At 38.3% G+C, this 288358-nt stretch overlaps 1 protein-coding gene across 1 annotated transcript; it reads right to left on the bottom strand.

Moving 5' to 3' along the window:
• Positions 1-129505: 129505 nt before the first annotated feature.
• LOC149247416 (uncharacterized) lies at positions 129506-135789 on the bottom strand. Its single transcript, XM_089444188.1, has 2 exons — positions 134304-135789; positions 129506-129812 (listed from the first exon to the last, which is right to left on the bottom strand). Exons 1-2 carry the CDS (start codon positions 135787-135789, stop codon positions 129745-129747), a joined length of 1554 nt encoding a protein of 517 aa, XP_089300314.1. The 3' UTR covers positions 129506-129744.
• Positions 135790-288358: the final 152569 nt, after the last annotated feature.

Below are 288358 nucleotides of genomic sequence, written 5' to 3' on the forward strand. Positions count from 1 at the left end.
CTTTGCAATGTTAGGTCAAGCACTCCATCGAACTGACCCTAGGTGCACCGCTGCCCAATGGACCAATCTATCGACACTCTATTCTAGAGAACGATGAAATCAAGAGGCAAATTCAGGAGCTGCTACAGAAAGGTCACATCCATCTGAATTCATCACCCTGTGGGAGCCCGATCATGTTTGTACAGAAGAAGGATGGGACTTGGAGACTCTGTATTGACTATCGGGCGCTGAACAAGATCACAGTCTATAATAGGTACCCGATCCCACAGATTGATGACCTCCTGGACCAGCTTAAGGGGGAAAAATATTTCAGCAAGATCAATTTGAAGTCAGGATATCACCAGATACCAATCAAACCCTCCGATGTGTGGAAGACTTCCTTCAAAACCAAGGAGGGCCTTTTTTAATGGTTGGTTATGCCTTTCGGATTGACGAATGCTCCTACAACCTTCATGAGGCTAACAGATGACATCTTGCGGCCATTCACCAACTCATTTGTAGTGGTATACTTGGATGACATCCTGATCTTCATCCAAAGTTGGGAAGAGCACCTCCACCATATCTGACAGGTTCTCCAAACATTGCGGCAACACAAGTTATGCACCAATTTGGAGAAATACACTTTTGGCATGACCCAGGTTCAGTATCTGGGATACATTGTTGATGAATAGGGGAGTGCATGTGGATCTTGCCAAGATCCAAGTCATTCGGGATTGGCCATCTCTAACCACTCTGACAGAGCTCCGTAGCTTTCTAGGTCTTTCCAACTTCTACCGTAGGTTTGTGTTGGGATTTTCTCATGTCACTTTGCCCTTGAGTCAAGTCACTAAGGGAGGATTGAAAGCAAAATTCTTTTGGTCTGAATCTCAGCAAAAGTCATTCACAGAGTTGAAAGGTCACCTCTGCTCGGCACCAGTGCTCGTATTACGAGACTTGGAACAACCATTTGAGGTTGAGAGAGATGCCTCTCACTATGCTATTGGGGTAGTCCTTACTCAACACGAGCATCCGATGGCATATCATAGTGAGACACTTTTAGACACAGTCTAGAAGTATCCCACTTATGACAAAGAGATGTATTCCATTGTGCAGGCCTGCTGACAATGGAAGCATTACATTTTGGGGAAGGAAACAGTCATCCGCATAGACCACCAACCCCTGCAGTTCATACAGACCCAAGGGAAATTGCAGAATGATCACCATCAAAAGTGCTCCACATAACTGCAATAGTTCCATTTGAATATCAAGTATAAGAAGGGAAGCACAAATAATGTTGCAGATTACCTCAATCGACCACTGATCATGGCGTTAACCACCGTATTCAACTCTTGTGGGCATGAGACTTCTGATTGGCAACTTCTCTAAAAAGTGGCCCAGAATTTGGCCACACATACCAGACACTCTTGGAGGGTCAGCATGTTCCATATTTTCACCTCCAGGATGCCTTGTTATGTCACCTGGGTCACCTTTGTGTTCCTTCAAGCGAGCGTGCCAAGATGATTTCGGAAGCACACTATAGTCGGGCTATTGGGAATTTTGGCGTTGTGAAAACGGTGGCAGTACTACAGAAGTATTTCTATTGGCCGAATCTTTAACAGGATGTTGGGAAGTACATCAGATCATACACTGCCTGTGCCATTTCCAAACTGACCATCAAGAAGCAAGGCCTATATACCTTGTTGCCTACCCCTAGTCGACCTTGGGAATCCATCTACATGGATTACATGTTAGGCCTTCCTTCCATTAAGCAGGGAAACAACATTGTTTTTGTGGTCATCGATAGGTTCCTGAAGATGGTCATTATGGCGCCCTACAAGAAGAATATCACAGCATAAGCCACTGCTAAACTCTTATTTGAACGAGTGTGGGTACACTTTGGGATCCCACAATCTATCATCTTAGATCGGGATAGCAGGTTCCTCAATACATTTTGGTCCAATCTTTGGTCGATGCTGGACACCAAACTCACTAAGTCCACAACCTTCCATCCTCAAACTGATGGCCAGACAGAGGTTGTCAACAGGATGATCGTACACATTCTGCGCATGTACAACTCAAAGCATCCATGCACATGGGAAGAGAGCCTCTATTATGTTCAACACAGCTACAATCAAGCTCTCCACAGCTCGACTTGCCACAACCCTTTTTAGCTGGGCTTGGGATTCCAGCCACTATGTCCCATTGATGAGGCCATGCCATTTGTAGCTACTCACGCAAAATTGGCTCATATCTAGTCTGAAACAGATAAGGAAAACAACTTCATTGAGCACATCCAACATATTCACCAGTAGGTCCATGACATTATGGAGAAATCAAATGCCAAGTACAAGCAATGACATGATCACATCGGGTGCCACACAAGTTTCAGGTGGGTGACAAAGTCTGGTTGCATTTGCAAAAGGAACGCCTTACCGGAGCCTATCAGAAACTCGGACCACTCCGATATGGTCCTTACACCATTACCAAGGTTGTGGGAGACAACATATTTGAGCTTAGCATTACCCCATTCCTTGGCCTACACCCAGTGTTCAATGCGGATTGCCTTCGGCCATACTTTCCACCATTACTAGGCACATCTGACATTGCAGAACGACTCACACCCACAAAGTTAAATCTAGATTGAATGGAACAATCTGCAACTGATCGGATCATGGACACACAGATCAAGAACACTCGCCAACAGAATATCCAACTATATCGAGTTGTCAAAGTGTTGACATGGCGAATTTTCACTATGCCAACAAGGGGAACTAACCTGATCGTAGGCCCCAATTAGATCTTCTTTCGTTTGGAGTGGCTAGTTCCAACGGGTTTTAAAGGATCCCATAAACTGTTATAGGTGTTGAAAGATTGCTCCCTAGAGGAAGACTTCACTTAAATCAACAAAAGAAACAGCTAACCTATATGTATCAAATCCTATCTATGCTAACCTTACCTTCTTATGCTAGTCCTAACTATTCTAATCTATCCTATAGGAGCATAGCAAAGAGATTAAACATCATATATAGATTCCAAGTCCAGATGAATCAATTACTGGTTCAAAGTTGAACAAGTCTGTGTTAAATCTTAATTGCAATCTAATTACTCATACAAGAATACACATCCCTTTCCATACAAATAAAACTTGCAACTGATGTTTAATATGGTTTCGATTCAGTGACCGCTCATGAATTAACCATGCTATTGAATTATATTCGAATAACCATGAATAATCATGAACTGTATGTTATCAATATGCACAATGTAAAACACATTTATATTGATTCCAACAACAACACCCTGATTCTAAACACGTGAAAGAAGAGGAAAATAAATCTAAAACAAAAGGCCCCTTCTTGACCCAAACAGTCTTCTTTATTAGCACAATAAATCAAAAGATGTTCTCCCCAAAAAAAGTCCCCTCCTCCATCTCCAGAGGTATACTTATACAGGGAGAAACTGACTCTCTGTATTCCCCTGATCCTCCATCTTCTTGGCTTATTCAATATACAAATTAAATATACGGATGTAGAACGGTCCACCAAATTTCCAACACCTTGAGGCTACTTTTTCTGGGGCATTTTTTTTTTTATTTTCTGGGGGAAATGAAAGCATGTCGATTAAGATAGCGTGGCTGCGTGTCATCTCTCTATACCTATGGAGTGGACGTTATTCCCTATCATTTCTTGAAGGAAATTTAAGACACTGCGCTCATCATCCCACATTTGGCTTGCTTTAAGGTGTATCTAGAGGTAATAACATCTTGATGGATCAACACTGTCATGAGTGCTTCCACTGAACATAGAGAGTGCCTTCCTTATGCACTATGGTAGTTCGTATCCCTTTCTTGCAGAGTATGTCTTCGCAATATCGACATCGGTGGTGCAGAGGTGTCATCTTGATATAAATCGCATTTATCCACAACCGGATCCACTCGAACTTGCCTACAGTAATAATTCATATTAGCTATGATTATGAGAAATATGACAGACATGCCCACAAACAAACTTTGCCTTCAATCACAGTTTCCATTTAATCTGACAATGCAAAGCAATCGTAATTATTAAGCCGTTGAACTTGGACCATTCATTTTATCAGATTTTCCTATAAAATCTAGACCACAACACTATATTGGGACACATGGGATTACATGGGAAAACCCGCAGCTGAACCAGAAGGACAGACTTCAAATACTTTGCACCTAGGTCTATAGTTATTGTCGGGTCTGCTCATCGTATCGCGCCTTATGTATAAGCCCCGGGCTTTGCCGATTGCGATATGCGATAGTCCGGACCTGAAAATATATATGCTGCATTTAATAGTCTCGACGGGTCTTCTCATCGCATTGTGCTTTATATATAAACGCCGAACTCTGCCGATTGCGATTTGTGATTGGGGAGACGGACCCAAAAATATATGTGCTGCGGTTAATAGTTCTGGTGGGTCAGCCATATGGGATTTTCCTTTGAAAACCTAGACCACAATGCTATATCGGAACACATGGGAATACATGGGAAAACCAATAGTCGGACATAAGGCCGGACTTCAAATACCATACACCTAGACGTATAATCATCTTCGGGTCCACTCATCGCATCGCGCCTTATGTTTAAGGCTTGGGCTCCGCCGATTACGATTTGCGATAGGCAGACCCGAAATATATATGCACTGTGGTTAATAATGCCGGCGGGTCCACCATATTGCATCACGCTCTATGCATTGGCTTTGGTCTCCATCGATCTACGATAGAGCGAACCTGAAATATATATGGGTTATGGTTAATAATTTCGGGGTTTGGTGTATTGCGGTGCACCTTATGTATCAGTGTTGACAATGCCAATTGCGATAAGCGATAGGCATGCATCGAGAGATGTGTAAAGACCGAGGAAGCGTGAAAAGGGTAAGTTATGCATGTTTGTATAGTATTTCTATTATCAAAGCGTTGATATAGAAATAAGGATGCGATAAGAGGTTTTGAGGGTTGAGTCCATATGCACCCATAGTAAAGAGTGGGGGTTGGTTATATGTGTGGGCATAGAGCACCGTCAAGGTTTATGAGGATTGAAAAAGTCCCGATGCAGGATATGAATGAAGGACTATACTAGGTTATAAATGAATCAGGTTGCAGAGATTTATTTAGGGGGTCTTAACCATTAAGAATTGAAGATTTGACTTGGTAAAGAGTTAAAATACCTGGGACAAAAATAGATCATTCGGAGAGTTATCATTCGGAGACATGAAAGATCAAACTTCTAGGGGACCCATTCAAATTTGCTACCAGGGCAGGTTTTAATAGGGTGGTGGTTGTGGCCACAACAAATGGTGAACCGCTTGGTGAACTAGTTATCTCTGTTATCAAATAAATTTGGATCAGTAGAATATCAGGGTGTTAAAATAAACTTGAAATGCAAAATGTATAGACGGATAGGCATGGGTTCCACTTTAGCATTAATAGCTTTAGGCGGGGTAAAGAAAAATCGCTTCTACTTACTGATAGGGTTTTGACAGGCATCTCCAATGGTCATATTATGGGATTTATTGACCTTCCTTTACATGTTTTCTACTTTAAAAATCCTTTCGAGGCCATCACCGGTCTTTCAATACCTATTTAGGTGTGTACCTTAGCTCTTTATCACTCATCAAACTTGATGTAGATGTGTTTATCTGCACTTTATGTAAGAAATTTAGTGCTATACTTTCATATGATTGAATGGGGCTCAGTCATGGATCATGCCATATTTTTAAACTACTTAAGCGAGGTTGGGCTTGCTGTGTCAACGGTACTCTGAGTCTAGCAACAGTCCCTACTCCAACCAGCTTCCCAAACAACCTGTCCTTCCATATTGGCACAAGGACTCAAGATTTCATTTTCTTTTACATAAATCCTTCCAGTTTCAGGCACAAGGACTAGAGCACAATTAAATTTTCCACAGGATAAGTGATAGTGAGCTTAGCCCATGAAAGGAGGTTTACTTGTAGATGATAGATATTGGAAATTTTAGTGTGGTGGATGGAACCAATGGAGAATAATTGCAAACCTCATAGGCAAGTATAGGCTAGGTCTGGGTGGGATTTTAAAAATGCAGTGTTCCGCCATGCCAGTCCAGTTGTGGTTACACATTTTTTGTTTTATAAAGATTCCCCTACATGCTCCAGGTATCGAGGTTATCAACAGATACTACCTAGTTCCCAACAAATGCCAATGAGTGGCTTTGGTTTGAGTTTCACCACTAATTTTCCAGTTCTCATAGGCTCATTTAAAGTTTGCTTGATTTGCAAGGTAATGATGAATTTAGGATTAGCAGACTCATCAGTAGGTTAATGAGGGAAGCAAAAAGCTGAAGATAGTGAATAAGGGAAATTGGTAGAGGGTTATAAAAGGTGAAAACGAGACTGAAAGACCAAAATAAATTGACTGAAAGGACTAAAATCAAAACAGAAGGAAAATAAACTTTTCGGAAAAACAAGAACGGATAGGGCGAAAATAACTAAGCTAATAGAAAAAATAAAAATGAAATCCTAACTTACTCAGGAGGTAACCACCATGTGGTGATTACTGGAAGTATCTCTTAAGATGTTGGCCATTAATAGGGAGTTTTTCAGTTTCTCCCTATAAATTTTTCAATCTGTAAGTTCCCTGACCAATTTTTTCCTCAACTTGGAATGGGCCTAGCCATAAGTGTTGGAATTTTGTGTGCCTACCTTTTGGCTCACTCAACTTGTCCCATTTCAGGACTAGCTCTCCTACTTGGTAATATTTATCTCATGCTAGATGGTGATTAAACCATCTCTTCACAATCATTTGATGATTTCTAAATTTATTTCCGCCTTTATCTCTCAATTCCTCCAACCTCACTGGTTGGTTGATCCTTTTTTGATGTAAGGCTGAAGGGGTTCCTCTTGAAGCTTGGGAGAGTTGTAAGGAAGGAAGGGTAATGTTGGGAGGCAAGATGGCTTCCTATCCATAGATGAGGAAGTATGGGGAGTTTCCTAAGGCCAATTTTGGAGTGACCCTATTGGCCCAAAGGGTGTTTGTTAGAGCGTTGTGCCAATTCCTCTGATTGTCAGCGACAGATTTATGGATTATGCGGATGAGGTTTTTATTTGAGGACTCTGCAACTCCATTTTCCTGGGGGTAATAGTTTGATGAATACTTTATGTGAATTGATTTATCGATACAAAATTCAGTCAATTTTAGTGATGAAAATTAAGAAGCATTATCAAATATGAGAGCGTCAGCGATGCCATACCTATTGATAATAAATTTCTCAATAAAAGGTATTACCTCGTCTTCGTTAACCTTCCGAAGCAGGATGGATTCGGTCCATCTGGTAAAGTAGTCAGTTGTCGTGAGTATATACTTATGCTGCTGTGAAGAGTTCAGAGTGATCTCACCTATGACATCTAGGCCCCATTTTTGGAACGGGTGATGAATCATAACGGGCCTGAGGGGGACGATTGGCTTTCTTTCTCGTCCTGCGGTAGTTTGACATACCTTGTATTTCTGAGTGTAGTCATGCGAGTCTCTGAACACTATGGGCCAATAATATCTAGCTCTTAATATTTTGTGAGCAGTGGTCTCACCTCCATAGTGACCACCTATTGGGCCTTCGTGCATTTCTTTCAAGACATGATCGACATCATCCCTTTCCAAACACCTCAACTAAACTCCATCATAATTTTTTCTATATAATGTGTCATTGGCCAAGTGACACTGATTAGATTTTAATCTCAGCGCTCTCCTTCGTGATGCATCCATGTGCTCGGGACATGATCCCCATGTTAAATAAAAACGTATGTTGTAATACCACAACTTAGGATCCAAAGGGACTTCCGACATTTCGCGCTCACACATCAGCGTCTCATTAATCCATAGGGGATCCTCCCTAAATTCTACTTGTGCATTCCATATGCTCTGCACTTCTAGTTCTTTGGATGCCCCTTCTTTATCCGCCAAGGCTTTTGCCACGAGCTCACACAATCCCTGCCCTCGAACTATCTTCATCGGCTTAATCTCGAGGTCGTATTCTTGAAGGGTGGTTATCCAATTCCCTCTTTGTTCACCCATTTCTTTCTGCACGAAGAGGGATCTTATAGTAGGATGGGGAACGATTAATTTAGTTCCGGCCTTTAATAAATAAGGGTGGAAATGTTTTATAGCTTTAAAAACCGCAAAGCCTTGTTTCTCCACATCTAGGTAGTTCAGTTCTGCTCCCTGAAGATTAGAGCTCATATAAGAAATAGGGACTTCATTGCCATCATCATTTTTTTGAGTGAGGATTGTGGCATATGAAACATCAGAAGTGAAAGTGTACAAGAAGATATGCTTGTCGAAATTGGGGCTGACCAACGCAGGAGCTTCTACGATGGCTTCTTTAATTCGTTGAAATGATTCCTTAGCTTCATCGCTCCACTTATACACAACGTCTTACTTCATCATTGGATACATGGGACACACTATTTCTGCAAAACCTGAAACGAATTTCCTAATGAAATTAATTTTCTCCAAGAAAGATTGCATTGCCCTTTTATTTGCAGGGGGTAGTATTCTCATGATGGTCTCTGCTCTTTCAGGATCAATAACAATCCCTTCTTTAGAGAGGATATGAACCAGTAGTTTCCCTTTTGTAACTGTGAAGACGCTCTTCTTGGGATTCAACCATATTCCGTATCTTCCACATCTTTCAAAAATCTGTTTCAGGCGATAAATATGATCCCTTTTGTGATATGAATACACAGTAATGTCATCCATGTAAACCACTACTGATCAGTTAATCAATCCTTGGAAAGCTATGTCCATAGCTCTCAGAAATTTGGCTCCCGCATTAATAAGTCCAAATGGCATTTTGCGATATGCATAAGTGACCCATTTAGTGTTGAAGGTTTTCTTAAGCTGATCTCCATTCGCCACCAATGCTTGATTATATCTCGAAAACCCATCCAATAGGGACAACATTTCAAACCCAGAAACGCATTGAAGAATGTTTTCCATAGAAGGGACAAGATAGTTATCTTTCTGCGATGATTTGTTCAGGTTTCTGAAATTGATACATAACCTGATGTCTCCATTTTTCTTCCTTACTGGCATGAGATTGGCTACCCAGCGGGTGTGCCTGACAGGAAAAATGATTTTGGCGTCTAGCATTTTGTTTAATTCTTTCTTTACCAACGGTTCCAGGCTTGGATGCATCTTGCGAAGCTTTTGTTGGCATGGCCTAACATCCTTCTCTAACGGGATCGCATGTTGCATAATGATGGTATTGAAGGTTTTTAAGTCTCCATATGTCCATGCAAAGACATCCTTGTATTCTTTAAACAGCTTCACAAATGCAACATTTTCTCGTGGATAGCATCCCAAGCCCAAATTAACATTTTTTGGGTCTTCCTCAGTTCCAAGGTTGACCAACTCATACTTCATGGATGAGCTATGCATTTTGCAATTAGCTGGCTTTTTGAATTTATCATGCAGGTCATAAAAGTGCTCCATCTTGACAACTGATCTGGGAATTATATTAGGGTGATATTTTTCCTCATCTTTACTCCCATCCATACGCTTGTCATGCTCTTTTTCATCAATGACCGCATTTTTGAATGTCCTTTCGCAATGCAGGAACTCCAGGATTTGTTCATCACCTTTGAATACCTACCAATTCGAGATGTTATTAGGCACAAATGGTCTAAAAATAAATTCAACATAATATTTATTCTCGTTTAATCTAAGATTAGGCAAAAGTATCGTAGCCATACCAACCATCAGATCGGCGTCTCGGTTTTGCCCTCGAGGTATGTATGTGATATTGAAAGAATCAAAATTGTCAATTAAGCTCCATACCACATGTTGGTATCTTACCAGGTGTGGCGAATTGCAGTGTATCCTTTTCCTTACTTGGTCCACAATTATCTGTGAGTCACCAAAAACTTTAAGATTTTTTACCTTCATGTCAATGGCTTTTTTCAGGCCCTGTAGCAAGCCTTCATATTTTGCAGTGTTATTGGTGCATGTGAACTCCAACTGGCTGGCCAGCAGATGTTGGTTCCCTTGTGGGTCAATGAGAATGCTCCCAACACCTGCACCTTCAACGCAGTTAGAGCCATCAAGGTAGAGTGTCCATAAAATAGAATCTAATGTTACATTAAATGAACTGCTTCCTACGAAATTGGTTCTATCATCTACTATATTAAAGGGTGGTTCATCAATTAGACTATGGGGGAGAGCTTCCAACTGTGTTTTTGTCACAGTTTCTTCAACTGTCTCTGCATGGAATTCTCTGAAACAGGTATCGATGGCACAAACGTCGAAACTATAATTCCCAAGGATAGAGTTGGTAAACATTATAGGTTTGGTGGGGCCGTTTAGTTCGGTCACCACATACTTCATCTATCTTTCTCGATCAACTCGCAGCATATCACCTTTTCCCTTCTGAGGTAGCAAGAGATGGGACCAATCAGTTGAGAAATATCCATTCAGTTTTGCTGACTAGTCCCTACTAAGCAGCATTCCATAAGCCTCTGGTATGTCAACTAAAAATATGTCAATGACTTGTGTATATTGTGGTTTAGTAGCCATCCGAATCAACACATCTTTCAATCCCCCATTACTTTCACATTTGTCCTGTCCAATTGCATAATTCAAGTTCCAATTTTCTCGGGTATCACATGAAGTTTTTTAGCAACAATGTAAGGCATAACAGTGGATGAGGCACCTGAGTCTACCAAGCAATTGTGTACGTTCATGTTGAAGATTTCAAATGTGATAAGGAAAGGTGGAGTCATGGATTTTGATTTCCTTCCTATCATGGCCGCACTGAAATCTTGGGGGGTTCAATTCATTTTTGATAGAGTGGCTTCCATAGATGATGGTGTTTGGGCTGTACTAGGGGTACTAACAGGTCTGGACGCTGACTTCTTGGTTTGGCTGCTCAGGATGGTGGGAGTTTTGCAATTCCATTCATTCATAGCTTTCAAGAGCAAATCTCTTTGCTGCGTTAATTTTAGCAAATCGAAGTATGTGATATTAGCTCGAGATTTCTTAAGATCATACACAATGTTGTAATCAATGTTATAAACAGGGTAGGGTGGAGTAAACATACTGGTTTTTCCATTCTTAGGTGGGAGTTTACCATTTTGAGTCACCTTAGTTGCAGTTGGACATGTATTATCTTTCTTTGGATAGTTTGCAACTGGAGTACTCTTGGAATCAGCACTAGGTTTACCCTTCTCAACAAGAACTTTGACAACGGATTCCTTCAAAGGGAAAACATCTTTCTTTGCCTGGTCAACATGCTTCATCATGTCTGCAAGTGGCCCTTTATGTCATGTGTGGATTTAATTAGTGTGTATTTCTACCGTACTATCTCCTTCGCCATCATCGTTCTCATTTGTATAGAAATCCCACAGTACATTGATTTGAGATTCCTTTTTTACAGGCTCTTCTGCTTGGTATTCTTCCTCATTTTCTTGTTCTGGCTCTAGCTCCACTATAGGTTCTTCTTTGGTAAGGAGTGATCTGATAAGAGCCAGCTCTTCCGTATTTAAACTCTCTTCATTGGGTGGAGCAGGAAACACAAGTTGACCATGAACACCTTCTGTCTTCTTACGATAGAAAGGTTTGAAGGGTTTTCTATTTTTATGCTCTCCTCCATTCCCACTTATACTCTCTCCAGAATTCCTTTTCATATCGATAACGGTGTTCATCAATTTCTTAATGATCCAATGCAAACCTTCCACATCTGTGGTGTGATTTTCTTTGGTCTCAACCACTTTTTTATCACTCCCATTATTCTTCTTGGATGACTGAGATGCTTTCTTTCCTTCGGTCGTATGATGACATGTTGTAGATTGATCCATTTCATTCTCGACTTTTACTGCTTCCTCGATAGCACCTTGTAAGGTTCGTGCGTTACTCCTCTTGACCCACATCGCCATAGGGACAGGGAAAGTAGTGATGTAGAATTCCATGAGCACCTCATCAATAGGTCTAGCATTAGCTGAGATTCTGTTGAACAAAGTGTTGAATTGGATGTTAAAATCCTTGACCTTCTCTTTGGTTTCCATTTTCAAACGGGATAGTTCTAAAACTAAGGCCGTATGTGTTTTGTCATCGCCAAACTTGTCTAAAAAGGCCTGTTGAAAGGCACCCCATGAGGTGATTGATTATATTCTCAAGCTAAAATACCATGTGGATGCAGCACCAATCAGAGTAAAAGGGAATAATTGACATACTACATCTTCATCGGCTACCCCCAACATGCACACGGCTAGGAAGAAAGAGTGAATATGGTTATCAGTAGTGTCTCCCCACTCAGGGTCAAATTTAGGCAATACTCTTTCTATATTCTTGGGTAAGGCATGTTGCTGCCCAGGTACTGCTTGGCATCTTGAGTGAGCCAGGGAGGGAGTGCTCCCGGAGGAGGTGGAGGTTGATTCCCACCTGGAGGGGGAAAATTAGCCATGTTATGGATAGGGAGTTCTTGGTTGAAGGTTTCTTAGAGGCGTTATTTGTTAGGATTTTCCAAATCAAGCCAAGGATTACCTTTAGAGGGGGAATCCTCAGGAATTTCTTCCCAAGGGGTGTGGATACTTTGCAAAGAGTCTAGCACAATATCTTTAAGAGAAGGGGATGCATATGTCTCTTCACTTATGGGAAGGATCCTTGGCTTTCTTTTAGCTGTCAGAGGTAAAGAATGAAAGATGGGGAGCTTAGATAGGGAGAGAGTGTAGGCATGAGTAAGTACTCTGACTGGTTTTTCCTGAGCGACATGATATTCCCATAGTCTCTCTTCTTTGGGTGACCCAAACAGGAGACTTAGAGGGATCTCTGTTTCTTAGAAATGAGGATGTTCCAAATGGGTTGAATGATCTTTTCGACCTTTACGATCCATACATTAATATTTTTGAATCCATGTGCGTCATTTATAGATGAAATCCTAAAAAGCTGTGGATGGCGGTTCAGGCCCTCCTTATAGCGCCAATTTTGTTGACACAGTGAATTTTCGCTATGCCAACAAGGGGAACTAACCCGAAGGCAAGCCCCAATTAGATATTCTTTTTTTTGGAGTGGCTAGTTCCAATGGGTTTTAAAGGATCCCGTAAACTGTTATAGGTGTTTAAAGGTTGCTCCCTATAGGAAGACTTCACTTAAATCAACAAAAGAAACAACTAACCTATATGTATCAAATCCTATCTATACTAACCTTACCTGCTTATGCTAGTCCTAACTATTCTAATCTATCCTACAGGAGCATAACAAAGAGATTAAACATCATATATAGATTCCAAGTCTAGATGAATCAATTACTGGTTCACAGTTGAACAAGGCTGTATTAAATCTTAATTGCACTATAATTACTCATACAAGAATACAAATCCCTTTCCATACAAATAAAACTTGCAACTGATGTTTAATATGGTTTCGAATCAGTGACCGCTCATGAGTTAACCATGCTATTGAATTATATTTGAATAACCAGGAATAATCATGAACTGTATGTTATCAATATGCACAAAGTAAAACACATTTATATTGATGCCAGTAACAACAGCCTGTTTCTAAACACGTGAAAGAAGAGGAAAATAAATCGGAAACAAAAGGCCCCTTCTTGACCCAAACAGTCTTCTTTATTAGCACAATAGATCATAAGCTGTTTAGCCCAAAAAAGACCCCCCTCCATCTCGGGAGGTAATAATTATACAGGGAGAAACTGAATCTTTGTATCCCCCTGACCCTCCATCTTCCCGGCTTATTCAATATACAAATTAAATATAAGGATGTAGAATGGTCCGCTAAACTGCTGACACCTTGAGGGTACTTTTGTTGGGGCATTTTTTATTTTTATTTTCTCGGGTGTTATAGACATATTTGGGCACTGAAACCCCAAACAAATATGTCCATAAACCAAGGGCTCTTTAACCCCTCAAAGTGTTGTTTCATACCCTAAAGAATCATGGTCAACTGATTACATCATTTCCCAGAAGTTCTACCTGAAAAACCACTCAGAACTGCCCAAAACTGGACCATACTGACTGCTCCATGGTCAAGGTTTCAATGCATACTGGCTTCTACACTAGCCAAGTGCGATGCATACTGAAAGAGCCTTCTATAGGGTGTGATGAGCGAGAATAGACAAATGGCAGAGACAGTTTGCTAAGTGGAAGCTCATGGAATCTTCTAGAAACTTCTCCCAGGACACTTGCCTCTCTGAATTCGCCCAGGGATGAGTAAGAGATCAATGAAATCTCCAAGTGGAACCAAGAACTATCAGTGGAATGACACTAATCAAAAACCCAGAGCTGACTCACACCCTTGCAAGACATCTACAAATGGATCCCTCATCTGAGGGATCTAGAGGTTGGAATTTTGTAATTTGTAAGGAAGTGCTATTGGTTCATCTGTGAGAAGAGACATTGTATTGTTGAGTGATCTTGCCTTTCATGAGGTGAAGAGGGCTTCTATGCTGGGAGGTTGATGCTAGATCAGACAGCTGGGTTGTAATCCTCTCTTCTACTATTAATAAATTTCTTTGAGTTTTCCTCCATATAATCGTGTGTTTGTGAATCTTATTGTTTATGAATGCAATTGTATGGTCAATGTGTATCTGATTCTACATTGTTTATGATGTTTTAGATAGAGATTCTTTGATGGTTTTCTATTAATTTGACTCTACAGGTACTCTTTAAAGCGGGACAAGTAGAAGAAGAGTGGAAAATTCTATCAAGGGAAAGAGAAATCAAGCGAGGATCCAAGCGGAAGATCCGGGTTGGTCCTATTTTCTTCCATCTTATCTATTATACTTAAAGGAAATCTTGAATTGCTTTGATTGTTTGTTTCTATGATAGCCACCCATCTTAGTGGGACTAGCAGTTTGAATCGACATTAGTTTTCCCAGAAACAAAATGGTGACTCCACTGGGGAACAAATAGTTTGTTTGTTTGTTATTGTTGTTTTCTTTATAGCCTACATACGGAGCCTGAAGTTAGCCAGCTAGCCTTCGAACCACCTTTGCTATGCAATTGCGAAGTAGATGAATGCTTCTTCAATCAATCTCCAGGTTGATTTATGAACTGAACATATGACTTACAAGCATTCTAAGCGCCCTTGTGGTAGCTCAATAACCTCATAAGATCATACCCCTATACTTTGTTTTTACTGTCCATCATAACTCAGCCTAAATCACTGAACTTAGCTGCAAATTTTGAGTAAAAAGCAAACTCAGTTTCGCTCCTTGGTCCATCGCACTGTCTGTGACTGGCAGCCTATATGCATCACACCTCTCATGTGTTGCAGGTGAGATGCATCCCTGTTTCCCTTAAGGACAGGTGCGATGAATGAGTGATACTGTTTCTCTATTTGAAATTTGGTTTTTCCTCCTTGTTTTTTGCTCTATTAAGTAGTTTTGCTGTTCATGATCAGTATCTCATTGCTGAAGCCTCCTTCTTTTACATTATTTAGCCTCCATTTATTAGGATTTCTAAATGTTTTTATCTATTTTTGAATCATTTACAGTCCTCCTTTGTCGAAAGTAGCTTAATCGAACTGCCATTTTTTGATGCAAAAAAGTGTCGTAACTGTCATTTTGAGTCAAAAAGAAGAGTGTCATAAAGTCTTCCTCCTCTAGATAGTTGATTATACTTTTGTCATTGTATTTGATTTGAATTGTTAATATTTGAAGTGTCGAAATCAGTTTTCCATTCAAAATCGAAAAGTGTCGTTTTAGTCTTCCTTTCGTTTTGAAAAGAAATTGTCGAAATGTCGCTTTGAAGAAAATAGTTTAGATCTATACTTAGTTTTCCTTTTGAGCATTCTCACATTAAGGAAATGAAAAAAAAATACATGCATTTTCATTTGCATTATACTATGTGCAAAATATGATTTAGGAAAGTGCATTTAATGTGTGCTCTTTTCTCTATGTTGAAAGAATTGTATCCTTCTTTCCTTAGTAGCTAGGATTTTCATTGCTAAAACAAAATAAATGACTATTTATCATTTTAGATTGCATATTTAGGAGTTTTACATCTACATCACGCAGTGAACCTTGAAAGACAAACTTCTAAGCAAGATCAACTCTAAAATAAATCCCAATGAAAATAAAAACTCTTTGGAACCTAATGCAACACATCTAGAAGTCTAGGCTAGAGACGTGATCCAGCGTTGTAAAACCTGGTAACTATCATTTTCATCGAAGGTTGGGTGATTCCTCCTCTTTGATACGACAAGTGCCAGTACGGACTTGTGCTCCCCGTACCATCAAGTATATATTGGGGGACCACAATAGGCTGATATCCGTTATCCTTAGGAATCCATGTCTACCGCCCTATCGATCACAATGCACTGAACACAACATTCAGGAAGATTGACTACTGTACATAAGTCCTTGGTAGTTTCTCTTTAATTTACCACCAAGGTGTATATTGCAGTTTTTCAATTGGTTTGGTAATCCCTCTATCTAGATTTCTAGAGTAGTCACTTTCGTTCCTTTTTGACTCCTTAAAAGAAAAGGTCCATCTAAGCACTTGTCACTTTAGGCTCATTAAAAATCAAAGGCGACTAGAGTCACCTTTATCTTTTTCTCGACTCTTAAAAATTGAAAAAGCAAAGTTGTGTCAAAGTGTCTTAAAATTTATTTAATCGGAATAACATCCCATTCCTTTGTTGATCTTAGGTTGAGATAATGGAGTTCACCAATCAAGGAATCCCTCTTGGAGGGAATCCTAGTCCTTTTTCCTCTTGGGGAGATATTGGTGCTCCGTATATGGCTACATTGTCCCTTCCAGGAATTACAATCGGCCTGCCAGTATGGCTATTCTCAACCTCTGTCACTCAAAACACTGTAATTCCTCAGCAATCAAATCAACAACCATATGATACTAAAGTAGTCCCTTCACCTTCTACTTGGCTTGTTTCTCCCTCCCCTTCTTCATCTTCGCTTCGTGAAACTAGTGATACTAAATACCAAGTAGCTGAGAAGAAGAAGAAAGGGAAGGAGAAGAAGAAGAAGAAGCCAGGTAAGCAAGGGGGAAACAATGAAGCATCTGGTGAAATTTCACACATTAAATCTCCTAGATATCCTTGTCTAATTTGCAAAGGAAACCATTTTCATCGAGATTTTCCTTGCATTCCGCAAATCTTGAGAGAATGGTCTCCCCGTTCGCACCACCCGGTGTCATCAACCTCTAAAAATCAGATTGATAACACACTGTCGACTAGTGAAAATGAAAGTCCTAGACAGGAAAGAAAGGTCAAACCTCCATGTCTACTATGTGAGGGAGACCATCACCTTCCCCATTGTCCTTTTCTAGAAGAGGCCAAGAGAATCTTGTATAATCGTCTTGCTTCATCGCAACGACTTCCACCGGGATACAAGAAACTCTTACCAAGTCCATTGCTAGTTGAAAACCCGACTGACGTAACTCAATTGTCGGTCGAAATGCCTATCGTTGAAAGTGAACCTTCTGAGTCCATACCAGACCAAAGTCAACAGGTCGAGATGGTAGTCGACCCAGTCTTGCCTTCAGAAGGTCCACCTTCAGATGATACAATTTCCAAAGAGAATGAGAATGACACCATTCAAATTCTTTTTGTCAATACAAAGTCTGGTGAACTTGGGGGCAATCCACCCATTCCTTTACAACAAGAGGAAAGCCCTCCAGTTCATGAGATTTATCCGGCCATTTATCTGGTACCTCCTCCAAGCAGTCTAGTCATTTTCTTTGATTGGAATCAACTAGCAAGACCCCGCCTTCCATCTAATGTACCATTCCGGATCATAGTACAAGTTTACAAAATGATCGTGTCTGGCACTATCATAGATGAAGGGGCTTCAGTGAGTATCCTTTCCTCAACTACTTGGAAAGCGCTTGGTTCGCCATCGCTTTTGCCTGAAACATAAAATTTGTCAAGATTTAATAAAGGAACCAGTTGACCGTTAGGGATCCTTCCAAAGTTACCGTTAACTTTGAAAAGGAAAACTATTTACTTTAACGTGATGGTAGTCCAAGGGCCACTAAACTACAATCTACTCCTTGGATGTGACTATATATATAGCATGGAAACTATTATTTCCACACTCTTTCGAGTGATGTGTTTTCCACATGAAGGAAAACTGGTGCAATTTGTCAACCAACTTTCATTTTCTGGTTCAAACACATATACGAATCAATCATCATCCCTAAATCGTCTCTTTGCATCAACAATGTCTCTTCAACCTTGATTCCATCTACTTAATTATCGCAAGTAGTTTGATGAATGTAATGAAGTTTAGGGGGCATGCACCCTGGTCTGCTTCAACAGGTGAACCTAGATGAAAAGAGATATTTGTTTGAAGGTTATATGATTGGACTGAAAAACCATTTCCTTGTAAGTTATGTGATCAGTCTGAAATAACTATTTCCTTGTAAGTTATGTGATTGGAAGCTCACACCATTCACCTTCATTTATTTCGATGGACAAAGCCAAGGAAGTCCTGCCTAACCACATGGACTTCCGTATGGTGACCTAGGAACTCTCCTTTTCTTAAATACTTGGGGGCATGCAAACCTTTGTATGTAAGTAAAAAAATGACCAATTTGAATTTTTTAGCTTTTTAGCGTTTTCAACTTTTTAGCTTTTTTTAGTTTGACTTCTTAGGTTAGGCAATTGGTCCAAGACGTCTGCATACCAGACGGACCAAAGGAATTTTTTGCCTCGTCAGAGGACAAAACCATCCTACCTAACCTTAGTAGTTTGTTAGCTTTGGTGTAGTTAGCTTTGTAGTTTGGTCATTTCTAGCTTACATAAAATGGCATGAGCACATGTTATAGTAGAGTTCAAGCTCATTTAAAAATAAACCTACCAATAAGAGACATCTTCCAATGACTGGCATGAGAAAAGTTTCTGCAAGGTTCAAGCACATTAAAAAATAAACCCGCCTATGAGCATAGTTTCTCCTGGTTCAAGCTCATTAAAAAATGAATCCACCTTTGGTAAATAACCTTTGTGATCACCTTGCTATCCGCCCTTTTTAACCTTGGTTGTGTTCCTACCGTCACCTCCATTCTTTTGGCTGATCATACGCTTCCACTTGATTGTTTACCCTTTTGAGGAACAACTGTGATGAGTGATTCTGATTGCCACCCTCTTTACACTGCCATGTTTTGAGAAGTTTCAAGCTTACCTGGAACCAGTTGCTACCCGAAAATACCACTCGTTCCTCAGAAACAAGTCTCTTTTAAACTCTTTTTAGACTCATTAAATATAAAAATATTGTCGAGCTATTGGCCTTCCTTGCTCATTAAAGTAAGGGGAAGCGCCATCCCTCCTATATATTTTAATCTTTTTGGACCTGAGGGATTATCAAACAAAAAGATTGAGCGCTTGAAGACATCCCTTTCGTATAATTTTATACTTTTTCGGACTTAAGGGATTATGCTATGAAAAAGGACTATTGGAGTTTCCTTTTCGTCCTTTTTCAAACTCTCTAAACATGAAAAGGATCGAGTTATCTTTGTCGTTAAACTTGTTAAAACAATAGCGACAAACTTGTCCACCCAGACAAGAATGAGTCTCACTGACGCTAGGCTTGCTAAAACATAGCGACAGGTTTGCCTGAAGGGAAATTTATAGAACAAGCATATGTTATCCTCCTCAAGCTTGAAAAAAATAAAGAGGTACTGGTCAGCAGTGACTGGGGAAAAAGGGAAGAAAACTTGAAGACTTTTATTGGTAGCAGGTCGCTCTTGAACATGACACTTTCACTCCATCACCATGATTTAGTCGGGTTGGGTTATTCCATTCACCGGTCATATCACCATTGGTCCTCCATACCATCCATGGGGTTAATGCTACCAATCCATATCAGTGTTGCTAACATGTTCAAGAGAAGTCATTTAGAGAATTTACCATCCAGCTAACGCCTCATCCACTGCAATACCTTCACCCTTCATTTTTCATGACCGCCATTCCTGAACCTTGTATTGTCAGATCGTTTTCACCTCCAAAAAAATCATTTGCTTCGTTTCGTGTCATAGATGTGGGATACATCAAGGCCCTCCTACGATAGGTTGCTTCTTGTCAACATCAACTCATTATCCAAGAAGTTGACTTACAAACAACCCTTTTAGTACTTTGAATCTTGCATGCCTTAATAGCAAGTTTTTCACTTCTAACGATAGGTTTATATCAATGACCTTTGACCGAAAGATTTTGCGTGGTGTTTGACATCGAATCATATGTTCACACCACGTGAATTGTACTGTAGTACCTTGAGGGTCATTATCATTATCGGTGATTCCTGTCGCACTTGTTAACAGCTTACATTATTGACTGGTAATCAGGTGATGTCTTTCCATGTTCGACTTCAGAACATCTTTTCACATGGAACGACTTGTACATCGGGCGAAGATTGAATGAGTTTGAAGATCCTGGATCTAGTTTCATCCATCCGGGTTGCAATATATTCAGGAACATAAAGACATCAAATGTGCACAGAATCTACACAGATAGTCATCTAAGCAAAAGAAGATGCCTCTTCATATGAAGAATCACTCTGTCCTATGTACATGAAAATGAATTTATGAAGCTTAGCATGGGAATGCCCACCTCAACTAGATCGTGAAAATAATATGATGATGATGTATTGTATTGTATCTTATACAGGTCACCTTCCAGTTCGAATACCTCGGATCCTCATGATAAATCATTTCACCTGACATCAAAAGATTTATGACCTCATGCTTTAGGGGGAAACTACTGTAGACATATTTGGGAACTGCAACCCCAAACACATATGTCCATAAACCAAGGGATCTTTAACCCCTAAAAGTGTTGTTTCATACCCTAAAGAATCATGGTCAACTGATTACATAATTTCCTAGAAGTTCCACCTAAAAAACCACTCAGAATTGGCCAAAACTAGACCATACTGAATGCTCCATGGTCAAGGTGCGATGCATGTTGGCGGCTACACTAGCCAGGTGCGATGCATACTGAAAGAGCCTTCTATAGGGTGCGATGAGCGAGAATAGACAAATGGCAGAGATAGTTTTCTAAGTGGAAGCTCATGGAATTTTCCAGAAACTTCTCCCAGGACACTTGCCTTTCTGAATTCGCCTAGGGATGAGTAAGAGATCAATGAAATCTCCAAGTGGAACCAAGAACTATCAGTGGAATGACACTAATAAAAAACCCAGAGCTGACTCACACCCTTGCAAGACATCTATAAATGGATCCCTCATCTAAGAGATCTAGAGGCTGGAATTTTTTAATTTGCAAGGAAGTGCTATTGGTTTATCTATGAGAAGGGACATTGTATTGTTGGGTGATATTACTTTTCATGAGGTTAAGAGGGCTTCTATGCTGGGAGGATGATGCTGGATCAAATAACTGGGTTGTAATCCTCTCTTCTACTATTAATAAAGTTCTTTGAGTTTTCCTCCATATAATCGTGTGTTTATGAATCTTATTGTTTATGAATGCAATTGTATGGTCAATGTGTTTTTGATTCTACATTGTTTATGATGTTTTAGATAGAGATGCTTTGATGGTTTTTTGTTACTTTGACTCTACAGGTACTCTTTAAAGCAGGAAAAGTAGGAGAAGAGTGGAAAATTCTATCAAGGGAAAGAGAAATCAAGCAAGGATCCAAACGGAATATCTAGGTTGGTCCTCTTTTCTTCACTCTTATCTATGACACTTAAAGGAAATCTCGAATTTCTTTGATTTCTTGTTTCTAAGATGGCTACCCATCTTATTGGGACTAGCAGTTCGAATCGACACTAGTTTTCCCGGAAACATTGGGGAAATGAAAGGATGTCGATTAAGAGAGAGTGGTTGCATGTCACCTTTCCATTCCTGTATGGAGCAGACGTTATTCCCTATCATTTCCTGAAGGAAACTGAAGACACTGCGCTCATCATCCCACATATGGCTTTCTTTAAGGTGTATCTGGAGGTAATAACATCTTGATGGATCAGTGCTGTTGTGAGTGCTTCCACTGAACATAGAGAGTGCCTTCAATATTCACTATTGCGGTTCATATCCCTTTCTTGCATAGTATTTCTTCGCAATATTGACACTGGTGGTGCAGAGGTGTCATCTTCATATAAATCACATCTATCTGCAACCAGGTCCACTTGAACTCGCCTACAGAAATAATTCATATTAGCTATGATTATGAGAAATATGATAGACATGCCCACAAACAAACTTTGCCTTCAATCATAGTTTCCATTTAATCTCACAATGCAGAGCAATCGTAATCATTAAGCCGATGAACCAGGACCATTCATTTTATCAGGTTTTCCTTTAAAATCCAGAACACAACACTATATCGGGACACATGGGAATACATGGAAAAACATGCAGCTGAACCATAAGGCCAGACTTCAAATACTATGCACCTGGGTCTATAGTTATCATCAAGTCTGCTCATCACATCATGCCTTATGTACAAGCCTCGGGCTTTGCTGATAGCGATATGCGATACGTCAAACCCGAATATATATATGTTGTGCTTAATAGTCCCGACAGGTCCACTCATCGCATTGCGCTTTATATATAAACGCTGAACTCTGCCGATTGCAATTTGTGATTAGGGAGACGGACCCAAAAATATATGTGTTGTGGTTAATAGTTCTGGTGGGTCTGCCATATGGGATTTTCTTTTGAAAACCCAGACCACAACGCTATATCGGAACACATTGGAATACACGAGAACGCCTACAGCTGACCATAAGGGCAGACTTCAAATACCATACACCCGGACATATAATCATTGTTGGGTCTGCTCATGGAATCATGCCTTATGTTTAAGCCTTGGGCTCCACTGATTGCGATTTGTGATAGGCCAGACCCGAAATATATATGCGTTGCAATTAATAATGCTGGCGAGTCCACCATATCGCATTGCGCTCTATGTATAGGCCTTGGGCTCCACCGATTTGCGATTTACGATAAGCCGGACCCAAAATATATATGGGTTATGGTTAATAATGCCAGCGGGTCCAGTGTATTGCGGTGCACCTTATGTATCAGCGTTGACAGTGTCGATTGTGATAAGCGATAGGCATGCATCGAGAGATGTGTAAATATTGAGGAAGCACGAAAAGGGTAAGTTATGTAGGTTTTAACCCTGTACAGAAACTACCTGCATATGAATTATAAAACACAGAAAATAAACAATGTGATATCATAACACATAAAACACATATACACAGAGCCACAACACAAAGCAAGCCAACTCCTTCACCAGGGCAAGTGGCTCACCAGGTACCAAGTTCAGTAGGAGTTTCCTCATCTCATGGAGGAACTCAACGCAATGGGGACCATTGCTTCCTAAGGGGGGAGGAATGATCTAGGTGGATATTGGTGGCCACCCACCAAGTTGACTTGGACCCCCACCATTGTTTCTTTCAACTTTTTAGTTTCCTTAATTGTAGTACAATTTACTATTTTTAGCATTTTTTTGGATCCTGAACTTCCGGAGCCGTGTTGAGGCCATAAACGACTTTTTTGGGGAAAAATAGGAGCAACATGGGTCCATGGACCGATGTTTCTCTTCCCAAAGTTTTAGTTCTTGGATAGATATTTATAACGAGATATTGTGTGCGTCAAACAGAGATCGTATGCCAAAGTTACGACCCCGAGAAATTGATGTACCAATTTACCCAAATGGGGCCCACAGTTTGGCGTTTCATCTTCTAGGGTTAGGTTTTTGGATGTTTATGGTTTTCCATTGTTTCTAAACAATAAATAGGTCTTTGAGCCTCATTGTAACACAGTTCATAGGCATGTAGCCGCCACATTTCTTCTCAGAGATAAGCTACCATCGCCCTAGCTGGTTTATTTCCATTTCTGTTTGTAAGCATATTTCAGTATTTTACATTAATGAGATGAAGTATTATTTCCATTGCATCTCTGTGTTTATGGTTATCTTTGTAATTTTTTGTGTTCCTGTTTAAATACGGATCAACTCTTCTATTGCCCTCAATGTTAGCATAACACAATTTGTAGGTTTTCCCGATTTTTCATATCTCTCTTTGTGTTTTCTCATCCAATTTAACTAGAGGTATAGAAATGGTATTTCGTGAGTGAGATATGAATAAGAAAAACATTGATTAACATTAAGTTAATCTAAGGATCCTTTGACATAGAAAAAATCTCTATGCAACCCTAATCAAAGTGCTTATTAATATACTTTTGTTAACAAAAGACACAACGTATATCTTCTGTTAGGTCCCTATAATACTAGTGATTCCCCCATTACTATTGTCATTTTATCCCCTTATTGTTATTTTTGTGCCTCTGTTGTCCCCACATTGTTATTATTGTGCCCCATAGAAACCCACTATTGTTATTGTTGTGCCCTTATATTATTATTATGTCAGCTTTGATTATATTATGATCCCTTAGACTCCTATATATAGAAAGGAGGTTTTTGTCATTTGAAGCATCCAAGAATTTCTCATTTGTGTAATGTAAAGGGGATTTCCCCCTCGAAGAGGCTTATTTTGAAGTCGTTGATCTATCTGTTCTTCTATTTTGTGAGAAGGTTGCATAACATCTTCCAATCATTGAGCATTATTCATTTTCCTACTCCTTTTCTAGGATTCTGATTGAAATAAATACAAATGTTATCAGTGCTATTTCCTTTCATGTACTTTGTCAATGTTTATAGATTTCCTCTTGTTGACTTTGTAGTTATGAATTATACAGGATAATCGCAAATCTGTGCCACTCGAGAGGAAACTAGTGAAAAACATGATAACTATGAAATATGTGGTGATCTTAGTTACCTTTGTTCAAAGATTTAGAATCCAAAAAGTTCGTTACTCATTTGACCCTGCTATTTTGATATGGTTCTTATTGATTGTTTTCACTAAAATATTGCTACACATGATACAAGTGTCTTCAAAGCATTTTGTTGCAAAAATATCTTTGATTTCTTTATAAAAAAATAAAAACAACCTTGTATTTTACTTGGAGGAATAGTTCTATGTATAGCACGTATATAATATGCTTCTAGCTGCCTAGACAATTTTCTTTGTGATTATCAAACATAATCTACATTAGTAACTTTAACTATGACACATGTAAACAATTATTTAGAAACTACCGAATCTAACCTTGATTGCTAGTTTCAAGTAATTAAAATCCAAAAAATTATTTAGACATTTACAAATCAAGTCTTTATTGCTAATATTAAGTAAGTAACATGAAAGAGCTAAAGGTAGAATTGCACATGTCAGTCATTTTTCATTCTCATATGTAGTTAAGACATGAGCATAAATTAATTAAATACAAGAGGAATAAAAAGGCTATGTGTTACGACTAATGTTCTTTGTGATGCGAAATAAAAAACCAATACTCACTCTTTCCATGACCCATGTTTTGTAAGTTTTTGATACGAAAGATATAATTTAAAAATTCAAGTAATAATTTTCATTCTTCTTATCAAGTTTACAAGCATCCCTTTTTCTTTTGTGTGTCACAAAATAAAAATAAAAAACAAAAGTGTTAAATATATATATATATTTTCATTTCTGAATAATTAAGTCGCAGAATGGATCGAGAAACAATTTGTAAGAAATGTTAACCTCTAGACTACTTGACCTTTCGACCATGTGACTAGCAAGTCAAGATGACTAGGAATTTTATTATAAATAATTTGGGCGACCTTCCAAACCCAACATTGCCTGATCTCCAAACTACTAGGCCTGATGAAACCACTCGACTATGATATAGCCATGGCCAGGATACAATAAATGAATAAATAGAAAATGCTCGATTGTCCTACCTCCTGATTGTACAATCAATGCAATAAATACAAAATCTGATTATGGTATAGTCAAAATTGAGATATAGCAAATTAATCTTAAAATAAGAAAATACCGATGGCTGACTACTGGACCTCCAAACCATGTGATCATGTGAATAAACACTATTTTTGTTGATTTGTGTGCAATGCGTTTTTTAATAAATATTTTCAAAATTTCCCATTTCGCGTTCAATTGATTATTTGTTGAATCAATAATAATTTTTTTAATTCTTTCTCGATTCCTGAAAACAAAACCAGTTGGCATGTTTACAGGGAGTTAATGCACACATTCGTTTGTGATATTCGCTTTTTTCTAAACATGATTTTAAGGTTTTAGGCTATTCTTCATGCATGCTCTTTTCTTTAAGTATTGTTAGAAGAAAATTTGAATTAAGTAAACCGAGTACCAGTTTAAAAAAAAACTCCCTCTAAGCATAACATAATTTTTTTAGAGATTCCTGAGTTCAATTTCAAATTTCAAATTAACAAAACTTATGTATGATGTATTGACATTTACAGGTCATAAAATGTGAAAAAAAGGAAATTCTTTAGCAGAAAATTTAATATTTTATAGTATTTTGTTTGCATGTTGTTCTTTGAACTCTTGTTTGAAGAAGAATTGAATTGAGGTAACACAGTACGAGTTTCAAAAAATTCTGTGTAAGAATAATGTTATTTTTTTACAAATTGTCGAATTCAATTCTAAATTTTGAATAATCAAAACTTATATATGCTCTGTTAATGTTTATAGCTCATAAAATTCCGAAACACGCAAAATATTCAATGAAAAATTTAAGATTTTAGGGTGTTATGGTTGCATTATCTTTTCTAAAGTCCTTTTGCAAGAAGTACTAAATTAAGGAAACACAGTACTAGTTTCAAAAAATATTGTGTAAGAATAATGTTATTTCTTTTAGAAATTCTTGAATTCAGTTTCAAATTTTAAATAAGCAAAAGTTATATATCCTCTGTTACTGTTTACAAATTATGTAATTGGAGAAAAGGGAAAATTTGCAGCGGCAAAGCAACAAATATAGCAAACTAAAGAAAAGATTAAGAGCATGGATGTTGGAACAGAACAATAAGTGAACTTCCACACATCACTCATGTCATATTCAACCTACAAGATGCAAAAAGTAGGTACAATGACCTGGGAGGAGATATTTGAATTCTTTGAGCAAAGAGAATGGTTAAAAAGCACAAGGCATCTATTGAAACAAAGAATTTTTTTTTGAAGCAATCAGAGCAACAAAGTTACATAAAGTAGCAACCAGGGCCATTTTTTTTCTAGATTATGACATGATTTCATGGATTCTCTCTTGCACTGATATTAAAACCCGGACAATATTTGACCATCAAGAAATTGTGATGACCTTCTGGAAATTTGAAGTCTTATCGGCCATATATAAGCTTAGTCCCCTAGAAATCCCACTTAATTTTGACTTCCTTCATAAGTTTCCAAGTACTATCTTGAAGAAATTTCAAGAGAATTATGATATAGTAATTGAAGACTGGTTGAGAGAAGAAGCTGAAGGTTTCAAGCTCGAAGGAAAAAAGGAGTATCTAATAGCTATTTTTAAGAAGCCTGTTAGATTATTATTAAAATTGTAAGAAGATTATATGGGGAATAAGATCCCGAGCATTGCAAAATTTAATGGATTTGAATAATCCATAGTATTTTGAATGAGGGGAAATGCCTAAACTGGGCTGACCTCTTATCACAAAATATCATTGATTCAGTAAAAATGTTAGTGTCATATGCCCCCGGGTTCAATTATATATTTTTTATGTCTGCCTATTTTTTATATGTTGTTATTTCCTCGGTCCCATTTCCCATCATGAAATGCAATTACCCATCTAACCAGCAACCACTGATTCAAAATTATGCTTCTATTATATGGGAGTCTAATTTCAAATACCATTTTTATGTTATTTTCCACTATGTTTTTATTCTTTTGCATGAAGTCATGTTTGAAACAATACCCCCCCCCCCCAAAATAAGTGATAATTTGAAAGAAGGCCTAGAATCAATAGGTCATTGGTTTGTTGAAGAATTATTTTCCTACATCAAAGTTTTCAGAAGTGAAGTTGGTCCCCATATTTTTACCCGATATATTATGGAAAGACATGCTTTTATATAAGTGGCTAATGAAGCCATTTTGTATGTGAAAGCCAAAAATTTGAGTAAGCTGCAAAAGAAACTTCGGCCTAATTTTCTAGTAAATTTTAGTGACATTAATATCAGAGATAAAGGGCATGGAATCAAAGAAGCTGAAGAGCTTGAGGAACTTTGGTCATTTAATTTGCCCCATTATGACTATGATCCTCAAGGTTTCATTGGTAGTCATTATATAACAATCAGTTATGTTAAAAATTTTATTCATCACAAACCACCTTTCGATGTGGTTTTTATATGGATTGATGATTTTCAGCGAGCTGTCCAAAGAGGCAAACTCTTACATAGTGAATCAAGGTGACAATTACAAGAATTTAGAGAGGAATTGTTCAAAAATTTCTTAAAGGAAACCTAAACATTTCATTCGAAGAGTTAAAGTCTATTGAATTTTTGCAATTTAATTTTGTTGGGCACAACCCAACTTGGCCAGATTTTGGGCAAGAAACCCAAAGTTTTGTGGAGCGCTCAGTAGAAAAGATGTCATTGAGTACGAAGTGGACCACGCAGTAGAGTAGCAGAGCATAACGAAGGCCACTAAACAAAGTCACCGCGCATCATAGATGCTTCACAGTGAAGCCCCTTCCTTTTTGTAAAAACATATAATGTTGTATAAGTTGATAGTTTTGGATGATAATCGCTTGTATTTTGGAAACCATGGTATTGGGTCCATGGTAATGTAGCGATGCAATGCCTCGTGTAATAGTATATATAGGGATGGATAATAAAGAAGGAAGGCATAGAGGTATTGATTGAAATATATGGTTATGGTTTTATTCTATTGATTTGTACTTCGGAGAAAGGTGAGGCTCCATAGCTACGTGCACGTAGGGCTGGGTCTGCAGCTGAGTGCACAAACCTTCTACAGCTGAGTGTGCAGACACCTTGCAATTGTGTGCGCAGGAAGAACTGTTTTTTGTACAAATTCTATTAATAAGAAACAGTTCTAGCAAATGTAGTACCACATTGGGATGAACCACGGTAAAATATGTGTCTACATGTGTTTATTTTCTTAATATGTGCACTTTATTTTAATTTATGTTATGTTTAAGTGATGAATGTAATTATGCGAAGTAATGTATAAGTGAAAAGTAGATCATAAGAATGAAGTAATTTATAAGGATTGAAGCATAAAGAAAATACAAAAGTGCCACATTACAACATTCCTCAGGCTACAGAAACCTGGTTCTACAACCTCCCATAATCACTTCGGGTGAGACTGTAACATGCTTGCCGGCTGTTGCCGAGAGGGCCAGTGGTTGAGGGTTTTGTTGGTGCGTAGTAAACTTTGAACCTAGGTCAATGCAACCTAATACAACAAATGGTTATGTTGCAAGGACCGGGATCTACTTAAGGGATGTTTATGTGGCATCTGTCAAAGAAATAAATTCAAGATTGGGTAGAATAGGAGGAATGATAATTTGTGGAGAAAGAGAATAGAAACCCTCGTTTGTCAACTAGGAGGTGGTTGGAGAAGTATATTTTTGAAGATCAATATGAAATATTCTTCGGATTGTTCCATGTGGAGCTATATGAGTGGATATGTAGGTTGACTGAGAGAAAAGACTATTTTAAAGGAGACGAACCTAAGGAGTGGAATCTTGAATTAGTACGGTGACTCAAGAACACTGACAATAGGATTTCAGGGGTTGTTGATTTCTAGATTAGAAACATCTTGGGAGGATTCATTACTGAGTTTGTGATAGATTCGATTGTGTCTTATAGCAAAGAAAAACATAAAATTTTCAAAGGACTACGAGGTAAGTTGTTAAAATCTCTGAACCTTTGGATTAAGACGCTTCTGTGTGAAAAGGGGATTTTACGAATGCAGTCAGATTATTAGTTACTTATGTTTAGAAGATACGAAGAAGAGACTGGGACAATGTGAAGTGGAAAAATATATAGAATAGACACAAGAAAGAGATCTTGTGGCAAATATCTAAATACTTTTATAGAAGCTGACTATAACCCTATGTTAAGTGAGTCTGAAAGTGAAGAAAACCATCCTAAGAACTCTGAAGTAACCCCCCAGTATTCACCCTTCCAACTTGAAAGTTCACTGAATCCAAAATCAAGTAGTAATCAGGGTGATTTTAGTTTTCCCCACCCCCTACCTCCCTACCCCCCCATACCCCTCATCCCCCTCCCCTTACAAATCCCCTTGCCCCTCCCCCACCGCGAAGAAATATGGATAATGATATTAAGTTGCCTGTTTTTAAAGGGATTGGATAAGAGGATTTAGAACAATTCTGGTTCTTATGCAAAGTAGTATGGACAATGAAGCAGGTCCATGATGAAAATATGAAGAAAGTTTAACTTGTTACAACATTTCCGGATAGAGCACTAACATGGTACATGAAGTATTTGAGAAATCAGAACATACCATTTTTAGACATTAAAACAATGTTGATAAAATAATTCAAGAAGATGAAGTCCGAGTCGCAGTGCATCAAAAAGTTAAAAGAAATCAAACAAAATCCTATTGAGTCTGTTTGGGAAGTTGATCAAATATTCAAGATACTATTGGATCAGGTGAACTTAGAAATAGCTCTGCAACAACATAAAGAGTGGTTTATAGTTGCGTTGATTCCACATATAAGATTGCATTTGTCAGAATAGAAGATAGAAACTCAAGCTGAAGACTTAGAACTTATGATGAAGTTAGAAGATTTACTGATAGGGGATACCAATGCAGGTATGCAGTAGATCCAGAGTCAGCTAATTTGATTATGCAGACACAAGATATGAAGAAAAGTAAAGAAGTTTGAAAAGAAGTATGGTGCACAAAGTGTAAAGGGGAAGGGCATTCTAAGGAATAATGTCCTCTCTTCGGAAACTAAATGGCTAGTGGAGCACTGAATCCTTTGAATCTTGGATCTAGCTTATGGTGTGAGATATGTAAAACTAGGGGTGAACATCGTGCTAAAGATTGTTATCTGTTGCAAAAGTATGTATAGACTCCAAGAAACTTGTATTGCAAGTTATGCAAATTAGTGGGACATGATGATTTTCTTTTTAAGCTTATGAACTAATGATGGATCAAAGTGCTGATGCATATATGATGCAAGTTGAATAACATGGACAACATGATGGTTGAGGTGGTTATCAAGTTCAAGGTCGAGGTACTCGTCGAGGTGGTGTAGCTCGTCAAGGATGAGGAAAGATTATCTTCTATAACTTCAGCTAGGTAGGACACTTCGCAAGAGAATGTTATAATCCTACCATGACATGTAAGTATTGCAAGTGTTTTGATCATGTAATTGAAGTGTGTCTAGTGCTTATGGAAAATATGCAAGAAAAGAGGAACCAACAGCTAACACAAAACATCTAAATCATGATTGTGGAACCAAGGACCAATGAACCTCACATAAATATTGTAACAAGAAGTGGAGCTACGACTAGGGATGATATAGAAGATGGGAAGGAGGAAGACGAAGCTACATGGGTTAGAAATACTATTGAATATCCCCTGGGTTTGATATTCAGAAGGAAAAATAAGTCTTTATGGAAGTGAAGTGAAGCTTTATGGATGCAGGAGCTTCAACATCCAGCGCATAGTAGAATTAGAAGAATAGTTGCGATCTATCATCTTTGACACAAGTACAAGCTCTAACAACACATGAACAAGATGCAACATATCAAGTAGATACTATAAAATATTTTCTTCAAACTTGTATGAATTTGTTGCGAGATCAAAGAGCTGTAGAAGGACTTAAGGAATTAATAAATTCCTGTGCATCTAAAGAAGTACTGCACAGTGAGATGTGCGAAGTTAATAATTTACATAGACAAAAGAGAATTGGAAAATAAATGAGGCTTAGTGGACAAATAGGAGAATATGACATGGAAGAAGTTATTTTAGATCTGGTATCTAAAGCTAACCTCCTAACAAAGAAAACATGGGAGTTAATGGGTAAACCGAAGTTGCAATGGTCACTTGTTCAACTAAGAATGGCGAACCAACAAAAGATTGTTCCTCGAGGATGATTATCAGGCATTATAGTAGACATCGAAGAGGTGCACACTACTATTGATTTTGAAGTGATAGAAATTATGGATGACAATAACCCCTATCCTGCACTACTTGGACTGGATTGGGAATTTTCTAACATGGCTATAATCAACTTAAGGAAGAGGCAAATGATATTTGAAAGCAATAATATGAGAGACATTGTTCCATTAGATCCATCAGAAGGAGAAAGGTATATTGAACCAGTTAAAAAAGAGTACAATGCGACAGACATAGACAACATTTATCAGATAAAAACCAAAGAAGAGAATGGATTAATCCCAATACAAATGGAAAATTTGGTTGGGAACAAGATAATTCCCGCACTTCAGATTCAGAAGAAGAATTGGAAAATTGGAAAAACAAGTTACATGAAGTGTCTACAAGGCGATGTACGAAAATTACTAAAGTAGTTAGTTGTATGTCAACTGAGGTATGTGACTTACTTTTTTACTATGGTTTGGGTAATATAAATACTTTCCTTAAAGAATATGAAGAACAGGTACTAGAGTGTCAAGGATTGTTAGCTTTGGATCTAACATTAAGGTCTACTCTTGCTAGATGGTGGGGTACACATAAGAAGAATATTGGAACTCGATAGGAATGTCGAAGGTTGATATGGATAAGGTTTGGTCAGGTAGAAACATAATTGGTAAATATATATGAGGGTCGAACTAACCCTAGAGAGAACATCTAGCTTTGTATGACAACGTGGAAGGAGATTACACAAGAATGGTTGCATGGGTTCATCCATACATTGGAGACAATTCCTCAAAACTGGTACTTGGAAATATAACTTCAACATGGTACTACAAGATGGGTATAGATGGTTGATGGGTTTATATTGACATTTAGCTTTGAAGATGATTGTCCATATATAGACTCAGCCCTGCAGATACTTAAAAGGAATATTTTTGAGAATGAAATTCCACTCACTTGGCAGCCTGATTAGGCTGCGTAACTACATAATGTATTGGAATGCTACAACATCAATGTAGAAGAAGATGAAGACACTCGCAATATTGAAATAGAAGAATCTCAAGGCTATCATGAGGTTAATGGACCTGAATTAGAAATGCATTATATAAAAAAGATGTTAAAGATAAGGAAGATGAATATAGGGTCAGAAGATGAGCTGATGTTCGCAATGATAAGAGATTACTACGATGAAGAAATAATCGGCAAAGTGACAAATCTTTTGCATGAATACCAAGATTTATTCCCAACTAAGTTCTCAGATATGAAGCGCATAGTAGGAGACTTGGGAGTTATGAATATTCCTTTAAAGCCTGATGCAAATCCTGTCAAGAAAAGGCCCTATAGATTGAATTCGAAATATAAGGAGAAAGTAAAAGAAGAGTTAGATAAAATGATAGTAGCAAGGATCGTTGAACGTGTGGAGGAATCAGAGTGGGTAAGTCCCATGGTGGTCTATGAAAAGAAGGCTAAAGGAGAAATAGAGATTTTTGTGGATCTAAGGAAATTAAATGATGCATGTGTGCATGATCCCTTCCCTACACCCTTTGCAGATGAAGTGTTGGATAATGTAGGTGGATAGGAGGTCTACTCATTCATAGATGGATTTTCAAGATACCATCAGATCAAAATTACACCAGAAGATTGACATAAGACTACCTTCACTACAAAATGGGGATCATATCAATATACAGTGATGCCTTTACGACTAAAGAATGCCCCTGCTATATTTTCAAGAGTGTTGGTTTCATATTTCCAAGAATATATTCACAAGTTATTAGAAGTATACTTCGATGATTGGACAATATTTGGGTTGTTGAAGAAACATGTTACAAGCTTAAGACTGATGCTTGACACATGCAAAAAATATCGAATTTCTCTGAATATTAAGAACTACATATTTTGTGTATCTTTTGGTATATTGTTCAGACATATTGTTTGCAAGAAAGGATTGATGGTGGATCCTACAAAGATTGATATTACTGTGAATTTACCTCCACCAAAACCAGTGAGACAAGTTCGCACCACCTTAGGACGTACAGGATATTACAAAAAAATTGTCAAAGGATATGCACAGATTAATGTGCCTAGAAGATGTTACTTTCCTATGGAATGAAGAATGCCAAAATAGCCTCAGCACACTAAAAGAAAAGATGGTAATTGCTCTAGAAGATGTTACTTTCCTATGGAATGAAGAATGCCAAAATAGCCTCAGCACACTAAAAGAAAAGATGGTAATTGCTCCTAAACTGGTATTTCGAGATTGGAATAAGGAATTTCATGTCCAAGTGGATGCTTCATGCATAACTTTAGAAGTGGTGTTGGCACAACCTGGTGCAGGAGAAATTAATCACCCTATAGATTTTGCAAGTAAGAAACTGTCTAAAGCAGAAAATAACTATACAACTATAGAAAGAGAAAGAATAGATATGGTATATGCTTTGCATAATTCAGATATTATTTGCTGGGATCACATTTTTAGATGTTCACAGACCACTCTGCACTCAAGTACCTGGTCAATAAGCCTGTTTTAGGATTAAAAAATTTCAAATATATATTATTACTTTAGGAGTATGATTTTGAAGTTGTTGCTAAGCCAGGAAGACTAAATGATGGACCTGATCATTTGTCAAGTTTAGAGACAAGAGAAGAACCAACAAATATAGAGGATAGTAGATGATCACTTCACTAATATTATGTAGTCCTTAACCATAGGGATGGCTCCTTCAGAATACACTATGCAACAGAAGAAACAATTGGTGGTTAAGGCAACATATTTTTCACTAATAGAAGGACATGTGTATAAAATGGGACCAGATGAAATGCTGCACAGGTATCTTCCTAAGCACAAAAGGCAGATAATTAACAGAAGCTCATAGTGGCATAGGTGGTGGACATTATGCATGGAAAACTATTGCGCAATTTTTTTTAAGAGCAGGACTATGGTGGCATACACTACACAAAGATGAAAAGGAGTAGCATCAAGCTTGTGATATCTGTAAAATAATAGGAAAAACTTCAAGGAGAGATGAGACACCACTATTCCACAAGTAACTTTGCAGGCTTTTCACAAATGGGCTATTGATTTTGTCATACCTATCAATCCACCAAGGAAAAGGACTGGTGCGAGGTATATAATCACTGCAACTGATTATTTGATCCAGGTGGATGTTGGTGGTCACCCAACTATCCCACTTGGACCCCCACAAATGTCTCTTTTAGTTTTTCAGTTTGCTTAATTGTAGCACAATTTACTATTTTTAATAGTTTTTCGGGTCCCAAACTTCCAGAGTCATTTTGAGGCCCTAAACAACATTTTTTAGGAAAACCAAGAGCAACATGGGTCATCGACCAATGTTTCTCACTTAAAAGTTGTATTCCTCAGATATATATTTCTAACGAGGTATTGTGCGCATCAAATGGAGATCGTATGCCAAATTTACGACCCTGGGAAGTTGATGTACCAATTTACCCAAATGGGCCCCATAGTTTGGCGGTTCATCTCCTAGGGTTAGGTTTTTGGATGTTTAGGGTTTTCCATTATATCTTAACAATAAATAGGTCTTCAAGCCTCATTGTAACATGGTTCAGAGGCATGTAGCCACCACATCTCTCCTCAGAGACAAGCTACCATCGCCCGAGATAGTTTATTTCCATTTATGTTTGTAAGCATATTTCGGTATTTTACATTAATGAAATGAAGTATTATTTCTGTTGCATCTCTGTATTTATGGTTGTCTATGTAATTTGTTGCATTCCTATTTAAATCCAGATTAGTGGTATCAGAGCGGTCCGCTCTTTCTCTGTTTTTCTTTGCATGTCCCCAACGAGGTTAGGATATAAGACGTTAGGCCTTGAATTGGTCGAACCTTTGCAAGACCAGCCTCGCAAATCCTAACAGCCTCCCATGGCGGATGCAAAGAAAGATGAAGGTGAAGGAGATCCTATCAAAATCTTGCTCGAAGTGGCCCTTGAGCGACAAAGGAATGTGATGATGGACAACTTTTCCCAGATCCTTCAGTGGCTACCCAGGGGCGACACATCTACTTCCAACAGCTACTCTGGAAGTGCCACACCCTTTAAGGTACAAGTTAACTTTCAAATCCCCATATTTGAGGGTCAGATAGATGAAGATGCCATAGATAAATGGTCAAATCTACTAGATGGTTATTTTTCTGTTCATGATTTTTCCAGCCAAGAAAAGATCACTTTTTCACTTCTCAAAGTAGCCCCCCACGTCAAATACTGGTGGGAAACCTACTGCGAGTAGAAGGATGAAAGTAAGGGCTCACTATTTCAGCTGCAACCACTTGGAATTCATTGCGGGATGCCATCAAGGAGTAGTACTACCTTGTTAGGAGCTATGAGGACAAATACATAAAGTGGACCACGTTGCAGTAGGGAAGGGACCAAGATGTGTCGGAGTTCACAAATATTTTTCATACCCTTCACACAAAGTTCAGTATCAAGGATTCTAAGCTCCATTTGGTACTCAAATACCACAACTGCCTACACAGGTACATCCAGGACGAGTTGGAGTTCCTAGACATTTCCTCGCTTGAAACGGCGTACCAATACACTGTCAAGATTGAGTAGAAGTTTAAACAAAAGAAGCGAGACTTTGGATCTACGAATCCGAAGAACAAAGGACAAAGCCAAGGCGGGGTGACCCAAGACAACTTGTCAAATCTGCAAGAAAATAACAACACCACGAGGTCAAAGAAGGACACAGGAAAATGGTGTGAGTTCCACAAGAGCCTCAATGACAACATAAGTGAGTGTCGAACCAAGTAGTCACTGGTGGCTGACCTGAAGGATTCAGAATCAGATGCATGTTCTCACCTTGAGTCTAAACCCGACAAGACGAATCACAAAGGGAAACAGATCATTGATGCGGAGCCCAATGCCACTGTTTCAACTACTATGATCTAGAAGATCCAGAGGAGGGGTAGCATTTTTTCCATTCACAGATGTGGGTGAAGGGTTCGCTGTTGCAATTCATTGTTGATAGTGGGAGCCAAAAGAACCTCATTTTAGCAAAGGTCATGAAGCGGTTGGGCCTACGAACTACAACACACCCGCAGTCATACAATATCAAGTGGCTTCACCAAGGACGAAATCTATGAGTCTATCATCAGTGCCGCCTTCCCTACAGCATCAAGCCCTTAACATATGAGGTATTGTGTGATGTTGCACCACTTGATGTTTGTGATGTATTATTAGGCCAACCATACTTGTGGAAGTGACATGTTGTGTATGAGTCAAGGTCTCTCACTGTTATTATTTCTTTGTGTAATACATTATACAGGACACCGGAGGTAGCCCCACCTACCGCCACGTCTTTGATCTTTGCTAAGAAAGGCAGTAAGATCATCTCCCAGACTAGGAAATTCATTTTTTGTCTGGTTCGCTCCCAAAGTAAGGGGAATATCGTCACCACATCCATGACCCCCGCGAAGGGTTCCTCCATGCAGCAATAGTAGCAGATTGATATGGTCATGAAAGAATACAGGAACATCTTCTCCTCACCCACAGGGGTACCGTTGCACTGTCAGGTCAAGCATTCATTCAATCTAACCCCTAGAGCACCTCTGCCCAACGGGTCGATATATCACTGCTCCATTATGGAAAATGCCAAGTACAAACAGTGACATGATCAACATCAGGTACCACACAAGTTTCAAGTGGTCGACAAAGTCTGGTTTCATCTGCAAAAAGAATGCCTTACAAGAGCCCATCAGAAGCTCAGACCACTCGGATATGGTCCTTAAACCATTGCCAAGGCTGTGGGAAACAATGATTTGGAGCAAAAAATTCCCCCATTCCTTCACTTTCATGGAGTGTTCAATGTGGACCACCCTTGACCATGATTCCCACCATTAAAGGACACATCAGAGGTTGCAGAACAACTCACTAGGGACCAAGTTCAGCAGGAGTTTCCTCATCTCATGGAGGCACTCAACGCAATGGGGACCATTTTTTCCTAAGGGGAGAGGAATGATCTAGGTGGATGTTGGTGGCCACCCACCTATCCCACTTGGACCCCCACAATAGTCTCTTTTAGTTTTTCAGTTTCCTTAATTGTAGCACATTTTACTATTTTTAGCAGTTTTTCGGGTCCCAAACTTCCGGAGCCATTTTGAGGCCCTAAACGAAGTTTTTTTGGAAAAACCTAGAGCAACATGGGGCAATTATTTAAGTTTCTCACTCAAAATTTGTGGTCCTCGGATAGATATTTCTAATGAGGTATTGTGCACGTCAAACGAAGATCGTTAGCCAAAGTTACGACCCCGGGAAGTTGATGCACCAATTTACCCAAACGGGGCCCACAGTTTGGCAGTTCATCTCCTAGGGTTAGATTTTGGATGTTTAAGGTTTTCCATTGTTTCTCAACAATAAATAGGCCTTCGAGTCTCATTGTAACAAAGTTCAGAGGCATGTAGCTGCCACATCTCTCCTGAGAGATAAGCTGCCATCGCCCGAGCTAGTTTATTTCAATTTCTATTTGTAAGCATATTTCAGTATTTTACATTAATGAAATGAAGTATTATTTATGCTGCATCTCTGTATTTATGTGATACAGGAGCAGCTAGGCCTAGCCAACAATGTAATGGTGTGGTCACATGTTGTGGCTAACGAGAGTTTGGAAGAAGAATTGGTTACTTAATTTCTATAAATTGCAAAGTATGTAAGTAGTTATATTTTTGCCAAATACTAAGGAAAAGAGAGAATAGGTGGAAAGTTGATCCTCCCTGTGTGGAGATCAAGCCAAGTAGTTTAGTTTGTTTAGGTTAGGATAGGATTTGATTTCTAAATGTATAATCTACCCCTTCAATTTTGGAGGAGATGGTTAGCTTAGATATATTGTATTTCCTTTCTTTTCTAAGAGGACAAAGAGGGAGGATTGGAGAGGATTCACGATGGAATTGTAAGCCTACAGGAATATTAGAGGAAACAGAGGCTCTAATTATAAGAATCATGCCAGAGAGGGACGAAGAGCCTCAAATATGTAATTATGTGTTTATACGTTATATACAGAGAGTTAATTATGAGTGTGGACGGTGTGATTCAATATGAAATGATAAATTTTGGTTACATTAGAGATTTTGTGTAACATATATATCCAGGCGGAATTCGAAAAACATAGAGAGACAGAGGAACTATGTATTTATGAATTTTCTAGTTGTGTTGTGTATATGCGTTAATCATTTAAAATTCAATTTGCAGGCATGTTGATCAACCATTGATCACTATGAGGATCGATGGCGATCCATTAAGTAAACGAATTATTGTTATATATGGAGTCGTGGTGTGAAAACAGAGTATGATAGAGGAAATTTGTGAAAGGTGTAATTCCATCAATAGAAAAAGAAGAGAAGATTGGATGCATAGGATCCGTTGGATCTCATAGATCAACTGTCATTGCATGGTGGAAGAGCGCAGAAGATAACCAATGAAGAAGTGGTTTCGCAATAGGAAATGGTATTTCGCGTGGGCTCTGAGTGGTAAGTGGTATTGAAGGGTAGTCACTTGATTCCACTAACTGAGAGACACGTAGAAGCAAGGAGGAGAGAGGAAACCTCTTTTTCAGATGGATAATGCTATTTGTCCACCCGAAATCTTTGACAGCTGTCAGATCAAGTGTGTTAGATCAACGGTGGAGGATTGTCGTGCAAGTTTTTGATCGGCAATCGGAGATAATGAAGGATGGTGCCGCATTGTAGAGGTAGCTTTGATGAGCGGATGTGATGATTTATGAATGCTGATGTATAATATTTGAAGTCCATCTTATATGTTTCGGTTGGGTTTTCCATGGTTTCCGTGTATTTTCAACCAAGTTGTGTGGCCCTAGTTTTTAATGAAAAAGCATAGATGTAATGCTTCCGATAGAAGTTTTGGGCCATAAACCACGAGTATTGATAGGGGTTTGGTATATGATGGGGTTTATTGCTTAATTGAGATTAACCTCCCCATCATTATGGCTATCTCTATAATTTGTTGCATTCCTTTTTAAATCCGAATCATTATTTGACAAGGTGGGATGAATCACATCTAGTGCTCAAAAATTGTTGCGAAGTTCATATTTGAATACATACTGTCTAGATTTGGGTGTCTAAAGATATTAATGAGAGACCAATGGTCACATTTCTTGAATAAGACCATTGAAGCATTAACTGCGGAATTTCAAGTTTACCACCAAAAGGAAACTCCTTATCATCCTCAAGAAAATGGAACTGTGGAGGCATTCAATAAAATTTTGGAGAATGCACTGACCAAGGTATGTAATGTAAATAGGGATGATTGGGATCTTAGAATTCCAGCAGTATTATGAGCTTATAGGACTACATGCAAAAAGTTGATAGATCAGACACCCTTTAGGTTGGTTTATGGGCAAGAATCTACGATTCCCATGGAACACATTGTCCCTAGCCTTAGAATTGTATCTTTTACAAATATGGTAGATGCCGACATAATGTAAGAAAGAATGTCACATTTAATTGCTTTGGAAGAAGACGAGTTTATAGAAGGATTTCATCAACAAGTGAAGAAGGCAAGAGAAAATTCTTGCCGTGACAGGCACATTAAGCAAAAGAAGTTTCAGGTAGGAGACCTTGTTCTCCTCTATGACAGTAAGTTTGTGAAATTTCCAGGGAAATTCAAAACACACTCGTTAGGCCCATATGTTATTAAGAATATTTCTGATGGAGGCATAGTACAGTTAGTGAAGTTAAGTGGAGAAATAACCGAAGGGAAAGTGAATGGTAGTAGATTGAAGTTGTACAGGGACAACCCTGTCCCTACAAATTAACCCTAAAGAAGAAAGAAGGAAAGTATTAGTGTCACATGCAGTTGAAAGTGGACACTAGACTATAAACTATGCTGCAAAGAGAGCTTCAACGAAGAAATTACTTCGCTACAATTAGGAATATGTTGAAGTTCGTAGGAAGCCATGATGTAAGATAGAGGTGCACTTCAGTAGGGGACATGTCGAAGTTCGCCAGAAAAGTAGAAATATGACCGTTAAAAGGGAAAATACATGCATCAAGTTGCTTAAGATGAAAATTGGTAGAATTTAATGATAGATACACATTTAATGACAGAATCTGAACATAATCGCGACAAAATCAAATCTAATGATGAGGTCCAAAGGCCAGAATTGTTATAAATAGATGAATCTAGCTTAGATTAAGAGTTGAATCGAGAGCTTGAGAGAGTAATAATGCGAAGAAGTTTCAGAGATTTCTTGCATGAATATCATGTCGACTGAAGAATTTGTGGAAATATTTAAGGAGAAAGGTATAGAAGGAGTTATCGAAATAGTTGCCGTAGCAACAACTGAGACACTTGCAGCATCACCAGTCGTACCACCCATAGTAGTAACACCCATAATATGAACACCGTGCAACAAAAGATGCCGACATCGCCAAGGTAGAAGCAACTCAAGGAAGTTAGAACCAAGAAAAAGAATGACAAGAAGCTTGCCAAACTTGTGAAGCATCAAAAGAAACCAACAGGTTGATATTGAAGAAGAAGTGGAGGAAATTCAGGTGGAGGAAGGTGACGCAACATTCATCTCACCTCTACCCACATATATCGTACCAAGGAAAGAAAATGCTAAACTGGTAAAGTATTCCAAGGGGGAAAACTATGGAACATTCACACCTATATTACTGGAGGATGTGCCGTTTGAAAGAGAGAGTTTAGGAAAAATCTTGTAGTTGAAATCCACAGTTAATGCTTTTACCCACAGTTCGCACTAGGTCGGTACTTGTAGTAGGTTGACTACCAAAATAGTGGAGTGATAGTATTTGAATCATAGTGATGGTTGAATGGGTTGGTGCAGTTAGGGCCGCTCAACATGTTAAATGTGCCACACTTCGACAAGAGTTCATAAAAAACAACATGTGTTCGACAATTGTTGATGTTAGTACATGACAGACACCTGTGGATAGGGAATACAATTTGCATTGACCAAATGTTGATATGGAGGATCACGAGATTAGGATACCAAGGGTGGAACCCCATAGAGGAGTTTGTCGAGAAGGACCAAGACTGTGCCTTGGTAGAAAGCATGAAGCAAAAGTATGGGCTATGACATAAATTCGATTAGTGATAAAGCAGTCCACTTCGTCACACATATTTTGGCAAGAAAAATTATGATGAAGTGCCACACAAATGAAGTCCCCGTGCTGGTGGTGGCTTTAGTTGTGCAACGCAAATCAAGTCTAATATAACTGGGCCTCATATTTATGCAATAAATTCCTAGACGACTGCCATGAGGTCCATGAGAAAGGTACAACTTTCCATTATGCCTCGTTACTATTGATAATTTCTATGTTGACAGGGAAGGAACTGGAAGATACACAGTTTCCTCCGATAGAAGAAGATTTATGTGAGGTCATGAGGTATGCTTCACTGTGGCATACCACTCAACCATTGCATGCATAAGAAAAAAATATATTTTTTATACTATACTATATGGATCTACACATGCTCATAAACAAGTATCTGTCCCTCTCGCTGAGTTTGCGCAAAAATATAACATTGTGGCGAGGTTCAAGACAGATTTTCATAGATTGTAGATATTGGTGCACATAGATGCGAAGAAGCAATGGCATGCATTGCAATATATGGTAAAAGAGGATGATCTACTAGAAGTAGTGCAGACATGGCCTGCTGATTGGATGACTCCACTAGAGGAGGCAGGAGAAAATGTAACAAAAGAAAAAGAATTGGACACTTCGCACCATGGCGAAGGCAGTGGAAAAGACAAGGAGAAGGAAGAAAAGGAATAGGAAGAGGAAGAAGAATACCATGAATAAGAACACCATGATGAAGAGGATCCTCAAGGAGGTGAGGATACGACGAAGCAGACAGAGAAGGAAGAAACAGAGAAATCTTCCATAGAGAAATGTAAGAACCAAGGTGAAGCTTCCACCAAGGTCAAAAAGAAGCATTAGGAAAATAAGTCAAAGGAGATCACGCCAATGGTTCTCATTGAGGGAGACTTGGACCAAATTGGAGAAAAGGCTTAGGAGATCAAAACCGAATCTTGGAACATGGTGGAAGATCGTTATGATGAACTTATCATAGGTGTGAAGGAGAGGATTGCAGAGTTGAAGCTTTTGGAATGGTCAATCAGAGAGCCTGCAAAAATAAGAGAAAGGATTACAGAAGGAAGGTTGATCATGCTTACCCTTGTAGTGAGGTTGACACAAATACCTATAGGGACTCTATAGTTTGAGTTAGCATAAATTCAGCAGTAGGCCAAGGAGTGGAAACACATAAACATGAACATCATACTAGTTCCACTGCCAAGGTATGAAGAGGCTACAGAGGAATTAAAGCTAAGGGAAGAGTGCACATCACAACTCAACATACATGTGGAAAAGGTGTGGGTTGCGTTGCCATAGAAGCTTGACCATACAATATAAGAGAGAGATCAGATAGCAAAAGAATATCAATAATTGAAGGATGCAATAGAAATAACATGAAAAGTAATCATGGACATGGAGGTCCATGAAGAGGAATAAGCAGAAGAAAAGGTCGCGAAGCTCGGCCTTGCAATCAAGGAGAAGAAGGATAAAGTTGTCATAGTACAGTTTGAATACGAAGTCAAAATTAGTGAGCTGTAATTGAAGCTGCAGCCAACTACGCCACATGATGTAAGGGACTAGAGGAAGGCTGATCTAAAGTTAGTCATGGTTAGCATGTTCACAACATTGGCAAACTATGACAAACTACGAGATGAGAGTATGTATATTTGGAATTCACTATAGGAAGATCCAAATGTTCAGAAATTGTAGGAGGAGATACAACAAAAGAAAAAATAGTTAGAGGAAAGTTGAGCAGTTGTGAAGACATTGCCTATATTGCAGAAGCTCGCAAATATCAATGAAGCAAAGGTGTTGCAGAAGAGGATCAAAGAGCTGAAGAGGGGAGAGAAAAAATTGATAGAAATAAATCAACCTTCGTAGGATGAGGCCCTTCATATCTCGTAGACAGTAGATGAGAATCTTCAGGAGCTTCGATAGAAGGAGGCAACATTGCTATAGAAGGCTACAGAGCATGTAACAAAAGCATTGTTGGAGGAAGCATGCCATGAGGATAAACATATGACAAAAGTGCTCCAACATTTTAACTAGAACTATAACAACATTAAAGAAAATATCAGAGGAGCAACAACTAAGTGACTTGGGATGAGTCACCTAGGTGAGTGTTGGGGCCTATTGGGTGCAAGCCAACTTGGCTAGATTTTAGGCAAGAAACCCAAAGTTTTGAGGAGCATGTAGTAGAAAATATGTTGCGGAGTATGAAATGGACCATGCAGCAGAGTAGCGGAGCACAATGAAGACCATGCAGAAAAGTCACCACACAGCATAGCGGCGTCACGACAAAGCCCTTTCCTTTTTGTAAAAACATATAATATTGTATAAGTTGATGGATTTGGACCATAGTCCCTTGCATTTTGGAGACCATGCTATCAGGTCCATGGTAATGTAGTGATGTAATCCCTCGTGTAATAGTATATATAGGGATGAATAATAAAGAAGGAAGGCATAAAGGTATTAATTGAAATATACGTTTATGGTTGTATTCTATTGATCTGTACTTCGGATAAAGGCGAGGATCCACAACTCTATGTGCGGAGGTCTGGGTCTGCAGTGATCTGAAAATGAGATATTATATCAATATTGAGGTACTATAGACTCATGTGCAGGAATGCCTATATTAATTAGTGAAACAGATCGAAAAGATTGTGAATAATATAGACAATGAATAGTTATAAAACATAATAAACACACACATCAACACAAAAAATAATCAAGGAGTTCACTAGACTTCCTGGCTACATCTCCTGGTCTGGCTTTCAGTGTCGACCTCTATATTATGTCTTCAAGAGAAGATTATTACAAGTGTGAGCTCAAATTGAGTCTCAACACAACAGTGACAAAACGACAGGGATTTACTTGAAATCCTCAACTGTACAAGAGTACACAGACTCTCCCTCTTTCTCTCTGTCTTCTGCTTTCTCTTGCTCTCTCTCTGTCTGAGCAACTACTTCCCTCTTGTTCTGTTATGTGATGGATTTTTAAGCCTATTGGCACTTGTCTGTTCGTCTCCCTTTTCGGGCTCTCTGGCTCCCGATCGCCGTCCCTTCATCTCCTTCTGGAGCATTTAACAATCAATACTAAATTCTTTAAGGTATGGTGGCCACTTGTTTTTAAAGGGAAAGGACCATTGGCGCGGGTGAAATCCCAAAAAGTCATTTCTCTGTTACACAGAGAAATATACAGAAAACATAGAAAAATCTGATAACACACTTTCTATCGAACTTCAAATAATATCCAATCACATCCATAATCCCTATTGGGTCCGTGCTTGATTGCTATCGCAAGTCGCAATGCCCATATGCCATGGTTTCCTTTGTATTTGGGTTTATAATAGAAATACAAGGAAATACATTGAATACATTGAAAAACCCGACAAAAACAATTTATCAAAACTCAAATTATATAGTTCCGCATTTATAAACCCTTTCCGATCCGGCATTATTGCTATCGCAAGTCACATGATTGATAGACCCCGATCCTTTGTATTGCTTCGATGCGATATTGTGATGCGATATCGCGATCGATGATCACATATCACAATGTCTTTAGTCCGAGGTAAGTCCTTCCTTTGGCCATGTTGCGATGCGATATCGCGATCGGCGATCGCATATCGCTAATCCTCAAGTCCTCGATAAGTCCTCCTTTATGTTACAGCGATGTGATATTGCGAGTTGATCTGGATCGTTGATCTGCGCGCTCGATCAATGGTGTTAAGGGATAAATTCCCCTAGGGACTTCGGTTGATACCCTAGCAGATCAGAGGTTATTTACAAAGAGAAACACACATTCCATACAACCCTGATGCTAGTATAAACAAAATATACGAAAAAGGGGTGCACCTAGGGGTCCTTTGTTTGAGAAGATCCAGTTAGGTTCCAAACCCTCTTGGAGTTCCTTTTAGTCCTTCAACCTGCAAAACAAACAATTCCAGAAAGTACAACAGTATATTGACCAAGCATCATAAAGAAATCATCTTCATAACATAAGGAAAGGTAGTTAGTTATACAATTAAAAACAACCATTCACATATGAATTATAACATTGACATCATGAGCATGAAGAAGATTTAAATCAGGAACAACACAAGTGTTTATTTTATTATAAATAACTAAAGTACAGAAAGGAATGATTTCACCTAATTCGTCCTTTCGAAGGCTCCAAGCAGAACCATCCTCCGGATTCGTCCAGTCTCAAGCCTTCAACAAATTCCTTCCATGACTTACTCCATGATCTCTCAAGTAGTAGAAATACATCATCACACAAGGAAACAATGGTTTCCTATAAATGGGGGAAGTGCTGGAAGCACAAGGATCTTCAGACCTGGTCAGGGAAAATATCAGTAGAGTGATCTTTCTCTCTATTCTCTCCTCCAGTAGGCCTTCCCATTGAAGCCTTTTATACTTCTACCAAAGTAGTTTTTTAGTTGGGAATTCGTTGGGAACAGTTGGGCAACGGGCACTAATAGGTAATCACCAGGTAAAACCCGCGATCTCCGCCCGAAGTTAAGGAGTTTTAATTTTTTTTAAGTGTTTTAAGACATATACACGGGTTGGGTATACACAGACGCACATACACACACGTTTAGCTCAGGGAAATGTCATGTATAGAGAGTAAAACACTGTTTTTTGAATATTTGGATCAGGTCTGGAAGGAGGGGTTGCCCTAGGCCATGAGTGCAGCATCACAAACATCAAGAGTGAGATTTGGAGCTATAATAGATGCCCCCTAATATATGAGGTTAGAAGGGCTACATGATGGCCGAAATATATTATGTAAGTACATGGAAAGGAAATCTATCAAAAACTGAGAAGGAATTCACTAGAGTTCAGCCTACCAAGCCACAAAAGGAGATCAGAAAGAAACACTATCTGAGGCAGGCATACCCATGCTCAAAGAAAGTAAAGCATGTCCGCATATCAAGTACAAGCGGATCCACTAAGTATACAATTATAAAGAACTGGAAAATACATAATGGATCATCTGATCACGATCGAACAAGTACATGTCTGAACATCACATATAACAATGTCAATGATGTTGAAGGATGAAGCGGATCACTGATATCAAAGACTGATCCAAAAAGGTACCAAATGAACATGATGGAGTAAGATGGTACTACACTACAAAATTAGGTGCCAGCATATATAACTAAGAGGTCACAGGTTCAAAACCAGAGGGGGGTAGAGTATGTATGCCTTCGTAGACTTAGCAGTCAAATCGTTGCACAGAGGTGGGTCCCTTGTCCCACAAACGAGGGGGTCTCATACACCAATTTGGTGTCTGGCTTGGCCGTGACCTTAAAAATGGATATTATTATTATATTATTATCAGGATGTCACCATGAATGACTGCAACATATAAGGTAAATATGTATCAACTAGCAGCAACAAGAACAACTGTCAAGTGACCCAATGAATCCTGATACAACCTGAGGTCTTCACCAACTGTCATGGTATATTTCTACACCATGGGAATAAATAATTTGGAGTCGACCATGTGAGAAATCATTTGATTACGGTCATTGATGTGTACCCTTAAAAAATGTGAGACTACTCATCGATAATGATAATGAGCGTCAAGGTACCCAATACAATGTAACAAGTGTGAATAGATGAGCTGGAGTCGAACACATATAAGAATCTATCAATCAGGAGACAATGATGGTTTCCCACTGTTGATAGTGAAGGATCTGCCACTAATGACTGTAAACCCCAAGGTACTGCCAAACGGACTCTAGATCTTTGCCCCAGAGCAATGAGTCATAGTTGATAGGGAAAGATCCGCTAGAAGGAAGGCATTAAGGCATCCTTCATCAATCTAGCGCGAGTGTAACCCGTAGGCCAATAATGTGGAAGGAATTGGATGAAAAAAGATGTAGTAACCCAACTGAAGCACATTTCCAGTGTACACAAGATGTGGCTAGCACACGACAGAAACCCTCTAAACCAACCAATAATGAAGCTGATACAGTGGCAAGGTATCCACCAATAGGGTCAAATGGAAACCAAGGTACTGCATGAATCCCAATGTGTGATAATGTAAGCTGATGTCAAACACAAGGGAAACAACTCAGTCAAAGACCCATGATACTGATCGATGCTGAGTACAAGGTGACCTATCAATAATGACAATAGGGCCAGGGTGTAGCTCTAGGCCTGTCCTCAGAGCAAGATGTCGTCATCGATAAGGACAAGATCCGCCAGCAAGAAGTCAATGGGGACCTTCTCAAACCGAAACGAGTAAAGGACCAATATAGTTGATGTGATGATAGACAAGACACTAACAACTAGGGATAGCCAACTGAAAAATGAGTTAAGAGACACCGCAAAGAGGCCGACTCAGGTTAACTTACCTTGAACAAAAGCACGACTCAATGTGACTATGTGGCATCATATGACGACTCTGTATAAGTTCACCATGCAGGAGGCACGAACGAACCCTCCATATGATTGGAAGAGATAACCAATCAGGGGAAAAATGACTCAATAACAAGGTTAAGGAATACCTAAGTCAAACTAAATCCTGCCCAAATAGAGGAGACTTTGTTTTGAGTGCTTTGTTCAAGGGCGACATGACTGACTCTAGCTGCCAACAATAAGTGTAAATATTGTCCCGTTCCTGCTCTTTTTTGAAATATATAATATTTTTTGTCTTTTTCTTTAAGCTGGAAAAAGAATAAAAGAATGCTATAGTACTGTGGAAAGAACGAGTGTCGGTGAAACAGATGATCTAGTTCCTGGAATTGGAATGTTCCTATGCTTAATGCAGGGAGGTGAACACTGGTCAAAGACACTCAAAGGTGTGTTCTTTCCACGGATCAAGGTGCGTCAAGTTGTAGAAGGTAAGGGCATGCAAGTTTGATTTTGCAGTAGTCATGGTCAAAAGTTGGCTTAAACATGAGTCCAAGTGAAGCCGGCTTAAGGCCAAAAGGGTGCAAATGGTCAAAATGCAATCCAGTAGTACAACTCAACACAAAAGGAGCCTCTAGGGTATAAGGCTAGAATGAAGTGAAGAAGCAAAGAAGAATGAGTCTTCAGCACATAAGTCATGGGGGGACTACTGAGGACTCCTGAGCCTACTTAGATTGAAGTAGCATGGGCAACAAATGTCAGTGAGGTGCTAAGTGAGATGCCCATGAAAAGGAAGGCTCTACCATCGTGTCATGATTTTTTAAAAAATCGGTGAGTGAAGGTGGTTTACTAACCATAACACGATGGGATTGACCCTATGGTAGATGTATCGACAAATGGAGGTTATTATGCATAATGCAATGGAAAAATGGCTTCCCTAACCTAAATGCCAGTGAGAAAACGATGCCTGCCATGATGGGTCAACAGTCATGGAACTGTCTCGAAACTATCGAAAAAGCATCCAAAATGTCCGGAAAATCAAACCATTCTCGACATTCCAAGCTCCGAAGTTAAAAGTTACATGAGACCAAACAAAATCAATTTTTGAAATTTTTTTGCATTTTCAAAGCCTATAAAATAGTTTTTGGACTCACCATTTTCACCATTTGGTTTTGAGAGCAAAGGAGTGGAGCAAAGAGAAACAAACATTCCGTAAACCCATGATGCTAGTCTAAACAAACTATATGAAAAAGGGGTGCACCTGGGTGTTATTCGTTTGAGAAGATCCAGTTAGGGTCCAAACCCTCTTGGAGTTACTTTTAGTCCTTCAACCTGCAAAACAAATAATTCCAGAAAGTACAACAGTATATTGACCAAACATCATAAAGAAATCATCTTCATAACATAAGGAAAGGTAGTTAGTTATACAACTAAAAACAACCATTCACATATGAATTATAACATTGACATCATGAACATGAAGAAGATTTATATCAGGAACAAGACAAGTGTTTCTTTTATTATAAATAACTAAAGTACAGAAAGGAATGATTTCACCTAATTTGTCCTTTTGCAGGCTCCAAGTGGAACCATCCTCCAGATTCGTCCAGTCACAAGCCTTCAACAAACTCCTTCCCTGACTTACTCCATGATCTCTCAAGTAGTAGAAAGGCATCATCACACAAGGAAACAAGGGTTTCCTGTAAATGGGGGAAGTGCTGGAAGCACAAGGATCTTCAGACCTGGTCAGGGAAAATCTCAGCAGAGTGATCTTTCTCTCTATTCTCTCCTCCCTTAGGCCTTCCCATTGAAGCCTTTTTTACTTCTCCCAAAGTAGTTTTTTAGTTGGGAATTCGTTGGGAACAATTGGGCCATGGGCACTAATAGGTAATCAACAGGGAAAACCTACGATCTCCGCCCGAAATTAAGGAATTTTAATTTTTTTAAGTGTTTTAAGACATATACGCGGGTTGGGTATACACAGACCTGCATACACATGTGCTTAGCTCATGGCAATGTCATGTATAGAGAGTAAAACAATGTTTTTTGAATATTTGGACCAGGTCTGGAAGGAGGGGTTTCCCTAGGCCATGAGTGCAACATCACAAACATCAAGAGTGAGATTTGGAGCTATAACAGATGCACCCTAATATATGAGGTCAGAAGGGGTACATGATGGCCAAAATATATTATGTAAGTACATGGAAAGGAAATTTGTCAAAAACTGAGAAGGACTTCACCAGAGTTCAACCTGCCAAGCCACAAAAGGATATCAGAAAGAAACACTCTCTGAGGTGGGCATACCCATGCTCAGAGAAAGTAAAGCATGTCCGCATATCAAGCACAAGCAGATCCACTAAGTATACAAGTATAAAGAACTGGAAAATACATAATGGATCATCTGATCACAATCAAACAAGTACATGTTTGAACATCACATATAACAATGTCAATGATGCTGAAGGATGAAGCAGGTCACTGATATCAAAGACTGATCCCAAAAGGTACCAAATGAACATGATGGAGTAAGATGGTACTACACTACAAACTCAGGTGCCAGCATATAGAATGTCGCCATGAATGATTACAACATATAAGGTAAAGTGGTATCAACTAGCAGCAATAGGAACAACTGTCAAGTGACCCAATGAATGCTGATGCAACCTGAGGTCTTCACCGACCACCGTGGTACATTTCTATACCATGGGAATAAATGATCTGGAGTTGAACATGTGAGAAATCATTTGATTACTGGTCATTGATGTATACCATTAAAAAATGCGAGACTACTCACCGATAATGATAATGAGCGTCAAGGTACCCAGTACAATCAAACAAGTTTGAATAGACGAGCTGGAGTCTAACACCTATAAGAATCTATCAATCAAGAGACAATGATGGTTTCCCACTGTCGATAGTGAAGGATCTACCACTAATGACTGCAAACCCCAAGGTAATGCCAAATGGACTCTCTATCTTTTCCACAGAGCAATGAGTCGTAGTCGATGCAGAAAGATCCACTAGAAGGAAGGCATTAAGGCATCCTTCATCAATCTAGCGCGAGTGTAACCCGTAGGCCAATAATGTGGAAGGAATTGGATGAAAAAAGATGTAGTAACCCAACTGAAGCACATTTCCAGTGTACACAATTTGTGGCTAGCACACGATAGAAACCCTCTAAACCAACCAATAATGAAAGCTGATACAGTGGCAAGGTATCCACCAATAGGGTCAAATGGAAACCAAGGTACTGCATGAATCCTAATGTGTGATAATGTAAGCTGATGTCGAACACAAGGGAAACAACTCAGTCAAAGACCCATGATACTGATCGATTCTGAGTACAAGGTGACCTATCAATAATGACAATAGGGAAAGGGTGTAGCTCTAGGCCTGTCCTCAAAGCAAGATGTCGTCGTCGATAAGGACAAGATCCGCCAACAAGAAGTCAATGGGGACCTTCTCAAACAGAAACGAGTAAAGGACCAATATAGTTGATGTGATGATAGACAAGACACTGACAACTAGGGATAGCCAACTGAAAAATGAGTTAAGAGACACCGCAGAGAGGCCGACTCAGGTTAACTTACCTTGAACAAAAGCACGACTCAATGTGACTATGTGGCATCATATGACGACTCTGTATAAGTTCACCATGCAGGAGGCACGAACGAAACCTCCATATGATTGGAAGAGATAACCAATTAGGGGAAAAATGACTCAATAACAAGGTTAAGGAATACCTAAGTCAAACTAAATCCTGCCCAAATAGAGGAGACTTTGTTTTGAGTGCTTTGTTCAAGGGAGACATGAATGACTCTAGCTGCCAACAATAAGTGTAAATATTGTCCCGTTCCTGCTCTTTTTTGAAGAAGTATATTTTTTTTGTCTTTTTCTTTAAGCCGAAAAAAGAATAAAATAATGCTATAGTACTGTGAAAAGAACGAGTGTCGGTGAAACAGATGATCTAGTTCCTGGAATTGGAACGTTCCTATGCTTAATGCAGGGAGGTGAACACTGATCAAAGACACTCAAAGGTGTGTTCTTTCCACGGATCAAGGTGTGTCAAGTTGTAGAAGGTAAGGGAATGCAAGTTTGATTTTGCAGTAGTCATGGTCAAAAGTTGGCTTAAACATGAGTCCAAGTGAAGCCGGCATAAGGCCAAAAGGGTGCAAATGGTCAAAATGCAATCCAGTAGTACAACTCAACACAAAAGGAGCCTCCAGGGTATAAGGCCAGAACGAAGTGAAGAAGCAAAGAAGAATTAGTCTTCAGCGCATAAGTCATGGGGGGACTACAGAGGACTCCTGAGCCTACTTAGATCGAAGTAGCATGGGCAAAAAATGTCAGTGAGGTGCTAACTGCGATGCCCATGAAAAGGAAGGCTCTACCATCGTGTCATGATTTTTAAAAAAATCGGTGAGTGAAGGTGGTTTACTAACCATAACACGATGGGATTGACCCTATGGCAGATGTATCAAAAAATGGAGGTTATTATGCATAATGCAATGGAAAAATGGCTTCCCTAACCTAAATGCCAGTGAGAAAACGATACCTGCCATGACGGGTCAGAAGTCATGGAACTGTCTCGAAACTGTCGAAAAAGCATCAAAAATGTCCTGAAAATCAAACCATTCTCGACATTCCAAGCTCCAAAGTTAAAAGTTACATGAGACCAAACAAAATCAATTTTTGAAACTTTTTTGCATTTTCAAAGCCTATAAAATAGTTTTTGGACTCACCATTTTCACCATTTGGTTTTGAGAGCAAAGGAGTGGAGCAAAGAGAAACACACATTCCATAAAGCCATGATGCTAGTCTAAACAAACTATATGAAAAAGGGGTGCACCTGGGTGTTATTCATTTGAGAAGATACAGTTAGGGTCCAAACCCTCTTGGAGTTACTTTTAGTCCTTCAACCTGCAAAACAAACAATTCCAGAAAGTACAACAGTATATTGACCAAACATCATAAAGAAATCATCTTCATAACATAAGGAAAGGTAGTTAGTTATACAACTAAAAACAACCATTCACATATGAATTATAACATTGACATCATGAGCATGAAGAAGATTTATATTAGGAACAAGACAAGTGTTTCTTTTATTATAAATAACTAAAGTACAGAAAGGAATGATTTCACCTAATTTGTCCTTTTGCAGGCTCCAAGTGGAACCATCCTCTAGATTCGTCCAGTCACAAACCTTCAACAAACTCCTTCCTTGACTTACTCCGTGATCTCTCAAGTAGTAGAAAGACATCATCACACAAGGAAACAAGGGTTTCCTATAAATGGGGGAAGTGCTGGAAGCACAAGGATCTTCAGACCTGGTCAGGGAAAATCTCAGCAGAGTGATCTTTCTCTCTATTCTCTCCTCCCTTAGGCCTTCCCATTGAAGCCTTTTATACTTCTCCCAAAGTATTTTTTTAGTTGGGAATTCATTGGGAACAATTGGGCCATGGGCACTAATAGGTAATCAACAGGGAAAACCTACGATCTCCGCTCGAAATTAAGGAATTTTAATTTTTTTAAGTGTTTTAAGACATATACGCGGGTTGGGTATACACAGACCTGCATACACATGCGTTTAGCTCATGGCAATGTCATGTATAGGGAGTAAAACAATGTTTTTTGAATATTTGGACCAGGTCTAGAAGGAGGGGTTTCCCTAGGCCATGAGTGCAACATCACAAACATCAAGAGTGAGATTTGGAGCTATAACAGATGCCCCCTAATATATGAGGTCAGAAGGGGTACATGATGGCCAAAATATATTATGTAAGTACATGGAAAGGAAATCTGTCAAAAACTGAGAAGGACTTCACCAGAGTTCAACCTGCTAAGCCACAAAAGGATATCAGAAAGAAACACTCTCTGAGGTGGGCATACCCATGCTCAGAGAAAGTAAAGCATGTCCGCATATCAAGCACAAGCGGATCCACTAAGTATACAAGTATAAAGAACTGGAAAATACATAATGGATCATCTGATCACAATCAAACAAGTACATGTTTGAACATCACATATAACAATGTCAATGATGCTGAAGGATGAAGCAGGTCACTGATATCAAAGACTGATCCCAAAAGGTACCAAATGAACATGATGGAGTAAGATGGTACTACACTACAAACTCAGGTGCCAGCATATAGAATGTCGCCATGAATGATTACAACATATAAGGTCAAGTGGTATCAACTAGCAGCAATAGGAACAACTGTCAAGTGACCGAATGAATGCTGATGCAACCTGAGGTCTTCACCGACCGCCGTGGTACATTTCTATACCATGGGAATAAATGATCTGGAGTTGAACATGTGAGAAATCATTTGATTACCGGTCATTGATGTATACCGTTAACAAATGCGAGACTACTCAACGATAATGATAATGAGCGTCAAGGTACCCAGTACAATCAAACAAGTTTGAATAGACGAGCTGGAGTCTAACACCTATAAGAATCTATCAATCAAGAGACAATGATGGTTTCCCACTGTCGATAGTGAAGGATCTACCACTAATGACTGCAAACCCCAAGGTACTGCCAAATGGACTCTATATCTTTTCCCCAGAGCAATGAGTCGTAGTCGATGCAGAAAGATCCACTAGAAGGAAGGCATTAAGGCATCCTTCATCAATCTAGCGCGAGTGTAACCCGTAGGCCAATAATGTGGAAGGAATCGGATGAAAAAAGATGTAGTAACACAAACGAAGCACTTTTCCAGCGTACAAAAGATGTGGCTAGCGCACAACAGAAACCCTCTGAACCAACCAATAATGAAAGTTGATACAGAGGCAAGGTATCCACCAATAGGGTCAAATGGAAACCAAGGTACTGGACGAATCCCAATGTGTGATAATGTAAGCTGATGTCGAACACAAGGAAAACCACTCAGTCAAAGACCCATTATACTGATCGATGCTGAGTAGAAGGTGACCTATCAATAATGAAAATAGGGCCAGGGTGCAGCTCTAGGCCTGTCCTCAGAGCAATACGTCATCGTCGATAAGGACAAGACCCACCAGCAAGAAGTCGATGGGGACCTTCTCAAACTGACATGAGTAAAGGACCAATATAACTGATGTGATGATAGATAAGGCACTAAAAACTAGGGATGGCTGACTGAAAAATGAGTCAAGAGACACCGCAGAGAGGCCGACTGAGGTTAACTTCCCTTGAACAAAAGCACGACTCAATGTGACTATGTGGCGGCATATGATGACTCTGTATAAGTTCGCCATAAAGAAAGCATGAACGAACCCTCCATATGATTGGAAGAGATAACCAACTGGGAGAGAATTGACTCAATAACAAGGTTAAGGCGTACCTAAGTCAAACTAAATCCCGCCCAAACGGAGGAGACTTTGTTTTGAGTGCTTTGTTCAAGGGCGACATGACTGACTCTAGCTGCCAACAATAAGTGGAAATATTGTCCCGTTCCCGCTCTTTTTTGAAATATATAATTTTTTTTTTTTGTCTTTTTCTTTAAGCTGGAAAAAGAATAAAAAAATGCTATAGTACAGTGGAAAGAACGAGTGTCGGTGAAATAGATGATCTAGTTCCTGGAATTGGAACGTTCCTATGATCAATGCAGGGAGGTGAAAACTGGTCAAAGACACTCAAAGGTGTGTTCTTTCCATGGATCAAGATGTGTCAAGTTGCAGAAGGTAAGGGCATGCAAGTTTGATTTCACAGCAGTAATGGTCAAAAGTTGGCTTAAACACGAGTCAAGTGAAGCCAGCTTAAGACCAAAAGGGTGCAAATGGTCAAAATGCAATGCAGTAGTACAACTCAACACAAAATGAGTCTCTAGGGTATAAGGGTAGAACGAAGTGAAGAAGCAAATAAGAATGAGTCTTCAGCGCATAAGTCATGGCGGGACTATAGAGGACTCCTGATCCTCCTCAGATCGAAGTAGCATGGGCAACAAATGTCAGTGAGGTGCTAACTACGATTCTCATGAAAAGGAAGGCTCTACCATCGTGTTATAATTTTTAAAGAAATCGGCGAGTGAAGGTGGTTTACTAACCATAACATGATGGGATTGACCCTATGGCAGATATATCGACAAATGGAGGCTAGTATGCATAATGCAATGGAAAAATGGCTTCCCTAACCTATATGCTAGTGATAAAATGATACTTGCCATGACGGGTCAGCAGTCATGGAACCGTCTCGAAACTGTCGAAAAAGCGTCCAAAATGTCCTGAAAATCAAACCATTCTCGACATTCCAAGCTTCGAAGTTAAAAGTTACATGAGACCATACAAAATCAAGTTTTGAAAATTTTTTGCATTTTCAAAGCCTATAAAATAGTTTTTAGACTCACCATTTTCGCCATTTGGTTTTGAGAGCAAAGGAGTGGAGCAAAGAGAAACACATATTCCATATAGCCATGATGCTAGTATAAACAAACTATACGAAAAAGGGGTGCACCTGGGGGCCCTTCGTTTGAGAATATCCAGTTAGGGTCAAAACCCTCTTGGAGTTACTTTTAGTCCTTCAACCTGCAAAACAAACGATTCCAGAAAGTACAATAGTACATTGACCAAGCATCATAAAGAAATCATCTTCATAACATAAGGAAAGGTAGTTAGTTATAGAATTAAAAACAACCATTCACATATGAATTATATCATTGACATCATGAACATGAAGAAGATTTATATCAGGAACAAGACAAGTGTTTCTTTTATTATAAATAACTAAAGTACAGAAAGGAATGATTTTACCTGAATTGTCCTTTCGCAGGCTCCAAGAGAAACCATCCTCTAGATTCATCCAGTCTCAAGCTTTCAACAAACTCCTTCCATGACTTACTCCATGATCTCTCAAGTAGTAGAAAGACATCATCACACAAGGAAACAAGGGTTTCCTATAAATGGGGGAAGTGTTGGAAGCACAAGGATCTTCAGACCTGGTCAGGGAAAATCTCAGCAGAGTGATCTTTCTCTCTATTCTCTCCTCCCTTAGGCCTTCCCATTGAAGCCTTTTATACTTCTCCCAAAGTAGTTTTTTAGTTGGGAATTCGTTGGGAACAATTGGGCCATGGGCACTAATAGGTAATCAAGAGGTAAAACCCGCGATCTTCACCCGAAATTTAGGAGCTATAATTTTTTTTAAGTGTTTAAAGACATATACGTGGGTTGGGTATACACAGACCTGCGTACAAACGCGTTTAGCTCAGGGTAATGTCGTGTATAGGGAGTAAAACACTGTTTTTTGAATATTTGGACCAGGTCTGGAAGGAGGGGTTTCCCTAGGCCATGAGTGCAGCATTGCAAACATCAAGAGTGAGATTTGGAGCTATAAGAGATGCCCCCTAATATATGAGGTGAGAAGGGTTACATGATGGCTGAAATATATTATGTAAGTACATGGTAGGAAATCTGTCAAAAACTGAGAAGGACTTCACTAGAGTTCAGCCGGCCAAGCCACAAAAGGAGATCAGAAAGAAACACTGTCTGAGGCGGGCATACCCATGCTAAGAGAAAGTAAAGCATGTCTACATATCAAGTACGAGCGGATCCACTAAGTATACAAGTATAAAGAACTAGAAAATACATAATGGATCATCTGATCACGATCGAACAAGTACATGTCTGCATATCACATATAACAATGTCAATGATGCTGGAGGATGAAGCAGATCACTGATATCAAAGACTGATCCCAAAAGGTACCAAATGAACAAGATGGAGTAAGATGGTACAACACTGCAAAATTAGGTGCCAGCATATAGAATGTCGCCATGACTGACTGCAACATATAAGGTAAAGTGGTATCAACTAGCAACAACAGGAACAACTTTCAAGTGACCCAATGAATGCTGATGCAACCTGAGGTCTTAACCAACTGCCGTGGAACATTTATACACCATGGGAATAAATGATCTGGAGTCAACCATGTGAGAAATCGTTTGATTACTGGTCATTGATGTATACCGTTAACAAACGTGAGACTACTCACCGATAATGATAATGAGTGTCAAGGTGCCCAGTAGAATCTAACAAGTGAGAATAGATGAGCTGGAGTCAAACACCTATAAGAATCTATCAATCATGAGACAATGATGGTTTCCCACTGTCGATAGTGAAGGATCTACCACTAATGATGATCCAGGTGGATGTTGGTGGCCACCCACCAACCCATTTGGACCCCCACAACTGTCTCTTTCAGCATTTTCAGTTTCCTTAATTGTAGCACAGTTTACTATTTTTAGCAGTTTTTCGGGTCCTGAACTTCCGGAGCCGTTTTGAGGCCCTAAACGACGTTTTTTTGGAATTCTGGGGCAACCCAAAGTGGTAGTACTCGGATAGATCTTTCTAACGAGCTATCGTACGCGTCAAACGGAGATCGTATGCCAAAGTTACGACCCCGGGAAATTGATGTACCAATTTACCCAAACGGGGCCCACAATTTGGCGTTTCATCTTCTAGGGTTAGGTTTCGGTATGTGAAGGGTTTTCCATTGTTTCTCAACAATAAATAGGCCTTCGAGCCTCATTGTAATACAGTTCGGAACAGTTCAGAGGCATGTAGCTGCACATCTCTTCTCAGAGATAGCTACCATCGCCCTAGCTGGTTTATTTCCATTTCTGGTTGTATTCTGTATTTTCCATTAATGAAATGAATCATTATTTCCGCTGCATCTATGTGTTTATGGTTATTGCATCTCTGTATTTATGGTTATCTCTGTAATCTATTGCGTTCCCATTTAAATCCGGATCAGTGGTATCAGAGCGGTCTGCTTTTTCTCTGTTTTTCTTTGCATGTCCCCAACGAGGTCGGGATATAAGGAGTTAGGGCTTGAACTGGTCGAACCTTTGCAAGACCAGCCTCGCAAATCCCGACGGCCTCCCATGGCGGATGAGAAGAAAGACGAGGGGGCAGGAGATCCCATCAAAATCTTGCTCGAAGAAGCGCTCGAGCGGCAAAGGAACGCGATGATGGATAGCTTTGCGTAGATCCTTCAGCGGCTACCCAGAGGCGACGCATCGGTTTCCAACAGCGACTCTGGAAACGCCACGCCGTTTAAGGTACAAGTTAATTTTGAAATCCCCATCTTCGAGGGTCAAATAGACGCAGATGCCGTAGATAAATGGTTAAATCTGCTAGATGGGTATTTTTCTGTTCATGAATTTTCAAGTCGGGAAAAGATTGTTTTCGCTCTTCTCAAAGCAGCCCCCCATGTCAAGGACTGGTGGGAAACCTACTGCGAGCAGAAGGATGAAAGTACAGGCTCACTATTTTCATCCGCACCCACTTGGAATGACTTCCGGGATGCCATCAAGGAGCAGTACTACCCTGTCGGAAGCTATGAGGACAAATACATCAAATGGACCACACTGCGGCAGGGACGAGACCAAGATGTGCCGGAGTTCACAAACATTTTTCATACCCTTCGCACACAGTTGGGTATCAAAGATTCTGAGCTGCATCTGGTACTCAAATACCGTGGCTGCCTACACAGATACATCCAGGAAGAGATGGTGTTCTTGAACATCTCCTCACTCGGCACAGCGTACCGATATGCTGTCAAAATCGAGCAAAAGTTCAAACAGAAGAAGCGAGACTTTGGATCTGCAAATCCGAAGCCCAAAGGACAAAGCCAAGGCGGGGTGACCCAAGACAACCCGTCGAAGCCGCAAGAAAAGAACAACACCACGAAGCCGAAGAAGGACACAGGGAAGTGGTGTGAGTTCCACAAGAGTCCCACTCATAACACAAGTGAGTGTCGGACCAAGCAATCGCTGGTGGCCGAGTTGAAGGCTTCCGAATCAGATGCATGTTCCGATCCTGAGCCAGAACCCGACAAGGGGAATGGTAAAGGGAAGCAGATCATTGATGCGGATCCCAGTGCCACTGTTGCCACCGCCAAGATCAAGAAAAATGAGCCCGAAGATCCAGAGGAGGGGGAGCGTCTTTTCCACTCACAGATGTGGGTGAAGGGTTCACCGCTGCGATTCATTGTCGATAGTGGTAGCCAAAAGAACCTGGTCTCAGCAGAGGTCGTGAAGCGGTTGGGCCTACCGACTACACCGCACCCGCAGCCGTACAGTATCGGGTGGCTTCACGAAGGACGAGATCTCAAAGTTCGCCAGCAGTGCCGCCTTCCCTACAACATCAAGCCCTTCACAGACGAGGTATTGTGTGATGTTACACCTCTGGATGTTTGTGATGTACTATTAGGCCAGCCATACTTATGGAGGCGACATGCTGTGTATGAGTCAAGGCCTCGTGCTGTCATTATTTCTTTGAATAATTCATTATACAGGATACTAGAGGTAGCCCCACCTACTGCCACATCCTTGATCACTACCAAGAAAGGCAGCAAGCTCATATCACAGACCAGGAAATTCATTTGTCTGGTTCACTCCCAAAATAAGGGGAAGATCGTTGCTACATCCATGACCCCTGCAAAGGGTTCCTACACGCAGCAGCAACAACAAAGGGATACGGTCATGACAGAACACAGGAACAACTTCTCCTCACCCACAGGGGTACCACATAAGTTTCAGGTGGGCAACAAAGTCTGGTTGCATCGACAGAAAGAACGCCTTACCAGAACCCATCAGAAGCTCAGATCACTCCAACATGGTCCTTACAGCAGTACCAAGGCTATGGGGAACAATGCTTTGGAGCACATCATTCCTCCATTCCTTCGCCTGCACCAAATGTTCAATGTGGACCATCGTCGACCATGCTTCCCACCATCACTGGACACATCAGAGATTGCAGGACAAGTTCAGCAGGTGGAGGAACTCAACGCAATGGGGACCATTGCTTCCTAAGGGGGGAGGAATGATCCAGGTGGATGTTGGTGGCTACCCACCAACCCATTTGGACCCCCACAACTGTCTCTTTCAGCATTTTCAGTTTCCTTAATTGTAGCACAGTTTACTATTTTTAGCAGTTTTTCGGGTCCTGAACTTCCGGAGCCGTTTTAAGGCCCTAAACGACGTTTTTTTGGAATTCTGGGGCAACCCAAAGTGGTAGTACTCGGATAGATCTTTCTAACGAGCTATCGTACGCGTCAAACGGAGATCGTATGCCAAAGTTACGACCCCGGGAAATTGATGTACCAATTTACCCAAACGGGGCCCACAATTTGGCGTTTCATCTTCTAGGGTTAGGTTTCGGTATGTGAAGGGTTTTCCATTGTTTCTCAACAATAAATAGGCCTTCGAGCCTCATTGTAATACAGTTCGGAACAGTTCAGAGGCATGTAGCCGCACATCTCTTCTCAGAGATAGCTACCATCGCCCTAGCTGGTTTATTTCCATTTCTGGTTGTATTCAGTATTTTCCATTAATGAAATGAATCATTATTTCCGCTGCATCTATGTGTTTATGGTTATTGCATCTCTGTATTTATGGTTATCTCTGTAATCTATTGCGTTCCCATTTAAATCCGGATCAAATGATTGCAAACCCCAAGGTACTGCCAAATGGACTCTAGATCTTTGCCCTAGAGCAATGAGTTGTAGTCGATGGGGAAAGATATGCTAGAAGGAAGGCATTGAGGCATCCTTCATCGATCTAGTGCGAGTGTAACCGGTAGGCCAATAATCTGGAAGGAATCAGAGGAAAAAGGATGTAGTAACCTAACCAAAGCATGTTTCCGGCGTACACAAGATGTGGCTAGCGCATGATAGAAACCCTCTAAACCAACTAATAATGAAAGTTGATACAGAGGCAAGGTATCCACCAATAGGGTCAAATGGAAACCAAGGTACTGGACGAATCCCAATGTGTGATAATGTAAGATGATGTCAAACACAAGGGAAACAACTCATTCAAAGACCCATGATACTAATCGATGCTGAGTACAAGGTGATCTATCAATAATGAAAATAGGGCCAGGGTGTAGCTCTAGGCCTGCCCCAAGAGCAAGATGTCGTCGTCGATAAGGACAAGACCCGCCAACAAGAAGTCGATGGGGACCTTCTCAAACCGGCACGAGTAAAGGACCAATATAGCTGATGTGATGATAGACAAGACACTGAAAACCAGGGATGGCCGACTGAAAAATGAGTCAAGAGACCGCAGAGAGGCTGACTCAGGTTAACTTCCCTTGAACAAAAGCACAACTCAATGTGACTATGTGGCAGCATATGATGACTCTGTATAAGTTCGCCATGCAGTAGGCACGAACAAACCCTCCATATGATTGGAAGAGGTAACCAATAAGGGGAGAACTAACTCAATAAGAAGTCTAAGGCATACCTAAGTCAAACTAAATCGCGCCCAAATGGAGGAGACTTTGTTTTGAGTGCTTTGTTCAAGGGCGACATGACTGACTTTAGCTGCCAACAATAAGTGTAAATATTGTCCCGCTCCCGCTCTTTTTTGAGATACATAATTTTTTTTGTCTTTTTATTTAAGTTGGAAAAATAATAAAAGAATGCTATAGTACAGTGGAAAGAACGAGTGTCAGTGAAACAGATGATCTAGTTCCTGGAATTGGAACATTCCTATGCTCAATGCAGGGAGGTGAAAACTGGTCAGAGAAACTCAAAGGTGTGTTCTTTCCATGGATCAAGGTGTGTCAATTTTCAGAAGGTAAGGGCATGAAAGTTTGATTTTGCAGTAATCATGGTCAAAAGTTGGCTTAAACGTGAGTCCAAGTGAAGCTGGCTTAAGGCCAAAAGGGTGCAAATGGTCAAAATGCAATGCAGTAGTACAACTCGACACAAAAGGAGCCTCTAGGGTATAAGGCTAGAACGAAACGAAGAAGCAAAGAAGAATGAGTCTTTAGTGCATAAGTCATGGTGGGACTACAGAGGACTCCTGAGCCTACTCAAATCAAAGCAGCATGGGCAACAAATGTCAGTGAGGTGCTAACTATGATGCCCATGAAAAGGAAGGCTCTACCATCATGTCATGATTTTTTTAAAATTGGCGAGTGAAGGTGGTTTACTAACCATAACACGATGGGATTGACCCTATGGCAGATGTATTGACAAATGGAGGCTAGTATACATAATGCAATGGAAAAATGGCTTCCCTAACCTATATGCCAGTGAGAAAACGATACCTGCCATGACAGGTCAGCAGTCATGGAACCGTCTCGAAACTGTCGAAAAAGCGTCCAAAATGTCCTGAAAATCAAACCATTCTCAACATTCCAAGCTCCGAAGTTAAAAGTTACACGAGACCAAACAAAATCATGTTTTGAATTTTTTTTTCATTTTCAAAGCCTATAAAATAGTTTTTGGACTCACCATTTTCACCATTTGGTTTTGAGAGCAAAGGAGTGGAGCAAAGAGAAACACACATTCCATATAGCCATGATGCTAGTATAAACAAACTATACGAAAAAGGGGTGCACCTGGGGGTCCTTCATTTGAGAAGATCTAGTTAGGGTCCAAACCCTCTTGGAGTTCCTTTTAGTCCTTCAACCTACAAAACAAACAATTCCAGAAGGTACAGTAGTATATTGACCAAGCATCATAAAGAAATCATCTTCATAACACAAGGAAAGGTAGTTAGTTATACAATTAAAAACAACCATTCACGTATGAATTATAACATTGACATCATGAACATGAAGAAGATTTATATCAGGAACAAGACAAGTGTTTCTTTTATTATAAATAACTAAAGTACAGAAAGGAATGATTTCACCTGATTCGTCCTTTCGCAGGCTCCAAGCGGAACCATCCTCCGGATTCGTCCAGTCTCAAGCCTTCAACAAACTCCTTCCATGACTTACTCTATGATCTCTCAAGTAGTAGAAAGACATCATCACACAAGGAAACAAGGGTTTGCTTTAAATGGGGGAATTGCTAGAAGCACAAGGATCTTCAGACCTGGTCAGGGAAAATCTCAGCAGTGTGATATTTCTCTCTATTCTCTCCTCCCTTAGGCCTTCCCATTGAAGCCTTTTATACTTCTCCCAAAGTAGTTTTTTGGTTGGGAATTCATTGGGAACAGTTGGGCCACGAGCACTAATAGATAATCAGCAGGTAAAACTCGCGATCTTCGCCCGAAATTAAGGAGTTTTAATTTTTTATAAGTGTTTTAAGACATATACGTGGGTTGGGTATACACAGACCCGCATACACATACATTTAGCTCAGGGAAATGTCTCGTATAGGGAGTAAACACTATTTTTTGAATATTTGGACCAGGTCTGGAAGGAGGGGTTGCCTTAGGCCATGAGTGAAGCATCACAAACATCAAGAATGAGATTTGGAGCTATAACAAGTGGTATGAAAAAGTTTGAAAATTGCCTCCTGGTTTGAAAGATAGAGTCAGTCGAAGATATATGAGCCCAAGTCAAAATTGGAAGAGATAAAAGGAGTGTGGATGAGCCTTGGCACATAGCAAAGTTTGGCACATTTCAGAGGAAAATTTGGTGGAGCCTCCACACAAATATTTTGCTAACTTGGAGAAAGCGGAACAACAAGAAGCAGTTCCATTGGTCATGGCTGGATCCCACTTAGTGGTAATACCCCTATGCATATACCCCGACAATATGTTAATGGTTCACAAGTCTAAGTGACTGGTAAGATGTGGTAAATAGTGTGCAGGTCTTAGCGACCAGGCATATGTGGAATCCAAAAAAGAAGCGAAGATCCTTCCAATAGGCTAGATTCAAAGCCCACAATACAGGTTGGCCCAATGGAGACAACCCTATAGGTGCACCCCAAAATATTTTGTAGGTCACAAATGACTAAGCATCAAGCTACGTGGCAGCTTCCCAATGGCACTAGAGACAACCCTTTAGATGTGCTTTCTGGTCATGAGAGGCGGTTTCCCATATAGTTGATCACGTAAATCAATGATGGATATACACCTCGGGGATACCCTTCTAAACACACAATCCACTTAGGAGTGGTGTTGGGGAAAGGGCTTGAACCTAGTGGGTTTTGGAAAAATAAACTTATAAAGAAAAATGGTTGAAAAACAAGCCTTAGAGGACCTTTCTCTCTCCTATGATAGAGGATAGGTGGTAGCAAGTGATTGGCCTAGACAGCAGAGGATGATGACATCAACACCAACCAGATGACAGAGGATGATGACATCAACACCAACCAATCAAATATTGATACATGGTAGGTAGATTTGGCATTTTTGGGCACCCTAATGGCCCATCTATGGGTGACATGTGTCACCAATCACATGTCAACATCTGGCATAGCTGATGTCATTGTGACATCATCCCGTAGGACATAATCCATAAGGTTCACTATGTTGCAAATAACAATATTGTCAAGCAATAAGTGTCAGGACACGTCGACAATGACAATGCATAGAAGCAACCAATCAGAGAAGCGTCATGTTGTCCTCATAGAAACGGAAGTCTTAAGTTATGACCTCATTGGGTGACTTATGGTGCACACAAATAAAGCGTTGGGATAGCAGGTTATATGCACTAAGCACCCACACAGGGGCCTATGCCATAGGGAAGAACTGGGGGCATAGTATATAAAGAGTTACAAAGGCTCTTGGAGTGGCTAAGCGCCAGCTCTTGGTCACTTCATGTAGAAGTGGGACCAATGGCATGGAGCTATTAACAAAGGATTTGGCTCGCGTAGGGCTCAAAAGGGCTTAGCACCCAAAGTATTAATTTATGGTCATAAAGCTTGGTTCTATAGAAACAAAATAGGCAAGGGAGTTGAGACAAAAGGGGCTTAAAGGAAAAAAGGAGGAACTATTTGTTTGGCAACACTTACTCAAAAGTAAACAATGGTTAAAATTGGCAAAGCTCGATTAAAGCAACTTTAAAAGGCAAAATTTCTAAAATATGAAAAAAAACTTAGCTTAACTTGCAAATATGGTTGTTGAGGTCAGATAACTTAGAGAACATGTCCAAAAGGCTAAGATAAATAGGAAAGAGGCAAAAAATAGTAATGCATGTAGAAATCTGTGAAGCCAAAATTAGGAAAAGAAAAACTATAAAAGAAGGTTTGATTAAGCAGAATAAGGATGAAATTTTTTTAAATAGAGCTTTTAGAGCAGCGAGGTGTTGGTACGGTGAAATTATTTTTTGAAGTAGTGACTGAGATTTATTTATTTTTTTAAAGAAGAAGGAGGTCATTGGTCCTAGTATGAAAATGGATGAAATATGGAACAATGAGTGTGTAAATCAAGTTGTAGCTTACTGATTAGGGGTTGGTGCTCCTTCTAGTGGGTTTTGGAGAATAGTTGGGGTTGTATCTCCATTTAGTTGGAGCTGATAAATTAGGGAGTTGTAGCTTCCTGCTAGTTGTAGCTAGAGAAATTGTAACAACAAGTTGTAGCTTGCCTTATGAATGAATTGAATTTATGAAAGTTACTTGTTATTGTGTGTTCCATTGTGATTGTTGACATTATTCTCTATTATGGTTTATTGATGATGCACAGAAAGTACAAAAAAAAAAAAATTGGTAAAATTCTTACACCGCTGATTCACACACACCCACCGCACCCCCCCACCCCCCCCCCCCCCCCAAGTAGTGTCATGGTTTCCAACACTCCCTTGTATTATCAATTGAATCCATGACTCCCAAGATGACTTGTTTTGAAGGGAATGTGCCATCAAGGGAGTCATGTGGAATAGGTAGAGTGATGGCCTATGTGGAAAAAGAATCTTGATCAGGATGGATTTTTTAACTAGCATTAGGAGGTGTTGATAGGACCATTAAAAAGGAAATCTCTTCTGGTAAATGTAACATGTTCTCACTATACTAGCCTACATTTGAAGGAGATGACACCACCTAAGGATTAGGTGACTGATGGAATAAAATTATAACAAAGAGATCATGTGGATCGGAGAAAAAAAAACTTAAAGAAACATTAGGAGGGGTTATAGGAAACACACCAATAATTAGCAATATTATAAAAAGTGTTTCACCAACACTCTTAAAATCTAGAGGGTTATCTCCAAAAAATTCTAGTACAATAGTGCTCATAGTGATATATTTAGTTGTCAACATACACTAATCAAGCTAATCAATAGAGGTGGTCTTTCCACAGGGGCTTCATTGGGGGAGAAATACCACACCATGTGGGTTAATATTGTGGGACATATATTGAGGAAAAAATGACATAATATATTAGGGGATATGTAGGGGGTAAAGGTTTTGTATATTGCCAGGTATAAAAAATGGACCTCAAAGTTAATGAGAAAATATAAACAGGTATAAAAAATGTTAATGAAAAAATGGATACCTGCAATATCTAGTGAAAGTAGGGTTTTCTAAATTGGGGAGGTGTATTGGGTTCATATAGGTAGGGGGTTAAATAATGTGAATTTTAGAGGTATTTTCCAATATGTAGTCAAATTAGGGGTATTGTTTAGTGGGCCATGAACACACATGATATGTCAAAGTTTCATTAAGTGAATCCCTTGTGCGTATTTCCTTCATGAGGAAAATGAAGAATGTGGAAAACATATGGCATGACAATAATCGTAGCATAAAACCAACTATGGGAAAGAAGATGATTATAATCCCTATTGAGAATCCTTTTATATCCTTTTTGTGATAGTTAAAACTAAATGAAAAAGATACTAGTGATCTAAAATTTCTCCCCTTTTTTTCTCCTTAAACTATGTAGGAGACACTAAAACAAAAAAAAAAAGAGGGGGGAAACATTTTGGTAGTATATGATTCAAAATTTCAGCATTAATCATGTTTCCCTTCAACATAGCACCAGTTTGTGTTAGTATCTTGCATATGGGTTTTAGCTTCCTAAGAATCGTGTCATACATATGAGTCTTTTACTCATTTGGTAAGTTATTCTTCTGATCATTATGGATTGTGCTTCAATGCCTCCTATATTGGAACATGCTATCATGTGGTGCTCATTAGTCAATGTTTCCAAGTAACTTTGTGTCATACCATTATATATTCAGTGGAAGTCTAAACCTCAATAAACCATCTCCAATCCTTCTTTACCTTTCACGTCATCCAAGTACAAGGTGTCACACAGTCTAATATGTTATGTTATGTATTTCACATTGTCAAACATAGGCCAAGGATTCGTAAGGATATATATGAACTCATGGGCCATTTTCAACATCTATGGAACACCCTGTTGTGGCCATGCCACATATTTAAATTTCCACATTCCAAAGGTTGATGATGCCATGGAAAGCATAGAACCATATCATTATAAAGAATGACCTGAGGACATAAAAGATGAATGGTCTAATGAGTTAATTGAACTCCTTGACAATAACTATCAAGACATGGAGGGGGTAAGAGGAAATTTTCAATGAAAGGGTTTAGGTTGGATAATGAATTGGAAAGTTTAGTATCAGAAACCCAAAACTAGGTACAAGGATGGCACTTCCGTGGATGGCCTAGAAAATCCCCGCTGACCTAATTCAAGATTTATTTTTCTAATCTCTACCATTTTAGACTTGGGGAGAACATAGGCATTAAGAGGTATAATCTCCCTTGGATTATCAATTGAATCCATTTCCTCTAAGATGAATTGTTCTGAAGGGAACGTGTCACTGAGGGAGTCATGTGGAATAGGCAGAGTGATGGCCAGTGTGAGTAAGTAATCCTAATCATATTTCATATTAGGATGTATTTTCTATTAGGAATCAAGAGGTGTTGAAATCACCATAAAAAAGGAAATATTTTCCACTAAAAGAAACACATTCTCACCATACAAGTCTAGATTTGAAGCAGATGACACCACTCAAGGATCAGGTGGCTGATGGGATCAAATGGCGATGAAAGAGATCATGTGAATGGGAGAAGAAAAAATATAAGGAACATTGGGAGGGGGTATAGGAAACACACCAATAACTAGTGGGGTTATAAAAAAAAATCACCAACACTCTCAAAAGCTAGAGGTTTATCTCCAATAAATGGCATACTAGTGCCAGTCATGATAAATTTAGTCATCAACATTGACATACATTAATCAAGTCAATCAGTAGTGGAAATATTTCCTTCAAGGGGAAAATGAAGAACGTGAAAGAATGCTGACATGAAAAGCATCATAGCATAGAACCAACTATGTCCAAGGAGAATATTATAATCTAATGGGGAGTCAACAACTTCAACATCGATGGTAATGGATTTTCTCCCTAGATTGATGGAAAATTCTAGCAGGAAATCCTCCATCATGAAAGTGTGACCATCAAGTATTAAAGCATAGTAGTTTACTTAACGAGTGTTGGAGACCCAAGAAAATTCTAGAATAATGCAAGTGGAAGATCCTTCATCCACAAGAGTGTGTCACACATCAAAAATAAAGATGTGCATCAAGATCTGAAAAGTGATCTTATGAGATAATCTAAAACAACTAGCATCCATGTCAAACGTGACCAAATTTTACTGTGAAGGATCAACTCCTTTAATAGAATTCAACAAGGACCCATGTTGCATAATATATCCCTATAGAACCTCCAAGGTAGATAGGGCACAAGCAGCTTGGGCTATATCCTCAACAATACTATAATGTTGGGGAACCATCGCATTAGGATTGTGTGTCAAATTTTAGATAACACACTTATGTGGGATAAACAATGGGTCCAAAAGATTATCTAGCGTGCAAGGTCCATTAGGTGTAGTGGGGATGAGTGGGTATTTATAAGTAGAACTTGAATATTAAGTCTCATAATATTCAGCTCTAATTTTCTCCCTTATCTATCATATTTTGGCCATACCCTTAGGAGGATTCCAAAAATAAAAATCAATTACCTTATAGTTGTTGATATACATCACCTCATTCATTTATGCATTATGATCTCCCCTAACCTTTATTATTGTAACACTACCATTGGCCCCATTGTTAGCTTTCTCTTGGAATATTTACCCTTCTTGGAGAGACCTTTGTGATTAATGGGTTTCCTTTTCTAACCTTTTTGTTTTATTTCTCCTAGATAAACATCTTTTTACCTATTTTTTAGGCTCATTAAAACCTCATAAAAAAGACAACTTCTATTTGTTGAGAAATCTAGGCCATCAAAGTTAAGTGATTTATCCTCTATTAATAACTACTTGTGAATTCTTTTTACTTCTTAGATTAGGATAGTATTCTACTTACATTATTATAGTGCTCTTCTTCACCAAAAAACTACCAATGCATAAACCATAAATAGACAAGAGACACAGAATATAGGCTATCAGCTAGGGCCAAAACCTCTCCCAATTGAGAGGAAAACCTGGACAAATTATTCTTCTTATAGAAACTTTAATTGATGTATACCAAGACGAAGACCCTTGACCTATTTTCCACTCCAAGACCAATACACAAAGCTTCCTCTTCTTCCTTGAATCAATGATGGTCAAACCCTTTGCTTCTTCTTCTTTTCTAGCTATCCTTTAGAATTTCGGATCCTTTATTTAGGTCTGCAACTTTTAGTTCTAAATCAAAAACCCTAGCTCATATAGCTGACCAAATTTGACCCTTAACTATCCTCACTTTAGAAGGAGACTTCTTCTTTATAACTCAGCTTCCCTTTGGCCTGTCCTTCTCCCATTTCAGTTACCTTGGATGACTGAAACCTTCATGTCCTTCCTACAGTGGATGATCCCTTTCTTCTTCGCACGTGTGACAAAAGAAAAGACCAAAAATAGACCCAAAACAAAATCCGAAAATGATCCTATGGAATTCACCTTTTATTCCTCTTCTCTTTGCTGATGATTATGCTTCTTCCCAACTGATATTCAAAATTCTTGATTTCATACCTTCTTAACTAAAAATCTCTACTCCAAATGAAATTTGAACTACCCTATTTATAGTTCTTCCCCCATCAATTAGGCCGACTTGTTGGAGGGTGAGCTGACATGTCATTTAGTGAAGGCGTTTTATTCCATCTTGTAGCTGACAGGTAGGAGGTGTCTTTGCTTAGTCTTGGAGGGCCTTCTTATACATTTTATGACTCATACAAAAATGTAACATGCACAAGAAGGGTCCTTCATACATGACATTGACTCAATTTGACTTTTATGAAAAAATATAAAGTTTCACAACATCGGGAACCTTTGTTGAAAAATGTGCAACAAGAAACGTTAAATTTAGAATGTGCTAAAAATAGACCTGCTAAAACTAGCATGTCTTAAAATAGCAGTTTGGCAAGTGAGTTCATTGGCCACATTGAGTGAGAGGTAAATCTGCTAAAAATAGAAAGTTCTAAAAATAGCATTTATGGGCCCCTTCCTATTTATAGTAGTCTCTAGTCTATCTATAGGAAGTAAAATTAATTTTGGTCTTAACAACAGTTGGAAATATTAATTAATTAATTCAGTTGAGTTAATTAGTTAAGGAAATTCAAATTTGAATTCTTTGTGAGCATGCACATGAGTTGTCCCACTGATTGAGGAATTTATCCTTAATTTCCTCCACTGATTGAGGGAATAAATATGAGTTCTATAATGAGAGAATCTGTTGACTTAGTTCTAACTAGTCAAGTTCAGTTAGATTATTTTTAACAAGTTGTTCAAATAATAAAATATAGTTTGTTAATGCTTGCATGCATGTGACAACTATTATTTTAGATAACTGAGGATTCACTCATGGATAACTGTTGCATGTCAGTTCTATCAGAGACCCAGTTGAGATCAGATGTGGGACAGTGTACTATCAGATGCTTGACTATTTCTAGTAAGCAGTTTTTGCATGATTGAGGAACTAGTGTCCTCAAGGATTGTGAATTGGACCATAGGTTGACTTGGTATGTTTGGAATTAATTGCATATGCCTTTGCTATTATTTCCTAAGAAAATTGCGCAAGGAAATAGGGATTGGACCATAGGTAAAGCCTTTATATACAGGGCTTCATTGGTTCATGAGACATATCTTCTGATTACAAAGAGAGCATGATAGCTATTGAGCTTATTCTTTTTGTATGTGGTTGAGGATCTCCACTTGATTGATAATACATTGTTGGGGATTTATGCTGGTGCCTTCCCCTAGATATATCTTGTGTTATGTGTGATTATTTCTCTTGATCAGTTATGCATGTTTCTACTTGATGTTTCTCATGAATTCGATGATCCTTCCGCTTAATGTTTTGTAGAAGTAGAACAAGTATTATTCTTTAGGACATTGCATATATCGGTTTGTTCTATAGGTGAAATTTCTACATGGTATCGAAGCACAGGTGATCAAGCAAGAACAGTATACTAGCAGGAGAAATTCGAAGTTTATTATTCGGGATATAGTTCTCAAGTTCTTATCACATCTACTTCATCGATGGAATTCTATGGTTTGAGGCTTGAGTATGCCCTTGATGGTAGCTCAAACTATATAGCTTGGAAGGATCGCATGGAGGTAGTTTTGGAAGATAATGGACTTAAGGATTTCATTGATCAAGAAATTCCTAAGCCTACTGACAAGACTGAGTAGGTGGAAACCTCCAGTAGGGGGAAACTTCTAGCCAGGTGGGCTGAGGGATCACATGCAACCATACCTCCAGGTAGGAGGTGGGGCAATATAGAGTGATCATCTCGAGGAGGAGGGGAAGGATCCTTGAGGTACCCAACCTCTTGGATGAGACCTTGCTACAGGAGCCCTGATGTGGAGTAGCAGGAACTGACTGATTGGGTAGAGACAGATGCAAATGGAGCGGCAGAGAGAGTGACAATGTAGGGAATCCCGGGATAGTGCATAGTTAGTAGGTTGCAACAATGTGAGAGGCACAAGTGTTTTGCATAGTGCTAGGTGGCACAGAGAGGTGCACAATGGTGCGAGATGCATGGAGATGTTGCAGTAGCGTAGATGTCAGAGAGGGAGCACTTGTCAGTAGCAGGTATAGCTTCAGCATCAAAGTATGTTCCTAGCCCAACAAAATGGTCAGTTGGGAGTGTTTTTGTTCCAAGTGTTGTTGGAGCAAGTGGACCGGGTAGATGTGTTGCATGCAAAACATTCCATAGTTATAGGATCGGGTTCGAGAGAATGCCTTTCTTGTTGAGAGGGAGTGTTGAAAAATGTGAAACAAGAAATGTTAAATTTAGAATGTGCTAAAAATAGACCTGCTAAAAATAACATGTCTAAAAATAGCATGTCTAAAAATAGCAGTTTGGCCAGTGAGGTCATTGGCCACATTGGGTGAGAGGTGAAACTGCTAAAAATAGAAAGTTCTAAAAATAGCATTTCTAGGTCCCTTCCTATTTATAGCAGTCCCTAGTCTATCTATAGGAAGTAAAATTAATTTTGGTCTTAATAGTAGTTGGAAATATTAATTAATTAATTCAATTGAGTTAATTAGTTAAGGAAATTTGAATTTGAAGTCTTTGTGAGCATGCACATGAGTTGTCCCACTGATTGAGGAATTTATCCTTAATTTCCTCCACTAATTGAGGGAATAAGTATGAGTTCTATAATGAGAGAATCAGTTGACTTAGTTCTAACTAGTCAATTCCAGTTAGATTATTTTTAACAAGTTGTTAAAATAATAAAATATAGTTTGTTAATGCTTGCATGCATGTGACAACTAGTATTTTAGATAACTGAGGATTCACTCATGGATAACTGTTGCATGCCAGTTCTGTCAGAGACCCAGTTGAGATCAAATGTGGGATAGTGTAATATCAAATGCTTGACTATTTCTAGTAAGTAGTTTTTGCATGATTGAGGAACTAATGTCCTCAAGGATTGCGTAGTTGGACCATAGGTTGACTTGGTATGTTTGGAATTAATTGCATATGCTTTTGCTATTATTTCCTAAGCAAACTGTGCAAGGAAATAGGGATTGCACCATAGGTAAAGCCTTTATATATAGGACTTGGTTGGTTCATGAGACATATCTTCTAATTACAAAGAGAGCAGGATAGCTATTGAACTGATTCTTTTTGTATGTGGTTGAGGATCTCCACTTGATTGATAACACATGGTTGGGGTTTTATGCTAGTGCTTTCCCCTGGATATATCTTGTGTTATGTGTGATTATTTCTATTGATTAGTTATGCATGTTTCTACTTGATGCTGCTCATGAATTCGATTATGCTTCTGCTTAATGTTTTGTAGAAGTAGAAAAAGTATTATGCTTTAGGACATTGCATATATTGGTTTGTTCTACAGGTGAAATTTCTACAACCTTAACTAAAATAAAATTCCTTGATCATGAAACTCATGAATCAAGTACTACAATAATAATTTTATTTTCTTCCTCTCATCAATTACATAAAATCACAATTACATATGTCATTATGAAGACCAAACCTAGTTACACTTTTCAACACTCCCTCTTAACTAGGGGGGTATTCATAATGGTACTTGGTCATTCTCAAGCTGAATAATTTCTCATAAGAAGAGTCAGATTGGTAACCTATCTTTATAGCATCATATCAACCAACATTGTCACATAGTAAGGCATTGACTAACAACTGTATCTCTCCATAAGATCTGAGCTCAATGTTGGTGAGACCAATGATGTATAAACACCCTCATCATTGTCTCTCTCAGAACATACCCCACCCGGGTTCTCAGGCTGTGTTCCACAAGGACTATTCTTATCTTGGATTCTAAGTCCTCAAATAATATCATTCCTCTATGACTACTCTTCTCTTGGATGCCATAACTCATCCTCAAAGAGCATCGTATGCTAGATGTTTACGCAATCCTCCATTTTATCTTCCCAAGTGAAGACAAGAATTATGTGTTTATATCTCCCTCTTAATTAGGGAGGACATACCTATTCCAATAAAGGATTGTACGCATTCCTACGGAAGGAATGTACCTAAGCTCCCTCTTGGCTTAGGAATTTTTCTTCCAAGTTTCTTCCAAGTAAGAAACATGTTTCCAGGCTCCCTCTTAATTAGGGATCTAAAACAACTCCTCAGGTGGAGATGATGAGACAAACAATCACTTAAAGAAATCCTCCTCATGAAGTCATGAACTTATTTTTGTTATCTAGGAGTCTTCATTATTGGTACTTCTCCATAGTGCACATACCATCCATCACTTTCATCCATGAGTCAATCATGTCATCATCGAAAAGTGATGTATTAGTTTATATGTGGCCTTCCTTCATGCCATGTTTTCTTAAGGATCTTTCATCCTACTACACGGGCACCAGCAGTGGAGGATATCCATAGATATTCCTTTGGAAGCCCTACATAAGCCCATCCAAATATTTGTTCAAAAACAAGAAATGAACACTTAAATAAAAATTACCTTTTTGATGGTATTTCATCATGAAATCTTCTAGTTTGCATCAGCATCCTGCATAGATGTCGACACATCTCCCTAATATATATATACTATCAATGGTCTCTTTCTTTCTAAGACTCGATCAGAGTCTCCATATCTTTCATGGAGATATCCCAGTCGAATGTCTTGGTCTTTGAATATTGATTTCCTTTTCCATAGTTTCATATCCCACAATATCTTCCTTTCTTTCTTCACACATTTGAATCCTAGGAATTTCCAATCAGAATTCCTCTAGTTATTGTCAACCACCTTATATTAAATATGACATATTATGTTAATTGCATCTAGATAATGTGTGACTTGTGCCTTCTTGCATCCTTTCGGAGGATGAGATACTTTTTCTTTTGATCATGATCTCAATATAGAGCATTGATCGATGTTACCTACAATAGTATGACATGACTCTTAAATATGAATATAATCATTCATGCCTCATTTTCTTTTGGGTCATCCAAACTTCCTACAGAAAATTCCTTGATTGAAAGAGCTTCAATCCATTGATCTAATTCACCTTTTATGTCATCATACTATCATCCCATTAATTCCACAAGTTTGGAATTTTTGATGAAACACTTGCTTCCCTTCTGGATCAATGATACTTCTCATGAATATTCCATCAGAGAATCTTGAGGATCTAGAGTATCCCCATTTAGTAGATGTTTCCTTTTAACTAATGTATGATGACATTCTCTTGTATGAATTTTTCCTTTCCATAAGTGACACTTGTGTTTCCAATGAGGTTCCCAAGAGCTATACCATTCATAGTTGACTGCCATAGATTTCATTTTCAACCATCTTTCATGCTTCTCTATGATGATGTCCCGAGATCTTCCTTTCAATGCTTCTATGATTCCATGATGCATCCCATTATTTTTCTTAGTGAATCATGATATCCATATCTTACATTAGAAGACTTAGGAACTTGAAAAGAAGTTAGGTGAGGAAGACTATCTCAGTCATAGTAGACATCTCTTACTTCCTCTTTCTTGGACTTCTTCTGTTTAACTTCCTCCCCTTCTTCAGTGATATGGGCTTATTCTCTTCCTCTTTTGTTATTGTCCTTATTGATCTTAGGAAAATATCTTTTGTAGTGCCCATATTCTTGACACCCATAACATTGAATCTTAGCCATGTCCCTTTTCTTTTTCCGAGAACCAGACTTCGCAAATTTTCCCTTTCTTCTTGTTATTGTAGAATAAGCTTGATTTTGCTCCCACATAAGATTTGGCCTTTAGTCTATATTATATAATCTTTCATAGTGAACATAGATCCTGGAATGCAGTAATTCTTTTCTTCCCATAAATACTTGAAGTAAAGCTACCCCACTCCCCCGGTAGTGCATTTAGTACAATTGTAGTCATTTCTCTATCATACATGACTTCACCTAGATCTTGAAGTTGATCCTTGATTTAAGATATCCTCATAAAGTATGAGGTTATTCCATATTCCCTTGACATATTTAGCTTGTAGAGTTCTTGCCTTAATGAGACGACTTCTCCAATAGTTCTTACAGAATACAACTCTACTAGTTTGTCATAAATTTCTTCTGAAGTTTCGAGTTTTGATACATATGGGATGAGGGGATCCTTGATAGATTCTATGAGAATCCTTTGAGACCTAATTTCCCCTTTCATATACTTTTCAAGTTATTGATAATCTTCCTTTGTTGGTTTGTTGATTGATACCTTGATATGTTCCATAACCTCATTTTCAATGAGATTCAAATTTGTCCTTTTCTTCCATGCAAGACAGTTTTAAGCCCCAACCAATTTGTTGCTTTCCTTGCAAAAATAAATTTTGACAAATTCAGATGAGGACATAAATATACTTACTGGATAGGATTCTCCTTCTCCTTGTTTATTCCCTGATGTTGATGATGATATAAAAAATAGAAAACTTCTCCTTGATGAAGATAGTTTTCTTCAAGAATGATCCTTGATCTCACAGAGAGGGAGTTCTGTTTGGATCCTTTGATGGTGGATTATTTGTTGATGAAGATTAATGGTGACTTGTTCATGATGTCTTCAATGGTAAGGATCTTGATTCAACGAGAGAGAGATCACCTTAGAATATTGATGACAATGTCCTTGATATTTCTTTTCTAGGAAGGAAATTGATGTGTAAGTCCTTCAACCTGAATATGGTATTTGCAATCTCTTGAGATGAATTTGAGAATTCCAAGACTTCTTGATGGTGTATATCTAGGGTTTTTTCACGTCCTTGTAGATATTGACTTTGTTGATGATCTTCTAGATTCAGTTTGATGCCCTCCTCAAGGTTTGATCCTTGAGTGTCCCCTGATAAGATGCCCTTCCTTGACTTATTCACCTTAGCTCTGATACCATGTTGAGAAATCTAGGGCATCAAGGTTAAGTGATTTCTCTTCTATTAACAATTGCTTGTGAATGTTTTTTACTTCTTATATTAAGATCATCTTTTACTTACATTATTATAGTGTTATTCTTCATCAAACAACTACCAGTGCATAAACCATAAAGAGACAAGAGACACAAAATATAGGCTATCATCCAGGGCCAAAACCTCTCCCACTCTAGAGGAAAACCTGAACAAATTATTTTTCTTATAGAGACTTCAATTAACAAATACCAAGACCAATACCCTTGACCTATTTGCCACTCCAATATCAAGACACAAAGCTTCCTCTTCTTCCTTGAGTCAATGATAGTCAAACCCTTTTCTTCTTCTTCTTTCTTGGTTATCCTTCATAATTTCGGCCCCTTGATTTAGGTCTACAATTTTTTGCTCTAAATAAAAAAACCTAGCTCATATATTTACCCAAATTTGACCCTTAACTATCCTCAATTTAGAAGGATACTTCTTCTTGATAACTCAACTTCCCTTTGACTTGTCCTTCTCCCAATTTGGTTACCTTGGATGACTGTAACCTTCTTGGCCTTCCTGCAGTAGATGATCACCTTCCCATTCACATATGTGATAGAAGAATAACCCTAAAACAGTCCAAAAAAAATCCGAAAATGATCCTATGGACTTTTCTCTTCATCGTCTTCTCTTCGCTAAGGATTAGGCTTCTTCCCAAGTGATCTTCACACTTCTTTATTTCAGACTTTCTTGACCGAAAATCTCTGTTCCAAATGAAATCTGAACTTCCCTATTTATAGTTGTTTCCCCATCATTTAGGCCGTCTTGTTGGAGGGTGAGACAACATGTCATTTAGTGAAGACCTTTTATTCCATCTTGTAGCAAAATTGTAGGAGATATATTTGCTTGGTCTTGGAGGGCCTTCTTATACATTTGATTACTCATACAAAAATGTAACATGCCCAATAAGGTTCCTTCTGTTATGAAACCAACTCACAATAAGATAGAAAAGAGAAATCAATGACTTCAAAATAAGCCTCTTCGAGGGGGGAACCTCCTTTACATTACACAAATGAATAATTCTTGGATGATACAATTGAAAAGACTTCCTTTCTATATATAGGAGTCTAAGGGGTCGTAATATAATCAGAGCCAACATAGCAATAATAATGTAAGGGCACAATAATAAAAATAGTGGGCTTCTATGGGGCACAATAATAACAATATGGGCACTACATGGGCAAAACAATATAATAAGGGGGTTGTGCTAATAACAATAAGGGGTTACACTAGTAGTATAGGGACCTAACATGCCCCTCTCCTTCAAAAAATTTTGTACTCAACACTTGAGTAGTTCTTGATGCTCTTGTATAAAATTATTTTCCTCCCATGTGGAATCTTCAGCTGGTAAGTTCTTCCACTTGATGAGATACTATGAAGTTGATTGATTTCGTAGCTGTCGAGTTCTTGTTTTTGTGATTGCTCCAAGCTCCAATATGATTTTTCCTTCCTTGTCAAGTTCTGGAAATATTGTTTGAACTGGGATCTTCTGCAAATTTTGAATGAGTGGCCACACTTCTTCGCCCTTTTTCCATTCATACCTTGTTTTGTTTATCCACTCTGGTTGGATAATAGAAATGGCACACAACAATGCTTCCACATCCTCATCCTTTCTTGAGAGTGCATCTGCTGCAACATTTTGATTCCATTTTTTGTAGATGATTTCAAAGTCATAACCCAACATATTTGTGACCCATTTTTGTTTCTCTTCAGAGGATAATCCTTGTTCTAAAAAGTATTTAATACTATCATGATCCATTTTTACCTTTAAGTGTCTTCCCATTAGCTAAGGTCGCCATTTCTTAAGTGCGTGTAGTATTGCCAACATTTCCTTCTCATAAATAGCTTTCTTGAGGGACATTTGTTTGTATGTATGTAACCATAAAAATAACCAATCTCCTACATCAAAACTTCTTTCATTGCGATGTTGATCTGCCTGTTGTTTCATTCGATTCTGCACCAAAGTGGTGTTATCCTTTAAAAGTTGGAGAACTTGTTGTTGATGCTCGATGTGATATTTCACTACTTGAATCTTTTTCTTCTTGGTATGTCCTTCTATATTTAGAGTTTGAGGAGTGGTAATTTATTCTATTGCATTACAAGATATGGTCGAATTCATTTCTTGATGCTCTACGTGATCTTTCACTTCTTGAACATTTTTCTTCTTGATATGTCCTTCTATCTTGATAGTTTGAGGAGTGGTAATTCCGGCCATTACATTACTAGATATGATCGGATTCATTTCTTATTTCTTGATGTGGTATTTCACTTCTTGAACCTTTTTCTTCTTGATATGTCCTTCTATCTTAAGAGTCTGAGGAGTAGTAATTATTTCCAATGCTTTACAAGATGTGGTTGGATTCATTTCTTCTTTCTCCAGGGTTGGTTCTTGGTGCATATACTCTTCTTTTGACATTTCTTGATCCTTTTCTTCCTCCTCTCCACAATCAATGTAAAATAATTTCTTCTCAGCACACTTATGACCTTCAATGTATTTTTTATCACAATTGTAACAAATCCCTTTTTCTCTTTTTTCTTCCAATTGTTGTGGTGTAACCCTTGTAGGTTGTGGAAGGCTAGGAGAAACAAAACTTCCATCTTTATAGTTGTGAGGGGTAGAATTCCTTGTTTCCATAATTTTTCTTTCCAGTTTGTAACAAATCCCTTTTTCTCTTTTGTCTTCCAATTGTTGTGGTGTTTCTCTAAAGAAGGTGTTGCTCTTTGTATCCTCATAATGTGCTATAATTTCCTCAGTGAAAATTGACCACGTAACAAGTGGTTTATGAGAAAAAAGCCCTTTATACCATAAAAATTGATCTTGTTTTAAATATGAAGATGCAATACGTACCTTTTGTAACAGTGGTACACCATGTAGATCAAAATATTTCTCCATCTGTAGTATCCAATTTACCGGATCCTTGCCATCAAACTTCCTCATCTCGATTTTTCTTGATTTTAGGAGATTGATCTTGAAATGACTATAACTCTATAATTTCAGATCTCCAAGTTATGAAATTTCTTCCTATGGTATCTCTTTGAGTTCTCTTTCTAACTCCACAAGTCTGATCAGAATTTGATTATGCAAGAAAGAGTTATGCCAAATCTCCCACAGTGACCTGATTATATACTAGTTCCATAGAGTGAACTTGTACAACGTGCCACGTCTCACGATTTCACCCTTAGTACCTGAAATGGATATACAAAAAACTACAGGCAGTCCTCTTTCTGAAACTTCTTACAAAATTTCAATCTGATGCTCAGAACAAACGTTATGACGATTTTCCCAAGGTGACATGTTTGGAATGTAATTCAGGGGTATGCAAAAACCCTAACTTCCTTAGATTATATCTCCAAAACTATAATGAGACAGAATCTAAAATTTGGAGCCGAGGTTTAGACCGATTTTGTATCAAATGGGTTTTTTTTTAGTTTCTGAAACTTTGTATCGAAAGCGTTATAGAAAAATTTCCATGATGACCTATTTTAGATGAAATTCTAGAGCTTGCAAAAACCCTAACTGCCTCAGATCATATATCCCAAAATATAGTGGGAAAAGATCTGAAATTTGGATGCAAGGTTCAGACTGATTTCTTCTCAAATGGGTTTTTTTCGTAGATTCTGAAACTTCGTAGTGAAAAAGTTATAGAGAAAATTCCACAATGACCTGTTTGGGGCAGTGAAACCCTAGAATCCACAACTCTGATACCAAATGTTATGAAACCATCTCACAATAAGATAGAAAAGAGAAATCAACGCCTTCAAAATAAGCATTTTCGAGGGGGAAACCTCCTTTACATTACACAAATGAATAATTCTTGGATGATACAATTGACAAGACTTCCTTTCTATATATAGGATTCTAAGGGGTCATAATATAATTAGAGCCAACATAGCAATAATAATGTAAGGGCACAATAATAACAGTAGTGGGCTTCTATGGGGCACAATACTAACAATATGGGCACTACATGGGCACAACAATATAATAAGGGGGTTGTACTAATAACAATAAGGGGTTACACTAGTAGTATAGGGACCTAACACCTTCATACATGACATTGACTCAATTTGACTTTTATGAAAAAAAATAAAGGTTCACAATGGGAACCTTGACTAAAATAAAATTCCTTGATCATGAAACCCATGATTCAAGTACTTACAAGAAGAATTTTATTTTCTTATTTTCATCAATTACATAAAACCACAATTACATATGTCATTATGAAGACTGGACCTAGTTACACTTTTCAACAATATTGAGCATACATCTACTATCTCTTCCTTCAGCTCATTAAACCATAAAGAAGAATGCGTGTCAACTATCCTTTTATATCTTTTTTTCGATAATTAAAACTAAATAAAAAAGACACTATTGAGATGAACTTTCTCATGTAATATGTAGGAGATAAAAAACCAAAAAAAGAGGAGGAAACATTTTGGTAGTATATCATTCAAAATTTTAGTTTGAGTGGTCTTTCCGTTGAACATGGCACCTATTTACGCCAATATCTAACATATGGGTTTTAGCTTTCCTAAGAGTCGTACCATACATATGAGTATTTTATTCCTTTACTTGGTACTCTCCCTATCATTATGGAGTGTGCCTCAATACCTCTTATATTGTTGCATGATATCATGTGGTGCTCATTAGTCAATGCAACCAAGTCACATTTTTTCGTGCCACTATATGTTTAAAGGAAGTCTAAACCTCGATCAACCATATGCAGTCCTCGTTGATCTTTGGTGTCATCCATGTACAAGGGGTAACACAATATAATATTTTATGTTATGTAGTGCCCATTGTTAGGCATAGGCCAAGGATTCATATGGATGTGTTTGATCTCATGGGCCATTGCCAACATCATATGTTGCACGATGTTGTGTCCATGCCACATAGATTAAAATTTCCACATTCCCAAAGGTTGGTTATGTCAGGGCAAGCATATAACCATATCATTATCAAGAACATCTAGAGGACATAAAAGGTGAATTATCTCATGAGCTAATGCAACTACCTGAAAATAATTGTCAAGACATGGAAGTGGTATAAGACACTTGTCAATGAGAGGGTTTGGGTTGGATAATTAATTAGAAATTTTAGTATCAAAAATCCAAGACTTAACTCAGTCAAAGGATGGCAATCATATGGATGGCCTAGGAAATGCCCCCTAGCCTAATTCAAGATTTATATTACCAATATCTACCATTTTAGATTTGGGGAGAACATAAGCATCAAGAGGCATAATCTTCCTTGGATTATCAATTGAATCCATGTCCTCCAAGATGAATTTTTGTGAAGGGAACGTGTCATCGAGGGATTCATGTGGAATAGGCAAAATGATGGATTGTGTGGGAAAAGAATCTTAATCATAATCCATATCAGGATGTATTTTCTAATTTCCATCAAGAGGTGTTGACAAGACAATCAAAAAGGGAATATATTCTACTAAAAGAAACAATTTCTCACCATACGAGTCTACATATGAAGATGGCACCACCTAAGAATCAAGTGAACAATGGGATCAAGTGGTGATGAAAGAGATCATGTGCATGGGAGAAGAAAAATTATAACAAATATTGGGAGGGGGTATAGGAAACTCACCAGTAAGGGACGAGGTTATAAAAAGTGTTACACCAACACTTTCAAAAGCTTTAGGGCCATCTCCAATAAATGAAAATGTATTTCCCATAGTCATCAATTTAGTCGTAGACATATAGTGATCTAGATGATCAATAGTGGTGATAATTTCTTCAAGGGGAAAATGAAGAATGTGAAATACTAATGAGACAACTAAAATCATAACATATAACTAACTATGGCCAAGGAAAATATTATAATCAAGTGCACATCAACAACCTTGGCATCGACGGTAATGATTTTTCCCCACAGCTCAATGGAAAATTCTATAAGGATTCCCTCATACATGAAAGTCTGAACATAGAGTATTAAAGTATAATAATTGACTTAATGAGTGTTTGAGAACTAAGAGATTTCTAGAATAATGTAAGTGGAATATCCTTCATCCACAAGAGTGCGACACACATATGAAAAGTGACAGGATGGGATAATATAAAACAAATGGCATCCATATCAAACGTGACCAAATTTTACTTTGAGGGATCAAAACATTTTATAGTATAATACAAGGACTTTTGTTGCATAAGATAGCTCTATAGAAACTCCAGGGTAGATCGGGCACAAGGTTGTTGGTATATATCCTCAATATGACTACAATGTTAGGAAATCATCACATTGGGATTGTGTGTCGACTTTTAGAGAATACACTTAGGTGGGATAAACAATGGCTCCAAAAGATTATTTGGTGTGAAGGTCCATTGGGTGTAGTGGGGATGAGTGGATCCTTAGAAGTAGAACTCGAATCTAGAGTCTGATAAGATTGATCTCTTATTGACACAGTTAACCTGCTTATTACATATAAGGATAGGTGAAAAACCTTTGGGAAATTTTTTTCCTCTTATGCCTCCAGGAAGAGGTCGAGGAGGTTGTGCAACCATTTGTTAAGGTTGAGTGGGGAAAAAATGTGTCAAAATAGCTAGTTGTTGAATGGTAGTTGGTTGCACAAGTAGGAAATGGATATCATCCATTCATAAGCATTCATGAGTTAAATTATACACCCAAAAAATATTTCAAGGGAACTTAACCTTTCCATAATGCTCATTAGTGCCTTGACCCTCATTGGGTTGGGGTTTTTGAGTCCCTTGATTATGTTTAGAAGTGATTTTCTACTTGTTTTTCTTCTCTTTCCCACCACGTTCCTAAGGATTCTTCCATTGTTGGACTACACCATATGAATATCAACAGTTTTCTAAAAAAGTGTTTGGTTTGTTGAGAGCTAGGTGTAGTTGCAGGGGCTTATGAAGTAATTATTAGTTTCCCTAATTAATCAGGTATCTAGCTCAAAAATTCATAAGAGATGGAACTAAATACACCATTAGCATGTAGTCCCATTTAGGCCATTGTAAATCAGCCAAAGGATGACGATCATTATGGATAATTTCATATAAATTTCCCAACTTAGAATCAATCAAGTTAAGATGTTGGGCACGTAAAATGGCTTGCTTCTCAATAGTTTCCCCAACGATAAAGACATCTTTGGAAATAGCCGGTAGCAAGGACTGAGTAAACCAATCTTTAAGAAAATATTTAAGAATATTGGCCATAATCAATCACTTTTGACACCTTCACTCATGAATAAGATCAAAGATATTTGTAGAGATGTCATGCTTGAAGATAGAAAAGGAGATTGGTTCTAACCTCTTATCGTGAAGGTAACTAAAGTAATTCAAGAATGTTTGGATCAAGGAAGTGTAGTAACTATAAGATGTCTTATCCAACTCAATATTTCGTAACATCCCTAGTTATGGTTTTTTTGAAGAGGTGAAACCTTAGAGAATCGGTCACCAAAGAATTAAAATAACACCATAAATGATAGGTGGTTATGTGTGGTCAGGTTTTCTCTTGAATTTCATTCAAAATTGGAAATATCATACAGTAATTTGGCAGGCATTGGAAGCCACCTAGGATCATGGCATATGGGTTCATTGATTATCTTATCCAAATATGGAAAATCAAGATATGCTAAAAATGGAAGCTAATTTTGGTTTCATGGGTCTAAAGGCATAGAAGAACCATCAAACGTACCTTGCAACTCCCATAGTAAAGTTTCCAAAAGATGAAGATTGACCAAAGGGTTGACCAGAGCTGGAGTACAAAGGTCGTGAACCAGCCATCATGGTCAAAGGATGATTTCCACAAGGGTGATTCCACCCAAGACAAAGGAACTCCTAAAAGTATGATTTCTAATTAATTATACCCAACACTAGAATCAATATCTACTCGTATAAAAGCACTTCCTTAAGCATTAAAGATCATGCGAATAATGGCATTAGAAAGGATATTTCCCCCAAGAAAATTAGTCCCTTTGAAGGATTTAAAATCTCCATAAAATGGTGTTCCTATAAACACAGAAGCACCCTAAGAAATAAAATCCCCCCCTTAAAATAGTATTTCCCCTTGATGGACTAGGGATGAATGTAGATCCCCTCAGCGAGTTCACTAAAGATGATTGGCCCATGCTAGAGATTGTCACCATAGGGATAGATGAACTAGGTGGAAACCACCCAACTGCCATGGGTTAACTCATGCTTTCCCCATTCCAAAAAAAAATATTGATGGAGGAAGGGACACAATTTTTTTTTGGAAAACTTGTTAGGATTGTAGTAGCAATTATTGGGATGATCCATTGCGAGGAAAAAGATGTAATTGAAATTGAGTTAATGGGCCCTATGACATTGATTAGTGGTAAATAATACATCACAGAAGACAATTGTGATGTGGATGGAAATGAGGAACCCATTTCTCCCATGGTGAAAGAACCAATCTAATCAAACATTGGATGATAGAACAAGGAAAAAGGCTTTGTAAAATGAGAATTCAATTGTAAAAATACTAGGTCAAGAGAGTTAGTTAGAGGTGGGTTGACATGTGGTGGTGGAATTAAATCTAAAACTTTAATAAAAACCATGTATTCTCACCAATAACCAATATTATACCATCCAACTCACATTAGGTCACCCATATCACCTTTACAATGTCACAAAAGAAAAAAAGCATCAATCACTACTAGAAGTAGTTTATCCCAAGATGCAACCTTGACACGATAAACCAAATTTGTAAACAAACTAAGAGAGCTCATGAATAGAAAGCCAATTCAACTTGATTTGCAATAGATCTGATCAAGTATTGGTAGAGTATGATATATCTAGAGCCCCTTCAGCAGAGCATGAAGAAAACCCTACTAAAAATCCAATCAATAGGAAGTAGTCACTCCCAAACAGTGGAAAGACTAGGAACCTACTCGCTACAAGGACCATTCCCAGGGAATGAATAGCTACTAAAGTCAGTTTACAAATCACTTAAAAGGAGTGATTAGCCTCCAATACTGATATTCAAATATGAATTGACTCAAATCTATCTAAAATCAAGAAAATTAAGCCCATAACAAGCCCATATAAGGTAGAAATCAATAAAAAAAGACTCAGTAACGAGTAGAAATAAAAAATTGATACCAAGGAATAAGAAATGAAAACTAGGGAAAGTTTCCAAGTATGGTCACAAGTTTTGTTATCTCAAATTTCACTCAAAAGATAAGGAGTTATTTGTCCATTGATATTTCCTGGATCATACATAGCCAAATAATCATGCATGTTTATTTCCAAGATGGTATGTACTCTATGTATGTTAAATAAATGGCCATTGTAGCTGACATTTTGAAACTCTGGGATATTGTTGCTAAATTCACAGTCATAAAATAACATGAATTCGATGTTCTATCATTAATGGTACCTGTAAAATTGACATGTGAATAACCAACAAGTGTAAAATGTTTTTTTATTCTTATAGGAAATAACAAACTATTTTTTATCTTGAATGTACGTTACTATCATTTTCATTGAATTCTAGTGACTTTTGCTTGGTTCATACATAAACCTTGAAAGTATGTTAATAGAATATGGCAATTCTGGTCGAATATTTTTCAAATAAATGATGCTTCCAACAAATTGTTCATAACTAGTTCTATCTACAAATTCTCCTCCTTCACATTTTGAAAGTTCTAAATTTTGCTCCATGGACGTAAGAAAAGGTTACAATCTTCCATGTGAAATCTCTTTAACAATTGAATGACATACTTGGTTTGACTAAGGAAGATTTCATTATTATGTTGAGTCACTTGAATTCCAAGATAATAATGAAGTGGCCCCAATTCTAACATTTTGAATCCTTCTTGAAGTTTATTTGAATTCCAAGATAATAATGAAGTGGCCACAAATCTAACATTTTGAATCCTTCTTGCAGTTCTTCATTGACTTATTTGATGGAAACTTCATTATTTTCTACAATAATTAATTCATCACCATTAAGTACAATTATCGCCAAGTTCTTGTTTTGCATTTGAAATACAAATCATCTTATTGAATTCTTTGAAAGCCCACCTTTTGTAGATAATCATCTATTTTCAAGTACCACGGGGGATTCATTGGGGGAGAAATACCATACAATGTGTGTTCATATTGGATAATATATATTGAGGAAAAAGTGACATAATATAGTAAGTGATATATAGGGGGTAAATGTTTTTTAATATTGGCAGGTATAAAAAATAGAGCTCAAAGTTATTGAAAAAAATATAAATTGGTACAAAAATGAAAAAATGGATATCTATAATATCTAGTGAAAGTAGGGGTTTTTTAAATTGGGAAGCTGTATTGGGTTTCTATTGGTAAGTGGCTAAATAATGTGATTTTTAGAGGTATTTTCAATACGTGTTCAAATTAAGGGTATTGTTTAATATGGCACAAACACACGTAATATGTCAGAGGTTCATTCAGTGAAGCCCTTATGTCAAGTACTAAGCTCAAGGAATTTGTTTCAACCCATATTAATCCTATATTAACTTATATACTTTATGTTCTTGTCCTTCAAATTCGAACCCTTTTGGTTGAGCCATGTTGACTTCTTCTTTGAGATCACCATTCAAGAAAGAAATTTTGACATCCATTTGATGTAATTTCCTACTTTATTAAACAACTAAATTAATAATTTTCCTGATTTTCTTCCATTTAAATAGAAAATGTTTATTCATAATATGTTCATTAATGTTGAGAAAAACCTTTAGCAACTATTTTTACTTTGTACTTGTCAATATTACCTTGAAGCTTGTACTTTATGTAGTAAACCCATTTACAACCTACGGGTTTAACATTTGGTGGGAAATAAACTAAACTCCAAGTCCCATTTGCAAGCAATGAATCATTTTCATTAATAATTACTTCCAACGATTCTTTATGTTCAATTTCTTTAGCAAAAGTACTGAGTTTTATGGAATCATGAAATAATAAGGAAAAAAATTACTTTGATCTTAAGGAATTGCTAGTTCTTGTTTTGTTCATTTGAGGTAGAAAAGCATCTTTAAGAAGTTTTTGGGCCCATTTTGTACTTTGGTGTCAAGACTTAATTGTGGATTTGGATTATTACCATTAATATAAAAAATAGGATTGACATAAACATAAACTCTCATTTCCTTTGAATAGCCTTGAGTTGGAGCAGAACATGAGTCTTGAGTTGGAGTAGAACATTTTGAAGTTTCATTGTCAAAATAATCAAAATAATTGTTTGATGGAGGACTTTCTTCTAATGAATCAAAATATTTTTGAAACTAGAATGATTTCCTTGGGTTATTTTTAAAATTACCTTACCCTTGGTGTTTCTATACTCTAAAAAACTAAGGAGACAATTAATGTCATAAAAAATTTGGTTTTAGCGTCATCAAAACTTACATCTCTACTAACAATGGATTTTACCATATAAGAGAAATTGATACCCTTTTTTCATCAAATTATCCAATGAAGATACACTTCATACTTTGATATTCAAACTTAATCCTCTTTTCCTTAGGGAATAGTGTGTAACATCTTCAGCCAAAAATTCTAAAATGATTCACCTTAGATTTAAAACCCTACCAAGCTTCATAAGGATTTTTCCTATTTGAAACTGATGTAGGGAATATGTTTCTTAGATTAACAATTATATGGATTGCTTCTACCCAATACCTTTTTCTCAACCCTTTGGATTGCAACATAGATCTTGCCATGCCTATGAAAGTTCTATCCATACTTTTAATAACTCCATTATGCTGGGGAGTATACAAATTTATTATTTTCCTATTAATTACATTATCTCCATAATAATCATTGAGTTCATTTGATGTGCATTATCCCTCATTATCTATTCTCAAAGTTGAAACATTTTCTTTAGTTACATTTTCAATCATTGGTTGAAAACTTGGAAGCTCTTCATGAAATCCAAACTTTGCATTTAAGAAGTATACCCAAATATCATCAATGAAAAGTATAAAATAATAAAATCCACCCAAGGATGTTTCCCTTGGACCACATACATCACTATAAAGAAATTGTAAAAACTTTGATGCTCACCGTGAACTATCTAGAAAATTTTATTGCTTTTAAATGCAAGGTCCACACTTAATGTTTTCTCTTTTAAAATTTTTCAAAATCATTTACCAATTATTAGGACTCCAATATGAGTAATTGTTATGAAACCAACTCAAGAAAAGATAGAAAAGATAGATCAACGCCTTAGAATTTAGCCTCTTCAAGGGGGCAACCTCCTTTAAATTACATAAATGAACAATTCTTGGATGATTCAAATGACAAAACCTCCTTTCTATATATAGGAGTCTAAGGAGTCACAATATAACCCAGCCGACCTAACAATAATAATATAAAGCCACAAAAATAACAATAGAGGGATTCTATGGGGCACAGTAATAACAATATGGGGATAATAGGGGCACAACAATATTAATAAGGGATGCAACTACAATAATAATGGGGTAATCACTAGTATTATAGGGACCCAACATGCCCCTCTCCTTCAAAAAAGTGTTGTCCTCAACGCTTGAGTAGTTCTAGATGCTTCTGTATAAAATTCTCATCCTCCCATGTAGAATCTTCAGTGGATAAGTTCTTCCACTTGATAAGATACTCCGAAATTGATCGATTTCGTAGCTGTCGAGTTCTTGTTTTTGTGACTGCTTCCGGTTCCAATATAATTTTTCCTTCCTCGTCAAGTTCTGGTAATATTGTTAGAACTGGGAGCTTGTCGCCTATAACCTTCTTTAAACATGAAACATGGAAAACTGGGTGCAATTGAGACACTACAGGAAGCTCCAATTTGTATGCCATAGTACCAATCTTTTGCAACACCTTGTATGGACCATAATACTTTGGTGATAATTTATATCCTTCTTAGCTTGCTTGAGAGACATTTGCTTATATGGTTGTAGCCGTAGGAATACCCAATCACCTACATCAAAACTTCTTTCGCTACGATGTTGATCTGCCTGTTGTTTCATTCTATTATGTGCCAACACGAGGTTATCCTTTAAGAGTTGGAGGACTTGTTGTTGATGTTCGATGTGATGTTACACTGCTTGAACCTTAGAATTTTCTCTTAAATATGATGTGATGGATGGTGGTTGATATCCATAAAGTGCTATAAATGGGGTCATTTTTGTTTCTGTATGGAAGGAAGTGTTATACCACCATTCAGCCAGAGGCAACCATTTGACCCATTGTGTTTGTTTATCAGATACAAAGCAACGAAGATATCCTTCCAAGCATTTGTTTACTATCTCAATTTTCCCATCAGATTTAGGATGATAAGATGATCTATGAGCTAACTAAGTACCAAGACAAGAAAATAATTATGTCCAAAAATTTCCAGTGAAAATGGGATCTCTATCACTTACAATAATATTTGGGTTTCCATGTAGCTTTTGAATTGTTTCCATAAATGCAGTAGAAACTGTACTGGCTATAAATGGATGTGATAATGCACAAAAGTGTGCATACTTGGTAAGTCTGTCAACTACCACCATGATGACACTCTTTCCCTCAGACTTGGGTAAACTTGTGATAAAATCCATTGAAACCTCCTCCCAACGTTGGCTTGGAATGGATAAAGGCTATAATAGACCTGGTGTTTTAATTGTTTCAACTTTATTTTGTTGGCAAACCAAACATTCAGCCACAAATTTTTGAATATCTGATTTAAGGTCATCCAAAAGAAATTCCTTCTTAACCCTGTGGTAAGTTTTTAAAAATCCTAAGTGCCCTCCTAAGGGAGAAGTGTGCAATTCCATAAGAATCTTTTGTTTTAGTTGGGAATTCTTACAGAGGTATAAGTGATCTTTGTACCATAAAGAATCATTTTGCCAGCTAAATGTATCAGACGTACTGGAATCTTGTTGTAACTTTCGAACAAGTGCCAACACTTCTTTGTCATTCTTCCATTCCTCCCTTGCTTCGTTTATCCAATCTAGTTGGATAATAGAAATGGCTCACAACAATGCTTCCACATCCTCATCCTTTCTTGAGAGTGAATTTTCCACCACATTTTGCTTCCCTCTTTTGTAGATGATTTCAAAGTCATAACCCAACATCTTTGTGACCCACTTTTGTTGCTCTTCAGAGGATAATCTTTGTTCTAAAAATTATTTAAGGCTATCATGATCCGTTTTTACCTTGAAGTGTCTTGCCATTAGGTAGGGTCGCCATTTCTTAAGTGCATGGAGTATTGCCAACATTTCCTTCTCATAAATAGCTTTGTGTAAAAACTTTCCCTTGATTGGAAAACTTTCAAAAGAAATGGGTCTTTCATCTTGCATTAAAACAACACCAATTCCATTTCTTGAAGCATCACATTCCACAATAAAGGTTTTTGTGAAGTTCAGTGTAGCTAAGACCAGTGCTTGGCACATTTCCTCTTTAAGATGTTCTAAGGTCTTTGTTGCTTCTAGAGTCCATGAAAATGCATCTTTCTTCAATGAGGTTGTTAGAGGTGCTGCTATTCTCCCATAATTCTTAAAAAACTTGTGATAATACCCTGTCAACCCAAGAAATCCTCGTAGATGCTTTATGGATGTGGGGATTTTCCATTCCTTAATGGCTTTAATTTCCTAGGGTCTACCTTAACTCCTTCATGAGATACAATATGACCCAAATATTCCACCTCTTGTACTCCAAAGAAACATTTGGATCTTTTTGCATATAATTGTTTCTCCTCCAATAGTTGTAGCACCCTGTCAACATGTTCAACATGATCCTTCCAAGACTTTCTGTAGATTAGTATATCATCAAAAAATACTAACACAAATTTTCTAAGGAATGGTTTGAAAATGGAATTCATCAAACCTTGAAATGTTGAAGGTGCATTGGTAAGGCCAAAAGGCATGACCAAAAATTCATAATGACCCTCATGAGTTCTAAATGTTGTTTTCAGAATGTCTTTAGTCTTCATTATGATTTGATGATATCCTGAACGAAGATCCAACTTGGTGAAGTAAATTGATCCATGCAATTCATCCAATAATTCATCAATGACGGGAATGGGAAACTTATCTTTAATAGTGAGCTTGTTCAGCTCCCTATAATCCAAACACATGCACCATGATCCATCCTTCTTGTGCACTAATACTAATGGAGCAGAGAAAGAACTTTGACTCGGTTGAATTATACCAGCCTCTAGCATTTCTGCAACCATACGTTCAATTTCACTCTTTTGGGCATAGGGATATCTGTACGACCTGATGTTTGGAGGAACACTTCCTGGAATCAAATAAATAGCATGATCATGATCACAAATAGGTGGGAGACCTTTGGGAGTCTCAAATACCTTGGAATGATTGTCCAAGGCTTTTTGGACATCTGGAGAAATAGATGATTGCAATGTGGAAACATCTAGCGAACATAATTGTGTAATTACACCCCTTTGTTCCTTTTTTAGAAGCTTTGTCATACCATTAGAGCTAATTATCTTTCCCGGTTTCCCTGCAATACCCCTTAATTCATCTTCCTTTCCTTCCAAGGAAAATTTCATGAAAAGTTCTTGAAAATGAAAAGCTATTGTACCCAAGGATTGTAGCCATTGGACTCCTAGTACAACATCATCACCTCCCATTGGAATGGAAAGCATTGGGCTAGTCAATACATATTCTCCCATCGATAGCTTGATATTATGGCACTTTCCAGAGCAATTTATTGTTCCTCCATTTGCAACCATCACTTGACACTCTGGTGCTGGATATAAGAAGCAATTCAATTCTTTTGCTACCTTACAATGAATAAAATTGTGGGTACTTCCTAATCAATCAAAACTATTACCTTTTTCTTCTTGATTTGTCCTTCTATCTTGATGGTTTTAGGAGTGGTAATTCCCACCAAGGCATTACAAGATATGGTCGGATCCATTTCTTCTTTATCTAGACTTTGTCCCTAGAGTATATCCTCTTCTTTTGACCTTTCTTGCTCCTTTTCTTCTTCCTCTTCGCAATCTATGTAGAATAATTTCTTCTCAGCACACTTAATAATGACCTTTAGTGTATTTTCTATCACAACTGTAACAAAGCCCTTTTGGAAGACTAATGGTAACCACACTTCCATCTTTATAGTTGTGAGTGGTATGCTTCCTGGTTGCCATAATTTTGTTTTCCATTTTTCTTGCTAACCTGAATGCCTTCTCTAATGAATCAGGTTCCCAAAGGAGAACATCATGTTGGATATTATCCTTTAAAGTCCCTATGAACACATCAATCCTATGCTCCTCTAGAATATTTTTTACCCTTATGTTCAATTTTTGGAACTCCTCAATGTGCTCCATTATTGAACACTTTTGTTTGAGACTTATCAATTGGCTAAAAAAAGTGTTGCTTTTTGTATCCTCATAATGTGTTATCAATTCTTCCGTAAAATTACCCAAGTGATAATTTGTTTACGAGAGCAAATCCATTGATACCATACAAACTGATTTGGTTCCAAATATAAAGTTGCAATACGTACCTTTTGTGTGTTTTGCACATTATTGACATAAAAAAATTGCTCCATTTGTAATATCCATGTTGCGGGATTTGCCATCAAACTTCCTCATATTGATTTTTGGAATATGGTGGGTCTTCGATCCCACATTAGAGTCTAAGAAATCATGATTAACATTTCTTTTGTCTGCATCATGAGTTTCCTTTACTACCTTTTCACCATTAGTAAGTATTTCTTGTAGAAAATTTGTCAAATCTGTCTTCAAATCTGCCATGCCTATCTTCAAATTTGTGTTCAAATCTATCTTCAAGTTGTCCATATTAGCTTCCATGCCATTCATCTTAGCTTCCACACCATTTATCTTAGCTTCTGTTAGCTTTTGTGAGAGTGACATTTGTTGCACTTGTTCTTGTAATTTTGATATATCATGTAGCATTTCTTCCTCTTCTTCATGAGTCCTGCTAGAGCTTTTAGGTTGCTTACTAGGTGTTTGCATTTTTTTTCCTCAGGGAATCAGTTACCGATAAAAATTCTCTACTATGCCCTTTGAATTCCTTCAAAGTAAATTTTCAAACCAAGCTTAAGCAAAAATTTAAAAAATCTACACACCTTTTTTCACTTTGTAGGAGCTCAATATTGCCTCTGATGTATCTCTGTACTTTCTGATCATCCAGTTCTGAAATTGCGACCTGCAATAGCCCTCTGTGTCCTCTTTCCAATGCCACCAGTCTGACCCAAATTGGATTCTCCAAGGAAGAGTTATGCGAAATCTCCCACAGTGACTTGAATATAGACTAGTTCAGTAGAGTGAACTTGTACGACGTGCGATGTGTCACTGTTTCGACCTTTGGCTCTGAAAAATAACTACAAGAAACTACAGTCCGACCTCTTTCTGCAACTTCTTATGAAATTTCGATTCGATGCTCAGAGAGAAAGTTATGACGATTTTCCCCAGGTCACCTATTTGGAATGTAATTCAGGAGTCTGCAAAAAGACCAACTTCCTTAGATCATATCTCCGAAAATATAGTGCAAAAAGCTCTGAAATTCAGACTCGAGGTTCAGCGCGATGTCTCCGCAAATGGTTTTTTTTTTTAGCTTCTGAAACGTCGTAGAAAAAATTTATAGTGAAAATGCCACGATGACCTATTTGGAGCAGTGAAACCCTAGAATCCAAGGCTCTGATACCAAATGTTATGAAACCAGCTCAATAAAAGATAGAAAAGATAGATCAACACCTTAGAATTCAGCCTCTTCGAGGGGGCAACCTCTTTTACATTACTTAAATGAACAATTCTTGGATGATCCAACTGACAAAACCTCCTTTCTATATATAGGAGTCTAAGGAGTCACAATATAACCCAACCGACCTAACAATAATAATATAAAGCCACAAAAATAACAATAGAGGGATTCTATGGGGCACAGTAATAACAATATGGGGATAATAGGGGCACAACAAAATTAATAAGGGATGCAACTACAATAGTAATGGGGTAATCACTAGTATTATAGGGACCCAACAGTAACCTTTCAAAGTTTAAGTGACCAAATTGAATATTCCATAATATGAATAAAATGATTTTAAAATTGATTTCTCTAACAAAATCATGTCTTCTAGTGATAACTTTCTCTTTCATTCTAAGAATATTTCCATCTTCATGTCAATTCATTACTATTTTCAAGTTATCCTTTACTAAATTTATCTTGATAAAAACATATTGCATAATGATTTAATGTCCAACTTGTCAAATTGAAACCAAGGATAATAAATATTTCTTAAAGTTAGCACACAACATACATTTGAAATCCATTTTTCACCAATTTTAGGAAGAACTACTTCTATTTAACCTTTTCCTTGGAGTATATGTGTTGCATAATCAACTAAATAATTGGGTTTTAGCTAAATATTCTTGTAGTTCGAAAAAGTATTCCTTCAAAATTTTGTATGTTGAGTTTCTCTTATGTCCAATAACTAATCATCTTCAAATGAATTTTTCAATAGACTATAAGTGTCAACTCATGTTGTTGAACCCACCCCTTGTATTTAAGTAAAAACATACTCACATTATTCATTCTAATCCCAATCCTTTGCATAGTGTGTTGATGAAGTAGACTTTGAATTTTATTTGAGTTTCCTTAGATTGTGGCAATTGATAATTACTTGTAATGCAATCTAATGCATACTTTCATTTTATTAAACATATTTTTTCACTTTACTTAAATTTATTCCTCTTAAGTTGTGCATTGGAAGGATTTTGAGTATTTTGAAAATTTTGTTGATCATTTATTACTCTGCCTTGACTATGAAATCTACCACATCCACAATTAGAAGACTAATTTTGATTATTCCAAAATTTTCTATTACCTTGTCTTATAAAGAGTTCATATTTATTTCAAATAGAGAAGATAACATCTTGATTAGATTGCTTTTGTTTACCAAACATTTTACTATATTGAGCCAAAAGCTTACTAAATGTATAAAAATGCAGTTGGTAACTTAGCAAATTTTCAATAAAATATTTATAATATGGAGGAAAACCATTTATCAACATAGAGATCAAATAACTATCTTCAAGTTTAGGAAATCCTCCTTTGATGGTGTCCCAAAGTATGTTTTTAATCCTGGAAATATATTCTAACACATATTCAACTTCAACTAATTTCTTCCTTAGTGACTTTATTTGTAGATTAACCTATTCAAAGGAATAACAAGTATCAAAATACTTATGAAATTCAGTCCAAATAAACTAAGTAGAATTTGAATTCTCAATATGGATATGCAAATGTTCAAATACAGAAGATTGAAGAAAAGAAAAAGCAGAAAAAGATTTATCATCTTGTAATTCTCATTCAGTGAAAAAAGTTGCATCATGTGGCTTGGTAGGAGTAGTATTAGCATCAAAAATATCTTGTCCTATTTCATTACACATGGCATGGTATTTGCATCACATTTCCAATATTTGTAATTTTTTGGACCATCTAACATAGTTGAATTAATGAATATGCTAAGTAATTTTGGCATTTTCATTAATAATTGATTTTCTTCAAAAGTGAAAATTGCATGTGATTGAATGAGTAATCACACTATGAAACTTATTTATGAAACACTAGAAAATATTCACATACTCCATATCAAAAATAAAAAATAAAACAATTTTATGAGCTTATCCTTAACTCTTTAAAAATCTCATCTAAAAAAGAATTTGAGAAAGCATTCCAATTTTTGAGTTTTAATATTACAATTCAACATTGAATTGTAACTCTCAAAAATGGATCATTTAACCAGACTTCTTGTCTTTACAAATTTAAAAAGTATCTCCCTTCAACTAAAAAATATTCAATCCATGAATTTTTATTCTATATTTCCTTCCTATCGCCTTTCATCTTGTTATACAGAACTTCTTATGAGTCCCAAATAGCTTTTTATTACTCCCCAAAAAAAATTTCTTAAAAATAATAAGACCTTTTTTTAACATATACTTTACTCTGAAATCTTTTCATAAAATCATTACATTTAACTATATATAAGGTAAACATTTAAAAAGGTTCATAAAGTGATTTAAAAGTTACACAAATATATATGTTGAAGTATCTTCCTCAAACTATATGAAAACATTTAGAAGTTCTCCAACCCACTGAGTGAAAGTGACAAAGACCAATGGAGTGGGCCAACTCACAATGAATATGTTTCACATCATGCATAACTAATTAGAGCTAATGAGACAAATATATTGTTTCAATGCATTATTTTAGATTTTAGAGAAGGTCGTTTTCCAGTAAGTGTAGTATTAGAGTTCAGAAAATCAACTGGTTGTTTGCTTAAATCTATGCTAGAGGTTTTGTTAAGGTGGCCATTGTTCTGTGAGGAGGATATGATGTTGAGGAGTACTTTGTTTTCATTTCTACAAATCATATCCATTCTTATTTCATTTTAACTTTGATCAGAGCCAAGTTGAGGATAGTGAGGTCACTGAAGCGTTGAGGGTTGTGAGGGAGGATAGTGAGGTCACTGAAGCATTGAAGGAAGAGATATCGAGCTTGTTATTCATTTAAGTTGTTGTTTCAATTAGTCTATGTGGAAGAGTTGGGATTGTTAGTGAAACAACATTAACTGCAAGATGTTCGTGTATTAATAGGAGGAGTGAATACTTTAAAGCATACAATCCTTAATTCATGGATTGAAAACCACAAATTCCAAGACTTCTGCCAGAGCTTGTCTCATAGTGAATCGATTAGATTTGCAGAGAGTGGATGAATCGATTAGATTTGCAGAGAGTTCCACCCGTGTATGCAATAGATCCCATAATTATTAATTATTCAATCACAGCCATCATGGAAACTTCATTACACGTTGGGATTTTAGTCGATTCTATTGTCACGGCTTTGCAACGTGTTTTAAGCAATTTCTCTATTCTTGAACTTACAATATTTTCTCATGAATGAATGAATTTAATCATAGCCATTATGGAAACCTGATTACACGCTAGGGAGTTTAGTCAATTCTACTGTCATAGCACCGCAACTTATTTTAAGTGATTTCTCCATTCTGGGAATGGATTTAGTTGGTTGATAAGAGATTTTGATTTATTTTGTTTTAAATGTTGACATTGTTGGTAGCCACATTGGTAGACTGGAAGTTTTATAGTCATATCTGATATCAAAACAAATTCTTTGCTGTAAGGTCATCGTGGACATTGTTGTGAAGTAATATTTAATGGGAAGTTCTAAGTTTAGTGTGCCCTCTTTGTAGGGTTTTAGTTAATGTTTATACAATGGTTGAACACACTAGGAATTATCTAAATGTAAAGAAAAGGAGTTGTTCACATCGTTCACGTACTTTTGTTGAGACTTATGAAGAGCTTCCGAAGCATGCAGGCTTGAACATCCACTTGCTCGGCCACAAGAAATAGACCTTCATGGTGAAAAAAATTGTCTAATAGTGGAGCTTGAAGCATGATAATTCATCTTACATGTCATGTGAAATTAGCAGTCGTGATGTTCAGTTTATCTTCAATCTGCTTGAAGAGAGCCCACTCTTCTTCCTATGTTTCAACCAATGTTGTGAAATTTGAGACCCATGTAAGATCTATGTGGAAATGTCATGATATTATCCACAAAAATAAAGAAGAGCAGGGCCTGCAAGATTAGTCGTAAAACTATCAAATTTTAAAGAGCTTCCGGGCTTGTTTCTATGAGTAGCAATGTGACAGATCTGCCATTGACTATACCAAGAAAAGATATGATAAGAACTAGAAATTCAGTTTCAACACTATAAGGGAGTTGAACATGTAACATGTGGTGGTCAAAGAGAAAGCCAAAGTTTTGGACATAGCTTGATTTCACCCTCATTAAAGAACTCAAGAAGTTGTTTGCAGCCATACATTGAAACTAGTAATTAGTTCAAGGAGCCCGCAGAGTCTGCAGAAAGATTATCATTTCACCTAGTAAGAGAAGAGTTGCTCAAGATTAAATGTTATGTATCTTATTTTTGGTTGTTCTAGATAGATAAATAGTAATTTGGAATTTTTAATTACTTCAGGAATGTATTTATTTGAATACCTATATCTATCTATCTATATATATATATGATGCAAGTTACGTTATTATAATGGTAGTTTAATTTTCTAAAATTGGTTATTAAAGTGAAATCACTTAAGGTATTTAATTATTTTTTGGGTGCAAATTTTTTGATCAAGGTAATTTGAAGTTTGTTGCAATCATTGTTAACAAGGTCAAGGGCTAACCCTGATCTAACTAAAGAATGAGGAGCCATAGTGTTTGTTTCCAATGAAGATTCTTCAAATAAGACATAGTATAGAGGGCTTTAGTTAGTCCATCAATGAGATAAAGAATTATGAACATCTAAACTAAAATCAATGTTGGAGAGTGCATAAAATTAATGTTGGAAAGTAAGAGGACTCTAGAGGATCATGATACCATAGGTTTGTTCATGACAAGACTTGAGCATCATTTTAAAATGGGAAAAAGGAAGAAAAAAAATTCAAAATACTAATCATGAAATTGAACTATTGCAACAAAATGTCGATGATGATTTATAAGATTTAGTCAGGTTATAGAAGAAAAATCATTCCATAATGAAACTAAGATCACGGGATGATATAATATATGATGAATTTGATGGTCTCACTACACAACGCATCAACATGTTGGGGAAAGGATGGTATCACTGAATCAATAGGTGAATTATTTTTTCAAAATTCATGATCAAAATAATAAATTGATAGAATCATTACAGCAGGAGTTATTTGGGAAAGTATAATGTGTTGTCAGCACTTTAGAATGAACTAAAATAGTTAAAACAAGAGGAAGTAATGTGATACAATGTGTGATCCAAGATTGACAATTCTTGTGATACATGTCATTTGGTTGAAGATAATAATGTTGATGTGTCACTCTCATGTTATACAACTCAGAATGATGATCCTAGTTATATTTCTAATGATGAATCCATTATTGAAGATGATGAGCCAGGTTGTTTTGAAAATCATACAAAAGGAGTTGATTCCAAACTTTTGAGAAAAATGGGTTTTGATCATAAAAGTTTAAGATAAAATGGTTTAGGTATCTAGAAGCCAATGCACCTACATGTAAAGAAAATAAATGAAGGACATTTTTATGAAGGTCAAAAAATTATGAACCTATCAAGTTCATGAAAGCATAAACATTGGTGAGAGGTGAGTCATCTACAAGTAGCAGTGCAACAAATCAAGTGCATAATTAACTAGGAACAATATTGTAATCATGGTAACAGAAAAGGACATCTACAAGATAAATGTTGGAACAAAGACATATCAAAGCCTCACATGTAGGTACACGGTGGTTGGATACAATTTCATGAATGGAAGAAACTTATTTTTATGTTGAAAGGATTATGCAAGGTAAAGTGTTCTAGTGTACAACAATATCTCATATACGAAGTTCATGAGTTTGTTGGTCCTCCAAAATTTAGTTGTAATTAATGAGAGGCTATGCATGTTTAGGAAATATTTATCATTTTACTGAGTCATTTCTTTGAGTTATGAGTATTTTTCTTCTAATAGTTTTTTTTTTCTATATTAAGACTAACCTACATACCCACGGGAGATTTGAACCGGTGACCTATCGCAAGGAGTGCCTTAACAGCGCACCCATTCACCGTCAATCCAAACCCCCGTGGGCATTTTTCTTCTAATAGTTATTGTTAAACCAAAAACCATTTATAAAGGTAAGGGAAAGTGATTCAATTTTGAGGCAAGAGACAAAAAAGAAGTGATAAGTGATGTGTGGAGGTGAGATGGGATTATATTTTTGAGCATATGAATTTCTATAGAGGAGTGATGGTAACTTTTTGTACCTAAAATGAAATGATATAATTGTTTAAGGGGTGCATGATTGGTTTTACTCGACATCCCAGAACCTTTTGGTCCATGTTGTAAAAGCCTTGTTTTTCCAAGGGGTTTTGTAAGTGCTATTGATTTAGGCTTACATGCATTAGTGGGGTATCACATGTAACCATGCAACATGTTTCCTCTTATATATAGAGATGATGTGACATCAAGTTATGGAATAGACCACTTCAATAGGTATGAGGGAGGAAGGTATACTTGTATGCTAACTTGGCCTGCCCTTAGATAAGTTGCATCTTTGATTAAGAGTGGGGAGTGAGATGGATTAGTTTTTATATGGACATAAATAATCAATTTTACACAGGTACAAAAAAGAAATGGAAGAATGTTCAAGGATGAAGCTCAAGTGATGACAATGAAAATTTGGTGACAGTGCACATGGAAGTCTTTTGGTAGCAATGAACATGGAAGAGGAGAAAAAATTATGATGGATAATTGAATTTAAGGGTCCATAAGTGTTGTGGATGTGAATCACACACTGTATGTAAATAAGTATGTGGTGTTATGTTTGACTTGATGTATTTGTCCTAAGAGAATATTTGATTATGTAACTAGCATCTCCATGGATGGAGTATGACAATTGTATATACCTGAGTCAAATGTAAGACCAATGAAGCAAAGTTTACTCCCATAAGTTTGTGGTAAGATTAAAAAACACCTTGTAGGACAAGATTCATGGTGAACCAGAAACCACATGACCAAGGAAGGTTCATGGTCATCGAAAAACCAGTTCACAAAGTAAATTTTGTGGTTAGTCGGAAACCACTAATGCAGTGCATAGTTCATGATCAATCAAAACAACTTAATTGATGCTTATGGTAAGAAAGAAACCACTTTAGATGTGATGTTCAAGGTTTTTCCATAAAAACCCATAGGATAAATTCCAGAGTCTAGTTATGGGTAAGGTAAGGAAAATTCATGATAATGATGATGTACGAGGAGGGGATAAAAGGTATAGTTATGAATACATGAGATGGAATATAATAACATCCTAATAGACTAATGGTTGCAATAGTTGGTTACCCATGTATTTTAGTGGATGGTTATTCTTTTATATGGATGTCAACATATCATAAAACTATGATAAAAATGCCATGTTGGATTAGACATAGAATTTGTTGATTAGGAGGTTCACCAAAGCATATGTTGTACAAGAGAAAATAATTATGAAGACATCAACTAATTGATTATTAATATATGTAAGGTGTTGTAGATAATCTATTAATCCATTAAGGGGGTGCTAGAGTTAATAAGAGAAATGTATTGTTCCAATGTATTATACATTAATACAAACTAGAATGACAATGACACTTACTTGGGTACAACTCACACTTATTTCTTTTTAACAATATTAATTCAAATTTTGTGCTCGAATCACAAATGTACATCAAGGATTACATTTCATATTGTCCTTCAACTTCAAAACATATAGGAGAAACTAAGTCAAAATAATTTTATGGAAAGGAATATGACCATAACTAACATAGTATGGATCTTTGGAGGTGAATATATTCCAAAAGGACCCCAAAAGTTGTTGTGTGTGGAGCATGATTGTTCAAAGGTCTTTGTTTCAGCCGGATGTATACCCCAGGAAGTCTTGTACACCCCTCCACGTGGGGGGCTGCGTGGGGGGACTTGTCCCCCCGCGGGGGTCCGGGGGGGCTGATCCCCCCCGGCTGGGGGGTCCAGGGGCCAGCGGTCCCCCGGCGGGGGCTCGGGGGCAGCGCCCCCGAAGCTAAAAACAAATGTAAAATTTCCTTGTAAAAGTATAGTAATTTCTAGTCAATCTGGGCCGTTCATTAGGCAGATGATCTGATGGTAGAACTTATGTTTAGTTTAGGGTTTTTTGCCATAGAAGGAAACCCATCTCTTTGTATGAGGGTATTGTATTGGAGGCTGAGATATAGATGTGTATTTCTGTGAGCGAGAAATAGAGAGGTGAGACTGTGAGAGAAAACAAAGGATATTGCAGCGGATTTGCTGTAGGTTGTGTCTCTTCATTTTGCTGGATAATAGAAAGGAAGGACTGGCTGTTCGGGGTGTACGTAGCCCAAACTGGGTGAATCACGTATATCTGTGTCTCTCTTGTTTTGTGCTTTTTCTGTGTTTATATTTATGCAATATTTTATGTGTTCCATTGCTCCGTAATATATAATTTTCTAACAAAACCAAAAAAAATATGTAGTGCATGCAATCTACTTGAGGACATCATCCTTAATTATAATATACTTTCCTAGATCCATTGGCTCATTCAAGTCTGGGTAGTGGTTTTTGTTTGATGCATTGGATCTGGAAGAGTCCTTCATGTTTAGAATTAAACTATTTACCAAGGAGCGAAGCTCCTTAACTTGTTTACAAAGGTGACTAATTTCATCTTCTTGTTTCTCCACTTTACCTCTGATTTCCAACCTGGGATCCATTGCATCGGAGGAAAAAATAGATTGTTAATTATGTTGTAATTGAAGTCCCATTATGTCAACTTGCATATCATCCCAATAGTCATTGATATGGACAATAGTGTTGTTGACTTTCTAGCCATTGTCCTCCAAACTAAACACAAGGAGACACAAACAAGAATGTATGGTGGTTAGGAAAACATACCTACCAAATTCTTAAGTATACCCATGGCTCTAAAGGGCCCAACAGAGAAGAACACCCATGGACCACTAACACACAAAAAACATAAAATATAGAGCTACTACACAGTTGAAAAGGAGGGAATGATACTCTTTAGGAGACCCAAGACAAAAGGAGAGAGCTACCAGCTCTTGCTCCACCCAAAATAATTTTATCCAATGACCAAAGCATCCCAAGAACATTAGGACAATATCTTCCTTTAGGTTGACCACAAAACATTATGTGGAAAGAATCCAAACATAATTGAAACTCTACTCTCTTAACTTGACACTACTTTGGACTATAGATTTGCAAATAAATAGAGAATATAATAAGATTGTTGGCGTAAAAACAAGGATTCCTTGAGTTTCCTAAAACAGATCACTTTCATTGGTTTTCAACTCACTTCCTATGGGGATAACCAACCACAACACTGCAATTTGTGTGCCCACCACCTCCAACTCAGGAAAAAGTTCAAATGAGGGGAAAAATGAACTTCCATAATTGAAATGTCTACCACCTTCAAATATCAAAAGTCGCAATAATGAATTCATCATTTCTATAAGAAGAGGCCATCAGAATGAAAATTCTCCATACTAGCCCAACAATCCCACACACCTTGTCCATCATTTCACAACAAAGGTTCATTAATTTATGATGACTTTGGATGACGCTATATAGATTGATCTTGCATTAGTTCATACCATGGGAAATAGATAATACAATCTTCGTGAAAATATTTTAATGAGAGCTTGAAATAGTGCATATGAAGGAATTACATGCAAAGTAAAACCTCAAGGGGTTGCCACGTATGAATCTCCACCCCCCCTCTTCCATTTTTATATTTTTTCACATAGTGAACTATTAAACAAAAATTAGGGAACAAAGGATGGCCTTAGTTGGCCATCCACCGTTAACTTACTGAACTTCAGGGTACAACCTCATTTGCACATTGGTCTATTTTTTTGTTTTTATCGTGGAAGACTTCGAAAAAATTAATTGAGGGGAATTATTTTGTAGTTCAATTGATATGTTTTAATAAATTCTCCAAAATCCTATCTTTAGGGGAGGGAATTTTTACCATGTTTTGGATTATTATGAGAGAGTCTCCTATCACTATAAGAGAAAGAACATTAAATTCTTTTGCAAGGACGAGGCCTTGTATAAGATCATAAGCTTCTGCTTGGTTATTTGTCATTTTTCTAAGGTCCCATAAGTTCTTCATGACTTTGGTTCCATCAAGGGCAAAGAGAACCTCTACAAATCACGCTTATTAGAAAACAACACTCTCTAAAATAATAAATTGGAATACCAATACATTGGAACCATACACTTCCCTGATTAACTCTAACATAAGCAAGACTTTGAGACACATATTCAAAAATCAATCTTTGATTAGGAGTATAATCCACATCTTTGAAGTAGCACTATTGATCTCTCAATTTATCCAATGAAAAAAGAGCATCAAGGCAACCGGTAAAGGATGGGAACATACAATGTTGGACTTACATGAGTGCAATTCATTGAGTATATTGTGGAGGCCACTTTTAATCATTGCAATGTCCGTAGAGTGTGTGAGAGAAGAGACAACAACGCACATAAAAGTGAAGACTCAAGGGTGTTGCAAATTTTGTTCACTAATTCAAGATATTAGTCTAGATGGTTTCTTGACTCTTTGTTCAACTAGCTTGTAATAGGATCCACATTGAGCATTGTAATTATTATGATATTGAATAAGATAACCATTTTCCTTTTGAAGCTTCTTCTGAAAGCCAAATACAATGGGTTTGTTGATTTACAATCTCTTATCCTTGACTTTTGACTTGTACAGTAGTAGCACTACATGGTTTGACAAAGAAGTTTGATTTTATGGAATATTGCTAGTCAAAAAATAGAATAAGCTAAAACTAGGAATATTGTATATAATAACCTAGTGTGAAATAAATATTTAATATTTACTTTAAATTTGTAACAATTTATTTTCCATATAATTCAAAATTGGTTCACAAAATTATGATTCTACAAATATGTATATCAATACCAAATTTACAAATTTTTCAAAACATTAAACTAGATATTAGAAATTTTGATAAAATGAATAACTTTATATCTCAATTGTCAAATTTACATTAAGGTAAAACAATCTTACAATATATCAATCTAAAACAATCTCACAATATAGATCTTCTTAAACAATTAAAACAATAATATATTAAAAACTTCAAACAAACGAAAACAATAATATATTAAAAACTTTAAACAAAAATATATTAAAAACTTCAAACAGACGAAAACAATAATATATTAAAAACTTTAAACAAATGAAATAGGTCTTAAATTTTAATCAACAATATAATGATGATTAAATATTAAAAAAAATCAAATTAATTTTTGAAATTATACACTTAAAAAATTCTAAACTTTCTTTACTAAAACCAAAAAAACAAAAAGCAGTTACCTTGATATCATTGTCTTTGAGCTTCAAGTGATCAAGCTGTTGTGGCATCTTCCTTACATACATTATTAACCTCTCTAACTCTTCAAAAAACTCTAATACCAATTTTGAAAAAATCTGAAAAAAATAGCTCTTAACATTAATAATGGAAAAAAATAAAAATACATAATTTCATTAATAAAGGAAAAACAATGCCCACGGGGCTTTGGATTGACGGTGAATGAGTGCACTGTTAAAGCACTCCTTACAATATATTACTGGTTCAAATCCCCTGTAGATACTTAAATTAATCTTAACTAGAAAAACAAAAAAAACGAAACAACAACGAGCATATATAATTTCATTAATAAAGAAAAAATGACAACAATATACCTCAGATCAAGATAAGCTAATTTATATATAGCCTAACCACAAACTAAACTTTAGGAAGACAACCAGCCATAATTTATATATCCTAACTACAAACTAAACTTTCGGAAGACAACCAGCCATATAATAACATGAGTACGGTAGGTGTCATTTACATATCAAAATTGGAACTTTAAAATTATTAAATTGACAAAAGACAACCAGCCATAATTTATATAGCCTAACTACAAACTAAACTTTCGGAAGACAACCAGCCATATAATAACATGAGTACGGTAGGTGTCATTTACATATCAAATTAAATCACCTATTTGACACATCATGTATCATCTAATTTTTAAATTATTTATTTAAATGGAACTTTAAAATTATTAAATTGACAAAAGAGGCCAAAGTGAGAACCTTTTTCAAGTATGTTTGAATATTTATTTTACTTTTATTTTTTTTTAAATATTTTTTTTTTTAACTCTTTCAAAATATATATATATATATATATATATATATATATATATATACAAAATAATAATATGTTTAACTTGAATTTTTTAATATTTGTTTTTTGGTTTATAGTAATATTTGAGTAAAGTTATACTTCCAAAATTGTTATAATTTTAATTTTAAAACCAATCTAATCTATCTTAATATCAGATCTATCAAGCGTCGAGAGGGATCAAATTTTTTGAGGTACAAATCTCTTTTTTGAGTGCAAAAGTTGATGAAAGGTTTGCACCTCGAGAGATTTGATCCCTTTCGGTGCTTGATAGATCCGAAGTTAAGATAGATCTAGGTTGGTTTAAGTTGTGTGCGACCAAAGAAAATCTAACGAACATTTGATTAATTTTATCAATAATATGTCAATTACAAATAGTCTTCATTGTGATTAATCTCAAACTATTTTCTTCTACTATTCTTATTTTCACCCTTGTTACTTTTGTCATCTTTTTATATGGATTATATGAAAATGATAGGTTAAATCGTAAACCATTTAAATATTTAGCTCGAGCTATTGTATTAAACATCACACCTTGTCTCTCTTTCTCTCCAATATTAATAGGTTGAATTACTATAACACAAAATTCAATGTACATTGTTAATAATTTTTATGCTTACACTGAAATCAATGCATAATGTTAATACAATCACTTTAAAATTAATGCACCATCATAGATCCATTTACATCAAATCAGAAATCAACACCTACACTAAAATCAATGCATCTAAGGCAAGCAATCAGAGAATATTAGAAACAACATTTACACTTAAATCAATGTATCTAATGCTAGAAATCAAATAGGATTAGAAATCAACATTTACACTCAAATCAATGCATCGAGTACAAGTAAGAAAATAGGATTATAAACTACCATCTACATTGAATCAATGCATCTAGTGAAAACAATTAAGTAGGATTAGAAATCACCATCTACACTGAAATCAATGCATTTAGTGCAAGCAATCAAATAGGATTAGAAATCATCTACATTGAAATCAATGCATCTAGTGCAAGTAATCAAATATCATTAGAAATTAACATCTACACTAAAATCAATGCATCTAGTGCAAGCAATCAAATAGGATTAGAAATCACCATCTACACTAAAATCAATGCATCTAGTGCAAGAAATATTTTTCTCTCTCCCCCTCCATCTATACCTATATCTCCTTCGTTGTCTCTCTATCTCAGCCACCAAACACACAGGCTCTCTCACTCCATATCTATGAATCTCTTTGTCCCTCCCTCCCTCTCTCCATCTCTCTCTTCTTCCCTCTCTTCACTTTTGTCTATATCTCTATCTCCCTTTTTCTCTCTATATCACCCCCAAAACATGCACTATCTTTTCCAATCTATCTATCTATCCCTCCTCCTCTCCCTCTCTCTCTCCCTCTTCCCCCTTCTCTCCCTCTCCCTCGCTTCTATCTCTCTTCCCTCCTCCTATCCTCTCTCTCTCTCCATCTTCCTTATCACTCACTCTCTCTCTCCATCTTCTTTATCACTCACTCTCTCTCCATCTTCCTCTCTCTAATTATTTCTCCTTACCTCCCCCTCTCTCTCCCTCTAACTCCATCTCTCTTTCCCACCCTCTCTTCGCTCTCCCACGTCCTCTCTCTCTCTCTCTCTCTCTCTCTCTCTCTCTCTCTCTCCAAATCTATTACTATATCCCTCCCTCTCTACTCTTTCATTATCTCCCCCTTCTCTCCATCTCTCCTTCTTCGTCTCTTTATCTCATCCCAAACATACACACTCTCTCCATCTCTCCCTTGTCACTCCCTCCCTCTTTCCACTTCTCACTCTCTATGTATTTCTTCTTCCCGCCCATTCTCCATCTCCCTATCCCTCCCTCTCTCCTCCTCTATCCCTCCCTCTCTCCTCACTCCCTCCTCTCTCCCTCCCTCTCTCCTCACTCCTTCCCTCTCTCCACTTCTTACTCTCTATGTCTTTCTTCTTCCTTCCCTCTCCCCCCTCCAACTCCATCTCTCCATCCCTCCCTCTCAAGTCCTCCCTATCATCCTTCCTGTCTCTCCCTTTCTCTCCTACCTCCCTCCCTCTCTCTCTCTCTCTCTCTCTGCCCTCCAATCCTCTCACTATCTCCCTCCCTCTTTCCTTCTCTCTCTCCCCCCTCCATATTGTGTCTCCCTCTCCCTATCTTACCCTTCACTACCTCTCTCACTCCTCTCCTTCTCTCTCTCCATTCCTCCTATCCCCTCTCCTTCAGTTTATCTCCATCTCTCCCTTGTCACTCCCCCTATCTCTCCACCTCTATTACTCTATGCCTTTGTTATTCCCTCCTATATATAGCTAGAGTTAATATATATCACGATATATTAATATATATTATAATATAAAAAATTTAATATTGTATTAACTGAAAGTTATTAAATTTAATAATATTAATATCATAATATATTAATATGAATATTAGATTTAATAATAATAATAATAATCTTTTAATATTAATATTAGGGTTAAGAGTAGTTTTTTTTCTTTTTTGACTAGTAGATGAAGTTGGGCTAGCACTGGACAATTTAGATTGCACACGGGACGAACAGCTAGGGTTTACAATCTCTAGCAGGTGTTGAAATCCATGGAAGAGCGCAAAGGAGGGAGCTCCACTCCCTCCTGCAAGCAGGTTGTAGCCAGCCAAGGTAGGAATCCAATAGAAGAGGTAAGAGGTCTTGCTAAAGAAGGGAAAGAGAGCATGGAAGAAGAGCAAGAAGGATTCAAAGCAAGGGAGAATAAAAGCAAAATAGAAAAGGAGGAAGACGACAAGGAACAGGGAGCAAAAACCAAGGCATAGAAGGGACCATGTAAACCCAAAACTGAAGTTACACCTAGAGTAGTTCTGAATGATCCTGCTCTGCAGGCACATAGGGACCACATGCGGACATATGATATCATTTGTAAATTCATGGGAGTATGGTCCACTGAAAAAGTGTTACAGACATGATTAAATACCATTGAAAACCAAAAGGGAGCATTGACCTACATCTGGGGTCAAAGGGATTCTTTACTGTGGTCTTCACAAATATTGAGGATAAAGACAGAGTGTTTGAATGAGGGCCCTACTTCTATGCAGCTGATGGCCTCTACATGAGGCCGTGGATGATGAAATTTGTCTCAAAGCGGGAGACTTTAACTTCAGTTCCAGTATGGGTAAGACTTTACTCCCTTCCTCTTGATTATTGGCAAACAAAATCGTTAGTAACCATAGGAAATAAATTAGGATGTTTTGTCAAAGCTTCTGAAGCCACCAAAAGAGGAAAATACACATCCTTTGCACGAATTTGTGTGGAAATGGATCTCTGCGGAGCTCTACTAGATGAGGTGATCTTGGAAGTTTTTGATGAAGAATGGGTACAAACAGTATATTATGAACATATTCCCTTTAGATGTCGCAGATGCCATGAGCGTGGACACCTTTTCAGGGATTGCCCTCTCAGTAAAATAGAGAACAAGAGAAAAGCTTCCATAATGAAAGATACTGAAAGATTTCATAAAGTGAGCCATAGAGGAAAAGGGGGCAAAAGGGGACTCAAGAAACATCAAGCAGAAGGGTCTCAAGCCAATTTGAACAAGTACCAAGTTCTCGAGGAAGAAGAAGAGATAACAAAAGTAGATTAGGGTATGGAGGGAAGTCTAGAGGAGAAGGATAAAGAGGAAGACAAAGATCTAACAAAGGATAATAATAAACAGAAAGAGGCTAGGATGAGCGATGAAGAACTGGATATGGACCAGGAAATGATCCAGAGCGAGATGGAAATGGAGGAACATGAACTACAGGAGATTCTTGATAGAGAATGCCTAGATTTGGAAGGGTTCTTGAAACAAGGAACCATGGGAGGGTTAGACTCATTATCTCAAGAAGATTTCACTAGAGTACAGCAGTTGTACTTATGGAAAACCCAGGCTAAAGGGATGGATAGGAAAAGTAACACTGCAAGACAGGGTAACGAAGGTGTGAAAACTATAAAAAATACACTAGGATTAGCACCTAGATTCCCAGGAAAGAAAAGAGATAGAAAAAAGCAGAATGAGCTGTTGATGGAATGTGGAAAGCTAATGATAGATTCAGGTAAGATGAAAGACCTTACCAGTTATTCCTTCACAAATATTTAATGATGAAGTTTGCTTCTTGGAATATCAGGGGTCTAGGTAGTAAAAGGAAACAAAGATTACTTAGTAACAAAATTATATAAGAAGCTTCGGATACGATTTTTATCCAAGAAACTAAATGTTCCATTCAAAAAATCAAAGAAATATATAGCAAATGGCTCAATCGATTTGAGTTTCTAGAAGTCAAGGAAGATAACACAGCAGGAGGCATTCTTACTCTTTGGAACCCCCTAAAGATTGGTATAATAGATGCTGAGGCTTCTAGAAATTATTTATTAGTGGTTATTCAACTTGTGGGGGATAGGGAGACCTATCTGGTCACGAATGTTTATGGCCCTCAGAGAATGGATGACAAACTCAGGTTTCTAGATTCTCTTATGGATCTCAGAGAGAGATATGTAGAGATACCATGGATTATGGGTGGGGACTTCAACATGATCAAGTCACTATCGGAGAAAAAGGGGGCACCAGAACTCTAAACAAAGACTCCTTAGCTTTTCAAACTTTTATGGATACTATGAAGCTAGTTGACATTGATTCGAGTAATGGTCTCTTTACTTGGAACAATAGAAGAGGAGGAGAGTCTCTAGTTGCCTCAAAGTTAGATAGATTCATCATCTCAGAGGACCTTATGCTCAATGATAAGGAAATGGGAGCGAGAATTCTCCCCTTTGGAGGATCAGATCACTGGCTGGTTCAACTGGAGGTCAAGGGCATCGGTACCCCCAGGAATAGACCTTTTAGATTTGAGAATATCTGGCTCACCCATCCAGATTTCACCAGCAACATTTCAAGTTGGTGGGCTGAATATTTTCATATTTAGGGTACAAGTATGTTTCTTCTTCACAAAAGACTAAAACATATCAAGCTCAGGCTAAAAGATTGGAACAAGAATGAATTTGGCAATATTTTTGAAGGAAAAAAGCTGTCGAAAACAAATTGCAGGAACTCAACCAATCCCTTATCAAGGATGGCTTTGATAAAGTCAGAAATGATAAAGCCACCAAATTCTAGCAAGAATGGGAGAACTTATGTAAACAAGAAGAAATATTTTGGAGACAAAAATCTAGAGTGCAATGGCTCAAAGAAGGAGAACGGAATACCAGATTTTTCTACATGTCCATCATGGAAAACAGAGCTCATAATAGAATCTCTTCAATCAAGGACGAGGGAGGGAAAATTCTTAGTTCCCATAAAGAAATAGAAGCTGTGTTAGTTCAGCACTTTTCTGGGATAGCAAAGGAAACCATTTTAGATAGAGAGCCTTTTATCAAGGATTTAACAAGAGATATACCAAGACTAGTGTCCAGAGAGGACAATTTCAACCTCAATAGGCCAGTAACTGAAGAGGAAATCAGTGAGGTCCTCAGGGAGATGTAGAATAGTAAAGCATCAGGCCATGATGGTTTCAATGTCGATTTCTTTAAAGCTTGTTGGAATATTGTTAAACAGGATATTCTAAATGTAGTAAAACACTCCATGAGGAATAGAACTATGTTGAAGGCACTCAACACCTCCTTCATCTCTCTGATCCCTAAATAGTACAATTCCCTAACTCCAAACAAGTTTAGACCCATAGCATTGTGCAATGTGGTTTACAAGATAATATCCATGGTTGTGGCCAATAGACTCAAACCTATTCTTCCCACTGTTGTGTTTGGGGAACAATCTAGTTATGTGGAAGGTAGACAAATTCTCAATAACATCATTCAAGCACAGGAGGTGGTGCACTAAATGACTAGCAACAGGAAGGCTGGAATGATCATGCAGCTGGACCTAGCCAAATATTATGATAAGTTGCACTAGACCTACATTAGGAGGGTTCTTATTGCTTTTGGGTTTGATCATAACTGGGTTAGATGGGTCATGGCTCTGGTAACTTCTTCCATCTTTTCAATTTTGGTAAATGGTTCTCCCTCCGAGATTTTTATTCCTTCCAGAGGCCTCAGGTAGGGTGATCCACTCTCTCCCTTTCTTTTTATACTCATGACGGAAGGACTTGGTCAGTCTATTAAGCAGGCAAAAGAAGAAGGCAAAATCAAGGGTCTCCAACTTTCTGAGAATGGACAGTCCTTGACTCATCAACAATTTGTGGATGAAACCATGCTGCAGGTAATCCCTACGGTTAAAGAAGATATTACATACAAACAACTTCTAAGTGACTTTGCTATGGCTACAGATATGGAGGTTAATCTTTCCAAATCTAAGATTTTTTTTCTTTAATACCAATATTTCAATTCAAAGGAATATCTCCAGAATTCTGGGCTTTCAAAGGGATTCCCTACCTTCAAAATATTTGGGAGTTCCTCTAACTGCTAAACCTCTGCAAAAGAGCATTTGGGAGCCGATGATTAATAAGATGTAGGATAAAATCAGGAATTGGACCATCAAATCTTTAAACTTGGCTGGTAGGTTGGTGCTTACAAAGGCTGTTCTTCAATCTATCCTAGTTTTCATGCTATCAACACTCCTAGCACCAAAAGGAGTCTTACAACAATTCAGAACCATTCAAGGAGACCTCCTCTGGGGTAATGGGGAGAAAAGAAGGAAATGGGCCTTGGTAGCTTGGGAAAAGATTTTCAAACCTAAAAATCATGGAGGTCTTGGTTTGGATGATCCAGAAGTTCTAAGCAGGGCTTTAGGGGCTAAATTATGGTGGCGTTGGGTTAAAGAACCAAAGGCTCAGTGGGCTAGTATCTGGAAAGAGAAATATGCCAGCACTTGGAAAATTAATGATCATATAAGGATGTCTGGAAGTATAAAGGGCTCTTACATCTGGAATAAGGCCTGGGAGAATAGAGGCTTAGTTCAAAAGAACAACTTCTGGGAAATCAGAGAGGGAGATCTAGCACTATTTTGGGAAGATAAATGGCAACAAGAACCGACACTGTTAAAAGAGGATTTTGTGGACCTAAAGATAGAGACAGATATCATAGGGTTATCTAAGGTCAAAGATTTTTGGGACCAAACCAATAATGCAGGAAAATGGAGAAACTGGAGGAACATGGTTTACAGGGAAGACAACCCCTTGAAAGCTAAAGTAGAGGCTCTTATGAAAATGTTGGAACAAAGGAAGATTCTAGTAACAGGGGGGCATGACTAGTTAAGATGGGGCAACAACAATGAGGGCACCTTTAACCTTAAGGAGGAAAAACGCATACTCCTTGAGCTGGATTCTCTTGCTCCGGATAAAATTTGGCAGAATCTATGGAGGCATCAAGGCTGGATGAAGATTAAACTCTTCATGTGGCTGGTTTATCATAAGAAAATTCTGACTTGGGATAACATTTGGAAAAGGGGTGTTCTGGGGCCTTCCAGATGCCAGCTCTGTGAGGCCCAAGAGGAAACTATGGAACACCTCCTCAATAATTGCATCTTCACCTCTAGATTGTGGGATTCTTTCGCCACCATCTTCCAAAAGACCGACAGGGATAGAGGGAGTATCATCAACACCCTAACCAACTGGAGGTGAAATTTTTCTGATTATGAAATTCTGGGCTCAGCTTGGGCTCTTACACCCAGCTTCATTATTTGGAATGTTTGGAAAGAAAGGAACAATAGAATCTTCAAAAATGAAAAGAGACCCTACCAATGTCTTTTTTAGCAGACCTTGATACAACTTAAGGAGACGGTTAGTACCACTGTGCAAAATCCACCTAATAATCCACCTTCAGCTATTGATATGAGGATTCTTAGACAGTTGGGCATGCAGGGGATTATTCCGCAGGGCTTGGACAGAAAGGTTAGGATAATGGACATTGAGCAAGACTACTGGCATCCTCCCGCTCAAGGTTTTCTGAAATATAACATTGATGGGGCCTCAAAAGGAAACTCGGGCACTACTGGCTTTGGAGGGGTGTTAAGGGATGAAATCGGAAATATCCTTTCTATCTTCCATTTCCATTTAGGCAGAGCCACTAAAAACATGGCAAAATTAATGGCTATGGAGCAGTGCTTAGAACTCTTGGTGCAGGACAATCGACAAAATGTGATTATCGAAGTTGACTATGAGTTAATCATAAACTTAGTCAAAAGAATTAGTTGGGGCATAGAGCCAGAGAAGGTTTCAAAACATTGGAGGTTGATCCAAGTCTTTCAACGGATCCAGCTCCATCTCAAGGGCCTTCGCACGGTAAGTTTTAACCATGTGCGAAGGAAGGCCAACAAACTGGCAGATTTACTGGCTAACCAAGGAGTGAAATGTACCATTAACAGGGTCGCGATGGGTTGGTAAGGGTTGCCTCAGAATAGACTTAAGGAACAGTGTTGCGCCCAAGCGGATGAAGATATGATGGTGTATCGTAATAAAGCCATGGAGGTTGTGTCTAGATAATTTAGTTTCATTATGAGTTGCTATTTTCTTCTCTTTTTGTTCCTTCTTGGGTTGCTCAGCAGATTCTGCTACTCGGGTAGTTGGTCGGAGGGATGGGGTTTTACTTTATATGAGTTCATAAACGAGTGCAGAGGGGATGGAATGTTATGAAACCAGCTCAAGAAAAGATAGAAAAGATAGATCAACGCCTTAGAATTCAGCCTCTTCGAGGGGGCAACCTCCTTTACATTACATAAATGAACAATTCTTGGATGATACAAATGAAAAGACCTCCTTCCTATATATAGGAGTCTAAGGGGTCATAATATAACCGGAGCTGACATAACAATAATAATGTAAGGGCACAATAATAACAATAGTGGGCTTCTATGGGGCACAATAGTAACAATATGGGCACTACATGGGTACATCAATATAATAAGGGGGTTGTACTAATAACAATAAGGGGTTACACGTGTACTATAGGGGCCTAACATGCCCCTCTCCTTCAAAAAGTGTTGTCCTCAACTCTTGAGTAGTTCTTGATGCTTCTGTATAAAATTCTTGTCCTCCCATGTGGAATCTTCAGTGGGTAAGTTCTTCCACTTGATGAGATACTTTGAAATTGATCGATTTCACAGTTGTTGGGTTCTTGTTTCTGTGAATTCTCCAGGTTCCAATATGATTTTTCCTTCCTCTTCAATTTCTGGCAATATTGTTTGAATTGGGATCTTTTGCAACTTTTGAATAAGTGGCCATACTTCTTCATCCTTCTTCCATTCATCCCTTGCTTCATTTATCCAATCTAGTTGGATAATAGAAATGGCACAAAACAATGCTTCCACATCCTCATCCTTTCTTGAGAGTGCATCTGCAACAAATTTTTGCTTCCATTTTCTATAGATGATGTCAAAGTCATAACCCAACATATTTGTGACACATTTTTCATGTTCTTTCAAAGATAATAGCCATTCTAAAAAGTAGTTAAGACTATCATGATCCATTTTTACCTTGAAGTGTCTTCCCATTCGGTAAGGTCGCCATTTCTTAAGTGCATGTAGTATTGCCAACATTTCCTTCTCATAAATAGTTTGCTTGAGATGTAGCAGTAAAAATACCCAATCACCTACATCAAAACATTTTTCACTACAATGTTGATCTACCTGTTGTTTCATTTGATTTTGCACCGAAGTGGTGTTATCCTTTAAACGTTGGAGAACTTGTTGTTGATGCTCGATGTGATCTTTCACTGCTTGGACCTTTTTCTTCTTAATATGTCCTTCTCTCTTTAGAGTTTGAGGAGTGGTAATTTCTTCCAATCCTTTACAAGATATGGTCGGATTCATTTCTTGATGCTCGATCTGATCTTTCACTTCTTGAACATTTTTCTTCTTGATATGTCCTTCTATCTTGATAGTTTGAGGAGTGGTAATTCTGACCAATGAATTACAAGATATGGTTGGATTCATTTCTTCTTTCTCGATGTGATCTTTCACTTCTTGCACCTTTTTCTTCTTGATATGTCTTTCTATCTTGAGAGTTTGAGGAGTGGTAATTCTTACCATTGCTTTACAAGATATGGTCTGATTCATTTCTTCTTTCACTGAGGTTGGATCCTGGCATATATCCTCTTCTTTTGATGTTTCTTGATCATTTTCTTCCTCCTATTCATACTCTATCTAAAATAATTTCTTCTCAGCACACTTATGACCTTTAGTGCATTTGCTATCATAATTGTAACAAAGCCCTTTTTATTTTTTTTTCTTCCAATTGTTGTGGTGTAACCCTTATAGGTTGTGGAAGGCTAGGAGAAACAATACTTCCATCTTTATAGTTGTGAGGGGTAGACTTCCTTGTTGCCATAGTTTTACTTTCCACTATGTAACAAAGCCCTTTTACTCTTTCCAATTGTTGGGGTGTTGCTCTAAAGAAGGTGTTTCTCTTTGTATCCTCATAATGTGCTATCATTTCCTTTGTGAAAATTGACCACGTAACAAGTTGTTTACGAGAACAAAGCCCTTTATACCATAAAAATTGATCCGGTTCTAAATAATAAATATGCAATACATACCTTTTGTAATAGTGTACACCATGTAGATCAAAATATTGCTCCATTTGAAGTATCCATTTTACCGGATCCTTGCCATCAAACTTCCTCATATCGCCTTCTCTTGATTTTAGGAGCTTGATATTGAAACGACTGTAACTCTGTACTTTCAGATCTTTAAGTTCTGAAATTGTGACTTGTATTAGCCCTCTGTGTCCTATTTTCAATGCCACCAGTCTGATCCAAATTGGATTCTCCAAGAAAGAGTTAAGTGAAATATCCCACAATGACTTGATTATAGACTAGTTCAGTAGAGCGAACTTGTATGATGTGTCACGAGTCACTTTTTCGACCTTTGGATCTGAAAAATGCATACAAGAAACTAAAATCCGTCCTATTTTTGTAACTTCTTACGAAATTTCAATCTGATCCTCAGAGAGAAAGTTATGACGATTTTCCCCAGGTCACCTGTTTGGAATGTAATTCAGGAGTCTGCAAAAAGACCAACTTCCTCAGATTATATCGCCGCAGATATAGCGCGAAACGCTCTGAAATTTGGAACCGAGGTTCAGCGCCATTTCTTCTCAAATGGGTTTTTTTTTCAACTTCTGAAACGTCGCAGAACAAAAGTTATAATGAAAATGCCACGATGACCTGTTTGGAGTAGCGAAACCCTAGAATCCAAAGCTCTGATGCCAAATGTTATGAAACCAGCTCAAGGAAAGATAGAAAAGATAGATCAACGCCTTAGAATTTAGCCTCTTTGAGGGGGCAACCACCTTTACATTACATAAATGAACAATTCTTGGATGATACAAATGAAAAGACCTCCTTCCTATATATAGGAGTCTAAGGGGTCATAATATAACCAGAGCCGACATAACAATAATAATGTAAGGGCACAATAATAACAATAGTGGGATTCTATGGGGCACAATAGTAACAATATGGGCACTACACGGGTACATCAATACAATAAGGGGGTTGTACTAATAACAATAAGGGGTTACACTTGTACTATAGGGGCCTAACATGGCATGAGAAGCTCGAATTCGGGCTTTCGTAGCGGTCAGAATACCCTTGATTCTCTTCACAGGGATGCAATTTCGCCCGCAGAGTGGTTTTCAGTTTATCAGGAGCCTTTCAAGCTAGAATCAGTTTTTAATATTTGGGAGTGATCCCACTCAACACGTTACATGTGGCCGAGGGGTGGGCACAAATACCGCCCTCATCGCACGCTAACAAGCAGTGCTTTAGACCCGTGCGATATGGTCCTCAGTCGTCGGATCAAGCACAACGGATGTATGGTTGAGAATCAACGAGCATGTCAGTGGGTCCATAAAGTTAAGCGGTGGGCTTTTAGGCTTTGTGATATCTTCCTCTGTTGTCAGATCAATCTTGGAGGATCTACAGTCAGGAAACAGCGTGCAAGTCAGTGGGTCCATACTGTTAATTGGCGGACATCTTGGCATTGCGATGTCTTCCTCTGTCGTTGGTTCGGGCAAGGAGTTTTGACGGTGGAGATTAAAGGCTTCAAGGCCAATTTCCATTTCGAGGATGTTAGGTATTTCATTGGTACGAGTGTTAGTCCCCCATTCGGATTTTGGTGGGTCAAATGTTTGGCCTTGGTACTGTCGGGCATTTGAGGGTTTTGTTGTTTTGTGGGCAGGGATCGAAGTTTTTACCCTTAACTCAATGCCCCTAGTTTTTAGAGAGTAATTTTTGCTTGGTCCATGGATCCGTGTGGATGGTTGTATTATGTGTAAATTATTTTCTGATTTAATGATAATGAAGGTACGACTCTTGCTTTAGCAAAAAAAAAAAAAAAAAATATTAAGGTTAATAATCTTTTTTTGCTTGGTATTAATAATAATTTGGGCCATGGTATTTGGCCCATGGTATTAATAATTATTTGTCCCATGGTATTTGGCCCATAAGTTTCAATTAAATAAAACCTCTTTTTTGAGTTTGCTTAAATATAAAGAAGTTTATGGAGTAAATATAAAAAGAAATTTTATTTATTTACCATACCTTTAGTTTATTTATATTTTTATTTATTTACCACACTTTTGGAGTAAATATTAAAAAAGGTTTCATTTATTTTCCATAACTCTGATTTATTTATTTTTTTATTTATTTACCATACCTCTTTTATGATTGTTGGTAAACCTCTTTATATTTTAAATTTATATTGTGTTTAAAAATAATAATAATTAGATTCATAGGGTCAACATTAAATTAAAAAAGTTAAATGTTAAAGGTTAAACATACATGTTTACATTTGCATTTATGTTCACGTGAAATCTATCCTCATACTGAATTAGGGAATGCTGGTACAATAAGTTATTGTTTTCACATTTTTTATTTCATCAGTGATTTTAATATTTTTATTTACAACTTTATGGAGATTTGATGTGAGGTATAAAATAATTATAATTTTAACTTTGAAAAAGGATTTTTAAATATTTTTTTTAGATTTACCAAATGCTATTAACCTTAGCCCGAAGAAACAAAAAAATAATAATTTTAATTTTAATTTTTAAAATACATCATTTAAATATCACCACTTTTTATTTATTCTAAAAAAATAATATTAACCATAATATCTGAAATTTAACAATTAAAATTCTCATCGTATTATCACAATTCTTATTTATTCTAAAAAATAATATTAACTATAATATCTGAAATTTAACAATTAAAATTCTCATCGTGCTAGTTCCCTACAGAAGCATCATGGGCCCTCTTTTTTTCTTTATACATATATAGGTACATACATATACGTGTTAGAACCAACACATCAAAATTAATACGTCATCGCCAAATATGCTGCAGCCATCCGCAGGAATCGAACGTGGAGGTGTGCAAACCATCGACCCCGACCATCACAACATCCACTCACGTGCAGTTGTATATCATTACTTTTATTTGTAAAAAGTTATTTTTTTCCTTCCGAATCCAAAATTCATCTAATTATTCCCATTAACTTTTGATATTTGCTACAACGTCATTTTCTTTGAAACTTTGACAAATTGAAGCGAACATAACGATTCAATATTTGGGTCTTTAGATGATACAACTGCCGCATTGTGCGCTCTCATAATACATGCAGGCATATAGAAATGTGCATCGGTGGTTGTAAAGTTTATATTTCATGATTTGTGTTGTTGTTATTTGTGATTAAAACTAATTTTTTGGTATTATTTTAATGGTGGTAAAGTTTATATTTTATGGTTTATGTGTGTTGTTGTTATCTGTGATTATAATATTTCTTTTTTAATTATCAAATATTTGTATGAGAGTAAATAAAAAGATAAAAAAGAGAAGTTGTTATTTGGCAACAAAAGAATTGTAGTGTGTGGTCAAGTTATAAAGGAGATGAGTAATGCATAGACAAACTGATTGGAAAATTACAAGAAATAACTGGTTTAGTTGGAGGATGTGGAGATAAAGACCAAAGCCAGCATACATGGAAATCAAATGTGATGTTGGTTGTGATGAAGAGACATGAGGAGAGAACCTAGTGTGAGCATGTGCAAAGGCAAGAGGATGGTTGCTTAATTCCCAAAAAAGAAATAGTTGGAGATGAAAATTTTGTAAACTACATGGATATGGCCATACCATTGTAAGACCTGGTTAAGCATACATACCGTAGTAAAGAGTGATAAGGGTAGGCATGTAGGTTTTTCTAAATAATTTCCCCATTCAGGTTTAAAAGAGAGATTGTTGGATAACCTACAGCCAGTGAAAGAGTCAAGGCTATTAAGTCAACAATGGTTATTTAAGGCTATTAAGTCACCAATGGTTATTTTAAGCACTTGATGATTGGTGATTCAATGGAATTATATGAAGTTAAAAGCTTTAAAAAGCTTAGAGATTCTCCATTGTAATGTGCAATAGTTAAAGCATGCAAAAAATACTTATTTGATCAACAAAACAAACTCATTTGATCAAAATTAAAGTGTTAGATGTATTTAAAACAAAAATTAATAGTTCCATTATTAAGCTAATTTTTGTTAATTAAAACTTATTATAATTAATTTTTTGTCACGTTATTTTAATTACTAACATTTGATACTTTTCTATTTTTCTTTTTAAAATATATTTTAAATTAAAAGTTTAACCTATACAGAGAAAATTTATATATATGTATTTATTTCATTTTTAATATTTGCATATTTATTTTTATTCAATCGAGTATTTATTTTTCCTTATAAATTATTTGTTATTTGATAACAAATATTGTAGTTTGGTAATTTTAAATAAATAAATGTAAAAGATAACTAGTTTTTATTAATATAATTATTATATATATATTATTAATGGATATAAAAATGAAAAGATTTTAAGTTTTAAAAATAAAAATAAAATTTGTACTTAAAAGAAATATTATCACCTTATAATAGAAATTATTATGTCACCATCGTAACACATATCGAACTTAATTATACTCGTAATAATATGCCCAATCAAAATAATTTGAACATCACAAATGGTGTTTTCCTGTTATATTTTCTGGTTTGTTATTTATAAAAAGTGTTAAAATATATATATATATATATATATATATATCATTAGTTCAAAAAAAACTTAAATATAAGCATAGATGATTCCACAGTAATGCAGTCTGAAATAATTCCATTTCAATCAGCAAAATTAACCAAAATTATTATATCCGAATATTATTAATATAAAAATAGATATCCTGAGTCGAAATTTATGCATGAACACATATCAACCATCAGTACACATAGAGCAATAAACACATAAAGCAATAAGTACCATGTACTACCTTTACAGTACACTGTTCAGTCTAGAGCCTAAACACATAAAGCAATAAGTACCATGTACTACCTTTACTTCAGTCTAGAGCCTAGTATTGATACTGATCAGCTTAGTATTGATATTGATCATAGTATTGATACTGATCATAGAATAACGGTAACGCTTAATTAGTGATATATAGGGTATTTAATGCTTGGGGATATGCATGCAACTTAGCCCGATAACACGCGAAAGTCCAAAAATTATTTAATGCCGAAACTCTCTGCTTTCGTGTTATCGCGTTAACCTGCTTGCATATCCCCGGACATTAAATACCCTATGTATGGCTGGTTAGATGCATAGAATAACACTACAGAAACAAATTATGGAGAATGGTGATATCCCAATAAGACCATTTCACCGCCATCGTTTTCCATGCATAATGTTTGGAGATTTCTTTTCAGAAAGCTGCTATGGTGTCCACTTCCAAACCATCTTGATTGATGTCTGGTTTTCAAGGCCAAGCTTTCATGGTGTTCAATTTGCAGGCAACAATTTTGGTGATGTTCATCTTGGTTTATCAACTTTATTTTCAACCACATAGTTTGATTTCCAATATTTTAGCAAACCATTTTGCTTGCTTTGTCACCACATGCAAAGATCTACGTTTCTTGGATTCAAGATCTGTGTCCACAGAATACAGAGCAGCCTCCAGCACTGCAACTCTCTGGTTTTGTGTTTCTAGTAAACGCTTGGTAGCGTCCAAATCCTTTTGTTGGATGTCATTAAATCGTTGAAGGGCACGTTCTGTTGCATTATACCTCTTAATTAAATCTAACAGCTGCTTGAATCCAAGTTCATTCAACTGTTGCTGAAGGCCGTTGATTTCACCTTCTGTTAATGCAATTTTTGTAAGCAAATACTGTAACCTCTTTTCATTGCTTACAGTCTCTTCTTCCAAAACTTGCTTTTCTTCTTCCATGGAAACCAGTGCAGCTTCATGCTCATTCTCCAAGGTCTTCAAGAACTCCACTTCAATAATGAGCTCCATTATCTTTTGGCCCATTGATTCCTTGCTTATTTCCAGCTCTGCAATCTTGGCCTCCAAATTTCTCTGCTTCTCATCCCACAAGTGCCCATCTTGTTCAATTCTTGTTAACAAAACCTGAACCCTATCCTGAGATTCATTCAGCTTGGATTGCAATTCAATCACTTCTGTTCTCCATTGATTCAGAACCCTCTGATGTTGCCCATTCTCATCATCCAAGTGAGCCAGTGTGGCAATATGTTCATTCAACTGGGCCTCCAAGCACTCTATTTGAGTGCTCAGCTCTCTATTCTTTTGACTCAGTAATTCCCTTTCACTAGCAGAAGAATCAAGTTTTCTTTGGAGCTCTGCAACATTGCTTTCCAAATTTCGTTTTTCGAAAACCCACACGTGTTTAAGTTCAAGTAATTCCTGTGCATTGGCCTTGATTTCATTAAACCTGGATTGCATTTCAATATTTTCTGCCATGGATTGAACTAAGAGCCTCTCATTTTCCATAGACATCTCTTCAATCTTTTCCTTATATGCAGCCAAAGAAGACAAAAACTTGTGCTTCTCAGTATTCCATGCTTGCTCTGCCATTTGGCTCTCCTTTTTGACCTCCTCTGCCTCCTGTCTTGCTGCTAAAATCTGTGCTAAAAGCTCTTCCTTTTCAAATTTCCAACTTTCACGCACTGCCTCTAATTGTGCAGAAATTACCTGAATTTCACCATTCAACTTCAAAACACTAGATTCAAGAAACATTTTATCAGCAACAAGCTCTCTGCATTCTTCTTCTTTCTCAAAAATTTCCTTTCTGAATCTTTCCTCAGCATCCTGCAACTTCGAGGAAAAGTCAGCCCTGAATTCCTCAATCTTCCTCTGACATTGCTCTCTGAACTCCCGCTCAACTTCTTCCAACCCCTGTTCCCGGACTTTCGCTTTTTCCGTGAGTTCCCCATGCAGATTATCCAGCTTCAAATCAAATTTTCCTTCAAGATTGTAAGCCGGTGATTCCACTTGAGTGAGCTCCTGTGAGTAAAACCCCTTTTCTTGCCGTGAGCTCTTGATATAATTAATGAGTAACTGGTTCAGGTGCCGCAACCTGGAAACTTCTTCTTCTTTTTCCATGCCCGTGCCCGCCGGGGAAATGGAGATTCTATCGTCTCTGTCTCTCACAGACTTTGATAATTCTCTTTCTAACCTGGCAATTCTATTCCGCCTGCCACCCATCTTGTCCAACAGCCTGTAGAAATGGAATTTGCTCTCCTCACTTCTGACAAACCCAAGGAAAGATGGATACATTTGGCCTTCTCCAGTTCAATTTCTTGGCGAAAAATGGATTTATATTAAGCATTTTGCAATTCGATTCCATTGCCTTATCCCCAAGATATAACTCGAAACCAACCGGCTCGCCCCGAGTATAATTGGCGCAGGGGCATTTGGACGACCTATAAATAACTAGTGCATTTAGTTTGGATAATGATCATATACCATTCCCTTGGGCGCTGACTCTGAAAACCCAATTCAAATCACAGTTATCGTCTATTTTTTGTTGGGTAAGCGCAGAGTGCGGAACCCAATCCCTGAAACGGGGCACCTTGGATCTGAATTCTAGTATCACCGCCAAATACAAGTCAACTCAGAAATATCGAGGCCTCCCATACGGTTCCGTCCTTCATACCCAAAAGGATTATAGACTATTTAACTTCTGAAAAAATATTCTCGCTTCGACGGTGGATTTGTACTTTATTTTCCGTGAATGGCTCTTTAACTAGCAACACAAATCCAAATCCAATAGTATTAAAGTGAACCCAAACGGTCAATATTACTTAAAAAAAAAAAAACAAATATATACATATTATTCGGATGATGAATTTTGTTATAGTCGTGAAAACGTCCATTCATGAGTGGGTTTAATGGTTAAGAGTTTGTGTTTTCTCTTAAGAGGTCAAAAGTTTAAAACTAGAGGGGTAGAGTATGTATGCCTTCGCAGACTTAGTAGTCAAATCGTTGAGGGGAGGTGGGTCCCTTGTCCCACAAATAAAGGGGTCTCATAGACCAATTTGGTGTAGATGGGTCCCTTGTCCCACAAACAAAAGGGTCTCATAGACCAATTTGGTGTAGGTCAAACAAAGGGGTCTCATAGACCAATTTGGTGTCTGGCTTGGCCGTGACCTTAAAATTGGATAATAATAATAAATAAAAATTGGATAACAATAATAAATAGATACGCTGGGATTAGACCTTAAAATTGGATAATAATAATAAATAGACACTATGGGATCAATTCTGAACAATAAAACTCAAAATATCATATATCTCTTATATATGTCTATGATATGTAATATCTTTCTTTTTTATACATTGAGATATTTGATTTATCTAAATACTTGATAAATTGGTATCTAAAATAGATCTACACTTATTCTTAATAATATTATTTACATTTATAGAAATTTTACATGTGTAATTTTCTTTGTAGTTAATATGTTTCTTTTTTACACTTTGAGATATTTGATTTATCTAAATACCTGATAAATTTGTATCTAAAAATGATCTACACTCATTCTTAATAATATTATTTACATTTATAGAAATTTTACTTGTGTGATTACTTCTGTGCTCAATGTGCAGTTTACATGTTGCCCCATAAAAATTAAAAGAAAAATACTTTATAAATAAAAAAGTTATGCCTTCTATTATAAAAAAGTAAAAATAGATCTATATATTTGGTTAGTTTTAATTAAAAGTATTATAAAACACTAATAATCTCATTTATGCTCTATTATTGCTATAACAACCCAGTTTAAAACATATATGGTAAGAATATTTCATTCCCACTCTTAGTAACAAATATTTTGGTGTCCATGTGAAGTAACATAATTTCATATTAATTTTAAAATGAGATAGAGTAATTCTTTTTTACACTTTGATACCTGATAAAGTCGTATCTAAAATAAATCTACACTCATTCTTAATAATATTGATGAACCACACTTGTTGGTTCCAAACACATAGGCCAAAAAATTCTCTTGTGTCATTTCTACTGAAAGACTTTGCTTAATATTATTTAGATTTATATAAATTTTACATTTTGTGTGTGTGTGTGTGTATATATATATATATATATATATATAATTTTATTAAAACCCCAACACATATTTTCCTTTGATATTTTTATAATTTTATAATTTGATTTTTTAGTGTAATATGCATAGGTTTATTGTGTCAGACAAACATTCTATAGCACAATATGTGCATCATGTGTGATTACTTCCATGTTCAATGTGTAGTTGACATGTGTGCCCATAAAAATTAAAAGAAAAATATTCTCTAAATAAAAAAGTTATGCCTTCTATCATAAAAAATAAAAATAGATCTATTTATTTAGTTAGTTTTAATTAAAAGTATTATAAAACATTAATAATCTCATTCTTGCTCTATTGTTGATATGACAGCCTAGTCTAAAACATGCATGCTAAGAATATTTTACTTAGCCACAAATATTTTGGTGTCCATGTGAAGTAACATAGTTTTATATTAATTTTAAAATGAGATGAATAATTAAAAATAAAAGGAAATCCTATATTTTCCTTTTATATATATATATATATATAGTAAAGTAAAATAAATTAAGTATTTCCTAACCAGAGGTGGATGCACTATTTATTTAATTTTTAATACAAAATTAGTATGTGATATTTAAAAAAATAATAATAAAAAAATAGAATGTGATCATAAACAAAATATTTCAATTCAAAAAGATATTAATCACACAAAAAGAACCTTTTATTATAAAGAATGTAGCTTAAAAATAAAACATTTTAGTGCTCATTTTAAATGAAATATTGCAATGACAACTATGTATATATTATATATGTTTAAAAAAAACATAATAATCTATTATGAAAGCAATAAAAAAACATTATTTTTTATCATGCATGTGATAGTGAACTACTTAGTTCAAGCATGTACACTCTATATTCATAAACACACAAGAAAGTTGGTTAAGTGTTAGCATAACATTTAATTTTCAAGCATTCACTCATGAACATACAAGATTAAATATTAATCATAAGTGTAGCAAGGAATATCATAGTTTGTTGTCTAACATGCTTAACAAGTATATTATTATGTGTGTGTTAAGGTGGTTGGCGACTTAAAGAGTGACTTGTACTCTCCACCCAACCCTATGCTAGCTACACTACAACCTTTCTTACAACTAACCACCCCCAAGTTGGATCCAAAGTGATTTCTCAAGGGAAACATTACACCAATGGCTTGGTAAAAATTCAAAGAAGGATTCCATTTTCCAAGTGGTTTATCAACTTTTCTTTGGAAGTAAGCACCACACTGAGTCCAAATATGTTATTACTCAATCCAGGAGATTGAATCGATTGTCCACGTGGTTTATCAATTTCCTTTTCATTGCAAGCACCATAGGGATATGTAGTCCATTGTCCAGATGGTTTATTGTCTCTCTAGAAAGCACCACATTGACTTAGATTGTCATGTCCATGTGGTTTATCAGTTATACAACAAGAACCATATTGATTGAGCCATCCACTAAGCCTCCCACTGAATACTTCAAGCATGCACACATGGTGAAATGGGCTCAAACACAAATCATAGGTAATAACACGCAAATTCATAGAGCATAAGCCTCATCAATTATCTCCATAATCTCCTCGACTTCCTTTTGTCATGCTCCACAACTCCATGTTGTTTATGCTAGTCTTGAATGCTCCAAAGGAAAAGAAGCAACCAACCAAAAAGAAGTAGAAGGAGAACCTGATCAAGAAAAACACCCCACTCACTTATCTTATGTGCATACATATACTTTCCTATGTGTCCCTTTGTTTTTTGAACGAGTGCAGACTCTCTTGGCTTCTTCACCTACTAGGGAAATTGGCATCGCCTCATGCTTCTACCACCCTAGCTCAATCGCATAACTGACTCACAATGATTCATATCTTTCCTAATCACATCATATACAAAATTTATCAAGTTTTGGCTTCGATTAGATTCCAAATTTGATTCTAGCAACTTCAATATTTATTTTTGCTAGGTTCATGGCTTCAAGGCACTCAATCCCACTACCCCCTCAAACTATGGATTTGTGTGTCCCTTTCTTCAAGACAAAATCAAAATTTTATATTTAAAAAAAAAATCCAAGTGTTCATAGGAATTTGACTCAACCAACCATGACTTTCACACTGGTATACATAGTTACAATTAATTTTAGAAAAATAGGAAGAGGTGGGGTTGTTACAATCATGGGCTAATGTGGGATCCATGTCATGTCAATCGGTCACAGTATCTTTTTTCCCGTAGAAAAAGTCGCAATTTCTATTAATCATAAGAAATTACATTTTGTAGATGCTATGCATATGCATACCGAGGCTGTTTGCCTCTCAGTGAAAATCAAAATAGACTTGTCATTGTTCCAAGCCACTAGAAAAACCAGATATTCTAGATTGTATTCTCTCCTCTCATCAAACTGTTGTCCACGCAGGGAGTTTGGAGAGGTATAAGATCAAAAAAAAAAGATAAACAGCATAGAGTTTTCATTGTTCAGACATCATTGTGCAGCTGTAGCTTGCTGCCCAAAATTTTACAAAAAATAATAATAGTTTTGTTTTTATCACCATAGTCCATAACAGTCTTTTAACCAGAAAGAAATAAAAGCATATAAACAAAATAAACAGTAATATTATGCATGTTGGGACCCCTTTCAAATGTGAGCATCCCTTTGTGCCTGTTCAACAAAGGGTCTGTGATAGTGCTGAAAGAAGGTACCATCCCGATCTTCTTGTATTAACCAGGTCTCTTCTTGCCTCTGCGCTGCTTGTTTGGATAGGTAGTCCGCCCGAGTGTTGCGCTCCCTGTATATATGTCGACAGTCAAAATTTTCAAAAGCATCTGTTAGTCTGAGTGCCTCATCCAGGATGTGTCTCAAAGAGAAAGCAGTGCAATTTGATTTTCTTGTTAGCCAATTGCAAACAATCATTGAGTCACCAAACAGTTGTAATTTTGTGCATCCTTTCTCTAGTGCAAAGGATATGAGAAATTTTGCAGTGGAGAGTTCCGCATAATTGTTTGTGCCTCTTCCCAGTGGAATTTGTAGCGAGAATGAATGGTTCTCACGCAAGAAAAGAATGCCTCCCCCCCCACAACCATCCTCTTGGGATGAGCCATCAAAGTATGCCCAGGGGAAAGATTTGTCAATGAGTTCAGGGGTGATGGATCGAGGGAGGGCCGGAGGAGGATCATCAGGAATGAGAGCGAGGTCTGCTAATATGTGGGCAATGGTGATCGGCCAGTGTGGGATTTTTTGGTCGAAAATTGCTCTATTTCTTGCGATCCAGATTGACCAACACATGAGGAGAGGTATGTTCCTGTCTTTTCCTGAGTGCTGTAACTGCCAGTTACCCCAAGCCTCAGCGATAGTCTGGCCTTGCCACAGGTGAAGGGAGGGGGAACGAGAAGAGAGGAGTGACCATAATTCAAGAATCACCGGACAGGTGAGAAATAAGTGTTCCGTATCTTCCTCGTTACTTCTGCAGAGATGGCACCAGAAGGGGCCATAGAAGGACCTTTTGATCAGATTTTCCCCAGTAGGAATCTTGTTGGAGAGTATAGCCCACATGAGTAGCCGAGTTCTGGGGGCGGCTTTTAGATGCCAGATTGATTTCCACCATGGCTGTGAGATGTCTGGCTGGTGATGTTGCATTAGCTGCAAATAACCTTCTTTTGGGGAGTATGTTCCTGATTTTGCATGGGCCCAGACAATCTCATCTTCTCCCTCCGATATTCTGATGTGAGCTTGTGAGAGAGCCTCAGTGTAAGAATTCCATTCTTGTCTCCATTGATCCGGAATGTGGAGATCGCGGGAAGACCTCCAAGCTTGATGGAGGAAACCAGAATTTCCATGGTCAGCAATGTGGGCAATGTGCGTGACTCCTTGATCCCTTAGATGTGTTAGGAGCCGCTCTGATAGTCTTTGCATGTTTCCACAGCCAATCCATGGGTCGACACCAATGCGAACAGAGTTTCCCTGCTTAATTCTCCAAGTCAAGCCCTCCCTGATTAGAGGAAGAGAGTTTAGGACAGCTTTCCAGATGATGGAGTGATTACCACTTCCCCTATGTTTCCTGCGGATCCAACTGAAGACACTTTCAGGTGCAATATATTTTTCCAAGACAACTTTCTGCCAGAGGCTATTGGACGTGAGGAGTTGCCATCCCATTTTTGCAGCGAGAGCATTTGCAAAAAAATCTAATCTCTTAATTCCCCATCCTCCCCATTTTTTCGGTTTAGCGATGGAGTCCCATTTAACCCAGGCAAAGAGATTTCCTTGATTTGATCCCTTCCATAAGAATCTGCAGCAAATTTTTTGAAGCCTAGATAGTATCCCCCTAGGTATCCACGCCAAAGACATCCAGTACACCGGCGTAGCTTCCAGCACAACTTTAATTAGAATGAGTCTGCCTGCCCTAGTAAGGTATCTGTTATACCAGACATTGATTCTTTTATCCACCTTAGAGATTAACCAAATCCAATCTGCTATTCTGTAACCTCCATTTTTGATCCGGAATCCCAGGTATTTTAGCCCTTCCTCCATTGGGTGGATATGGAAAGGAAAGCGATTCCTGGTATAGATGACTTCTTGTGGAGAACAACTGATCGCTGAAAGGGTAGATTTTTGAACATTTATTACCATCCCTGTAGCTTTCTGAAAGAGATCGAAAACCTGATGTAATGCCGATGAATCAGCCATACCTCCATTTAAGAAAATTAGCACATCATCCACAAATAGGAGATGTGTGAGGAAACAGTTGTCTGTGATTTTGATTCCTTTTATACGACCTCTTCTGTGTTCTGCTGCAATCAATCTACTTAGACCTTCCATGATGAGTAAAAAAAGTAGGGGAGATAGGGGGCAGCCTTGTCTGAGCCCTCTTTCAGCAGTGAAAAAAGGGGTGGGGGAACCATTAAGGAGGACACTGAAAGATACATCAGAGATGCAGCACATGATTCTTTTGATGAATAGGTAAGGGAAACCCAGATGAGTGAGGAGCATTCTGATGTAAAGAAGATTTACCCTATCAAAGGCTTTTGAGAGGTCCACCTTGAGGATCATACCCTTTAGGTTTTTGCTCTTCATAGAGTGGAGGAGTTCTTGTGCAGTGCCAATAGCTTCATGGATCTGGCGCTTGTGGAGAAAAGCAAATTGTTCAGAGGATATGTTGGCCGAAAGGATGGGTTTAAGCCTGTTCGCTAGAATTTTGGCCAGGATCTTATAGAGACAATTACAGAGCGAGATAGGCCTGAAGTCATTAAAAGATACTGGCTTATCAGATTTTGGGATGAGTGCAATGAAAGTGGCTTTGATGCTAGAGGGGATAGATCCATTGTGGCAGCAGTGGTTAATGGCCTTGAGGATGTCATTTCCAATAAGCTCAAAAAAGGCTGAGAAAAATTCAATAGTCCAGCCATCAGGACCCGGGCTTTTGTCCTTTTGGAAACCTTTGATAGTGGCTTCCAATTCCGCCAGAGAGATATCTTTAGTCAGCTCCTCCGCCTCATCCTCATCCACAAATCTTGGGAAAAGTTCTGCGACCCTCATTATTTCCAAGAGATTTGCTTGTCCTGGAGCTTTGTATATATTCTTAAAATGTGAGGATGCAAGATGTGCAAGTTCCCCTTGACTGCTGACCTGATGTCCTTATTCATCTTTCAGTTCCCAAATAGTGTTGATCGCCTTTCGCCCATTTTCAAAACGGTGGAAAAATTTTGAATTTTCATCCCCCTCCTTGAGCCATATGGCTCTGCTCCTGAGTCTCCAAGAGTCCTCCCTATCTCTGAGTATCTGAGATCTCCTTTTGATTAGGTCCTCAAATAAAATTTTCTGTTCAGGAGATATATAGGTTCCATCTGAATTTTCTTCAAGGGCCTCAATTGCTTGTTCCGCCTGGGAGAGAATCTGATCATCCTGTTTCCTCTTTGTTTTCGCCCATTCTCTAGATTTTCCTTTGATTTCTGTGAGGTTTCTAATCAAACCATTGGCTGGGTCTATATTCTCAGAGATTGGGTGAGCATTCCAGTAATCCGTTATCAACTTTAAGTATGATGGATCCCGGAGCCAAGTTGCATTGAATTTATATGGGGCATTTTGAGCTCGTTGTCTTGCTTCTATTTCCAGGAAAATGGGCCTATGGTCCGAGATCCCTCCACTTCCCACCCATTGACGAGCTTGAGGGAAAAGGGAGCAGAGCCCTTCTTTCGTGATGAAACGATCCAGCCTTCTCGCTAGGCTTTGATCCCCTGATCTGTTGTTCTTCCAAGTGTATTGGAGTTTAGCTGAAGGGAGATCAATCCAATGGTGATCTTCAAGTAGCTGCCCAAAGTAATCAGAGAGGGGATCAATTTGAGCTAGATGTCCCCAGGATTCGGAGAACCCTATAGAGAAATTTAAATCTCCACCCAGAATGATGTTCTCCGCTTGAAGGATTGGGGAACCAAGGAGCTTTTGCCAGAAATTCTCTCTGTTTACACAGGGGCCATAGACATTTAATACTGTGAGATTTTCCTCCAAGTCTCTCGAGTATATCTCTGCCCCCAGAAAACCCCCTCCACCCCAGATGTTTTTTAGCATAAGAGATTTGTTCTTGAAACCTATAGCTATGCCTCCTGATCGGCCTGAGACATCAATGGCCGAGAAAGTCCACCCAGGCAGCCATGAACCCAGAATGGAGGATGCCGAGTCTGCTTTGCATAAAGTTTCTTGTAGGAAGATAATGTCCACAGGGTTTGAGAGTAAGAGTCGCTTCAGTGCCATTTTTTTGTTCGGCCTGGCCAACCCTCTGCAGTTGAAGGACAAAATAATCATGGAGGGGGATGGGGGAGGGTATCTTGCGCTCTAAGGGCCCTGGGAAGAGTTTTTTGTTTGCCAAGGAGTATGTCTTCCTCCGTTTGTTTCTGAGCAATCGATTTTGAGGAGGGTCGACCGCGCCCCTGCTTAGGCGAAAAGAGATGGGGATCCACCGGCATCCCAACGGAGTCCGAGATTTTCAGTTTTGTGGACGATCGGGTAGGGTATCTCGGAGACGAGTTTACAGAGGGGGACGGCGAGGGAAAGGAAGGGAGGGGGAAAGAGGGGGAGGAGGATAAAGAAGGATGGCCTGTATGTCCGGGGATGGGGCAGGTAACATACAGTGAGCCGACAGGGAGGAGGGATGAACAGGGTACCTTTACCAGGTCCTGTGCCGACGGGGATGAGGGGGGAGGGAGCCTGATGGGGGGGGGGATGCCTGCCGAAGATAAACTCAATGATGCAAAATGAGAAATAGAGGCAGACGAAAAAGTGGACATACCCGAGGAGAAGACCGCTCCCTTTGCTGCCTTTGAACGCGTCAGCGGAGGGGATGGAGGCCTGGGCGCTTTAGATGTCTGCTTCCTGCGGCGGGGGGATTGGGGCGCTTCCACCGTATCCGAGTTGATGATGTTATCCGCTCTGGGTGCCTCAGCGACCGGAGGATCTGGCATTCCTTCAGAGGAGGGTAGCTCTTGGCCCGGAGCAGTCTGCTGAGACTTTTGAAGGAGGGGGCAGTCCCTGAATAGGTGTCCCACCTGGTGGCACCTTCTGCATCTGTAGGGTATACCTTCATAGTCCAACTTCTGCTTCCTAGAAGTAGCTTTCCATTGAATAGTGATATGTTCAGGCACGCCCCCCCTGGTATCCATGTGAACAAGTATCCTTGCGAATGCCAAAGAGCCTGATGCAATATAGGACTTATCTGTTTCCATGAAGGTGCCAAGGGCATTCCCGATTCTTTTGAAAATATCTTCCGACCAGTACTGCGGAGGTAAGCCCGGGAGCCGGACCCAAACTGGTCCAATGCCTAAAAGCTCCGTCTCCGGGTCGAAAAGGGGCGTCCACCGTTTGAGGAGGACCGGGGCTTTCTCAAAATGCCAGAACGAGGAAAGAACCCAGCTCGTGTGGTCCGCTCTTGCAAATCGGAGTGCAAACCATCCTCGCACAAAAGTCTGGACCGATGGCATCTCCGCAAGATATGGTCCCCAAATCTCGGTCGCCCACTGTTTTAATTTTGCAGCCGAAGCATGTCTGCCTCTAATTTGACCCACCAGGACACAGTCCGCTAGATCCATGACGTCGCCCCACTGAATATCTTCTTCCAGCCGAAGGAAAACTTCCTCCGCAGTAGATTTGAAACAACGCTGCTTCTTGGCAGGGCGGGAGGACATACGGCCCGGATTTGCAGTGTCCTGAGAACCCACGGGGGGAGGGAAGGAGGGAGGGGGAGGGGGGATGGTCCCAAGAGAGGGGAAAGCTTCCGGGAGGGGAGGGACCGCGTGATAACTACCAGAGGGGGCAGAGGGACCCGAGGGAGGGTTTGAGATAGAGATGGGAGGGTTTACTGACGAGAGGGAGGGGAGCTCCAGAGAGGTAATCGGGGGAGGGGGGTGGGAGGGATTGACCGGAGCCTGTGGGGAAGCAGAAACCGGGGAAGATTGTAGACAATCCGCCAGAAACCCTAGTGAAGCAGGAGAGGGGACCGCAAATGAGTTCCAGGAGGAGGGTTCGCCAGGGTAAAGGGAGGTGGGGAGAGAAGGGTCGATGGTGGGCGACAGATGCTCCAGACTAGCAGATAAGTGCTCACTGTGTAAACCCCCTGAGGAGGCAAACGTGGAGTGCCAGATGGAGCTTTCCGCCAGCGGGGACTCCGAATAATCTACCTCCTCCGAATCCATGGTGACAGCTGCAGTTCCTTCCTCGGAAAACAGGTAACCGCCTGAGAGGGACAGCCTCGAAACCAGGTAACCGCAGGACGTCGGCATCGACAGCGGAGTAACCGTTTGGGATGATACTGTTGGAGGTATAGCTGCAGGTCACGATCTTCGGCAGCTGTGAAAACGACGCCTGCGAGCTGTCGGCAAGCGGAGCGGGGACTTCGAACCAAAACAGGGAGCGCAGTAAACCCTGGGGGGGAGTAAAAAACCTAGGTGAAATGGGCGTGAACGCGGAGTGCAGCAGGGTAAAAAAGAAAAAGGTGAATCACGGGGCGCTGGGGACCCGAGAGCAGTCGTGCGAGCCAATAGCAAGAAAGGTGGAGGTACAGGGGTACAAGTGGGGGTTTACAGGGCTGTGGACCGGCCTGCAAACCCCATCAGAAGGGTTCATGGCCATTCATGCAGAGCAAACCCTAGTCGTCCGATTGGATATTTTTTGGAATAGTTTATTTTTTTCTGAAGTGATTTCCATTTTCAATTTCGTTTATGAAAATTAAACTTTTCATCACCTCGAAATGCTATTAAGTGTCAATCGGTCACAGTATCACATAAGTGGTATCAAGATTTTTGTAAAGTGATTTTGAAACATTACAAAAAATCTTGACACCGAACAATTAGTGCCACATGGACAAGAGTGATATATGCCCAATAGATTATATCAGAGGTTTGAAAAGAATTGTCTTCCCTCCTACTAAATTTTTTAATGGGTGATATTTTCATTGATCTAGGTGGGGTTAATCATCATTGTTATATCATGCACATAAGAGATAAATGGGGAATAACAACCAAGTATAAGGACTATGGTCACTAAATGGGACCCCCCTATCCCACTAAGGGACTCAGAGGCTACTAAATGGTAGTGGGGTACGACAACTGCTAGGTGGATTGGAAAGCCTAGTTGGGGTTGCAAAAAAAAGGTAAAGAAATAAATAAAAGGAAAAAGGAAACAAGAAAGGAAGAAAGAGGAGACAAATAAAGATAAAAGGAAAATAAAGAAAGGTAGTGAGGGTAGGGCTAGTGGAAAAGGAGGTGACTTGGAACCACCCAAGGGTACCATGTGGTCTTGAGTGCCATGTCAGGGCCATGTAAGTGGGCCACATTAACGATTATACTAATAAATTGTAATTTCTTCATATGTTTTTTAGATATTGAAGTTCAAAGGAATTTTTGAGATCCTAAACAATATTTTTAGATGCTAGAAATTTTAAGGAGCCTATGTGCAATAGCACATATTTCCCCAATAATCTCAAATGGAAAATTCTGGAAAGGTATTCCAACAAAATATTGTAAGTGAAAAATAGACCTAATATGAAAACGTTACACCTAAAATCGTATAGATAGTGGAATAAAGTACTTGCTCACTTTTGAGAGGCATCTTTGCTTAGGGATCAAAATGGAGAAGTGGAAATATTTTGGATAGAGAAATCCACCTATGGAATTAGAATTAGAATATAAGCATCCAAATCTTTGGGAAACTAGCAGAGTGATGCCTATAGAATTATAGGAGAAAATTAGAAAAACATATCAGACTTCAACAAGTCATAAATTCCATCTCACAACTCATAGTGAAGCATATGAATAGGCAATGAAAAGTTAATGAAAAGTAGCAACTACCATCCACCCAAAATTTAGGTTGGATACAAAAAAAATTCTTGGAAAATCTAAAGAGGGCTACTACTGACCTTAAAGAGAAGAAAATCATACATATGATTTCCAAAATTTTATAATTGCTTGTCTTATTTAAAAGCATAATTTAATTATATGCACATTTTGTATAATTAGGGGTATTGGAAAAACAAGATTAGTTCAAGATTATGAATCAATTACATGGAGAAGGAGCAAAGAGTTCATAATCATGAATAAGGAACAAAGAGTTTATAATCGTGAGATTGAAGCTAAACTCCTAATATCTATTTTGGATATGAAGATATTGAGTCTATTGGACATAGAAGTAGAGTGGAACCAATTGAGTTGGTGGAAACTATGAGGAGTTTGAGAATGAAAATGAAGAGCTATAAGGCTAATAATGAAATGATACTAAGAGTATAGGAGAAGATTAATCAAATTAAAACACAACTCTATATATCCTAAAGAAATTGTAATGAAAAATAAAGAATGGTTTGGGCTCAAGGAATGAGGAAGAAGACAAAACTCGTGCAAGGAGGAATGAATAAAAATAATCTTGGCACTCAAGAAGTGCGAGAAAATATTATGGATATCATCATTCACCACTCATTCATCCAAAAGGATATATGCATATTATCATTCTAGGAGCATCCCATAAGTGTCTCCTATTAAACATCAAAGAAGAAAACATAAGTTGGAGTGTTTGAAAGGTGATCTTAGGAAGCTTAATCCACCTACTTTTTATGGTGAAAATAGAAGGGGAGATGGTGTAGAGACTCAATTTCCTGTAATTAGAAAGAATTTTAAATTACATAGCTACTCATATAATTTGGAGGTCATAATAGCTATATATCATTTCTCAGAAAAACTTGTATCTAGTGGGTCTAGTTGAAGCAACTCTAGTATTTTAATAAAAAAGCATTTCTTTGAATAAGTTTAGTAAATATTTATAGAGCAATATCTTTCATAGAGCTATTATAATAAGGAGATGCAAGAGTTCCATTAACTTTGTTAGCAGTCCGTAAATTTCCCTAGGCTGGGGGGAGAAATTCCAGAGGTAACCACAAACCACTTTTAGGCTAGAATCTAACCCTTCGATCCTTGGAGAGGGCTCTCTCACTTAGCTTGTTTCAACTAATATAATATTAGGATAGGTATAGAGATCAATAAGGTTTACTTTTTCGAAGGATTGCTGGTAAGAAGGGAGACAGATCCACTGGGCATGGATTCATGTAAAATTTATTATTTGTCTAGTGATATGATGAAGAGAGAAAGGGTTTTTCCACAGGGGCAAGGTAGGCAGTCTTTGTGATGAAATATAGTTAAATTGTTGTAGTAGGGTGAGTGAAAGAAAGGTGGAAACAACACTTACAGCATCAAAATTGTAGATGAATTCTAAATATTTCTTTAAGAGGAAAACATAGATTACTTGCTAAAACTAAATCAGAGCGTCCTTTAGATGAATTTTGAGTTAAAAATATGGTTATTCCAAGCATGACTAAATACATTCAAGAGATGTAGAAACATAAGATAAACTTACAATTAGAAAGAATCACAACACCATCAAGATATGGCACATGAATACCTGCAAATTACCTTTTGTCTTTCATTCACTAGCAACAAATATCAAAAAATACAGTGCATACAAAGTCTCTTTCTCTCCAATCTAACCAACCAAACCCATTACCATATTTTTCATCTTTATCTACATCATGAGGTTCGATATCCCACTCTAGGTGGTTGAAATCATTGACCAAAACAAACTTTTAACTAAATACATCAAAGTTTTAGTGCATATAATGAAAAATAGGAGTGGTTTTCCTATCAACCAATACATCTTCAAAACAATAACTAAATGCAATAATTGGTTATAAACTTTAATTTCATAAATTAATTATACTATACACCTATTCAAATACTCAAAACTACTTCTAGAAGTCAAGAATTCAAATTTTGAAATGAAATGGTGTTGACTTTCCAAACTTGCAGCACATTAGGCAGATTCACACAGAATGAAATAACTTCCATTCTTTGTATGGTTCCAGCCTTCCCCTATCAAAATGGAGCAAATGGGTAAGCTTAAAATACCTCTGTTATGGTATTGAACCTCTTAGATAAGATTCAAAATTCTTTCAAACCTTGTTTTGGACTATACCCCACTTTTGCAGCAAGATTGTCTCCTTTCACAATGCCTTCAAAAATTTGAACATATGGTGACTTTTCGTGATATAAAGTGTTTTGAAAACATCAATGTGAATGTTGTGACCTTCATGTAGCTTCCCCTTATGAAAATCAAGACTTCAAAACTTCACTATCCCACTAGTACCAAAAATTATATAAAAAGTGCAGCAAACCCTTAGCTACATTTTTGCAAGCTTCAACAAAACTGATCTAATTCTGATTTTTTTTAGCCAAAATAAAAAAATTATAGATGAGTGGTATTGTTCTACTGAATATTTATCTTTGTACTAGCCTCTCCTAATATGTCCAACTTACCTCTCTTTCTCTTTCTTCCATATTGCTTGGCCTCAGTGAATTTCTGCTTTACCAACCTAAGCCTTCTTTTTAACACCAAATTATGTACATACAAACTTTTCACTTGCCTATGTAGAGGCAAGGTCCACTTCAACTTGTATCTAGCTTTATCAAGGACTAGTTCAATAACTTGTACTTTCTTAAACAAAGTCAATTTATCCCTATGATCCTTCTCTGTGAGTTGATCCACCTATTATTGAAATCCTTCAAGTTGTTCCAATAGTCTCTCAAATTCTTTTTGCTCATCAAAAACCATCCTTTGTTTAGGCTGAACAATCTCCTTTACTTGCATTGGCACCTTGGTAACAGATCTAGTTCTAGGTTTCCTTGATTTCTCAACTACCTCCTTTAACTCTTCAACATTAATGACCAATTTTCCTTTTCCTTTGTCAGCATGTGTTAATGTTTTCATTGATGGATCTCCTTCACTAGGTTGAGTAGTTTCTTGTGATACTTTATACCTAAGTTCCATATTCTCTTGCTGCAAATATGTTATTGTCAGATGGGCCTTGTCCAATTGATCTTGTAAATTTCCAATTTTCTGGTCTCTTTCATCAAATTTCACTTCCCTCTATGCACTTTCTGATTCTAGAACTTGAATAGGTGTAGATGGATGACCAAAAGGAAATCTCTTCACTGCAACCCTTGTTCTTGGTACTCTTGCCATTTTTTCTACTTTAGGTGAGAAGTGAAGCTTGTTAGCACTTTTCTTATCAACTGATTTGATTTTTGTCAAATGTTTTTTTACTGAGCTTGTTGGTGTAGGTGAAACTTCTTTAATCACAACTGATGGGCTGTCCTTATTGGTTTTCTGACTGTTTGAAGATTGTGCTACCCAACCTGAAGAAACCAAAGACTCCTGCCATGACCGCTCCTTCTTCTCAAGCTCCTTTATCACCAACAATTTAGTTAATGAAAAATCATACAAACTAGCTTCAATTTATTTCCTTTTGTTTGAACTCTGTTAGGAATCTTACATAGACTCCTAAACAGATAATAAGGAAGATTCAAAGATTTCTTGCTAGTGAAATGCATTAAGATCCTGGTGTGATAATGATACACTTGATTGAATCTCACTTCGTATGTGAAGTACCTTTGAATCCCTTCCAACAGTTTACTATGATGGTCTTGTAGATGGTTTCTTAGAGCAAAAGAACCATATCCTTTCCCATGTTTTAGTTTGAGAAAATATTTGAAATCAACGAAATTAAACTCCATACCTTTGAACCACTCTTCTCCATTCAAAGGGATCTCAATAGCCTTAGCTATTGATTGAGCAGAGACTGGAAAATTTAGTGTTCCCACCTTTTCTTGCAGACCATCAAAACTCCTAACAAACTCCTTATCAATTATAGATGATAACCTTAAATCCTTTCACAAAACCTCATACACCCTATTTGTTCAAAATCCATTATGATGGTTGGATTTGTGTTGATGGTTATGACATCTTCTAGCTCAAATTGCACAATGGCACCTCCCTTGTGCTTCTTGTCTTCTAAAGTTGACATGATCTTTCTTTTGCAATAGTGAATAGTTTTTGCGTTATGAGAAATTTGATTTGTGTATTAATGGAGGTGTTATGATATTAAAAACTTATGATGATGCCTTAAGAGACAACAATAAATTTCAAAAACACTTAATCAATGCAGACATCCTCAGGAAAACCCTATGGAACTTGCAATTTTACAACTGTTGATAGAGAATTTAAAAGTGACAGTTGCAGCACAAAAGCGAGAAACACAACACTAAAGGTAATTGATTTTTTAAACACTTTCAAGCATAGGCACTTAAGCGAAGAAACTTTGATTTAGTTTTGTTAGTGTCAGTCTTTGAAACCTTCCTCCAGTGTGTTATAGACATATTTGGGCACTGCAACCCCAATCACATATGTCCATAAACCAAGGGCTTCTAAACCCCTAAAAGTGTTGTTTCATACCCTAAAGGAACAAGGTCAGCTGATTACATCATCTCCCAGAAGTTCTCCATGAAAAACTACTCAGAACTGGTCAAAATAGGACCATCGAGACTGCTCCATGCATAGGATGCGATGCATCTCACATATTACACATGAGGGGTGCGATGCATAATGGAAAGCCCTTCTGTAGGGTGTGATGAGCGAGAGCAGACAAATGGTAGAAGTAGTGTGCTAGGTGGAAACCCAAAGAATCTTCTAGAAACTGTTCATATGACACTTGCCTCTCTGAATTTGCCTAGGGATGAGTAAGAGATCTGAAATATCCAAGTGGAACCAAGAACTATCAGTAAAATGACACTAATCAAAATCACAGAAGCTGAATCACTCTCCTGAAAACATCTATATATGGATCACTCATCCAAGAGATCCAGGAGGCTAGAATTTTGTAATTTGCAAGGAAGTGTTGTTGGTTTCTCTTTGAAGACATTGTTGGGTGATCTTGCTTTCTATGAGGTAAAAATGGCGACTCCATTGGGGAGTGAATATCTTGTTTGTTTTGTTACTGTTGTTTTCTTTATAAACCATAGACGGAGCCTGAAGTCAAGCCAGCTAGCCTGCGAACTAATTTTGTTATGAAACTGCAAAGTAGATCAGCGCTGCTTCAGTCAATCTCCAAGTTGGTTTATAAACTAAACATCTAGCTTGCAAAAATCCTAAGTTCCCTGGTGGTATCTCAAATAACCTCATTAGATCAGCCCCTATACTTTGTGTTTACTGAAAATCATTAGCTTAGCCTAAATCCATGAACCTAGTTGCAAACTGTGAGCAAAAACCAAGCTCAGTCTTGTCCCTGGACCATCGCACTGTCTCTTCTTGGTAGTCTGGATGCATCGCACCTCCCGTGTGCTATAGGTGAGATGCATCCCTGTTTCCCTGAGTTATAGGTGCGATGATCAGATGAGATTGTTTTTGCCTCCAAATTTTGGATTTTTCTTTATTGTCTTCAGCTTTATTCAGTAGTTTTGCTATCTGTGATTAGTATATCTTTGTTGAAACCATCTTCCTCAGCATTATTTAGCCTCCATCAGAAGGAATTGTGAATGTTTTTTATGTATTTTTCTTCATTTACAGTTCTCCTTTGCAAATAGTAGCTTAATCGAATTGTCGTCTTTTGATTTGAAAGTGTCGCAAGTGTCGTTTTCAGTCAAGAAAAAGAGTATTACAAAGCATTCCTTTTTTAGACAGTCGATTACACTTTTTCCATTGTATTTGATTTGAATCATTAGGATTTCAAGTGTTGAAAGCAATTTAAATTCAAAATCGCAAAGTGTCATCTTGACCTTACTTTCGTTTTTTGAAAAGAAAATTGTTAGTACTGTCGCTTTGAAAGAGAATAGTTTAGATCTATACTTTGTTTTCCTTTTGTCATTCTCACATTAAGGAAACTGAAGAACAATACATGCATGCGCATTTTCATTAAGACAACATGCTGAAATTGATTTAGGAAAGTGCATCTAGTGTGTGCTCTCTACTCTATGTTGAAAGAATTTCATTTATCTTTCCTTAGTAGCTAGAATTTTGATTGCAAAAATAAAGTAAGCAACTGTTTATCATCTTAGATTGCATATTTAAGAATTGTATATCTACATCACGCGGTGAACCTTAAAGGCAAACTTCTTAAGAAATATCAACTGTAACATAAACTTCAATGAACATAAAAACGCTTTGGAACCTAACACACAACATTTAGAAGTCTAGGCTAGAGATGTATTCCGGCATAGTAAACCCTAGTAACTATCGCTTTCATTGTAGGTTGGGTGATTCCTCTTTGAGACACCAAGTGCCAGTATGGACTTATGCTCCCATGTATCATCAAGTATATATTGGGAGACCACAATAGGCTACATCCTTTATCCTTAGGAAGCTGTGTCTGCCTCCCTATCGACTGCAATGCACTGAACATAGCATTCGGGGAGATTGATTGCCGTATCATAAAAAGTATTTTGCAGTTTTGCGATTGGTTTGGTAATCCCTCTGTCTAGATTTCCAGAGCAGTCACTTTCATTCCTTTTCAGACTCCTTAAAAGAAAAGGTCCATCTGAGAACTTGTCACTTAAGGCTCATTAAAAATCGAAGGCGATTAGAGTCATCTTTAGCTTTTTCTCAACTCTTAAAAATTGAAAAAGCAAGTTGTGTCAAAGCGTCATAAAATTTATTTTAATCAGAATAACACCACTGTTCCCTCATTGGTCTTTAGGTTGAGAAATGGAGTCTACCAATCAAGGATTTCCCCTTGGGGGAAATCCTAGTTCCTTCTCCTCTTGGGGGGACGCTGGTGCTCCACACATGGCCACATTGTCCCTTCCAGGACTCACAATTGGCCTGCCAGTATGGCTTTTCTCGACCTCTGTCATTCAAAACACCGCAATTCCTCAGCAATCAAATCAGCAACTAGATGAAGTTGCTCCCCCACCTTCTACTTCGTTTGTTTCTCCCTCCCCTTCTTCCTCTTCGCTTAGTGAAGCTAGTAACGCTAAAAACCAAGTAACTGAGAAGAAGAAGAAAGGGAAGGAGAAGAAGAAGAGGAACCCAATAGCAGAAGGGGGAAACCACACATCATCTAGCAAAAATCCACACACTGCACCTTCCAAACCTAAATCTCCATGTGTCATTTACAAGGGAGACCACTATCATCGAGATTGTCTCTGCATCCGACGGATTGTGAGGGACTGGTCTACCTGTTTGCACAATCCGGTGTCTTCAACCGCTAACGATCATGTTGAAAGCACACCGTCAACTAGTGAAAACTAATTCAATGGGCAGAAAGGAAGATCCAAATTTCCTTGTAGAATGTGTGAAGGCGATCATGCCCTCCACCGTTGTCACTTCTTAGACGAAGATAAAAGAGTCTTGGATAACCATCCTGCATCACCGCAACGACTTCCTCCCAGATATAAGAAACTCTTGCCAAGTCCATCGCTAGTTGAAAATACGACTGACACATCTTTGTTGTCGGTCGAAGCACCTATCATTGAAGATAAACCCTTTGAGTCCACATCAGACCAAACTTAACAGGTCGAGACGACAGTTGACCCAATCTTGTCTTCAGAGGGTCTAGCTTCAGATGATACTGTCACCAAAGAGGAGGAGAATGACACCATTCAAATTATTTTCGTAAACATAGACTCCGATGAACATGGGGGAAATCTACCCATTCCTTTAATGTAGGAAGGAAGTTCGTTGGAGATGTATCTGACCATTTATTCGGTCCCACCTCCAAGCAATCTAGTCATTTCCTTCAATTGGAATCTTCTAGGCGGACCCCGCCTACCATCTAATGTACCATTCTGAATCATAATACAAGCTTACAGAATGATCATGGTCGGTACCATTATAGATGAAGGGGCTTCTGTGAGTATCCTTTCCTCAATTGCTTGGAAAGTGCTTGGTTCACCATCGCTTCTACCTGAGATTCGAAATCTGATAGGCTTCAACAAAGGAACCAATCGACTGTTAGGGATCCTTCCAAATTTGCCAATAACTTTGAGAAGGAAAATTGTTCATCTAAACGTGATGGTAGTCCAAGGACCTCTAGATTACAATCTACTCCTTGGGTGTGACTACATTTATAACATGGGAGCTGTCGTTTCCTCACTCTTCTGAGTGATGTGTTTTCCACATGAAGGCAGAGTGGTCCACCTATTTGACCAGCTTTCATTCCCTGGTTCAAACACAGCTATTAGTCAAATGCCATCCCTAACTAGTCTTTTTGCACAAGGAATGTCTCATCAATCTCCAGTCCGTCCACCTGATGATTGCGAGTGATTTGGTGGTTGTGACTGAAACCTAAGAGGCATGCGCCCTGTTCTGCTTCGGTAGAAAAACCCCAGATATAAGATAGGTTTCCACGTAGGAATATGACTAGTCTGACAATCCTGTCCGTTTAGGATAATGGATCAGTCTGGAAAAGGATTCCTCTGTCAAAGGTTAGGTGATTGGAGCTAGAGTCACCTTCATCCATTTCGATGGACAAATCCAAGGAAGTGTTTTGTTTGCACATGTGGATGAAACAATCTTGCTAATGCAAGAACTTCCGTATGGTAACCTAGAAACTCTATCTCGTTATACCTGGGGGCATGCAAACCTTTTTGCATGCAAGTGGAAAGTGACCATTTTTTTTCTTAGTTTGTAGGCTCTCAACCCTTTAGACTCGTAGGTTGTTCATTCCTAGCTTGCATAACGAAAGGCTCAGAAGCAATGTTTTGAATGGGGCAAGCTCTCTAAAAAATGAACCTATCAATGAGACATCCTTATTATATGACTAGCATGAGTAGTTTTACGCAAAGTTCAAGCTCGTTAAAAAATAAAGCTCACCATGAGTAGTTTTACGCGAAGTTCAAGCTCGTCAAAAAATAAACCTAGCAATGAGCAAGTTTTTCCATAGAGTTCAAGCTCATTAAAAAATGAACCCCAACCCCAGTAAATAACCATTTTGATTGCATGACTATCAGCTTTTGAACCTTGGTCGTGTTCTTACCATCACCTCCACTCTTTTTTAGCTGATCATATGCCTCCATTTGATTTTTTACCCTTTTGAGGAATAGTTGCGATGAGTGATTCTATTAGCCACCTTCTTTCCACTGCCATGATTGAAAAGTTCCAAGCCTTACCTGGAACCAGTTGCTATCCAAAAACATCACTCGTTCCTCAAAAAACGAGTCTCCTTTAAGCTCTTTTCGTCTGACTCGTAAAATATGAAAATATTTCCGAGCAATTGGCCTCTCCAGCTCATTAAAGCGACCGAAAGTGCCATCCCTCAGATATTAATGTTTTTGGACCTGAGGGATTATTACACAAAAATATCAAGCACTTGTCTTGTTCGGCTCGTTAAAACTATCGAAAAGTCATCCCTTTCGTATTATTTTACACTTTTTCGGACTTAAGGTATTACATTATGAAAAAGGACCACTAGAGTTGCCTTTACGTCCCTTTTTAGGTTCTCTAAAATTGAAAAGTACTGAGTTATCTTTGTCATTAAACTCATTAAAACAATAGCGACAAACTTGTCCATGCAAACAAGAGCGAGTTTCACTGTCGCTAGACTCGTTAAAACATAGCGACGGGTTTGCCCGAAGGGCAAATTATAGAACAAGCATATGTTATCCTCCTTAAGCTTGATAGAAATAAAGAGGTACTGGTCATCAATGACTGGGGAAAAAGGGAAGAAAATTTGAATAGCTTCATTGGTAGCAGGTCGCTCTTGAAAATGAAACTTTCACTCCGTCACCTTGATTGAGTCGAGTTGGGTTATTCCATTCACTAGTCACATCACCATTGGTCCATCGTACCATCCACCTTGGGGTTAATGCTACCAATCCATCTCAGTGTCGCCGATATGTTTAAGAGAAGTCACTCAGAGACTTCACCAACCTAGCTAACGTCTCATCCGCTACAATACCTTCACTCTCCATTTTTCATGACTGCCACCCTGAACCTTGTATCATCAAATCGTTTTCACCTCCACAAAATCATTTTATTCATTCTGTGTTGTAGATGTGGGATTCATTAAGGCCCTCCTACGACGGGTCACTTCTTGTCGACATCAGCTCATTATCCAAGAAGTTGACTTAGGGACAACCCTTTCAGTACTTTGAAGCTTGCATGCCTCAATGGCAAGTTTCTTACTTCCGACGACAAGTTTACATCAACGGCCTTCGGCCGAAAGATTTTACATGGTGTTTAACATCAGCGCATGTATTCACACCACGTGAATTGTACTGCAGTACCTTGAGGGTCATCATCATTATCGGTGATTCCTCTCGCGCCTGTTAACAGTCTATTGGTAATCAGGTGATGTCTTTCCATGTTCGACATCAGAACATCTTTTCACATGGATCGACTTGTACTTCGGCCGAAGATTGAACGAGTTTGAAGACCCCAGATCTAGTTTCATCCATCTAGGTTGCGATATATTTAGGAAAATAAAGACATGAAATGTACATCACAGTTGCACAGATAATCATCCAAGCTAAATAAAGAATATATCTATATATATATATATATATATATATATATATATATATATATATATATATATATATATATATAATATCTTTATAATAACAATTTTAATAATCATAAAGAGTAAGAATAATAATTATAATAGGAATAATAATTAAAATATTAATTATATTAATAATAATAATGATGATATTATTAGTAATAATAATATGTATAACAATAATAAAATAACTGATAAATAACTAATAATAAGAATAATGATTTAATTGTATTAAAGAGAAGAAGAAATAAATAAATAAATAAATAAATAAATAAGAGAGGATATAAATAATAATTATAATAATAAATAAATTAATTAAAAAATATAAAAAAATAAAAATAATAAAAATAAAATAATAAAAAATAATAAAAAAAAATAATAAATAAATAAATAAATAAATAATAATAATAATAATAATAATAAATAAATAAATAAATAAAATTAAAAAAAATAAATAAAAATAAAAAATAAATAAAAAATAAAAAAAATTAAAAAAATTAAAAAATCATATAATTATCAAACTGTCTCTTAAATAAAATTTATTAAATAATTTATTTTAATTTTTTATATATATTAAAAAAATTAATTAATTAATTAATTAATAAGTGTAAATCAATCAGGCTGACATTATAAGCTAACAGATATCTCTCTATTCATCTATTAATAGCTTCATAATTTTCTCGACTCTCTCTTCTCAAAATACAGATCTCATTGCCCTTATGGTGGACTCACCTAGCTAGTCCGAAACGTTGGTTTCATAAATTGCTCACAGGTTTTTCCATTAGCATAAAAAAAATAAAGGATGATGGCTCTACCAGAATCATCAATCTGCCACACAAACGATTGTCTGTCTTATGTACATGAATATGAATTTATAAAGCTGAGCATGGGAATACCCGCCTCAGCTAGATCATGAAAATATTGTGAAGATAACGTATTGTGTTGTATCTTATTACAGGTCACCTTCCAGTTCGAAAAACCTTGGATCCTCATTATAAAGCATTTCACCCGACATCAAAAGGATTTATGACCTCATGCTTTAGGGGGCAACTGTTATAGACATATTTGGGCACTGCAACCCCAATCACATATGTCCGTAAACCAAGGGCTTCTAAACCCCTAAAAGTGTTGTTTTATACCCTAAAGGAACAAGGTCAACTGATTACATCATCTCCCAGAAGTTCTCCATGAAAAACTACTCAGAACTGGTCAAAATAGGACCATACAGACTCTCCATGCATAGGGTGCGATGCATCTCACCTATTACACACGGGGGGTGCAATGCATACTGGAAAGCCCTTTTGTAGGGTGCGATGAAGGAGAGTAGACAAATGGTAGAAGCAGTGTGCTAGGTGGAAACCCAGAGAATCTTCTAGAAACTGCTCATATGACACTTGCCTCTCTGAATTCACCCAGGGATGAGTAAGAGATTTGAAATTTCCAAGTGGAACCAAGAACTATCAGTAAAATGACACTAATCAAAATCCCATAAGTTGACTCACTCTCCTGAAAACATCTATATATGGATCCCTCATCCAAGAGATCCAAGAGGCTGGAATTTTGTAATTTGCAAGGAAGTGCTGCTGGTTTCTCTTTGAAGACATTGTTGGGTGATCTTGCTTTGTATGAGGTGAAGAGGGCTTTCATGCTGGGAGGATGATGCTGGATCAGATAACCTAGTTGTAATCCTCTCTTCTACTACTTCTATCAATAAAGCTATTTGAGTTTTCCTCCATGTTCTTGTATATCTCTAAATCTTGTTTATGTAGGCATTCACATGGTTAATGTACACATGATCCTACATTATTTATGGTTATAGATATCTATGCTTTGATGGTATTTTGCTACCTTGGCTCTATAGGTGTTCTTTGAAGCGGGACAAGTGAGAAAGGAGTGGCGAAAGCTCTATCAAAGGAGAGAGGAAACAAGCAAGGAGACTAGCGAAAGACTGAGGTTGGTGCTCTCTGCTTCTCTCTCATCCATCTCTCATGAAGGAAAACACAAGTAACTTTAATCTGTTTGTTTCTAAGATAGCTACCCGTCTTAGTGGGACTAGCAGCTCTGAATGGACACTAGTTTTCCCGATAACACAGTGATCAAACATGCTCTTACAAAGTGCCTTTAAGGTGTCAAGGTCAAATTTTGTCATTTTAGTGAATCTTCAAGCAAAATTTAGTCACTAGGTATTAGGTCTAGGGTTTGTTTTCACTCCTTTCAAAGTTTTCCAAATGTTGGTCCATGTCACCATTCAGCTGAGTGTACCATCATTCATAGGGTTTTCATCGTGATGTTAGTTTCCAATGGGTCATTTTACACCTTGTTCATGCTTCAGTTGTGCCTAGGTAAGGTTCATTTCCCTCTCCTAGGGTTTTGAAGGTAATTTCTCTTGGATGGTCAAATCATCAACAAAACTTGTATCCTGATGTTCATACACCTTCCCCTATCCTTAATGTACTTTATTAAACACTTCCCATCACTGATATCCCTCAAATTCCTCATTTTCGCACAAACCCTAGTTTCTTGCTACAATTTGACAATTTTCTAGGCTAGGCCTGTCTTTTGCCCTTTTGGACCCTTTCCCCTCACTCAATATTTTAAATTCCACTTTCCCCTGTTTCCTAACATACCTCTCTACTTCCCAAAATTTTCTCAAGAATTTAGAATCCCCTTATCCTCTTCATTTCACTTCATTTTGACAAATCCCATGTTCCACACATCGGGATAGGTTTTACTCCAATGATGTTTCTGAGCAAGAAAATATGAATTTGGGAAAAATGAGAGAGGATTTTGTCCAAAATATGACAAGGAAGAAAAAACTCCTTCAATTTTTACACAGGTGTCATGGTTTTAGAGAAATGTCAAAAATACAGTTGCTTGAGGAGAATTGATGCACCTTTGAAGTGACCTTGGGAAAATAAAGATTTATCCTAGATTGGTTGGAAAAATGACTTTCTTGATGAATCAAATGATAGCTAGACACAACAAGCTTTCCAATTCACTATAATGAGCTAAATTTGGGGTTCAGGAAGACCTTCACAAGTTGACTGCAACAACACTATGCCTTTAGGCAGCCTCATTTTGCACATTTTGACCAGTCTTGGGATATTTGACTTTTCATAGGGAAAATGAACTCCAAATTGAAAAGTTCAAGTTGTGTTGGAAATTACACTCAATAACCTTTCCAAAGTGCTATCCCAAGCCCAATTTTGACACCAAGAAGGCCTCCAAAACCGGTTTTCCAAAAGGCACTACGCACCTGTTCCTTAGCGCAGCGCACCTGGGTAGTGGCATGGCGCACCTGCCTGCTTAGCCAAAATTTCACTCAAATCATTTTGCGAATCTCCCAAATATTGCAAAATTTATTCCACAAGTAAGTGAATCATTCTACTTTTCCATTTAAAAATATTTACTCATCCTTCATGGTGTTTTAAAAGGTGAAAAAACAAACCCTACTTGCTTCACAGTTACACTATAAAAATTGCCTAGGGTTTGCAAAATTGTCATTTTTGCTATCTTATTCCCCTATATCATTTTCACATCCCCTTCAATACATTTCACTAATTTCATTTCTCATTCCCCCTCTCATTTCCACTCATCCTACTCTCCTATCCCGAAAACCCTAAAACCCTATCAAATTCCCACTATTCCCAAACCCTAATTGGAATCCCAAAACCCTATCACTCCCTAAAAATCACTATATCCAGGATCAAAATCCCTCATTCACTGTCCCCCTCATAAGTTCCATTTATCAAATAGCAAACACCTATTCTTAATATAAAATCTCTTCATGCTCAACATTGAAAACCAAATAGTGGCAAATATGGAAACAGATTCACCATATTCAAGAGATGAGGAAACAGTGGGTGATTCCTCCCAAGAGATTCATGAACCAAGAAAACCACACAAGGGAGGAAAACACATCCAGGAGGAGCCCACTACACTCATAGAGCTATTGGTTTTTCCTCTTGCAATAGCATGTTTCAAACATTAGTCTTGCTATTAGTTTTGTGAGATGGTGGAAAGAGTCAAATACCACCATGAACTAGCTAGACTTTTTTTCCTTCATCTTCACAATGGCCAGGTCAACTTGGTAGGTGTTACATTCAATTTGACACCTAAAACTATAGCTAAAACAACAGGTATTCCAAATGTGGGTGAACAATGGAACAAGGGACAACTGGCGGACAAAGAACATTATGAGCCTTATATCAAGGCTGGCTATAAGAAACAAATCAGTAGCGTCTTCACTTTTAGATACCTACAGGATACATATGCTCCACTTATGAAACTCATAATCAAATACTTCAGCTGTGAAGGTAGATTTTCTCGCTTATACACCTATCATGTCAGATTATTGATGCATTTCACTAGAGTGAGGATGATGAACCTCCCCTATTTCATGTGCTGGAATATTGAGAAAATTACCACATTGGTGCAAGGAAACCTTCTCATCAACAGTACAACAACATCTATCACTTTGCATTGATCAAGATTGTGGTTTTGCATCAGTTGAGTTTGTTGAATGTTTCATGGGATGATTTAATTTCACATTAGGTTTTCGCAAGTCCTCAAGTGCCCCCATTAGTTTTTCATGAGGCAGGAGGGCCTTCACATCAACAAGAAGTGCATGAGACTCAAACCACCAGTGTGCCAGTATTTGTCACTTATCAGAAGGGCACAAGGAGATTATTTGTAGCAGCCAAACGAGTACTATCTCCACCCAGAGTGGAAGGGGTCTCATTTCTTTCAACAACAAAGTAGGTACAAGACAAAGGCAAACAACCATTGCATGATGAGGGGCCTTCTGAAGGTCAGGAGAAATATTTCATTTTGATCCAGGATGAGGACACTGATTTGGGCTCCTAAAGCTCAAAACTCAAGGAAAAGAGTAAGAAGATGACATTCATGAATTATCTCTTAACCTTGAAAGAGCTAAGTGGATCATAAAATACCTTGAGCAAAGGAACAAGCAGTTGGAAGACCAACAGATAATCATGGAGCTGCAAAACATAAGATAAAATAGACAAGCAGCCAAGAGGAGGAAAGTCAAGTTGACACTGCTTGAGCAAGAGGTTGATGTTGACCAGGAATCATGGCTTGAGAAGGCAAACATGCACTTGGAGAAGCTGCTTGAGAAAGAAAATAAGGAGAAAAAGATGTTGAGGCACACGACTTTTCATTATTTGGCAAGAAACAAAATTTGCAAAGCGAGGATAAGGACCTCAAAGGCCAAGTTGAGGAAAACTTTGAGGAGGAAGAAAGAGCAAGATAAGCTCATGATCTTGGCTGAAGCTTCCTTGGCCAAACAAATTACTTGATGCAGATCACTCATCCCAAATTTCAAGAAATTTGGCACACTTTTTTTCAATTTTGAATTTTTGATGGAAAACACAGATTTTTTTGCCTGGTGTGTAGCACCACCTAGCGTTCGCTTTTGCTAGGGACCTCCTCTGGAGGAAAAATATACATTCTTGGATTCATCATGCAAAATTATGAATGCCCAGAAATGAATAGAAATTTTTGTCAAGTTTTGAGCTTCCAAAAGGGTCAAAAACACCACAAAAATGCCCTTTCTGCCCCTTTTTGGCCACACAGGAAGCAATGTTGGGCGAACTCACTTTTTGAGGGGAAAATGGACACCAAATTCAGAAATTCTACCTATTATGGAAAGTACACAAATAGACCTTTCCAACAAGCCCACTTGGAGAAAATTTGGTGCACGGGAAGGCCTCCAAAATCAGCTGAAAAAAGGAGCTATGCATAGGGATAGTGGCACAGTGCACTGGATGGAAAATTGACTTTTTTGCCCAAAAAACTCTGTTTTTTGCCTAGTTTTTTCTCAGTTTGACTTTTCTCTCTCTCATAGTCAAAATCATGATGTAATTTGATGTAGCTTGATGGAATTTGATGTAAATATGCTAAAATTTCACTCATGGAGGTAGATACATCATGAAAAGGTAGTTTGAAACTGAATGATTCAGTTTCCTAGGTTTTAGAGGCAAGCTGTTCCACTGCCTACTTTCAGTTCTTAGTTTAGATCTTGTTGAAATAGCTCCTAAACTCAAGAATTCAACCCCTAAATCCTAGCATGAGTTGTTTTTTTGCCTATATCTAGTAGTTTTTCAGTCATTGGTAAAGGTTGGACTCTTGTGAATGCTTTGAGCATTATTGTACATTCATTTCTGCAGTTTGACAAAGGAATAGACTAGGGTTTACAGCATTTTGTGGGATTCTTGTGGAAAGTTGATTTGGTAGTGTTTTTCCTTTTGTAATTCAAGTTTACATGTGTTTATGTATTCCATCATCTTTCTCTGTTCAGCTTAACTAAATGAATCAAGGATAAAGGTAGAATTCATTGATGTTGCAATGCTCTACCTAGGGTTTGTTTAGTTATTTATGTTTTCAACTGTTTGAAGAGTGTTATAGGAATTTTTGGGCATTGCAACCCCAAGCACAAAATGTCCATAAACCCAGGGCTCCTAAGTCCCTAAAAGTGTTGTTCAAACCCCTAAAGGAACAAGTTCAACTGATTACAGCTTCTCCCAGAAGTTCTCCATGAAAAACTACTCAGAACTGGTCAAAACTGGATCATTTCACCTGCTCCATAGGCAAAGTGTGTTGCATCTCACCTAAATACACTCAGTGGGTGCGTTGCATTTCAAAAATCCCTTCTATGGGGTGCGATGGGCGAGAAGAGACAAATGGCAGTGTCAATCCGCGAGGTGGAGAAGCATGGAATCTTCCAGAAACTTCTCCTGTGACACTTGCCTCTCTGAATTCGACCAAGGATGAGTAAGAGATCATCAATCTCCAAGTGGAAGCAAGAACTATCAGAGGGAAGACAATAATCAAATCACAAGCTGACTCATCTCCCTTACAGACATCTATATATGGATCCCTCATCCCAGAGATCCAGAGGCTGGAATTTTGCATCTTGTAAGGAATTGCTGTTGGTTTCTTGAGGCAACATCATAGTGTTGGGTGATCTAAGCTTTGCATGAGGTGAAGAAGGGCTTACTTGCTGAGAGGATGATGCTGGGTCAGAACAACTGGTTGTAACTCTCTTGGCTCTTTCTTGATTATCAATAAAGCTATTCAAGTTTTCCTCCATACTCTTGTGTGATTTATGTTTTATGAATTTGTATGGTCAATTTACATCTCATCCTAGATTGTTTATGATAATAGATCCATGTTCTCATATAGTGTTATGCTGCTTTGATTCTACAGGTACTTTGTGAAGCTGGGTATACAAGAAAGCAAGTAGCAAAGGACTATCAGAAGAGAGAGGAATCGAGCAAAGAACCAAGCGCAAGACAGAGGTTGGTCTCCTTTATTCTTCTCTCATCTATCTTTCATAAAGGAAAACGAAAGTAGTTTTACTTTGTTTGTTTCTAAGGTAGCTACCTGCCTTAGTGGGATTAGCAGTTCTGCATAGACACTTTTCCCTGTAACAAAATGGCGACCATACTGGGGAGCGACTAGGTTGTTTGTTTATCTACTTTTGTTTACTTTTTAACTTACAGACGGAGCCTGAAGTTGAGCCAGGTAGCTTTCGAACTGCATTTGCTATGCAAATGCAAAGTAGATAAATGCCGCTTTAGTCAATCTCTGGGTTTTGTTTATGAATTAAACAACTGATTTACAAACTCTCTAATTTCCTTTGTGGTGGCTCTAGTAACCTCCTTAGATCTACCCCTGTTGTTGATTTACTGATTGCCACTTGCTCGGCCAAAATCCCTGAACTGAACTGCAAACTGTGACCCGGAACCCAAGCAAAGTCTCGTCCCTGGCCCAGCGCACTCTTTGTCCTGTGAATCTCAAATTCAGCGCACTTCCCGAGTGTAGTAGGTGCGTTGCATTTCAAATTCACTGTTTTACAGGTGCACTTATCAGACTAGGCATTGTTCCTAAGTTTTGGTTTCTGTGTTCACTCTTTTCAGATCTATTCAAGAGTTTTGCTGCCTGTAGTCAGTATACCTCTGTTTGAAACCCCTTTCCTTGCTGTTATTCCGCCTCCATTGTGCAAAGAACTGTAAATGTTTTTTTGTATTTGTTGAGTCATTTTCAGTTCTCCTTTACAAAAAAGTAACGTAATTGTACTGTCGTTTCTTGATTTGAAAGTGTCGCAAGTGTCGTTTCTAGTCATAGAAGAGATCCTGATTGCTCTTGATAGTTGATTACCCTGCTACTATTGTATTTGATCTGAATTAGTAGTTTTTCTAGTGTCGAAAGCAAGTTTTCATTTCCAAATCGCAAAGTGTTGTCATTGTCTTCATTTTGATTTTGAAAAGAAACTTGTTAGTAATTGTCGCTTTGAAAAGTAATTCAGATTTGCGCATTAGCTTTCTTTTTATCATTCACATATTAAGAAGGCTGAAAACAAATACATGCATGTGCATTTGCATTTAGACTTTTTGATTGGTTTGATTTAGGACAATGCATATAGTGTGTGCTCTTTGCTCTTTGTTGAAAGAATTCTATCTCTCTTTCCTTAGTAGCTAGGATTTTCATTGCACAAAGAAGATAAAAGACTGTTTATCATCTTAGATTGCATTTTATGAATTGTACATCTACATCACGCGGTGAACCTGAAAGGAAAATTTCTTATGCAAGATCAACTATAGAATAAATTTAATGAATCTAACAATGCTTTGGAACCTAACACACAACATCTAGAAGTCTAGGCTAGAGACGTATTCCGACGTCGTAAAGCCTGGTAACTGTTGTTCTCACTGTTGGTTGGGTGATTCCTCCACTTTGAGACGATAAGTGCCAGTACGGACTTGTGCTCCCACGTACCGTTGAGTATATTTTGGGAGACAACAATAGGCTTAATCCTTTATCCATAGGAAGCCGTGTCTACCGCCCTATCGATCGCAATGCACTGAACACAGCATTCGGGAAGATTGACTGCCGTACTGTAAAAAGTATTCTGCAGTTTTGTGATTGGTTTGGTAATCCCTTTGCCTAGATTTCCAGAGTAGTCCCTTTCGTTCCTTTTCAGACTCCTTAACGGAAAAGGTCCATCTGAGCACTTGTCACTTCAGGCTCATTAAAAATCGAAGGCGACTAGAGTCATCTTTTCTTTTTTCTCGACTCTTAAAAATTGAAAAAACAAGTTGTGTCAAAGCGTCTAAAATTTATTTTAAACGGAATAATCACCACCTTTCCTACGTTGGTCTTAGGTTGAGAGAATGGAGTCCACCAACCAAGGAGTTCCCCTTGGAGGAAATCCTAGTCCCTTCTCCTCTTGGGGAGATATTGGTGCACCCCACATGGCCACATTGTCACTTCCAGGATTGACGATTGGCCTACCCATATGGCTTTTCTCAACCTCCGTCGTTCAGAACACCGCAATTCCTGAACAATCGAGTCAGCAACTAGACAATTCTAGAGTTACCCCCCAACCATCTACTTCGTCCAATTCTTCCTCTCCTCCTTCCTCTTCACTTGATGAGGCTGGTAAAGCCAAAAATCAAGTACCTGAGAAGAAGAAGGAAAAGAAGAAGAAAGAGAAGAAGAAGAAGGAGCCAAAGGCGAAAAGGGGCAACCAAGCGTCGTCTAGCGAAAATCCACACACTGCATCGACCAGGCCTAAATCGCCATGTGTCATTTGCAAAGGAGACCACTATCATAGAGATTGTACATGCATCCCTCAGATCTTAAGGGACTGGTGTCCTCATTTGCACAACCCGGTGTCGTCAACCTCTGATGATCATGTTGAAAACACACCATAGACTAGTGAAAGTGAAGCCCCTGGACAAAAAGGAAAGTGCAAATTTCCTTGTAAACTATGTGAAGGCGATCACGCCATCCACCATTGTCCCTTCTTAGATGAGGCTAAAAGAGTTTTGGACGATCGTCCGGTTTCACCGTTACGACTTCCTCCTGGATATAAGAAACTCTTGCCGAGTCTGTCACTAGTTGAAAATCTGGCTGACCCGCCCAGGTGGTCAGCCGAAGCGTCTATCATTGAAGATAAACCATCTGAACCCATACCAGACGAAAGTCAAAAGGTCGAGGCGGCAGTTGACCCAGTCTTACCTTCAGAGGTTCCATCTTCAGATGATACAGTCACCGAAGAGAACAAGGATGACACCATCCAAATTCTTTTCGTAAACACAGACTCTGATGAACATGGGGGCAATTTACCCATTCCTTTACCGCAGGAAGGAAGTTAGTCAGAGTCGTACCCGGCCGTCTATTCGGTCCCACCTCCAAGCAACCTAGTTGTTTCCTTCGACTGGAATCAGCTAGGCAGACCCCGTTTACTGGCTAGTGTACCATTCCAAATCATTGCTCAAGTATATAGAATGGTTATGGTCGGTACCATCATAGACGAAGGGGCTTCTGTGAGTATCCTTTCCTCGACTGCTTGGAAAGCGCTTGGTTCGCCATCGCTTTTGCCTGAGATGAGAAATCTAACAGGCTTTGACAAAGGAACCAGTCGACCGTTAGAGATCCTTCCCAATGTGCCCATAACATTGAGAGGGAAAACCGTTCACATGAACGTAATGGTAGTCCAAGGACCCCTGGATTATAATCTACTCCTTGGACGAGACTATATTTATTGCATGGGAGCCATTGTCTCATAACTCTTTAGAGTAATGTGTTTTCCGCACGAAGGAAGAGTGGTCAAGCTCATAGACCAACTTTCATTTCCTGTTTCACACATGGAAAATAGTCATATACCATCCCTGAATGGTATTTTCACGCAAGGAATGTCTCATCAATCTCCAGTCCGTCCACCTGATGAGCACGAGTAATTCGGGGGACATGACTGAAACTAGGGGGCATGCACCCTGATCTGCTTCGGCAGGAAAACTTCAGGTATAGCGTAGGTTTCGCGAAGGATATATGACTAGTTTGACACTCCTGTCCGCAATTGGAAAAGGGGGTTGGACTGGAACAAGATTCCCTCGTCAGAGTTATGTGGGTGGAGGCGTCTGCGCCACTCGCCTTTGTCTATTTCGGTAGACATTGCCGAAGAAGTTTTTTGTTTGCACTGTGAATAGAACAATCTTTGGTAACCTGAAAGAGGTAGACCTTTTTGGCAAAAAAAATGTTTTGTCTGCGAAATTGCGGGGTAACCTTGAAACCCTATGTCTCTATACCTGGGGGCATGCAAACCTTTTAGCATGAAAGCGAAGAGTGACCATTTATTTTTTAAATTTGTAGGTCCTCTAACCCTTTAAACTCGTAGGATTGGTTGTTTCCTAGCTTGCATAAAGAAAGGATGAGGGGCAAAACTTTAAAAAATTGCCGTTTTTGTATATGAGACATCCTTATTATACGACTGGATTAATCGAGCAGTTTTAATGCGGACTTCATGCTCGTTAAAAAATAAACATAAGAAATGAGCAAATGTTTCCCCCGGCGTTTAATCTCAATAAAAAATGAACCAATTTCCGGTAAATAACTATCGTGAATGTAGTACTTCAGCCTTTAAAGCCTTGGTTGTGTTCTCATCATCACCTCCACTCTGTATTGGCCGATCATTCACCTCCATTTGATTGTTTACCCCTTTTGAGGAACAGCTGCGAAGAGTGATCCTATTAGCCATCCTTGTAACACTGCCGTGATTGGGAAATTCCAAACCTTACTTGGAATCAGCTGCTACCCAAATTTATCACTCGTTCCTCAAAGACGAGTCTCCTTTAAGCTCTTTTCAACTGACTCGTAAAATATGAAAATATTGCCGAGCCATTGGCCTCTCCAGCTCGTTAAAGGGAACGGAAGTGCTATCCCTCCTTTAGATTTTAATCTTTTTGGACCTAAGGGATTATCACACAAAAAGATCGAGCGCTTGTTTTGTTCGGCTTGTTAAAAGTATCGAAAATTCATCCCTTCTGTATTGTTTTATAATTTTTTGGACTTAAGGGATTAGATGATGAAAAAGGATTTTTGGAGTTTCCTTTACGTTCCTTTTCAGACTCTCTAAAATTGAAATGGACTGAGTTGTCTTTGTCGTTAAACTCGTTAAAACCTAATAGCGACAAACTTGTCCATAGCAGACAAGAACGAGTTTCACTATCGCTAGGCTCGTTAAAACATAGCGATGGGTTTGCCCGAAGGGCAGATTATAGAACAAGCATATGTTATCCTCCTGAAGCTTGACAAAAATAATGAGGTACTGGTCAGCAATGACTGGGGAAAAATTGGGAAGAAAACTTGAAGAAACTTTGTTGGTAGCAAGTCGCTCTTGAACATGACACTTTCACTCCGCATCCAAGTCGGGTTGGGTTGTTTCATTCACCGGTCACATCACCATGGTCACATCACACCATCCACATTTGGGGTTAATGCTACCAATCCATCATGTCAGTGTCGCCGATATGTTCAAGAGAAGTCACTCAGAGAATTCCCCTGTGTCTCACCCACTACAATACATTTACGCTCCATTCTTTGATGACCGCCACCTTGAACCTTATATCACCAGACCGTTTTCACCTCCATTAAAATCATTTTCTCCATTTTGTGTCATTGATGTGCGATTCATTAAGGCCCTCCTATGACGGATCGCTTCTTGTCGACATTAGCTCATTATCCAAGAAGTCGATCTAGGGACACCCCTTTCAGTACTTTGAAGCTTGCATACCTCAATGGCAAGTTTCTCACTTTCGGTGACAGGTTTACATCAATGGCCTCCGACTGAAAGATTTTGCGTGGTGTTCAGTGCCAAGTCCTTTATTCACACCACGTGAATTGTACTGCATTATCTTGAGGGTCATTATCATTATCGGTGATTCCTCTCGCGCCTGTTAATAGCTTACATCATTGGCTGGTAATCAGGCGATGTCTTTCCATGTTCGACTCCAGAACATCTCTCGCATGGATCGACTTGTACTTTGAGTGAAGATCGAATGAGATTGAAGACCCCAGATCTAGTTTCATCCATCCGGGTTGCGATATATATTCAGGGAAATAAAGACATCAAATTTACATCGTTGCTGCACAGATAATCATCCAATCAAAGGGATGATGGCTCTATCAGAATCATCAGTCTACACTCAGACGATTTTCTGTCCTATGTACATGAAAATGAATTTATAAAGCTGAGCATGGGAATGCCCGCCTCAGCTAGATCATGAAAATATTATGAAGATAATGTATTGTATTGTATCTTATTACAGGTCTCCTTCCAGCTTGAAAGAACTTCGGATCCTCATGATAAAGCATTTCACCTGACATAAAAAAAAAAAGATTAACACCATCATGCTTTAGGGGGCAACTGTTATAGACATTTTTGGGCACTGCAACCCCAAGCATAAAATGTCCATAAACCAAGGGCTCCTAAGTCCCTAAAAGTGTTGTTCCAACCCTTAAAGGAACAAGGTCAACTGATTACAGCTTCTCCCAGAAGTTCTCCATGAAAAACTACCCAAAACTGGTCAAAACTGGATCATTTCACCTACTCCATAGGCAAAGTGCGTTGCATCTCACCTAAGTACACTCAGTGGGTGCGTTGCATTTCAAAAAGCCCTTCTATGGGGTGCGATGGGCGAGAAGAGACAAATGGCAGTGTCAATCCGCGAGGTGGAGAAGCATGGAATCTTCTAGAAACTTCTCCTGTAACACTTGCCTCCCTGAATTCGACCAAGGATGAGTAAGAGATCATCAATATCCAAGTGGAAGCAAGAACTATCAGAGGGAAGACACTAATCAAATCACAAGCTGACTCATCTCCCTTACAGACATCTATATATGGATCCCTCATCCCAGAGATCCAGAGGCTGGAATTTTGCATCTTGTAAGGAATTGCTGTTGGTTTCTTGAGGCAACATCATAGTGTTGGGTGATCTAAGCTTTGCATGAGGTGAAGAAGGGCTTACTTGCTGAGAGGATGATGCTGGGTCAGAACAACTGGTTGTAACTCTCTTGGCTCTTTCTTGATTATCAATAAAGCTATTCAAGTTTTCCTCCATACTCTTGTGTGATTTATGTTTTATGCATTTGTATGGTCAATTTACATATGATCCTAGATTGTTTATGATAATAGATCCATGTTCTTGTATAGTGTTATGCTGCTTTGATTCTACAGGTACTCTGTGAAGCTGGGTATACAAGAAAGCAAGTAGCAAAGGAATATCATAAGAGAGAGGAATCGAGCAAGGAACCAAGCGCAAGACAGAGGTTGGTCTCCTTTATTCTTCTCTCATCTATCTTTCATAAAGGAAAACGAAAGTAGTTTTACTTTGTTTGTTTCTAAGGTAGCTACCCGCCTTAGTGGGATTAGCAGTTCTGCATAGACACTTTTCCCTGTAACAAAGAGGATCCCTAAGACTCTCATGCCCTCTCTAGCTCCTCACCAGTCTTAAGACTCTCCATCTCACTTATTTCAAAGTACTAAACCATTTGCCTACCTCGCCCCACAGAAACCTCTACAAGACTGTGTCCATTCCTCGAACCCAAATATGCCTTTCACAATTGAGCCAGCAAACCAACATTAAATTCAATAAAATTCCTCTGAGCATATACCTAGCCTAAAATTAGTCTTTACATCAGTCATCTCAAGCCTCATCTGCTAAATTTTCCTGAGATTGATAAGGAGAGATCCCTCTCCCGACCTGGGGGCTAGGTACCAGGTTAAGTGTGGTTTGATGTTACCCTAGATCCTCCCTTTCTTAGCCTGAGGTAGATTTAGGCCATAACAAGTTTTAAACCTAGGAAACCTATTATATGTAGAGGTTCAAATAGACAAAAATATAAATGGCAACAAAAAATGAGGAATATAACACATTGTGTGGAATTGTAGCGAATTAGGAAAAAACACAAAGCAAAGGAAAAAATGCAATGATTTATGAAGAGCAACGATGGTGTATTTATCACTCTTGCAAGTTTTTTATTGTTTTTTCAAGCTTCTAAATTCAATTTAAGGGTTCATTCAAAACTAAGGAACACACGTAGACCTATATTTGCACCTGTGAAGAAATTTTTACTGCCGGAATGTGAGAATTGTAGCATATGTGAATTCATAGTGCCCCTGCCTCCCTTTCAAAAATAAAATGAGCAAACCAGAGCCTTCGATGAAAATGGTGAAAATATGAGAAATGTGGAATGAAGATAACAGTTTAAATAAACCCATAGAATGGTCTGGATCATAAATGAGAGCATTGATCATGATAGGAAGAGGAAATCATGGATGTGCAACACCTTCTGAAAAAGTAGTGCTTTGGGAAAAGGGAAGGATTGTCTTTCTTACCATTATTCCTTGCTGAGATCATGAGTTGTCTTTGAAGTGACATTCAAACTGACTCCAAAGAATCTCCAAATTTGTGCCTAAATCATCTCATGATTGCATTGATGTAGGCATAGCCTCTAGACTTAGGTGACTCACTTATAATGACTAACGATGGTGACTGAATCATAACAACTAAGGATTTGTATTACATGACTTTTGTATTCTTTCTAAGGTAGCCAAAGAATCCCCATGATTACCCTTTTAGTAAGGAAAACACATGACTTTAGGCATTGGAATCTTAGAAAAATAGACACCCTTACATGACACTTGATCTAAGCCTAGATCTTTTTAAACAATAATATTAGGACATCATGACTAATATTTACAATTTTGACCTTAGATATATAGCAAGACTAACATGACCAAGATTCTTAGACATAGGACCCTAACAAACTCCAATTGGGAGGAATGGCCTTGGATGAATATGAAAAGAATTTATTAAATCTACTTATTTTCATCGGATTTATTGAGAAGGAGAAAATGAAAATTCAATGGTTCTTAAGTGCACTTCCATCTTTCTATAAAGACAAGATTCAATTTGACGAGTCTAGAAAATTGGTTAAAAACCACTATAAATTCCAGGTACCTCTATGAGAAAAAAAAGGAGACTTTTCAGAGACCTTGGAGAGATAAGGAAAAGGAAAATTCAAATAAGAGAAATGAGGGTTTCAAACCATCTTTTAAGAGAAATTGTCGTGAAGGATATCAACAAAATAAACATACTCAGGATGAATCCAAAATGAAAGAGCCATTAGGTAAAAGAGGAATACTACCACTCAAATGTTTTGGATGTCAAAAATATCATTTATATAGATATTTCCCTCACATGGATGAAAAACTGAGGACTTTTCCCAACATTCAAGAGGCTACACCCATGGAATAAATGGGGAGATATTCCAAGAATAATACATCTTTGGAGGATCAAGAAGAAAAGCACCAATACCATATGATTGAAATTGAAGGCAAGAATATAAATCAACCTATTGTTATTTTAATTGATTCAAGAGCAAGGCATAATTACATTGATCCTAGATTAGTGGATGGATTTCATTTGATGAAAAGAAATCTTAAAAGGTCATTCTTGGTTCAACTAGTCATTATAACTAAGAGAAGGATCAATGAAATTGTCAAGAGTTTTCCCATGAATCTAAATGGAGTGGATACTTTTTCAAACATGAACATCATGCCATTAGGATCTTATGATATCCTAATTAGAATGGATTAGTTAGACAATTTTTTGGGAAACCAAGTGTAGAGTAGTTTAAAGCTTGATTCCTCTTCTTGATAACTACTTATGAATGTTAGATAAAATTTTATTATGTGTTGTCTTCTTCATCAAGAAATTATAGAAATTTCCAATCAGTGAGGAAAACATAAAGACAAGAGACACCAAAATTAGGCTACAAGCTAGGGAAAAACCCCACAAGGGTGGAAACCCAACAATCATTCTCTTATAGAATCAGATCAAAATGAGATATGTAAGACCAAGACCAAGACCAAGACCAAGACCAAGACCAGAAAAGCCACCAAAACCTACAATTCCAACCATCCTCCAAGTCACCTCCAAAGTTAAAGTCAACATAAGTCAAACTGGTCAACTTCCTGAAATTTTAGCCCCTGAAATTTCATGCCTGCTATAGCATAGAAACATTTTGTCATGTTCACACATATGAGTTATGGAAGGTATAAAAATTTGATCAAGTAAGAATATTTCTCCCTCCTTTTACTTTTATTATCTCTCTATATTTTCTCTATGTTCTTCTTTGTATTGTTCAAATGTATTTCTTGTTATGTCAAATGATGATCTCCCAAATGAGTCAAACGTTCTATTATATATAGTTGTCTAGGATATTGATTAATGGGTGCCACTTTGGAGGGTTAGGATGAATTTTTCCAAGGAGGGTCGACTTTCTCATTTGGTGGACTTTGACTCAAAAAATAAATTTCCTTTTTCTTAGAAATGTCCAAATGGGACATGACCCAAACACATTTTATTTTGACTCATAATAAATTCTTTTTGACTCTTTAAGCATGAATAACATGCTTTGAAAAAAAATAAATATAATAATGAATATACTAAATACATCAATGATGGATTTACATTACATTATGAAGACTGACACCAGTTACAACTTCAACACTCCCTCTTAACTAGGGAGGTTTTCATTATTACTCAAAAAGAAATTATTAAGTTGAAACATTCATATAACAAAGGATCCATATTGATAAACATCAATGATGATTACATCATCATAACCAACATTGTCAAACTATTAAGGCCTTGATAAGTATGCTCTATCTCTCCACTAGATTAAAGAATAATTCTAGAAGGCATTAATTTGGACACCATTGCCTCCGACGGCACATACCCCAACTGTTTGTTCCAAAGGTATGACCTCACAATACCATTTCCTAATAACAAGGAAAATTATGTCCTAGCAAGTCCATGTATCCAACTTAGGATGTTAATCCCAATCGACAACAATACTTGAATGAAGAATGTACGCCCCTAATGTTTATCCAATCCACCATTCTCCCTACTAGTGTTCATGCACTAGGACTACAGTTGTTAGTCCTGAACATAGTACGTGACACATGGAGAAAACATTGTCCATCCTCACTCCCTATGAAGCAAGGAGGAGATAACTACAAGCCCAAGCTTGTTTTAGAAGTACTCATACTTCCCATACATCAACTACTTGTTCTTCTGTGGAAATTTATTGTAGCTTCTTGACTTCTATTTTCATCATACTTTCAAATCATAAAGCACTTCTACCTTCCTATTTCTCTGACAATCTTCATGCGGATTTGATAAATATCATAATCAAATCCAGTATGTCATCAACTAGTTCATCAAACACCTTATGGAGCCAAACTTCATCACTACTGATTGTACAAGGCTTCACATCTTCTTCCTTCACATTGCAACAAAATTAAGCTTCATGCTCTTCCAAGAAATAATACCAACTCCCAACCATCATTAGTATCTTTATAGACAGTAATATTATTAACCCAATCGATGTGTTCTTTAACTGAATATATCAGGGAACCAATCAGTTTTCGGTACAATTATGTATCATCAATATCAAAACTCTTCAAATTCTTACTAAAGGGTATTGCAATAGATATGTCATCTGTCCTTTGGATCATAAAATTATTTCCAAATCTTCAAGTAGTATTGTATCCATCCAAGATATTACGAATCCCTCTTTTATGTTGAGCTAAGTCAACTTCTTCCCTTTTATTAAGTCTTTCTTTCATGATGTTATCTTTTCTAGTTGAGGTAAGTGAACTTACTCCCTTTTATTAATTCTCGCTTTCATGTTTCCATCTAAATGACTTCTTTGATGCATACTTCAAACAAATTTCTCCTTCTTCATTTACATCTATTAAGGTTCAAAAAAATCTTTGTGCTTTTCTACATTCTTCTAATTCTTCCATCTGCTAGAAAGCTTAAATAGTTCTTGTTTTGACCGGAAAAATTTATTACAAGACTATGAAAGAAGAAAAAGAAAAGTGAATAGACAAACTAACAACAGTAATAATCAAAGAAAGGATACATAGAGTACTTATCTTTTGGAGGAAGGTCAATGCCCTCTTAATCTTAAACCTATTCACCAACCTTGTTATCACATTAGCATGATACAATTTATGTTATCTTCAAGAGGTATATCTTCTTCTTACAGTGGAAACAATTAGTTAGGGTTTTGTTCCTAGGTTTTTCTAATTCAAACCTTTTCTAGGGTTTAAAAACCATAGATTCTCCAAAGCCTTAAATATGCAAGGAAAATCATAAAACCCTAGTCTTCATATGCAAGGAGTGATCTGAAATGCAGCTGATTAGTAATGTTGTGCTCATTCCCCATTTAGAATAAAACCCAATATGCTTATCATTTTCTTATCAAGTGCTTAAGGATTCAATATTTTTGCTTAATTTACTAATTCCCACGAGAGTTTCTTATGTAAATGTTAGAAACAATTTAACATAAAACATATGTTGAACAACAACAAAATAACAAAAAAGAACATCAAAATGCAACACACAACACAGAGATTTGATGAGGAGTTCACCCCTCCTAGGCTACGTCTCCTTGGTCCAGCTTCCAATGCTTGGGCCTCTCTATTATGCTCAAATTACAACAAAAGTGTGTTTACCATGCTTAAATTCCTCTGAAACTAATCTCAATGAGTTCAGAATCCTCAAAAATGGCCATCTAGCCTATTTTTCATCCAATTTGGATAAGAACTGAAGAAGTTATGACTTCTCCTAGTTCTCCCACTATTTGTTCCACAAAATGCTCCAAATCCACTCCAAAATCCTCTAACTAAGAGAGAATTTGGCCACGTCGTGGGCCATAACCTGTCGGCCATATCGCAAATCGCAATCGGCAAGTGTTGTGGGCTCTTATGGTCTGTGAATACAAATTGGGCGATTTTTGATTGCAAAATTGCAAAACCGACAGGATATTAAATCGCAAACTATAGTGGCATCGCATCCGAGGACTATCACATTTCACAATCGTCATAAAACATCGATAGATGGTCTTGTAAAAAAAGTGGAATGTTGTGATAGCGATATCACAAACCCGTTGAGACATTAAATTGTAACATATAAAATATCACGTTTAGGGTCTTATTGCTCATCACAATCAGAAATCGACATGGGAACATAATCAATGATATGGCAAACCCACCAGGAAATTAAACTGCAACACATAAAAGTATCACGTCTGGGCAGTCTATCGCAATCGAACTTTATTAGTGGTAACAAAAATATCAGCTAGGTTTTGGTGTGATATGTGATTACGATTATCGCAAATCGCAACCCAACCTGTCGGGGCCAATTCTTAACCTATGACCTTTCTTTTTCCTTGATATGTGATATGTGGGACCCAATGGCAACCAGCCACTTAGTGCTTCCCCATTCGCTGGGACCTTTTCCATGTCATCAAATCTTGCCACGCGTCGAAGTCAAACTTGAACTTTGACTTGCTCTAACTTCTGCATATGAGCTCAAATTTTAGTAGTGTTTGCACCATTGAATTTAGAATAACGAGATCTTCGATTTGAAGTTGCGTTTAACAAAATTCTAATACTTTGATTTTTGAGCATAAACTTGAGCACCTGATCACTCCTCCCCATTGGAAGCCTTTTGGACCCCAAAAGATTATATTCAATTATTGAACAGATGATGGTATTGTTCCCTCACCTTCCCCTCTTCAATACATTTTTCCTTTGATGGATTTTTACCTTTGATACCCACTCGAAGATAATCAAAATTTCCCCTCTTTGATGACCTCGTTCTTTTTTCAAGTATGTTTTCTTGTTGAAGCTCATTAAGAAATTCTGGAGAAAAATATTCAATTGATGGAATATGTACACTTTCTCCTTTATCTTTAATTAAAGGAGGCTCATTCAATCTCAAATTTTCAACATTAGCAATGGAATAAATTTGCATATATGAAGGCAAATCTAGCTTGAAAGAATTATTACCAATCTTTTCCAGAATTTCAAATGGACCATAACGGATAAGTTTCAACTTTTTACCTTCACCTTGAAGCCTTTCCTTGCTAGTGTATAGCCAAACTTCATCACCTACTTGAAACTGATGATCTACACGATGTTTATCATGCCTTGCCTTATACTTTCCTTGACTCTTTTCTAGTTGTTCTTGAACTCTTTGGTGAATCAACTAAATTTTCTCAATGAATTTCTTTGCTCTGTCTGCGTCGTTATGTCCATCTACAACTACATTTTTCTCAAAGATGAAATCCAAAGGCGATTTAGGCAAATAACCAAGGCATGCCTCAAAAGGTGAAGTTAGAGTAGAAGAGTGTTTTACTTAGTTGTAAGCATGTTGAATATAATGCAACTTTTCATCCCACAACTTAGGATGTTTGTTGCAATATCCTCTTAGCAAATGAATAAATATCATGTTAACCACTTTAGTTTGACCATCTGTTTGCAGGTGGAAGAATGTAATTTTCTTCAACTTGGTGTCCATCAAGTTCCATAAACTTGACCAAAAATTCCCAACAAATTGGGAATCATGATCACTTACAATAGAAGTAGGTAATCCAAAATGAACCCATACATTTTGAAAAAAAGTTGAGTTGTTTGTTCAGGTGTAATTTCTTTTTACAAGGCATTAATATGCACATCTTGCTAAACCTATCCACAACAACATACAAATAATCATGACCTTTCGTTGATAAAGGAAGACCTCCTAAAAAATCCATAGAAACACTCTCCCATGGACATGAAGGTACTGGAAGTGGTGTGTACAATCCTAGCTTCCTATTACTAGGTTTACTAACTACACACAATGAACAACCTCTGACAAAACTTGACACACTTTCAAGCATCCAGGGCCATTAAAAATACCTCTAAATATTTTACATTGTTTACTTACACCAAAATGTTGAGAAATAAGAGAAGTGTGTGCTTCCCTTGTGACATTTACTCTCTCTCCCTATGGAACACAAAGTTTTCCCAAATGATACAAAAAATTATCAAGAACATGGTAGTCTAATTCCTCAACTTGGTGCCCTTGACTCAAGTTTAAATATACCTCTTGAAAATCAACATCATTTGCATATTTCTTAACATAACTTTTATGCAAAACATAATGATACTTGAGTAAAATGGTTGCATTAACAATCGGTCTAGAAAGCATATCAAAAACTCTGTTATAAATACCTTTCTTGTACATGATTACCAAGTGGAATTGCTATAATAATCCCATCCAATGAAAGTGCCTTGATTGCTGCAATTTTGTTTGAGATTTCATATATTGCAAACTTTGATGGTCAGTGTGAATAATGGTTTCTTTACCCATCAAGTAATGCTTCCATTTCTTCACACTTTGCACCAATGCATAAAGCTCTTTATCATATGTAGGATAAATAAAACAACACCATTAAAAAATAAAGAATGAAATGAAATGGGTTTACCATGTTGTAAAAGAATTGCACCCATGGCGTAGTCACTTGCATCTGTTTATATTTCAAAGGGTTGTTTCAAGTCCGGCTATGCTAAAACTGGGGTTGAACTAATATTTTGTTTTAAAGCATCAAATGATTTTTTTTTGTCTTCCCACTAGAAGACAACCATCACGCTAGTCAAAGCATGTAGTGCAGCTGCTATGGAAGAGAAATTGGAAATAAAATTCCTCCAGTACTGCGCTGCTCCCAAAAAACTCCTTACTTTTGTGACTAATTTGGGTATTGGACAATTCACAATGACCGAAACTTTAGAGGGGTCAATCTTCAACTCACCTCCCCCAACTATGTGACCCAAATACACTAAAGAAGTTTTCCTGAATTCACATTTAGACATCTTCAGAATAATTGTTCTCTTTTCAAGACATCCAACACTTTCCTCACATGCTTGACATGTTCTTCTCACGATGATGAATATAAAAATATCATCTAAATAGACAATTACAAACTCATCAAGAAAAGATCTCAAAACATCATTCATAACTCTCATGGATGTAGCTGGAGCATTGCAAAGACCGAAAGGCATAACCAGCCACTCAAACAATCCTTGTTTGGTTTTAAAAGAAGTCTTCCAAATATCCTCCTCATCTATTCTAACTTGATGATATCCAGTTCTCAAGTCTAATTTAGTGAAATGTTTTGTATTCTTCAATTGATCTAGCAAATCATCTATTCTGGGTAGTGGGTATCAATTATTTATGGTAATTGTATTCAAAGATCGATAATATACACACATGTGCCAGGTTCCATCTTTCTTGGGTACCACAACAATTGGTGAACGACATGGCAAAGTAGAGGAACGAATCACACCTTTATCTAACAATTCCTAGACTTGTTTCTTAATTTCTAAGCTTTCCATAATTGACATTCGATACATACTGATATTTGCGAGTGGATAGTCTTGTTGTAGCAAAATTTCATGTTGAATCCCTCTTTTTGGTGGCAATCCCTTTGTTTCTTGAAACATGTTTCCATATTAATTGACCACATCAACCAATTCATATTTCATCTTCACATCACAGCCTGCAAAGGATTCATGCTCTGTGTCATTCTTCTACTTGATCATAAGGAGCACGAGATTCTTGCTGGAATTGACCAGTCGCTTCAATTTCCCTGTGCTTGCCAAATACAGATTAAGATTTATGTGATCCTCTCTCACAATATACACCAATCCATCTTTGAACAAATGATATTTGTTCTCAAATCTATGGAAAACGAATTTACTGTCATACAAATATGGGCTTCCCAAAACAATTCCAGAAAGATCCAATGACACTACATCTAATTCAACTTCATCAAAGAAATTAGCAGTAATTGCAAAACTGAAAACACATTTCCTTGTGACCTGAAGATTTCCATCCTTGGTTATTGATGAGCCCCAAAAATGGGTAATTATATGGGCTCATTTTACCTCTTAATTCGAATTAATCCACCATTCTCATTAGTTTATTTCATGTTTTTGATCATATTTATGCCAATAGAGTGAATTGGGTTAGTCATTATGCCAAAAAGTCTAATGTGTGCTTTATGCAGATTTTTGGTCAATTTTGAGACAAAATCAAAGGTTTAATGAGCATTTGGCAGCCAAATTCATGGAAGAACAAGGGATAGGATTTGTAGGAGGGTGTCCCCTTCATTTATGAGCCCTCACTTTGAATTCTCCATCAAAAACTTGGAGAACAAAGCCAAGGGGCAGCCAAGCAAGTCAAGTAGGACTGTTGTTATCTTCAGTTCCAGGAAGCCGAGTTCCTTGATTTTAGGAGGACTATTGGAGGTCCCCATTTGTATATATAAGAAGGCTTAGGGCCTTAGTTATTTTAGTTATATGTTAGTTATATTTTAGCCATTTGATAGTCTATTTTCACACTTTAGTGCAGCATTGTACTTAGCTCATTTTTGAGCTCCTTTTGTAGACAATTTTGTGATGTAACTATTATTTTTTGATCAATGAAGATGAATCCAGCTTTTAACCAGTTCTGATCTTTCCTAGGGGGCTGTAGCTCTTGGGGTTGAGCCGAACGCAAGTGTCGAGTACCTCCTTTGTGTACTTCTATGTGTTTTTACTGCATTCATAGAATACTTTCTATTATAGAGGTTAAATCTTGCTTTGTCACTTAGGTTGTTTTTGATGATTAATATAGTTGTTCATGCTTCAAGTTGATTTGATAGTTTGGCAACAGAAAAAATCCACAAAAAGGCTACCAAGCAGTCCTTGATCTCCATTCTCCCTCCTTGGGACCATGAATTGAAACCAAGACACTCTTGCTGCCACAAAAACACTGTTTTTTCCTTCCAATGCAATTGCTAGTGTTAGATTTTGAGTTGGGAAAGTTGATATTAGTTGTGTTTTCATGCTTAGATCTGTTCTTGCTAAGTCTTCATAGCTTTCTTGCATGACTTCCTCTCTATAAATTTTTGTTCATCACTTTTCTGTTTTTTAGGTCAGAATTAGGTCAAAATAGATAAATCTTTGTTTTCTTAGTCTTTGCTTGGATCAGTTTTGGAAAGTAGTGTGTAGAACACCTATAAGACACTCCAAACAATCCTTCCCCCATCAGACAACCTGCTCCATCCTCTCTCTCAAGATTCCCTTCACCCATTCGCCATACTCTCCCAACTTGCCCTAATTTCTACATTTTTGTGCAACATTGCTTTCTTCATCTTTGAACAAATCCAACCATCTTCATCACTCCTGAGCTTCATTTACCAGGTCCTAGATCCCTTAACATCCCTATCCATCCTTCATTTCCACTTTCCCACCGGTTTTCCACCTTCAACCCTCTAAAAACCACTTTCGGCCTGTTCCTGTAGAACTTCCTGTAGAATTTCCTGTAGATCCCCTGCAGCCTCCTGTAGAAGTTCATGTGAATGATTTTTCGAAGTCTGATCACTGTGGAAATCTCCAAAAGGGTGCTAGGGACTCCTTAGGTCCTCTCCACACCTTCTTAACCTCCTGCAAACACCCACACCATTTGCTTTCACCTCTAAACCTCTGCACAACCACAAATAGTTAAAACACATGCATAATAATTCTGCATAAAATTGCTTAGAAATACAAAAAGATGATTTTTCCATATTTTCCCTCAGAAGTAGCTTAAACGCATGCATTTTACCTTTTCAAGAGTCAATGGCATCCATTTTAGTAGTTTACATCTCTTTTCTTGCACAAGTAGGGTTAGGCGGTAAAACTAGGGTTTGCTAGGGTTTGTGTTTCCTTTCAGCTTTCATATTCTTTCTACAAGTAGACTAGCCTCTTTTGAGTTAGCTTTCATCCATCACGGTTAAAAGCTTCTTCTAAGAACTCATAGAAGTTGGCTTAAGCTCCTAGAAAACTTGTGCCAACTGATCAAGTGACAGCCTATAGTAAGAGCTAGTACTTGTGCATACAACATTGTCGCTTCCAAGTTTGTTACGAACTACCGGGTTGATAAAAGTAAAGTAGGGAGTCCTAGGAGTTGCAGCATCATTGCTGCAATACTGGAGCTCACCATCTTTTTGGCGCCGTTGTCGGGGAAGCATCAGAGTATTTTGTGATTACTGCTTTTCTTCTATTTTCTATTGCAACCTTCTGCTAAAGTAGTTTATTTAAGCAAAAGTAGAGTAGTTGTTTCATTTCAATTCTGCAATTTCAATTCTACAAAAGTAGATTAGACCATTTATTACTTTCATTTCAATTCCGCAATTTCATTTCAGCAAGCATACATTAGCATTTCCTGCTTTTATTTCAATTCTGCAATCTTATTTTAGCAACATAGATTAGTCCTTTCCTGCTTTCATTTTAGTTCTGCATTTTCATTTCAGCAAGATAGATTTTAGTTAGTTGCAGTTCAATATATTTTAGTTTTTGCAGGTACAAGCAGAGAAAAGAAACAAAATTCACTCAAAAAAAAGAGATTTCCTTTCATACCTCGTAGGACAGAGACAATTCAAGAAAATTCCTACCCAACACCCCCACCACATCACTGAGTCACCCTTCTCTCTTCTTGGGTGGCAGTGATCTAGAAGAACCTATAGGTGAACCTCCAGAGATATAAGAAGATCCTATAATAGAAGAAGAGCAAGAAACCATTCCTCCTGAGAGCATGGCTGAAAACCGAAACTATAGAGGAAATGGGGAGAGAATAGAAGGTGCCTTTCCCATCTGAGAGACCATTGGGGACATGAAAATAAAAAACATAAGTCCCTCAGCCTTACCTCACTTCCATGGATTGACTATTGAAGACCCTAATACCTTCTTGTTTGAGTTTTTTGTCCTTTGTCAAACTTATGACTATGCAGAAGACGAGAAAAAATTGAAACTCTTTCCTTCTAGCCTCAAGGATGCAGCACTATGCTGGTTCATGGGGCTGCTTGAAACAGTATCACAACTTGGGCTCAGATGCAACAAGCCTTTAACAAAAAATACCGGGACTACTGTAGGTCAAAGGACACAAAGGAAGAAATCTTTCGAATGACCATGGGAAGTGATGAATCTTTAGAAGACTATGAAGAGAGGTTTCAACTCAGTTATAAAAGGGCCAGGTGCACACTTGACCCCAAATATCTAAAGTTGGTTCTACTCAGAGGAGTCCTTGAAGACCTTCTAGATACCCTCCATTTGGTGGCCGGGGGAGACATCTACCAGCTACCTTATGATGACATAAAGACTGTGTTTAGGAACCATTCTAGGGTAGCCAGAAAGAGAGGTAGGGGAAGTCAACTCTTAGCTAGTACCCCCTTATCTAGTTCATTCCTTAAAAATTAATTTGCAAATCAGATGGAGGATTTCAAAAGCAAGATGAGACAGACTATTGCCATGCAAATGGATACCTTACGAATCCAAAAGAAGCAAGAGGAAGCCAAGAGAGCTTTGGCCATCTTTTGTCCTAGGTGCACTAGAAAGCATCCTAGGAACGAATTTCCATTGCACCCTTTAGAAGTGTGTTTTGTCTGTGAAGAAGACCATCCTAAAAACCAGTGCCCTTCCTTACTCGGATTTAAAGCTATGTACTAAGGGGCTGAAGGAGCCACTGAACCACTCTATTTCATGAACCAAAGGAAGCCACATGGACCTAGACCTTACCAGCAGGGAATGCAAGGGACATCCCAGACTTATTACAACCCCTATCAAGCCACTTCCATGCCTTCTTGGGGTCTCCGTGCTCATCATTCATGGTCCACACCCCCTCCTTCGTCGTATCCATCTCAATATCATGCTCAACCAACTACTTATCCATTTCAACCCTATGCTCAGCCACAACCTCAGTGGAATGCACTTCATCAGGGGTGGAGGCCCCAGTACAACTCTCCTCCCGCTCCTTTGCCTCCACCACCTCCTCAACCACAACCATTACCTCTTGCTCCACCAAGGCAACCCCAAATGCTTGCTCAACCGAACCCGAACCCAAATAATAGGCAGGCTCAGCAAGTATATAGTGGGAAACCACCTACCCAACCACAACCCCATCCACATCCATCTCAAATATACACCCCCACTCAACTACTCGTACCACCATTTCCAAACCCGCACATTGAAGTAGCTCAACCCAATTATAATGCTGAGGCACAACATGTCCAAACAACTCCTCTTGAGCTCAATGATTTTCACCATAGATCAAGAATAGTATTGCAAGAAAGAGATTATATTGATATCATTGAATGACCACATCCAGCAGAAGAAGATGCAAAAGAGAAGATCAAAGAACCATGGGCTACACTTGATAAAGAAAAGACAACAAAATCATAGATTGAGAGAGCTCCCTCATGGTTACCATCAAATCCTCCATGTATTCAAGAGAAAAATCAGCAAAGAGAGGAAGATGTGAAGGTCATGATAGAAGAAGACATGACGAATGATCCAGATCAGTAAAAGGAACAAGGACACCATAACTATATTGAGATATGGTTCTAGATGGTCACTAAGTCACAACAGTACTCTCTTCCTCATCTATGCTTGATCCCTTCAAAGTCAAATCATTTGGTCTCTGAAATTTCGATACCTGTAAAAGCATGCATTTCAAGCCTCCACATCATTTTTTCTATCATCTCGATGTGCAAATGGCTCCATTAGAAGTATTCTTATACTTGAAAATGATTTTGTTTTTCAAGTAGGGTAGGGTAGAAAAAAAAAAGAAAAAAGAAAAGGAAAAAATGAAAAATAAGAGGAAACAAATAAAAAACTAAGGTGAAAACCTCCTTGGAGGCGCTTCAAATTGGGTCATTAATTGAAAACCTCCATGAGGCAGTCAATGGGTTAGAAAGAAGAAAAAAGAAAAAAGGTATAAGATCCCTAAGTGAAAACCTCCCTTGGAGGCGCCCAAGGCAGGTAATTAGGGTGAAAACCTCCTTAAGGCGCCCTAGTTGTTTTCAAGCAAAAAGAGAGAAAGAAAAAAGAAAAATGAATTTTCAGTTGTATTGCAGGTCTGCGAGAGAACTTCAGGAAGCAGCAGCAGGTGCCAAGAAAGATCTGAAACCAATAACAACACCTATCCCACCTTTCCTCACCCTTCTCCATCATTCTTGACATCCTTTCCACCTCACTGTGCTTCTTTTTTGAAAACTGTGTTTTCTATAGGAGGATCCTGTAGAAATTACAGAAAGCTAGAAATGGACTTCAAAAGTAGTTTGGGGAACAGGGAAGCTTCATAAAGGGTTTATAAATACTCCTACAGTCTCCAAACCCCTCTTCCATCATTTCCATGCCTGCATCACAGTCGAAGCTCATTTTTTCTTACTGCCCAAAAAACTGTAGAATGCTCTGATACAAAAATACTTAGAGCAGAAATTTGTTTTTTGCCTAACTTGAAAAGTGTGCGTCCATTTTAAAAACAGTTTCATGGGGAGTTGCATAGGGATGATGGCAACATGCCCAAGCAATTTCAACCAATTCCAGTGCACGGTTTCCAAGAAATCAACCTCCATCACCTTCAGCCATTTTTGCATTTTCTCCATATCTGTGCATCCATTTAAAAGCCCGTTTCATGGGGAGATTCATATGGGTGATAATAACTTGCCCAAGAAATTTAAGCCAATTCCAATGCATGGTTTCCAAGAAATTGACCTCTGTCACCTTTAGCCATTTTCAGTTTTTCTCGAAATATGTATATCCATTGACCACAATGTTTCTATGGGAGGTTCATAATGATGATAGAAACATGCTCAAAAAATTTCAGGTCAATCCAGTCTATCGTTTGCAAGCTATGGACAAAACAAGTCGCTGTCCTGCACAAATCTAGCATCAATAGCATGAGGGTGCAAATTTGAAGGTTGAAATAGACTCCTGCAGCTTAGATCCAGCCAGAGGATACCTGCACAAGAAAAATAGTCACACATCAGATAGCAAAGAGCATATAGCAGAAGGGATACATGCATGCAGCAATTGAATATGAGCATGTAGCAGCACAACACCTCATAGCAAACGCATTCGACTTACAAGTAAGTGTCTAAACCAGTTCCTCTATTTGCATCTATATGATTCGAAACTTCATAAACGAATGAAATGGTAGGATTAAGCCAAAAAGGTGGCCAGTTAACTAGACACCCTCAGCCAATTCTACAGCGCTCAGCCGGAGATCATACAACACATGTGTCTAGTCAATTCATGAGAAATTAAAAAAAAACGGGTAGTGGCAGATGTTATGAACTCTAGCTGTTATAGACAATTTTGTGCCTTGCAGCATTAGGCATGAATTGTCAATAATCCAAGGGATCCAAAGTCCCTAAACATGATGTTCCTACCCCTAGAGGAACAAGGTCAGCAAACCAACAGCTCTCAGATCAGTTCTCCACCTGAAAACACTCAAAAACAAGCAATCCTGAAATCAAAGCAGGTGCTCCACTAGGCTTCTGCGCTGAAACTCAACTCCTCCATGGTGTACCTGCGTTGCAAAGCAAGTAGAACAAAGGCCACCTGCGCTGAGCGAAATGGGACAAGTGGCACACTGAGTCATTGCTCTGGAATCTTCCAAAAATGACACTTGGATCAGGGATTTCGCCTTGTGATGAGTCAGAGGCTCTGTTTCTCCAAGTGGAAGCAAGGTTCTCCAAGTGGACTCAAGAACTGAAGATCAACTGAAGAGAGAAAGGACACAAGGCAGCTACACATCAGTTGCAAGCTGACTCATCCTTTCTCAATTCATCTATATATTGAGCTCTCTCCTATGAGCTCAGGAGGCTGGAATTTTGTGCAAAGTAATGATATGATGTTGGTTTCACTATAGAACTATTGGGTGATTGCTTGAAGGAGGTGAAGAGGAGAAATTCTTTCTGCTGGGAGGTGTTGCTGGATTGGGGCCTTCAATGGTTGTAACACTCTCAGAACTTTACTTCTTCCATTAATAAAAGCTATTGAGGTTCTTCTATATGCACTTGTTTCAATGATGTGTTGTGATAATTGTATATTTGATTTATGCTAATCCTTGAATCAGTTATGATTGCATGCTTCTTGTAGTTTCCTTCTTTGTTATTTTGCAGGATCTCATTGTAGCTGGGCCAGCAAAAGAGCAAGGAGCTGGGAGCAAGCAAGCAAAGAGAAGAGTTTGGATTCGACATTAAGCGCAAGGCAACGGTTAGTGCATTTCTTCATTCTCTCTTGCTTTCATAAAGAAGTAAACCTTAAGTAGTTTTCTTTACAGTTGTTGCTGAGGTACTATCACCCTTAGAGTGGGATAGGGTCATCCGAATCGGATACTTTTCCCTACAACAAACTGGCGACTCCACTGGGGATCGTATCTGTTTGATTGTTTGTGGTGTTTTGCTATTCATTTCCTAAACAAAGGGAGTACCGAATCGAAAAGCATTTGAATCTATCAAATGCGAAGTAGAGGGCAGCTACTCTAGCTCAGTTCTGAGCATGTTTATGATTTGAAGAGCTGATCCACAAGGACTCTTGTAAGCTCTTAGTGATAGCTTTTCATCCTCCTTGTCATCCCTTACTGTGTACTTGACTGATAGCTTCTGATTTGACCGAAAACCGTGAATTTTTGAGAAATCTGTGACCCGGAAACTGAGAAAACGTAAGTCTCATTTTCCAAAGCAGGTTGTACACAGGCTACCTGCTTTGCAACGCAGGTAGCCCCTTCGGGACCTGCGCTAAATGTCAAACAGGCAGTGTACTACCTGCTTTGATCCAGTTTTGCCTAGTGCTACTGGGGTTTCCTCCTGTTTCTTGCCCTGTTTTCACCATTGTTTTGCAGCCAGTTACCAGTCCATGTACCTATCTGAAACCAACTTTACTTGCCATTATTCCGCCTCAGTTATATAAAGAAACTGTACTTGTTCTTTTGTATTTCTTACATCATTTACAGTTTCCCATAACGAAAAGTGAACTAGTCTTGCTGTGGCCTCTTAGATCCAAACCTGTGTTAGGCATTTTTGCTGATCTTAAGAGTTAGTTTGTTTGCTGTCCATAGCTGATTGGTCTTTTGCTTTCGTCGTATGGTTTGATTTCATATATTTCTAATGTCGAAACAAGTGAATCTTAAGGTGTCTTTTGATTTTGGACAAGCTTGTTTGTTTTCACTTGAAATTGATCTCAAAGTTATATAACAGCTTTCTTTTTGTAATACATCAACATTAAGAAAGAGAAAAGAAATACTTGCATTGTGCATTTTGCATCTGAAAATTTTGCATGTGATTTAGGAGAAAGTGCATTAGTTTGTGCTATATGATCTGTGTGAAAAGATATGTCTTTCTTTTCCCTCAGTAGTTAAGATTTTCATCAGTCAAAAAGATTTGAAAAAAAAAGCTTGCTTCTCATCTTAGGCTGCATTTAGGAATTTGTCATATACATCTCGTGGTGAACCTTGAAAGGCAAACTTTAAAAAGATCAACTTAAAATATACTGAATGAACCTAACAACGCTTTGAAACATAACGCAAACACAAAGAGGTCTAAGCTAGAGACGTGTTCCGACGTCGTTAAACGTAGTGACTGTCGATCTCGAAGAAGGTGGGTGATTCCTCCTGAGAGTCGGTGGCACTAATACGGACTTGTGCTCCCACGTACCGTCGAGTATATATTGGGAGACCCCTATAGGCATATATCCTTTATCCTTAGGAAGCCGTGTCGGCCGCCCTACTGATCGCGATGCAGTGAACACAACATTCACGAAGATTGACCACACGTACCGTAAAACGTATTCCGTGGTTTTGCGAAAGGTTGGGCACACCCTCTGCCTAGATCTCCAGAGCAGTTTCTTTTGGCCTTTTTCAAACTCTATAACTGAAAAAGTCCATCCGAGCATTTGTCACTTCGGGCTCGTTAAAACATCGAAGGAGACTAGAGTCATCTTTAGCTTTTTCTCGACTCTTTAAAACTGAAAAAGCAAGTTGTGTCTAAAGCGTCGTTATAAAATTTATTTTAAGCGGAATAATCATCACCCTTCCCTCGTTGATCTTCGAAGTTAGTCCACCACAAGTGGAAGTTCCTGTAGAATCGCTAAGAAATCTTTTGGATAGACTAGATATGTCTGAACAACCGTCGACATCTAGGACTGTGTCGTCCGACACAGCTGCAGCAGAGCCTCCTGCTGCTACTCCAACGATGTTCGCTGGTATACCATCTGTCACGGCAAATTGTCAACAACAAGCCGGAGTCCAATCAGAGACAACGACATGGTTAGTTCCTATTTCTTCATCCGGATTATCATCTGGTATTTTTTATGTTGAAACTCGCCAAATTGATCCATTTGGAGGTCAATCTGGGCAATCAATCCCCTTGAGTTCCGGATTGATACCATATGGGGGGCAGTATGCCCTTTCACTACCTCCTCCGGGAGGATGCCCATACGTGAGTTCACAACAAAGTTTAGGTCAAACTGGAATTACATCCAGCGGTTGGTTACCAATACTGCCTCAACAACCAGGAGTTGTATATTCGATGCAACCAGTACACCCTGTGTCGAATATTCCCACCATACCTGCTATAGTAAATGTGTCACAAGTACAAGCTCCACCTGTTGTATGTCAACCCCAATCTCAGGTTGCAATACAACAACCACTTGTCTCAACGACTCAATCGCAATCTCAGGGTAGTGCCTCCTTATCTGGAGCGACTTAGGCTCAAACAACTACTATGACTCCTCATCCTGGTCAATCGTCCAGTATTGGTCAACAACCACCATTCCAGCAATCATATCAAGGACCTGAGCAACAAGTCTTTGTAAGTAATGGGCAACCATACTATAATGGTTACGCCCATCAACCTTGTCAAAGTTGCCAGCATTATGCTGGTCTGCAAAGACCCATTGCTCAGGCAATCCCATATTATCCTAGATATGCTTCGCCTAACCTGAATCAACAGTTGCCCTTTGTAGCAACTCTAGAATTACCAGATCTAAACCGGCTGACGAATGATCCAATTGCTTATGCCCCTTGGTGGCCAGCGATTCCACATAAACTTCCGTCAGATATTCCTAAATTTAATGGAAACCCGGGTGAAGACCCGTCGAATCATGTGATGACATTCCATCTATGGTGTTCATCGAACACCTTGAATGATGATTCGATAAGACTTCGCCTCTTTCAGAGGACATTAACGGGTCCAGCGGCAAAATGGTACATTGAATTGCCTAGAGCTTCGTTCGACAACTTCAGTACCTTAGCCACAACCTTTTTAACCCATTTTCAATTGCCGATAAGGTATGAAACGGGAACAGAACTCCTTACCAACTTCAAACAGACGACTGCCACCCACATATATGATCATATACATGAGTGGCGACGTCGTCGTAGGATGGTAAAAACATATGTTCCCGATCAGCTATTAGCTGAATGGTTTATAAAGTCATTACTTCCGGCCATAACGGAAGATGTGGCCAAGGGGGGAGTCGTAACAGAAGAGCAAGTTATAGCTTGTGCGCAATATCTAGACTTGGTTTATACTCAGTCTGGCACGCTCTACGACAAAATACCTGATGCCCCTAGACCGGAATTTTCAATTCCTCCTCCTCCTAAATCAAACAATGACTCTCATGCCGACGAGGGCGTGATTGGCAAACACAAAATTTATAGTCAAAATGCAAATGAGGAACTTCTTGCCTCAGAAGTAAATGCCGCGTCGAACGACAAGGGCAAACAATTGAAGCAACCAGGGGGCAAGAAGAAAAAATCAGGGAGAAAAAGGAAACCCCCTACGGGGTGTCATATATGCGATGAGGATCATTGGACAAAATATTGTCCACATATAGCTGAAGTTAAGAAGCTCTTTAAGAATTCAAAAACCTCAGCAGATCCGTTTCCTAATCCAGGTCAAAATCTGGTTGCTAATCAAAATGCTTCCCGATCCCAAGTGCTTATGTTGTCTACCTCAAAACAGCAGAATAATGCTTTGACAAGGAATAAAGATTACGGGAATCCAAAGCTGTCGAACAACAAGGTTAATGACCGACCTAGTAGTTCAACAACAACTTTGATTGAAGTTGTGCCACCCATCGTTCCTGAGCCAATGATAAAGTCGCCAAAGGGAGTAGTACACAAATCGACATTTAATCCTCATGCCAAAGGAGCACAGAATTATAATATAGTAGAGGAACTGGCCCAATCGCCGTCCACTATGTCGACACTTGAAGTACCACAAAATTGCCCCTCCCAAGAGCAAGCTTTATTATCAGCAATAGGTGGGATTGGCCCAATGGGTTCCAATCTTGTGGCCTTTGATCATAAAGGATATGACCCTCAGTTACCAGCTCAACTAGCTTTCCTTATTCAAGTGAAAGCCCTCAACAAAACTGTTCATCGAACAATTATTGATGAGGGGGCATCTACATGTCTTATGTCGATGAGTTGCTGGAAAGATTTAGGCTCACCACCCTTGTCGAAATCGTCGACGACGTTAAAAGCATTTGATGGACGATCATACACTCCATACGGGATTTTAAGTAACTTGCAAGTTGAACTGGGGGGCAAAACAGTAGGAATTGATGTTGAAGTAATTGATGGAAACCTCGATTACAACATCCTACTTGGAAGACCATGGATCTATGCCATGGCCGCAGTTGTGTCGACCTACTTCAGGAAGATTGCATTTCCCTTCCAAGAAGGAATTACAATCGTCGACCAACAAACTTTTCTCCCCAACAGTTCACAAGTTACGGGAAGCATTCCAATGATCCATGGAAGCAATCATTCACTCCAAAATATCGGAGTAGGTCTCCTAAAAGACCCTGCCTTAATGGGTACTTTCGCCCTACCGCCTCCAAGTAATCTGGCGGGAGTGGCCACGGTGGAAACCTACAAAATGAAATCTAATCCAATCTTCTGGTTGGATTCGGAAGATTCCTAAATATTTTGTCGGCATGGATCATCGCCCTAGTAGAAATACTGTAAATACAGTGGGCTCCGAGGATAGTTCCTATCTTGTGTCAACCTCATTAAAAAATGAAACAAATCCCCGAGGTAAACCTTCATTCCAACCACCGAGTTGGATGCAATGAAGCTTGGGGGGCATGCACCTCGATTTGCATTATTATGCTGGGGGCATGCAAACTTATCTTCGAGCAGTTTTAGCACACAGTTCATGCTCGTTAAAAAATAAACGCAAGATCCGAGCAGTTTTAGCACATAGTTCATGCTCGTTAAAAAATAAACATAAGTTGTGAGCAATCTTCCCCTAGAGTTCGAGCTCACCCAGAAAAAATGAACTGGTAAATAACCTTGGTAAATGTAACCTTTGACAGCCATATTAAAGCCCTTGGTCGTGTTCTTGCAGTCTCACCTCCATCCGTTCATTTGGCCAATCGTTCATCTCCATATGTTTGTTTACCCATTTTGAGGAACAGCTGCGAAGAGTGATTTCACTTAGCCATCCTTGTGACACTGCCGTGATTGGAAAATTCCAACCTATACCTGGAATCTGCTGCTATCCCTGTTTATCACTCGTTCCTCAAAAGACGAGTCTTCTTTAAGCTCTTTTCTCCTGACTCGTAAAATATGAAAAGTTTGCCGAGTTTTGGCCTTCCAGCTCGTTAAACGACCGGAAGAGCTATCCCTCCTCTAGATTTTAATCTTTTTGGACCTGAGGGATTATTGCACAAAAAGATCGAGCGCTTGTCTTGTTCGGCTCGTTAAAAGTACCGAAAATTCATCCCTTTTGTATTGTTTTATACTTTTTCGGACTTAAGGGATTAGATGACGAAAAAGGAATTCTGGAGTTGACTTTATGTACCTTTTCAGACTCTCTAAAAATGAAAAGGACCGAGTTATCCTTGTCGTTAGACTCGTTAATTTCATTAAATAGCGACAAACTTGTCTTTAGACGAGAACGAGTTTCCCTATCGCTAGGCTCGTTAAAACATAGCGATGGGCTTGCCCGAAGGGCAGGTTATAGAACAAGCATATGTTATCCTCCTCAAGCTTGACAAAAATAAAGAGGTACTGGTCAGCAATGACTGGGGAAAAATTGGGAGAACCTCACAGCTTTAATGGTAGCAAGTCGCTCTTGAGCATGACACTTTGTCCTCCGTATCACATCGGGTTGGGTTGTTTCATTCACCGGTCTCATCACCATGGTCCTCGCCACACCATCCACATTTGGGGTAATGCTACCGATCCATCACATCAGTGTCGTTATATGTTCAAGAGATGTTGTTCTGCAAAGAGTCAACCGTGTCCCATCCACTGCCATACATTGTCCTTCATCCATTTCATGACCGCCGCCCTGAATCATACATCACAGTTTGTTTTCACCTCATCACAATCACTAGCTCCGTTCCGTGTCACTGATGTGGGATTCATTAAGGCCCTCCTTTGACGGATCGCTCCTTGTCGACATCAGCTCATTATCCAAGGAGTTGATCTAGGAACAACCCCTTCAGTACTTTGAAGCTTGCATGCCTCAATGGCAAGTTTCTCACTTCCGGTGACAGGTATACATCAATGACCTTCGACCAGAAGATTTTGCATGGTGGTCGACGCCAAGTCCTTTATTCCCACCATGTGAATTGTACTACTGTACCTTGAGGGTCATCATCCTTATCGGTGATTCCTCTCGCGCTTGTTAACGGTTTACATCATTGACCGGTAATCAAGCGATGTCTTTCCATGTTCGACTTCAAGAAATTCTCACATGGACCGACTTGTACATCGAGTGAAGATCGGAAGAGATTGAAGACCCCGGATCTAGTTTCATCCATCCGGGCTGCGATATATATTCAGGATATAAAGACATTTGATATGTACATCATTGCAGCAGATGATCATCCCTCTCAAAGGATGATAATTTCAGCAGAGAATTATCAGTCTATCATCAGACGATCGTCTGTGCTATGTACCAAAATGAATTTATAAAGCTGAGCATGGGAATGCTCGCCTCAGCTAGATCATGAAAAAGAATGAAAAATAATGTATTGTATTGTATCTTATTACAGGACACTTCTCAGCAGATTGAATGAACTTCGGATCCTCCTAATAAAGCATTTCACCCGATAAACGACCTCATACTTTAGGGGGCATCTGTTATAGACAATTTTGTGCCTTGCAGCATCAGGCATGAATTGTCAATAATCCAAGGGATCCAAAGTACCTAAACATGATGTTCCTACCCCTAGAGGAACAAGGTCAGCAAACCAACAGCTCTCAGATCAGTTCTCCACCTGAAAACACTCAAAAACAAGCAATCCTGAAATCAAAGCAGGTGCTCCACTAGGCTTCTGCGCTGAAACTCAACTCCTCCATGGTGTACCTGCGTTGCAAAGCAGGTAGAACAAAGGCCACCTGCGCTGAGTGAAATGGGACAAGTGGCACACTGAGTCATTGCTCTGGAATCTTCCAAAAATGACACTTGGATCAGGGATTTCGCCTTGTGATGAGTCAGAGGCTCTGTTTCTCCAAGTGGAAGCAAGGTTCTCCAAGTGGACTCAAGAACTGAAGATCAACTGAAGAGAGAAAGGACACAAGGCAGCTACACATCAGTTGCAAGCTGACTCATCCTTTCTCAATTCATCTATATATTGAGCTCTCTCCTATGAGCTCAGGAGGCTGGAATTTTGTGCAAAGTAATGATATGCTGTTGGTTTCACTATAGAACTATTGGGTGATTGCTTGAAGGAGGTGAAGAGGAGAAATTCTTTCTGCTGGGAGGTGTTGCTGGATTGGGGCCTTCAATGGTTGTAACACTCTCAGAACTTTACTTCTTCCATTAATAAAAGCTATTGAGGTTCTTCTATATGCACTTGTTTCAATGATGTGTTGTGATAATTGTATATTTGATTTATGCTAATCCTTGAATCAGTTATGATTGCATGCTTCTTGTAGTTTCCTTCTTTGTTATTTTGCAGGATCTCATTGTAGCTGGGCCAGCAAAAGAGCAAGGAGCTGGGAGCAAGCAAGCAAAGAGAAGAGTTTGGATTCGACATTAAGCGCAAGGCAACGGTTAGTGCATTTCTTCATTCTCTCTTGCTTTCATAAAGAAGTAAACCTTAAGTAGTTTTCTTTACAGTTGTTGCTGAGGTACTATCACCCTTAGAGTGGGATAGGGTCATCCGAATCGGATACTTTTCCCTACAACACTAGCGCAAAGGATGTCAAGTGATTAACAGGCAGAAACCATACAGTTTCATAATATCACTGTAGTGGGGACCAATGGTCTGCATGGGGCCAACGTACACTTGGCCAGCTCACCCTCCATCACCGGAAGTCTCCATAAATAGTCGTAAGAACTCCTCTTTGAAATACTCTCACCACCTCTGTTTCTATTTTACCATCATCCCCACAGCTGCAACAAGCTCTATACCACCTCCATAGCAGCGAACCAATCCTTCTCTACCATTTTTCAAAACCCTCCTGCTTATTAGGTTCTACAGGAATGACAAACACATTCTACAAGAGCTAGAAGATTTATACAGGAAAGGCAGAAAATAGCTCTGTGGAAGGAAAACCCAGGACTTTCATCAAAATTTGAGCTTGAAATGAGGTAGGATTGGGAAAACATCTCTTCATATGACTTGTTTGAATAAGGTGGTGGATTAAAAACGTGACATTGGATTGAAAAAGAGAGTGAAGCTTAAAAGTCTGCTTGCATATTTTCCCTGTGTTCTACATAGTTCTCTATTTTCTTCTCTGCATTCAAAATCTGTCTCGTTCTTTCTCAAATTCTACTATAAGGAAAATACATGCAACCGTAGAAACTAGCCTGTGTGAAAAAAAAAAAAAACAAATTTGCATATCTGCCTACTCTTTGAAAAGAATCTGTGTTATTTATCCTCTGTCCTGTAAAAAAAAAATAAAAATCTTTTCAAAAGCAGAGAGTCAAATTCAGGATAAAAGTAGTTTAAAACAAAGGGAAATATTGAAATTTGATGTTGTAAGGAGAAGCACATGGGAAATTCCTTATTTTGTTTCAAAAAAAGACAAAAATTCAGCTATCCCTCTATTTTTAGTTCTGCCTGCTTTCTCACCTGAGAATTTTGTTTAAAAAAAAAAAAACACTCAACACCACATGGAGGACAAGCTAAAGGAATTAAGAGGAGAGTTGGCCATGGTAAGGCACATAGAGAGCAGTAAAAGAGCCCAGCTACAGGAAGAAAATGAACTGCTGAAAAAGCAGTTACAGCAGCAGGAAATTCATAAGGGAGATAGGTTGTCCATCTTGGGAGGGTAGCAACAGCAAGAAGGTCCCCTAACAGACAATGAAGCAATAGAGAAATAACAACAAGAGGAAGAACCACAAGTTGATGTTGAAATGCTAATGAAACTGCTACAAGAAAAAGAGTCTCAGGCAGCAGATGAAGTGTAGATTTTAAAACAACAGTTACAGAAAAAAGAAGCCCAAATGGCTTGCATAGCCAACTGGGCAATAGAAGCCTTGCAATGTAGAAGCAAACCAGCAGCGAAGAGGAGGAGAAAACCAAAGAACTTGAGAAGAATAGTAGTGAGGAAGAACCAGACATTCAAACAGAAGGAAAAAAAAAAAAGAAAAGAGAAAAAGATAGGCCTCCATGTATTTCAAGGCCAGGAAAAGCACAAGAACTCAAACAAGCAGAATAGGAGGAGCAGTGGAAGGACATGGACAAGAAGGCAAAATTTTATGGCACACATAAGTAGACCACATCAGAAGCTTGGGATGATAGGGAGGCCAACACGGCCATCAAAGATGAAGAGATAGATTAGTTGCTCAGAGGATGAGCAACACCTTCAGTAGGGGGGGATGATGAGCCCCAGAAATGGGTAATTATATGGGCTCATTTTACCTCTTAATTCGACTTAATCCACCATTCTCATTAGTTTATTGCATTTTTTTTATCATATTTATGCTAATAGAGTGAATTGGGTTAGTCATTATGCCAAAAAGTCTAATGTGTGCTTTATGCAGATTTTTGGTCAATTTTGAGACAAAATCAAAGGTTTAATGCGCATTTAGTAGCCAAATTCATGGAAGAAAAAGGGAGAGGATTTGTAGGAGGGTTTCCCTTAATTTATGAGCCCTTACCTCAAATTCTCCATCAAAAACTTGGAGCACAAAGCCAAGGGGCAGCCAAGCAAGTCAAGTAGGACTGTTGTTATCTTCAGTTCCAGGAAGCCGGGTTCCTTGATTTTAGGAGGACTGTTGGAGGTCCCCATTTGTATAAATAAGAGGTCTTCTGGCCTCAGTTTTGTTAGTAATATTTTAGTTAGATTTTATCCATTTGACAGTCTATTTTCACACTTTAGTGCAGCATTGTACTCAGCTCATTTTCGAGCTCCTTTTGTAAACATTTTTGTGATGTAACTATTATTTTTTGATCAATGAAGATGAATCCAGATTTGAAATAGTTCTGATGTTTCCTAGGGGGCTATAGCTCTTGTGGTTGGGGCCAACCCAAGTGCTGAGTACCTCCTTTGTGTACTTCTATGTGCTTTTATTGCATTCATAGAATAATTTCTGTTATAGAGGTTAAATTTTGCTTTGTTACTTAGGTTTTTTTTTATGATTAAGATAGTTGTTCATGCTTCAGGTTGATTTGATAGTTTGGTAATAGAAAATATCCACAAAAGGGTTACCAAGCAGTCCTTGATCTCCTTTTCCCCTCCTTGGGACCATGAATTGAGACCAAGACACTCTTGCTGCCACAAAAACACTCTTTTTTCCTTCCAATGCAATTGCTAGTGTTAGATTTTGAGTTGGAAAAGTTAATATCAGTTGTGTTTTCATGCTTAGATCTGTTCTTACTCAGTTTCCATATCTTTCTTGCATGAATTCCTATCTATAACTTTCTGTTCATCACTTTTCTGGTTTTTAGGTCAGAATTAGGTCAAAATAGATAAATCTCTATTTTCTTAGCCTTTGCTTTGATTAGTTTTGGAAAGTATTGTGCATAACACCTGTAAGACACTCCAACCTATCCTTCCCCCATCATACAACCTACTCCAACCTCTCTCTCAAGATTCCCTTCACCCATTCGCCATACTCTCCCAACTTGCCCTAATTTCTACATTTTTGTGCAACATTGCTTTCTTCATCTTTGAACAAATCCAACCATCTTCATCACTCCTCAGCTTCATTTACCATGTCCTATATCCCTTAAAATTCCTATCCATCCTTCATTTCCATTTTCCCACCAGTTTTCCACCTTCAACCCTCTAAAAACCACTTTTGGCCTATTCCTGTAGAACTTTCTGTAGAATTTCCTGTAGATCCCCTGCGGCCTCCTATAGAAGTTCATGCGTGTGATTTTTTGAAGTCCGATAGTTGTGCAAATATCCAAAAGGGTGCTAGGGACTCCTTAGGTCCTCTCCACACCTTTGAAACCTCTTGCAAATGCCCACTCCATTTCCTTTCGCCTCTAAACCTCTGCACAGTCACAAATAGTTAAATCACATGCATAATAATTCTGCATAAAATTGCTCAAAAATACAAAAAGATGATTTTTCCATATTTTCCCTCAAAAGTAGCTTAAAAACATGCATTTTACCTTTTCAAGAGTCAATGGCATCCATTTCAATAGTTTACATCTCTTTTCTTGCACAAGTAGGGTTAGGCAGTAAAACTAGGGTTTGCTAGGGTTTGCATTTCCTTTCAGCTTTCATCTTCTTTCTGCAAGTAGACTAGCCTCTTTTGAGTTAGATTTCATCCATCACAATTAAAAGCTTCTTCTAATAACTCATAGAAGTTGTATTAAGCTCCTAGCGAACTTGTGCTAGTTGATCAAGTGACAGCCTGTAGTAAGAGTTAGTACTTCTGCATACAGCACCGTCGTTTCCAAGTTTGTTACGAACTACCGGGTTGATAAAAGTAAAGTAGGGAGTCCTAGGAGTTGCAGCATCATTATTGCAATACTGGAGCTCACCAGTTATCCAACCCAAAGGATATGGTTTATGATGAGGCATGGTTTCCAGATTCAACTTCTTGACCAAGTCTGTAGAAATCAAATTTGTCTAAGATCCACTGTCAAACAACGTCTCAATATTGGTGTGTTCAGAAATAACTATGATATGGAACAAATCAATCCTTTTTTCCTCATTTGAAGCATTATTGGAGTTATTTTTTGTGATGGTGCTTGCAATAGCTTCCTCTTTGCTTGCTTTTTCTAGGGATTTTCCTTTATCAACTGTGGATGCAATCTTTGCTTCATCACCTGAGTCGGAACCCAAGTCTTGTTGTACAGTAGTGTTTATCTTTTGTTTCCCTTTATTGTTATATTTCTTTGGTCGTAATTCTGGATGAAGCTTCCAACAATGCACTTCATCATGGCCCTCTTTGGAACAATTCTTGCACATGGGTTTCTCCCCTTCTTTCTTAACAAATTAAAAAAATTCGTATGCTTTCCTTTTAATTTCTTCCATTTTTCACCACTCTAGAATGGCTTCTTCTTACTTTCTTCTTGTACATTTTTCCTTCGTACTTCGAGGTGTGTAGCTTGAAGACAAAACTCATCAAGATTCGTGGGATTAAACATAAGAATGGTATGTCGAAGATAACTATGAAAACCTCCTATATATTTCAGCAAAATATCTTGTGACTATAAGTCTACTCCTAGCATAAGAGCTCTTATCCTAAACACTTGAGTATACTCTTGCAAATTTTGACCTTTTAACTATCTGAAAATTTTCCAATTCATGATAGCTTTTTGTATATGGGCTAAAGGGTAGAATTGTCTTTTTATAGTAGCAATGAAATCAGACCAATAAATAGAGATCTTACCATGTGTTTTGATCTCGTCTTCAGTCATTTATTCCCACTAAATGAGTGCTACACCCTCCATTCTCAATGAATCCAACTGAATTTTGATATCATCCTATTAAAGGTTCTGAATTCTACAATACACCTCCAATCGACGAATCCAGTTATCCAACTTCTCTGCATTCACTTCAACATTGTACATAGGAAACTCAAATTTATCATCAAGCTTTAGAAAAGGTGATTTACCAGTTCCTTTTGCAAAATGATGATGAGTATGAGTATGGTTTGTCATAGTGAAAGAGGGTGAAGATGGTTGTGAAGCAGAAGATGAATAAGATTGTGGAGAGGGTGGAGGTTTGTCTCCATTCCCATTGCCTCCTTTTCCATTACATCCTCCTGAAGAGCCTTCTCCTTTGGGAGGTTTGGAACTTTCTCCTTGTAACCTGTTATTCATCTCTTCATAGAGGAACTTCACCATCTCTGTCATATCAAAGAAATCATTTATGAATGTATTCTCATCTTCTGTCATGGTAGGTTCTCCTTCATGAGACATAATCTATGAAGACTGAACTGCAACTTCTGCAACTTGAGTATGTACTGGTGTAGAAGACTTTGGAAACCTTGCTCTTCTTCCCCTTGAGCCAACTATAGGGCTTTCAACCAGCTTCCCTTGTCCTCTTTTGAGTTTTAACCTTGTAAGCATGACATAAACTTGTAAAAAATTAAATCCTTCTTTCACAAAGCAAATCTGGTAAGAATAAATGAGTGCTCCGATACCAACTTGATCTGAAATGGAGCAGATTAGTAATGTTGTGCTGATTCCCCATTCAGAATAAAACCTAAGATGCTTATCAGTTTCTTATCAAGTTCTTAAGGATTAAATATTCTTTCTTAATTAACTAATTCGCATGAGATTTTCTTATGTATATGCTAGAAACAATTTGACATAAAACATATGCTGAACAGCAGCAAAATAACAACAAAGAACATCAAAATGCAACACACAACACAAAGATTTTAGGAGGAGTTCACCCCTCCTGGGATACATCTCCTCGGTCCAACTTCCAATGCTTGGGCTTCTCTATTATGCTCAAATTACAACAAAAGTGTGTTTACCATGCTCAAATGCCTCTGAAACTAGTCGCAATGAGTTCAGAATCCTCAGAAATGGCCATCTAGCTCTTTTTTTCATCCAATTTGGATAAGAAATGAAGAAGTTATGACTTCTGCTAGTTCTCCCATTATCTGTTCCACAAAATTCTCCAAAACCGACATAATCCCACAAATTGGCTCCAAAATCCATAACTGAGTGAGAATTTTGCCACGCCATAGGCCAAAGACTATTAGCCATATTGCAAATCGCAATCGGCAAGTGTTGTGGGCTCTTATGGTCTGTGAATAGAAAACAGGTGATTTGCGATTGCGAAATTGTGGACTGGATGGGATATTAAAACGAAACCTATAGTGGCATCCCATCCGGGGACTATCACATTTTTCAATCGACATAAAATCCTGACTGATGGTCTTGTAAACAAAGCGGAATGTTATGATAGCGATATCGCGGACCCACCGGGAGGTTAAACATGGAACATATAAAATATCACGTCTGAGGTCTTATCGCTCATCACAATCGGCAACCGGTGTAGGAACATAATCAACGATATGGCGGACCTGTCCAGACATTAAACTACAACACATAAAAGTATCATGTTCGGGTAGTCTATCACAATCAGAACTTTATCGGTGGTAAAAAAAAATATCAGCGGGGTTTTGGTGCAATATGCGATTGAAATTATCGCAATTCACAACCCAACTTGTCGGGGACAATTTTTAACCTACATCCTCTATTTTTTCCTGATATACGATATATGGGACCCAGTGGAAACCTACGACTTGGAACTTCCCTGTTCGATGGGACCTTTGTCATGTCATCTAATCTTGCCAAATGTCCAACTCAAACCTAAACTTTCACTTGCTCTAACTTCTGTATATGAGCTCGGATTTGAGTGTCATCTACACTGTTGAATTCAAAATGATAGAGCTCTTCGATCTGAATCCGATTTCAAAAATATTCTAGCACTTTTATTTTTGAGCATAAACTTGAGCGCCTGATCAAGGAGAGACTTCAAATGTTATATAAATGATCTCTAATATATCTATACAGGATGTTTCATAATAAGTCACTATTTTTCAAAGGAGCATAATATCGTTGGCATGATCATGACTTAGAAACTTAATATCATAGGTCATTAACAGTAAATAAAAATTGTACGCACCACTATAACCTTACCTATCCATCCTTGTTGAGATCGATTTATTTGATTTTTAGTTGACATGCATCATGTTTCTCTAACTTAGGTACCTCAAACCTTCAATTATCGCACTATGGTATGAACCATAGATATTTATTTTGGGATGCTTACAATTTTCTTTGCAAATCCTTAGTCTATAGAAATGGCTTAGCCTCTCCATAGCCTCTATTCCCTTTTAATTATATCTTTCAAACTTCAATACCAAACAGATCGAATTCATGGTATAATTCATCCTTTGATAATTTGGACCTTTTACCACAGAGTTTCATATTCTATTTATAGTGATGATTTCAGTCCTTTCACATACTATATACCCCATACTTTTGGTCCTATGGCGTAGGGTTGATCACATGATTTTTTATTCATCTTGCACAAAGGTATACCACAAAGGAGCTTGGTCCTTTAGAGAGATATGCCACATATAAGAATTATTCCTTAATTTATATGCCTTTAAATTCATCATTTGTACTGTTATATGTGTCATAAGTTCCATAGAGTTATTTCTACATTTTTTATTGTCTTTATTTATATTCATTTTTGTACCTTTCAGTCTGAGACCTTTACTTCATATTAGCCTCCAATTTCTTGAGTTAGTGGGCTTTGTTGATAAATTAGGAGGCTGGGTGATAGAAGAGAAAAAAACGCGTAGAGGAAAATGTGCAGGGTTTCTGAGAGCTACAAAGTTTGACCCTAATGGAGGATCGCAGAGGAGGGAGCTCCACTCCCTCCTACAAAGATGCAGTGGCCAGCAGAGGCAAGTCACATTTGGGTAATGTCAGAGGTACAGAGGAGGAAGAAAGCAGAAATAATGAAAAGGAGAAAATGGGAGAAAAGTCCAAGGAAAATGGCAGCACAAAGGACAAAGAGGAAGAAGACAAAAACCAAGAAACAAGGGATAAAAAACAAAAGGGATCGTGTAGACCCAAAATGAAAATCACTCCAAGAGTAGTATTAAATAATCCTGCTCCGTAGGAGCACAGGGAACATATGGAGACTTACGCAATAATATGAAAATTCATGGGATTATGGTCCACTGAAAAGGCTTTGTAGACATGGATCAAGTATCACTAGAAACCCAAAGGTAGTATCGATCTGCATCTTGGGTCAAAAGGATTCTTCACCGTGGTGTTTACAAACATTGAAGACAAGGACAGAATATTCGAAGGAGGACACTATTTTTTTGCAACAATTGGTCTCTATATGCGGCCTTTGGCGATGAACTTTTTTCCTGAGCAAGAGACATTCACTTCAGTTCCTGTCTGGGTAGGGCTCTTTTCCATTCCTTTAGATTATTCGCAAAATGAATCACTTGCGGCCGTAGGCAACAAACTAGGTCGTTTTGTCAAAGCCTCGGAAGCCACCAGAAGGGGTAAATATACTTCCTATGCAAGGATTTGTGTGGAGATGGATCTTTCAGGGGCTCTTCCGGACGATGTCATCATGGAAGTTTTAGATGAGGAATGGGTGCAAATGGTGGACTATGAACATATTCTATTTAGATGCCGTAAATGGCACAAACATGGACACTTGATCAGAGACTGCCCTCTTAGTAAAGAAAAAGACAAAAGCAAACTGAACATAAAGAAGGATACTGAAAGCTTCCAGAAAGTGGCAAGCAGAGAAAAAGGAGGTAAAAAAGAACCCAAGAAGCAACATAATGATGGGCAAAGGGCCAGTCAGAATAAGTTCCAAGCTTTGGTTGAGATGAAGAGATGCCCAATGAAGACCAAGATATGGAGGAAGGCTCAAACAAAAAGGAGAAAGAGGAAAACTCCAATCCAACACAATACATTAAGAATAAAGAAGAAACCATGAGGAATGAAACAAAGCTAGAGATGGATCAAGATATGACCCAAAGCGAAACAAAGTTGGAGGATCATGAACTTCAAGAAATTCTAGATAAAGAAAACCTAGATCTGGAGGGATTCCTGAAGCAGGGAACCACAACGGGGATAGAATCATTACCTCAAGATGAATGCAATAGAATACAGAAGTTGTTTTTGTGGAAAACTCAGGAAAGGGGGTCAGACAAAGGAAAAATAATCGACACACAGGAGGGCAAAGGTGTGAAAACAATGAAATCAACTCTGGGATTAGCTACTAGAAATGCAGGAAAGAAAAGGGGCAGGAAAAAGCAAAAGGAGCTATTGATGGGGTGTGGAAAATTGATGACAGACTTAGGTAAGATGAAAGACCTAATCAGTTACTCATTTACAAATATTTAATTATAAAGTTTACATCTTGGAACATAAGAGGGTTAGGTAGTAAAAGAAAGCAATGAATGGTCAGTTTTAGAATGAAACAAGATATGTCAGATATGATCTTCATCCAAGAAACGAAGTGTTCCATCCAGAAAATTAAATCAGTACATAGCGAATGGCTCAATAAATTTGAGTTTTTAGAAGTTAAAGTAGAGAAAACAGTTGGGGGCATTCTCACCCTCTGGAACCCCCAAAAAATCAGCATAATAGATGCTGAGGCATCCAGAAATTACTTATCAATAGTCATTCAACTAGTAGGGGTTTTTGAAACCTTCCTAGTTAATAATGTTTATGGTCCTCAAAGAATAGATGATAAACTTAGATTGCTAGAATCCCTCATTGACCTCAGGAACAGACAGGCTAGTATTCCTTGGATCATGGGAGGGGATTTTAATATGATCAAATTTCTTTCGGAAAAGAAAGGGGGGACCAGAGCACTAAACAAAGACTCATTAGCTTTCCAATCTTTCACTGATAATATGAAATTGGTTGACTCAGACTCGGGCAATGGCCTTTTCACTTGGAACAACAAGAAAGGAGGGGAAGCACAAGTAGCCTCTAGGTTATACAGGTTCATGATATCAGAGGAGATTATGCTTATAGACAATGAAATTATAGCTAGAATTCTTCCCTTTAGAGGTTCAGATCACTGGCCTATCCAATTGTAAATCAAGGGTTTGGTTTCTCCCAGGAATCGACCCTTTAGATTCGAGAATATCTGGCTCTCCCACCCAGATTTCTTGAACAATATCAGAAAATGGTGGGATGAGGACTTGTAGTTCCAGGGATCTAAAATGTTCCTCCTCCATAAAAGACTGAAGCACATTAAGGCCAGACTCAAAGAATGGAATAAGAAGGATTTCAGGAACAATTTTGCGGACAAAAAATTAGTGGAAACCAAAATTTAGGAACTCAACTAGGCATTGATCAAATATGGCTTTTACAAAGACAAAAATGTGCAGGTCGATAAACTTCACCATGAATGGGAAAAATTATGTAAACAAGAGGAAATATTTTGGAGGCAAAAGTCCAGAGTACAATGGCTCAAAGAAGGAGAGCGCAATACAAGATTTTTCCATAGGTCCACTATGGCCAATAGAGCTTTCAACAGAATCTCAGTGATTAAGGATAAGAATGGTGAGCTTCGGAACACACATAAGGACATCGAAGAGATGCTTATTTAGAATTTCCGAAACATATCTCGGGAAAACAACCCAGATAGGGAGAAATTCATAATGGAAATCACAAGATATATCCCGAAGCTGGTGACCAGAGAGGAAAATATTAACCTAAACAGACCAGTAACAGAAGAGGAGGTCAGTGAGGTCCTCCAAGAAATGCAGAATGGCAAAGCACCAAGCCCAGATGGTTTCAATGTGGATTTCTTCAAAGCTTGTTGGGACATAGTCAAAATGGATATTTTGAATGTTGTAGAGGATTCTAGGGGTAGTAAAACTATCCTGAAAGCCTCAACACCTCCTTCATTTCCCTGATTCCCAAACAGGACTAAGCTCAAACAACAGATAAGTTCAGACCCATAGCTTTATGCAATGTGGTATACAAAATAATATCCAAGGTAGTGGCTAACAGACTCAAACCTCTCCTTCATTTATTAGTGTTGGAGGAACAATCAGGTTATGTGGAGGGCAAAAAAATTTTGGATAACATAATTCAAGCCCATGAGGTGGTTCACTCACTCACTAGCAAAAAGCAAGTAGGGATGATTATGTAACTGGACATTGCCAAAGCTTATGATAAGGTCAATTGGGTTTACATCAGGAAAGTACTCATGGCCTTTGGGTTCGATCATAATTGGGTCAGATGGGTTATGGATCTGGTGACTACTTCTAGCCTTTCAATTTTGGTCAATGGTTCCCCCTCAGAGCTCTTCATTCCTCCTAGAGGCCTTAGGAAGGGAGACCCACTCTCTCCCTTTCTCTTCATCCTCATGATGGAATGACTTGGGAGATCTATCAAGCAGGCCAAAGCCATGGACAAAATTAAGGGTCTTCAAATATCTAAGAATGGGCAGACACTAACACACCAACAATTTGTAGATGAAAACATGCTGCAAGGAATCCCCACAATCAAAGAAGCTTCCGCCTACAAACAGATCCTTAAATACTTTGCAATGGAAATAGGTATGGAAGTCAATCTATCAAAATCATTTTTTTTTTCTTAAACACTAACATTGCTATTCAGAGAAATATCTCGAGAATCCTTGGCTTCCAAAGGGACTCCCTCCCCTCAAAGTATTTGGGAGTTCCTCTCATGGCCAGACCAATGCTCAAAATAATTTGGGAATCTGTGCTAAACAAGTTGCAGGACAAAGTTAAGAAATGGACCTTTAGAGCCTTGAACCTAGCTGGTAGGCTGGTTTTGACAAAGGTTTTTCTGCAATCCTTTCTGGTTTTCATGTTATCATCCCTTCCAACTCCCAAAGTTGTTTTCGAGTAATTCAAGAATATTCAAAGAGACTTCCTATGGGAAAAGGAGGAAACAAAGAAGAAATGGGCCCTGGTTTCCTAGGACAAAATTTGCAAACCCAAGAGCAATGGAGGTCTTGGCTTAGATGATCAGAGATACTTATTAAAGTATTAGGAGCCAAGATTTGGTGGCGATGGGTGCAAGAGCCAAAATCCCATTGGGCAAGGATCTGGAAAGATAAATATGCTAGCTCTTGGCATACTAAAGATCTCATAAGAACGTCAGGAAACATAAAGGGCTCTCATATCTGGAATAGGGCCTGGGATAATAGAAGCATAGTACAACAAAACAGTTTCTAGGAAATCAGAGCAGGATATCTAGCACTCTTTTGTGAAGACAAATGGCAACAAGAACTAGTGTTGTTAAAAGAGGACCTTTTAAATCTCAAACAGGAAATAGATTCTCAACGGTTAAGCACAGTAAAGGATTTCTAGGGGATTTCTCATGTACAAGGAAAGTGGAGAAGCTGGAGAATATTTGACTGCAGAGATGACAACACCACAAAAAGAGAAGTTGAGGCACTGAGAAGTAAACTAAAACAAAGGATGATCTTTGTTACAGAGGGGCAAGATCAATTGAGATGGGGTAACAAAAAAAAAGGTACCTTCAATCTAAAGGAGGCAAAAGGTATACCCCTTGGGTTGGATTCCAGTGTTCCAGGAAAAACCTAGTAGCACCTCTGGAACTACCAAGGGTGGATGAAGATCAAGCTTTTCATGTGGCTAGTTCATCATAAGAAAATCTTGACTTGGGACAATATTAAAAAAAAGGGTGTTTTGGGTCCTTCCAGATGCCAACTTTGTGAAAAGTAGGAGGATATGATGGAGCACATTCTCATCTACTACTTGTTCACCACCTGGCTATGGGATTCTTTTGCCAACATTTTCCAATAGACTGACAGGGACAGAGGAAGTATCACTAATACCCTAAATACGTGGAGAAGGATCTTTTCGGAGAATGAATCACTTAATTTGGCCCGGGCCTTCATGCCAGGATTCATTATCTGTAATGTGTGGAAAGAAAGGAATAAAAGAATTTTCAATAACAAAAATTCCAACCCACAGAGGATACATGATTTTATTTTGATGCAGATCAGGGAGTCAGTCAGTACCATAGTTCGCAACATACCAAAGAATCCTCCCTCAAATATGGAGTTGAGAACTCTAAGACTTCTGGGAATGCAAGAGATTATTTCCCAAGGACTAGGAAAAAAGGACATAGCTAGGAATATAGAGGAGGATTTTTGGCAACCTCCTCTGAAAATATTTCTGAAATTCAATATTGATGGTGCCTCAAAAGACAATCTAGGAACAGCTGGTTTTGGAGGAGTTTTAAGGGATGACGAAGGAAATATCATCTTAATCTTCCATAGCCATTTAGGTAAAGCCACCAACAATATGGCGAATTAATGGCTTTGGAGCAAAGCTTGGAGATTTTGATTCAAAACCATAGCTCTAATGTCATCATAGAGGTGGACTCAGAAATAACCATAAACTCTTTAAAAAGAATTAGCTGTGGCACTAAACCAGAAAAAGTTTCTAATCACTGGAGACTAATTTAGGTCTATCAAATAATTCAAGTACACCTTCAGGGTCTTAGCACTGTTAGTTTCAATCATGTGCGCAAAAATGCCAATAAACTAGTGGACATTCTGGCTAACCAGGGGGTGAACAATGCTGATTGCAGAATGGAAAAGAAGTGGTAGGATATGCCCCAGAACCAGTTAAAGGTTCTCTGCGAGGAACAGGCTGCAGAGGACAGAGAAGTGGGACGACACCGAGGGAGGGGGTCGAGTTCGAATGGAGTTTTCCTAGAATATGCATCCTCGACCACTTAGGTAGGCAACTATTCCCCTGAAGAAACTCATCAGGACTCAAAATGGAGCAGGTTCATTTTTAGGGTAGTCTTGGATTCAAGGTTCATAGCAAGTTTAGGATGGGTGGGAAGTTTGTTTCTCTTGCTAGAAAAATAATTCACCTTACCATTTTTGGGTGGAAAACCACGCCACGGCTAGTTTTCCAGTGATCGTGAGCAGTTGGCATGGTAAATGGTTTTACCTTTTCGGTAGCGATTCCACTGAGGCGTCGACACATGGCAAAGAGTCACTTTGAATACCACCCTTCATCGCTTATTAACAAGTGATCGGGTTGGGGGGAGCGATATGGATCCTGGCAGTTGGATGCTGGTGCCGAGATCGAAGGATGGGATGGAGCGGGTTGTTTGGTGGGGCCAGGAGGATAGCCATTGTTAACATATGAGTTCATTTCCCGTGGGTTGGGTTTTTCCTAGGGGATGGGGGTGGGGTTGTTGATTTTGTTAAGGGACTGTTAGTCCGAAGTCATTTTAAACTAAAGGCTGGATGTACATAATGTAACATTATTTTGAATTAATGAAATGGAAGGTTAGGCTCTTGCTACAGCAAAAAAAAGATAAATCAAGAGGCTGATGAATTATGAAAAATTTCTCATTATTGATAATTGCTTGTGAAATTTTTTGGCTTCTTATTACATTGTATTACGTATTTTTTATCAAACCATTACCAAAATAGAAACATGAAGATCACAAGAAAAATAGTTAACAGAAGATATAGGCTCCAAGCCATGGAGAAACCCCTCCAAGGGGAAAACCTAGAAAAATGATCTTCTTATAGAATCATATCAAAGTGATATATGAAAGACCCATGACCATAAAGACTTCGACATTATAGATGCCAAGTTAAACCCTCCTTCTTCACAGAAAATCCATCAACAACAAGAGACCAACAATATGTACAACATCAGAAATGAAACTTTAGCAAGAGATGTACCAAGGCATAACTTCCACAAATTTGATCTTGAGAGAAGCCCTTCTTCACTTATCAACTTTAGACTTCAACCCTCCTTGTTTCTGCAATATTTTATAACTTCTTGTGTCAATAGTGTGTATCCGAATGAGATCCAACTTCCTTATATTTATACTTTTCCAAAGGGGTTTGAGCAAACATGTATTATAGGGCAGGGTTGAATTGACAAGTAGGCCAACTTGGCATCTAGAGGCGGTTTTGACCAAATTACAATTTGGAAATTTCTTTTTCCTTCTTTACAATAGGTCCAAATAGGACTTTGACTCAATAAATCTTAGAACCATGAAGAACATTCTTACCTAAAATAATAATTTGGCTTGAGCATGAAAGCCAAGCTTGAAAAATAAAATTTCCTTTTCTTTATTTTTTCCTTTACATAAAATATATAAATACATAATGGAAATGACAATTATGAAGACCAAACCCAGTTACATCTTTCAACACTCCCTCTTAAATAGGGAGGTATTCATAATTACGCAAAGTACAAGGAAACTCTCAAATTGAAATATTCTCATAATAAGAGTTGGATTGATAAGCCATCTTAAACATCATCATTATTACCAATATTGTCAATATAGCAAGGCCTAGACTAACAATCTATATCTCTCGACTAGAATAGAGCATAATGTTGGGGAGGAAATGACTATAGAAACCATCATCATTATCTCACAAGGCACATACCCCATCCAGATGTTCACTAGGTATGTCCTTTCATGATTATTCTTTCCTTGGATTACCTATCCTCAAGGAATATCCTCTTTGACCACTCTTATCTTAGATACCATATCCAACCCTCAAATAGTGTCGGTCTACGAGACTACTTCCTATCTAGGATTCCAAATACATAAGGAGTATCGATCCCATATGACTATACAATCCTCCATTCTCCCTACATTTTCCTTCACTAATACTTACGGTTGTGAGTCCTAGTCTAGTGCATGACACATGGAGAACATGGTGTCCTTCAATATTCTGTCTCAAATAGGGATATAAGATTTTCTCCCTTTGAACTATGGGAGACTTCAATCATAAACAATTGCATGTTCAAGTAGAAGTTACAAGGCTCATTCTTCTTGCATCATCATATCGTTCCTTAGCTTCAACCTTCTTGTATGTTTTGGAGCCAAAATTATTCCTCATCTATATTCATGACAAGGTTCTTTCCATAAACCTTATCACTTTACATCAATGATCATATTTTGTATCTTCATCATGAGAAGTATCTTATCAATCCAATCAAAGTAGAACTTCATTGTAGCTCTTACTATCCATCTGGGAAAGTGAAATTCTTCTAGATCAACATCGAAGCCATCACGAACAACCAACTATCTCATATCTTCTACCTTTTCCACCTTTGTAGTGTACATATTTCTATCATATATCCTTCTAGTGTTATTCATCCAAACCATGTGTTCTTTGAATCGATCAAAAATCTTCAATATCGTATCAGGGTCTTCACAAATCCTTCCCATCTGAGGTAAGTGATTTTCTATCCATCTAATAATGTTATTTGATGCATACAACAAGTTGCTCCTTCCATCACAAAATTCATGCTATGCCACGTTCATTGAAGTCTTTCATCTGCTTAAGCAAGCTTTAGATAGAACTTACCTTGACTTATCTCTGGAGGAAGGCTAACTCCCTCTTAATATTGGACCCCATTTTATCAAATCTTGTCTTCACATCATCATGATATAATACCTATCATTCTAAAAAAACTAGGTCCCTTTCTCCTTTCACAGTAAAAACAACTAGTTAGGTTTTTTATTTCTAAGGTTTCCCCTATCATTCCATACCTTGCTAGGGTTTACAAATCCTATATGCCAAGGCCTAAAATTTAAAAATTGTAAATTTCTACAAGCACACAAAAGAGATAGTGGAAAAAACCATAGATTAACATTTTTCAACCAATCATTGCATACTATCATACTACAAAACCATAATGTCTTTCATTCAAGACCAAGACTTAAAATTATATAGCATGTCACTATATTTAATCTGTATGGACACCCTTTATCTTTCAAATGAGTTTGGCACATGCCATGAAATCTATATAACAATTATACATACCTTTGCAAAAAATATTTATCTTACCTACAAAGATCTAGTACTTTCTCAAGTGTCAACATTCTTCAACAAATGTTTATTTTTAACACGTGTATCAACTTCTTCAATATCAGAGCCTTTATTGAGTAGCTATCTTTGTCTGCGGGGATGAGTTATATCAAACTAAAATATTTAGTCCATTGGAGCCTATTGAAAGTACTTCTAATTTGGTGATGATCATGACTTCTTTCTTAGAGTATTGGTTCCTTCTAAGCAACTCACTTTTATTGTGAAATCCATCATTCTTATATATATATAGATATATGTATGTATATATATATATATATATATATATCATATATATAGATACATGTATATACATATATGTATATATATATATATATATATATATATATATATATATATATATATATCTATATATATATCTATATATATATATCTATATATCTATATATATATACATACATACATTATATCTACATATATATATATATACATACATATACATATGCAAGCCAAAATGTGTATGCAAGCCACGAGTTTCTTCCAAAGATAAATCCACATTGTGAGTTATTCAAAGAATTGGTAGTCTATTTATTCGAACTAAATGAACCAACGAGCCATTTTTTAATCAATGAACTAACCGAACAGAAATGTGAGCCTCTCATAGAAGCCATAGAGATGCTATGTGTAAGCATATAGAGTAAAGTCACAAGTCTCACCACTGTGAGCTACATAGCATAACGAGCGACTCATATAATAAAACGATGTGAATTCATATAGATGTCATGATATATTGCTAACATTGTTGAGATGCTATTGTATAAATAAATGCCACCATAGAAAATGTCAATCCTATGATAATGATGCCATAGAGTGTGAGCTTTTAAGTGTTAATGTGAGCTGCTGAAATAAAATCAAGAAAGCCATAGTCATTACAATTACGATGCCACTGCAATACCAATTAGGATGACACAATAATGTTATAGCAGAGTATGGAGGAGCGTAGTCATAGTAACGAGCCAAAGGATAATAGTATTTGTAAGCGAGTGTTATAGACATATTTGGGCACTGTAATCCCAATCTTATATGTCGATAAACCAAGGGATATTTAACCCCTAAAAGTGTTGCTTCATACCCTAAAGTATCATGGTCAACTGATTACATCATTCCCCAAACGTTCCACCTAAAAGACCACTCAGAACTAGCCAAAACTAGACCATACCGACTGCACCACTATCGACGTGCGATGCATATTGACTCCTACACTAGCCAGGTGTGATGCATATTGAAGAGGCCTTTTATGGGGTGCAATGAGCAAGAATGGACAAATGTCAGGAACTTTTTTCTAAGTGGATGCTCATGGAATCTTCCAGAAACTTCTCCTATGACACTTGCCTCTCTGAATTCGCCTAGGGATGAGTAAGAGATCCAAGAAATCTCCAAGTGGAACCAAGAACAACAAGTGGAATGACACTAATAAAAAACCCAGAGATGACTCACACCCTTGCAGACATCTATAAATGGATCCCCCATCTGAGAGATCTAGAGGCTGGAATTTTGTAATTTGTAAGGAAGTGCTGATAGTTTATCTTTGAGAAAATACATTGTATTATTGGGTGATCTTGCTTTTCATGAGGTGAAAAGGGCTTTGATGCTGGGAGGATGATGCTGGATCAGACAACTGGGTTCTAATTCTCCCTTCTACTATTAATAAAGTTCTTTGTGTTTTCCTCCATACAATCGTGTATTTGTGAATGTTCTTATTTGTGAATGCCATTGTATGATCAATGTATTTCTGATTCTGCATTGTTTATGATATAATAGATCGAGATGCTTTGATGGTGCTTTGTTACTTTGTCTCTACATGTATTCACTGAGCGGGATAAGTAGGAGGAGAGGTGCAAGCTCTATCAAGGGAGAGAGAAATCAAGCAAGGAGTCAACTGGAAGATCCAGGTTGGCCCCTTTGCTTCTCTCTTATCTATCATACATGAAGGAAATCACAATTTGCTTTGATTGTTTGTTTTTAGAATAGCTACCAATCCTAGTGGGACTAGAAGATCGAAAAGACACTAGTTTTCCCAGAAACAAAATGGTGACTCCACTAGGGAATGAATAGCTTGTTTGTTCACTATTGATTGTTTATTTTATAAACTATAGATGGAGCCTGAAGTTAGCTAGATAGCCTTCGAACTGCTCTTGCTCTACAATTGCAAAGTAGATGAATGCTGCTTCAGTCTATCTTTGGTTTAGTTTATGACTTGAACATATAACTTAAAAACATTCTAGATGCCCTATTGGTAGCTCAATAACCTCCCAAGATCATACCCCTATACTTTGTTCTTTACTGTCCATAGTAGCTCAGCTTAACTCACTCAATTCAGCTGCAAATTTGAGCCAAAACCCACCTCAGTTACACTCCCTGGCCCATCACACTGTCTACCACTAGAAACCAGTATGCATCGCAATTCTCAAGTGCAGTAGGTGAGATGCATCCCTGTTTTTGTGAAGCACTTGGGGTTTTTGTCCTTATTTCCAGCTCTATTCAATTATTTTTCTACTTATGAACTGTATCTCATTATTGAAGCCTCCTTGCTTTGCACAGTTCAGCCTCCATTCATTAGGATTAGTAATGTTTTTTATGTATTTTTCCATCATTTGCAATCCGTTGTCGAAAAGTTGCTTAAATCAAACTGTTGTTTTGGTGCAAAAAAGTGTTGTAACTATCATTTTGTATCAAAAAGTGAAGTGTCGTTGAGTCTTCCTTCCTTGGATAGTTGATTGAACTTTTTGTCATGTATTTGATTTTATTTTTTGATATTTTAAAGTGTTGAAAGCATCTTCTATTCGAAATCGAAAAGGTTTGTTTAGTATTCCTTTCATTTTGAAGAGAAATTGTCGAAATGTCGCTTTGAAGAAAATATTTCAGATCTATACTTAGTTTCCCTTTTGGGATTTCTCACAGTAAGGAAACGAAAAACAAATAAATGCATTTTCATTTGCATTTAGATTGTGTGAAAAAAATGATTTAGGAAAAGTGCATTTAGTGTGTGTTCTTTGTTCTCTGTTTGAAAGAATCGTAATCTTCTTTCCTTAGTAGCTAGGATTTTCATTGCTAAAAATAAACAACGATTGTTTATCATTTTAGAATTGCATATTTAGGAATTTTACATCTACATTATGCAGTGAACCTTGAAAGACAAACTTCTAAGCAAGATGAACTCTAAAATAAATTTCAATGAACTTAACAATGCTTTGGAACTTAATGCAACACATCTAAAGGTTTAGGCTAGAGACGTGTTCCAGTGTCGTAAAATCTAGTAACTATCGTTTTCATCAAAGGTTGGGTGATTCCTCCTCTTTGATACGACAAGTGCTAGCATGGAATTCTGCTCCCTGTGCCATCAAGTATATATTGGGAGACCACAATAGGCTTATATCCTTTATCCATAGGAAGCCGTGTCTGTAGCCTTATCGATCGCAATGCACTGAACACAACATTCAGGAAGATTGATTGTCGTACATAAATCCTTGGTAATTTCTCTTTAATTTATCACCAAGGTGTATTTTTCAGTTTTGCGATTGGTTTGGTAATCCCTCTGTCTAGATTTCCAGAGCAGTCACTTTCATTCCTTTTCGACTCCTTAAAATAAAAGGTCCATCTAAGCACTTGTCACTTCAGGCTCATTAAAATTCGAAGGGGACTAGAGTCATCTTTAGCTTTTTCTCGACTCTTAAAAATTGAAAAAACAAAGTTGTGTCAAAGTGTCATTAAAATTTATTTAATTCGGAATAACATCCATGTTCCTTCATTGATCTTAGGTTGAGTGAATGGAGTCTACCAATCATGGAATCCCTCTTGAGGGGATTCCTAGCCCTTTTACATCTTGGGGAAATATTGATGCACCTCATATGGCCACATTGTCTCTGCCAGGTTTGACTATTGGTCTACCAGTGTGGCTGTTCTCAACCTCTGTGGTTCAAAATAATGTGATTCCTTAGCAATCGAATCAGCATCCAATTGATACTGAAGTTGGCCCTTCACCTTCCTCTTAGTTTGTTTCTCCCTCCCCTTCTTCATCTTTACTTGATGAAAATAGTGATGCTAGTAACCAAGTTCCAGAGAGGAAGAAGAAAGGAAAGGAGAAGAAAAAGAAGAAGTCAGTTAAGCAAGGGGGTGACCATGAATCATTTGGTGAAAATCCGCACACTAAATCTCCAAAATATCCTTTTCTAATTTGCGAAGGAAACCATTTTCATCGAGATTGTCCTTGCATTCCATGGATCTTGAGAGAATGGTCTCCCCGTTTGCACCGTCCGGTGTCATCAACCTTTGGTGATCATGTTGACAGCACACCATAAACTAGTGAAAATGAAATTCCTAGACAGAAAGGAAAGGTCAGAACTCCATGTGGAATATATGAAGGGGACCATCGTCTTCCCAGTTTTCCTTTTTTGGATGAGGCCAAAAGAGTCTTGCATAATGGTCTTGCTTCACCGCAGTGACTTCCACCTAGATACAAGAAACTTTCCCCTAGTCCTTTACTAGTTGAAAATCTAACTGACTTAACTGAACTGTTGGTCGAAAAACCTATCGTTGAAAGTAAATCTTCTGAGTCCACACTAGACCAAAGTCAACAGGTCGAGATGGCAGTCAACCCAGTATTGCCTTCAGAAGATCCACCTTCAAATGATATCATTCCCAAAGAGAGTGAGAACGATACTATTCAAATTATTTTTGTCAATTCAGAGTCTGATGAACTTAGGGAAAATCCACCCATTCCTTCACAACAAGAAGAGAATCCCCCAGTTCCCACTACTCAATGGGTTATTTCACCCATTTATTCGGTACCCCTCCAAGCAGTCTAATCGCTTCCTTTGATTGGAATCGACTAGGAAGATCTCGCCTTCCTTATAATGTACCATTCTGAATCATAGTACAAGTTTACAAAATGATCGTGTCTGGAACTATCATAGATGAAGGGGCTTCAGTGAGTATCATTTCCTCAACTGCTTGGAAAGTGCTTGGTTTGCCAATGTTTATGCCTGGTAAACAAAATTTGTCAGGCTTTATCAAAGGAACCACTCGACCGTTAGGGATCCTTCCTAAGTTGCCGATAACTTTGAGAAGAAAAACCATTCACTTGAACGTGATGGTGGTCCAAGGGCCGTTAGATTAGAATCTACTCTTTGGACGTGACTATGTTTATAGCATGGAAGCTATTGTTTCCACACTCTTTCAAGTGATGTGTTTCCTGCATGAAGGAAAAACTATCTAGCTTATTGACCAGCTTTGATTTCCCGGTTCAAACATAGTGCCAAGTCAAACATCATTCCTAAATGGTCTCTTTGAGTCGAGAATGACACTTCAACCTTCATTCCATCCACCTAATTACCATGAGTAATCCGGTGAATGTAACGAAGCTTAGGGGGCATGCACCCTTGTCCATCTGACAGACGAACCCAGCTGAAAAGATAAGGTTTCCGTGTAGGTTATGTGATTGGTCCGAAACACCATTCACTTTTGTCTATTCTACAGACAAAGCCAAGGAAGTGCTTTGTCTATTCTGTGGATGAAACCATCCTACCATATAAATTTCCTTGTAAGATAAGTGATTGGTCTGACACACCACTCACCTTTGTCTAATTAGCGGACAAAGCCAAGGAAGTGCTTTTGTCTAACCGTTGACAAAAACAATCCTACTTAACTACAATGATTCCCATATGGCTACTGGAGACTCTCCTTTTCTCAATGCCTGGGGGCATGCAAACCTTTTTATGCAAGCAAAAAACGACCAATTTCATTTTTTAGCTTTTAGTTTTAACTCCTGAGGTTAGTTGATTGGTCTGACACACCATTCACCTTCGTTTATTCTGTGGGTGAAGCAAAGGAAGGGTTTTGTCTAAACAAGTTGATGAAACCATCCTACCTAACCTCAGTAGTTCTTTAGCTTTCATAATTTTTTTAGCTTTGTACTTTGGTCATTGCTAGCCTACATAAAAAGGCTACTGAGCATACTTTCTACAAGGTTCAAGATCGTCACTAAAAAATGAAACCACACTCAAATGAGCAATGTTATCATATGGTTCAAGATCATTAAAAAATAAACCTACTAATGAGAATATGTCCCCCTAGAGTTTAAGCTCGTTAAAATATGAACCCACCTTCGGTAAATAACCCTTGTGATCGCAATTATATCAGCCTTTTGAACCTTGGTTGTGTTCACTCCATCACCTCCATCCGTTTGGCCGATCATACCCTTCCACTTGATTGTTTACCATTTTGAGGAACAACTATAATGAGTGGTCTTGTTAGCCACCCTCTTCACATCACCATGTTTTGAGAAGTTCTAAGATTACCCGGAACCAGTTGCTACATCAGATACCACTCGTTCCTAAAAAAAATGAGTCCACTTTAAACCCTTTTTAGACTCGCTAAGTATGAAAAGATTATCGAGCAATTGGCCTCTCCAGCTCACTAAAGTGATTGGAAACACCATCCCTCCTGTATATTTTAAACTTTTCAGACCTAAGGGATTATCTCATGAAAAGTTTAAGCGCTTGTCTTTTTCGGCTCGCTAAAGTGATTGGAAAAGTCATCCCTTTTGTATTATTTTAATCTTTTTTGGACTTAAGGGATTATGCTACGAAAAAGAACTACTGGAGTTCTCTTTTCGTCCATTTTCAAACTCTCTAAACATGAAAATGACCTAGTTGTCTTTGTCGTTAAACTCTTTAAAACAATAGCGACAAACTTGTCCACCCAGACAAGAACGAGTTTCGCTGTCGCTAGACTTGCTAAAACATAGAGAGAGGTTTGCCCGAAGGGAAAATTATAGAACAAGCAAATGTTATCCTCCTCAAGATTGACAAAAATAAAGAGGTACTAGTCAGCAATGATTGGGGAAAATGGGAAGAAAACTTGAAGAATTTTATGGTAGCAGGTCGCTCTTGAACATGACACTTTCATTCCATCATCATGATTGAGTCGGGTTGGGTTATTCCGTTCACCAATCATATCACCATTGGTCCTCCACACCATCCATTTTTGGGGTTAGCACTACCAATCCATCTCAGTTTCACCAATATGTTCAAGAGAATTCATTCATAGAATTCACCATCGAGTTAATGTCTCATCCACTGCAATACCTTCGCCCTCCATTTCTAATGACTGCCATTCCTGAGCCTTGTATCGTTAGATCGTTTTTCACCTCTAGAAAATAATTTGCTTCGTTTTTTGTCGTAGATGTGGGATTCATTAAGGCCCTCCTACGATTGGTCACTTCTTGTCGACAACAGCTCATTATCCAAGAATTTGACTTAGAAACAACCCTTTTAGTACTTTGAAGCTTGCATGCCTTAATGGCAAGTTTCTCACTTTCGGCGATGGGTTTACATTAATGGCCTTCGACCGAAATATTTTGCATGGCGTTCGACATTAGGTCATATATTCACACCACGTGAATTGTACTGTAGTACCTTGAGGGTCATTATCATTATCGGTGATTCCTCTCGTGCATGTTAACATCTTACATTATTGGCTGATAATCAGGGGATGTCTTTCCATGTTCGACTTTAGGACAACTTTTCACATGGATCGATTTGTACATCGAGCGAAGATTGAACGAGTTTGAAGACCCCGGATCTAGTTTCATCCATCCAGGTTGCGATATATTCAAGGATATAAAGACATCAAATGTACACAGACGCTGCACAGATAGTCATCTAAGCCAGGGAAGATGACTCTTCATAAGAAGAACCAGTGTGCAACTGTAGACAATTATCTGTCCTATGTACATGAAAATGAATTTATAAAGCTGAGCATGGGAATGCCTGCCTCAGCTAGATCATGAAAATAATATGATGATGATGTATTGTATTGTATCTTATATAGGTCACATTCCAGTTTGAATACCTCGGATCCTCATGTTAAAGCATTTCACCCGACATCAAAAGATTTACGACTTCATGCTTTAGGGGGGAAACTGTTATAGAAATATTTGGGCACTACAACCCCAATATTATATGTCGATAAAACAAGGGCTATTTAACCCCTAAAAGTTTTGTTTCATACCCTAAAGTATCATGGTCGACTGATTACATCATTCCCCAAAAGTTCCACCTGAAAAACCACTCAGAATTTGCCAAAACTGGACCATACGGACTACTCCACTGTCAACGTACGATGAATATTGACTCCTACACTAGCCAGGTGCGATGCATACTAAAGAGGCCTTCTGTGGGGTGCGATGAGCAAGAATGGACAAATGTCAGTGACTGTTTTCTAAGTGGATGCTCATGGAATCTTCTAGAAACTTCTCCTATGACACTTGCCTCTCTGAATTCACCCAGGGATGAGTAAGAGATCCAAGAAATCTCCAAGTGGAACCAAGAACAACAAGTGGAATGACACTAATCAAAAACCCAGAGATGATTGACACCCTTGTAGACATCTATAAATGGATCCCTCATCTGAGAGATCTAGAGGCTGGAATTTTGTAATTTGTAAGGAAGTGTTGATAGTTTATCTTTGAGAAAAGACATTGTATTGTTGGGTGATCTTGCTTTTCATGAGGTGAAGAGGGCTTTGATGCTGGGAGGATGATGCTGGATCAGACAGCTGGGTTGTAATTCTCCCTTCTACTATTAATAAAGTTCTTTGAGTTTTCCTCCATACAATCGTGTATTTGTGAATGCCATTGTATGATCAATGTATTTTTGATTCTGCATTGTTTATGATATAATAGATCGAGATGCTTTGATGGTGTTTTGTTACTTTGTCTCTACAGGTATTCATTGAGCGAGATAAGTAGGAGAAGAGGTGCAAGCTCTATCAAGGGAGAGAGAAATCAAGCAAGGAGTCAAGTGGAAGATCTAGGTTGGTCCCTTTGCTTCTCTCTTATCTATCATACATGAAGGAAATCGTAATTTTCTTTGATTGTTTGTTTCTAGTATAGCTACCAATCCTAGCGGGACTAGCAAATAAAAAAGACACTAGTTTTCCCAAAAATAGCAAGCCATAGAGATGCCACCAAATATGATGTCATACATTGTCACTCTACAGATCTGAAACCATTTGTACAATGATGCATTTTGTTATGCATAATTTACGATTGCAGACAAAGGTGAATTCCCTAGACCTAGTGAACTGGTCTAGAATAACAGAGGACAAAAAACATAGAGTTTTCCTCAAAGAAATTGAAGAATAGGAAAGAATCCTACTTGGAAATCATTGCAAGATTTGATTTCCACCTTGAATATAAGCTCCAATTGTAGCTTTGAATGCTATAATTATAACTTGCACACATGACTAAAACAAGCAAAGGATCCACAACATTTACATAACATAATTAAATTACTCTATTTAATGAATCAATAGGGAATTGAAATACATGAATGTAAACACAATACATCACATATACGAAAACATGATACTCTTTGTATTTTTAGAAATAGGAGAGAGTTTACAACCATAAATAGAATATTATCTTGTGGAAGTCTCCCCCAAGTTTACTTTTCATTCCTTGTCACAAAGCACACTTCAATCTCAACCCTAATGCACGAAATTGATGACTCCTTCATATACAAAGCAACAACATTAGGGCATGATCAATCTTCAAAAGGAAATCATGATGTTGTGGATGGGAGTAAATTTATAGGAGAAGGATGGTGGTTTAGGATTTCCCATTCTGGGCTTGAGATCCACTTATGATGGGAGGATGAGCTCAAGGGATAAGAGGTGAAGTCTACAAGGTAGGATCAGATAGGATTCAAGCTCTTTGATGCAAGAGCGTCAGGCTTAAAGACAAAAGACTTTGTATTATTCTAAAAGTCCAAAGAAAGTTACAAGTAAAGGAGTGGGGTCCTTGAGCTGTCAATTTTCAAAGCTTTCTAGATAGGATTTAGACTAGAATCTAGGATATATATTATCGTGTAATAAATTCACATAGTTAGATGTAGTGGATATTCTCGAGGAGAATATCATGCAGATTAGATAGGATTAGTTAGTGTGGTCCTTTGATTTAGGACTTGGTTGTTAATTGAAATAGTACTTATGTAAGTTCTGAATCATGATAAGGGGATTTTGACTAATTTGACTTGTTTTGCCATATATAAGATTTAGTTGCAGAAAATATCTCTCTGTGTCTTTTTGTGTAGATTTGGTCAATCCCGAAGGTGTTGCATCCCTCTGTAATATCACTATGTTTTGTTGAATTTCCTATTTAATTCTAAAAATTATGAGTATTATGTAATCGAGTTTAATTCTCTTTGCATGTGTATTTTGAACTGTGGAGTTTGAAGGTATATGGGTTCCTCGATCGGGCTTGAAAGACTGCATTTGTCCTAAGCCGTTGATATTAATTTCAATGCCTTACGACCAGTCCACAACGAGGTTAGCCTGGTGTTAACTCGTGGTTTATTTGAAGTCTCCGCAAGTCGAAGGATCTAGTGGCCATCGTTATCCAATGGATATCGACTAAAGAATTGGGTAGATGTTAAGTCCTGAACCGGACCCAACATTTATTATATTATAGTCTATAAACCCCATCAGGTCTGTCCTAAGGAATTAAGCATGTGGAAAAATGCTCGACCTGAAATTCTATAGGTCGAGTGTTTATAAACCTCATCGGGTCCATGTGGTTGGTTAAAGGCCACACAGATTGTTGAGCGACAAGACGATGATAGTTGGATCACTAAGGTTGTGACCGTTCGATCAACCTCACATCACTTTAGTCAAAAGTAAGTAAACCTTGCCTAATAGTCTTGTATGTGATGTTTTAATGGATTTATAAGGCTCATCCTATTGGGGAAATTTTAAGTGGTTCTGTTAGTTAGTGGAAGATATAACTTTAGAGATAGATGCGCGATACTCCACGGGAAAGTGAAGAAGGGGCCTAACCTAAATTAGAAGAGATTGTGTCTATTTTTGAATGTTTGTCAATAATTCCTGCACCCTGGCCACCATTTGTGGTATCAGAGTTGCTTAAAGACATTGAACAGGATCTTAGGGGTCAGAGGGAAAAATCTACTATGGCCTTTAGAGTTGGAAGAGGATGTGGTAGAAGAGGAAGGACTGTTGCTAACGCTAAAGTGATGGAAGCTATGCAACAGATGTAGGCTAGACTAGAAGCAATGGAAACAAGGAGAGATGTAGATGCTTGAGATGTCAGTGATCCTGAAGTGGAGGCTACAAAAGAGGAGAAAATTGTAGAAGTTACTCTTGAGATGAGATTCTTTCAGTCAGCATTGAGATCCATATCTAGACCCAAAACTGAAGTTTCAATTTATGCAGGAGGATTAAATCCTGAGGAGCTGATAGACTAGATTAACAACATGGAGGAATTCTTCAATTATGAAGAAAAATAGGATGAAAAGAAGTTAAAGTTTGTTGTCACAAAGTTGAAAGGATATGCAACACTTTGGTGGGATGGAGTGCAAGAAGAAAGAATAATACTTGGCAAACAACCAACTAAGAATTGGAACAGAATGGTGGCAAAACTAAAAAGTAAGTTTCTACTAAGTAACTATGAGCAAACATTATTTAGACAGATGCAGAATATTAGACAGAGGTCTATGACAGTAAAGGAATACACAGAGGAATTCTAAAAAGTGAGTATAAGAGCAGGACAAGTCCAAGACCTAGATGAGAAAGTTGGCAGATATGTGAATGGCCTTAGAATGGACATTCAAGATGAGATAAGTGTATTGTCTCCTAAAACAGTGGAAGAGGCTTATCATATGGTACTGAAAGCCAAAGAAAAACTCTTGAGGAAACAATCTGCCATAAATAGAGGTATTTTCTAAGGAAGGGGAAGACAAGGTGGTAGAGGAAGATCTGCAACACCTGGAGATGGAGCGAGTAGCAGCTCAATTCAACATACACCCACAAGAGGTGATGCAAGTGGTAGAGGGAGTTTTTCCAGAGGAAGAGGAGGCAAAGGCAGAGGAAGAGAAGTTAGATGTTACAAATGTAACAAGCTGGGACACCGAGCTTATGAGTGCCCAGAAAATACAGGAATACCTCATAGAAATGCAATTGTTGCACAAACTGAAGAGGAAGCAGCAACGGTGGTAGAAGAAGAAAATGTACCAAAGAGAGGAGAATCTTTGGTAGTTAACAAAATATTGCTAAAGCCAAAAAAGGAAGTTGTTGAACCAACACAAAGGAAGACCTTGTTCAGGACTGTGTGCAAGGTTCAAGGGAAATGTTGCCAGATGATAATTGATAGTGGCAGCACTGATAATTTGGTCTCTATAGAAGTGGTTGAGAAATTGAAATTGAAAACGAAGAAACATCCAATGCCTTACAGGGTATCATAGTTACAGAAGGGACATGAGTTGTTAGTAAATGGACAATGTGAAGTAGACTTGCGATTGGGCAAGCATAAAGATAAAATTTTGTGTGATGTGATTCCTATGGATGTGTGTCATATATTGTTGGGTAGACCATGGCAGTATGACAGTGGAGCTATGCACGATGGAAAGAAGAACACCTACAAATTCAACAAAGATGGTGTCAATCATACATTGCTGCCAATAGAAGAAGAAGATACATCGAAGAAACCTGAAGCAAAGACCCTTTTGTTGAGTGGAAAGGAATACGTTGTTGGAATTATGATGTATGTGTTGTACTTGATGGCAACCCACTTGTAGTAGAACAACACACTTGTATATGGAAACTAGATGAATCTACAAAAGAGATATCATATGTGACAGAATGCATGACTGTAGTGTTTACAAATGTGATGAAATCCAGGGTAGCTTCAAGGAATCAGTTCAGAAGGCAACTCACTCAGATGAAAGATCACGGTATAGCAGAGAATGACAAATCAGTCTTCACATAATGAAGAAGGAGAGGTATACGCAGGCTCACCATTGACCAAGCTGCGTATACACGCAGGTTCACTATATACAAGTTGTGTATACGTACACACGCACTTTCACAGAAGGAAAAGCACATATACCTTGGAAAACTAAGTTTTTGGTCTGAAGTATTTGGTGCATGGTATTGGTCCAAGGTATCTGGTCCGAGGTATTGACCCTAGGTATTTGGTCCAAGGTATTGGTCCTAAGTGGTTTTGATCCATGGTATTGAGAAAGGCCTAAAACTATAAAAGGAGGAGAAGATCATTAGGCCAAGGTGTGCAAGTATCGAATATCTAATGAAATGTGAGTTCAAATATCCAAGTTATTGGCTTATGGTGTTGTGCATGATCTAAACCAAGGATGAACCCTAGCATTTGATGAAGGATAAGATCTAATGATGTATCAGGGCCTTAAGGCTTGAAGTGAATTATCTTTATGTGGTTTGACCATGTATTTGAATAACTGGCGCATGTTGTAGTCTGTAAATATGATGATTTGGGTATGACTAAAGTCTAGAATAGTTGTAATGCTTAAATCATCATTTACAGATCTGTACACAGGTTCACTTTAGAAAAGGAGCGTATGCATGCTGGCTCTGCATATCAAAACAACATATACATCATAAATTTGATTTACAGATCTGTACATTGGTTCGCTTTGAGGAAAGTGCGTATGCACGCAGGTTTGACACATGGAAGTAGCGTATACCTTATAAAATATGTTTTAGTTGCTAAATTTTTCTGTTGCAGTGTTCTGGGTTCTGGCTTGGGTTTTGGTTACTGTATTCTGGTGACAGCATTTTGAATGATCAGATTGGTGGGTTGTCAAAGTGATTGATTGATTTGGTTGTGGTTGGTTCAAAAGGAGATTGGTTGATGCAGATATATTTGATGATCGAATGATGTTGTTTATGGATCTAGTCTGAAAATTTATGAAACATGGTCCGTGGTAGAAAAGAGAAGGTTGTAGCCTTCTGTAGGTTGGCACCTACATACTAGTAAACATATTAGATAGTACAAGAGCTAGGGGGTTGTAGCTCCCTTCTAGTAGAAGCTGGAGAACGAGAGAAGGTTTTAGCCTTCTACAGGTAGAAGCCCGTGTAATGATATAAGATTGCACCACTACAAAACTTGTAAACAGATTTTTCTTCTTATTAAAAGAAGACAGTAACAACAGCATTAGGTGGTTTTTACCCACATTGAGTTTCCACCTTATATCGTGGTGTTCTTGTGTGTTGCTTATGTGTGATGCTTTATTCTATTTTTACTGCACTATATACTGATTAAAGTTCAATACATGATAATTTGGGTAAATCTAAAGATCTCTGCATATACACTGGTTGCATTAAGTACAGTTGCATATACATGCTAGTTCACTGAGCTAAAGTAGCGTATACAAATTAGTTTTTGAAAATTAAATTATTGATCTAATAATACTAATTCACCCCACCTCTCAGTATTATTTCCAACAATTGGTATCAGAGCAGGTCCTTCAGAAGAAGCTTGATCACTTGAAGGAAGATTCATCATCATGAGTAATCAAGAAAGCGAGGGATCCATCAGACTGCCAATATTTGATGGGAGAAACTTTGTTTATTGGAAGGCAAGAACCACAGCCTATCTCCAATCACTTGGAACAAATGTCTGGGAAATTGTGGAAGGAGGATATACATTTCCATCAGCAATTCCTACAGATACGGCAGGTAAAAAGCAATATGAAACCAATGCCAAGGTTGTCAATACATTATTGGGAAGTCTATCACAATCAGAGTTTGTCAAAGTTATGTAGCTCAAATCAGCCAAATAAATATGGGACAAAATCGTTAAAAGCTACGAAGGAGACTCTCAGGTAAAACGTGCTAAACTGCAAACTCTTAGAATTCAATATGAAACTCTCAAGATGGATAATGATGAAATTATAGCTAGTTGCTTCTTACGTGTAGATGAGGTTTTTAATTGCATGAATAATCTCGGTGAGGAGATAAAGGAAGTTACCTTAGTTGAAAAAGTTTTAGGATCTTTATCTGTTAAATTTGAATCAAAAGTATTTTCCATAGAAGAAAAGCAGGATCTACAGACTATTACTATGACACAGCTTCACAGAATCTTAACTGCCTTTGAGATGAGAAAAGGAGGTCCAACAGATATGAGAGAAGCCACATTTAAAGCTTCAGCAAAAGGAAAAGAAGAACTCAATGAATCATGACATATTTTAGAAGAAGAAGAGGAATTAAACATAGTCAAGAAGCTTCAACGGGGTTCCAGAAGATTCAGAGGTAGAGTACCTTTCAAATGTTTTGCCTGTGGTAGAGTCGGTCATTATGCTGCCAAATGTCCTCATAAAGATAAAAATGATAAAGGAAAGGAATTTGCAAAATGGAATAGAAAAAAAAGTGTAAGTAAAAAGAGCTACTATACTCATGAAGATAGTGATGGTTTATCAAATAGTGATGAAGATGAAAATAGTAATGACTATAGACTTCTGATGTCTTATGAAGATGATGATTTATTGGATGCTTTAGATGAAGATGATATTTATGAAGAAATCTCTAAACTCAAAATCTATTTAGAAGAAAAGAATATGATTATAGATACCTTGACATACCAACTTGCTGAATGAGAAAAACACAATGAAAAACTAGAATGTGAAATTGTGGGTCTAAGAAAGGATCTTGAGAAAAAAAAAGCTCTCAATCTTAGATTTTCTAAAGGATCAGAAACCTTAAATGAAATTATCAAAGTGCAACGTTCTCCTCTGATAAAGACAGGTCTTAGATATACTAAAGAAGCATCTCAATCACAGAAGTCGTCAACCTCCACTAAAAGTTATCTTGATGTAGAAAAGGGCAGTGGACAAATTGACAATTGTCAGCAAAGGCATAAAACAAATCACCAGATAAATCAGGCTCAACTTATTTCAAGGATGAAAAGAAGCCACAACCAACCTCAGGTAAATCGTACTCAGTTTGCTTCAAAGATGAATATCAATAGAAACTACAATCACCAGGTCGGTAGATTCAATAATCGCAGGAACTTCTTTAATGGTCAATGTTTCCCATGTCATAATTTTGGACAAAAAGTTGCTCAATGTGTTTCTTATAAAACCATCATGACCAGAGAAGCATGAAATCAAAGGAATGTGATAGGGATCAAGAAAAGTTCCTATAATAACTTTTCTCTTCTCGAAAATGAAATAGAATGCTCAATCTGTAACAACTTTGGCCATGAAGAATCTGAATGAAGGAGTAAATTTCGGCAAATATCTCAAAAGGAGAAAACTCCATTAAATCCCAAAATATGGAGAAAGAAAGAATCACAAACAGAAAGATGTGGTATAGCCTTGTATGTAGAAGGACAAGAAAACTAGTGTTACATTGACAGTGGATGCTCAAAACACATGACAGGTGAAAAAGAAAAACTACACTCATATAATGCCTTACAAAAGGAAAAGAGTGTCTCATTTGGAAATGACACTCCTGCTGTCATAAAAGGTGAAGGCTTTGTTTTCTTGAAAGAAAAAGTTAAAGCTAGGAATGTTATGTATGTTGATGGCTTAAAGCATAACTTGTTGAGTGTGAGTCAAATGTGTGATTAAGGAAATGAAGTAGTGTTTGATCAAATGGATGTGTTGTTCGTGAGGTTGATACAAGAGAAACAATGATCAAAGGTACAAGAACTCCAAACAACCTATACATACTCAAGGGAGGACAACAATAGTGCTATCTAATCAAAAATGAGGAAAACTGGCTATGCAACAGACGATTGGGACATCTAAGATTTTCTCAAATAAGAAAAGCATGCAGATTCCAAGCTGTTCGTGATCTTCCAAATATCAACATTCCTGATATATGAAAATCATGTCAATTCAGTAAGAAAACTAGATCTCACTTCATCGAAAAGGAAGGGTCAACTAGTAAGCCTTTTGAACTTGATCATACTGATTTATGTGGACCATCAAGGAAAAATTAACCTCGTGGAGAAGAATACTTTACATTGTTCATTGATGATTTTTCCAAAATGTGTTGGATAGGTCTTTTAAAGCATAAACATGAATCATTTGAAAAGTTCAAAGCATTCAAAGCTTTGGTTGAAAATGAATCAGATCACAAAATAAAATGCCTCAGATCTGAACGAGGAGGGGAATTTACCTCGGATGAATTCTTTGACTTTTGTGAACAACATGGAATAAAAAGATAGTTCTCCACTGCAAGGACTCCTTAGCAAAATGGAGTGGTAGAAAGGAAGAATAGAACTATTCAAAAAATGGCTCGTGCTAAGCTAGATGAATCTGGAACTCTTGCAACCTTCTGGGGTGAAGCTACATTCGCTGTCGTCACTATTCTCAACCAAGAAAATGTTCGGGTAAATAGCACTCAAACTCCACAGAACTTTGGTATGGTAATGTCACATGGAATGAGTCGATCTTGCGGACAAGATAGACCTTCCTAGAATCTAACGATATCTAGTGACAAGCAAGCCAATAAAAAACTATCTTTCTCTAAATATGCAATTATAAGCAAAGGCAAACAAGTGGTTTAGGCCTACGTTGGGTCCAATGCAAGTTTGTGGAAGCCTCTCTCCTTTGATCCAAATGAGCTCCCTTGTAGAAAATCTGCAAACACAAACAAGCAAACAAATTAAATAGCACCTGAAAAGCCAATATCATAAAGCATACTTATCATGATGATCAAGGAATTCATGAAACAAATGACATAAGACAATTTGTTGAGAAAAATGAATCCGATTGTATTAATTCAAAAAGAAGAAGAACTTTACAACCTGTGCCTTGATGCTATACAAGCTCCTCCCAGGGTCCAACAAGAAGTCTCCTCTACTTTGACAAATTTCACTCTCTTCCCAATGAAGCCAATAAGGTATGTGATCTCTCCTCTCAAGCTTAACTAGGAAGTCTCAATTCCACCAGTATTTACCCTCAAAAATGTTCAGCTTCTAACCTCCCTAGCAACCAACCCAATGCCTTAATTTATAGTGCAATGGAGGGAAGTTACTAGGTCCTCCTTCAAAGGGATAAAGCCCTCCTTCAAAGGGATAGCTCCTCTCATCAAGGGATTAGCTCCTTCTCTTTTGGGATGCATGAACCACCTAAGAGCGAACAATCCACGTCAAAATTCCTTCTAGAATCATCTAGAATTAACCCAAAGTGAGTTTTTTAGAATAAACTTGCACTTTTTGACTTTCGTAGGGGTCCGTACCCACTCCTTTAGGGACAGAGTGGGCAGGTCCACAGGTAATGTGAACAGGGGGTGCGGGACCACAGGCAATAGTGAGAGAAAGTGCGGAACTAGAGCTTTGTTGATTTTCAATGTCTTTCTCTCATTTTCAAAGCTTGACTTGAAGAGCTGAGGTCTAAGACTTGCTTAGGAGGACAGTACAAGTGATGATAGACCCATACTGACTGTAAATAGTCATAGTGACGATAGTTTTGTGTAACAGATTGCCCCCTAAAGTGCGAAGTCTGTAGTAGATGAGGATTTCATTTTTCGTTTAGGAAGAGTGAAGTACTTTATTATTTCAAGGATCATCTTGTGGAGAGCTGGTTGGAACCTATAAAAACATTCAATGCAAAATATATATATATGAGATCATATCATCGCTGAGGTAGACATTCCCATACTCAGATCAAAACTAACTAGAAAAGTAACTACTGCTCTGATATAGGAATGATCTTGTAATACATCACAAGTATAGACACATGTAGGCACAGTATGGACGCAACCATCTGTTTATGAATAGTCCATAATATAATGAATACAAAATTCCTCGTAGCCTGGATGGCGGAAACTAGATCCAGGGTCTTCATTTCTACTTCCCGAAATAGTATGATTCTATCCATGCGAATGAATGTGTTGAAGTCAAACATGGTAGAAACCACTTGATTACCAGTCAGTGATGTAAACTGTTAACAAGTGTGAGAGAAATCACCAGTAATGTCAATGGCTATCAAATTACCCAGTACAATCCATGAGATGCGAATAAATGTGTTGATGTCGAACATGTCACGAAATCCTTTTATCGAAAGTCAATGATGTAAACTGTCGTCAAAGGCGAGAAACCTACCATTGAGGCATGCAGATCTCAAGGTACTGACGATTCCTAGATCATCTTTCTAGATAATGAGCTGATGTCGATAGAAAGCGATCCGTCGTAGGCAAGCCCACAACATGAAATCATAGATCAAGTCAAATAAATTTAGTTGCAAGGACTGACTCAGGGATGGTCAAGATGGATGACAAATATTTTGCAGATGAATGGCTTATTGGCAGTGACCTCTTGAACACATAACGACACGGCAGATGGTTTGGTGACAATTGACCCAAAGTTAATACCCAGAAACTGGCTGAAGACTTTCAATGTGGTTTGATCAACTGTTAGGCAAAGGATGTCCCAACCTAGGTGAATAAAAGTGTCATGTTCACGAGTGGTTACAAAGTATGACAAACAGACTCATTTTTCTCTCTTTTCCCCCACCATTTCTGGCAAGTACCTCTTTATTTTTGACAAGCTTGAGGAGGATAACATTTGCTTGATTATAAGCTCATCCTTCGGATGAGTCCAACTTAGTTTAAATTTGAACCCTAAGAAGGAGTGGTTCGTTCATGTTTGTAATCGAACAGGTCCTTTACTGTGAAATTTTAACGAGTCCAGTATAGGAGAAACTCGGCGTTTTTCAATTTTAGAGAGTCTGAAAAAACTTAAGAAGACTCCAGGGTTGACCTTTTTCATAAATTTGTGTTTCCCAAGCCCGAAAAAGTATAAAATAATACTTGAGAGAACCGATTGATCATTACGACCAAGGAGTACTTTTTGTAATTAGTGCCTCTGATCTGAAAAAGTAAAAAAGCGATCAAGGACACGTCATTTTATAACCAATATCAAATTTGAAACGACGAAAATCTGACAATCTTTTCATGTTTTTACAGTCAGAAAAAGAGTTGTAAGTGGACCGTATTTTTAGTTTTGTTTTAACGAGTTTAAAAAGAAAAACTCGGTGATATTTTCATGTTTTAGGAGTCAGAAAAGAGCTTAAAGGTGAGCCTAATGTTTTTTCATCGAAAATGACCGATTTCACCTGAAAAATCCGTTATCCTAAACAAAAACTTCAAACATTACTCATACCTGTTTAAAATGGATAAAAATGCTGCAAAAATTACCTTTTTAAAGTGAAACATAAACAAATTTACAATTCATTTATTCAAAAAACTTATAAAAAGGGTTTTCATCAATTCATTTTTACCGTTTGAGATTTGGGTGAGAAAATAGAGCTTTTGGTCAGAAACTTCCTGTGAATATTGCGGAAAATCCATTCGTCGGAATCGAGCGTCGTCTCCTCCAGGTAATCGACATCATCCTACTCTTCAATTTTATCCATTTCAAATCATTTTTTATGGTTTCATTTCATTTTTTAGAGGATTTTTAGGCTAGAAACCCGCGCGTGGGGACCCGTAGGCATAACACGGGTAACCTGCGGACCCCGACTTTTTCTCAATGGGGAAAAAGTTAGGGGTCCGCACCTGCTGTGAAGGAAAGGTGCGGACCCATGCACTGTCTCTAAGAGAGAGGGTGCGGTCCCTGCAGCAAGGGTTTTTAACCCTAAATTTCTCAAAATTCACCCAAACAATTCAATTTTTTACATTCTAATTCGCCTTTTTGTTGGATGTAGAGTATACCACATGCTTGATTGGTGAGAACGGGAGCATGAGGACGTAGATCTTGCCGTGTTAAATCACCAACCTTCGATCAATGCATTGAAGGAATGCAGCTTGTACAAATTCTGGGCCATACCTGGCATGAGGGCCCAGGTGGACTTCTTGCAGTGGCTGGTAGACAGGTGGAGCATACAGGACCAGTGCTTTTTCATTGGTGGTCACCAGCTCGAAATGGAGCCAGCAGACATATACTTTTTGACTGGTTTGCCTAAGAGAGGCGAAGACTTGACTCTATTCGGGACTAGGCTAGGTGGCCAGTCTGTCGATAGCCTCCGGCTAGAGTTCTGCAACAACCAGACTAGAGACAAAGGGATAGACATCAAAACCATATCCCGTCCTGAACTCATGGTGATTGCGTTTACTGTTACCAGGCTCTGTGGGAGCGCCGCACTACATATAGCCACTGGATCCTAGATGCAGATGGCAGTTGACTGCTTTTGAGGCACCATCTTCAACTGGTGCGATGCTGTGTTGGATAATGTAAAAGGCCAACTGACCAGAGCCAAGAACGGACAACTGAAAACCTTTGGATATGGTGCTTTAGTTGTGAGCTTTGGTCTGGAGAGGGTCCCAATGTTGGTCCTGCAGCACCTCACTGTTGGAGCTGGATTTCCTCGAGAGCCCAAACTGATGCGATGGGTTGCAGTTATGGCTTGTCATCCTGATAAGGGGACAGAGGTTGTTCGATTCAAACCTGAGTATTTCCATTGGTTGGAAAACCAGGTTTTTTCTATTTAGGACTTCCCTTATGCTGGGGTAGATTTTCGTGGTGACCCATACATGGCTCTTCCACGAGGAGAGCAATGGGATGACTCAAGTAAAATCATTTTCAACATTTTCCTTTTTTTTTTTTTTTTTTTTTGTTTTTTTTATCTCGTCCCAAAACTGATAGTAAAATTTTCAAATGCAGACATGGGTCCACAGCGACCAGCCACTCTCCAGCCTTACGAGAGGAAACAACCAACTGCAGCGGCACCAGCCCCACAGGACGAATCAACAGAGACCTTGGCCGAATTGGAGAGCCATCTAGAGCGTTTGACATGAGACATTCCAGAGACCAACATAGATGACATTCCTCGTCGACTACAGTGCTATGTGATTGGGGTCCCAGGACCTTTTAGGAGGTTCCTTTGTAAGGTGGCCCGTACAGTGGTTTCTTATCGAGATCATCACCAGTGATAGGATGATCGCCTATTGTAGACACATATGACATTTTTGCTTTTTGTATATCATTTTTGCCGATCATAAGGTGTTTTTCAACCTATGATCGAGGACGATGTATATTTTGACACACTCCTATATTATACTATATCACTATTACCGACTTATCTTGTAAAACATGTTATGAAATGCTTTTAAATTTACATGTATGATTATTGCAAATGTCTACTTAACATTCGAGAAGCAATTGCATCTGCTAATGTATTTAAAGATCTTGGAATATGCTGATATTCAATATAATCAAATTCATGTTCCAAGAGACGCACTCTCAAAAATAATCTCAATAACACTGGATTTCTAATGGCATATACTCTATTAAGCTGTAATACAACGAGTTCAGAATCTAACCTCACTATCAAACTCCGAATCCCAAATGAAATAGATTCAGATAATAACTCAATCGCTGCACTATACTTGGCAATGTTGTTCGTTGTTTGACCGAGGCTTACCCCATGCATAGATACCAACTCGTCAGACGGCGAATAGATAACCCAAGCTGCGGAAGAAATGTTCCATGTATTACGACAAGCACCATCAACAAAACCAATGTATGTTTGGAGAGGCATTGACATCTGCAATATCAAGAGCAAAACCAAGATAAGCAGGAATAATGACGAAAAACACTCTCTAACCTAAGCACACTTTTAAAACTAAAACACACCAGCTAGAAAGAAAACTAACCTAACTAAAAATCTCCACACCCATTTTAAGCATAATACCTCTTCAGGTAAAGACCATTTCTGGGTTTACCTAAAGATTCCCTGTCAAAGTCTACCAATTCATAGGCCCCTTTTGCTAGCTTTCGCTTGACAACATAGGGACCATGCCACATAGGAACGAATTTTCCAGCGCCTAATTTATCATTAGCTTGATCGTACAATAAAACTAGGTCTCCTTCCGAGAAATTTCGAGGGGTCACATTTCGATCATACTGAGCTTTAATACATTTTGAATGAGTTTCGATCGCCAATGCAGCATCACGTCGATTCTCATCTAGCTTAGCCAAGTATAACAAATGTTTTTCCTCTTCGAAAGTGGCTGGAAGTAACTCGATGGCCATTTGCAATGACGAGATTTCACATTCAATGGGTAACACAACTTCTAGACCATAAACTAGTTGGAAAGGAGTGAACCCTGTTGACGTTTTTACTGAGGTTCGATACGCCCAAAGCGCTGAAAATAGCATGTTATGCCAATTCGACCGATGAATCCCAATGATTCATCGGATCATGATGACTAGAACTTTGTTGAAAGATTCAACTAGACCATTACCTTGTGGATAATAAGGAGTTGAACTATTGTGACGCAAGCCAAGCTGGCCAGTAAGTTCAGTCAACATAACTTTTCGAAAATGACGCCCATGATCAGTGATAATCGGTTGTGGAACACCAAACCTAGCAATTATATGATTGAACACAAAAATCACAGCTGTTTTGCCGTCTGCCTCAAATGTAGGCATCGCCTTGGCCCACTTAGTAAAATAATCTAACGCAAGGATGATATATGCATGCCCCCCGGCTGAGTGAGGGTTACATGTAATAAAATCGATACCCCATTTTGCAAAAGGACCGACGGCAATTATAGGGTGGAGAGGAGTAGGTGGAGCACGCATATTTCGATCAAAAATTTGGTAGTTATGGCATTTTCAGACCGCGTTAATACAATCTTTAAACAAGGATGGCTAGAAGTAGCCAACACACAATATCTTTTGGGCTGTGGAGTTCCCAGACATATGACCGCCACACGCTCCAAAGTGACAGTCATTTAGAACCCTTTTAGCTTCCTCGTGAGTTAAACAACGTCGAAAAACAGAGTCTGCCCCACGACGATAAAGAGTATCTCCATTCTGAATTGTTGGGACTGGAATCATATTTTTCGACGTTCTAACCTTGAAATTGTTGATGGGTTAGAATGAGAAGATTCTGCTTCTTTACCATCAACAGGACTTTTACTACCATAATCATGCGATCGAGTCGCAATCCTAGCATGGGATATCATCAATATGGGTTCTTCATTGGAATTTGAGGAAGAACCTATCATCTTACTGTCTTGACTTGGAAAAGGATCCTTCAAAATAGTAGGCGTTTGGGAACCTTTGACAATTTTCGCAACCTCTGCACGATGAGGGCAGTCCCTTGTAAAATGCTCTTCGTCACAAATGAGACAAGGATAATGAGGTTTGTATTTCTCATCATTTGATTCCGCTTTTTCTGGTTTCTCTTTCGAATTTTTATCTGTTTTATTTTTCTTCTTCCCTTTCTTCTTACCACCGGATTTTGATTTGGCTGTAGATGACTCTACAACATGAATATCGGCGGAAATTTCCGCGGAAGAATCTCCTGTCGGGGAATCTGGCAAGGTTATGATAGGAGAAGAATTCTTGGAAGACTTCTTCTTACTTTTGGCATTAACCGTACCAATCATACCGTCAGTGGCATGAGACCCTGAAGGAGTTGCAGCGGTTTGATTTTGCTTAGGAAGATCAGGGATTTTCTCCTGTAACGTACTTGACTGAGTATAAACTAAGTCAAGGTACTGTGCTTGAGCAATTACTTGCTCCTCAGTAATGACTCCGGCCTTAGCTACATCCTCAGTGATCTTTGGAAATAAAGATTTTACAAACCATTCAGCTAAGATCTGATCCAGAATAAAAACCTTCACTAAATGCCGTCGACGTCTCCATTCATGAATGTGATCTAAAATGTATGTGGACGTTGACTGCTTTAATGACGTTAGTAATTCTGTGCCATTGTCATATCTGACTGGCAACTGAAAATGAGTTAAAAACGAAGTAGCTAACTAACTAAAGTTATAAAAAGTGGTTCGCAGTTACTCAATGTACCACTTGGCCTCAAGACCAATTAAAGTGCGCTGGAAAAGCCTTAAACAGATTGAATCATCTGAAATGGAGTTAGATGCACACCAGAGGTGATAAGTCATCACATGGTTCGACGGGTCCTCTCCTGATTTGCCTTCAAACTTAGGAATATCACTAGGCAACTTATTCGGCATTGGCGGCCAAAACGGAAGATAGTTAATGGGATCGTTCGTTAGGCTTGACAAGTTAGGCAAGTCCAAAGTTGTGATAAAAGGTAACTGATGATTAGGGTCCCTAAAACTCTGCGTCATGAGACCAGCCCCAGGAGGAGGATATCTAGGATAACTAGGAATAGGGATTGCATTTGGGATATTACATCCTCCTAGAAAACCAGTATTAACCGGACCATACTGGGGTTGTTGAGGTTGTTGATATGTATACCCAGGGCACGGTTGATACTGATAGACTGGCTGCTGCACAGTAGGACTGAATTGGTACTATCCCTGGTACGGTTGATAAGTAAATTGAGGTTGACTTGTGACAACCATACTTGAACCAGGTTGTCCTACACGCATCTGAACCGAAGTTTGAATTGTGGATCCAGACTGGGGTAAAGATGTCTGAGGAGTTGATACAGGAACAGTAGAAATCGGAGCTGTCGATACTCCAGAAGTAGGTGGGGTAGATTGAACAGATGTTGCAACAGTTGGAGCAACTGTTTGAGGCATAGTACGAGGTGTACTAGGCCTAGGCTGAGAAACTACCGAAGGTACAAAAGTTTGAATAGTAGACTGGACAGGTTGCTGGGGTGAACCAGAAACTAAGGGTTGTCCAGTTTGAGATGACAACTGTACATTCGGTTGCGGGACCTGTTGAGTTTGCGATGGATCCCACACTAAGTTCATTCTGGGGTACGGACCCATAACAGGTTGAGAATATTGAGGACCATAACCGGGTTGAGGGTAGGGTTGATAATTCAGAGGTACATTTCCAGTTCCTTGAACATATGATTGACCGGAAGGTGGTTGGAAACCTTGGTTCGAGTACTGACCTTGGGGTTGATAACCCTGAGGCACGTAGTGATACTAGGGTTGACCTTGAGGTACATATTTATACTGGGGTTGACCTTGAGGTACATATTGAGTCTGGGGTTGACCTTGAGGAACATATTGTCCCGTAGGTATGTACTGTCATTGAGGTTGCCCCCAGACGCAAATTGGGTAGCTTGAGGTTGGCCCCCAGGCGATAACTGAGGATTTTGAGGCTGCCCTCCAGGCAGTAACTGGCCACCTTGAGGTTGAGGATTAGGATTAGGAATGGTACCTGACATCATGAGAATATCTTCTACACTCAACGGCTTAGTACCATTATTTCTAGTTAATAACCCTTGTTCAATGGGTTGAGGAGATGCTCTTGAAAAAGTACCAGTAAGTGACTGATACCCAGAGGGAACAGAAGGACCGCCATACAAAAAGGATTCTGGAGATTGAGAAAACATGGACGACTGTCTTGACATATTTGACGGAGGATAGTAACCTCTAGGTGTTGGGTGATAAGGAATACGAGGTGGTGAAAAACTTAGTCCCGGGTTTTCCAAAAAGTTAGTCAATGAAAGATACCAAGAACTGCTCCTAGGTGGACTGTAAAAGATTGATTCACGCTCCCTAAGTTCTATAACAGGTTGATTTTCAGGGATAGGGATGCCTACTTCTTCTTTCGGAGTAGCAAGTTCTTCAATAGCTATAAGTCCAGAAGGAAGATATTGGGTAATTATTCTTTCTACCCTAGGTGAACCAAGACCACTAGAAGTTGGAGAGGTAAATCCTGATGTCGGAGTAGCAGCAAATTCACTTTCAGGTTCAGATATTTCAAGTTCCTCACCTATATCACTAGTAGATGAAAAGCTACCAGTAATTTCGGAAACAGACACAGATTGTGGATTATAATCTGCTACTAAAGCTTGAAAATCAGGATGTACCACAAAAGAAGACTCTCCTTCTTCAGGTGACCCAACTCTACTATCTCTAGGAGTTACGAGGGCTCTTAACCCTTCTGGCTGGCTCGGTGAAAACTCAGGAGGTTGGCCCCGAAGTCTATAGGACTTCCTCGGTAATTCAGCCACGATTAAAAAATTTTAACTACTTCACACGCAAACAAAGTAAAATCTCAATGAAAAACACCTAAAGCCTCTAAAGAACCAAACAAATTTGAATCACACACCTAAAGAATCTAGGAGATCAAACCACACACAAACAGTAACTTTCCGTACTGAAAACACTAGTTGGTGATGAAGTCCAACGTCGCAGAGTTCAATACAGAAATGGCGGTTGGAACAGTTACCCCGAAAACCTGCTTAATGAATAGACTAGCACAAGTTCCTCCACTAAACCGTCTCGAGTGAAGAGAACCCCCCAGAAAATCCAAGTGAGTCTAGCTGACATCTGCTCCAGGTACAGTGGGATCTTCCCACCACTGTCACCTTAGGAAGAATCCTATAGAATATGGTCACTATGGTTACCAACGGAAACAAATATACCTGGGGGAGCAATCTACGATCCGATACGCACGTAAGGCAGAGTAACAAGCTCAATCCCCTTGAAGGCTCCTTGACATAATCCAAGGTTTACCAACAAGTGACCCCAGGCTCCTCGACAATGGTTAATCCGAGGTTTACCGTTTTTAATACGTGAATATCTGGCATCATTCCCAATGAGGAAGGATTGATTCCCACACTGGTTCGGACACGATCTCGTGCTTCTCCTTTAAGAGGAGCTTTCCCAGAGCATAGATGCAACAATTGAATTTTTCTCCTACTGCAAGATACAGCTGCTTGTTTGTTTTACTGTCTTGGAGAGTTAATTACTCCCTACTCCAAGACACTAGCCTAAGCTACGTTGGTGTATTAGAGCCCTAGAAACAATAAGATTACTAGATAGATTTTACTTTAAGCGTTATTTTTATTGGTTTTTCTTTAAGTCAGGAGGTGCGGAGATGAAACTTGTGGTGTGAAGACTCGACTCAAAATCACTAAAAAATGCACTTAAGATGATTAAGCAATCTTTTCCCTTCAATGAACTTCTAGCTATGAAAGATTTTGAGAATGAAAATGTTTGTAAACATAAATCTTTCTTAACCAACAAATTAAAAGAAGAGCTTTTTGTCTTTTCCAATACACTCAAAACGAGACAACTAGTTATTTTCACAAAAATTTCCCTTTTCTTTCAAACACTCAAATACTACAAAAAAAAACTTTTTCCAAAAGAGATTTTTATTTTTTATAAAACACTCAAAACTATGGAAATAACTAATCTTGAGATCTATAAACTATAAAAAACTATTTGAAGTCAAAGCTTACAAGATGTCTTTTTCAAGGATGTTTTACTTAGCTATAAACAAACTAAGGACTAATTTGTCCAGAATCACAAATCAGTCAAAAAACAACCAATTTTTGTTTTCTTTTCTAAAAATGAAATCCAAACTTTTAACACAAGCCTTTTCAAAGTTTCGCAAAGAGAAAACACAAGGTGGGTTCCTCAACAAAGGTAGATTTTGCAAATGGTCAGATTCATAAGAAGGCCAGTAAAATCCAAGGTGATCTGAGGCTTCTACAGCTTCTAAGCTCAGAGCTACTACAAGACCAAAATGAAAACCAAGCCCGACAACCAAAACTTCTAGGAATTTCACCTAAAACCCTAACACCAATGGAATTAACCTAAGAAAAGCTTCTGATAAGTTACATGCAAGACTGGTTAGGGGATAATAACATCTAAACAAAAACTAAACTGACTGAAAGAGAAAATATTAAGTTTTTCAAAATTTTAGCAGGGTCCGTAGGCCCACCGTTCACACAGGTGCAGTACCGCTCTGTGCTAAAGGCAAAAGTACGGATAGGTCCGCACTGTGTTCCAAGTTGAGGGTGTGGTCCTCTCCCAAAGTTATGAAAAATAAAAAATAATCCTAGATCTACTAAATCTACCCAATTCCACACACAACAAGCCAAAAACAGAAACAAAAACACAGTTTCTCAGGTCAAAGTAAAAACAAGGAAAAAATCAAGTCCCCAGCGGAGTCGCCATTTTGTCACACGGAATGAGTCGATCTTGCAGACAAGATAGACCTTCCTAGAATCTAACGATATCTAGTGACAAGCAAGCCAATCAAAAACTATCTTTCTCTAAATATGCAATTATAAACAAAGGCAAACAAGTGGTTTAGGCCTACCTTGGGTCCAATGCAAGTTTGTGGAAGCCTCGCTCCTTTGATCCAAATGAGATCCCTTGTAGCAAATCTGCAAAGACAAACAAGCAAACAAATTAAATAGCACCTGAAAAGCCAATATCATAAAGCATACTTATCATGATGATCAAGGAATTCATGAAACAAATGACGTAAGACAATTTGTTGAGAAAAATGAATCTGATTGTATTAATTCAAAAAGAAGAAGAATTTTACAACCTGTGCCTTGATGCTGTACAAGCTCCTCCCAGGGTCCAACAAGAAGTCTCCTCTACTTTGACAAGTTTCACTCTCTTCCCAATGAAGCCAAAAAGGTATGTGATCTCTCCTCTCAAGCTTAACTAAGAAGTCTCAATTCCACCAGCATTTACCCTAAAAAATGCTCAGCTTCTAACCTCCCTAGCAACCAGCCCAATGCCTTAATTTATAGTGCAATGGAGGGAAGTTACTAGGTCCTCCTTCAAAGGGATAAAGGCCTCCTTCAAAGGGATAGCTCTTCTCATCAAGGGATTAGCTCCTTCTCTTTTGGGATGCATGAACCACCTAAGAGCGAACAATCCACATCAAAATTCCTTCTATAATCATCTAGAATTAACCCAAAGTGATTTTTTTAGAATAAGCTTGCGCCTTTTTGACTTTCACAGGGGTCCCCATCCACTCCTTTAGGGACAGAGCGGGCAGGTCCGCAGGTAATGTGAACAGTGGGTGCGGGACCGCAGGCAACAGTGAGAGAAAGTGCGGAACCAGAGCTTTGTTGATTTTCAATGTTTTTCTCTCATTTTCAAAGCTTGACTTGAAGAGCTGAGGTCTGAGACTTGCATAGGAGGACAATACAAGTGATGATAGACCCATACTGACTGCAAATAGTCATAGTGACGATATTTTTGTGTAACAGGTAAGACTCCTACTGTGAAATACTTCAAAGTTTTTGGAAGCAAATGTTACATCAAAAGGACTGATGAAAAACTTGGTAAGTTTGAACCCAGAGCAGATGAAGGTTTTCTTCTTGGCTACTCTTCCAGAAGTAAAGGATATAAATGTTATAATAAAAGACTTGGGAAAATTATTGAAAGTATTGATGTTTTGGTTGATGAAACATGCAAAAATCCAAAACAGATAAAAACTGAAGATTATGACAATGAAGAAGATGAGGATCAATTTCTCTCATCAAATCACATTGATTTTGAAGAAGAAACGAATGAAGCACTAGAAGAAGAGATAACGGTAGAGGAAATACTCTGTGCAGGTATGTTCAGAAAAATCATCCAGAAACTCAAAGTTTAGGGGAAAAAGTGGCAGGTGTGCAGACAAGAAGAACTATTATAGAAGCCTCAAGCTATCTAGCATTACTACTGTCCACCGAACCTCAAAATGCAAATGAGACATGCAAAGATGAATGTTGGGTCAAGGCCATGAATGAAGAACTTGAGAAAATTGAAAAGAATAATACTTGGGAATTAGTTCCTAGACCTCATGATAAGAATATCATAGGAACCAAATGGATATTCAAAAACAAGCTGAATGAAAATGGAGAAGTTATTAGAAACAAAGCCAAACTCGCTTGCAAAGGATATGCTCAACAAGAAGGTATAGATTTTGAAGAAACTTTTGCACCTGTTGCTATACTTGAAGCCATAAGAATTTTTCTTTCTCTTTCTAGTTTTCAGAAATTCAAAGTATACCATATGGATGTAAAATCTACCTTTCTTAATGGAGACTTAGAAGAAGAAGTCTATATTGAACAACCAGAAGAATTCATTCTTGGAAATAATGAAAAGCTTGTATACAAACTCAGAAAATCTCTCTATGGTCTAAAACAGGCTCCAAGCACATGGTATTACCGTCTTGACAAATATCTCCACCAACTGGGTTTTTCAAAGGGGTTAGCTGATAGCAACCTATATACAAAGATGGACATTGATAAATTGATAATAATCATTGTGTATGTTGATGATATCATTTTTGGTAGCAATGAAGAATCCTTGAGTTAGAATTTTGACTCAATAATGCAACAAGAATTTGAAATGTCCTTGCTTGGTGAGCTTACCTATTTTCTTGGTCTACAAGTTCAACAAAATAAATATGGTATTTTTCTCTCACAAACCAAATATCTCAAACAGATCCTGAAAAAGTACAGCATGGAAGATTCTAAACCAGTATGTACCCCAATGGTAACAGGATGCAGTCTTAAATCAAATGGTGAATCAACAACAATACATCAACCAACTTACAAATCCATGATTGGCAGTCTACTTTATCTAACAGGTACCCAACCGGACATCATGCATGCAGTGGGAATAGTTGGAATATTCCAAGCAAATCCTAGGGAAACATACCTTCAGGCAGTCAAAAGGATTTTCAAATATCTTCAAGGAACACAGAACTTTAGTTTATGGTATCCTATAGATACAAATCTTACACTTCATGCATATACAGATGCAGATTGGGCAAGAAGTGTTGATGACAAAAAAAGCACTAGTGGTGGTGCATTCTATATGGGTTCCAGGTTTGTGTCTTGGTTCAACAAGAAACAAAGTTAAATTTCATTATCTACAACTGAAGCAGAATACATGGATGCCTCATCTTGCTGCGCACAATTACTTTGGATGATGAAAACCTTGCAAGACATTCAGATCACATGTACTCCACCCATCTCCATTCTATGTGATAATACAAGTGCCATTAGTATTTCAAAGAATCCAGTCATGCACTCCAAGACCAAGCACATACCCATCAAATATCATTTTCTACATGAACAAGTGCTTGAAAAAAAGGTCAAACTGGAGTATGTTCCCTCCACAGAACAGGTTGCTGATATATTTACTAAACCACTGCCCAGAGAGACATTTGAATATCTCAGACAAAAGGTGGGAGTAGTTGCTGCATCATCCTGCTGTTAAATCCTAGAAAGGTGGTTATACACGAGTTTCATAAAGCGTAGTCACATACATACGCGGGTTTCTGTGGGCACAATTGCGTATATGTTGGTTTGAAGGAAAGCAGTGGGCCAGACTCAGAAAAAAGGGGTCTGCTATATTATCTGATCCGTTTGATGATGGTTTCACTCTGCTGATAACATATTGGTTCTCATAAAGTTGTTGATAACTTGATGTATATTTGATTGATGATGATTATTTGATATCTCTTATTGACATATAGAATGATCAGATTTGATAGTGAACAGGTGGAACAGGTTCATGGGGATAACATGGTTGATGATAGTTTGGGAACTAATGATGGACATATACAGGTTGTTGGTCTAGATACTGATTGACAGATGTTGCTGATGACTATCATGGTCTTGTTTAAGATATTTGGTCTATGTTATATATGTCATGTACACCTTTTATTGTAAAGGTCATGAAAAGACCTAATTTGTAACCCCACTATGCATGGGATGGATGATGTAATGTTTTTATTTTGACATGTATAAACAATTGATATATCCCCACTTGGTTGGGTGGATGAGTCAAATTTGGTATATCCCCACTTGGTTGAGAGATGGATGTATGTATGAGTCATTGGTGAAGGTCATTTGTGATGTATGTATAGAGTCATGTTCTTCTTTCCAAACATCTTCTTGCAGACTTTGCTTATGCTCAGGGGGAGCATGAACTCGATCATGGGAGCTCAATCAGCACACTTCAGCATATCAGAGAATTCAACGTGCACTCAGGGGGAGCATGACCCTTTGCCCTTGATGTGAAAGGGGAAGAGTGACTTGGTGTGGTTGTTGTTGCCATCAAGGCCAAAGGGAGAGATTTTTGTCATTATGATGTATGTGTTGTACTTGATGGCAACCCACTTGTAGCAAAACAACTCACTTGTATACGGCAACTATATGAATCTATAGAAGAGATATCAAATGTGACAGAATGCATGATAGTAGTGTTTACAGATGTGATGAAATGCGGGGCAGCTTCAAGGAATCGGTTCAGAAGGAAACTCACTCAGATGAAAGATCAAAGTATAGCAAAGAATGATAGATCAGTCTTCACAGAATGAAGAAAGAGAGGTATACGCAGGTTCACCATTGACCAAGCTACGTATACACGTAATTTCACTGTATACAAGTCATGTATACGTACACACACACTTTGACAGAAGGAAAAGCGCGTATACCTTGGAAAACTAAATTTTTGGTCCAAAGTATTTGGTCCATGGTATTTTGATCCATTGTATTGGTCCAAGGTATCTAGTCCGAGGTATTGACCCTAGGTATTTGGTCCAAGGTATTGGTCCTAAGTGGTTTTGATCCATGGTATTGAGAAAGGCCTAAAACTATAAAAGGAGGAGAAGATCATTAGGCCAAGGTGTGCAACTATCAAATATTTGATAAAGTGTGAGATCTAATATGTAGGTTATTGGTTTATCGTGCTATGCATGATCCAAACCAAGGATGAACGTTAGTGTTTGATGAAGGATAAGATCTAATGATGTATCAGGGTCTTAAGGCTTGAAGTGAATTATATTTATGTGGTTTGATCATGTATCTGAATAACTGGCGCATGCTGTACTCTATAAATATGATGATCTGGGTATGACTGAAGTTTGGAATAGTTTTAATGTTTAAATCATAATTTACAGATCTGTATGTAGGTTCACTTTAGAAAAGGAGCGTATACACGTTGGCTCTGCATATCAAAACAATGTATACATCATAAATTTGATTTGCAGATCTGTATGATGGTTCGCTTTGAGGAAAGTGTGTATGCACACAGGTTCGACACATGGAAGTAGTGTATACCTTATAAAATATGTTTTAGTTGCTTCTGTTTGCTGTTGCAGTGTTCTGGGTTCTGGCTTGGGTTCTGGTTACTGTATTCTGGTGACAACATTCTGAATGATCAGATTGATGGGTTGTCAAAGTGATTGATTGATTCGGTTGTGGTTGGTTCAAAAGGAGATTGGTTGATGCAGATATATTTGATGATTGAATGATGTTGTTGATGGATCCAGTCTGAAAATTTATGAAATGTGGTCCCTAGTAGAAAAGGGAAGGTTATAGTCTTCTGTAGGCCAACACCTACGTACTAGTAAACATATCAGCTAGTACAAGAGCTAGGGGGTTGTAGCTCCCTTCCAATAGAAGCTAAAGAACGAGAGAAGGTTGTAGCCTTCTACAGGTAGAAGCCCACGTACTGGTATAAGACTACACTAGTACAAAAATTGTAAAAAAAAATTTCTTATTATTGAAAGAAGACAGAGACGACAGTAGCAGGTGGTTTTGCCCACATTGGGTTTCCACGTTATATCTTAGTGTTCTTGTGTGTTTCTTATGTGTGATGCTTTATTCTTCTTTTACTGCACTATATATTGATTAAAGTTCAATACATGATAATTTGGGTAAATCTAAAGATCTCTGCATATACATTGGTTTCATTAAGTACAGTTGCGTATACACACTAGTTCATTGAGCTAAAGTAGAGTATACAAATCAGTTTTTGAAAATCAAATTATTCATCTGATAATACTGATTCACCCCCCTTCTCAATATTATTTCCAACATACTTACAGTAGATGGAGGAAGATGTGGTAAGTTTTTCATTGGTTTGTAAACCCAAGGTAATAACTACTTCCACAAAAGTTTATGATTTACCAATTGAGATTCAAGAGCTGTTGGACAATTATTGTGATATCATTGTAGACGACTTGCCTAACGAGTTACCACCCACTAAAAGAATCAGTCATCATATAGATTTGATTCCAGGAGCAAATCTACCAAATAAAAAAACTTATAGGATGACTCCCATAGAGAATGAAGAAGTCAGAAAACAGGTGCAGGAACTGTTAGATAAAGGACTGATTAGAGAAAGTTTGAGTCCTTGTGCAGTGCCAATAGTGTTGAGCCCAAAGAAAGATGGAGGCTGGAGAATGTTCACTGATTCAAGAGCAATCAATAAAATGACCATCAGGTATAGATTTCCTTTACCTAGAATTGAAGATTTGATGGATTGTCTGAGTGGAGCAAGATATTTTACAAAGCTAGATTTAAAGAGTGGGTATCATCAAATAAGGATTAGAGAAAGGGATGAATGGAAAATTGCTTTTAAAATGAATGAAGGGTTGTATGAATGGATGGTAATGCCTTTTGGGTTGTCGAATGCACCTAGTACATTCATTAGGCTTATGAATGAAGTTTTGAAGGAATTTATTGGTAAATTTGTAATAGTATATCTGGATGAGATATTAGTTTACAACAGTTTTGAGGAACACATGAGACATTTGAAATATGTCTTACAAAGGTTGCAGTAAGAGAAGTTACTGATAAACTTAAAGAAGTGCTCATTCATGAATGAAGAATTGGTGTATTTGGGCTTTATTGTTTTTTCTGATGGATTAAAGATGGATCCAGAGAAGATCTAGGCAATCACAGAGTGGCCTTCACCAAAAAGTGTTTTTGAGGTAAGAAGTTTTCATGGTCTTGCTAGTTTTTATAGAAAATTCATAAGGAATTTTAGTAAGATCAATGCTTCTATTATCAACACTATAAAGAAAGATAGACAGCCATTTAAGTGGACTGCTGAAGCAGAAAGGAACTTTCAGTTGTTGAAAAGAAAGATCATTGAAAAACCTATTTTGATTTTTCTTGATTTTAATAAACCTTTCCAAGTGAAATGTGATGCCAGTGGAGAAGCCATTGGAGGTGTTTTAAGTCAGGAGGACAAACCTGTAGCTTATTTCAGTGAGAAACTGAATGAGTCAAAGAAGAAGTATTCTTCTTATGATAAAGAGTTTTATGCAGTTGTGCAGTCATTGAAGAAGTGGAGACATTACCTGATGTCTAAAGAGTTTATACTTTATTCAGACAACCATGCATTACAGTACATTATGCAACAACCAAAGCTCAACCAGAAACATGCCAAATGGGTAGAGTATCTTCAAGGTTTTAATTTTGTCTTGAAGCATATAGATGGCCAATCAAATAAAGTTGCAGATGCCTTAGGTAGAAGAAACATACTACTTCAAGAAAGTCAAATTCAAGTGTTTTGATTTTCTTAAGGAATTGTATGAAAAGGACTTAGATTTTAAAGAGGCATTCAAAGCTTGTAAAAATCCTGTTTGATTAGACAGCAGTAAGTGGCTTGATTATTCCTTGCAAGATGACTTGTTGTTTAAAAGAAATCAGCTCTGCATACCAAATTGTTGTATGAGAGAAAATTTAATCAAGGAGAAACATAGTGGTGGAATTGCAGGGCATTTTGGTGCAAATAAGACTTATGAGTAGTTGAACAGGTTTTATTTATGGTCGAAGATGAGGACTGAAGTGGAAAAGTATGTGAAGAATTGTAAAGTCTGTCGCTATGCAAAAGGAAGAAGCCAAAACACAGGGTTGTATGTTCCATTACCTATTCCAGATAGACCTTGGGATATGGTAAGCATGGATTTTTTTTTGAGCTTGCTAAAGACTCATAGAGGAAATGATTCAATTTATGTTGTAGTTGACAGATTTTAAAAAATGGCACATTTTATAACCATGTTATAAAACCAGTGATGCTACTCACATTGCTAATCTATTTTTTAAAGAGATAGTAAGATTGCATGAATTACGTAAGAGTATTGTTTTTGATAGAGACTCCAAATTTGTTGGACATTTTTGGAGGTCATTGTGGAAGAAGCTTGGAACTAAACTGAGTATTAGTACTAATTATCATCCTTAGACAGATAGATAGACTGAAGTTGTAAATAGAAGCTTGGGTAATCTTCTGAGAAGTATTACAGGTGAACACCCAAAACAATGGGATCAAGTATTGGCACAGGCTGAATGTGCATATAATGACTCTCCTAATAGAAGTGTAGGGAAAATTCCATTCCACATACTTTATGGAATGCATCCAAGGGGAGTGTCTGAATTAAGAAATCTGGGAAAAGCTGAGATGAGAAGTGCTGGAGGGGAAGAATTTGCTTCAAAAATGCAAGTAATACATGAACATGTAAAACAACAGTTATAGGATAGCAATATAAAGTAAAAAAGCAGAGCAGACATGAGAAGGAGAGAAGTTAACTTTGAAGTTGGAGATTTGATTCTAGCACACCTGGGAAAGGAAAGATTTTCGAAAAGAGAGTATAAAAAATTAAAGTTCAAGAAAATTGGACCACACAGAGTATTGAGGAGATTTTATGCAAATGCATATGAAATTGAATTACCCTATGATATTTGAATATCTCCAATTTTCAATGTTGTTGATTTGTACAGCTATGAAGGTGAAAATGCAGATGATACAGCAGAAGACCAAGAGAAACGAAAAATTGATTGGGTAAAATAGTTACCTACAGCCCAACAATTGCAGTCAGAGAGGATTTTAGACAAGAAATTATTGAAGAAGACAAGGGGACATGAGTATTTTTAGTATTGGGTCAAGTGGAAAGATCAACCAATTGCTGAAGCTACCTGGGTAACAGATGCTACACTACGAAAATTGGGCAGTTCTGTAGAAGAGCTCATGGACAAGAGCTCATGAGGAATTTTGTCTTTAGGAGTCTGATGTAGGAGCATGAGGCTTAAAGACAAAAGACTTCATATTATTCCAAAAATCAAAAAAAGGTTACAAGCAAAGGAGTGGGGTCCTTTAGCTATCAATTTTCAAAGCTTTCTAGATAGGATTTAGACTAGAATCTAGGATATAGATTATCATGTAATAAATTCAAGTAGTTAGATGTAGTGGAGATTCTCGAGGAGAATATCATGCAGATTAGATAGGATTAGTTAGTGTGGTCCTTTGATTTAGGATCTGGTTGTCAATTGAAACAATACTCATGTATGTTTTGAATCATGATAAGGGGATTTTGACTCATTCGACTTGTTTTGCCATATATAAGATTTAGTTGTAGAAAATATCTCTCCGTGTCTTTCTATGTAGATTTGGTCAATCCCGAAGGTGTTGCATCCCTCTATAATATCATTGTGTTTTGTTGAATTTCCTGTTTAATTCTAAAAAGTTTGAGTATTGTTTAATCGAGTTTAATTCTCTTTTCGCATGTATTTTGAACTGTGGAGTTTGAAGGTATACGGGTTCCTTGATTGGGCTTGAAAAACTGCATTCGTCCTAAGCCATTGATCTTAATTTCAACGCCTTACGACCAGTCCACAATGTGGTTAGAATGGTGTTAACTCATGGTTTATTTGAAGTCTCCCAAAATCGGAGGATCCAGTGGCCATCATTATCCGACGAATATCGGCGAAAGAATTGGGCAGACGTTAACTCCTGAACCGGACCTGACATCGATTATATTACAGTATATAAACCCCATCAGGTCCATCCTAAGGAATTAAGCATGTGGAAAAATCCAGACCCGAACTTCTACAGGATGAGTTTTTATAAACCTCATCGGGTCCATGTGGTAGGTTAAAGGCCACATAGATTACTGAGCGACGAGACGGTGACCGTTGGATCACTAAGGTTGCGATCGTTCGATCAGCCTCACATCGCTTTAGTCAAAAGTAATCAAAACCTTTCCTAACAGTCTTGCGTGCGATGTTTTAATGGATTCATAAGGCTCATCCCCTTGGGGAAATTTTAAGCAGTTCCACTAGGTTAGTGGAATAGATAACTTTAGAGATAGATGAGCGATACTCCATGAGAAAGTGAAGAAGGGGTCCAACCTGAATTAGAAGAGATTGTGTCTGGTTTTGAACGTTTGTCAATAACGCCTGCACCCTGGCTACCACTCTTATCCATGGTAAATGGTTAAAACAACCCCTAGAATCTTCTAAAAGAGGAAGGTTCAAGAATATTTTTAATTTTCCTAAATTTCTAGAATCAGAGCTCCCGCATAAGGGAGAAACTAGTGCTGACTAGCGGTGGTGTAGAAGGGAGAAAAAAAATGTTGATTGTGGGTGGTGTTAGCGCTTGAGATTTCACCCTAGGCTGAGGAAGGTAAACCTTCAAGGCAACATCAAACCATTTCACCTCGTAGCTAGCCCCACGGGGTATGAGAAGGCTCTCTCCGGTCAAACTCGGTAGATATTTCAATAGGATGAGCTGACCCAATTAGGAACACTGATATTAGGCTAGTAAACTGATAAGGAGGGTTGATTTAAAGTTTTTGGGGTTTTTGGTGGCAATTGGAGGGAGTGCAATTCAGGGTGTGGGGATTGAGCTCAGTTTTTGCAGGTGGGTCTTTGGGGCAAGGAAGGAGTTTGTGCTAATGCCTTAAGTTGAGATGGATGATCAAGGAAGAAAGAGAGGGAGCTAAAGAGGGCAAACAATGACTTTGAATCCTCTTTAGACAGTGGAAAACATAAATATTAAACAAAATTGAAAGCTGAGCATGGCATGCATGAATTCAAACTTTATCACTTCTTTTGTTTAATTAGCAGCAATAGAATAAGAGATGGAACACATAAACACACTTACAATGACAAGTAGGAAACACACCATCAACACAATAATCCACAAGAATCCACAATGATGTCTGCAAAACCCTGGCCTTCCTTTTCCTCAAATTGCAGAGATACAAGTAAAATATACAATAGAGCTTCTCCCTCAAGAGTCCAACCATGAAAATGAGCAAGAGAAGGCATAATATAGACCATCTAACTCCTTTCCCCACCTCTAGGGATCGAGCTCAGCTTCCTAGGAGCAGTTTGAACTAATTCTAAACTTAGCACTAGATAATAGGCAGTCAAAACAACTTGCCTCTAAAACTTAGCTAACTCATCCATGCATTAAATATTCACTATTTACATCAAGGAAGCTTCTAGAAGGGTTAAGAGAGATTAAATCTATCAATGTGCCATGAAAATTATCCATACATCCATCATTTACAAGTACAAATGATTAACCAAGGTAAAAACTGAGTTTTGCAGGCCGAAAAGTCAAAACTGGCAATTTTTAGCTCGAGTGGTCACGCCCCCTGCTCGAGTGGTCGCACCCCTTTGTAGCACTTTTTGAGTGGGTTCCAGTTGTCCAAATCAAGTGAAAGATGGCTCATTGGAAAGCTCTGTGTGTCTACTTTCCATCCCAAGTGGAATTTCTGGATTTGGAGTTGATTTGACCCCTCAAAAGTCAATTCTCCCAAGGTCACTTTCTGCAACTCAAAAAGTGGGCAGAAAGTCAAAATTTTGATGTATTTTGAGCTTTTGGAGGCCCAAATCTCAAAATCAAGTTGACCCCAAGTATAGGTAATTATAGTTTTTGCATGCCCTTTCCAAAAATGTCAAATTTTTGTGATTCTGAGCAGTCCTCCCGAGTGGTCGCGCGGGGGGTGAGACCACTCCATAGGCAAAAACCTGTAAATTTCCAAAAAATTTCCAAAATGCTCCAAAACTCTCAATTTTTTTTGATTTTGCTGCTGGATGAAGGCTAATGAGTACCATGGTGAGTGAGGGATGCCTCAGCCAATATACGGAGTGGGTTTGTCCTTTTCTTCTTCTTCTGGGCCTCTGACAGCTTCCTTCGGAGAATTTTCATTTTAGCCTTGCAAACATGCAATCTTGCCCAATAATGATTTTTCATGTTCCGTAGCAACCTCTTCTCCTCGTTTGCCTTCTCTAACAGCCTCTGCAAGTGTGCATTCACCCAGATGAGCATGGACTCCCTCTCCTTGGGCAATAGGTCTCCGGGCCTCCTACGGTTGATGACTCGGTCGGTTCGAATCTTCCATAGCTCATCAAGCTCTTTGTCATCCTCTGTACCTCAACCTCTGTAGAAGATGAATGGTCATCACTTTGCTCATAGGTTTCGGTGTCTGACATGGTTTAGGAGCAAAGTGGACAAAGTGAACTGCTGTCTCTGCCTGCAAAAATACTGAGTTGTATGTTGTTTTCAAGGGGAACAAAATCATGAAGGAAATATTAGGGGAGGGGATTTTTCATTAGGAAAGGGAAACATATAAAAACAGGGATTTTTAAGGGATAATTCACAAAATGTAACACATATCATCTCATCTTCCATCATTAGGAAATCATTTGCAAAGAAATACTTTATTAGGGAAAACATGTATGATAGTCATCAAGGGAAAGGACATGCATTTGCAACGGGAGTATAGGACAGCATAGATAGCTTGCTCTTTTGAGTTTTTGTTTTTCAATGTACATCATAAGGTAAACACTGTTTTTTCAAAGGATTTTATGTACATTTAGTTATAGGGGAACATGGCTTCTTTTACATCTTGTCATAAGGGAAAAGGGATCTTAATTGAACAGGGATTTTAGGGAAGGGATAGAGTTTAGGAATTTGGGATAGGAGATTTAGTATTTATTGCAAATGAGATAAGATATAAACATATTATGACATTTGTGAATTTAATAGGAAACAAGGAGGGAATAAATAGGGATTTAAACCTTGAAAAAAACATCAACCCTAGCATAATGCCTACATGAACAAGCAACTACCAATGTCTTCTTTCCTTGCATTCTTGGAGGTGTAATCACAAGCATGAGGATCCACAACCACCATCAACCAACAAAAAAATTTGTAGAGAGCCTACCTCAACCCAATTTTCAAGTTTGAAGGAGATTTTGAGTGAGTTGGAGGTGATTTTGGCACTTACAGCCTGAGTGGTCGCGCACCTCCTGAGTGGTCGCGCACGTTGTAATTTAACACTGCAGGAGAGCCTCTGAGTGGTCGCGCACATTGAGAGGCCTGTTTGGGGGCCTTCCCAATGTCGGAATTGGGCGCAGGATAGCTCGTTGGAAAGGTCATTGAATCTAATTTCCAACCCAAGTGGAATTTTTCAATTTTGAGTTGATTTGACCTGTCAAAAATCAAATTCCCAAGACTGGTCAAAAAGTGCCCAATGAGGCTGCCTCAAGGAAGAGTGTGGTTGCAGTCAACTTTTGAATACCTTCCTCAACCCAAAATTGAGCTCATGATAGCTCATTGGAAATATATTTGTGTCTAGTTATCATTTTACCCATCAAGAAAGTCATTTGGTCAACCAAGCTAGGAGAAAACTTTATTTTCCCAAGGTCACTTTAGAGGTGCCTTTGATTCTCCTGAAGCAACGGTATTCTTGACATTTCTCTCAAACCATGACACCTGTGCAAAACGTGAAGGAGGTTTCTATTCTTTGGAATTTGTTGGACAAAAACCTCTCTCCGTTTTGCAAAATTCATCTTTTATTGCTCAGAACCATCATTTTAGTGAAACTTGTCCCGATGTGTGAAACAAGGAATTTTGTCGAAATGGAGTGAAATGAAGGGGATAAGGGGCTTCTAAATTCTTGAGGAAATTTTTGGGAGTAGGGAGGGATGTTAGGAAGCAGGGGAAAGTGGAATCTCAAAGATTGAGTGAGAGGAATGGGTTTAAAAGAGTGAAACACAGGCCCAACCTAGAAAATTGCCAGGTTGTAGCTAGAAACTAGGGTTTGTGCAAAAATGAGGAATTTGGGGGATCTGAGTGTTGGGAAGTGTTTGATAAGGTACATTAAGGATAGGGGAAGGTGTATGAACATGAGGAAACAAGTTTTGCCGATGATTTGTCCGCCCAAGAGAAACTACCTTCAAAACCCTAAGAGAGGGAAATGACCTTGCCTGGGCGCAACTGAAGCATGAACAAGGTATCAAATGACCCATTAGACACTGACATGATAATGACAATCCTATGAATGATGATAGACTCAGCTGGATAGTGACATAGACTGACATTTGGGAAAACCCTAGACCTAATGACTAGTGACCAAATTTTGCTTGAAGACTCACTGAAATGACAAAATTTGACCTTGACACTTCAAAATCACTATGTAAGAGCACATTTGATCACTGGAGGAAGGCTGTAAAGACTGACACTAACAGGTGGCTAAAGGGGAAAAGTACACTGGGGCTAAAAACAATGATTTCGACCAATTAATCCCAAAAACTCGTACTTTTTGGAAAGTTCATGCTTAAGGCTTTGTGAAGGGATGATGAAAACATATTCACAGATGTTAAGTGATCCGGTTTGCAGACCTGTTAACTAGATGTAAAAAATGGCCTCTAACATATTTCCCCCTAAAGTGCAAAGTCAGAAGCAAGAGATGATGAATGAAGTTCTTTACCTCGTGGCAATTTCGGATTGAAAACAACTAGTTGAGATCATCATCTATTACAATACATTTTCATCACGATTTTCTGCTAAGGGAAGCATACCCATGCTCACCACATAAGCTAACATTACATGTACAACGATCAAGAAGTCTCTTCCATTAATGACAGAGTGTGGAACCATGATTGGATGAATGTTTTTATGATCATAGCCATCATACTTTGTAATCTTGTATGGATCCTGAAATTGCAACCCAGGTGAATGAAACTAGATATGGGGTCTTTTATCCCGTTCACTTTATCATCCAATCTACGAGTCTAACCATCCAAATAAATGAGTTGGGGACGAACATGGTAGACACCATCTGATTATTGGCCAATGATGTAAGCCATTTACAGGTGTGAGAGAAACCATTGATGATGTTAATGGTTCTCAAGTTACTGTAATACAATCTATATGGTGTGAATGGATAAGCTAAAGTTGAACACCGCATAGAATCTTTCGGTCGAGGGCCTATGATGAAAAATTGTCGTTGAGAACAAGGAAGCTTCCCATTGATGTATGAAAGGCCCAAGGTACCAAGGGGAATTTTCTTAGCCAAATTCTGAGATAATGAGTTGACATTGACATGAAGTGACATGTTAGAGGAGAGCATTGATGTATCCCCCATCAGTGACACAAAATGGGTATCAAGATTTGAGACAGAATGATGTTGATGTGGAAATAGTTCAAGAACAATTTACATGAATGTTGGCTTAGGAGTATTGTAGCAGATATCAAATGAATTAATTATCTTAAACATATCGGTGACACTTTATGGAGTTAGCAGCATTGACCAAAAACTAAATTCAGAGTCTTTGGTATGGTGTGATGAACCAAAAAGACAAGAAAATTTCTCAACCCAACAAACATGGAGATGAAGTGAAATGGTGTCATGTTCAAGAGCGACTCACTTCCATTAATAGGTGTAAGTATCATGTTTTCCCAATTTACCCAACCATTTCTGGTCATGACCTCTTTCTTTTTGAAAAGCTTTAGGAGGATAAAATATGCTTGATCTGTGAGTTAATCCTTCGATGAATCACTCTTAGTGTTTGTAACAAACCCTGAGAAGGAATGGTTTGGTCTCATCTTGTTAGACGAATCCATTATTGTTTGATGCTTTTATGAGTTCGGCGAAGGTGTAACTCGACTCCTTTTTCATGTTTAGAGAGTTCGAAAAAGAGGTGAAAAGGAAAACTCCAAAGGTTTATTTTCATAAAATTTTCCCTTGAGTCTGAAAAGGTAGAAAATATTGAAATATGGCAATAAGAATATTCCAATTTAATTTTTCCTTGAATTAAATTGTGAATTAAAATTGAATTTAGTCTTAACAGCTACTTGGAAATAATTAATTAATTTATTTTAAACTAATTTGTTGGAGAAATTCAAGTTAGAAGTATTTCTAAAGTCATGCAAGAGTTATCCCTTAAATTAAGGAGATAAGTTTAAGTTATATTTGAGTTGTAATTAGCTAACTCAATTTACTGAGTTAAGTCTAGTTAAATTAGTTCTAAACTGTTTGAGGAACTAATAGTGAGTTAACAGTCAATTGATGCATTAATGCACTCAACTTGTGCTACTCCAGTTAATTGAAGATTCCCTCATCAGAAACTCATGCATGTCTATTTTGAGAAATACCCAGTTGAGATTAATGTTCAAGGACACTGTACTATCGGTTGCATGTGTTTTCTCATGGAGAAAACTCATGCACCCAGTCAAGGATTTATCCTTGAGGATTGCGTAGTTTTGGAAGAAGGGTTTTCCACTTGGTAAAAGGAAAATCATCCACAAGGAACAATGCAAGGAAATAGGAGCTTGGAGGGCAGAGAGGAAGGCTGGAGAGAAGCCAAGATTTCCTGTGAGAATCTATGAGGATTGCACTAAGAGTTGGCTAGCTGTGAGAGCTAAGGCTTTGTATAATTCCTATGTATTTCCACCATGTATGATAATACAATAGCATGTGGTTTTTAACTGAGGCTTTCCCCAAAGTATTTGCATGTGTATTGTGTGATTGATTCTTCTTCTTCTAGTTATATTGTTCAACTTGATCTTTAAGCTTCCACGAAATTGATAGTATAAGTAGGTTATAGTATTCTACTTTGATTTATATTGCAATATCGGGTTAAACTACCATTAGATTTTCTAGATGGTATCAGAGTTGTGAATAGTATACTGAGAAGAGAATTCAACGTTTGAAGTTCAAGGTTGTAGGTGCAAATCGAATTCATATCATACTTCAAGGTTGGCCAATGGCGTTCTATGGCTTGAGACTCGAGTATGCCTTGGAAGGTAGCTCGAATTACATAGAATGGAAAGATAGAATGGAGACTGTATTAGAAGACAATGGCTTGAAGGAATTCATTGATTAAGAAATCCCAAAGCTAGTTTCAACTAATGCACAAGAGTTGGCTGAGTGGAAGAAGTGTGTGGCAAAGGAGAGATATATCATCCTTGAGGGAGTTCGAGACCATATTGTCTCGAGTCTCCATGGGAAGGATACTCCATTTTCATTGAGGAAGACATTGAAGGACCTCTACCAGAACAGTAGCAACTAGAGGAAATTGGCGCTCAAGTATAAGCTTTGAAGAATCAAGATGGAGAAGGGCGATACTATTTCCACGTATCTAAATGAGCTCACCACCTACAGAGATGAGCATGGTAGTGTGGGAATAACTATTTCCGATGATGATATGGTGAGCCTCGGTTTCCATGGCCTTCCAAAGACTTGGAATAGCTACTAGGACTCTATGAATGGGAGGGAGAAACTACCAGATTGGGAACGACTATGGTCAGATCTTATGTAGGAGGAGCACACGAGATGGTTCTTCATCCAATAATGATGATGAGGAAAATCTTTCCTTAGAAAGTGAGGCAAGGAAACGGAAGGGGAAGGCTTCCCATTTCAAATCGAATTCTTATCATGGAGGGAAGAAGGGTGACATGTCTAATGTAAGATGCTTTAGTTGTCACAATATGGGACATTATGTGACTAATTGGGCATCAAAGAAGTCCAAGAAGGGATCCTCGGAAGGATCGGAAGGTGAGGCATTAGCCTCTCAGTTCGAAATGGAATTTATCCTCATCGCATGCATCGTGTCATCGATGATGGGTTGTGTCTGGTATCTTGACAGTGGAGCCTCATTCCAAATGACCGGTGATAAAAATTTATTTAGCACCTTGGAGGAGAAAGACCTCAAGATGCACATAGAGATGGGTGACGATGGAAGGTATAGTGTTTTAGGAGTGGGCACAGTTGCTTTTAAGAGGGAACATGGAGCTCCTCTCACCTTGACAGATGTGATATATGTGCTTGGACTGAAGAAGAACTTGGTATCGGTCATGATGTTGGAGGACAAAGGCTACAATGTTGTCTTTAGTAAAGGAAAGGTGTTCCTAAGACACATAGCCATGGGTCAGACCAAGAGGATAGGGATTCGGGTGAAGAATCTCTATAAACTAGAGGTAGATGATTGTATAGCATTAAGTATGAAAGCAGAATTGGTGCAAATCAAAGACATTGGCAAGTTGTGGCACAGACGGTTGGGCCATTTGCATCATGGGGCTTGGAAGATAATGCAACAAAAATCTATAGGACTTCCCACAGGTAAGCTTGAGCAAGTTGACACATGCAAATATTGTAGCTTGGGAAAGTACACCAAGTCTTCCTTTCATGATTGAGATAGTCTATCAGAGGCTATCTTAGAGTGAGTTAATACTGATTTGTGTGCACCATTCTCGACGACATCCACAGTGAATAAAAGGTATTATTTTATTTTCATTGATGACTATTCTCAAAAATTCTAGATTTATTTCATGCAAAAGAACGACCAAACCTTCACAAAGTTTTGTGAGTTCAAAGCTTTGGTTGAGAAAGAGTTAGGGAAGAAGATCAAGGCATTGAGAAGTGACAACGGTGGAGAATATGTCTCTCAAGAGTTTAAGGACTTTTGTGCATTGGAAGGAATTAAATGAGAGTGACATCACCTCATAACCCACAACAAAATAGGGTGGTTGAGAGGAAGAAAAGAACTATTGTAGGGGCAACACAGGTAATGTTGCATGAACAAGGCCTACCACTTCACTTGTGGGCTGAGGCATGCAACACAGCGGTCTATTTTCATAATAGAAGCCCACATCATATACTTGCGATGAAGACACCAGAGGAAGCTTTCTCTGGTAAGAGACCAAATGTGGTTCACTTCAGGATCTTTAGCTCATCGGTATATTACCATGGGACAAAGGATGCACGGAAGAAGCTTGAGCCGACAACAGAGTTGGGGATATTTGTGGGGTACACTGATACACCTCACAACTATCGAGTGTACTTGCTTACCAATTGGAGGACAGCGGTTTACAGAGATCTAAGTTTGATGAGCAGAAGGCCATGCGAGTTTCCCTTGAGAGGGAGCTCCAACTACAAGCTTTGGAGGAATTTTTGGTTCCTAAGGAGGAGGAGCCTCAGACTGATGCAGAGTAGCCGCATGTAGAGATTCCAGGAGTGGACACATCCACTCAAGTAGAGTCTTCCAGAGATGGAAGGAAGTGCATAAGAGAAGCTGAAATATTGTTGGAGGATGCGAGAGAGAATGTGGGAGCACCATCTTCTCAGCGTAGACAGAGGAGGTCACCTGAGAGGTACACTAGATACATGGCCCTTGTTGCGGAATGTGTTGAGACCGAGCCATATTCCTTTGAGGAAGCAGTATAGCAGCCGATTTGGGTTGATGCTATGGTGGAGGAGTATGAATCCATAGTTCGTAACAGTGTTTGGGACAAGGTTACGAGATCGGATAACAAGTTAGTTGTGAGTTCCCGTTGGCTTTACAATGTAAAGCAAGTTGTTGATGGTAGTGTGGAGAAGCATAAGGCAAGATTTTTTGCCCATGGCTTTTCACAGGTTGAGGTGATTGACTATGATGAGACTTTTTCTCCTATCACAAGGTACTCATTTATCAGATCTATGTTGGCACTATCAGCATAAATAGGTTGGAATATCCATCATATGGATGTGAAGACTGCATTCCTCAATGGCCGAATTGAGGAAAAGGTGTACATAGAGCAGTCAGAATGTTTTGATACCTTCGATCATGAGTTGCATGTGTGCCGACTCAAGAGAGTGTTGTACAGGCTGAACCAAGCACCTCATGCTTGGTACACCAAGATAGACAACTACTTAACTAGGTTGGGCTTCACAAAGAGTGAAGCGGATGCAAACCTATACCACATCGTGGTGGAGGGTAAGTTGTTGATCATCGTACTTTATGTTAATGATCTCATATTGAATGGTGATGATCAGTTGATCGTGTCTTGCAAGGAGGACCTTGCAAGAGAATTCGAGATGAAAGACATGGGTCTCATGCATTACTTCCTTGGCATGGAAGTGTGGCAAAAGGATGGGGAGTTGTTTGTGTCTTAGGGCAAGTATGCCAATGAGATACTTAGGATATTCCACATGGATAAGTGCAAGCCCATGTAGACTCCTCTAGCAGGTGACTAGAGGACGGAGGTTGCTACTTCAAGAGAAGTGGTAGAGGCTACTATGTATAGGAAGCTTGTGGGTTCACTGATGTACTTAGTGAACACGCGACCAGATTTGTGCTATGCAGTGAACCAACTAAGTCAAGTGATGGTTCAGTCTAAGATCTTTTGGAAGGTGGAAAAGCATGCATTGAGATACCTCAAAGGCACATCTCATATGGATTACGGTACGGACGGATAGAGGGAGTGAAGCTATAGGTATTCACTGATGCAGATTGGGTAGGGAGTCCATCAGATCGGAAGAGTACATCAGGAGGGATTTTCAACCTTGGGTTAGCGGGAGTTTCTTGGTATAGCAGCAAACAGAGGTCAGTTGTACTCAGCTTGGCCGAGTCAGAATACATGGCTGCAAGTCTAGCAGCATGTGAGGTCATCTGGATGGGAAAAATCCTACTTGGTTTGTTTGATCAAAGGATGGATCCAACCGTGATCTATTGTGATAATCAGAGTTGTATCAAACTCTTTGAGAATCTAGTATTCCATGATAGGTCCAAGCACATCGACATCCGATATCATCATCTCAGAGGCCGTGTAACAAGGAGGATCATGTTGCTGTAGTATATTTCAACAAAGGAGCAAGATGTTGACATTTTGACAACGGCATTGTCAAAGTGTAAATTCGAGTTCCATAGAGATGGGATCAGGGTGGCAAATAATCCCTTGTTGAGAGGGAGTTTTGAAATATGGAAACAATAATATTCCAATTTAATTTGTCCTTGAGTTACATTGTGAATTAAAATTGAATTTAGTCTTAATAGCTACTTGGAAATAGTTAATTAATTTATTTTATATTAATTAGTTGGAGAAATTCAAGTTATAAGTCTTTCTGAAGTCATGCAAGAGTTATCCGTTAAATTAAGGAGATAATATTGAGTTATATTTGAGTTGTAATTAGTTAAATCAGTTTACTAAGTTAAGTCTAGTTAAATTAGTTCCAAATTGTTTGAGGAACTAATAGTGAGTTAATAGTCAGTTGATGCATTAATGCACTCAATTAGTGCTACTCCAGTTAACTGAAGATTCCCTCATCAAAAACTCATGCATGTCTATTCTGAGAAAGATCCAGTTGAGATTACTATTCAAGGATAGTGTACTATCAGTTGCATGTGTTTTATCATGGAGAAAACTCATGCATGCAGTCAAGGATTTATGATTGAGGATTACACATTTTTGGAAGAAGGGTTTTCCACTTGGTAAAAGGAAAATCATCCACAAGGAATAGTGCAAGGAAATAAGAGCTTGGAGGGCAGAGAGGAAGGCTAGAGAGAAGCCAAGATTACCTGTGAGCATCTGTGAGGATTTTACTGAGATCTGGCTAGCTGTGAGAGCTAAGGTTTTGTATAATTCCTATGTATTTCCACCATGTACAATAATAAAATACTATGGGGTTATTAGCCGAGGCTTTCCCCAAAGTATTTTCATGTGTATTATGCCATTGAGTCTTCTTCTTCTGGTTATATTGTTTAGTTTGATATTTAAGCTTCTGCAAAATTGATAGTAGAAGTAGGTTATAGTATTCTTCTTTGATTTATATTACATTATTGGGTTAACCTACCATCCGATTTTCTATAGAAAATGATACTCAGGGGAAGCTCTTAGCCATGTTCGACTAAGTTATTCCTTTTTCGTAACTAGTCTATCCCAGTCTCGAAAAGGGTTAAACTTATACTAAGTAGAGGTGTTTTCATTTACTTTAACAAGTTTGAAAATACAAATTCTCGAAAATGTTTTCATGTTTAGGGAGCCTTAAAAGAGTTAAAAGACAACTCTAGGGTGCTCCTTTTTTGTGAGTTTATAGAGCCCAAAAGAGTGATAAAAGTATTCTCTTTCATCAAAATGATCATCATTCAATTTAAAAGCATGATTACTTCCTTCAAATAGTTGTTAATTTTCTCACAACACCATAAAAAGATTAAAAATATCTGATACATGGTAAAATTAGGTCAAATTTAGGTGAAAATAACAAAATAATCATAAAAGTGACCATAAATGGGTAAAATGAAATTTCATTTTTACCATTTTACATTTTGCCTCTTGGTGAGTGAGCTTTAAGTGCATTTACCCCTTGATTTCAATAAATGATTAGGGCAAATCGAGTGGATTATTTTCAGTGTCGTCACTTCCAGGTAGGAAATATCACCTTATTCCTTCTTTTCATGGTTTTGGTTTTTCATTTCATGTAATTTTTTCAAGCTTTCGGTAACTTAGGGCTTTAATTTTGTGCCCTCTCCAGCGCACCCTAACAATGTCGAAAAGTGTGTTGGGCTAGTAAATATACAAATGTGGAGAGTGTTGTAGCACACCATCTCTCCTTAGTAGGGTGCGCTTGACACATTTCAAAAATTTGTTTTACTCTTTTCACTCAAAATTCTCTCAAATATTTGCACGAGATTTATTCTAATGATCTTTCTTGTCAATTTAGGTAACTATCATAAGGGATATGATTTGGTGAGAAATAGAACATGAAGAACAAGACATGGATGTTTCCAATGATCTAGCCACTATTCAGACATTGAGAAATTATGGGCTTTTCAAATTCTTTTAGCGTCCTAGGATGAGATAACAGTTGGAACTATTGGAGTATCTTGTCTAGGCATGGGATGTTCAGGCACAAGATTTCAGGCTTGGAGCACATATTCTCAACCTACAAGTCGAATATATTTACTTTTTGAAAGGTTTATCGAGGAGAGGTTCTCCTATCTTGTTATATAGTTAGAGAAGGGGTGGAGAGAATGTCATGGACTATATCACTGCACACTATAGATCTCGATCCTGGCTAATAAAGAATGGGAAAATAAATATTAAGAATGCGGCACGCTTGCCTCTTAGGACAATCATATTCATCATCTCTAGATTCGATAACAATGCTATATTGCATTTGGCTAACAAGTCTCAAATGAAATATATGTTAGAGTGCATAAAGCTAACAATATTCAACTGGAACAAGGGGTTTTTAGCAAACATGAAGGAACAAATCACCAATGAAAAAGATGGGCGATTGAAATACTTTGGGTATGGTTCTATTTTGATCCCATTTTCCTTGGAGTGGACTCCATTACTCTGTCCATAACATATCTTGATTGAGCTTTTGCATCCCATAGCTCTATAAATGAAACAATTGGTGGATCTCATCTCCAGACATGTAGGCAAATCTTCCATGAGTTTCACACTAGTATTATTCTAATGGTTTCGCATGTAGCTTATTATGATGTAAGACTACCCATATGTCAAGATGGATTTCTACGAAAACCTAGAGATTGTGCTTCCTAAAGGCAGGAAATGGGGTGTGATAGGTAAAACAAAATCATTTTGAATGTTTTTTTTGGGTTTTATTTTTTTTTGTATATTTAATGTATCCAAGGCTAACTACCAATTTTTACATGCAAACATTGGACCTGTTCAACCAGTGGGTTCTTCCTATCTTCAGCATCCTGGAGACCCACAACAGGCTCAAGTTGGAGTACATATTGTTGTAGGGGGATGGGAGGTACTACAAGATCTCAATGTGGCTGAGACTTGTATAAAGTTTGAATGAAATGTGGAGGAATTTACCCAAGGCATACTAGAGACTAAGGTCAATCAGATCCCTATGAGACTACAGTGCCACACCATTAGGATGCCTAATTGTATTAGCCATGTATTGTGCAAAGTAGCTCATGCGGTTGTTTTTTATCATGAGAACCATCAGGATTAGTCTACTGGGAGGCTATATAGCCATATTTTTGCTACATGTATATTTCATGATATGATAGGTTGTGTGGCCATTTATGTCTTGGGCACATCTTTTTGTAAGATTTATATATATATATATATATATATATATATATATATATATATATATACAACTCTATACCTATCAATGTTTCTTATGCGTTATATTATCTTGTTCAATGTATGTGATGCGATTGAATTTTATTTACATATGTCACAAATGTTTTTCTAAAACATGATTTGCCAATGCATCTGGCTGTGTGTTTAGACTTCTAGGAATGTGTTGATATTGGATATAATCAAAATGTCTTTCAAGAAGGCGAACCCTTAAAACCATACCAAGCATAGTTGGACTTCTAACTAAATAGACATTAGTTGAGTGTAGTACCACAAGTTGTGAGTCAAGTATAATGACTACATGATAGATACGATGAGAAATAACATCAAAAAATAGCTCGATCACTACACTATACTTAGCAATATTATTGGTAGAGAGACCAATGCAAATCCCTTGTAATCTCACTAACTCGCCACTTGGAGCATATAGCCCATGATGCGGAGGAAAGGTTATGAGTACTATTACTAGTGCCATCAGCGTAACCAACATATGGCTGAAGGGACATCAACATCTGTAAACCAAATGTAAATAAAGATTAACCAAGTTGGTAGGAAAATCCAAAGAGAACACAATACAAACAAAATCAACACACCTATAAAGTGTATGTACATAGTGAACTATGCAAAAATGACTTAAGTATAGTATTTTTTGAGGTAAAACTCCTAGATCCTAACTTCCCAAATCCTAACTTATCAACCCATCAGACTCATCCATGAATTTCGAGAAGACGGTTGGATACTTCTCATACCTTGAGGTATAGCTCCTATATCCTAACTTCCTAGATCCTAACCTATCATACTCCTAGTCATACAATAGAACAAGATCACCTTCTGAGAAGGCACGAGGCCCAACATTATTATCATATTGCACCTTAATGCATTTCTTATGGGCCTGATTGGCCACTGCAGCATCGCACCAGAGTTTTCTAAGTGTTTCAGATGTAAGAGAGGCTCTTCTTCTGTAGAAGTGGCAGGGAGGAGTTCAACAACAAGTTTCAAAGATGAAATTTCACACTCAATATGTAGGGTTGCCTCCAGACCATACACCAATTGAAATGGTGCGAATCCAGTAGCAGTCCAGATAGAGGTTTGATATGCCCACAAGGATGCATAAAGGATAAAGTGCCAATTTGATTTGTGGATCCCTATCATGTGTTGAAGCATCATTTTCAATACTTTGTTGATTGCTTGGACTTGCCCATTTTCCTGTGGGTAGTATGGGTTTGTGCTTTCATGGTGAAAGCCCAACTTCACAGTGAACTCAAACATCATGTGATTATGAAAAATCTTCCCATGTTTTGTAACTATAGCTTTTGTTACACCAATCCTTGTAATGACATGATTGAAGAGAAAGTCAGTATTTGTTTCGCCGATGTCATTATAAGTAGGCATCGCCTTGACCCCGTAAAATAGTCTACCACCACAATGATGTAGCCATTCCCCTAGCCGAGTGAGGCTTACATGTCATAAAATCAATGCCCCATTTTGCGAAAGGTGCAATGGTGATAATAGGGTGTAAAGGAGCTGGTGGAGCATGGGATTTACGATCATATATCTGGAAAGCATTACACTTTTGTATCGCGAGGATGCAATTGTGAAACGTAGTAGGCCAAAATTAGCCAACATGAAAAACATTATGTGCGGTGGGATAACCATACATGTGTCCACCACATTCCCCATCATGGCATTCATTTAGAGCTTTCTCGGCCTCCTCGTGAGTTAGGCACCTTTAACAAATTTTATCGATACCATGACGACAAATGGTTTTTCTAATTATAATATAGTTTTTAGCCTGATATTGGATACATCGATGGTCAGAGTGAGAGGTATTGGGATGGAAAGTATGGGTCTGGAGATATATTATGATGTCTCCACACCACAGGTTAGATAAATCTATCAGGAAGAGTGACTCGTCTAGAATAGAATCATTAGATATCGTTTCAGTTCAAAAATTTGGAAGGTCACAAATCAATTCAGCAAAGACAAAGTATTTCTTTGACTTAGATTTGATGAAATCCAAATTTAATTCATGAAGGATGAAAATACAATTGGAATAATTTCCCCCTAGAAATTTTCATGACAAGATATATTTCATGGGGTTGCAATAAAAAATAACCATAGTCTTGCAAAGTAGGATATAGTGGCGAAACCTTTCAGCAAATTAGACAACCACCAAAGCTAAATATTCAAGATGAGTATATTAGATCTCGATGTCATTTAAGTTCTGATTCAAATAATAAGTGGGATGTCCATCCCATACATTGTCCTCTTGGATTAACACTGTAGTAATGGTAGTAACTGTAGCAGCGAGGTACATGAAATAATAACGTTGGTAATCTAGGGGATACAATTGTAACGATGCCCGAACTAGATCATCTTTCAAAGCATCAAACACCTTTTGGGTAGTGTGGTCCCAATGGAAGTGAACCCCTTTTTTCAACAGAAAAGTAAATCCTTTGGTCAATTCAGCATAATTGGGAACAAATCTCCGTAGAAACTTAGCCTTCTCTTGGATTCATTGAAGTTGAACAAGAGAGGAAGGAGCGGGCAGATCTAGGATTGCCCGGACTTTCAGTGGATCAATACAAATTTCATGCTTTGATCATGTGAAGCCAATAATTCGACTGGATTTCACACAAAACATGCACTTGTGCAGATTGAGCCTAATGCTATAATGTCGATAACGTAAAAATATAACCCTAAGATGCATTAGATAGTCATCATAATTTTTCGAGTGGGAGGGTAGTTCATCCAAATATGGTTTTACAATGTTTTTAATGTCATGGAAGGTGTAATTCATCACCCTCTAAAAAGTTTCCCAAGCATTTTCCATTCTAAAAGGGAGATTTTGATATGCCAATGTGCCCCATGGGCAAATGGATGCAGCCTTATGTTGGTTTGATGGGAGAATGTTGATTTGATTGTAGTTGGAAAATCCACCCGTAAACAAAAATACTTCACTTCTAGCACAATCATCAACAATCTGGCCAATAAATGGGGTAGGATAATTTTCCTTAGGACAAGCATGATTGATGTCCTAGTATTTGACACACACATGAATTTTTCTTTGTTTGTTCATGATAGGAACAATGTCGACACCCAATCAGTTAGAGGTATTGGGTAGATGAAACTAGCATGAAGAAGTTTTTCAACCTCAGCCTTAATAGCAACAGTCTTCTTAGGATGGACTAGACATAGGTGCTACTAAATTAGCTTAGTAGCTGGATACGTTTTGATTTCATGCACAATGATGTCTGAATCAATACTTGGAATATTCTCATAAGACTAGGTAAAAAATCTCAAAATTCCTAGAAAGGGGATTTATAGGTCTTGATCTCATTGGAAGAGCAAGATGCACCAATATGCACATTCTCAATAATTTCAGGCTTGATTGAAATATCAACAGGGATAGTCTCTTCAATATTCAACAAATATTTCTTAGAATCGACATTGTGGATAGGTATGGAATTCTCAAATATCTCAATAACATTGGGCAAATTGATATCACTAAGATTATCCTTGGAGGAATCAGGCAAGGAGGAATGATGGTGATGATCATCTTGTTGTCACTCACTACATTGTGGGTTTTAATTGGTCAAAGTTTCCCAAGAGAAGTTAAGTTTGGATCCACTTTCCTAGGCCACAGAAGATCTCAGAGCTAAATCAGACCCTCTCCATTGCCTAGTGGTTAGAAATATCTTTCCAATGGTATATAGAAGTCCAAGAATGGACTTCTGAATCAAAATTTAGATCATGTTGAAGATAACATTTGGAAAGCCTTGAAAACCAAGAAAATGACTAAGTATGAGGGAAAATATCACATATCTGGGGCCCCAGGCATAATAAGCCATGCACATCGCAATCTCACATACTGGCAGCCCCGCAGTCCCACAATATAGGCTTATTGGCTATCAGTAGGGTCCTGTGGCATACACTTATGGTTATCGGTGGTTCACAGTGTCAAACATCGATATCGCAGATCTTGCATCCCGCATCTTGGCAGCCCAGTCATTTTCTCTCTCTTCCTAGGGGCCATGTGGTGCAATATTTTGATTCTGCTTGAATTTAACAAACCTTTCCAAGTGAAATATGATTCTAGTGGAGAAGCCATTGGAGATGTTTTAAGTTAGGAGGATAGACCTGTAGCTTATTTCAGTGAGAAACTGAATGAGTCAAAGAAGAAGTATTCTTCTTATGATAAATAGTTTTATGCAGTTGTGCGGCCATTGAAGAAGTGGAGACATTACCTGATGTCTAAAGAGTTTATACTTTATTCAGACAAGCATGCATTGCAGTACATTATGCAACAGCCAAAGCTCAACCAGAAACATGCCAAATGGGTAGAGTATATTCAATGTTTTAATTTTGTCTTGAAGCATATAAATGGCCAATCAAATAAATTAGAAGATGCCATAGGTAGAAGAAACATACTACTTCAACAAAGTCAAATTCAAGTGTTGGGTTTTGATTTTCTTAAGGAATTGTATGAAAAAGACTTAGATTTTAAAGAGGCATTCAAAGCTTGTAAACATCCTATTTTATTAGACAGCAGTAAGTGGCTTGATTATTCCTTGCAAGATGACTTGTTGTTTAAAAGAAATCAGTTGTGCATACCAAATTGTTGTATGAGAGAAAATTTAATCAAGGAGAAACATAGTGGTGGAATTGTAGGACATTTTGGTGCAGATTAGACTTATGAGCATTTGAACAGGTTTTATTTATGGCCAAAGATGAGGACTGAAGTGGAAAAGTATGTGAAGAATTGTAAAGTCTGTCACTATGCAAAAGGAAGAATCCAAAACACAGGGTTGTATGTTCCATTACCTATTCAAGATAGACCTTGGGATATGGTAAGCATGGATTTTGTTTCGGGCTTGCCAAAGACTTAAAGAGGAAATGATTCAATTTATGTTGTAGTTGATAGATTTTCAAAAATGGCACATTTTATTCCATGTTATAAAACCAGTGATGCTACTCACATTGCTAATCTGTTTTTTAAAGAGATAGTAAGATTGCATGAATGACGTAAGAGTATTGTTTTAGATAGAGACTCCAAATTTGTTGGACATTTTTGGAGGACATTGTGGAGGAAGCTTGGAACTAAACTGAGTATTAGTTCTTTTTATCATCCTCAGACGGATAGATAGACTGAAGTTGTAAATAGAAGCTTGGGTATTCTTCTGAGAAGTATTACAGGTGAACACCCAAAGCAATGGGATCAAGTATTGGCACACGTTGAATGTGCATATAATGACTCTCCTAACAGAAGTGCAGGGAAAATTCCATTCCACATAGTTTATGGAATGCATCCAAGGGGAGTGTCTGAATTAAGAAATCTGGGAAAAGCTAAGATGAGAAGTGCTGGAGGGGAAGAATTTGCTTCAAAAATGCAAGTAATACATGAATATGTAAAAAAACAGTTACCGGACAGCAATATAAATTACAAAAGTAGAGCAGACATGAGAAGGAGAGAAGTTAACTTTGAAGATGGAGATTTGATTCTAGCACACCTGGGAAAGGAAAGATTTCCAAAAAGAGAGTATAACAAATTAAAGTTCAAGAAAATTGGACCACGCAGAGTATTGAGGAAATTTTATGCAAATGCATATGAAATTGAATTACCCTCTGATATTGGAATATCTCCAATTTTCAATGTTGTTGATTTGTACAGGTATGAAGGTGAAAATGCAGATGATACAATAGAAGACCAAGAGAAAGAAGAAATTGATTGGGTAAAACAGTTACCTACAGCCCAAAAATTGTATTCAGAGAGGATTTTAGACAAGAAATTATTGAAGAAGACAAGGGGACAAGAGTATTTTTAGTATTTTTTCAAGTGGAAAGATCAACCAATTGCTGAAGCTACCTGGGTAACAGATGCTACACTACAGAAATTGGGCAGTTCTATAGAAGAGCTCATGGACAAGAGCCCATGAAGAATTTTGTCCTCAGGAGTCTGATGTAGGAGCATGAGGCTTAAAGACAAAAGACTTCATATTATTCCAAAAATCAAAAAAAGGTTACAAGCAAAGGAGTGGGGTCCTTTAGCTATCAATTTTCAAAGCTTTTTAGATAGGATTTGGACTAGAATCTAGGATACAGACTATTATGTAATAAATTCAAGTAGTTAGATGTAGTGGAGATTCTCGAAGAGAATATCATGCAAATTAGATAGGATTAGTTAGTTTGGTCCTTTGATTTAGGACCTGGTTGTTAAATGAAACAATACTTATGTAAGTTTTGAATCATGATAAGGGGATTTTGACTGATTCGACTTGTTTTTCCATATATAAGATTTGGTTGTAGAAAATATCTCTCTGTGTCTTTCTATGTAGATTTTTTCAATCCCGAAGGTGTTGCATTATCACTGTGTTTTGTTGAATTTCCTGTTTAATTCTAAAAAGTTTGAGTATTGTTTAATCGAGTTTAATTCTCTTTTCACGTGTATTTTGAACTGTGGAGTTTGAAGTATATGGGTTCCTCGATCGGGCTTGAAAAACTGCATTCGTCCTAAGCTATTGATCTTAATTTCAACGCCTTATGACCAGTCCACAACGGGGTTAGAATGGTGTTACCTCATGGTTTATTTGAAGTCTCCCAATGTCGGAGGATCCAGTGGCCATCATTATCCGACGAATATCAGCTAAAGAATTGGGTAGACGTTAACTCCTGAACCAGACACGACATTGATTATATTACAGTGTATAAACCCCATCAGGTCCATCCTAAGGAATTAAGCATGTGGAAAAAGTCAGACCCGAACTTCTATAGGCCGAGTTTTTATAAACCTCATCGGGTCCATGTGGTAGGTTAAAGGCCACATAGATTATTGAGTGACGAGACGGTGACCATTGGATCACTAAGGTTGCAATCGTTCGATCAGCCTCACATCGTTTTAGTCAAAAGTAAGCAAAACCTTGCCTAATAGTTTTGTGTGAGATGTTTTAATGGATTCATAAGGCTCATCCCCTCGGGGAAATTTTAAGCGGTTCCGCTAGGTTAGTGGAATAGATAACTTTAGAGGTAGATGAGCGATACTCCACGAGAAAGTGAAGAAGGGGTCGAGCCTGAATTAGAAGAGATTGTGTCTGGTTTTGAATGTTTGTCAATAATGCCTGCACCCTGGCCACCACTCTTATCCATGGTAAATGGTTAAAACAACTCCTGGAATCTTCTAAAAGAGGAAGCTTCAAAAATATTTTTAATTTTCCTAAATTTCTAGAATCGGAGCTCCTGCATAAGGGAGAAACTAGTGCTGACTAGCACTGGTGTAGAAGGGAGAAAAAAATGTTGACTGTGGGTGGCTAAAGGGGCAAGGTGCATTGGGGCTAAAAACAATGATTTCGACCAGTTAATCCCAAAAACTCATACTTTTTGGAAAGTTCATGCTTAAGGCTTTGTGAAGGGATGATGAAAACATATTCATAGATTTTGCTTGATCCAGTTTGCAGACCTAGTAACCAGATGTGAAAAAATGGCTTATAACATATTTCCCCCTAAAGTGAAAAGTTAGAAGCAAGAGATGATGAATGAAGTTCTTTACGTCGTGGCAATTTCGAATTGAAAACAACTAGTTGATATCATCATCTATTACAATACATTTTCATCATGATTTTCTGCTAAGGGAAGCATACCCATGCTCACCACATAAGCTAACATTACATGTACAATGATCAAGAAGTCTCTTCCATTGATGATATAATGTGGAACCATGATTGGATGAATGTTTGTATGATCATAGCCATCATACTTTGTAATCTTGTATTAATCCTGAAATTGCAACCCAGGTGGATGATACTAGATATGGGGTCTTTTATCTCGTTCACTTTATCATCCAATCTACGAGTCTAACCATGCGAATAAATGAGTTGGGGACAAACACGATAGACACCATCTGATTATTGGCCAATGATGTAAGCGATTTACAGGTGTGAGAGAAACCATTGATGATTTTAATGGCTCTCAAGTTACCGTAATACAATCTGTATGGTGTGAATGGATAAGCTAAAGTTGAACACTGCATAGAATCCTTCGGTTGTGGGCCAATGATGAAAAATTGTCGCTAAGAACAAGGAATCTTCCCATTGATGTATGAAAGGCCCAAGGTACCAAGGGGAATTTCTAAGCCAAATTCTGAGATAATGAGTTGACATTGACATGAAGCGACCCGTTATAGGAGGGCATTGATGTATCCCCCATCAGTGACACAAAATGGGTATCAATATTTGAGACAGAATGATGTTGATGTGGAAATAGTTCAAGAACAACTTACATGAATGTTGGCTTAGGAGTATTGTAGCAGATATCAAATGAATTAATTATCTTAAACATATCAGTGACACTTTATGGAGTTAGCAGCATTGACCCAAAACTAAATTCAGAGGCTTTGGTATGGTGTGATGAACCAAAAAGACAAGAAAATTTCTCAACCCAACAAACATGGAGATGAAGTGAAACAGTGTCATGTTCAAGAGCGACCCACTTCCATTAATAGGTGGAAGTATCATGCTTTCCCAATTTCCCCATCCATTTCTGGTCATTACCTCTTTCTTTTTGAAAAGCTTGAGGAGGATAAAATATGCTTGATCTGTGAGTTAATCCTTCGGATGAATCACTCTTAGTGTTTGTAACAAACCCTGAGAAGGAATGGTTTGGTGTCATCATGTTAGACGAATCCATTATTGTTACATGCTTTTATGAGTTCGGCGAAGGTGTAACTCGACTCCTTTTTCATGTTTAGAGAGTTCGAAAAAGAGGTGAAAAGGAAAACTCCAAAGGTTTATATTCATAAAATCGTCCCTTGAGTCTGAAAAGGTAGAAAATACTGAAATATGGCAATAAGAATATTCCAATTTAATTTTTCCTTGAATTAAATTGTGAATTAAAATTGAATTTAGTCTTAACAGCTACTTGGAAATAATTAATTAATTTATTTTAAACTAATTTGTTGGAGAAATTCAAGTTAGAAGTATTTCTAAAGTCATGCAAGAGTTATCCCTTAAATTAAGGAGATAATTTTGAGTTATATTTGAGTTGTAATTAGTTAACTCAATTTACTGAGTTAAGTCCAGTTAAATTAGTTCTAAACTGTTTGAGGAACTAATAGTGAGTTAATAGTCAATTGATGCATTAATGCACTCAACTTGTGCTACTCCAGTTAATTGAAGATTTCCTCTTCAAAAACTCATGCATGTCTATTCTGAGAAAGACCCAATTGAGATTAAAGGACATTGTAGTATTAGTTGCATGTGTTTTCTCATGGAGAAAACTCATGCACGCAGTCAAGGATTTATCCTTGAGGATTGTGCAATTTTGGAAGAAGGGCTTTCCACTTGGTAAAAGGAAAATCATCCACAAGGAACAACGCAAGGAAATAGGAGCTTGGAGGGCAGAGAGGAAGGCTGGAGAGAAGCCAAGATTTCCTGTGAGAATCTATGAGGATTGTACTAAGAGCTGGCTAGCTGTGAGAGCTAAGGCTTTGTATAATTCCTATGTATTTCCACCATGTATGATAATACAATAGTATGTGGTTTTTAACTGAGGCTTTCCCCAAAGTATTTGCATGTGTATTGTGTGATTGATTCTTCTTCTTCTAGTTATATTGTTCAACTCGATCTTTAAGCTTCCACAAAATTGATAGTAGAAGTAGGTTATAGTATTCTAATTTGATTTATATTGCATTATAGGGTTAACCTACCATTAGATTTTCTACATGATATCAGAGTTGTGAACAATATACTGAGAAGAGAATTCGAAGTTTGAAGTCCAGGGTTGCAGGTGCAAATCGAATCCATATCATACTTCAAGGTTGGCCAATGGCGTTCTATGGCTTGAGACTCAAGTATGCCTTGGAAGGTAGCTCGAATTACATAGCATGGAAAGATAGAATGGAGGCTGTATTAGAAGACAATGGCTTGAAGGAATTCATTTATCAAGAAATCCCAAAGCTAGCATCAACTAATGCACAAGAGTTAGCTGAGTGGAAGAAGTGTGTGGCAAAGGCGAGACAGATCATCCTTGAGGGAGTTCGAGACCATATTGTCTCGAGTCTCCATGGGAAGGATACTTCATTTTCATTGTGGAAGACATTGAAGGACCTCTACCAGAATAGTAGCGACCAATGGAAATTGGCGCTCAAGTATAAGGTTCGAAGAATCAAGATGGAGAAGGGCGACACTATTTCCACATATATAAATAAGCTCACCACTTGTAGAGATGAGCTTGGTAGTGTGGGAATAACTATTTCCGATGATGATATGGTTAGCCTCACTCTCCTTGGCCTTCCGAAGACTTGGAATACCTACTAGGACTCTGTGAATGGAAGGGAGAAACTACCGGATTGGGAACGACTATGGTCAGATCTTATGCAGGAGGAGCACACGAGATGGTTCTTCATCCAAGAATGATGATGAAGAAAATCTTTCCTTAGAAAGTGAGGCAAGGAAAGGGAAGGGGAAGGCTTCCCATTTCAAATCGAATTCTTATCATGGAGGGAAGAATGGTGACATGTCTAATGTAAGATGCTTTAATTGTCACAAGATGGGACATTATGCGACTAATTGGGCATCAAAGAAGTCCAAGAAGGGATCCTCGGAAGGATCAAAAGGTGAGGCATTAGCCTGTCAGTTCGAAATGGAATTTATCCTCATCACATGCATGGTGTCATCGATGATGGGTTGTGTCTGGTATCTTGATAGTGGAGCCTCATTCCACATGACCAGTGATAAAAATTTATTCAGCGCCTTGGAGGAGAAAGACCTCAAGATGCACATAGAGATGGGTGACGATGGAAGGTATAATGTTTTAGGAGTGGGCACAGTTGCTTTTAAGAGGGAGCATGGAGCTCTTCTCACCTTGACAGATGTGATGTATGTGCTTGCACTAAAGAAGAACTTGGTATCGGTCACGATGTTGGAGGATAAAGGCTATGATGTTGTCTTTAGTAAAGGAAAGGTGTTCCTAAGACACATAGCCATGGGTCAGACCAAGAGGATAGGGATTCGGGTGAAGAATCTCTATAAACTAGAGGTAGATGATTATGCAGCATTAAGTATGAAAGCAGAATTGGTGCAAGGCAAAGACATTGGCGAGTTGTGGCACAGACGGTTGGGCCATTTGCATCATGGGGCTTTGAAGATAATGCAACAGAAATCTATAGGACTTCCCAAAGGTAAGCTTGAGAAATTTAACACATGCAAAGATTGTAGCTTGGGAAAGTACACCAAGTCTTCCTTTCATGATCTAGACAGTCGATCAGAGGCTATCTTAGAGCAAGTTAATACTGATTTGTGTGCACCAATGTCGACGACATCCACAACGAAGAAAAGGTATTATTTTATTTTCATTGATGACTATTCTCGAAAATGCTAGATTTATTTCATGCAGAAGAAGGACCAAACCTTCACAAAGTTTTGTGAGTGCAAAGCTTTGGTTGAGAAAGAGTTAGGGAAGAAGATCAAGGCATTAAGAAGTGACAACGGTGGAGAATATGTCTCTCAAGAGTTGAAGGACTTTTGTGCACTGGAAGGAATTAAATGAGAGTGACATCACCTCATAAACCACAGCAGAATAGGGTGGCTGAGAGGAAGAAAAGAACTATTGTAGGGTCAACACGAGTAATGCTGCATGAACAAGGCCTGCCACTTCACTTGTGGGCTGAGGCATACAACACAATGGTCTATTTGCATAATAGAAGCCTGCATCATATACTTGGGATGAAGACACCAGAGGAAGCTTTCTCCGGTAAGAGACCAAATGGGGGTCACTTCAGGATCTTTAGCTCATTGGTATATTACATGTGACAAAGGATGCAGGGAAGAAGCTTGAGCCGACAACAGAGTTGGGGATATTTGTGGGGTACACTGATACACCTCACAACTATTGAGTGTACTTGCCTACCAATCAGAGGACAATGGTTCGCAGAGATCTTACGTTGATGAGAAGAAGGCCATGTGCATTTCCCTTGAGAGGGATCTCCAACTACAAGCTTTGGAGGAATTGTTGGTTCCTAAGGAGGAGGAGCTTTAGACTGATGCAGAGCAGCTGCATGTAGAGGTTCCAGGAGTGGACACATCCACTCAAGCAGAGTCTTCTAGAGATGGAAGGAAGTGCACAAGAGAAGCTGAAATATTGTTGGAGGATGCGAGAGAGAATGTGGGAGCACCATCTTCTCAGAGTAGAAAGAGGAGGTCACCTGAGAGGTACACTGGATACATGGCCCTTGTTGGGGAATGTGTTGAGACTGATCCATCTTCCTTTGAGGAAGTAGTGTAGCAGCCGATTTGGGTTGATGCTATGGTGGAGGAGTATGACTCCATAGTTTGTAAGAGTGTTTGGGACATGGTTACGAGATCGGATAACAAGTTGGTTGTGAGTTCCTGTTTGCTTTACAACGTAAAGCAAGCTACTGATGGTAGTGTGGAGAAGCATAAGGCAAGATTTGTTACCCATGGCTTTTCACAGGTTGAGGTGATTGACTATGATGAGACTTTTGCTCCTATCACAAGGTACTCATTTATCAGATCTATGTTGGCACTATCAACATAGATAGGTTGGAATATCCATCATATGGATGTGAAGACTGCATTCCTCAATGGCCAAATTGAGGAAAAGGTGTACATAGAGTAGTGAGAATGTTTTGATACGTTCGATCGTGAGGTGCATGTGTGCCGACTCAAGAGAGTGTTGTATAGGCTGAACCAAGCACCTCATGCTTGGTACACCAAGATAGACAACTACTTAACCAGGTTGGGCTTCACAAAGAGTGAAGCAGATGCAAACCTATACCACATCATGGTGGAGGGTAAGTTGTTGATCATCGTACTTTATGTTAATGCTATCATATTGACTGGTGATGATCAGTTGATCGTGTCTTGCAAGGAGGACCTTGCAAGAGAATTCGAGATGAAAGACATGGGTCTCATGCATTACTTCCTTGGCATGGAAGTGTGGCAAAAGGATGGGGAGTTGTTTGTGTCTCAGGGCAAGTATGCCAACGAGATACTGAGGAGATTCCACATGGATAAGTGCAAGCCCATGTAGACTCCTCTAGCAGGTGACTAGAGGATGGAGTTTGCTACTTCAAGAGAAGTGGTAGAGGCTACTATGTATAGGAAGCTTGTGGGTTCACTGATGTACTTAGTGAACACGCGACCAGATTTGTGCTATGCGGTGAACCAGCTAAGTCAAGTCATGGTTCAACCTACCAAGGTCTTTTGGAAGGCGGAAAAGCATGCATTGATATACCTCAGAGGCACATCTCATATGGATTATGGTACGGACGGATAGAGGGAGTGAATCTATAGGGCTTCACTGATGTAGATTGGGTAGGCAGTCCATCAGATCGGAAGAGCACATCATGAGGGATTTTCAACCTTGGGTCAGCGGGAGTTTCTTGGTATAGCAAGAAACAAAGGTCAATTGTACTCAGCTCGATCGAGGCAGAATATATGGCTGCAAGTTAGGCAGCATGTGAGGTCATCTGGATGGGAAAAATCCTAGTTGATTTGTTTGATCAAAGGATGGATCCAACTGTGATCTATTGTGATAATTAGAGTTGTATCAAACTCTTTGAGAATCTAGTATTCCATGATAGGTCCAAGCACATCGACATCCAATATCATCATCTCAGAGACTGTGTAGCGAGGAGGATCATGTTGCTGTAGTATATTTCAACAAAGGAGCAAGATGATGACATTTTGACAAAGGCATTGTCAAAGTGTAAATTCGAGTTCCATAGAGATGGGATCGGGGTGGCAGATAATCCCTTTCTTGTTGAGAGGGAGTTTTGAAATATGGAAACAATAATATTCCAATTTAATTTGTCCTTCATTGAGAATTAAAATCGAATTTAGTCTTAACAGCTACTTGGAAATAGTTAATTAACTTATTTTATATTAATTAGTTGGAGAAATTCAAGTTATAAGTCTTTCTGAAGTCATGGAAGAGTTATCCCTTAAATTAAGGAGATAATATAAAGTTATATTTGAGTTGTAATTAGTTAAATCAGTTTACTAAGTTAAGTCCAGTTAAAATAGTTCCAAACTGTTTGAGGAATTAATAGTGAGTTAATAGTCAGTTGATGCATTAATGCACTCAACTAGTGCTACTCTAGTTAACTGAAGATTCCCTCATCAAAAACTCATGCATGTCTATTCTGAGAAAGATCCAGTTGAGATTACTATTCAAGGATAGTGTACTATCAGTTGCATGTGTTTTCTCATGGAGAAAACTCATGCATGCAGTCAAGGATTTATGCTTGAGGATTACACAGTTTTGGAAGAAGGGTTTTCCACTTGGTAAAAGGAAAATCATCCACAAGGAATAGTGCAAGGAAATAAGATATTGGAGGGTAGAGAGGAAGGCTAGAGAGAAGCCAAGATTGCCTGTGAGCATCTGTGAGGATTGTACTAAGATATGGCTAGCTATGAGAGCTAAGGCTTTGTATAATTCCTATGTATTTCCACCTTTTATGATAATAAAATACTATGGGGTTATTAGCCGAGGCTTTCCCCAAAGTATTTTCATGTGTATTGTGCCATTGAGTCTTCTTCTTCTGGTTATATTGTTCAACTCGATATTTAAGCTTCTGCAAAATTGATAGTAGAAGTAGGTTATAGTATTCTTCTTTGATTTATATTGCATTATCGGGTTAACCTACCATCAGATTTTCTAAAGAAAATGATACTCAGGGGAAGCTCTTAGCCATGTTCGACTAAGTTATTCCTTTTTCGTAACTAGTCTATCCCAGTCTCGAAAAGGGTTAAACTTATACTAAGTAGAGGTGTTTTCATTTACTTTAACACGTTTGAAAATACAAGTTCTCGACAATGTTTTCATGTTTAGGGGGCCTTAAAAGAGTTAAAAGAGAACTCTAGGGTGCTCCTTTTTTGTGAGTTTATAGAGCCCAAAAAAGTGATATAAGTATTCTCTTTCATCAAAATGATCTACTTCAATTTAAAAGCATGATTACTTCCTTCAAATAGTTGTTAATTTTCTCACAACACCACAAAAAGATTAAAAACATCTGGTACATGGTAAAGTTAGGTCAAATTTAGGTGAAAATAATAAAATAATCATAAAAGTGACCATAAATGGGTAAAAGGAAATTTCATTTTTACCATTTTACATTTTACCTCTTGGTGAGTGAGCTTTAAGTGCATTTCCCCCTTGATTTCAGTAAATGATTAGGGAAAATTGAGTGGATTATTTTTAGTGTCATCACTTCCAGGTAGGAAATATCACCTTATTCTTTCTTTTAATGGTTTTGGTTTTTCATTTCATGTAATTTTTTCAAGATTTCAGTGACGTTAGGGCTTTAATTTTGCACCTTAGCTCTAGCGCACCCTAACAATGTCGAAAAGTGTGTTGGGCTAGTAAATATACAAATGTGGAGAGTGTTGTAGCACACCATCTCTCCTTAGTAGGGTGCGCTTGACACATTTCAAAAATTTGTTTTACTCTTTTCACTCAAATTTCTCTCAAATATTTGCACGAGATTTATTCTAATGATCTTTCTTGTCAATTTAAGGTAACTATCATAATGAAATGGCTATGATTTGGTGAGAAATAGAACATGAAGAACAAGACATGGATGTTTCCAATGATCCAACCACTATTCAGGCATTGAGAAATTATGGGCTTTTCAAATTCTTTTAGCATCCTAGGATGAGATAATAGTTGGAACTATTGGAGTATCTTGTCTAGGCATGGGATGTTCAGGCACAAGCTTTCAGGCTTGGAACACATATTCTCAACGTACAAGTGGAATATATTTACTTTTTGAAAGGTTTATCGAGGAGAGGTTCTCCTATCTCATTATATAGCTAGAGAAAGGGTGGATAGAATGTCATGGACTATATCACTGCACACCATAGATCTCGATCCTAGCTAATAAAGAATGGGAAAATCAATATTAAGGATGTGGCATGCTTTCCTCTTAGGACAATCATATTCATCATCTTTAGATTGGATGACAATGCTATCTTGCATTTGGCTAACTAGTCTCAAATGAGATATGCGTTAGAGTGCATAAATCTGACAATATTCAACTGGAAAAAGGGGTTTTTAGCAAACATGAAGGAACAAATCACCAACGAAAAAGATGGGCAATTGAAAAAATTTGGGTATGGTTCTATTTTGATCCCATTTTCCTTGGAGTGGATTCCATTATTCTGTCCATAACATATCTTGCTTGAGCTTCTGGATCCCATAGATCCACAAATGAGACAATTGGTGGATCTCATCTCCAGACATGCAGGCCAATCTTCCATGAGTTTCACACCAGTATTATTCTGATGGTCTCACTTGTAGCTTATTATGATGTAAGACTACCCATATGTCAGGATGGATTTCTATGGAAACCTAGAGATTGTGCTTCCTGAAGGCAGGAAATGGGGTGTGGTAGGTAAAACAAAATCATTTTGAATGTTTTTTTTGGGTTTTACAATTTTTTGTATTTTTAATGTATCCAAGGCTAACTATCAATTTTTACATGCAAACATTGGACCTATTCAACCAGTGGGTTCTTCCTATCTTCAGCATCCTGGAGACCCACAACAAGCTCAAGTTGGAGTACAGATTGTTGTAGGGGGATGGGAGGTACTACAAGATCTCAATGTGGCTGAGACTTGTATAAAGTTTGAACGAAATGTGGAGGAATTGACCCAAGGCATACTAGAGACTAGGTTCAACCAGATCCCTATGAGACTACAGTGCCATACCATTAGGGTGCCTAATCGTATTAGCCATGTATTGTCCAAAGTAGCTCATGCGGTTGTTTTTTTATCATGAGAACCATCAGGATTAGTCTACTAGGAGGCTATATAGCCATATTTTTATTACATGTATATTTTTTGATATGATAGGTCGTGTGGTCATTTATGTCTTGGGCACATCTTTTTGTAAGATCTTTTTATATATATACAACTCTATACCTATCAATGTTTCTTATGCATTATATTATCTTGTTCAATGTATGTGATGCGATTGAATTTTATTTACATATGTCACAAATGTTTTTCTAAAACATGATTTGCCAATGCATCTGTCTGTGTGTTTAGACTTCTAGGAATGTGTTGATATTGGATATAATCAAAATTCCTTTCAAGAAGGTGAACCCTTAAAACCATACCAAGCATAGTTGGACTTTTAACTAAATAGACATTAGTTGAGTTTAGTACCACGAGTTGTGAGTCAATTATAACGACTATACGATACATACGATGAAAAATAACATCAAACAATAGCTCGATCACTACACTATACTCAACCTTATTATTGGTAGAGAGACCAATGTAAATCCCTTGTAATCTCACTAACTTGCCACTTGGAGCATATAGCCCACGATGCGGAGGAAAGGTTCTGAGTACTATTAGTAGTGCCATCAACATAAGAAACATATGGCTGAAGGGACATCAACATCTGTAAACCAAATGTAAATAAAGATTAACCAAGATGGTAGGAAAATCCAAAGAGAACACAATACAAACAAAATCAACACACCTATAAATAGTATGTACATAGTGAACTATGCAAAAATGACTTAAGTATAGTATTTTTTGAGGTAAAAATCCTAGATCCTAACTTCCCAAATCCTAACATATCAACCCATCAGACTCATCCATGACTTTCAAAAGATGGTTGGATACTTCTCATACCTTGAGGTATAGCTCCTATATCCTAACTTCCCAGATCCTAACTTATCATACTCCTAGTCATACAACAAAACAAGATCACCTTCCAAGAAGGCACGAGGCCCAACATTCTTATCATATTGCACCTTAATGCATTTCTTATGGGCCTGATTGGCCACCGCAGCATCGCACCAGAGTTTTCTAAGTGTTTCATATGTAAGAGAGGCTCTTCTTCTATAGAAGTGGCAGGGAGGAGTTCAACAACATGTTTCAGAGATGCAATTTCACACTCAATATGTAGGGTTGCCTCCAGACCATACACCAATTGAAATGGTGCGAATCCAGTAGCAGTCCAGATAGAGGTTTGATATGCCCACAAGGATGCATAAAGGATAAAATGCCTATTTGATTTGTGGATCCCTATCATGTGTTGAAGCATCATTTTCAATACTTTTTTGATTGCTTGGACTTGCCCATTTTGTTGTGAGTAGTATGGATTTGTGCTTTCATGGTGATAGCCCAACTTCACAATGAACTCAGACATCATGTTATTATGAAAACTCTTCCCATGTTTTGTAACTATAGCTTTTGGTACACCAAACCTTGTAATGACATGATTGAAGAGAAAGTCAGTATTTGTTTTGCCGATGTCATTATATGTAGGCATTGACCCGTAAAAGAGTCTACCACCACAATGATGTAGGCATTTCCCCTAGCCGAGTGAGGTTTACATGTCATAAAAGAAATGCCCCATTTTGCGAAAGGTGCAATGGTGATAATAGGGTGTAAAGGAGTTGGTGAAGCATGGGATTTATGATCATATATCTAGAAGGCGTTACACTTTTGGATCGGGAGGATGCAATTGTGAAACGTAGTAGGCCAAAATTAGGCAACAAGAAAAATATTATGTGTGGTGGCATAACCATAAATGTGTCCACCACATTCCCCATCATGGCATTCATTTAGAGCTTTCACGGCCTCCTCGTGAGTTAGGCACCTTTAAAAAATTGTATCGATACCATGATGACAAATGGTTTTGCTAATTATAATATAGTTTTTAGCCTGATATTGGATACATCGATGGTCAGAGTGAGAGGTATTGGGATGGAAAGTATGGTTCTGGAGATACATTATTATGTCTCCACACCACAGGTTAGATGAATCTATCAGGAAGAGTGACTCGTCTGGAATATAATCATTAGATATCATTTCAGTTCAAAAATTTGGAAGGTCGCAAATCATTTCAGCAAAGACCAAGTATTTCTTTGACTTAGATTTGATGAAATCCAAATTTAATTCATGAAGGATGAAAATACAATTGGAATAATTCCCCCTAGAAATTTTCATGACAAGATATATGTCATGGGGTTGCAATAAAAAATAACCATAGTCTTGCAAAGCAGGATATAGTGGCGAAACCTTTCAACAAATTAGACAACCACCAAAGCTAAATTTTCAACATGAGTATATTTGATCTCGATGTCATTTAAGTCCTGACTCAAATAATAAGTGGGATGTCCATCCCATACATTGTCCTCTTGGAGTAACACCGTAGTAATGGTAGTAATTGTAGTAGCGAGGTACATGAAATAATAACGTTGGTAATCTAGGGGATACAACTGTAACGATGCCCGAACTAGATCATCGTTCAAAGCATAAAACACCTTTTGGGTAGTGTCGTCCCAATAGAAGGGAACCCAGTGTTTCAATAGAAAAGTAAATCCTTTGGTCAATTCAGCATAATTGGGAACAAATCTCTGTAGAAACTTAGCCTTCCCTTGGATTCGTTGAAGTTGAACAAGAGAGGAAGGAGCGGGCAGATCTAGGATTGCTCGGACTTTCAGTGGATCAATACAAATTTCATGCTTTGATCATGTGAAGCCAATAATTCGACTGGATTGCACACAAAACATGCACTTGTGCAGATTGAGCCTAATGTTATAATGTCGATAACGTAAAAATATAACCCTAAGATGCATCAGATAATCATCATAATTTTTCAAGTGGGAGGGTAGTTCATCCAAATATGGTTTTACAATGTTTTTAATGTCATGGAAGGTGTAATTCATCACCCTCTGAAAAGTTTCCCAAGAATTTTCCAATCTAAAAGGGAGATTTCGATATGCCAATGTGCCCATGGGCAAATGGATGCGGCCTTATGTTTGTTTGATGGGAGAATGTTGATTTGATTGTAGTTGGAAAAACCACCCATAAACGAAAATACTTCACTTCCAGCACAATCATCAACAATCTGGCCAATAAATGGGGTAGGATAATTTTCCTTAGGAAATGCACGATCAATGTCCCAGTATTTGACACACACACAAATTTTTCTTTGTTTGTTCATGATAGGAACAATGTCGACACCCAATCAGTTAGAAGTATTGGGTAGATGAAACTAGCATGAAGAAGTTTTTCAACCTTAACCTTAATAGTAGCAGTGTTCTTAGGATGGACTAGACATAGGTGCTACTAAATTGGCTTAGTATATGGATACGTTTTGATTTCATGCACAATGATGTCTGGATCAATACTTGGAATATTCTCATAAGACCAGGTAAAAAATCTGAAAATTCCTAGAAAGGGGATTTATAGGTCTTGATCTCATTGGAAGAGCAAGATGCACCAATATGTACATTCTCAATAATTTCAAGCTTGATTGAAATATCAACAGGGATAGTCTGTTTAATATTTAATATTTCTTAGAATCGACATTGTGGATAGATATGGAATTCTCAAATATTTCAACAACATGGTTAAATTGATATCACTAAGATTATCCTTGGAGGAATCGGGCAAGGAGAAATGACGGTGATGATCATCCTGTTGTCACTCACTGCATTGTGGGTTTCAATTGGTCAAAGTTTCCCAAGAGAAGTTAAGTTTGGAGCCACTTTCCTAGGCCACAGAAAATCTCAGAGCTAAATCAGACCCTCTCCATTGCCTAGTGCTTAGAAATATCTTTCCAATGGTATATAGAGGTCCAAGAATGGACTTCTGAATCAAAATTTATATCATGTTGAAGATCACATTTGGAAAGCCTTGAAAACCAAGAAAATGACTAAGTTTGAGGGAAATTATCACATATCGCGGGCCCCAGGCATAATAGGCCATGCACATCGCAATCTCACATTTCGGAAGCCCCGCAGTCCTGAAATATAGGCTTATTGGCTATTAGCAGGGTTCCGTGGCATACACTTATGGTTATCAGTGGTTCACAGTGCCAAACATCCCTATTGCGGATCCTGCATCCTGCAGTCCCGCATGGCCACCGCAATAGCTGATGGGCTATCCTTGAGAAATTGCAGGGGGGAGAATTGCTGATATGGTGTAACATCATCGGGGAAGGCTAAAATTATTTAACAAAGGAAATCTATCCAAAAAAAAGGCCTGGAAGTCTATTTTCTCTCTCTTCCTAGGGGCCACGTGGTGCAATCTAACTGGTATTGATGGCTGACATGGCAGATGAAGTCATCAATGACATGGAAGTATGAAGGACATGTGTCAAGCAGTTTCGACGTTTTCAGGGGTCCTATAGGCGCATTTCTAGGTGACATGTGTCACCATTCATAGGGTGACACTTGGTAATAATGACGTCATCCCACATATCAATGATCATAACTACCTAGTGGATAAAATTAAGGAAAAGTGAATTCAGCATTAGGATTTGAGATTCCTAGTAATAATGAAAATGGCCCTTGGATGTGATGTTTCATAGGTTCTATTTGATAAATATTTCATGTTCGGATTTCAGCCGATGCTGTAAAAAGGCATCACTGAGGGTGATTCAAGTTATAAAAGGAAAAGGCCCCCACATAGCTATTGATATCCTTAGCGCACAAAGGGTTAAGCCCCTGGTTCCAACCCCCGATCATATGCAGAAAGTCACACAAGGGGCTATAATAAAGCGGGGCTAAGGGGGAAATAAAAAAGTGCCCGTTTAACCTATTTTAGAGGTAAAAAACATGTTGCTAGGAGACTTTTCTGTTACACTAAATCAAGGCACCGATAGTGTAGGATAGAGGTTTAAAGGGCATGATGGGTCAGAAGCTATGGTTTTAAGAAGAACATGTGGTGCATTGAAAGGATGGGATGGGTTGATCCAAAAGAAGCCCATTGTGACATGGGTCCGGGAACCAACAACAAAGGAAATAAAAGCAGAAAAGACAAAGGTTGGTGAAGAAATGAAAGAAGCCATGCCTTAGGTAGAACAACCCCTACAATAGAGACGATCATAGGATGAGCAAGGAGATCTTTGTATATTTTTCATCTTATGGTTATTTATTTGTTGTACTTTAACATATCTCCTTTCCTGAGGCATTTCATTCAGTAATGTTTTGGGCCACAAAGCCATGTATGACTGAGATAGCTAGTTGACCTGATAGTTGAGTCTAAACTAGATATAATTTTTTGTAATTAATGTTCTTGCTCCCCTCTCCAGATAAATAGGCGAAAGAAAGACTTATGAAAGGATAAAAAATTATATAGAAAACACTACATGATATTTTCAAATTGTATCTCTTTGTAACATAGATTTTAAAAATATCAAGGTAATGGTGGTGATTCCATCTTCAAGAATTACAGTATGTGTTCCCTTTATTAAAACCCATTTTGTGTTCATATTTCTTCTCTATATTCATGAAATTATAGCTTCTAGAAATATTTCAAGCTTCCTCATAGATTTATTTTTATTGATATGTGAGTGCAAGTGCCTGTAATTATATCACAGATTCACTTGTCTCAATATTGTTGATGCATATACCTGTGTGGACTATTGAAATCATATCTTTAAATCTGCAACACATGAATCATATCATTCAACTCCTCCTCCATTATTTATTATTGTAACTCAAATAAGTATAGAAATCCTTGATGCCTCAATCTCTATGTGTTAAGTGTAGAAGTCTCGAAGACATATGCTCAGTGTGATGGGTTGCTCCTTCTCTGTGTCCTCTCTCATCTGCCCTACAAAATATTATTAAGCTATAACCCCTTGAAATACTTAGCCTCCATTATTTTTATGCATAATTCTGAGATCTGAACCTATGAAGAAGCACCATAAATACATGTCTTATTTCTTTGGATAAATTAACCAACCCATTTCCTATAAATATATGTATCTATAGCACAGAAGTGATGTCTCCAGTTTCCTGTACATCATTTGAGACGCACAAATCCATACGAACCTAGGAACTAGTCTTGTAAGCAATCCAAGGCTATCTCTAAGAGCTACAACATTCTTTTGGTGTCCTTTCCAGGGATCTTATTGAAGCATTTTCCCCCTGGGATACGACAAGATGAAAACTCTTTGTATAGGTGAGAGAAATCTGTTATGATTTCATTCACATCACCTTGGTGACTCCACACCCCCCTCATTATCATTCATAACCCTAGATTTTAAAGGTCCTCATACTTACTCAGATACATCCCAAGATAATGCCCCATTTGTATCTGACCCAGTGAAGTTAATTTCCAAGAAAATATGGAAAGCGAAAACTCCCCCTGACTGTGCCACCATCTCACCAGCCTTTGAAGTTTCCCCATCCAGTTCCCTAATGAGCCCCAAATTTTGGTAACATTTTGGGCTCATTTGGCCTACTTACCTTGCTCAACCCTTCATTTTTTATCACTTATGCATCATTTATTAGTATATTCATGTTATTTGTAGGAAGGAGGGCAGTCATTATACCTATGTGGCTAATACATGTTTATTTCAGGTTTTTTTGACATTAAATGGAGCAAAACCACGCAGATGGAGGCAAGGAGACAGCCAAGGTGGCATTGCGGTTTTGTAGGAAGGTTGTCCACAGCCTTGAATGACCTTCCTCGTGATCTCCACCCCAACTCCGAGCTCCAACAGCTATCACCACCGAGCTAGAAGGCAGCCAACGGATTCTACAGGAACAGCAGTTTACTTTTAGTTGGACAGCCAAGCCCCACTAATTTCGGAGGCCAGCTTGGCCCTCATAATGTATAAATATTGAGGCTGTAGCCTTCGATGGAAGCTTTTGAAAACTTTGTTAATTATCCTAGACTATGAGCTGATAGCTCTGTTTTTTTGCTCTTTGTAAGCCATTTTTGGCATGTTGTTAGACTTTTGAATATGATCTATTAATAAAAGGCAGGCAGATTTGAGTTCAATTCTGAGTTCTTAGAGGAGCTATAGCTCTCAGGTTTGGGCCCAATCTGAGAGCAATAGGCCTCCTTTCTTTGTATTGTTACTTGTCTTTCTTTTCAGCATTTCATTTCTTTGCCTTGACATGCACTTGGAAAACACAGTTTGCTGATTTGAATTTTTTGATGTGATTAAGTAGGTTAGTTTTATGGATAAAGTGCTTTCAGCAGTTTAGATTAGAGTAGGAGGATTAGAATTCATCAGAGTTCCAAGAAAAGGTTGATCGTACACTCACTTCCACCTCTGTTTAGAGATTGGGAGTGTAGACCGTGCCAACCACCAAAAACACTGTTTCATATGTTCATGCAAGCTTTAACGCAATAATTTCAGTTACAGAAGTGTCCATGCATTTAGATCTTGAGCAATAACTCTTTGTTTCAGCACCACACACAATTCTCCCTTAACTTACATTGTTGTTCTTTGGCTTTTTATAAAACAGTTAGAATAGGTTGATGAATTCTCGGTTTTGTGCAAGACAGAGGTGATTTGTTTCATTTATATTGCGCAGCACCACTCTATCATTCCCTTATCCTTCTGAGCCATGCCTAAGCCATCTCCTTACCTCCCAGCTAGATCATTTGCCCACCAACTCTTCTATTATCCGCGTTGTTTTATCTTTTCGGCCTTCCATTGCCTCTACCCTTCTATCGACCAACCAGCTTTACACACCCCCTCTCCAACTAATCTCTCTGTCCATAAGCCATCACAAGCTCCCCTCTCATCCTACCTATCCACCCATATAGCTCATTCACTCCTCCATCACCCAAAACTCCGATTGCAGAACATCCTGTAGGAGTTAGCAGACTTCCTGTAGAAATCCCGAGCTTCCTGTAGGATCCCCTGCAGACATCCTGTAGAAGCTTGCAAACACGGTTTCCAGGCATCTGAACGTTGTGAATTCTGTGGAATGATGTTAGGGATCCCCTGGAACCTCTCAGAGTCCTCCTGACCTTTTCCAAGCCTTCCTCCCCTTGAACTACCCCTGCACAGTCAAGACCCAGTAAGAAGCACAGTCATAATAACTCCAACCACTTGAGCAAAAATACAAAAACATGTTCTCTTCAGATGAAAGTAGTTTAGAATCATGCATCTCATCTCACTAGAAGTAAGGGCATCATTTTTAGAAGTTGCATTCCCACCATGGCATCGTAAGGATTAAGCTGGTCAAATTAGGGTTTACTAGGGTTTCCATGTTTTGTTGGCTTTTAGTTCATTCTTGCAAAGTAGGTTAATTTAGTTTGAGATAGCTTTCGTTCATCACTTAAAAAGCTTCTTCTGAGAGCATATAGAAGTTGGCTTGAGCCCTAGCGGACTTGTGCCAGCTGACCAAGTGACAGCTACGACAAGAGCTAGTACTTGTGCATACAGCACCGTCGCTTCCAAGTTTGTTACGAACTACCGGGTTGATAAAATTAGAGAAGGAAGCTCCAGGAGTTGTAGCATTATTGCTACAATACTGGAGCCCACCATCTTTTTGGCGCCGTTGCCGGGGAAGCGTCAGAGTATTAGTAATTGTTGCTTTTCTTCTATTTTCCTACTCTCTCCTTCTGCCAAGTAGTTTATTTCATTTCCATTCTTCAAAAGTAGCATAGACATTTCCTGCTTTCATAGATTAGTATTTCAATTCCGCAATTTCAATTTTGCAAGCATAGATTAGCATTTCAATTTTGCAAGCGTAGATTAGCATTTCAATTCTGCAAGCGTAGACTAGCATTTCCATTCCTGCAATTCCATTTGAGCAAAGTAGATTAGTTCTTTCCTGCTTTCATTTCAATTCTGCATTTTCATTTCAGCAGGATAGTTAGTTGTAGATCAATCTGTTTCAGTTTTTGCAGGTACCAAAGAAAAAAACAAAAGCAATCAAAAAAGTCTTTCCATTTCATGCCTCGTAGGAATCAAGATAAAACAGGCAAATTCTTACCCAACACCCCCACCACATCACTGAGTCACCCTTCTGTCTTCTTCGGTGAGAATGATCTAGAAGAACCTATAGGTGAACCTCCTGAGATATATGAAGATCCTATAGCAGAAGAAGAATTAGAGACCATCCCATCTGAAGCTATGGCTGACAATAGAGGAGAAGATGAGAGAATAGAAGGTGCCTTCCCCATCCGAGAAACCAATGGAGACATAAAAATGAAGAACATTAGCCCCTCCGCTTTACCTCACTTCCATGGACTGACTACTGAAGATCCTGATACCTTCCTGTTTGAGTTTGCTGTCCTTTGTCGAACCTATGACTATACTGAAGATGAGCAGAAGCTGAAACTCTTCCCTTCAACTCTTAAGGATGCAGCATTACGCTGGTTCATGGGCTTACCTGGGAATAGTATCACCACTTGGGCTCAGATGCAGCAAGCTTTCAATACCAAGTACCGGGACTACTGTAGGTCCAAGGAAACCAAGGGAGAAATCTTTCGGATGACCATGGGAAATGATGAGTCCTTAGAGGATTATGAGGAGAGGTTCCAACTTAGCTATAAACGGGCCAGCTGCACACTTGACCCTGAATCCCTCAAGTTGGTCCTGCTCTGAGGAGTCCCTGAAGACCTCTTAGATACCCTTCACATGTTAGCTGGAGGAGATATTTACCAATTTCCTTATGAGGACATCAAGACTGTGTTTAGGAACCACTCTAGGGCAGCCCAGTAACAAGGTAGAGGAAACCTCCTCTCAGCTGGTATTCCTTTCTCCAAACATGAGTTTGCAAATCAATTAGAAGATCTCAAGAGCAAGGTGAGACAGACCATTTCCATGCAACTTGACACATTCAGGATCCAATAGAAGAAGGAAGAAGCTGAGAGGGCCTTGGCTATCTTCTGCCCTAGATGTACAAGGAGACACCCTAAGAACGAATGCCCATTGCATTTGGTTGAAGTGTGTTTCGTTTGTGAGGAGGACCATCCCACAAATCAATGTCCAACCTTACCTGGGCTTAAAGCCATGTACCAAGGGACAGAAGCCCCCACTGAACCTCTCTATTTCCTCAACCAAAGGAGGCCACAAGGACCTAGACCTTACCAGCAGGGGATGCAAGGGGCACCCCAAGCTTATTACAACCCCAACCAATCTACTCCTATGCCTTCCTGGGGTCCCCCTACTCATCCTCCCTGGTCTATGCCTCCTCCATGGTCTTATCCACCTCAGTACCCTACTCATCCCACTAATCATTCATATCAGTCACATGCCCAACCACAGCCTCAGTGGAATGCACCTCAGTCGGGGTGGAGGCCCCAGTACAACACTCCTCCCACCATTTTGCCTCCACTGCCAGTTCAACCTCAACCATTACCTCCTGCTCGTCCAAGGCAACCTCAAATGCCTGCTCAACCGAACCCAAACCCCAACAATAGACAGACCCATCAGGTATACACTGGGGAAACATCATGCCCTACCTATGCTGTGGAGATCCAGGAGATCAATCTTCGATCTGGAAGGACTCTTCCGGATCGCCAACCTCCTCCCCCAGAGGACGAGGAAGATAAACAGAAAAGTGAACCAAAGGCTATTCCACCCTTTCCTGAGAGACTAACAGCCACCACACAACCCAACCCAGAGGAGGATGAGCTTCTGGGAGAGCTCAAGCAGTTGTGTGTGAAAATTCCACTTCTCCAAGCCATCAAGGATGTGCCAATATACAACAAACTGGTTAAGGAAAAGTGTTTCAAACACCCAGGCAGGCGAAAGAGAGATGCTTCAACCATCAATGTCATAGGACAACTGTCTGACCTTATGTTAGGACAAGTCATCTGCCCAAAGTATCTAGATCCTGGGAGTCCTGTAGTAGATGTCCACATTAATGGCACCCTCATACCTCACACCTTGATTGATCTGGGGGCTGCCATTAATGTGATGACCAGGGATACCATGCTCAAACTCAACCTTCAGGGTTCCTTGAGGAAGACCTCGATAGTCCTGCAACTAGCAGATTGCTCCACCGTGACTCCCGAAGGGATTGCGGAGGATGTCTTGGTCTCTGTTGACTCTTGGGAATACCCTGCAGATTTCTTGGTTCTGCAACCAAAGGCAAAGCTTACTGGATACCCTCTCATTTTGGGAAGGCCTTGGTTAGCCACTGTAGATGCTTACATAAGTTGTCGTGCAGGAAACATGACCATAAAAAATGGTCCTATGTCCAAGCAGCTAGTCCTATACCCTCCTGCCCAACCCTCCTTAGAGCATGAATTACCACTTTGGTTGGAAGAAGGAGAAGAGGATGAGGTGTACTCAGCACCTTTGTGCACCCTAGACACCACTAGAAGAGACCCCCCAACCGAGGATGACTTGATTGAGACCTTGATCCAGAATCCACCTCCCAGTGCACTATCCTTAGAGAAATTGGTGGAGGATGCCCAAGCCAGCACCTTAGTGGACCTTTGTGCAACTAACCCTGTCACTCCCAGAGTCAAGAATGTGGAGTTCAGCCCTGAGAGAACGTTAAATATCAGCTCCTCCCTATCTCCTTCCCAGGAAAAGGAGCTGTGTAGCCTGTTGGCCAGTCATCTAGATGCTTTTGCTTGGAGCTATAAGGAGATGAAAGGAGTCCATCCTTCGGTCTGTACCCATCACATATACATCAAAGAGGATTGTAAACCGGTTAGGTAACCTCAGAGGAGAATGAATCCAGCCCTTAAGGACATTGTCAAGGAAGAATTGCAAAAACTGTTGGATGCTGGATTCATTTACCCCATCTCAGATAGTGAATGGGTGTCCCATTTGGTGTTGGTTCCCAAGAAAAATGGGAAGTGGAGAATCTGTGTGGACTACCGAGAACTGAACAAAGCTACCAAGAAAGACCATTTCCCTCTACCTTTCATAGATCAAGTGTTGGATGGACTGGCAGGAAAGAAGTTCTTCTCTTTCCTAGATGGGTTTAGCGGGTACAACCAAATCCAAATCAACCCGGAAGACCAAGATAATACCACCTTCACTTGTCCTTGGGGTACCTTTGCCTACTGAGTTCTTCCCTTTGGGCTATGCAATGCTCCTGCTACCTTCCAGAGAGCTGTCTTGAGCATCTTCTCGGAGCTGGTCCATGATGCGGTGGAAATCTATATGGATGACTTCACTCCTTATGGGTCCAAGTTCCAGGATGCATTGTCCAATCTGGGAAAGGTCCTAACCAAATGCATTGAGATGAACCTATCCCTTAGTCCTGAAAAAATGTGAATTCTTGATGACTGAAGGGACCATGCTAGGCCATACCATTTCTTGCCAAGGGTTACAAGTGGATCCTAACAAAATTGCTCTCATCAAGAAGGTTCCACCTCCCCAAAAGGTAAGGTATGTTCGGAGTTTCTTAGGATTAGCGGGGTATTACAGGAGATTCATTAAAGACTTCAGCAAGCTAGCCTCGCCATTGTTTGGCCTATTGGCAAAAGATGTGGAGTTTAAATGGACTGACGATTGTCAGAGGGCTTTGAATGAATTAAAGGACAAGTTGGTGTCGGCCCCAATCTTGAGAGGTCCAAACTGGGCCTTACCTTTCCACATCCACACTGATGCCTCAAACAAAGCCATAGGGGCAGCTTTAGGACAAGTTGAACAAAAACTTCCATATGCCATTTACTTTGTTAGCAAAAACTTATCCAAAGCTGAAATGAATTACATTGTAACCGAGAAAGAATTCTTGGTTGTGGTCCATGCATTGAACAAGTTCCGACATTATATCACTGGGTATCAAACATTTGTACATACTGATCATGCTGCAATTAGATATTTAATGAATAAACCAGATGTGAATGCTCGTATTATTAGATGGTTACTTTTGTTGCAGCAGTTTGATTTGACCATTGTTGACAAGCCAGGTAAAGAAAATGTTGTTGCTGACTTTTTATCTAGATTGGATTTGTCTACAGATGAGGATGGAACAGTGGATGACCAGATGCTCGATGAACATTTGTTTGCTATCTCAGTACTCTCTCCATGGTTTACTGATATAGCAAACTACCTTGTTTCAGCACAGTTCCCTCCGCACCTATCTTCAAGAGAGAAGAGCAGAATCATCAGAAAAAGTGCCTCATTTACTTGGATCGGGGACAACCTGTTCAAGCTTGGCCCTGATCAGATCTTAAGGCGTTGTGTAAGGGAGGAGGAAGTCTTTGATATCCTCCTCACCTGTCATGATGGGCCTTGTGGAGGACATTTTGCAGCAAAGAGGACTGCCTTCAAAATCCTGCAGGCAGGCTACTATTGGCCCACACTTCATCAAGATGTCAGAAGGTATATCAGCCAATGTGACCGATGCCAAAGAATGGGGAAACCGACTCAAAGGGATGAGATGCCTCTCCAACCTCAAGTGACTCTTAAGCCATTTGAGAAGTGGGGTATGGACTTTGTGGGTCCAATCAACCCTCCTTTGAGGCAAAGGTCTTACATCATTGTGTGCACCGACTACCTGACAAAGTGGGCAGAGACTAAAGCAATCAAAGTAGCAACAGAAGAAAAGGTGGCTGAGTTCTTAAGGGAGAACATCTTCTACAAATTTGGCTACCCAAGAGAGCTGGTCACCGATCAAGGAAGCTAGTTCACATCCAACTTAATTGAAGACCTACTAGCTCATCACAAAATCAAGCATAGGACTTCCACCCCCTATCATCCACAGGCAAATGGGCGAGTGGAACTCACCAACAGAGCATTGGAAGGGATTTTGACTAAGGTGGTGAGCAGCAGTAGGAAGGATTGGGCAGATCGCCTGGTTGAGGCCACATGGGCTTACAACACCACCTGGAAGACCACCACCGGCTTCACACCTTATGAGCTGGTCTATGGGAAGAAAGCTTTGATGTCCATTGAATTTGAATACAACACTTTGAGGATGGCAGCTCAGCTGGACCTAGATCTCAGCCATGCACAACAAGAAAGGTTATTGCAGTTGAATGGACTGGACGAGCACCGAATGCAGGCCCTCCTTCACTCGGAAGTGGTTCAACTTCAGAGAAAGGTGTGGCATGACCAACACCTCAATGACAAGCAATTCCAGCCAGGAGATTGGGCATTGTTGTATGACTCCAGGCACAAAGATTTCAAGGGGAAGCTGAGAACCAGATGGCTGGGACCATATGCAGTGGAAAAATGTCATGACAATGGATCTGTTCTTATTCGGACCATTGATGAGGAAGCCATCCCCATGCTTGTCAATGGGCATCGACTGAAGATCTACAGGAAACCTCTCTCAAGACAAGAGTTCATCAAAACTATGGAGAAATCAGTGTTGGTCATAGAGAAGGGTTCTGCCTTTGCTTTGGGCATATCCTGAAAGATCTAAAAAAAAAAAATAATAAATAAATAAATAAAGATCCTTGGGGGAAAACCTTTCTGAGGCTCCCAAGGCAGGTGGTAGGGGTGAAAACCTCATTGAGGCGCCCCTATTGTCTTTCAAAAAAAAAAAAAAAAAAGAGAGATTTGAAAAAAGATCCTTGAGTGAAAACCTATCTGAGGCGCTTAAGGCAGATGGCAAGGGTGAAAACCTCATTGAGGCGCCCCTGCTATCTTTCAAAAAAAAAAAAAAAAAAAAAAGGAAAAAAAAGAAAAAAACAATATGCAAAAGAATACAGGGACAGCAAGTTTATAATGTGGAAATGCATGCAGGTTGTAGGTGTTCTATGAAGGAGAGGAGGTCTCTCAACTCAAAGTCAAGGATCCTTATCATGCTGCCAGGAGACCTCACCAGCACCTCCTCCAAGAATACTCATCTTCTCCAAGGTATGGGCATGATTTCATCACAGCTTAAGTCTTCTACAGGAAGATGCAGAATTTCTACAGGAAGGTGCAGACTTTCTACAGGAAGGTGCAAACTTTCTACAGGAAGTTCTGTATTTCTACAGGAAACTTCCTATAGAAGTTCGGGACGGCCCAGAATTCATTGTATGAGGAGATCTAACGACCAAGGATCAGTTTGGATGCATGCAAGCTACTATTTTCACCCTTACACACTGTTGTCACCTCTTTCTACCACCCCTGTCGACATGCAATGAAGATACCTGCACAATCAAGGCAGATCATTGAGATTCAAGAGAAAGCAATTTTTTTTAATGAAAAAAACGCTGAGATGCCGTGCCATACCCATCCCAGCTATCTAAGAGCCCTGTGAGCATGATCTTGGGGCCACCATCTTCACCGTGCAGCATGCACCCGAGGAGGAAAAACTGCTACAGGACATCCTGCAGGAGTCCTGTAGCAGTTAAGCCAACTAGAGTGCACACCATTCCACCGCTTGTAACATGCAAAGATCACGCAGGCGCATGCAGCCGAAGCATCGAATTCATTGTCAGCGGCCTGTAAAGAGGAACCTCCGAACCTGTGTAATCACGTAGCAGCAAACAAATCGACTCATCATCATCCAAAAGCCTGAAGAATCGTGTCGCGGCCGCACAGGTAAGTGCCTTGCCCTTTCTTCCGTCGAATCGCATGAATTTTACTTTGAAAATGTTTGCGAAGTGTAAAGTGAATGGGTTGAGCGGTTGTATGGCCATTCGACTGGCCACGTCGACCAGTCAGTGGTCTAGTCGGATGTTTGAACGGTGGTCGTGGAAAAAAGGAACGGGCAGTGCACATGTGGGAGCCATCCAGTCGGGAAAAACGAGTTTTAACAGAAGTGATGGCGGCGGATCTGCGGGGAATGATGCGGCAGTAAGGGAACTCAGAGACGAATGATGGAGTGACGTCGTCCAACGGTCTGGCAGGGACAGCCCACCCCCGCGCCACGGATTCCGCCGAATTCAAATCTAATCGGCTAGATTGCCACCCCACGCATTTATCATTCACCGTTTGAAACTCGAGTGATCATCCGGATCGCTTTGCAACTCGACACTCCAAGTCTTTGGCCGTTCGAACGCCTGTTAAGCAACACAGAGAGCGCAGACCCACTGCAGTATCCTCCGGAATTCGCGCGCTGCTTCTACAGGAAAGCTGTTTCTACAGGAAATTGGGTTCCTCACGTCAAAAGGTGGCGGATTCAAAAGGTAAGCCTGAACTCTCCATGCAATTGGTTTTGAGGATGGCAGAATCGACGTCTACAGTCTGGTCGTAAGAAAATTTTGCAAATATTGTCTGCTGTTGCATGAATTGTCGTCCTACAGGATGTGAGTTATAGTTAAGCCGTGTTAAGGTTGTCGGGAGATAAGTTTTGTTAATTGTATGCGT

This window comes from Pinus tabuliformis, chromosome 7 (genome assembly GCF_031772625.1).
Source record: "Pinus tabuliformis cultivar Carrire ecotype Pingquan chromosome 7, CPIR1, whole genome shotgun sequence".
NCBI lineage: Eukaryota > Viridiplantae > Streptophyta > Pinopsida > Pinales > Pinaceae > Pinus > Pinus tabuliformis.

Coding starts and splice junctions, on each gene's coding strand:
- LOC149247416 (XM_089444188.1), bottom strand. CDS start 135,789: ATGCCGACGTCCTGCGGTTACCTGGTTTCGAGGCTGTCCCTCTCAGGC. Junction 129,813..134,303: donor GGGAGCGGTCTTCTCCTCGG/GTATGTCCACTT, acceptor ACATATATACAG/GGAGCGCAACACTCGGGCGG.